Genomic DNA, 255,252 nt, shown 5'->3' on the forward strand with positions numbered 1-255,252 from the left:
TGGATTTCGGAGGCAAGGGCAGCCCAGGCAGAGGGAAGGCCTGTGACAGGCATGCGGCTAGCAAGTTCACGGAATAGACAAGAGACCAGTCTTTCCCTCCTTCTCTCTCTGTCACAGACACACACTTGCACACATACACAGTCCGGAGGCCCCCTTTCTCTTCTCTCCTTTTTCTTTCTCTATAGCACTTACGCATTTTCCGCAGTGACCAACCCATCCCAGTTCACCCTGGACTTGCACTGAAAGTTCTGTGTCTTGAGAAACATCTTGTCATCCACCAAAGTGTCCCAAGTGTCTCTATCAGTTCCTGGCACATAGCAGGTACTCAACAGATATTTGATGGAAGAAGGAACGAATAGCCGAGAGGGAGAGTAACAGGAGTGAAGTCAGAATGGTGACAAGAGCTGGATCATGTAGAACCTTGTTGCCATTGAAAAGACTGGCTTTGGGTGGAAGAAGGATCACTCTGGAGCTGAGAATAAACTGGAGAGGGATGAGGGCAGAAGGAAGGAAAGCAGTTAGAAGGCCATTGAAATAACCCAAGAAGTGACAAGTGACATTGCTGCCTCAGGCCAGGATGCAGCAATGGAGGGGAGAAGTGGTCACCCATTTTGAAGGTGAGGAGATCTGGTAAGAGAGGAGCTCAGAAAGGTTTTCTGAAAGATGGAGCCAGGATTCAATGCAGGGAGTCGGAGGGCAGCGCCAGCGCAGGTGCTTAAGCCCAGCAGTGTGCTGAGGGATAAAGGCGCTGGGGTGCACCCAGGAAGCCGTGTAGCTTAAACTGAAGCTGAGTGCTGTTCTCTGGCAGTTCTGGCCACTGTGACTGACAGGGAGCTCTGTTGAATTAGGAGGCACCCTTCAGAGAGCATCCCTTGCTGACGTGCACCTCTTGGAGAACAGAATCTGGATGGATTCACTCCCCATGGCGTCCCTCCTGCTCCAGCAGTCCCCTTTGCCTGACAGTCACTTCCTAAGAATGCTAGGAAGTGCAAGCCACCATGATGATGGTGGGGCCCTTGCCAAGTCATTTAGGGGATGCTCCATCAAATAAGCCCAATTCTATACCCCTTAGAACCAGCACAGAAGGAAAAAAATTACATTTCCTATGGGGAATAAATGTCAAAAAATATCTAAGACAATTCTGGCGGAAAAAAATAGTGGGGAGCAGGTGAGGAGGCAATCTTGCCTCACCAGATTTTTTAAAACATAAAGCCACTGTAATAAAACATACTAGAAATTCACAAATAGGAAACCCAAGATGTTATAAAGGTGGTATTACAAGTCAGTGGGGAAAAGATGGTTTACTGAAATAAAGATTGCCAGAACAACAAGTGCCTCCCTGTCAAACAGGAGGGAAAGGTAGATCCCTCCTCTGACCTACATGAGAATTTACATTCTCCGTGAGAATTAAATATTTAAAGATAAAAATATATAACAATGACTATTTTGAAAAAATTTATGAAAATATTTGTAGGCCTTTGGTATTTGTGGCAGTGGTGTGTGTGTTTGGGGGGATTTCTTAAGCAAGACAGGACACTCAAAAAAAAAAAAAACAAAAGGAAATGAAGAAACATTTGACTATGAAAATATTTAAAATATGACAAAAAAGACAATAAGCAAAGTCAACAAGCAAAGAATAGCCAAAAAATCTTTGAAGCACAAACGTCAGACATAAGATTCCTATATATACTACTACAATAACTCCCCTAAATTGATAAGGACAAATAGTCCAATTGAAAAATAGTCAAAGGATAAAAATAGCCATTTTATAAAAGGGGAAATCCTGACACTCATAGACACATGAAAAGGAGCTCAACTTTACTTATCAGGGAAATGCCAATTAAAGGAACAATGAGCTACATGTTACACCCAGTCCTAGTTGGGGGGTGAGGGGACGGAAAGCAGGAGGTTCCATAAATTGTTCACAACAATGGGCACTACAACTATTTGGAAATTAATCTGGCAAGCTCTGTTAAAATTAAAAATACATGTATCTTTCTGCTCACCAATTCCAGTTCTGGAAATGTATGCTATAGAATTAAAAGTAAAATAATTCACTATGTTTTAAAAATCAGATATCATGTTTGGGTTTGAGAATAAAATTTGTATAAAATATAGATCAAAATGCAAAGTATATTGTTCAGCACTGGAAATACAGTTTTCATGACTGGATATTCAGAATTCTTGGATTTTTTTACTTAAAATTAACTGGCTTCTTGGGGCTGGCCCCGTGGCCGAGTACTTAAGTTCGCGCACTCTGCTGCAGGCGGCCCAGTGTTTCGTTGGTTCGAATCCTGGGCGCGGACATGGCACTGCTCATCAAACCACGCTGAGGCAGCGTCCCACATGCCACAACTAGAAGGACCCACAATGAAGAATATACAACTATGTACTGGGGGGCTTTGGGGAGAAAAAGGAAAAAATAAAATCTTTAAAAAAAAAATTAACTGGCTTCTTATCTATAATGTTCACTCTTTTATTTATAAATGATAAGAGGATAAGATTTTCAGACTGGTATTTGCAAGCACTTCTCTGCAAATAATACATTCCCAGTATAGGTAGTCTTTAGTTCCAACAAACGTAAAGCCAAATTGGATGAAATTATAATTTGTTAGTGCCGTCAAGCAGCTTCTGACTCCTAGTGACCCTGTGGACAGCAGAGTGGAACCTTGCCAGGTCTTTTTGCGCCATCCTCTCACCTTCGGGTGCTGTATCAGATAATGCTCCTCTGCTATTCATAGACTTTTCAAGGCCAATTTTTTTGGCAGTGGGTGGCCAGGTCCTTCTTCCTAGTCTGTCTTAGTCTGGAAGCTCCACTGAAACCTGTCCATCACCGGTGACCCTGCTAGTATTTGAAATACCAATGGCCTAGCTTTCAGCATGACAGCAACATGGAGCCACCACATATGACAACTGACAGACGGTTGGCATGGTTCCCTGACTGGAAACAAACCCCAGACTGCAGCCGTGAGAGCCCCGAATCCTAACCACTAGACCACCAGGGCTGGCTAAAATTATAATATCGGATATAATTTTCTCTTGTTTGTTTTTAATTACTTGAGGACTCTTGATATACCTATGAATGTGGATCATATACCTGCAACTCTGGTCTCTGGGAAAGCTCATCTTGAGGCTTGAAAATGCTGAAAAATTATAATTTTTTGGCTCCCACTTTGTTGCATTTCAACATCAGCATTCTCTTTGCCTTCTCATTTTGTCTATTAGTCATTAGGGTATTCATTGAATAATGTACAATTATGAAGAAATAGTTCAAAACTTCCCGGTGATCATCATCCTTCTGGGGACCAATGTTCAGCTGAGTGAATGCCAGCTGAATGCCTGACTCTGAACATGCTCGTCTGACCGTCACAACCCATGACACGCATGCAGAGCTCTCAAAGCTATTTCAAAGGAGCGAGAAGAGAAGGTACATCACCCTTTACTCTGAGATACCAAAACAAAAATGCTGAGAGCGTCCCCCTTGTAGAAGGAGAGGCAATGGCCCTTGCTTTATATCTGGGGATTTTATAAGGGTTTGAGGTGGGAAGAGAAAGATTACTTCTATTTCTTCCATAGACTTCTCACTCTGAGTTGTTGTTTCTGCTGAATTATTTGAATTTGTAGATCATCCAACACATACTGTTCATTTCTCATATCATGTTAGCCCATCCCCATCCTTTACTTTCTCAGACGACACTGGTATTAGGTTTTGCTGTGACGGGAAATCCAAAATAGCAGTTCATTTCCCTCCTAAGTAAATTAAGTCAGGGGTAAACAGTGGATGGTAAACAGGGGTACAGTAGCCTATGATTATCAGGGACCCAAATTCCTTCTACCTTGTTATTCCACCATCCTCAGCAAGTTATATTCACTTCATGCTCCATAATGGCTGTTCTAGCTCCAGCCGTTGCCTCTTCCTCGCTTTATTCAAGCCAGCAGAATGAGGAAAGGGGCAAACAACTGTACACGCCTTCCCAGAAGGACACTTTTGGACATTGTGAATACTCCAGTTCTACTTACTTCCCATTACTAGAACTTAGTGACAGGATCACACCTAGCTACAAGCAAGACTTGAAAGTTCAGTCTTTCTTTCTGAGCAGCAAGAAATTGGAGGAGGGTTATTACCACGTGAAAAGGGGAAAGAGATTTGGGTGAACAACTAGAATACTCTGCTACCACTGTAAACTGATCGTAAGTGCTGGTGGGCTATCAACGTTTCAGAGTGCTCCTAAGAAAAGGAGCCTGAAAAAGGCCGCATGCCCAGCTAAAAGGAGGCTTCTTTTAAGGAAGAAGGGGAGAGCAGACATTGGGAGAGACCTGGCAGCTTCCGACATCACCATGAACACTAAGTTGTGTCTATCAGACTTCTCCTAAAGAGTCAGGGCGCAGCGAGTGTTGACATGCAACAGAAAGAGACGTTCATTGTAGAGCCCGTTCTTAAACATCTGTGACCACCCACCTCCTGGGCCTTGGTCACAGGACAGCTTCACCTCAGCCTGAATTCTGCAGCCATCACCTCTTCTAGCTTCTCTGACCTTTTCTCTCAAGTCCTCAGAACCTCCAATTCCTGGAAGCTACACTGTTCTGCATGAGGAGTCCTCTCTCCTTTAGATATGGAAAGTGAGGTCCCAAGGCAAGGTCTGGAATTTTGTTTTCCTTAACAAAACCAGTTTCTCCTCAGGAAGATTTTTCGTGCCAACATGTCCATCCCACTTAACTTGTTTGCTAAATAAATGAATGGTCCAAATTTTTCTTTACACAGTTCCTGGATGAATTGGAAAGATAAATTCTGGGGGCTATAATTCCTATACCAGCAACGTAAGATATACTTGCCAAATAGTCACTGATTCAATCAATTGTGCCAGCCATCATGGGAGGGAGGGGCTCAGTATACAAAGGTGAGCACAATAAAAATAATCTTTGTTCTCGTGGATCTTACCATCTAGTAGTATGCAGCACCATCCAGATTTAGTGAAGAGAGAATGGATGGACCCCAAAAGACCTGTCACCAATACATTTCCTAGACATATAGCAAGAATGTTGGGCTACACCCAAGAACAGGAAAAGAACTCCACGCTGAATATTTAGGTAAGCTCAGGCTTCCCAGGGTTTTGTCATTCATGATGCATGTGGACTAGAAGAGAGACTGAAAGAAGGAATAACAACAACCATGATAAACGCTGTAATCGTCTGGGAAATATGTCCGGTTCTCCACGGCACTTGGTAGGATAGCACTCCTCTGTCTCTTGCAGTTAGGTGTGGTCACGCGACTTCGTGGCCAATTAAACGTGAGCAGAAGTCATTTGCCACTTCTGGCTGGGAGTTTCAGTCAGTGCTCAGGGAAGCCAACCTCTCCTTCTCCCTGCCTTGGCAACTGGCAGCACATCAGCTGGTGGCTGCTTTGTCAGCCTGGCTTCTGGACTAAAGACGTCAAGCAGCCGACTCCTCAGCCAATCCGTGATGGACAGATAGTGCAAAGGAAAAATAAACCTCAGTGTTTCTTAAGCCACTGAGATTTGGGGGTTGTTTATGACTACCGTGTAACCAGCCCCTCCTCACTGATGCAATAGCTAAACTGTCTATGGCTCTCAGTATGAGCGGCGTGTTAGGTCTTCCACAAAAGTCAACTCATCTCATTCTCATATCAAGCAGATACTGTTATTATCCCCATAATTTTCCCAGATGAGACAATTTAGAGATAGAGTGGCTGAATAGTTAAGTGTCAATATTCAGACCTAGGGATTCCAAGTCTGCTTTCACGCCCTCCTCACCCAAACCACAGTTTTTTTCCTGAATTAATAAATGATAACTCAACTAATATGGAGCCTACTAAGTGCCAGGCCCTCTGCCTCAGGCCCCGGGAATATAAGTGTGAACAAGACAGACGATAACTTATTTCCTAGTGGAGGAGCATGAAAAGACCCAAGTAAACAAATAACAATTTCAGTTCATTTGAAAGAACATAAAACACAGGGATGCGATAGAGTGAGAGGAGTGACACCATGTGAGAGGAAACTGTGAAGGCCTCTGAGAAGGTGGTTTTTGAGTTGAAACGAGAAAGATGAGAGACGTCCCAGGCAGAGGGAACACGTGCAACGGTCTTCTGACAGGAGACGCCAGGAGCATCAGCGGCACAGAGGGAGCCAGTGCGGCAGAGAGCGCAGGAGTGCGGAGGAGCAGGTAAGACAGGCAGTGTAGGGCTGCAGGGTCCTGCAAGGACTCTTCAGCTGAGCTGGGGAGTGACTCGATCTCATTTGCTTTGTGGAAGGAGCACTCTGGATGCTGCAGAATGGATGAGTGACACAAACGAGTGGAAACAGGGAGGTGAGACAGGAGGCTACTAAAGCAGCCTACAGCCATCTACAGAGAAGGACCAGGTCTTCTCCCACCCCTATCGCTTTGAACCTGCACGCGTCTGCTGCATGTGGCTAGAACGCAGCCGGAGCCGCAAGCGACCATCCCCTGAGTTTGACTACTCCCCACCCGGGACTCCGCTACCCTATTCTTCGAATCGGGCCGCTGGGATGCCCTGTCCAAGTGCTATGAATGTTTCTAAACGCTCCTCTCTCTTTCCGTACCCATCCCCGCCCTCGGGAACCGACGTGGGGGACCGACCCCTGTCCCCACCAAGCTTGTCTAGCCCTCGTCTAGGCAAAAGACGCTGGTGGTTCAGACCAGCTTGGCCCTGGAAGCCGGGGCTGTTCTGTGCCTGGCACTGTGCTCTATCCTGGCGCGTCAACCACGAACAAAACAGCCAGGACACGTGTCCCGGTGGGACTTACAGCCTAGAGGCGGTGGCACACACTTATTTGCAAGTCTAACGAAATGTGAAGGATGAGAGGGCTGCAAATCATCAGGAATGACTTTGACCCCACCCTTCGCGATCCTTCAGGGCAACATTTGCATTTGGTTAAATGCAACCTTTGCAAATGTTGGTCGGTCGGGAGAGCGCAGAAGGGCAGCGCCCAGCCCTCTCTAGCGCTGCGAGTGCAGCCGCCGCCGCCGCTCCTGCTCCTGCGGTATAAGAGAAATGAAAGCAAAGCAGCACATCGCGATTCTCGCAGGAGCGGGGTCGGCGGGAGGGCGGGCCGTGGGCCGGGGCGCCCAGGCTGCAGCAGGGACGGCCAGGTTGGCGCGGGACGGCCCCGCTGCGCTCCCTCCCGCCGGCACGCCGGGTAGAGCTCTACACGCGGGGAGCCGGGAGAGCCGGCCGCGCAGCGACGCCACAGGCCGCCGGTGGTACTGCAGCGCGCTGCGTCCCCGGGCGGGGCCGGGACCCGCGTCCAGGCGGCCTCCCCTGGCTCTACCGGCCGCGCATGCCCAGTGCGCTGATCGCGGCTCCCAGCCGGCCGCGCCGCGCCGCGCCGTCCCGCAGCTCCCGGCGGCCGAGTAGGGCGTGCGCAGCCTGGAATGCCGGGCAAGGAGGCAGCGGCGCCGGGAGGCACGGGGCTGCTGGGACCCGAGCCTAGCCTCAGGCGCGCTCCTCCCTTCCACAACCTCCAGAAAAGATTGCCCCAGTTACTCCCTTTTAACAGTTGAGAAAAGCTTTCAGAGACTAGCAGTAACTTGCCCAAGGTCACACAGCTGGAAGAGACGAGTAATGGGATCAAAATTCGACTCTACAGCCTCGGCTCCCCGCCCCCCAGGACTGGGAGGAGACCTGAATTTGAGTATTAGGGCTGTCATATATAACCTAGGGGACCCTGGGCAAAGAGCCCTTTATCCCTCTTTCACAGGTGAGCAAACTAAGGCTCAAAGAAGTTACTAGAAATTTTTGAAATGTTTTAAACAACAAAAAAAGCCATTTCCTTGGGTCTCTTCATGCACAATCTTTAAGTGCCTGAGATTTACATGTCTTTGCGCCCCGACCCCCACCCCAGCTGCCCTAGTGGTCAAGATTCCAGTCTCTCTGCAGTGGCCAGGCTCTGTCAGGTCACGGAACCACACCTCCCATCTGTCGGTTGTCCTACTGTGGCGGCTGCATATTGCTGTGATGCTGAAAGCTATGCCACCGGGATTTCAAATATCAGCAGGGTTCCCCACAGTGGACAGGTTTCAGCTGAGCTTCCAGAGTAAGACAGACTAGCAAGAAGGACCTGGCCACCCACTTCCAGAAAAATTGGCCACGAAAACCCTATGAACAGCAGCAGAGCATCATCTGCTCCAGCGTGGGAAGGTGAGAGGATGGCATGAAAATACTGGGCAGGGCTGGCTCTGCTGTACTCAGGGTTGCTAGGAGTCCCCCCCGCGCCCCACCCCCCAACCTCGAAGGTCCTGACCTGGCTGTTAAAGACCTGGCTGGCTCATCTTCAAAGTCCCCTTCACTGAGCTTTTCAGATCATCTTTTCTCTTGCTTTGCACTCCCTTCCACACCACACAACCCAGTCTTATTTTCTCCCTGGTCTCCAGAAAACCCGAATATTAATTCTGTATTCCTTTAATTGTTTGAGGTCTACAAACCCCAACTAAATGAATGCTCCCTGAGAGCAGAGCCTTATCTGGTTCCTCACTCTATCCTCAGAACCCAGCCTGTGCCCGCACTAAATAGGCACTTAATAAATGTTTGTTGAGTGAACAAGTGATTGAATGAAAGTCAGCTCCAGCCCTTACTTAGACTCAATGACCAGTTTTGTTCACATGTCTTCCCTCCTCTCTATGTTAGGCAGCCATATCTAGGAGCTTGTATTAGTCTCTTAGGGCTGTTGTAACAAGCAAATTTATTGTCTCACAGTTCTGGAGGCTAGACGTCTGAAATGAAGGTGTCAGCAGGGCCGTGCTCCTCGGAAACCTATGGGGGAGGATTCGTTCTTGCTTTTTCCAGCTTCTGATGGCCCCAGGTGTTTGCTCATCCCGTGGCTGGTGGCAGCCTAACTCCAGTCTTGCCCTTTGTCTTCACGTGGCCCTTTTCTCCCTGTGTCTCTGTCTTCACACGGCATTCTCCTCTCCGAATCTCTTCTGCTCTTCTTTTAAGGACACCGATCAGACTGGACTAGGGCCCCCAATGACCTCATCTTAACTACATCTGCAAAGACCCTATTTTAAAATAAGGTCTCATTCGCAGGTGTGAATTCGCATTCACATTCACTGGGGATCAGGGCTTTAACATACCTTTGAGGGGATAGAATTCAACCTATAACAGAGGTGATCCACGGAACAGAAACAAGTTTTAGGCAACCTAGGCTGGAGATGGGGCAGGACACGTGAAGGCAGCTGTAAGTGCAGGAGACGCACACTGGCTGCTCATCCAGAAACGTTTCAGGGTGAGCTCTCCCGGCACCAAAAGGCTTGTAGGGGACAACACTTCAACTTTAAGAGTTTCTACAGCAGTCGTTTCTATCCCCACTTGGCCTTTTTCCAGGCTGTAAACACCCCATTTCCAGGCCCTCCGAGAAGCACCTTATCTCACTGCATTTGGGCTCCTGAGAAGTATAAAACTTCAGGGGCTATTGTGAGCCTTGCCCTGCTTTCCCTTGTTTGACATCTGGCTTGTGAGGTAGGTCCTATTATTCACGGAATTTTACGTGAGAAACTAAGCTTCAGACAGGCTAGGGAGCAAGCTCGCAGCTTCTTCATTCCAGATGCGAGATTTATAACCAGCTCCAACTCTAGAGACATTTCCAGGAAACCCAGAGGTACAGTTTCATCAGCTCTATATGACTCAAGAGGGCAGAACTGTGATGCATGAGTGGAAGTTACAAGGAGAGACAACAATTTGGGCTAAATTTCAGGGAAAACAATCTCTAATACTTAGACTTCTGATTCTCCAATACTTAGAATTAATGTTCTTTTCTGACTCGGCTCCTTTTGCCACTAGAGGTTTGCAGGCAGTGGCCGGTCTAGATTCTCCATGCCCTTCGCAAGCTCACTCTACTCTTAAGGGGGACTTTGAACTCTCTGCTCTATTCTCATTTGAACTCTTCACACGCAAATGTGTTTTTCTGAGAAGAGGGGCACTAACTTCTCTGAGCCTGGGAGATGGAAGACCAGGAGGCTCCCTTATCAGCAAGGAGGTGGAGTATGGCAGCACACAGCAGGGGGAAGAACCCGCTGATGGTGGCGCATCTCTGGGTTAGCATTCTCTCTGCCCAGCTCTTGCTGTTCAGCGGTGGAGATTTCTGCCCCGCTGCTGGTCCTGTGGCTGACACTGTCTTCCCGAACGCCACTTCTCCGTGTTGAAGAATTGCACCAGCCCTGCATTTCCCCCCTGCATCTGGCCAATATCCATGCACCGTGACCTCTGGCCTCCAACAGGAAGGTGTTGGAAACCAGCCTTATTCCTTCCGGAGCTTTGAAATAAACTTTCGGCTGTTATTCCTGGAGCAACTGCGCTTCCCGGGGACGCTCCACCCTGCCACGATCTGCCCGAACTAGGGAGCAATTTTATTTTGTAGGGAGCAGCGACTGAGTCACCGATTATGCCGGCTCTAGCAGTCCGCTGCCCTTCTTTCCTCAGTCTATTCTAGATACATCTTCTTTCTGGAAGGTCAGAAGTGCGCATGTGGGTGGGGGGGTGGCGAGAGGTTCCCAGAAAGTGCCATTGGAGTCCAAGCAGCAGGAAAAAACGCTGGCAATTACACGAGCTCACATCGTCTCCAGACTCTCCCACAGTCATCGTCTCGTTCGACCCTCACAACCACCTAAGTGACGGATGAGTTTCTGGGCTTCAGGTCTCATCTTCCCCACCTTTAGGAATGAAAGCACTGAGACTCAGAGAGGTCAGGGGACTTCCTCGCCCAAGGTCCCGTCGCTAGCATGGACAGGCGTGAGGAGAGGCGGGACCAGAACCCGGGACTTCAAGGCCATCTCTCATGCACTGCAGCTCTCAAAAGAGGAAGAATTTGGAGGCTGCAGCCCTGAGCTCTTTTTCTCGGGCCTTCACGCACTCACCCGCTACTGCAACGTCAAGCTCCACGAGGGCAGAGGGCAAATGCGCCCTCCGCTCGGCCCGGGCAGGGCACCTAGCGGGCGCCCCCGAACGCTCCGCTGGGCCGGCCCTGGAAGCCGACTGGGCTCTCCTGGCGCAGGGAGGCGCCCGGGGCTGGCGGGCAGCGAGGCTGAGCGCGGAGGTCGGGCGCCGCGGACGGGAACCGGCACCGCGGCGCGGCGGGGGAGGGCGCTGCCTTAGGGACCCGGGCGCCGGCCGCGCTCCAGCCGCGTCGCCCTGCGCAGGCGCGGCGCCGGCTCCGCCCCCGAGTAGGGACCTACCGCGGGCGCGGCGGCGGCGGCGGCCTGCGGCGGGCGGTGCGGCGCCGCTTCCCGGGACGGGACCGCCGGGCCGGTGAGTGGCTGAGCAGGAGGGCGCGGGGCAGGCGGGGCCGGGCGCGGGGTGCCGCGCCGGGCGGGCGGGTCGGGTGTACGGCCCGCGGCCCCGCGTGCCCGAGCCGCCGGCCGGCGTCGTGGCGAGCAGGCCCCGGGCGAGCCGGCCGCGGACTGGGCGCGGGAGAGGGGTGACGGGCGGGGGGGTGGGGGGGCCTGCGGGGCGGGGGCGGCGGGCCGCGGGGCGGGGGAGCCCAGACCCCGGGGGCGGCGGGGTAGGTCCGGGCGCCCGCCAGCCCGCCTTTGTGCCGCCGCGACCCCGCAGCCTCGCCCCGAACGCGCCGGCGGGACCCTCGGCGGGGCCTCGGGGCTGCGGAGCCGCCGGCCCGGCCTCCTCTGCCCGCCCCCGGCGTTTTAAATGATGCATCTCCTGGGAGGATTTCTACCGGTCGGCTCCGAGCAGGAAGTGTCGTCAGGAGGCCATTTTTAAAGCCTCCTGCGGGCCTCGGAGGTAAGCGTTGACGTGGTCTGATTGTCAGTAGTTAGAAGAAACCCCCGCGGTCCCTCGAGGGGCCAGGACGCCATCCCATTGTGCCCGCGTCTTCCCTTCCCAGCACCCACGCTGTTAGATGTGGACTCGCCTCGGATGATGTGTACCATCGGTGTGAGTGTGCCAACAATAAACTTGAAAACCAGACTGGCATTGTCTTTCCTTGGGGGTTTGGGAGCGTGTGTCCAGCGATGGGCTTGTCCGTCGAGGACCTGTGCATCTTTTCCTGGGGAGGGGAGATGTTGAAGGTTTGCCTTGTTCCAAATGCTGATGTCACTTTTTGTGGGACTTCCCTATCTCAGCCTGCCCTTTTATCTTGTCGCCTTGGGGTTGTTGGGCAGTTTAAGGCTTGGGAAACAACGCAGGTTGCAAAAGAATGACTATTTCTTAACCAGAAAGGGAAAGCTGAAGGAGAGAATGAAAGAAAACATTTAAGTCCCTCTGTGTACGTTGGGTATTTAATGTATCCCATTAAGATACCCCTGACTTTAAAAACTGGGGTAATGAACAATTTATCAACCTAACATTAAAGAATAAAAAGTAAAATACTGAGCACTTGTCCTTCTTAAAAATAAAAATCTACACAGCTGAACTGTAATGTTGTGTTAGAACCCTTAAACATTATCCTATAAATTTAGAACTGAAGTCACCAAGAGTAAGACAAACCGCTGTCTCCAGGAGCTTGCAGTACTTTCCCATAGAAGAGCAGAGAGAGAAAAAAGGAATGTATCTCTTTATCTCTGTCTGAGTCTTGTATGCAAAGTTCAACCCAGCCTGTGATGTGTGTACACAAATGGTTGTTTAGAAACCAATGTCATATAGTCTTTGAGTAGAATGTTTCTGCTTTTAAAATTGTACGTCAATGTTATCTTAACCTACAATGCATTTTTTAGAGTTTTTTTTATCTTGGATCCAATATATTCTTGAGAAATAACACTTGTATGTATCCAGTTTTGTCATGCTGATAACATTCATTCCAAGTGCATTTTGAAAACAGACAAAGGAGGACGTTATTTATATTGGGCCTCCTTCCTGATGTATTATACCAAACTAATGTAGATTTTTAAATATGCAATGGCAATTTTTGAAAAACTGCATCTCTCATACTCTATTTGCTTTTTACGTAAGGGGATCTGGGCCAGTTTTTGTGCAAGAGGAAGAACAAAGAACATTTTTATTATTGTCGCCATGAAGGCTGGCATTTCTTTCATTCATTGACTCATTCATTCAACTAATATGTATTGAGTGCCTTCTGTGGCCAAGCCCTCTGCTGTTGACTGTGATAAACAAGGTCCTCACCACTGAGATTTTCCCAGTCTTGATTGTTCTCCAGCTGCCTTGCACAGACTGCATTTTCTTTGTTCACGTATGCAAACTCAGCCAACTGCCATTTCCAAGATCCATCCTTGGAGTGAAAGTGTCTGGAGACCATTTACTCCAGACATTCTCATCATGGGGTGGGGGGTGAGGAGGCGTCAGAATCACCTGGGAAGGATTTTAAACCACGTGCCTGAACCCACCCCAGGAAAAGGGCAGTCTGAGTCATTAGGTCACCTGAGTCCTGGGAAACCTTTTTTTCCTTTTTAAGCTCCCTATGTGCTTTTGCCACACTCTCCTGCTTGAGAAGCACTTTTGGGGCTTATTCCTCTTATTTTCTAGAAGAAAAGGGCCTGGAGAAACCAAGGAGGGTTACACAGGCCCAGGACTTAAACCCAAGTCTGGCTTCTGTTGCAGGGCGCTGTGTGTGGTGCCTTGCCGCCTCCCCAGGTTCTGATTGTAGAAGCCTACACCAGGGCCTGATGTTGAGACCGGATGGGACTTGGGGCCTGAGAAGAGAAGGCCTGGAAGAGAAGGAAGAGCCCATGGGACTTGCCATGTTTTTGACTCCCATCTGCAGCTCGACAGCTCCAGACAGGAAGTAAGAACAGTGCCCAAGTGGCAGCAGATGCTGACTGTGACTTCAGTTCACAGCCTCACACAGTGGGCTGGCAAAAAACAGAATTTAGATGAGACACCAGCTGACCAGCCCTGTGACCTTGGAAAAGCCACATAACTTCTCCAGATTTGTTATCTTACCAGAAGCAGATAATGAAGATGTCCTTTGAGGAGTCTCGAGGTAATGTATGAATCCGCTTCTGCAGGCCCCCCTTCCACCTGACTTGGGCCACAGTGCTCCAGAATTGAGCTAGCTCACTGGCTAGCCACCAAGAATGTCCTGAGCAGACATTTACTGCCTTGCTGAAACCACCCATTTACTTCTCTGCATCTCCTATTCCCCTCCTTAAAGACGGCAGCCCACAGCAGGTGTGGGGTAAAACAGCCCTGGCTCTGCTCCTCGTTCTCACACCGCGCCGGGCCAGGCACTTGTCCAGGAACGTTAAGTTTCCCAGAATCTGCGAAGTTACACACTTTACACTGACACAGAGAGCATCAGTGATGATATTTCCAAGGTCAAATGGCTAAGCAAAGGCAGGACTCAGAGTCCCCTTGCCTAATCACCCCATTACAGTTCAAGGCAGTGGCCTTGCCCCACCTCCCGGCACCCGAGAGTGAGTTAGGTATTTTAAAGGATTGCACAAGAATGTTGGTACTGTTCTTGAGTTTCTGCACGCTGTGCACCTGTAACGTCAGGTGGTACTCAACATTGGCTGCGTGTTAGAATCACCTAGGACGCTTTCAAAACTCCTGACTCTCCCTCTCTCTCCCTCTCCCTCCCTCTCCCTCTCCCTCCCTCCCTCCCTCCCTCCCCCCTCTCTCTCTCTCTCTCTCTCACTCACACACACACACACACACACACACACTCGGGGCCCAGACATCATTACTTCTAAAGCTGCCCAGGTAATTTTGCTGTGCAGTAGGGTGACCAACCATCCCAGGAACCTTTTTAAAAAATAAGTTAAAAGTCCTGGGCATATGACAAATTGATCACCCTAATGCAGGCAAAGTTAAGAATCACCAGTTTAGTGGGACATAATTTCTTCTGTGTTTGATTATACTTTCTATTAAACTCAATCTATTTCTTCTACAAAATGTTAGTTTTTCTTTAATGCAAAAAAAGGGAAATACCAAAATTTATGTGTCCTTCATTTGTATCACCTTTAAAGACCTGAAGTCACTCGCTGTGCTTAATAACAGAATTTTGTAATACTGCTTGTAATACTACCTACTTTTTACCTTGTATGTTTTTTAACACTAACAAGAGCATATTTGCCAATTAACATTTTTTTCCCCATATGCAGAACTATAAGTTTTAGACTTGAAGAACTCTAGCACTGGTCATAGTCTTTTCTCTTGAAAGGTTTTCTCTCAAGCTGTTAAAAAACATCCTGTATAAGAACTTCCTTGTTTTCTGCCGTAGTCTCAATTGACGTGCTCAACAGCCTCAAGTATCCCAAAATAACTCCTTTGCAGCCAGGGGGTGAGGAAGAACAGCCTTGCCTCCAGCCCTGGAACTTGTGCTGCCTTGGACCTTTATCTCATCCGGCTCTTTGTTAAGCTAAGAGTTTCTGCTTCTCTGGAGATTACGGGACTCTTCCACATATGAAAGAGTCTTACAAAAATACTTCGACTCATTTCTTGACGAAACATGTACTGTTTGCCAAGCACAAGGTCACTGCTATCTGCATATACCTTTTCCTCACATCAGCCATGTAAATTAGGCATTATTCTCATTTTACAAATGAGAAAACTCAGGCTCAGAGAGGTGAACAAGTCCAGAATCACACAGCTATTAAGTCAAAACCCTGGGTTTTGAACCTTGTTCACGATGTCCCAAAGTCATTGCTCTTTTGACTCTGTTACACTTTTCACCTGGAAAGCAGAGGAATCAGAACAGGGCTCTCTTGTCCAGCCTTCTTGCCCCATCTTGTGCCCCACGTGATCCACTCGGACACAGAAGGAAATGTAGGACCCCAGAGGTCGGACATCTTTCAACAACATGTGGAAGTATTTTTTTTTGTCATTAAGATGGCCATCAGTTTGCAATTTGGTCCTTTCTAAGTGCAAAGTAGTTTGGCAAAAAGAAAATAATACTTAATTGATGTTTTTCCTTGTTTAGATCTATTTACCATTCAGTTCAATTCTGATTCTTTGTAATAAATGGTCTGAAAAAGTTCTTGCCAAGTGAGGCAACAGTTTCTTGCTAAATACCATCCTGCTGGGGAAATATTAGCAGTTTACGTACCTAATGTTGGACTTTTTTTCTGATCAGGTATTACGTGTTTACATGCTGCTAGGCACTTTGGGGTAGAATGTTTTAAAATTTGGGTTACTGGTAAACATTTGTTAGACTAGCCTTTGCCAGGGCTAAATAGACAAAAAGAACAGAGACAGTTTTTGAGTGCCTGTGCCACCGGGCAAACTGCTCTGTGTACATTTTCTAGGTTGCTTCTCCTGATTACCCTCTAAGTTTGATGATATTAAAGCCTGATTCCTCTCCTGTCAGTGAATAGAGAGAAATCACTTGCCTAAGGACCCAGGAAATAAGGGACAGAATGGGAGTTTGGACTGCACACCTTCCAGCTCCATTCCCATTGCTCTTCATGGCTACAGCAGCTCCAGCCCTGTTCTTGCAGTGGATGTGGTAGAAGCCACAATGAAAGGGCTTCTGGAAAGAGCTTCCTAAATGTGCTTCTCTGTCCAACAAGGATGCAGTCAGTCAGCTAACACTGACTGAGTTTGGGGGCCTCTCTCCTGAGCAGGACAGCGTGTGATCCATGCAGCAGGCATGTGATGAGTTAGCCAGCCGCTTTTCTTAGTTTTCACACTCAGGTCTGGCCTGGAAACACCTTCATCTGCTACCTGCTACAGGGATATTTCACAGTTGAGCTGGGCTTGCAGAAGAAAAGGTAGTTCAGGAACCAGCCTGTACATAAACCTAAGGTGTACGAGGACTCTTGTAGATGAAGCATCTTTTCCATGGTGATTATAAGCACCTGTCCGCCACTTGGCCAGTTAGTCTAAGTGGATGGTTTTGCCCCAGAGGTAAATTATCTTTTAGGCTGTACAACCAAGCAAGTATAACTAAAATTTTAACAATGAGATTCAGTGTGTATTCTGGGAGCAATTGCCAGGCAGCTAAGAAAGCTTCGTTTTAGCCTCTTTGACTATTTATGTGATTGGCATCATTTCTTCTGTTTTCTTCTTTAAAAAATGGAAAATATTTTAACGCCTTGATGTGTGAATAACTTATCTAAGCACTTCTAGTCACATTTTCACATTTAATCCTCATGACTACCCTGTGTGGTAGGTACTATTACTGTCTCTATTTTACAGTTGAAGGATGGGACAGTTGCCCCAGGTCACATACCTGGAAAGTGACAGGACTGGGAATTAAAACCTGTAATCTGATTCCAGAACCTATAGTTTTAAACACTATTTTACCACTGATTTCTTTTCTAATTCTGTTGAACATTTGACATTTCCAGTATTTGGAAGTCAAATGCTTCCTCTTTATAAGGACTTAGGCAATCCTTCATGGTTTTTCTAGCCCTCAATGTCACTGAACTGGTTTTTAACAAACTCAGTATTTTTTCCCCTATTTCTCCATAATAAATCTTTAAGAAACTAGGGCAGGTAAGCTCAAAGACAAAAGAAAAGCTGCCAGCAGCAAATGCTGTGCTTCCCCAGGGAAAGGTGTGACAGCCAGGGGAGCACATTTGAACATACTGTGCCGCTTCTCTTCCGCATATCGGCCGTCGTCTTTGGCTGCTGCTATAGGTGATTCTGCATTAGGAAGCTCACTATATGCTGTTGAAAAGCAGGCAACTTAATATTAAATGGCCATCTTATTTATTGTATGAAAAGTTAATAATACTAAATATTTTCTGTGTTTTTGAGAACGCTCCTAAGTCATCTAAAACTGTGTTTCTAGTCCTAGGAGGTTGAATGCAGAGGTTTTGTAACAGGTCTTGCGAGTGTGGAAGGCAGGTGAACACCGACGCCAATGTTAGTGACTCACTGAGTGCCTCTCAGCGTCAGGCACACGCACAGCCCTCATCTTCAGTGTTTTTATATAATCGTTGGTCATCAGTCCACTGGGGAGTAATTTGCCGAGAGGGCCCAGCTTCTTCGGTGGTTGTACCTGAATGTGAGCCAGATAGAGGAAGGCACATAGAAGGAACAGGGGCTCAGGAGCCTGTTGCTCAGGTGTGCCTCCTGCGGCCTCAGGCGTTGTCCCCCTGTGAATACCAGTGTCATGTTACTGTGTCCATTTATCTCTTTTTTGGGGTGTTACATCTGAAATCTTTTCCCCCAGCACTAGCCACACAAGTTGCAGAGGCCAAAGAGAACTTTGCTTGTTTTAAAGAAGCCTGACATCTTTTCACCTGGACTGAGGGAAGTGCCAATGTAAAAACATTTCATTATTTTGAGGAGGGTTTAGAAGCCAAGATCCTTTCCAACAGGCAGCGTAATTCAGTCATGGCCTAGATGTCTTGCCCCCCCGTTAAATTGTATTTTCTAATCACAGGCTCACGCTTTATACTGGCAGTTGCTCCTCTGGATTCTTAATTCAGATAACTGCTGGGATGGTTCTGAGGAGCACCTCCCGGAGGCCCCTGCGTTCCTCAGGCCCTGTGGCTGGCTTGGTTAATTCTTTAGGGACTTTCCTCCATCAGCATACTCTCCACTTCTTGCTAGTGTACATGATCTTATTGTCCAGTCTCTTAGATTTCAAGTCTTTAGTTTTAGGAGAAATGACACCACCAAGTTTTAAAAGGACTTAGAGAGAAAATGGCAAAACTGCCTCCTGTGATCTTTTGAAGAATCCTGGAGGCTGGGAAAGGTGCCTGAAAACTGAAAATGCACAAATGGAGTCCTGGTTTGGTTGATTCTTCAAATAGAGAACTCTTGTCACATGATTCATTTGAGAATTTCTTAGGATTAATGTGTAAGGTCTTATGTTGAAAGAGTTGGTAAGCAAGTTGTGCCAGGCAAGTAAGTTACTTTCTTCTTTTCTTTCCTCTCCTCTCTTTCTGTCTTCTTTCTTTCTCTCTTTCTTTCTCCCTCTCTACCTCCCTCCCTTCCTTCCTTCCCTTTCTTTTCTTTTTTTTTTCTTTTTTTCCCCTCCTCTTTTTCTTCTTCTCCCCTGCCCCTTTCTCTCCCTCTAACTAGTAGGATTATGAGGTTGTTAGATGAGACCAGAGATGTATAGATTGACTAGTTTAGAAATCTTTTGAATAGAATGAGAACTAAGAACTAGATGAGAGAAGAGGTTTGCAGATGAATGACTGCTGTATCAAGAGAAGTTGTTTGTAGCTCCAGAGTCAGGATATAAGAAAGAAAATTACGAGGAGGCTAGTTTCAGTTGCTTGTAAGGGTAAATTCTTGACAGTGAGGACTATGTGAAAATAAAATGAGCTGCCTAGAGAGAGAGGCAATGTTCTGTTTATGGCATTATTACAGCACCAATTGCATGATCAACTGGTGAAGATGTTTTAAAGGATGTAAATGTTGCTGGAAGTTTCAGCCAAGGATTTCTCATACTGGCTTTTCATCAGAATTACATGGAGTGCCTTTACAAACTGCAAATGTCTCTTTCCCGTCCCTCTTCCCACCGAGATCTGGCTTCACTCGCTTTGGGATGAAACCCCGGAATGTCTGTGTTAGCTGTAATTCTGATGCTTCTCTGGATTTGGGAACCACTGGACCAGATCCCTTTGCAGCCCCTTCTCAGCCTCTGCGTTCTTTGGGCCAGTGGTTTGCTTGGGTTCCGGTTGCAGCCACTGCTTCCTCTCTCTTAACGGGATGAGAATGTTGATGAGAGTAGCATTCTTAGGTGATAAAAAGTCTGATTTCAGGGATCGGCACTGTCAGACTGGGCCTAGAAATCATCTAGATGAGCAAGCAGACGCAAACGGCTGGCTTGCTTGAGGCCATTTGATTAGTAGCAGAAGTTCTGAGTGTCACTTCTGTCTCCCTTCACTGAAGCCAGTTTACGAGTCTGGAAAATAAAGTGTGCATCAACTTCTACTGGCGACTCCTCTGAAAGTCCTACCTGTTGTACATACCAGGAGTGCAGTGGAAAATACAAGTCCTTGTCTTTGCCCTTGCCTGTTTGCCAGTACGAGGCATTCACATGTCCTCTCCTATTTGCAGTTTCCTTGCAGAGGTACGTCTTTGAGCATTGAGGGCATAGCGCCTTGCAACTCCCCAGGCCTTTGCCAGCTTGATGTCTAAGTGTCACATATATGCTTAAGGTAGGGCAAGTCTGATTGAGTCTCTTGCTGCCGCCAGGGCTTGATCGCATGCTGGGAACTGCTTTTGGAAGGAAGCAGCAAAATAGGGAAAGACAACACTGCAAAAGAAAATAAAGCTGGGTATCAAATATGGTATGTTCTTACGGTGCTTTCCGAAAATGCTTTTAACGGACGGGTTTTATGCTAGATCTGAATATGCAGTAATTGTTTCTCCCGACCCTGCAGAGACCTTCTGCTCCCCCAGATCAGCCTTTCAGACTGACTTTGCGCGGCTCCTGGCCTGTTGCAGTGTGCAGGAGGCAGCTGCGGATTCTCCTCACTGCTGCCCACCGTTGGGCACACACTTGCCCCGTGCGCCTGTGTGCCTCTTGACACTTAGAGAAGCACTTGAAAACTTCAAAAGTGTTCTCTTATGCTCCTTAATGTTTCAGCCACGGTCGTCGCACTGTGGGAGAGGTTGGAGAAGTGTCCTTGATTCTGACTGCCAGATGGAAAAATGGCGGCTCAAAAGGGTTAAGTGGTTTTTTAAGGTCATAAAAGAAAGGCTTTTAGCAGATCCCAAACTAGAATCATTTTTGTTTGGCCTCTAGTTCTGTGTATTCTGAAAAAAGAACATGATTTAAAGATAATTATCGATTTTTGTATAAAAATTAGTCACTGTGTTTATTCGTATCGTGGTATTGCTCTGGAAAACATTTGCACCTCTGCTGCCACCATCTCGCTGGGTCTCCTGCCGCCATCACTTCACCCTCACAGGCGCCCGTCCTCGCAGCAGCTGGAGGCTGGTGTTGCTGCGAGCCTCTTGCTGTTCCTCTTGTGCTCAGGCCAGCTTCCCACAGACTTCGCCCTCTCCCTGGTCAAGCACCCTCTCCCAGAAGCCTCAGTGCCTGTTCCCTGGCTGCGCCAGGGCTCTGCTCAAATGTCAGCTGATGGGGAGGCCTTTCTTGACGATCCACACCTCCGTGCCCCGACCTTCCAACCTCATCACAGATATACACCCTAGTGCCCCTCTTTATACCCCATGAGGGGGTAGAGCAAACCAGAGACTGATTTGCTTCTGGTCCCTGCCCTGCAGGACTTAGACCAGTGCCGGCACATGGTAGATGCTTAATAAGATGTTGAAGGAGTAAGGATTTGTCTGCCTAGTGTCGTCAGTAAATTATTGGCTGCTTACCACTTGTGAAAGCAGGTGGAGCTTTTGCGGTGAGTTCGATCCAGGCAGATAATCAGCTGCAATGTAGAAGCATTGGACACCTGAGCCGAAGCCCTGGCTCCACCACTTGATAACTTGCATTTAGAAGCGGATAGCAACCTCCTCTACACGGCTTTAGAGAGGTCAATGTGAAGTTATACCTGGGAAACTGCTAGGATGCTCCCAGCGACATTTGAAAATAACTTTTCACTGACGGACAGCTGCTCTGAATGACTGCCGTGATCTCCTCGCTCCTGGTAGACCTGTGTTTATGTTTGATCCAAAGCAATGAGTTTCAGGAGACTGAGTCTGAAGATTAGGCTTGTTATTTCCCAGCTCTTTTGTTATGTATTACTATCAAGTTGTGTCTAAGATAAGTCGAGATTTAGCATAAAATTCCCAAGGTCATTGAAATGTAGAGTACGTTTGGAGACAGCTTAGCTAAACCTTAAGTTCACCTATTAATCATGCTCTGTGATTTCTTTTTTCCCCTTTAGTGTTGCCTGGAATATCAGAGAATTGGAAACAACTATATTTTGGGATTATGTACCTACTCTGGTGGCATATAAGAAAAGATAATTAAGTCTGCTCCCAGGAAGTAGCTGCTTCTCTCCTAATCACAAAGTATATTGAAGGATGCCTCCTAAGGATCTTATCATGTGAAATCTTTCTGCATTTCAATGGACTCTTCTTAGAAATGCAAATAAAGAAGATGAAGGATATTGGACAGCAATTATATACTCCACAAGTGAATGATGGACCTAATTCCTTGACCATGTCACCCAAACAGCCTAATGCTAACAGAGCAACTCGACCAGATAGACAGGAAGCTCAGACTCTTTTGTATCAAGGCTCAGAGGCAGAGGCTGCCATGATGACCATTGCTACATGTGTAAAATGCAAAAGTGTTCACAAAATCCCTCTTCAGGATTTGAAAAAGGGTACTGGGCAAAGCCAGAAGGAAGACAGATACGTTTGCTTCAAATGCAACCTGGGCGTGGCTCCTCCCCAATTTCATTTTGTGAACAGTAATCCCAGTGCTGCCCATGTAGGAAATAAAACTGAAACCATCGCCAGTTCCGTCAGTAACAAATTTAAGGTAAGGAACTTTAAGCCAGGCAAATACTATTGTGATAAATGTCGATTTTCCACCAAGGACCCTCTGCAGTACAAAAAGCACACGCTTCAACATGAGGAGATTAAGTTCATCTGTTCTCACTGCAGCTACATTTCCTACACAAAAGGAGAGTTTCAGAGGCACTTGGTGAAACATACAGGCATATTCCCCTATCAGTGTGAGTACTGTGACTACGGTGCTATTAGAAATGATTATATTGTCAAACACAGGAAGAGAGTACACGAGAGGGCTGGCGGAAAACGGCCGCCCAGAACTGTGGCCAAGCTGGAGCCCAAGAGAATCAGCACATCCAAACAAAACCCAGAGCTCGGAAAAGCTTCCCACCCAAGGACTACCTTCCAAAATAAGTTGTCAGATCAACTCTCAAGGTTCTCCCTCCACGCAAACAGAGACAAAATGCACAACATCATGTTGTTACCTGAATCAAGGGAATACCAAAAAGATGTGGTGTGTGTTCCAAATAAAGCGCCCCTGTCGGAGCCAAACGAAGTCAGTCTGTTTGAGAACAGGAGTGTGGAGGTGGAAGTGTTGTCCCCCTCGCAGGAGCCCGTACAGCCGGGAATGCCACTGACAGTTGTGGCCCCAGCGGAGCTTGTCGTCCCTGCAAACTGTTTAGCCCAGCTGATAGATGTGAAAGTTGTCAATGGAACACAGCAGCTCGTCCTGAAGCTCTTTCCTCTGGAAGAAAATAATTGCCTTGAACCTGGTGGGCCCGATGGAGGGAACTCTGAGCATATGACTAAAAAGGGTCCAAATGAACGGGAGAAAATGGTTTCTGTGGAACAAACAAAGTCACTAATGATTGAGGGGAGCGTCGGAAAACTTGCAGGTAATCTTCAATCATCGGCTCAGAAGCAACTTAAAAATGTGAAATGGGTAAGCTCTTATGACTTCTTCATGTCAAATTCTGGTGTGCACAACTATGGAGAGTCCCTTCTCAGCTCTAAGACTGTGGAGAATTTGCAGAAAAAAAGTAACATGTATCCACATAGAACTCCGCTTCCTTCTCTTGCCTTAAAAGGTCATTCTCCATCATCTGTAGCAAAAAACAGTGTTTTATGTGGTCTTGGAACTGCACCAAACCCGTTTCCATACAAAGCTGCAGTTTCTTTTACCGAAGATGGAAGAAATGTGCACAGTGACTCACAGCATCTATTTCCTCCTGCTGCATCGCCTGCAGCCATTTCTTTCTCTGGAGAAAAGAATTTATTGCCCATGAGTCAAACTGACTTGGAATCTAGAAGCGAGATCAGTATTCCTGTAAAAATGGTTCCATCTAATAGGAGGTTGAAAGACAGCCAGACAGAGGAACAGAAGGCAGTTTCAAACATAGGCCAGCTGTCCTCTCCACGTAAAAGTGAGTATTTACACATAAACATAACAGGAGAAGACAGAACCAGGTCTCAACAGCCTGGGGATAAACCTTTGGAACTAAAGAATTCTGAAAGGACTAATGACTCTTTTGAAGGCCCAATCATCTCTTCAGTATTTTCTTTGAGCTCTGGATCTGAAAATGTCCCTGAGGGCGTTAAGTGGAATAGTTCAACATCCAAAATAAAGTCAATTGAACTCTTGCGCAGAAAGATAGCTCAGTTAATTGAATCCTGTGGCAAGCCTTCATCTTTGGCTGCAAATAGTATGCATCGTCGTTCTGCAGGGCAGACATCAAAGGTAACTTCGAAAGCTAACCCTGAAGATATTCAAAACATTAATGTGTCATTTAGTGGCACTGACTATTCCACAGACACTCTCCAAAAACCTCAGAATGACTGTGGCCTTAATGGACAACTTGCTCATCAGCAAATATATCCACAGTTTGTAGAAGGCAGCAATGGGGAAACTGAAAGCAGAGTAGCCAGGAAGGCTCACGTTGCTACTCCAGTCCTGATCCCCAAAGGGGCTGTCTTGAGGGTTCTTAATTCCTCAGAGGATGCCCACATCATCGAGGCTACCTGTGAAGCACCTGTCAGCATCCCCTGCAGTAAGACACAGTTAACAAAACCTCTTCCGTTCTGCCCAGTGAAACAGACACACTCAGACTTAAAGCCTTTGACAAGTGAAAGTGGGCCAATTGACATGTCCCAAAATCTTGACACATCTGTTCGGCCTAAACCAAGAAAAGAGAGTGCTACTTGCAGCACCACCCCTAGAAAACTCGGACCCCTGCACAGACCACCAGGAAGCAGTGAATTGAGCAAGCACGGGAAACTGCTTTCCAGAAGTCTTCCTATAAGTAAAAATAAAACCAAACAAGTAAACTCATCCAAGAAGAGAAGCAAAATTCAGGCTGATCCCAGCCGCTGTCTCAAGGATCCTTCCATTTTTCAGGTGGCAAGACAACTTCGACTGATAGCAGCCAAACCAGACCAGTTGATTAAATGCCCCCGGCGGAACCAGCCTGTCATTGTGTTAAACCACCCTGACGTTGACTCGCCGGAAGTGACCAATGTGATGAAGGTAATAAACAAGTACAAAGGCAACGTCCTCAAAGTTGTCTTGTCTGAGAGGACTAGGTGTCAGTTAGGCATCAGACGGCATCATGTTCGGCTGACCTACCAGAACGCGGAGGAAGCCAGTCAAATAAAAAGGCAAATGATGTTGAAAATGAAACTTAAAAAAGTTCATAGAAACAACTACCAGGTGGTGGATTCGTTGCCTGACGACTCGGCACAGTGTATATTTAAGTGCTGGTTCTGCGGACGGCTGTATGAAGACCAGGAAGAGTGGATGAGCCACGGCCAGCGGCATTTGATAGAAGCCACTAGAGACTGGGATGTTCTTTCCTCCAAGGGCAAATAAGTTAAAAATTGGTCTTCGAAGCAAATTGTTTTTCTTACTTTTAGTTAATTCTGGTTTGGATTTTTTTTTTTCCTCCCTGACTTAATAGGAGAAACACAGGTTGTAGGAATAGGAGGATCGCTAATTCCTCAGACCCCTTGAAGGAATGTTGAGAGCCAGGAGTCTTGACCTGAGAGACATGACTGGACTTGGAAGGTCTTCGAAGCTCCTGACATAGTGCGCACAAATTGATGTACATGCATTTTCCTGGAGGGAAGAAGTGAAACTTTCAACAGATTTCTAGTAGGATCTGAGACTTTTCTTCGTTTAGCACCCTTTTTGTGAGTAGATACAAGTCTTTTCTGTTCCATGCAGAGGGCCAAGTTTAGAGAGTTTGACACATGCTCTTCATATAGGAAAATACTACTGAAGGAGTGAACCCATGTCTTGGTGTGCACATCCACTTTTTTTGTTTGTTTTGCATTAACATGTCTCCTGAATATTTGGTACCTAATGGAAATTATATTTTCTACCTTAATAGTTAACTTAAATTTGGGGATAGAGAAGTGGCCATTCTCTTGGATCCCTCGCCCACTCTGAGACTCGCACGCGTCGTCTAGAGCACAGAGAGTTGTGCGTTGGTCGGCCGTCATAGAGAATGATTCCAAGGCTTTGCCTGAACGCACTGCTTCAGGTACAGCAGGTGTTAAGGGAAGAAAGAAAACATTTTCGAGCTTTTGCTTTCTTTTTAAACATCTTGATTTATGACAACTGGGGAGGGAATGTGCCTTTTTGCAAAAAAGAGGCGGTCACAGAGGCAAAATAGATAAAATTGAGTCTCCTGTTTGCCCTTAGCACCCTCGCAAATATGAAGTAAGTAACCAGTTTCCAGTGTGAACAAACAGGCTTCTCACAACAGACAGAAACCTTAGGAAGGCAGTTCAAGGGGAGACTGCGAAGGAAGTGGGGCATCGGCGCGCCAGCCGTCCTCACTGGGAGCCGCCCTCGCCCCTCTGGGCCCGGACGCTGCTCCCAGGCCTGCCGAGCAGGCCCTCCTGCTCCGTGCCCTGCCTCTGCTCCCGCCCTTTCCCTTTGTGCCCTTGAGGCCCCTTAGGTGTTCCCTCATGAAAATACTAAAACCAGAGACAGAATCAACAAAGCGGGGACATCCTCCATCTCTGTTTAGGGTACAGGAACCCTGTCCCTGGGCTTCCTTGACGGTAGCCCTCTGCCCCTAAGTCCTCGGCCCGCCGAGCTCCCCGGTTGCCCGCCTTCCCTAGGCTGCCCCTCGGGGGATGCTCCCGCTCCCCTGCGCCAGCGGCCGTCGGGGCTGCTGCTGCTCCGCGGCGCCTTCGGGCGCGGGAGGGCGAGCGGTCCCCGCGCCGGGCGCTGGGGGAGAGGCCCGGCCTCGGCTCCCGCGCAGCCCGGCGCCCCGCCTGCAGGCCGCGATGGCGCAGCCACGGGCGCCCGGCTTCCTCTCTGGAAGGCTGCGCCTCCCTTGGGGAGGTGATTAGTGCGCGAAGGAAGCTGGCGGCTGTCACGCTGGAAACAGACGGCAGCGCGATTTCTATTGTGTAGGGGAGTCCGTTGGAGACTTCCTGATTTTCTTGCCCACCGTGGCAAAGTCTTAGGTTATCCTCTGATAGGTGGGATCCTAATTCTTCTTCGTAGTTGGTTCTCATTACAGATAATCAACATTTGTTATGTGTAATTCCATACATGATCGTTAAGTTGATTAATTGGTTAATTTTTATTGAAATTTAAAACTTGGATTTTTTTATGTGTATATTTGTGTATGTACACATAAATATTTTTTACCATATGAAAACTGCAGTAGTCAATTTTCTGATTTCCTATTTTATAACGAAATTACGTGGGCTGGAAAAATATAAAACTTTTTATATTCTAGAAAGAAATTATTTTGAAAGTACATTTTTATAATGGTCTGGTCTCATTTTTAGCAAATGAAAGCACAGTAAGTGATGGGTCTCATTTATATGAACAAATGGAGTAGAAACCCTGTGGATCGTTTCATTACATGTTCAGTCCCAGTGCGTTTCTGGTTGGTGCTTTTGGGAAATGGACCTTGGGTACCACTTCACTACGTAAAGGAGAGCCTTCTCAAGTTGTATCCCTGTGTAGATTTTACCCCTCCAGCATGAAGGAAGGCTCCTAAGATGTTGAGAAGAGGAGAAGAAAAGGCTGTGATTTTTATTTTTTTCTCCTCCTATACCTCACTGCTTAGTAGCTTCTTTCCTGAAAGGGTAGACCATGACCTTTCAGGGAAGATGACCACGAATCAGGCCAGAGTGTTAAGTGTCAACGTGAAATATTTACACTTTGCAGCCTCAACTATTTTTCAAGTATTACCTAAAACTCAGCTTGTGTACTTGGATGGAGCTAAATTTTGTGAGTAGAAAATGTAGCTCAGCTTTTGGAGATTTTCAGAACTACAGTACTTTTTAAGGAATTAAGAGGGCTCCTGAAAGTTGTAAAAAAATGAAAAAGCAAAAAGTGACTGTCTCCCCTATATAAAGGACTTTGAAAATGGCCTGTTAACATGTAGATGAATGTCGTAAAGTGAGCATGTCATTTCTAACAAGACTGGAGAAGGTAGGGCAGAGCCGTGTTGAGTATTGGTGAACTCCTTACTTTGTGAAGGACCTCTACTCACAAGAATTTACTAATAGGACTTCTAAAATCATTTTAAACTTATTCTTTAAAGTAGATTTTCTTTCGGAGATCAGAAATGAGATGATCTTGATATGACAGAGTGAAAATTTTTTTTAAATCACTCAAAGTATACTCTACTCTAATAGATTATATTTTACTCAAATTTTTATCCCCAGCCCCAAACCTTTTGTGAGCCCCTGTAATGGGCCAAGTGCTGTTTGTTGAAGTAAGCTGAACACAGTGTTAACCCTCACAGGCTCCCTCCATCTTGCTTTAGGACGTACCTTGTAAGCCATCCCAGACAAGGAAGACGTGATGCTGCTCGGCCTTTGGAAGAACTTTTGAATCTGTAAATCAGTATGAGCAGAAAACAAAACATTGCGTAACGTGTTTTAAGCATTATTCTAAGTCCTGCGTTAACAGTTTGTGAGTCTGCTGCTCTGGTTTTGAAACACGTTTGTACATAGATATAGAAGTTGGCGTACATTTTGTTAAATAAAGCAACTGTAAAATGTTCTCTGCCCTTTGATTTCAAATGTTAAGCAAGGCGGCTGTGTATTACCCAGCCTATCTTGCGTAATGCGTTTCTGAGCCACATGAAGGCTTCCTTCTGCACAACACGGGGGCTTTGAATTCCACAGTGTGTGCGGAGTCAGGTGCACTGCTGGTCAAGCACGCGCACCCTGAAACGAGGCCAAGTTACCTTGTTTTGCTTTGGCGTCAATTCACAGGAGGTGCTAGTCTGGGCATCAGTGGCAGTTCACACCATGGTCAGTGGCCTCATCAGAGTATGTATGTGGGCACTCAACCTGCCACCCGTGCCTGGCCTCTCCTCCAGGAGAGGGGCTTGGGGGAAGACCCCACACAATTGTTGAGCCTCCACATGAGTGTAGTTGCACTGTCGATGTCCTCTGGGCAAATATAATAGATCCTTTGCATCTGATTCCACGCATATTCGAGAGGAAGTACGAGGGTATTTGAAGAGGGGGCTTAATTCCCTCATCTCATTCCCAGTGTCCAAGGAGTCAAAAAGGGAAAAGAATTGGGCTTGAGACGAATATTGGCAGACCCTGAGAAAAACAAAGAATGGGATATGAATTGCTTAAATTCAGCAATTTGGCTGATCATTATCTGAGTTGGAATGAGTCATTATCCTCTAATCCTATAGGTCGAGTCTAACACATTGTCACCTTTGGTTATTTCGTGGAAGCCTGAAGGGGGGTTTGTCTGAGGCAGAGACTGCCAGGGGGGCTTCAGAGAGGGGACTTGGGCAGAAACTGACTTCAAGGCCATTAAGTTAGGAAGTGGCCATCACTAATCCACATTTAGTAAGAAAACTGAAGCTCAGAAAGATGCGTGACACCTCGTTCGCCAGGTCCACATGAAGACGAGGGGAGTAATGTGTCGGACAGTGTTTTGGCCAGAAGCACCGCCCTCTGCCCTCGTGTCTGTAAAGCTCTTTGCTTTGCAGTATGGGAGCCTTCTCCTGCCACAGGTTACACGCAGCATGAACTGCCTCCTTGAGGTCGCAGCGCATATCAGACGTGTCACTTGAGATGAGGTATCCCGCTGGGGAGTTTGGACTTAGTCTAGAGCAGTCCTGTTCAATAGAGAGTCTGAACCATGGAAGTAAGCGTAACTTCCTAATAGCCACATTTAAAAGAGTCGAAGGAGCAGGTGAAACTAAATATGTTTTATTTGACCCAACTCATCTAAAATATTTAACATTTTCAATCAAATTAAAATTTGAGGTTTTGTGTATATAAACACACACGTACGTATATACTTGTTTAAAAATAAAGTCTTCAGAAATCTGATATATATTTTAAAGTTACAGCGTGTTTCAATTTGGATGCTAAATTTTCAGTTATAGTGAGATGCCATCCTGCCAAAACACCTAAGTTGTGTTTAACGGGGAGATTTTACACTGCTTCGGTTTTTTAATTTAAATAAAATTAAAAATTTGGTTCTCCAGTCACCATAGCCACATTTCAAGTACCCATTACTCATATGTGCCTGGTGTTTACCGTATTGAACAGCAGAGGGCAAGGGAAAAATATCATATTGTGAATAACAGCTGACTTGTCTCAGCAACTTGATGGGAAGAACCGGATTTTATTTGTCTCCGTGTCTCTAAGCTGGGCTAGGTGAGGTCTCACTAACTCACATTAGGGAACGCCAATTCTGTGCCAGATTCTGCATCAGTGCCCAGCAGTTCTGTTCCCAGGTCTATACCTTAGAGAAATTGCTGCACATGTGGCTTTTTTAGGTTATTTATCTTTCATTTTGCAACCCTAGTTGGTCAACCAAATGTTTATTTCTCCTTCACACTTCCTGTCCGCAGTCTGTCAGGGACCTAGTCTGATGGAGGGACCCATCTTGTAGCTGCACCATCGGAACCCCTTGGGCTTCTCCATCACTGGGACAGGAACAGAGGCAGAGGAGAGGAGCTTGCACAGGTGGCAAATAACACACAGCACTGCCACTCACCAACCATTGTCCAGAGCTGGTCACGCAACCTCCCAGAGGGGCTCTGTAGCCCCACTGTGTGCGGAAGGAAAGAAAGCCTGTTGACCACTAATGATGTCTAAACACACTGGATCGCAGGGTGAGCGCCCGAGGGCTACAAATGGCCATCGCCAAGGAAAGCAACTTGCCAATCTGATGGTTGTGACATGGTAACAGTCTGCTGAGAGTTGGTGAAGATAGGGAGAAACAGGAAGTGCAACATACCATTTGGCCATACCTGGACTTGAAGCAAAGTATTGCATTCGTTTGCATTCCCTGATTCCTGGTGAGTCAGTGGACTTCTGCAAGTGTGTGTTGGACATTTTAATTTTCTGTGTATGGCCTGCTGGTACTCTGTCCATTTTACTATAGAAATATTTATTTTAAACTTTCTAAAGAAAATATAAACACTTACTTAAATATCCATAAAGAAAAAAATTTCTTTTAGGTTTGGTGCTTCCTGTGCTTTATTGTAGAAGTCTTTCCCTACCTTGAGATCAAAAAGATAGTCTTTTCTATTAAATTTAATATTAAAAATAAACTTCCATACAACAGTGAACAGCGTAATAAAATACAAGCTGTCTGTTCAAAAGGATCTGGGTCCAAACTTTTTTTTAATGAAAAATCAGATTCATATGCTCACAAAAGTTCGGTTTGAGGTGAATTACTCAGTTGTGCTAACACTCATTACTGGGGGGTCCATGCTTTTCTCCCTGTGTGTAACACGACCTCCGTGGATCCAGCCTCCATGTTTATATGGATCTTGGCTGGGTCTCTGGGTGCTGCATTTCACTGTTTATTGTGATTCTGCTTCAGAATTCCTTCTAACAGGACAGTTGACCATTGAGAGAGGCATATATACAAAGTGGGGAGACTTTCCCTAGCAGATATTATAAAACTGTAGTAACGGTCTTGGCTATTCTTGGCTCTTAGCTCTTCCACATGCATTTTACAATCAGCTTGTCAACCCCTGCTGAGAGTTTGATTGGAAGAGCATTGAACTTATAGATGCATTTGAATAAAACTGGCATCAATGGGGACACATTATTACCTTTTAGTCTGGTAATTGGTTTGAAAATGTAATAGAAATAAAGTTGTGCTGGACCAGTAATGTTTTATTATTCATTCCTTTTATTTTGGGGAAACAATCTCATTCATGGTAACAATAAAAATAATAGGTTGCATAATCAATTAAAACCAGGAAGAAGGAAGAAAGAGAATTTTAGGTCATATCACTTGCAAATAAGACAGTTCACCAAAATTGCCAGTACACATTCAATATTTCATCTTATTTTATTTTATCTATTTTTATTCAAGTAACATTAGATTATAACATTATGTAACTTTCAGATGTACAGCGTAATATATTTCGAATTCTGTGTAGATTACATCATGTTCACCACCCAAAGACTGATTACAATCCATCACCACACACGTGAGCCTAATCACCCCTTTTGCCCTCCCCCCTCCCCCCTTCTCCTCTGGTAACCACCAATCCAATCTCTGTTGCTATGTGTTTGTTTGTCATGTTTTTATCCTCTACTTTTGAGTGAGATCATATGGTATTTGACTTTCTCCTTCTGACTTATTTCACTCAGCATGATACCCTCAAAGTCCACACATGTTGTCACAAATGGCCAGATTTCATCATTTCTCATGGTTGAGTAGGATTCCATTGTGTATATATACCACATCTTCTTATCCATTCGTCCTTTGATGGGCACCTAGCTTGCTTCCACGTCTTGGCTATTGTGAATAATGCTGCAATGAACATAGGGGTGCATGTATCTTTATGCATTTGTGTTTTCAAGTTCTTTGGATAAATACCCAGCAGTAGAATAGCTGGATCATATGTAGGTCTATTCTTAATTTTCTGAGGAAACTCCAAACTGCTTTCCATAGTGGCTGCACCAGTTTGCACTCCCACCAGCAGTGTATGAGGGTTCCCTTCTCTCCACACCCTCTCCAACACTTGTTGTTTCCTGTCTTGTTAATTATAGCCATTCTGACTGGAGTGAGGTGATATCTCATTGTAGTTTTGATTTGCATTTCCCTGATAGTTAGTGATCTTAAACATCTTTTCACATGCCTGTTGGCCATCTGTATATCTTCTTTGGAGAAATCTCTGTTCAGCTCTTTTGCCCATTTTTTAATTGGGTTGTTGGTTTTTTTGTTGTTGAGACGTATGAATTGTTTGTATATTTTGGATATTAACTGCTTACCTGATGTATGGTTTGCAAATATGTTCTCCCAACTGTTAGGTTGTCTTTTCGTCTTGTTGATGGTTTCATTTGCTGTGCAGAAGATTTTTAGTTTGATGTAGTCCCATTTGTTTATTTTTTCTTTTGTTTCCCTTTCCTGGTCAGACATCATGTTGAAAATATGCTGCTGAGACCCATGTCAAACAGCGTATGCCTATATTTTCTTCTAGAAGTTTCATGGTTTCAGGTCTTACATTCAAGTCTTTAATCCATTCTGAGTTGATTTTTGTGCATGGTGTAAGATAATGGTCTACTTTCATTCTTTTGTAATGTGGCTGTCCAGTTTTCCCAACACCATTTATTGAAGAGACTCTCCTTTCTCCATCGTATGCTCTTGGCTCCCTTGTTGAATATTAGTTGTCTATATATGTGTGGGTTTATTTCTGGGCTCTCAATTCTGTTCCATTGATCTGTGTGTCTGTTTTTGTGCCAGTTCCATGCTGTTTTGGTTACTATGGCTTTGTAGTATAATTTGAAATCGGGGAGTGTGATGCCTCCAGCTTTGTTCTTTTTCCTCAGGATTCCTTTGGCTATTTGGGGTCTTATGTTGTTCCACATAAATTTTAGGATTCTTTGTTCTATTTCTGTGAAAAATGTTGATGGAGCTTTGATAGGGATTGCGTTGAATCTGTAGATTGCTTTGGGACGTATGGACATTTTAACGATGTTAATTCTTCCAATCCAAGAGCATGGAATATCTTTCCATTTCTTTGTGTCTTCTTCAATTTCTTTCACCAATGTTTTATAGTTTTTGTGTACAGATCTTTCACCTGTTTGGTTAAGTTTATTCCTAGGTATTTTATTCTTATTGTTGCAATTGTAAACGGGATTGTATTCTTAATTTCTCTTTCTGCTACTTCATTGTTAGTGTATAGAAACACAACTGATTTTTGTATGTTGATTTTGTATTCTGCAGCTTGATTGTATTCATTTATTGTTTCTAAAAGTTTTTTAGTGGATTTTTTAGGGTTTTCTATATATAAAATCGTGTCATCTGCAAGTAGTGACAGTTTCGCTTCCTTTTCCACAAATTCAATATTTTAAAAAGCAATTGAATTCCTATACATCAACAATGGAAATAATAGCTCTACTAAGAATGCTCCTATCATCTCTTCTATTTAGCAGTTTAAGAAAAGTCCCAACCAATGTAATATTAAAAACAAAAATGGTGGGGCTGGCCCAGTGGTGCAGCAGTTAAGTTTGCATGTTCCACTTCAGCGGCCCAAGGTTCTCTGGTTCAGATCCTGGGTGAGGACCTATGCACTGCTTATCAAGCCATGCTGTGGCAGGCATCCCACATATAACGTAGAGGAAGATGGGCACAGTTGTTAGCTCAGGGTCAGTCTTCCTCAGCAAAAAGAGGAGGATTGGCAGCAGATGTTAGCTCAGGGCTAATCTTCCTCAAAAAAAAAAAAAGAAAGGAAGACAAACAAAAAAATGGGCATCCTTGTATTTTCTATGTAAGCAAAAGATTAGAGCTGGAAAGAAATTAATATTGGAAAAAACAAAATGTTCCTTAGTGTTTCACCATTTCATTTAAGCATAATTTTTTGCCATAGGTTTTTGGAAGATTCATTTTATCAGCTTAAGGCAATTCCCTAATATCCATAGTTGCTTAGAGTTTTTCATAACTACATTTATTAAATTTATAACATATTTGAGTTATTTTTTCTTTTAAAGTCTTAATGTAGTGTATTACTTGAATAAATTTTTCTCATATTAAATCTTCCTTACATTCCTAGGATAAACCTTACTTTGTCATGACCTGGTTATATGTATATGCTGCTGAGGTTACAGATCTAATATTAGAATCTTTATGTGAGTGATATTGGTCCGTAATTGCCTCTTTCAGTACCGTCCTTATACCTTTTTATTACAAGATATACTACTCTCATAGAATGGTTTGCACCACTTCCCTTATTTCTCCATTTGATGCAAATTGTTTCAGAGAGTAGACATCAGCTGGTCCTTCAAGTTAAGCCACCTCACCAGTTGAAACATCTTGGATGGGCATCTTTAGCAGAGGAAGAGAAGCATGGATGGTGGGAGTGGGAGGCTGGAACGTCTCAAATACTGATTTGATTTCCATAATCATATTTTTCCAGGTTTTCTATTTCTTATTAAGTCAATTGTGCTACTCTATTCTGTTCAATTCCATGTCCCTACAAACATAAACAATAGTCATGTCCTTTTGATGTTTACATGCAAGTAGGATGTTGCATCTTATATTATTTTGTGGGACACACAGTCCACATGCCATTGTGTGCAAAAACAACATCCCCAGCCATTGACTGAGTGGACAGAGGACATAGAGGCAATCAACCGCACACGTGTGCGTTCATAATGTCCTAAACATCAGATTTCACTCAGTTCATGAGCGCAGCCCATAAAACCTCTAAAAGCGTGGCGTTCCTCCTCCCCGCCATGCTTGAAGACAGGCCTAGGTATGGAGAAAGGACAGACCTAGAAAGCGAATGGTGCTTGTCAGAGAATGAACCTTGGCCGAGTAGCAGAGGACGGTCACTGAGTCGCCATTGTTAAGCTTCCATGTCTTTAGGTATTTCTCAGGGCCCCAGGCATTCATTTTCCATAGCCCTGGTGCCTACCTTATCTGGGTTCAACCCATTGGCCGTGCTGTGGCATGCCTAGTCTAGGATATGCTCACTTTTAGGGCGCCCAGGCTCCCAGAAAAGCCCAGTATACACAGAGTTGTCTGATTGCAACACCGAGTCCATGCTAGTAATAATGATCTGATCACAAAACTCAAGTCGTAGTGGTTTGAATTCAGCAATGACTTATGTATCCTTGTGTGAAGGACACTGCAGGTTGGGCAGCATTCCCGTTACCCTTACCTTGGGGGCCATCTGTTTCAAATGCAAGAGTACAAAACAGAGAAGAGAGGGATGGAGGGGAAGAGAGGGCTGGCTCTTAATCGGCTCAGCTAGGAGGTGACATATGCCACGTCCCCAGCGGTCCATTGGCTGGAATTAGTTCAACAGCTTCAACTAACTGCAAAAAAGATTAGGAAATGTGGGGGAGCACATGGAATATTTGGTAAGCAGCAACTCGCCACAAAACTGTGTGACTTTGAGCGAGTAACTCACCCTCTCTGTGCCTCAATGCATATAGCATTCGCTCTGGTTTTGCAGCCAAAACTAACATATTTTATATCTTGCAGGATTATTATGAGAATTCAAGCACCCGGCGTGGTGTCTCAGATACTAAGTGTTTAATTCAATAGGTATTTATTTACTAATCTATTAAACATCTTTTCTGGGGCAGACATACTCGATCTTGATATAGCAGTGAATGTAATAGCAAGATCCTTGCCCTCACATTGCCTGGAACTTTCTACTCAAGTGTAGTCCTTGTATCAGCAGCATTGATATCACCTGATGTCTTGTAAGAACTGTAGCATCTCTGGTCCCACCTCTGGTCTCCTGAATCAGAATCTGCAAGTCGCTGAGTGACGTGCATACATATGACAGTTTGAGAAGCAATGGCCTAAACACTGCTCCTTCGTTTCTCCCTTCATCTGGCTAATTCTTTGTTTTCTTTCTCAAGAACACCTGCTCTGGTTTGCCATCGACCCCACCCCCATTCGAGGTTAGGGATCAGATGTTGCCATGGCATTGCCATTGCTCTTAGAAAATGAAGGGGAAAAAAGTGCTCATGGGCCGGTGGGGGGAGGGCAGACTTTCTGTTATCAGAGAAAGCAGCGTGTGCAGAGCCATAGGCCACAATTAATGGTAATATGAACCCGGGTGCAAGGTAGGGAGGGGCAGGCGGAAAGGAAGACAATGAGGAATCGAGAAGAGTGTCCTCAGGCTGGACAAGAGGGGCCTGAGTCACAGAAAGAAATCCAGGCTTGAAAAGAAGTGAGCCAAGATGCTGTGTGGTCCAATCGCTTAAGAGCTTGCTCAGGACTCGCCTCCTGAAAGCTGAACGCCTGCTTGTGGTGGCTGTCATTTCATGGTCAGTTTACAAGATAAACTGCCCTGGGCCTGAGGGCGGGACTCCTCAGGGCCTCGTGGGTAGTCAGCTTGTGATTTAAACTCTAAAGTTTGAGAAACACTGGTTTGCTGTGCATCCAAATCACAAAGGAGCTCATGGAAATACAGATTCCGATTCCGTAGGTCTGATGATGCCGATGCTGCCGTTCCAGGGACCACGCTTTGAAATCTTCAAGTTCTCTTTTATGAAAACAGAGCTAGGAACAGTTGTCGGATAAAGCCCTTTAGAGCCTTGCGATTGAAACATTCCTACTTATTTCCATGAACTGACTCAAAAAGCAATTGTATGCTTCACTTTTCAGTTGACCCTTTTGTGCACAATACATCCAACCATGAATTCCTTGATCTTGTCTCGAAGACTAAAGGACAAATAGTGCGTCAGATTGTGGAGTAGCCGGCTCTCTGGCATGTCAGCCACTCAGACAAGGCTGATCCTGAGATACGTGACCTCACTCCTCCAAATCCTCCCCTCCCAGGTCATCCCTGAGGGTTTGGGTCCTGGACGCTCCTAATAGGGTATTTTGAACCAAGGACGCGCATCACCTAGGGGTTTTGAATAGCAATTTATAATGAGCTCCTAGAACCAGATGTTGTGTGGTGGGCCTCTGGAGATCCCTAAGCTGGTCTCATGGTTTTAAAAATCACTAGGGATTCCGGGCAGGTGCTTCAGGACCAAGCAGGTGGCACTCGAGTCCTTACCCCACTTCCCACACTCTAGCCAGAGCCCGTCCTCCTTGTTGTCATTGTTGCTGTTCTTAATTCATCTCCACACTTTCTCCAGAAACAGAAGCAATCTGACCCTTTGGAAAGCTAATTGAATCTTTCCCCTTTGTTTAGACATCATAAACCTGGCAAGTCTCTTCATTTCTTCTAGCCTGAATGTTAGACAAATCTCTGTCTTTTAAAAGGGTTGTATATCGTATGTAGAGGGAAAAGAGAGTTCTTCTTTCCAGGCTTTATTCATTTTGGTAGAAATTTCACTAAGAAATCCATAAAAGGAAATTGTGATTTAGAGCTCAGAGGTTTCGCAAATAAAATGAAAGATCATTGTTGGCAGTTATATTTGCCAGTAATTCACACAAGCGTTCTCTAACCCTGGAAGTTCTCTGTGTGTTCAAATATAGTTAGAACTGAGATTGGAAGGAAAGCTAAAAATAATAAAAAGCTTAGCCATAATAAATATTTTAATAGAACATTTATTTTAAGAGCAAAGTACATTTTTAACCTGTAGAATGTGGGGGTTGAGGGGCCAGCCTGCGGCATAGTGGTGGGCTTCCCACTCTGCTTGGTGGCCTGGGGTTTGCCGGTTCGGGTCCTGGGCGTTGACCTGCACGCCACTCCTCAGGCCATGCTGTGGCAGCATCCCACAGAGCAGAACTAGAAGGACTTACAACCAGGATATATAAGTACGTAATGGGGCTTTGGGGAGAAAAATAAAGTGTGTGGTTGGACTAGATCATAATAACAGTGCTATTTCTTATTATTACCATCATCAGGTAGAGCTAGAAGGGACCTTCTTTCAGCACATCTCAACCACATTCTCAGAGGAGCTTCCCTCTGTGTCACCCAGATTAGGCAGACACGCTCCGGTTCGTTTTCACTGCACAGCTGGACAGCTGCTGGCTTCACAGCCAGGAGCGCACAGGACACACCCCTCTGCAGGGAGGCAGGTACCAATGACAGAGAACTCCAGAGGTGCTGACCCCTCTCCCAGGTGCTTTATTCCTTCTCCCAAACTCACTAATTGCACAAGTCATTCCTTTCCCGGGGGCAGGAGGGCATGGGGTGGGCACAGGGAAGAGCATGCCCCAGCGCTGTTCTAGTGGGAGACACTCCACGGCAATGTGAGGGTCCCACTGTGCTGGACATGTTTCGTTTGCCCCTTCCCCACCCCGCTTTGTGCCCAGAGAGGCAGAACTCTATGGCCTGAAGTAACTGGGCTCCCTTCCCCTCTGGCTTCCTTGGGGTTGCAGGACGAGGGGGTTGGGGCATATATTCCTGCTGCTCGCCATTGCCAAGGCCCCTTTAGAAATGCCTGTTTCTCCACCGGAGGCCACAGCCAGGGCAGAACTAGTTGTGTGGGGTAGAAGTTTATACAGAGTTTGGACTCTCCTTAAGAAATACAAAATTAGGTATAAAATGAATCTCTGTTTAGAATGAAAAGAGAAATCACAACTTTCAAAATTAAAAATATCTTACAAATCACACAAATTTCACAAAATCAATACACACCTAAATAAAACCTTTTCTGTATATTTTATCTACCTTCTCTTTATTATCATGAAAAGTTTCATCAACTTTGCAATATTTTCAATAGAGAAAACAGAAGAATAATTCAGCTTTTTTTTAGCTGCTTGAACACTGTCATCACTGCTTTATTAACATGCCAAACTTTTTTTTATGGGAATATAGCAAAATAGAATTTTTTTCTGATCAGAGAATATTTCTGTTTTGACCAGGGGGTCAATGCTAACTAAACTCTCTGCTTACGATTTTACACATCTGTTGGCTGGAAGAATTTTGCCCAGACTAGCTTCTGGCTTTGTACATTTCAAATTCCTTCGTTCTCCTTCACTACCCACATACTTCTGGTGGCTGGGTCACACGACACATTTGTATGGCAATATGGTCATCTTGCGACTTCGTGTCACAATATTTGGGCGAGTCGTCACAGATGGTGCCCGGACTTCTCCTGGAGGCCATTCCCACATGGCAATGCTGACAGTAACTGTCCATGGAAGTGACTGGGTTTGGGGAGATACACTTATGCAATTCACAAATGAAACATATCCCCAACGCAACAGCTCCTTAGCTGCATTCAAAATACTCCAAAACCACCCAACAGGAGGGAAACGGGGTGAAGGCAAAGTCCGAGGAGGAAGAGACAGATCTTATCCAATTGTGGGTCAAAAATCTCACTTTTTGAGAAGTTTACAAAAACATGCGACCACGTGAACACATTGCTAGATACACTCTCAAGGGCCTCGGAAGGGCCTCAGGGAAGTGAGTGCTCCTAACGCGTCCGTTGGTTAGAGGCCCTCCTACGGCTGCAGCTCTCTGAGCTCTGGGGTCACCTCCTGCGCTTTGTCCTCTAGTCAAGTCTCCTTGCGCGCACTTAAACATGCCATCCACTTCCCGCCAGGATCCACTCTGAGGCACACCCCAGACCCGCCCAACAATGATAGTGACAGAGGAACATGGATCAGGTCTCTAATGTTCCAGTCACTGCCCTGAGAACTTGACCAGTGTTGACTCATTGATCCTCATACCAACCCAAGAAAGTACTGCAAATCCTGTCACGACTTGAGCCTCGCCAGCCACTTAGTAGTTTTGTGACTTTGAGGCATAGGCTGTTCAGACATGACTGGCTCCCTTGCAGGTAAAATCAGGATGACTCTTATCTAACTGCGAGTGTGGAGAGCACGATTAACTCGGGTGAGTGTGCAAAGCACGGATCATAGTGACTCAAGGTAGGTAAGGAAATAGACCCAGAAAGGAACTGAGGAACAGCGACCAAAGTATGGGAAGGAAACCAGGAGAGAGATGATGTCATGGACAAAGGGAGAAGAATGAGTGTGGGCACTGTGAGAAATAGCTCCAAGGCAGCAAGTGTCTCTAAATCCAATGAACAGATTTCAATATTCACTCACTCGCTAATCAGTTCAAGCCTACTTATTCAGTGCCTGCAGTGTCCCAAGGTCCCAAGCGTTGCTGAACACCGTGAAGGAGAGAGGAAAAGTCCATGCCCTCAGGGAGCTTGCATCCTGCTGGTGGAGATAGGCAATAAATGCTTTTATTAGCTTATTAATTTGTCTTTCTCATAGCAGATCTCCACCTGAAGTTAGAACAAGCAACGTTTGCAGAGTGACCAGGGAGGAGACGGGGAATGATTTTAAGTATGTTGTTCAGGGAGGGCCTCTTGGAAGAGGTGACATTTAAGCAGAGATCTGTAGAAAAAAGCAAGTGAATGAGGTACACAAATACCCAGAGGGATGCCATTCCCAATATGGGGAGCAGAAAGGACGGGACTCTGAGGCTGGTTCTCCCCACGATGAACAAATTTCCCGGGCACGTGGCAAAACTCTAGAAGCCGCTGTTTCACTAGCTATAAAAGGGGGATAGTAGATGTATCACAAAGATTAATGGCTTGTGAACTGAGTGACCTGAGCAAGTGGCTCAGCTGGGCTGTGAAGGATGACCCCTTGTCTCCTTTCTGGTACACCAGCCCCTCTCCCCAAGAGTCCCGGGTCTTCGTCCTCCCCCACCTCCTCTGGTTCCAGGAAGGATCCAGAAACGTGCCTTCTGGGGTTTCCTTTTTGACTAAAAGAAAAATTTCACCACGAGGACAAACCCTGCTGCGGACACTAGTGCTGTAACGCCGTACTCCGTGGAGTTCTCTTTAATTAACGTGGTTCAGGGGAGCTAACGACAGATCCAGGGTCCTGCAGCTAAGCATTCCCCTTACACAGCTTCATCTGCAACCTCTGTGCTGCGTTAATTGGGTGAGTCACTATCATTACATGGGTTGTTAGTGAGGCTGCTTTTGTGCCCACAGGGAACCAAGTTGGAGGCAATTATGTTCTCCTTTTAGTTTACCCATCGCTATGGGTTTCCTCCCCCTTCTCACATCAGTTATGTGACTTTCACAAGTCCTTCCTCACGCTCCCTCTCCAGTATCCCATCTGTAGTAGGGAGGGGCTGGATCAATTGGTCTCCAAGATCCTTGATACAGTTTAATTTCTCTTTTACTTGATGTTTACACTTCATAATTTCATTAGCTTTTATTTTCCAAATGTGCTTCCATTATGTGATTTGGGGTCCACTTCTCAATTCTCTTGGTATCATGTTTTTGTTCATGTTTAAATTTACAGTGAAAAGGGAATTTGGAAGCACCCAAGTCGTTTGTAATTATTATTCTCAAAGCATTAAGGGCGGTGGTAAATAAAACCACTCTGCATTTATCCTTCTCACAGCTCATTAGGCATTTCCAACTCATTAAATTAAAATGTGTTGCTACTCTTTCCCTTTTCCTCATTATCCAGGCCTACACCTATCCTGTGAATCTACGGCCACACAAGGACTGATACTGAGCCCTGGTCTGGTCCCGTAGCACCTGGTCCAGGCACACTGGTGAGTGGCAGAGGCTCTGCAAAAGGGACAGTGACAGCTGCAAATCTGTGACAGAAGGGAGTTGGTGATTCACTTATTCTTTCAACAGACAGTATTTATCCATTCTTTCCCCAAAGGGGACTCCTTTGCCTTCGTTTATTTTTTATGGATGGTTAGAGTCCTTAGGAGCAGACACTGATGTGCACACCTGTGCAAGGTCCAGAGAAAGCCATCTGAGAGAGGATCGCCCACGTGTAGGTCAGATACTGGAGAGGGGTCCCCCACAGGGCGCCGAGAGAGAGACCCACGCTCTCCTCCCCTCCGGCTGAGTGGAGGGATGCAGAAACAGTTTTCACCAGGAATGAGAAGGAAGTTCTGAGAGGATGTGAGGACTGAAATGAATTCTAACAAAGGGCAGAATTTGGGGAGAATATTCTAGATAGAAGGAACAGTATGAAAAATGCCCAGTGGTAGAAAAGTGATTAAATGTTTGGAAAACAGACAGTATTCTACTTGGCTGTTATGGGGTGGGTTTATTCTTTCAGCAAAGATTCCCTGTGGATCAACATTATTTTAAAGTGTATGCATTTATTTCCAGATCTTAATGTCAGATCATTTGAGACAAGAATCCCTGATGCAATGAGGACGTTGATAGTCAAGTATATTTCAAACTAACTGCTTTCTCAACTGCCAGGAAGGAATTAAAACCATCCCTAGGGGCAGCCAGCTCTCTACGTAGCTTTCATTACAACGTGGTTGGAGATACACTAACATTAGATATATCAGCCTCCTTCCTTCATCTCTAGCCCGCAAAATACTTTTCCTCACTCGTTCTTCTCCATGAATACAGGACCCGTGGATTAAGGGAGAATTAGCTCAAAAACAAAACCAAATAGTTAAGCTCTTGGAGAAAGTTGTTCAGTCGTGGGATTCAGTTAGGGTGGTCCAAGCATCACTCCTCGGGTGCCCCTATGAGCCGCGAACTCCAGAACACACATGAGCATGAGGAGAAAGAGTTCCAGGAAGTGGGCTGGGTACACGAATGCCGTTCGTTTAACTTCTTTCTCCTCTGGGTAAGAGCTCACAAGCCAACCTGGGAACTGGGTTTCCGGCGTCTCCTGTGCTGGCTTCGTTCTTCACAGTTTGCCTTCAGCAAACGATGGAGGGATCAAGAATCCTCCTCCACAAGAATCCGAATATCCTGTGAGTCTCTCTGAAAGCCGTCTTTGCATTTACCCCAGTCCCTTTCTTCTCATGAATCTCAGGGAAGTCCCTCTGTATGCTGGACAGGGGGATGACTGGGGATACAGATGGCTCCACATAAAAAGGGCTACGGCGAGACCAGGGGGCTTGAATTGCTGTGTGTGGAGAGTGGAAGAGAGGAGGGCTTGAGGAGAAGACGGCTGACATTGAGAGAGAATTTGAGAGGAAAGCATAGAAAGACTTAAAGGGAGTCTGTGTGAAGTTTGCCACGTCACTTAGGTTGTAAACCTCTTCCCTCCTAACCACAAACATGTCCAGCAAATTATCAGTTCCTATGCATGCAGTCTGGAGTTGAGGCAGCCCCTGTGAGGCGCTGAAGTACTGAGTCTTGCTTTAAAGAAATAGTAGGGCCCCAAGAGACTGCTCATAAGGACAAAGAATTATTTTTTAGTCTCTCAGCATGGACTAAATTACTAGCTGCTCTCGGTTGGGGTAAAGCGTCATCCTGGATCCCGAACCAAAGAGGGCTCAAACCCAGGTACAAGAAGCGTTGGTTAGGTTGCTTGTGGTTCTGGAAAGGCATGAATTCAGATCAAACGACCTTATTCACGACTGGCGCCTGGAGTGAACAACACCGAAGACTTCTGTCTCCATCCTCTTCCTCACTCTCCCAGGTCAGGACCTTGGGTCTCTCATCTGGGCGACCGCAAGCAGCAACCACCCACCTGGTTCCTCTCCTGCAGGCCTGTATATTCTCCCAAACCCACCAGTACTACCTTCAGAACGCAACAAGAGCGCCCCTTCCCTCAGTCCTGCCCCTTGAGAGCCTCAAATATCATAAACACACAATTCATTTAAATGAATTTCTCTCAAGAACACCTGGGAACCTCAGCTGGGATCAGAGCTGGCAGAGCGCAGCCCGTAACTAAACATCCATCCTCACGACCAACACCAGCCAGGCCCAGGGAAGCACTTCTCGTCTCCTGCTTGGTGTTCTAAGAACAAAACATGACTGTGGGCTGTCTGCTTCAGAGGCACCTTAAGAGGGTGTGGACAATTTGAGCTGTGGACGTGCTTAGATACGAGAAAATACCTTGTCAAATCCTTCTGCTCAGAAAGCACGGATGCAATAAATTCTCTCATGACAAACAACCAGTTCCTAGTATTGTAGAACATCCATTTTATTGCTTTTCATTATGCTTGTGGTCCCAGAGGTAGTCACAAATTACCGTGGTATTTTTAGTTACACATGGTGTCTGAGAAACGCTTCTCAACATGATACAATTCATTTTGCTCCTATATTTTTGTATATGTGGGTCTAGATGTAATGTGTGTGAAGCATGGTACCAATTCTGTGCTTTGGAGACTGAATGGATGTTGGCTGTTAGATTTTCAGTTAGTTTTAGTTTTTATACAAAAAGTTAATGTCATTCAATTATATTTTTAAATTAAATATATATCTGCATTTAAATAACTTAGTTAAAATTTTATATTCATATTTTTATTTGCCATTTAATTTTTATATAAAATATTAATATTTTTTAACTTTATTTGAAAAATGTGTGAAAAATTATTTTTTAGGTTTTTAAAAATATGTTTAGGTCATTTCTGTCAATAGAATACAAACTATGTAAAAGCCATAATTATAAAAATGTAACTAGTGATTTAGCTGCGTTGAAGGCAAAATAGATAGTATGGCATGTTACTTAATCATTTATAAGTCATGTATATGTTTATTTTATTACACATCTGAACATTGCCAGCCCGTCAGCAGACAAAGAGACATGCATAATTAAATGTGGTTATCTTTGATATTTTGCTGGCATTCAGTCATATAAAGTGATAACTTTTCACATGTTTTTTATTCTCTTGTCATGAGAATCTACTTGTCAAAGTTCAGGGGTAGAACACATGACTCAAGCTAGCAAATTATTAAGTAAAAGATTTTTTATATTCTTGCACACATTTATCTGAGCCTCCAATTAGCTTTTTTTTTGCTCAGGACGACTGGCCCTGAGCTAACATCCGTGCCCATCTTCCTCTATTTTTTAATATGTGGGATGCCTGCCACAGCATGGCTTGATAAGCAGTCTGTATGTCCACGTCCAGGGTCCAGACCAGCAAACCCCAGGCTGCCACAGCAGAGCACACGAACTTAATTGCTACGTTACGGGTCCGGCCCCTCCAGTTGGCTTCTGTACAGGGACTTGAAAGAAGCTGGGGCAGGTCTGTTACCCTCCATGTGACCTGGAGCCTCCTTGGCCTGCGGTGGACACGTAACCTACATCTCGTTCACTCAGTGGTCAAGTTCTTCGCCTAAAGATAAGTTTGCTTGAACCGTAATCCCCTTTGAGTGCTTTTGCTTCTATTTGACTTACTGCTCTTTCATAGTTGGCAGCACAAAATGAAAATAATCAGGCATTTAAAAAATTAAACGTAAATGCATTTCAGATATTTCATACGACGATTACGTGTGTGGTGTGTTTGTGCATGTGTCAGTTTCTTAGGGCTGCTGTAACAAAGTACTGCAAACTGAGCATCCTAGAACAGCAGAAATACATTCTCTCACAGTGCTGGGAACTAACAATCCCAAATCAGGAAGTTGGCAGGGCCCCACTCTGCAAAGGCCCTAGGGAAGAATCCCACCTGCCTTTCTACTTCTCGTGGTTGCCAGCAATCTTCAGTGTCGCCTGGCTTGTAGCTTCACGACTTCCATCTCTGTCTCAGTCTTCACATGGCCTTCTGCCCTGTGTCTTTGTGTCCAAATTTCCCTCTTCTCTTAGGGACACCAGTGATACCGGATTTAGGGCCCACCCTAATCCAGCATGGCCTCGTCTTAACTTAATTATATCTGCAGAGACCCTATTCATGATAAAGTCTGGTTCATAGGTTCCCGAGCTTAGGACTTGAACAAAGCTTTTGGGGGACAAAATTCAACCCGCAACACACATGTTGCGCACAGTGTGTAGTTTCTCTGGTATCTATTTTTGAAACTTTTAGTTATAATCTGGCCTTTAAAACAAACAGTTTTCGATGAGCTGAGAAAAATGAAAGGTAAATCATTGGAGGTCATTTATCCTTCGATAGGAAGTCTCAGTATTATTAAGGTTTCTTCATATAGGTCCTGTACATTTCTTAGGCTTATTCCTATATGTTTAATGTTTTATCCTGGTACTCGAAATGTGATCTTTTCTTCCACTATATTTTAACTATTTCTTATTTGCATATCTTTTTTTTTGAACTCTACTAATTTCTGTAAAGTCGCAACTAGTCACATTTCTAAGGTCAGTATTGGTAGATGACATGGCTGATCCCAAGAAAATCCATGGACAATTAGTATAAAGATTTAGAAATAATTATGGCAAATAATTTTACCAAGTTCTTTCTTGTTTGTATTCTTATTTTCTTCTCCCTGTTTAATCCTTTTCCTGGTACATTCAGAACAATATTAAACAGTACTAGCGACAGTATCAGTTTACTTTCAATGTTTCACTCTCAACCAGGCTGGTGGCTTTGGCCTGAGAAATACCCTGAATAGGAACAAAATGATGGTTACTGTATGCTGTAATCTACTATACTTCCTTATGACTATGGGTCTACAGGTGAGTATACTGTGCTATACCATTGATACGGGTTTTTCCTCCTGTATTGCACTCTCAATTATTGAACCTTTATAACGAACTTTAATCTACTAGCTAATAATTACTTTCCAGGAATGGTTGCTGAATAATTTTCAAATGGCTTTTCCACATTAGGAGGATCAGATGCTTTTTTTGCCTTGGGACTATTAACGAAGTGAATCATTGAATCTTGCATCCCGTTTAATCGATCCATTATGGATCCCACTATTACACCTAACAAAATACAGTCTATACGTGTGGTCACAGGGGGCCTTCTAATATTTCACATTGTTTTAAAGACCTGCCACCCAAAGCATTTTTCCTTAAAATTAATAGCAAACATGTCATTTCATCCCTACAGAGTTCAGTAGGCATCTCTTTAAAAACTGGACATTTTCTTACATAAATAAGAATATTATTATTACCTAACAAAATTATAAATAACTCCTTGGTATTTATATAAATAACTAGTCTACATTCAAATATCCTCAAATAGTCTCAAAACATATTGTTCAAATTAAGATCTAAACAAAGTCCTTACATGACATTTAGTTGTTATTTCCTTGGCTACCTGACTGGTCCCCACCTTTGGCTCTGAATACGATTCTGAACAGCATGAGCAGGAACGAACTCGGGGCAGCTGGTCCAGGGCTAACTTCACATGACTTACACGGAGCCTGCAGGAATGCTGTCGGCCCCACATGAATTATAGTTGTCTTTTCAGATTAAAGAAAAGGCCTGCAGATTTGGCTAAGAAACAGTAAAACAGGGAAATCCATCAATGTCTAGTTGGCCACATGGGAAAGATTTGCCGATTTGGAAGGGAGCCTTAACCAGAGCTCCCCTCCTCTCCCATAATCTGCCTCCGCCGCACTTTGCCAAGGCAATGGCTGCACGTGCCTGGGACACGTTAACGTCAGCCATAGAGCATCACAGAGTTCCTGCTTACTAAGTCCTAATCAAATAAAAACAGCTGTTCGCTTGGGAGCACTAGAGAAATAAACTCTCCGTCCTACCAACTGCTATTGTAGTAAAACTCTGAGTTCTCACGCCCTAGCTAAACCAAAGCCTTGACCTTGCTCCTTATTAACTTTATTCCCAGCCACCAGAATTTGCATCTCAAAGTCCCTGGCCATTGGATCAAGATATTAGTATTAATTGGCCTTTCTAAAACCCTTTTATCCACTCCAAAATTTGGAGTCAACCGAGAGACAACACATAAATCAGACAGCATTAAATATGTCAACTTCATTGCTGACACAACTAGAATGGAGAATGTAGTTCATGTGTGTGGTCATGATGGGCCTCCTGATGTTTAACACTGGTATAGAGACCTGATGCCCAGTCACTGACCCTATTGGATGAAGACAGTCTTCTCTTGCAGGACCAGTCTGCCCCTGTAAGTGCCCCACAAGAGGAAGCAGGAGAGAGCTGCATCCTGTGGGCAAGGTGAATCCAGACGAGAATGAGCATCAGGGTGGTCAGCCAAGCCTAAACACGACAGGACTGCCTCTCTCCCTCCTCTAGGCAAGAGTGAAGGTCGTGGGAAGAGAGCTGGAGGTGTTGCTCCTCTGCTTCTTGGGGTAGAGCGGAAAGTCCCTTCCACATGAGAAAATGTGAGGAATGGAAGTAAGGATGACCGGACATCCTTTGCAGGGGAAACACTTAAAATCCGAAAGGGGAACTATCAGGAACATTGTAGGATCAGTCCTTCCAGTTACTAGGTGTGCAAAAAGCATGAGGTGCTCCTGGGTGCCAGCGCTCTGCTAGGCGTTATGTATACTGTCTATAACTTTCTCCGCCCTGCAGCCCTTATGGGAAATAGATACTAACACTGACTAGCTGGGTGACCCTGGGAAGGTTATTTAACCTGCCTGAGTCCTGGTTTCTTCATCTATAAAAGAGATAGACAGACATTCAAACTGATTTCCAAACCCACTGCTTTTGTCATTACAAAACCAAGCTCCTTTCAGAACTCCAATTCATGAAAGAAACTACACTCACAAGCCTCTTTCCCTGGGCATTCTAGTGCCAGCTCAGTAACTCCTAGACGTTGTAGTAATTACCATCCATTACACTGTGTGGACCATCCATTCATGGAGGGTTGGGGGGTGGGGGGCAGAGAGGTTGGCAGGAACCAGTCGTTAACATTCCCCTAGACTTGCTTTTCTGCAGAAAGCTTTAGAATTTTTGGCTGGGCCTGGTAAACGTGCTGTAATAAAAGGAGATGTTGATTCAATTTTCACAATCCATCATTCCAAGGCCATTGAACAACAAGAAAAAAGCTGCTTTTGTTGGAAGGAAAAGAGAATGTCAAGTTATTTCTATTCATTCGTATTCACAAGCCCTGTCTCTCCCAATATGTCACCCGTCGAGCCTAACAGGATAGAAGCAGACAAGCATAATAGCTCTAAATTATGTGTATTGGGAAAACAAACGGAAAAAGCAAGCGAAAGGATCCAAGGAAATTAATACGGTTGTTGCTCAGTTTTCATGCTGTCTGTCAGAGGCTGAGCTGGAAGATAACTAACATTTCTATTCAACTCAGTCCAAAAATTGTTAGGAACTGGAGAGGCCAAGATGAAGACACCATGTCAGGCCTCAAGGAGCTCAGATGAGAAGGTGAGTCTGATGATATAGCACAGTAAGAGCAACGATAGACATGGTCCCAGGTAACTCAGAAGCAGCCTTGCCCGGACCCCCCAGCCCAGGGGTCTTGGAGAGCCTTCTGAAAGAGATGTTATCGGAGCTGAACCAAAGATTGAGCAGGAGTGAGCCAAGCAAAGGGAGTAATGGGACAAACTCAGCACTGAGAAAATTCTAGACAGAGGAAATAATGTCTAACACCTGCCAAGTCTTATTGCCTTCCAGTGCCATCTACCTGCTTTTCACAAAATCTCTTTGAACTCTGTGATCTTGTGATTTATAATAAATATGTATTTGGTCTTCATCCTGTCTCCCGCACAGAGCTCCTAAAATACTTGGAATGTCCTAAGGGATGAGAGCAATCAAGGTTTTTGTTGTTTTGTTATGTTCTTAAGGTGACTTTGGACCTCACCTAAAGATGAGGGCTAGTTGCCAGTGGAATTAATCATGTGATTAGATGGTTAGAACTTTCAGTCCCACCCTTGACCTCTGGGGAAGGAAGAGCGGTTGGAGATTGAGTTCAACTGCCAATCAATCATGCCTAGGTAATGAAATCTCCATAAAAACCCAAAAGGATGGGGTTCAGAAAGCTTCCGAGTTGGTGAACACACGGAGATTTGGGGAGAGTGGTTCACCTGGAGAAAGCATGGAAGCTCCACGTCCTTTCCTCAAGTCTTGCCCTAAACATCTCCTCCATCTGCCTATTCCTGAGTTATACCTTTTTATAATAAACCAATAGTCTAGTAAGTAAAATGTTTCTCTGAGTTCTGTGAGCCACTCTAGCAAATTAATTGAACCCGAGGAAGGAGTCATTGGAACCTCAAATCTATAGCTGGTCAGTCAGAAGCGTGATTGACAACCTGGGCTTGCAACTGGTATCTGAGGTGGGACTTGTCTTGTAGGACTGAGCCCGTAACCTGTGGAATCTGATGCTTTCTCCAGGTAGATCGTGTCAGAATCGAGACACCCAGCTGGAGTCCGGAGACATTGTTGGTGTGGAAACAACCCCCCTCCCACCACACACACATGTTGGAATTGGGTCCAGAACCTTTAAATTCTTATGGCAACGTGCTCATGAAACAGCTAATATTAGCATCCTTATTTTTCAAGTGAGACAACTGAGGTTAGAGAATATAAGTATCTTGCCCAAGTAGTAGTCAATACACACCATACAAGGATTCAAACTCAGGTCAGTATCATTCCAGAGCCTAATTTTTAATGGAGACAAACTATACTGCCTTTGCAACGTGATGAGCAAAGGCAAAGAGGTGGGTTACAGCATACTGTCCACGGGTAACTACAAAGAGTACTGTTTCTGGATGGTAACATGGGAAACAGAGAACAGTTAAACATTACATGGACAATTTTATGTACCATGAGAAGTGGATGTTATCCTGGGGTAAATGATCTCAAAGGGTTTTAAGCAGAGAAATGCCGTAGTAAGATGTGATTTATATAAATACATTCTATTTGGTCCCACCACAGTAATGTGAAAAAAACAGAGAAAAAGACTAGTTAGGAAACTCTAATGGTAATCCAGAGAGAACGTGGTGGGTCTCTAAAGTAGGTGGTGGAGTGGAGATGGAGAAAAGTGGGATGATTGGAGAAATAGTGGAGAGGTAAGTACAACAGGACTGGTTGATCTAATGGCCATAATGATGATGAAGCAGGAGTAGTCAAGATGACTCCAGGTCTCGGGTTGGAATGACTGGGTGGATGTTGGTGTCTCCAACTGAAACAAGAACACAGGGAGAAGAACTGTTTGGGAGGAGGAGCCAACATGTTGGGTCTCTATGGCTTGAGACTATGAGTCTAGTCTAATGCAATGGAATCCTAATTACATAAGCTATTTCCCATTTTTACGGAAGCTAGTTTGAATTGGTTTTGAAATGCCTCAGGGTTATACCTGCTACAGCTGGATTCAGGGATTCAACCAAAGTTACAAGTAATCTTTCTTTTGGTCTCTCAGATCAAATTTCCTCTGTCAGCTCACTCTTGGGCTCATTCTTTATGGTGGTGATAATGTTGACAACTCCAGGCTGTAATGTCCACTTATCATCATAGCTGAAGGTGCCCCTTGTTTTTTAACAACCATGTCAGCTCCTGGAAAGGAACTCTAAACAGCTCTCACTGGGGTCACATGTCTGCTCCTGGAAAATCACTGAGTGGAGGGGAGGAGAAACTTTGAACAGTGATTGGTGGATTACATGTCCTTTCCTCTGGTGGGAGGAAGTAGGGTCAGGGAAATCTCTCAAAGGAAAAGGAGTCCCATTACCAAAAGAGGAGCTTTGTCTCATGGACAGGCCGAAGCAACAGAAATCCATGCCATGGGAAAATATCCATGCCGGGGTTGGTTATGTGACTGTGGAATACAGAGGGAGAGGTCAAGGTTGGGGTAGACGTGGAGGTCATCAGCAACACGTAGTTAAAACCCAAGGAAAGCATAGATATTAAGACAACTATTAGGTAAAGGATGAAAGAAGTCAGGGCACATCACCCCTTAGGATAGGAAAGGGAGGAGGAACGCAAACTAGAGATAACACAGAGGAGGGGGATTACGTGCTGAGGAATGGATGAGCATCGTCTCACTGAGTTTAATTCTCACTACAATGCTAAGAGGAAGGTAGAAGGATTTTTTCCACTTTAGGAGAGGAAGAATTTAAATCTTATCTATTTGTCTTGCCCATGGCCCAACACAAGCCTGACAAGTTGTGGAGCTGGAACTGGAAGCTTCAGTTGTGAGGCTCCAAACTCTGTTCTACTAGAAGTCGTCCTGAGAGTCCCCACTGAGGGCCAGGCATGTACACTGTTCCAGATGTTTTCTCCTCCCATCCGGGAGGATTAAACTTTTAAACACATGCTTTCTTCTTGGCGGTAAATAATGCCTTTGCTCCACAAACAAAAAAACAAATTAAAAACAGTTTTGACCACTCTTGCTTCAGAAGTCATACTTACGCAAACATTCACAATCTGTCCTTGATTAAGTGGGTCTGTTACAGACTCCAGGAAACCTAGAAATGTAGAATATGTGAGCTAAGAAGATCATTAGAGGGGCTCGCCCCGTGGCCATGTGGTTAAGTCGGCGTCTCCACTTTAGTGGCCCAGGGTGTCGCCGGTTCAGATCTTGGGCGTGGACACGGCACCGCTCATCAAGCCAAGTGAGGCGGCATCCCACACAGCACAACCAGAGGCACTCACAACTAGAATATACAGCTATGTACTGGGGGGCTTTGGGGAGAAGACGAAGAAGAAAAAAAAGAAAAGATTGGCAACAGATGTTAGCTCAGGTGCCAATCTGGAAAAAAAATTTTTTTAAAAAAAGATCATTAGAAATTACCCTACAAGGGAACCAGTGATGGATTCCAGTGGGATCTAGAAACACTTGGAATTGAATATAGAATTATGTTTGTACATAATGGGCTTCTCTTCTGGGAAGAGGATCGCTAAGTTCCTTTGGATTTTCAAATAAGTATAAGAACCCAAATATCCTAAATTTGCAGACGTGGAAATTGGTCAAGACCCCATGGGTCTCAATGTCACACCATGAGGCTTCAGTAGAATCAGGCCTCTTGATTTCCAAAGCATGACACCTTCATGAAACCTCTGCCTGTAAGAATACTGTCAGTGTCTGAAAGAAAGGCCCTGGCCCTGACATAGATTTTGTGGCCATCCAGGGTTTCTCTTGCAAAGTCATTCCTTGAAAAAAGAAATTTTTACTAAACTGTCATGTATAAGCACAGGGAGAGTTAGGTGTGGGCTTGACTATTTCAAGGCTGGGGACTGCACAGAAAGGCCGGCACTGTTGCCTTTCCAGCTCCTACCCCTTGAGCATGAAGAGGAGGGGGTGGGGGAGGCCTTCACATGGGAAGCCATGTCAGCTGAGGCACGAAGAGGAGAATGAGAGCAGGAAGAGCCTTGGTTCATGCTATGGTCTGAATATCTGTGTCCCCTCTGAATTCCTATGTTGAAATTCTAATCCCCAAGGTGACGGTATTAAGAGGTGGGGCCTTTGGAAGGTGCTTAGGTCATGAGGGGGGAGCCCCATGATGGGATCAGTGCCCTGAGTGAAGGACCCCACAGAGCTACCTCACCTCTTCCACTACATGAGGACACAGCAAGAAGTCTGCTCCCCAGAAGAGAGCCCTCACCCGACCATGCTGCCATCCAGACCTCAGACTTCCTGCCTCCAGGGCTCTGAGACATTTATGCTGTACCAGGTACCTTTGTTTTCTTTTCCTCTTTTTCCCCCATTTAGAAATGGCCCCTGAATACAGAGTTCAGAAGGAAGATTATTTTGTATTTCTCTCAGTTAACGTTTGATCCAGGACAGAAATAATTCACTGTGGCAGCACGGATATTTGGGGACTCCATTTTGACATTTATGTAGTTAAACTTGAGCTTCTGTGCTATAGTTGAGAAGCTGAGCAATAATCATTACTTTCACAGAATGAAACCAATACCCAGTGTCATGAAATATATTACTAATAGTTCTGCTAATTTAACAGCAAATGTTTATCATGCACTTACCACGTTCCAGGAACAGATCTAAGGCAGATGTACTCACTGGCTCTTGCTATCGAACCTCTAAAGTAGGGACCAATAACACACCCACTGCACAGGTGAGGACACCGAAGCAGAGAGCAGATGAATATCTTGTACGAGAGCACATAAATAGTAAGAGATGGTGCCGGTCCTCCAATCTAGCCAGCCTGTCTCTGGAGCCTGTGCACGCTCTTAACTTCTGCACTGTATGCTTAAGTATTACAGACTGGGAGTTAGAGACCGTGACACGTGCTCCAAGACCAGCTGTGCGTTTACTGTATGACTTTGAGTAGGCAAGTCTTGAGCAAATTGAAAATGTAAGTTTTCATCATTCTCTTTTGAGGATGAGAACGTTCTAGTATCTGGGCACAGACCTGTCTTTCCTGTATGAAGATGAGGCTACTGGAACACCATCGCAACAAGCCTGAATTGTTTTTTCTGTCACGTTCACTAAACCTTCCTGAAAAAGCACTCATAATGCATTCAAATCACCTCTTATATGTTTTCAGGACAATGACATCCAAACCACTTTATGTACGTCTCTTGGGGAAAATGGTCTCCTTTTTCATGTTTGACATCATTTGTTGCTTCAGATTCTTCTGATGGCAAGGGAAGGCACCTTTGGAAGTGGAATGCTTGTGACTTTCAGCCAAATTTACTAGGTTGTAAAACATATCTTGACTAGTCTAGTGAAGTTGATGCAGTTTCCGTATAGACCTAGGTCAAGTTCAATCGAGCTTAGGTTTGGGAAAGCTCTGGATAAGCATTTAACAGTTTCTGGAATAACAGCGTTAAGGGGTCCTTACGCATTCATCTGACTTGTATTCCCTTAAAGTCACTACCATAAACCTTTTACCTTAGAAGTTTGCTTACCACCCAGCACTGAATAAGCCACCTCTTTACTCTCTTGACGTTGGCAAATAGACGAGTATGGATTAGTCAAGGAGCACTGGGTGTGCTTTTCCTCACTTCAGCCTTTCAGGAATAGGACGACACTAGTAGGAGTCATGTTGAGAAGTGCTGACGCTTGCTCAGGTTAGGGTCTATCTCTTGGTCCCTGGGCTGTCTCAGAAGCCTGCTGTTGATGCCGTTATTGTTTCAAACTGTTCCTGCCTCCAGTCTTCCTCCTCCTTCTCTGTACTGTGGTCAAAATCATCTCTCTAAAGTGCCCCTCCCACAGTCCACTGCTGGGTCCCACTGGGTCAAGTCCTGGCTCCTGAGTGTGACCCACCAGATCCTTGTGTCATGGCCTTGTATCCTCACAAAATCTCACCTTTTAGCAATTTTTTAGAGCTCTTTATTTTGATATAACTTCAAAATTGCAGAAACATTGCAGTAGTATAAAGGATTCCATATAGCTTTTACCCAGATTTACAAATTGTTTACATTTTTACTGTTTTCTCTGTAAGTGTATATATTTATGTACACACATACATATATAAACACATGTGGGTACACACACATTTTTCCTAAACTATTGGAGAATAAGTTGGAGACATCAAAGTCCTTTAGCCCTAAGCATGCCCATATGTATTTCCCAAGAACAGCAACATTCTCTTACATAACAGTACAGTGATCAAATTCAGAAAATTTAATACTGACATTATCTAATTCATAGCCCACACTCAAAGTTCCATCAATTTTCTTAATATCTATTATAGCTCCACCCCCCATCCCAGCACAGGATCCAATACAGGATCACATGTTGCATGTTGTCATATCTTTAATCTGGAATAGTTCCTCATCCTTCCTTTGATATTTTTGAAGAATAACAGTCTCTTTTTCTTGGTAGAATATCTGTCAAAGTAAAAAAAAAAAAGTTAAGTCTGTCTGAGGTTTTTTCATGGTTCAGGTTATGCACAGCAGGAATGCCACAAAAGTGTTGTCATGTCCTCCTCAGTGCCTCTCACCAGAACCACGTGATACTGGGAATGTTAACTCTGAGCAATTGGTTAGAAGGGGCCTGTCAGATTTTAAAGTTACTATTTTTCCTTTTGGAAGCAATAGGCAATTTGTGGGGAGGCACTTTGAGACTCTGTAAATGTCTCATCAGACTTCCATCCACTCGTGCTAGTAGCCATTGCTGGTTTAATGCCATTGTGTCTTCTATATTACTTGTTATTCTATCATAAACAAGAGCTTTCCCTATTTATATATTTACTCAATATTTGTATATGTATAGATTCATGGAATCCTTTTTTAATGTTTATAATTCATTCCTGTTATCATTTATCTTGCCATTCACATTTTCCCAGAGTTGGCTAGACAGAACTTCTTTAAGCTGGCCTATGTATACTTTTGATATGTCCCTATCATTCTTTGAGCACTTTGTTACTTTCTGGCACAAGATGTTCCAGGTTCATCATGTACTTTCCTTGTCCTGATCCTTAAATCAGCCTTTTCTCCAAGACAACTTTTAGTTGAGAATGATATATATAGGCACTAGGTGTACTCAGTGATACCCGCGGGTCATTAATTGTAGGCCCTCGGAGCAGATAGAGCAAATACACACACACACATATAGATACATACACAAAGAGAACCATTGTCCTAGAACAGAGGGAGCAAACTTCTTCTTAAAGGGCCAGCTTGGTGGCCATAAGTTCTCCGCCAATGTGGCACAAAGCAACGATGGACAATACATAAACAATCATAACTATGTTCAGACAAAACTTTAGAAAAACAGGCCACAGGCCATAATTTGCTGACCCTTGCTCTAGAACCATAATATATCCCAGGCATGTGGCCTGCGTGGCCACTGTGGCAGCAGCTTAATCTGCTGCAGATTGCTTTCTTATTCTTGGCCCCACTCAAAACTGGCACCCTTGAGTCAACCCAGTAGTGGGTTGGAGCAATATTCCCAAGCATAGTGTATGGTCTTTTCAAATCCAGAAGACGTACCTAGTACTGGCCCTTTTGATTCATGGAAGAAAGTGTGTACAAGATGCAATAACCACTATGACTCTAAAAATTTCACCAATATAGTGGGGATTTCTCCCACTCACTGGTGCAAATATGCCTTAGCAGGGTTTCCACAGCGCTGACCGTTTTCTCCTTTCCAGGTCAGATTATCACAATGTCATCAATATAGTGGATTGGCATGCTTTATTATTCCCTTCCTTCTGCTAACGTTGGGCTTAGTTTGTTCTTTTTCAGTTCCCTGAGGCGTAAACTGGTTTGAGATCTTTCACTTTCCTTAATGTAGACATTTATCATGTAAATTTCCCTCTTAGAACTGCTTTTGCTGCATCCCATAAGTTTTGGTATGTTGTTTCTATTTTCACTTGTCACTAGATACTTTTTAAAAATTTGGCTCATTGGTTATTCAGGAGTGTGTTGTTTAATTTCCACATGTTTGTGAATTTTCCAATTTTCCTTCTGTTATTGATTTCTAGTTTCATACCATGTGGTTAGAAAAGATACTTGGTATAGTTCAATTTTCTTAAATTTGATAAGACTTGTTTCATAGCCCAACATATGATTTATCCTGGGGAATGTTCCATGTGTGCATAAGTATATCTATTCCGCTGTTGGATGGAATACTCTGTATATGTCTGTTATGTGGATTTGATCTAGAGTGTTATTTAAGTCTGCTGTTTCCTTATTGATTTTTTGTCTGGATGACCTATCCATTGTTGAAAGTGGGCTATTGAAATCCCCTGGTATTGTATTTTATTGTCTATTTCTCCTTCAGTTCTGTTAATATTGGCTTAATATATTTAGGTACTCCACTATGGGGTGCATACATATTCACAATTATTAAATCCTCTTGAATTGACCCCTTTACCTTTATATAATGACCTTCTTTATCTCTTGTCTAAGTACAGGCATCCCTGCTCTCTTTTGGTTACCATTTGCATGGAAAATCTTTTTCTATCCCCTCACTTTCAGCTTGTATGTGTCCTTAAGGTGACTCTTTTATAGACAGCATATTGTTGGATCCTGTTTAATCCGTTTTTTAAGCCACTCATTGTGTTGGAGAATTTAATCCATTTACATTGATAGTAATTATTGATAGGTAAGGACTTACTATTGCCATTTTGTTGTTTTCTTACTGTTCTGTAATTCCTTTCTTCCTCTGTGATTTCTTGAATTTTTTGCCATGATGTGCTTTGACCCCTTTTTCTTAATCTTTTGTATATTTATTAGATGTTTCCATTTAATCTTTATATCAACTCCATAAGGTGGGAACTATTAGTATTCCCATGTTATATATGAGGAAATAGGCATAGAAGCTAAGTATGTTCAAGTTTACAAGGCTAACGAATGACAGAACTAGAATATAAATCCATGGGATCTTGCCCCAGGTTTTAAGTACTACATGAACTACTGGAAACTAAACCTACCTGGTGGGGAGAGGTAGCTATTACTATAATTACTGAGTCCTCTCCATGTTAAATTCTATGCAAATGTGGAGGAATCTAGCAACACAGTCGCTTGTCATCTTTGGCTTCTTTGCCTCAAAACTGTGTGTTCATGGAATGTGCACCTTAGGATTCTTAGATTTAGCAAATAAAAATTAAAATGCCCAGTTAAACTTGAATTTCAGGTAAACAATGACTACGTTTTTGGTATAAATATATCCCATACCCTGTTTCGAACATATGCTACAAAAAAGTAGTTGTTCATCTGATATTCAAATTTAACCAGACATCCTGTATTTTATCTGGCAACTCTGCCTTAGCTCTACCCAGTAGGTATACCACAAAAGGTTACTTGATGGTTTTCCTACTGAACATAACCATATATCTGATAAGCAGTGAATACTCAAAATATATAAGGAACTCATACAATTCAACATCAAAAAAAAAACACCCAAACAATCTAATTAAAAATGGACAGAGAAACTAAATAGAAATTTTTCCAAGGAAGACATACAAATGGCCAACAGGTATGTGAAAAGGTGCTCTACATCACTAGTCATCAGGGAAACGCAAATCAAAGCCACAATGAGTTATCACTCATACCTGTTGGAATGGCTATCATCAAAAAGACAAGAAATGTCGGCAAGGATGTGGAGAAAAGGAAACTCCTGTGCACTGTCGGGGGGAATGTAAATTGGTACAGCCACTATGGAAAACAGTATGGAGGTTCCTCAAAAAATTAAAAGTAGAACTATCATGTCATCCAGAAATCCCACATTTGGGAATAAATACAAGGGAAATAAAATCAGTAACTTGAAGAGATATCTGCATCCCCATGTTCATCGCAGCGCCATTTACAATAGTCAAGATAAGGAAACAACCTAAGTATATATCGAGATGAATGGATAAATAAAATGTAGTGTATATATGTACATTTGAATATTATTTAGCCATAAAAAGGAAATCCTGCCGTTTGCAACAACATGGATGAACCTGGAGAACATTATGTTAAGTGAAATAAGGCTGAGTAGCATACACCATATAATACTATATTCTTGAAACTTGCTAAGAAAGTATATCTTAAGAGTTCTCATCACAAACAGAAAAGGCAACTATGTGAGGTAATGTGTTAATTCACTTGATCACAGTAATCATTTCACAATATATAGGTCTATTACATCATGTCATTTACCTTAAAAAACCCATTACATTGTACAACGTAAATATATAGAATTTTTATTTGTCAATCATACCTCAATAAAGCCGGGGAATTTTTTAAATATGGAATGAGTTAATACATGTGACACATGTAGATCGATGCCTGGTGCATAGTAAAGTCTCAAAAAATGGTAGCTATTACTATTATTACTGTGGTTCTCACTGTGTTTACACTCTTTCACTTGACTTATTTCACTTCCTTGCCTCAAGTCTCTCTGGGAGAATGGGACTAATGTGGAGTTCATTCTAAAGGTGCTGGTGAGTTTTTAATTAACTTCTTTTATTTCTCCCCAGTCTGAACTGTAAAAGTACAACAGCTAATATTTGCTAAATGCTTACTGTGACAGGTGCTGTGCTAAAAACAGTCCATGAGTTGTTGGATTAGTGAAATAACCTAAAAGGTTAGTACCTTTATTATCCCAACCTTATACATGAGGGACCCCAGACTCAGGACACGGCTGGGGAGTGGCCAAGCTCAGGAGCAACCCCAGCCCAGTCTTTCCCCCAAGGTTGAGCCGCTAACTACTGTCCTGCCTTCCCAGGGCTCCTCATTGCTTCTCCTCGCGTCATCCCTCCCTTTCCCCTTAAGGTCTATTCAAATCCTACCTGCCCTCTACCGTTTACTTCTACCCTTTCAAATAAGTCTTAGCGGCCTATGCAAGGCTATTTTGACCTCTTCTTTGATATCCTGAGAAATGAGGTTAGAGAGACAAGAAATGAAGAAAACTGTTTTGTTATTTTAAAGGACTTTCCTTCCTGGAATTCAATCCCTGCTATTTCCTGCACTTACACACCAGATGGCAGTGTTCAATTAGTAAAAGAAAAATCCTTGGCTACAGACCTGTCCGTAAGGGATAAAGGCATTAAACTAATTCTCAGTTGCTCTTGGAGCCCTTAGAGCTTGCTGGAGGGACTTTGTAAACTATCAACATTTGTAAGTCGTGCTGCTGCTATATGGTGATAGTAATTCTGAGAGCTAGTGCAAATGTGGACCAATGCTCCATTAGTGACAAGGAAACACATCCAGAGCAAGTACAGATGGAAAGTCATGGAGTCTACAAGTGGCTGGCCCAGGTCTTCTGCCTCACTCTGCACTGTTCATAGCATTGTATTTTTGTGAACTGAAAGAATATTAAAGAATTTTTTCTTTCCAATCTTCCTCTCAGACAGGAAAGCTTTCTTGCCCGTTGACCCACATTCCTGGCTCAGCCTCCCCTACTCCCACTATCCGTTGTGTTGTTACAGTGTCTCAAAATAACTGTTCTGAAGGCTGTCTGATGACCATAGGTAGACTCAAGGAGAAGGGACAACCAAGCAAAACTAGACAGAAGGCAAGTCCTATGATACTAGTTTTTTTCAAGAGTTATTTTTGAGAGTCTGATGGCTTCCTTTATGCAATGGATTCTATTTTATCTATTAGCCTGTTAGCTATTTTTTGCAATTTTAAATTGTTGCTCCAGGAGTTACAATATTCACCCTTGATTTTTCACACTCTACTTAGATTTGATATTGTGCCACTTCACAAAATGTGTAAAAGTCTTGTAAACATGTATGTCCGTTTATCCAGCATCATCCTTTTTGCTACATTTATATGTACTACCATCAACATATATCTAAGACGAAGGTGTAATTTTTGCCTTAAACAGTCCTACGTAATTTAAGGCAATTAAGAAGAAAAATAGTCTTGAATGTTTACCCAAGTATTTACCATTTCCGGTGATACTCATCATTCCTTCCTGAAGATTCCAGTTTTCCTCTGGCTTTATTTGTCTTCAACTTGAAGAATTTACTTCAGCATTCTTGTACTGTGTGAATACTGACAAATTCTCTTAATTTTGTTTTACCCAACAATGTCTTTATTTCATTTTCATCCTTGAAGGACAATTTTGCTTGATATGGCATTTTAGGGGGATAGTTGTTTCTTTCAAGTATCTAACAAGTCGGTTGATAGCTAGACTTTTAGAGAGCAGTGAAAGCTTTCTCTTGTCTCTTGGTCTCTATAGTTTCTGATGAGAAGTTGGTGATAATTTGAATCATTGTTCCTATATGTATTGAACATTTTTCTCTGTATGCTTGTAAAGTTCTTTTTATCTTTGGGGTTCAGTAGTCTGAGAAGTGCATCATTGTTTTCATGTGTTTATCCTACTGAGGGCTTGCTGATCTTCTTAGAGCTGTACTTTTATGTCTTTCCTCAAATTTGAAGATTTTTTTAAAGATTGGCAGCTGAGCTAACAACTGTTACCAATATTGGGGTTTTTTTCTGCTTTTTCTCCCCAAATCCCCCCAGTACATAGTTGTATATTTTAGTTGTGGGTCTTTCTAGTTGTGGCATGCGGGATGCTGCCTCAGAATGGCCTGACGAGCAGTGCCATGTCCACGGCCAGGATCCAAACCAGCAAAACCCTGGGCCACCGAAGCAGAGTGCGCAAACTTAACCACTCAGCCATGGGGCCGGCCCCTAAATTTGAAGAGTTTTTGACCATTATTGCTTCAAATATTTTTCTGCCCAATTCTCTCTCTTCTTTGCTTCTAGGATTACAATTACCTGTATGTTGTCTCTTTTGAAATAAGGCTGAGTAGCATACACCATATAATACTATATTCTTGAAACTTGCTAACAAAGTATATCTTAAGAGTTCTCATCACAAACAGAAAAGGTAACTGTGAGGTAATGTGTCTCTTTTGATATTGTCCCACAAGTTCCTAAGGCTCTTCATTTTCTCCAATATTTTTTTCCCTGTTTTTCAAACTGCGTAACTTCTATTGCTCTTTCTTAGAACCTAAGTTATCAACTCTTGTTGTTTATACTGAGTTGTCTTTTCTCTGGAAGCTTTACAATGGATTTGGTCCAAAGTTAAAAACCGTGACCCCCTGACCCTAGGCCATTATTCCTCTGACGATAGCCGTTTCCACAGACCTCAGTGACTAATCTCAGAAGAAAACTGAAACAAACAAAAAAAACCCAAACAAAATCAATACATGCCAGCAGCTATTCACAAACTTACAGATGCATCCTCAAGGATACCACAATCTACAGCAGATTCCAAATTACTGATTCTCTCAAGTGTTCCCTTCTCCACTGAGCAGTGAAGGGGGAAATTTGGATTCAATAAAATCTAGTATAGTAACCCTCAATTTCAATTGTCTCTTTCCCTAACTCACTTTCTGCTTTCATAACGCAGGTGAAAACTCTCTCTTTTAAAGTGTGTCCTCTTCCTGCAACTCTACAAAAGAGAATTAGAAGTATAGACTAAGTTCCATGAAGACCCGGTGATGGAGGTGAGAGAGACAAGATCTTTGTACTCCACAGTATCTTTGGCTTCTCTGTTAACATCAGAGTGGTGGGTCTGGACTGCTCCCTGGACTGATGACCTCAGAGGAGCGACTGGTTGTATTAGTCAGGGTTCTCCAGAGAAACAGAACCAATAGGATATATGTAGATACATATGAGAGGAGACTTTTATTATAGGAATTGGCTCACATGGTTATAGAGGCCAAGAGGTGCCACTATCTGCCATCTGTATGCTGGAGAATCAGGAAAGCGGGTGGAGTAATTCAGCCCGAGTCTGAAAGCCTGAGAACTAGGAGAGCTGAGAGTGTAAGTCCCAGGCTGAGTCAAAAGGCCCCCAAACCAAGGGTGCTGGTGTCCAAGGACAGGAGAAGATGGATGTCCCAGCTCACGCAAAAAGCAAATTAGCCCTTCCTCCACCTTTTTGTTCTATTCAGGCCTTCCATGGATTGGGTGACGCCCACCCATGTTAGCGAGGGTGCTCTTCTTTACTCAGTCTGCTAATTCAACTGCGAATCTCTTTCAGAGACACCTTCACAGACAAACCCAGGAATAAAGTTTGACTAGCCTCAGCCCGGTCAAGATGACACATAAAATTAACCATCACATTGGTCCTTTCTGGATTTTTGGAAGATTTGTTTCTAGAATGTATGGTTCCAGAAATCTTCCTTTTGTTTGAAAGCCCCTCTTACTAGGGATGCTCTACTTCTTATCAAGCCTCAATCAGTCTGCTTTCCCTTCCAGAATGTCTGTGCCCCATCATAGCAGCTCACAGTCATGGAAAGACAGCATTTTCTAAGGTCATCAATTTGCTGCCTCTATCTAGCCATCATTCAAAATTATATTCGAATTGGCTGCATGAGGTGTTTCTTCCAGGGTTTATAGCCTTTTCTAGATCTCTCATGAAAGTGAGTCACTTCCAATAATGCTACTTCTACGTACCTGATCAACCCAGATCAGTGACCCTCCCCTGCCTGTGAGTCCACGCATAGCTTTACTTCAGGCCACTTCTCTCTTTCAAGTCATTGACCAGGTGCACAACCTAAATCTCTGCCCATTGTCCTGCAGGGGCCACCTCTGAGTGAGGCTGCAGTGCAGCAACGGTCCATTTTCCATTTGTACCCACATACCATACCAACCTTTCTAAACCTGAACTTTTCTTCCTCCATTAGCTAGTCATAGGGAACTCCCCTAAATCAGGCAATAGGTCTAAACTGAGGGAGCTTACTTGTACCCTCTGGACCTGTTTGAGACCAATTCCATGTGTGTCACTTTATTTGCTGTTGGATAGGCCTGCCCAACCTTTTGACTTAGTGAGTCTGATGGTGCCCATTATGGTCAATTTGGACCATGTGGTTGGGACTAACAAGACTCTTGCCCTTTCTGCATGAGAATTTGGTTAAATCTCTAGCTTGATAAGGTTAATACTCTGATAAAGTGATATATCAATGATGTTACTAGGCAACATTGCTTATGGTAAAAATGACCCCTGATTGGTAAATCAAATCTGGACTTTGAGATACGATAAATTCCTGATGGAGACACCATATTTTGGGTTTCCCTGCCTACAGGGGCTCTTGTAACTGCATGTCCTTTGTGGGAACTCTGGAAACTCTACCAGTGGTGTTATTACAAAAGATCTGGGCTCCTGTGTAGAATAAGGCTTTTAAGCCAAAGTAGTTCCCATGCTTATTCAATCTGGATCCGGCTCCTTGAACCTGATTTGTTCCGGGAGGCTACACGGGCGGCTCTGCGGACTATTAGAAGGAATTATACTGGAAATGGAATTCCTGATGCTGCTGCTGATGATTCCTACTGGCAAGCTGTGATTTCTGTCCCATAGCCTTATGAGTCAATGCGAGTCTTATGAGTCTGAACATTTGGTCAAATCAGACCCCCTGGTGGATGCGGCAGGTTATATGGTCACTTCACCCTCTGATCTATATAATTGGAAGAATAACACTGTCTTACCAAGATGATCCTAAAAAGATGGAAAATCTTTTCACCTCTGTTTTTGCTCCTCATCATCCTAACTGGGCTGACATACAGGCCCTTATGAATACCTTCCTCACTGTGGAGGAACATAGGCTGGTATTAGAGAAGGCCCACCAAGAAGCCAAAAGTCTCCATGAATTATAACCAAACAATCCAATCGGGACCCTAGCAGCACAGGCCATCCTTGGAACAGAACCAGGAGGGGTTCCCAATGACCCAAGAGACCTGCAAAGTTAAACCATTACAAAGAATGTTTAATAATGGGACTTCACAAAGGGTTCCCAAAGCTGAAAAGTTTAAATAAGATCCAGAGAGTATAGCAAGGACCAAAAGAAATCCATGTACTTTCCCTGAAAGGATTTTTGAGGCCTTCAGACAATATCCTGATATTGATCTGGAACACCCAGATAACACAAGATTGGTCAATATGACCTTTATTACTCAGAGTGCCCCAGATATAAGAAAAAAAAGCTACAAAGATTGGAAGGGGGACTGGGGATTCCAATGTCTCACTTGGTCAGGATTGCCTTTAAAGTGTTCAACAGCCCAGATCAAATTCAGGAAAAGCAGAAGCAACAGGTCATGAGATAATAAGCTTCTCTGCTCACCACAGGCTCAGCTATGACCAGTCAAGACCCAACAAGATGTCTGCAGGAAAAAACAAACGACCGTGGGTAAGACCCCCAGGATGCCCACAACCCAGCCGAAAAGGCCATCCATCTGTTGGGCCACAACAATGTGCCTTTTATAGACGGGAAGGACACTAGAAATGGGAGTGCCCTAACCTTCCTCAGCAAGAAAGAAAAGGGACTTACCTCAAAGCCTCCGCTAGATGCCGCAACTCACTGCTAGCGACCATTAGCTCCATTGACATTTCCCGCAAGGAACCCTGGGTAATAGTAACGCTGGGGAAAAATGTAGACTTCCTAATTAACACTGGAGATACTTACTCTGTACACCAGGCAGGATCCCCTCTCCCCAAGACCACATTCATTACTGGCGTATCTGGGGAAGGCTCTCATAAACATTTTCTACACCCGCTTGAATGTCACAGAAGAAAAACAAGTTTAAAGCACCACTTTCTGTATATGGCTAAGGGCCCTATTCCCTTGTTGGGGTGAGATCTACTAACAAAGTTAAATGCCTGAGAGACTTTCTCAGCAGAAAAAGGAGACATTGAAGTCCTCCCAGATCAAACCTGCACCCTCCAAGCTGTGCTATTACAACTGGGAGACAAACCTCAACCAGAAGTCCCTAAAGAAGTTCTACGAAAGGTAAGAGCAGATCTTGGGGCTGACCAGAGGCCAGGAAGAGCCAAGGCGGCTGACCAGTAACAGCAAAACTTCGTCCAGATGCCAAACTCCCAATTTAAGGCAATATCCTTTAAAGAGACGTATAAAGGTAGGAATAAAGCCTCTGATAACCACTTTTCTTAAACACGAATTAATCCGACCTTGTCAATCTCCACATAACACTCCCATCCTGCAGGTACAAAAACCCAGGACTGGAGAGTATCATTTTGTACAAGACTGGAGAGTCATCGACCAAATTGTAGAGGATATACATTCGGTGGTGCCAAATCCTTATACTTTGCTTACAACTCTATCTGGAGACTTCTGCTGGTTTACAGTTCTGGGCTTAAAAGATGACTTTTACTACATACTCCTAAGTCCAGAGTCTCGAAACTGTTTGCCTTCGAATGGCACAGTCCAGAGACTAACATAAGACAACAATATTGCTGAATGATACTTCCACGAGGATTGAAGAATGCCGCCACCTTCAGGGAAGCCTTAGCCAAGGACTTAAGGGACCTCCAATTAAATAAGGGAGTTTCCCTCCAACATGTGGATGGCATACTAATTACTAATAAAAGTAAGGAACCTTCAGACCAAAATACCAGCCTCACTTTAAACTTTCTGGCAGACCGGGAATATAAAGTCTCCAAGAAAAAGGCACAAATTTCCCACCCAACCGCAAAATATCTAGAATTTGAGTTATCAAAAGGACAAGGAAACTTATTGCCGGATGGAAGGAAAACATTAGCTAGGGTGGCTGTACCCATTCACCTGAAGACAATCGCCAAAATATATCACAAAACCAACTTAACTTGGGATAAGGTCTTGCCAGCTGCCCTGCTTAGGGTGAGAGTAGCCCCTAGAAGCAGGCTCCAATTGAGCCCTTATGAATCATTACACGGGAGACCCTTCCTTAAGACTAAGTATTATTACAGTCTTAATAATGATCATGTTGTAAAAAGAAATTTGACACTATAAAACGTGCGCAGTCTCTAGGTGTTACTCTGTCTACTGTACATAAATACGCTCTAGTCAGTTAATGTTTCCCACAGATGTTCCCCTCACTGCATAAGCCCAGGAGGCTGGGTCCTCCCCAAAACTAAGAAAAATCAGCACCTGAGGATCGACTGCACCTAAGAGGAATAGACGCTCTCAAGTCCTTCTGGTTACTCATTCTTCAGTTCAGCTAAGGGAGGTAAACCTTGGAGACACCACTCACGAGTAAAGATAGTACCCATTTCTAGCCAGGACTCCCCTTGTCCTCTTTATAATCCCCAAACAGCTCACGCCCTTCATAGACAAGAAACAGAGGGATCAAATTGTCCAAACTCTAGGTGGCTATGGAGGACCATGGCTGACTTCTCCACCCAAACATATTCTTGTGAACCTCTGATTGATCTTAAGTTACTTTTCAGAAAAAGCAACAAAACTGAAAAGGCTCCGGGTTCTCCAGATGAATGAAAAACTGTTTCTGTCTCTAAGAGCAGCCTCTGCTGATCAGACTGGGAGGCCAGAAGCAGAGGACAACCAAAGGAGACAGCTTATCCGAGATAGCAGACCAGGCCTGTATGGACGCCACCTAATCTTTGCCTTGTTCCCAGACACGCTATTCTGCATTACTTAATTAACCATGCCTGCCTCCTTGATTCAATCCCAGAAGAGATTATTCAGGAACTTTGGCTCCTTTCTTGGGTATACTTCCTTAATGACTCGTTCCCTCCCTGGGGGAACCCCTCACACTGACACGTCGATGCCTGACGCCTTTTGGGACATCGTCTCCCATCTTCTCCTCACTGCAATTGCTCTCACTTCTTATTCCTACAGGTCAGTTGCCTCCTCCCAAAAGGACAGAGCCTGTTAGTCTGAGTCCAGACTACAAGATGTTCCCTGTTTTTCTTTGCTGTGTTCTTTTGTTCGCCCTCTGTTCTCAGGCTTGAAGAGATCATTCCTTAATAAGAATTTCAAAGGATCTTTCAAAACAAGGAAACCTAACTGACCATTGGATTTGCCACCCAATGCCCTACTAGGCACATCGTCTAGTGACCCGTTAGCACATCCAGTGACAATTTTCTCAGACGTTCCTTTCTGCTCGTATAATAAAACCAAAAAACAAGAAATAGGATACTGGGTCCAGCTAACACACACTGATGCTAAAGTTCCTTGTTTTAACTTAACCTATAAGGTCAAGTTTAACAGGAGTATATCAGAAGTACTTCATAAGGTCACAGAGGAAAGGACATTCTAGCTTCCTTCAGAAGCTCAAAGGAGAAAAAAGGACCCCACTTGGACTTAAGTGATGACGGTTTATCTGATCCCTGGCTAAATGACACCAGACAACTAATTGTCAGCAATACTTATAACAACACATGTGCCTGTGCTGGCTTTGGTTTGCTTGTGCAGGTGTGGAGGAGATCCATGGGCATATGGTTGTTCACACAGATGGCTTATGGATAGACAATGTTTGCTAGCTTACCTAGTCACCCCTTTCTCGATCCAAAAGTCCACTGACACTCAACACTGGACTAGTTTCTCAAAGCTGTTCTCCAGGACTACAAGGTCCATATTAGATAGCGATTCAATCTGGAAAGTTCTAGACAAGTATTTGCCCAGCAGACTACCAGACTCCACCAGGTATTTCTGTGGATGAAACTTTATACCTTGGTGTGGAGTTGTTGCCCGTGAACGCACGATTAGAAGTCTCTTACCTTAAGAATGAGAGTGAGGCAGGTCAAGCCGTAGCTGCCCATCAGATAGCACTAGATTCTTTAGCCAAAGTAAGTAGTGTTAGACAACAGAATTGCTCTAGACTACATTCTAGCTGAAGAAAGAGGTGTTTGTAGCTAACATATCATGTGGTGTCTACATTAACACTTCCTTGGAAGTAGAGACTCATTTAGATAGAATTAGACAACAGGCAACTTGGCTTTAACAAGTGTCACCACAAGAACTTGGGTTCAATCTCTTAATATTTTCTCATGGATCCCATTGGGAATAAGGTTCATATCTGAGGGACTAGTTAAACTAGGTATCATTTTGTGCTTGTTAGGATTTACGTTCGTTTTTGTCAAACTCTGTTTTTGCTGTATGTCTCGTATCCTTAAACCCACACCCCCAACGCATATGATGACCATTCAACATAAAGGCCCAGACCCCAGGACCCTGAATATTTGCAATTAAATGCAGAACAATTTCATTCCCCAAACCCAGATCTGCACCCCTAAGCAGCAGGAAGCAGTTAGAGCAGTTGTCACCATATTCCCCTCAAGACTGAGGGATATACGACACAAATGGGGGGATTTGTAACTGCAGGAGGCCAGTTTAACCCGGCCCTACTTGGGCATAACAGGATGTCAAGCTGTTTTGCGGATACAGCAGAACCACAGTTACAGGTCATGTCACCTGGGCCTGCATAGAGAAAGAAAACCTTAACTTAACCTCAAGTAGTCAGGACCAACGTTCCCTCCCCATGGAACCAGGAAGACTGGAACGTGACCAGAACCTGAACGGCAGAGGCTTTTCAGAAGTGAGGGGTCCATCGTCCAGGAAGATCCAGTGCCGAACTCTACCTTTCCACATCTTACCGTAAATGGCCAAGTTTAAAGCCCTCCAATCAAAATCTGCTCTACCAGCATTTCTACCCCCTGACCCCGGAAATTTCATGTCGAATCTTGGATCAGGGAGACAGATTTGAGCCTTGCTGCCTGTCTCCCTGCAGGTTGACCTCACAATAGCGCTTTTTCTTTTCTCAAAAGCCGGTACCATAGTATTGGCTTCTATGCACCAGGGCCATATTTGCAATTCTGTTCTGTTATTTTAAAAAAGAGAGGGAGGCATGGTTTGGGAAACAGAGGTGCTATAGTACCTGAGGGGCTGTTAACCATTTCCTTTTCCAGCGATGAAGAGAGACTTCCAGAGGCTTAGGGGTCCGTTCACCTGTGGGAAAAGCACAGTGCTTAGACATGAATGGAAATTCTCATTAAAATTTTTTGACTATTTCAAAATACAGAAATATAGAGGAAGTTAATATAACAGACTACCATGCACTCATCACTCATTTAATAATTGGATATTTTGCTATCTTTAAATTTTTGTAAGATATATTTGTAAGGTATTCCCTTCCCTCATCTGTGTGCCCCACCCCAGTCAGGGTTAAAGACTATTGTGAAGTTATGTTAAGAATAAAATTTACACGATCCCTGTTCCATTTCATAATACTATTTTAAATTTCAAGCTTCTCAGATCCCTTTTTGCCCTCTTGGTGCGAGTTAATGGAATTATTTTGAAATTCCCTAAACCCCTTCTCTTTCTGAAGTTTCTGTGTGAGAAAAAGGCTTACCCTCCTTAGCTTCCCTGCTGAGCTACCAAATAAAGAACAAAGATATGCAAACGGTCATTAGACCCAGTGTTAGTGATCCTGAAAGACTTGTAAGGAACTCTTCTACTCATGATTTAGAGACTTTTAAGATTTAGAGGCAAAAGGAATCAAAATAACTACATTTTAATTCAAGTTCACATAACATAGAACCCATTAAAACCATTTGATCATTGAAATTGTTCTGCAAATTTGGGGTTTGACAGCTTTCTCCTGATTCTATCACAGTGTGAAATGGAAAACATTGTGTTTGAATTTCAATTTTATTTCACGTAAAACAGTTTTTTTAAACAAAAGACTACTACACTAAGTGGAATGCTTGTAAATCTTAATACTTGCTTCATAAGTCAGGTAATTATTACTTCTATTAACATTTTAAATTATAGAGATGTTCAATTTAGTGTAATTAATAAAACTAGTATGTTTATAAAACGGAAAATTCATACTATATTGCAAACTGATGCGGGCTCGGTGAGCCGAGGAGTTACTCAAAGTCTGGCAGTCGCGCTCCTTTATTCAGAGAATAGCATACAGTAGCATGGTGACAGGACCCCTGGGCAGTGAAGAGCTGCAAACATGGGTTGAGGCTAGGGCTAAATTTAAGGTATAGGTATGAGTTCTCTCTTTACATGACAAAGGAAAGATTTTGTAAAAAAGTCGTTAAAATGGTATCAGTGCACGTGGGGTCTGGTTATTGGGTGGTCCTATAACTTTGGATAGGAATCAGATCGAATCAGGTCAGGAAGTCCTGTGCTTCCTGGAGGATATCAGTATGTAGGGCAGGACACCTTGGGCTTCTCTCCCTGGGGCAGCCTTGATCCGCATAACAAACTATATTCCATGTATCTCAAAACTTTGATAGGATAGTGTTATACTTCCCTGACAAATTCTTGACATGAACGGAGATATTAACATTTACTAAAATGCCTAATTGACTTTGGTAATGCAGACTACTACAATACTCGAGTTATTAAATTTGCTTTCTGGAGTTTTCTAAAGACATAATTCAGAGAAAGAGGAAATAATGTTCATAGCCACTATACTATTTTCATGTGTTTTTGCATATCTTATCCACATATCTGTTCATGACACAAGATGATTAAAATCAGTGTATTATAAACACTGACTTACGACTACATGCACGCATGTGTGTGTGTTCACATTACATCAAGTTACATTAAAGTTAACCGTTAAGGAAAATGATCCTCTCCAATGGAGAGCACAGGGCTGGTAAATCAGAGAAGAGCAATTAGGCTTGCTAAATATCCTCCCCTGGAACAGTGGAGGCTTTGGCATTGTCTCTCTCACACATACCAATTTTTTCTTTTGGAGGCTAAATCAAGAACTAAGAAAACAACGGGGTACCAAGAGGAAAGGCAGCACTCAGATTCAGCAAGCAGTGCCTGATTTACCTGCATCGGAGAAGGAAAGGAATTCAGTTGAGCTGGTAGCAAACCCATCCCTGAGAGGAGCGGAGGGGTGGGAGTGAGCCTTCAGCCACATGTACCACCACTATAGGGAAGATGTGGTGGAAACAGATGCTGCCCAAAGCCTGGAACCGTCAGAGGCAGAATTAACACACACGACTGTGTGACAAAAATATCGAAGGATCTGGTAGAACTCCGGGGAGGGAGACTTATGGGCCATAGAAGCCAGAGAAAATGGGGGGGGTAGGATCCTGCTTGCCCGATCTACTCCTGTTAAAGGAGCATGTAGCAAACACCCAAAGTATAAGAACCCAAGCAAAACCTACTCTAGGATAATGTGGAAGAAAGCTTTAAAAAATTTTATCCCAACGGGGCCTGGGATGGAAGCAGCGTCACGGCAGAGCTGGCTGTGGCTGCTCGTGATCTGGGTGTGTACATCTCTTTGTACTCAGCATTCAGCGATATCACGTGGGTAGCTTTAAATCAGCCAGAAGGGGAGAACTCACACTATGGAAACTGGCAAATGCTACAAATCAGAACTTTTCTTCCCTGGACAACTGCATTTATCAGCACACCAGTGGGTGAAAAGTCTTGGGATTTTTATAAATTTCTGATATAAGCCAGAATTTTTCTTAGGAAGCAAAGTGCTCTATCAATTTGATAACTTGACAATTTAAAAAAAAGAATATTTTCATGAAAGTAGGATTACATAAATTATTTAATTTTGGGGGGGCGGGTGGGTTCCAAAACCTGGGAATAAATGATTTTTAAAGAGATCCAATAAAAGAGAATCAGATAATACAGATATTTGGCAGTGTAACATCATGAATATTGAGTACAGGATTATGACTTTCTATGGGCCCAATGTTGGGACTGGAATCTCTTAATTAGCATCTTTAAGTCAATGACACTAAGATGACTTCTGTCAAAGACCCATTTACTAGAATGCTGTCACTGTGTTCTAACAAATTGCCCCTAGCCATGACCCACTGAAGCGGACTTTTCATGAACAATTGTTTAAACCTGCACATCTGCTGTCTACGGCAACCTATAGGATTGTATATATGCAAGAGCCAAGCCTCTCCATTTCCTTCTGCTTTAGATGACCCAGTGCAGAGTGACTGACAGCATCTTGGAAAAGACGTGTCTTCCTTAGTGGTCAGTGTTGAGAAGGCAATGCCCCTGGACTTGTTTGCCTTGCTGTTTTCTCACTAATTGTCATGCATCACTTAACAGGGCTACATTCTGATCAGGTGCTTTTGTCATTGTGCAAACATCGTAAAAAGTGTACCTTCACAAACCTAGATGGTATAGCCTACTACACACCCATACCATCTCGTATAGCCTATTGCCGCCAGCCTACAAACCTGTACAGCATACTGTACTGAATACTGCAGGCAACTGTGACAATGCTATTTGCATGTCTAAGCATATCTAAACACAGAAAAGCTACAGTAGAAACATGGGCTATGTCGACAAAAATAATCCATATCCAATCTATAAATGAAAATTTGGGTGAGTTTATTCTGAGCTTAAATCTGAGGATTATAACCCGGGAGAGTCTTTCCACAAAGGAACAGAGCACTCCAAAGAGGTGGGGGGGTGGGGTATACAGGTTCGTTATATACCCTCAAAGAGGATGTTTCACATATGATTGGAATGTCCCTTTTACAATAGTCGCGAGACTACTCTGTCGGCACAGTGATTGATGGAAATAGCAGGTAGGTCTTCTGTCTCGGTGAACACAGCAGGGTGGCAGTCTGTTGTCTCCAGCTGAGTGGTCACAGGTGAGCTGGGAGGTGAGTGCAGCAATCAGTTCCTAGCCTAAGGAAAAATGCTAATGTCGGGGGGAAGTTGCATCTTTATCTCAAGGGCCTTTGTTCTGGCCATAGGAAATGTCTAAGCAGATATACAATGCGTGCTCAATAGCCAGTCAGGCCCTTTTGGAGGAAAAAAAAGAAGTCAGGCCGAATTAGGTTTATACCAAATGGCTTCCTCATATACTCCAATATATCCTATTGCTTGCCATTTTTATTTGTCAGGCTAAGAGGTAAAAAGTGGAACACCTGTATAGGGCACCTACCCTGAATGGAGCTCGCAGAACTGGAAGTTGCCCTGGGTAGGGAGTGAGTGAGTGGTGACTGAAGGCCTGGGACATTATTGTACAATACTGTGGGCTTTATAGTACCTTAGGCTTTAGAACACTGGACAATTAGGCTACACTAAATTGATCAAAAATATTTAATAAATCAACAGCTTACCATAACTTTATAAATTTAACTTTTGGACTCTTGTAATAACACAGCTTAAAACACAGACACGTTGTACAGTTGTACAAATACACTTTATATCCTTATTTCATAAGCTTTCTGGTTTTAAGATTCTTCTTACTTTTTAAACTTTTTTTGTTAAAAACTAAGACACGAACATACACATTAGCCTACACATGGCCAGGATCATCAGTATCACTGTCTTCTACCTCCATATTTGTCCCACTGGAAGGTCTTCAGGGGCAATCACATGCATGGAGCTGTCACATCCTGTGGCAACGCCTTCTTCTAGAATACCTCCTGAGGGACTTCCCCGAGGCTCTTCTTGAGGAGGTGTCACTCTTTTCAGAAATATGTCCGTGGTGGTTTTCTTGGTTTCTTTTTTTCACCATAGATTTGCTTATCAGCAGATAAAGGAGATTTTAAAGTCTACAAAAGCTACTGCTAGACCCTTCACTGTGAATTTTCTTGGGCCTTCTTTTTCCTTTTCCTGCAGCTTCCTTCTCTCTTGCCTCTTCAGCTGTGCGTTCTTGTTCCAGTTCCAATAACTCCTCATTAGTCAGATCCTCAGGAACCACCTGGAGGGGCTCCTCAGCGTTTTCCTCATCCACACCCGGGTTAAAGCTGTTTGCCATCTCAACCACAGCCTTTTTTGCACCCTCCTCATCCTTGGCAAATCCTTTGAGAATCTCTTGAGTGTCTTATTCCAGATGCATTCAGGCACTCCTTGGTGACATCACCTCAAGCCCAAGCAAGGTTCTTGATGCAGTCATAGCTGTGGTAATCCTTCCAGAACTGCATCAGTGTCTTCTCAGTTTCAGCAATAGACTGGGCAAAGGTCCTCCTGAGGTCGTAGGCCTTAAAAGCCACTATAACTCCTTGATCCAGGAGCTGGGTCAAAAGGTGGTATTTGGAGGGAGAAACATCACTTTGATATTGGGATGAAGATCACCAATAAAAGGAGGATGTCTTGGAGCTTTATCAACAATAAGGAAAATCTTGAAACGTATGTTATTCTCCAAACAGTACTTTTCCATTCCCCTGGCATAGCAATTCAGAAGGTCATCTTGTAAGAAGAGCTGAGTCACCCATGACTTCTTAACTGCTCCTATAGTCCACTGGCAGTGTATGCTTGCTGATATGCTTGAAGGCCTTGGGGTTCTCACTGTGCCAAATTACAAAGGGTTCCAAATTGTAGCCTGCAACATTGCCCTCAAGCAAAACCATTATCCTGTCCTTAAAAGCCTTGAAACATGGCGTTGACTTGGCCTCCTTATGGATGAAAGTCCTTTGAGTCATCTGTTTCCAGAACAGGGAGGTTTTATTCATACTGAATATTTGCTCTGGCAAGTAATTTTCCTCCACAATCAGCTTTTGTAGAGTTTCCAAAAATTCTTCAGCTGCCTTCACATCAGCACTCACAGACTCACCACTCACTTTCACATTAGATAATGAATAACGATTTTTGAATTATTTAAATGACGATAGCCAGCAGTAAATTCAACATCACAGTTGGGTCCAGCCTTTTCTTTCAACAGCACAAACTTTGTGCTTTGGCCATGACTGTCATGGTGCTGAGGGACATTTTTCTGTGTCTGGCCTTCAATCCAGATCATTAGAATTTTCTCCATGTCTGATATAGGCCCTTCTTGAATTTATTAGTCTCGTTGCCTTCAATGAAGCAGATCCCTTGACAGCTTCTGTCACTTTGTTCCTGTTCTTCAAGATTGTAGCTATGGTGGAATGGGACATGCCTGACAGGCAAACAACAACCATCACTGATTTTCCACCTTCATAGTCCTTAATCACTTTTAATTTCATTTCCTGGTCAGTCACTGGATGTGGCCTCTTACTTGCAATGTTGGCAGTGAATTTTGTATGCTTAGGGGCTATGAAGAACTAAACAAGATTAACTCAAGCACAGGAGAAAATGATACCAGTAAGAGATGCAGTAAACATGAGCTGTATGAGGCTGCTGCCGGCGTTAACACAGCATATTGTTTAAAACACTCTAAAACAATCATGAATACTATAGTACATCAAACACATAAGTCAGTAACAGTCCTTTATTATCAAGTGTTATGTACTCTACATAATTGTATGTGATGTACTTTAATACAACTGGAAGTGCAGTAGGCTTGTTCACACCAGCAGCACCAGAAACATGTGAGTAATGCATTGTGCTACGACGTTACTATGGCTATGATGTCATTAATAGAAATTGTTCAGATCCATAATAATCTGATGGGACCACCACCATATATGTGGTTTGTTGTTGACCAAAGCATTGTTACGTGGCACAGGATTGTACCTAAGTCAGGCCAAACTAGGATAATCTCCCTATTGGTTTAAACTCACCTGATATGGGAACTTAAATACATTTGAAAAATCCATCACCTTTGCTAAACAAGGTAATCTAATTATGATCATGACATCAGGGAGCAGAGATCCTGGGGCCGTCTTAGAATTTTGCATACAACACCAACTGTTCCCTGATAATATCATCTTTACTTAGCCATGACAGTGGTGAATACCACACCTCGTGCTATCTAGGGGAAAAAGAACTGGGGCAATATATGGGGTATAAGAAGATGGTAAATAAGAAGGCCACCTGAGACAGTACATTGACACAGACAGAGACTTGGAAATGACCCGACTGATTGAACCACCACACTCCCAAAGAAATCCTGTCAGCAGAGCCAAAGTGTGCCATCTGCACTGCACATCTTTAGGTCCTGGAATTTTTGATGCTTATGACCCCAATATGCCCAAGTCTTCTGGTATCTGGAGGGGCTGATGCCTCTATTTGGAATTCATCAGGGGATTCTCCACCTCAGGATGGCCAGCAGACTGGGGATCTCTGGACCTTGCTGGGTTCTCCATTTTCTGAGACATAGATAAGTTCGTGCAACCCTACCCCTTGCCCAGGAAAGATGATCCCAGCATCCCAGGGAGGATCTCTTCTCCAGTGCACACCTGAGAGGAACAAGCACTAATCTTCACTATGGCTTCTGATCCAGCTCTGCAAATCCCGACAATGTCTGTGGTTAACAGAATGACATACCCAAACAACTTTAATGGGTAGATTTTAATGTAAACAGACGAGAGCCTGGGGATTTATCTTTTCTTATTAGAAAAAAGTTTTCCCTTCTTTATTCAATGCCCACATTTTGCCTTCTCTTAGAATGCCTCTACACCCTAGTTTCTCCATCAGACAACCATCAGGTGATTTGGGATCAACTGCAGAAACCAGACATTTTTCCCTGGCTCCCACCTTGCCTCAGGTTGAGCTTAGGTCAATAAAAGCACCAGAACCAAAGTCAATACAACTTAAGATTTCCTGTTTCCCATGTTTCTCTTTCAATACTCATGCAGATTATCTACTGTGACATTTCTGTGGGTTCCCAGCCTCTAGATGGCCCTAAGTATCACGAGAACGTCATCAAGCAGAGAATTTTCCTGCTTCACACTCCCTCATTTCTCCTTTACCCACTTACCTGAACAAGCAGAATCAGGGCTGGTTCCATTGAAGGGGACACACCTGTATCAATATCTCGAGATAATCATATTAGTAGCTTAACATGAGGCCCTCAGGGCAGGGGGAAGAATGCGTTCTTTGTCAAAGGTAGGATCTACCAGTGGGTCAGTCCATACCACATGGACATCCTGGGTCCTGAATCTTAGCTCTTTACCATCCCAAAGAGATCCCATGGCAGAGAAGGCTTAACACCTGTGATCCAGTAGCCATGGGTGTGCATGTCTTGGGAAGAAGATCTATTTGACCCAGACCCACAAAAATACTGCCCACGTAATCAACATTCACTGAGAATTCTCTACGTTGGAGCATGCGTCTCTTCCAGGGTAGCTGTGTAAGTAAGACAACTCTCCTGGACCATCCCAAACATGCAGAGAAGGATGGACTCCACTTTTGAAAGGTATGAACAAGAATATTAGGTAGACAAAAGATCAAAATTTTATCCAACAAGTGCTCAGGTGGTGAGCATCTATCCCTACTTCCCAGCCCCCACCACCACCCACACACACACACAGACCTGTGGACAGAAGTCAAAGCTTTAGAAGGACACCTCTTTGAACATCAGCGCAGGGTTAGTCAGGCCATGCCCCTAGGTCAGGCTCTGCCAAGATTTGCAAATAAGTAGTGGAAAAACATCTCAGTCTCCCTTCTGAGGCAAACATGGGACTTTCAAAAGGGAAAACAAGATGATGTCATTTCATATAATGGGAGCTGAAGGCGAAGGTGGAATGTCAGAGAACAGATTATGATATTTTGAAAAGATTGTAAATTGTTCAAAGACAATGTTTTCCAGCAAGCAAATAGGCAATGCAACCTCCATTCCCTGTATGGGCAAGACAAAAGTCTCTCCCAGATACAGCTGTTTATTTCCTAACCCTGAGCTGCCTTCAATTCCAGCTTACAACTGGTGTCTGAAAGCCACACAATTGGAATACGTGATCACGAGTAGGTGTTTTGGAAGGACCAACATGGACATAATACAGTACATGTTTTTCCACTCTGTAGGTTACAAACACCCTACTCCACACCTCCAGGACCATTTTCTCCCATCAAATGTAGCTCAGGGCTGTGAATAGGAAGCACCTCTTTGCTACGATGGCCCAGCCCAGTGGACACCTCTTAGAAGATGCACCAGCAAGAACCCTCAAGGACAATCTTCCTCTTTTGCTCTGCCCATTCCTACAGGGGTTGAGTCTCATCTTCAGTGAGTAATAAGGATAATGGGGCAGGATGGGAGGCCACTTCCTTTAAAAGGGCATGATCCCAGTTGACTCATGAAGAACTCAGGTGCTCCAGTAAGATAAGTTACAGGAATACAAGCTCCTCTGTGGCCCCTCCATCAGAGCAGCTATGATACTTCCATGAAAGTAAGTTGGTGGGAGGGGAGGTGTCAAAAATCTATAGACAAGGGAGAACTCTAGGGACAAACAACTTTCAGCAAGCAAGGACAATCTAAAGTCTTAGAATTCCCCAGGTCCTATTCAGTGGAAATTCCTAACCAGAGAGGAGAAACATTGCAAAGGACTTTGCATAACAAAGAACAGGAAGGATGCAAAAATAAAGAGCAGGAGAGGTGAGGAAGGGCAGCTACATCAAAACAACAAGGATAAATTCGGGGAGCGCTAGCGCCAACTGCTCCTTGTATGAGCAGTTCAGGGTGAGATGGGTCTTCCTGCAACTGTCCAATGAGGGAAAGAGGAAACTCTCACTGCCTGAAAGATGGTGCTTTGAATTGTTGGTAAGTAGAAAACACAAGGACATCCTATGTCACACTCCACACAAGAAGAAAACCTCTATCTGATGGCACATCCCACGTAGTCTAAGGGGATAAAATCCTGAGGGCCAACGGATGGGCCCAGGGGTTTCTCCAGCACAAGTGATATCATCTCACTGCTCCAACAGACACACTCCCCCTGGGCACATGGTCCCCAGATGCTCAGTTCTGGAGAAACAGTCAACACCAGCCCTGTCTTCTCAATAGCTAACAGGAAGGGGCTCCCCAACACTGAACTTCCCCCCGAATCGTGATGATCAGGACTGTGTGCTGTGCAGAGATGACTCAAAACTGCTCTTATCTATGTAAAGTTTTATCATCTTTAAATGATGCAGCCATTTCTTCTATTTCTTCTGCGTGGTTCCCATGGTCATTCACAGACTTCTTTGTGTCAGGTCATAGAGCCTCAGTTGCCCAGCAGAAGCATTTCAGGAGACCATCCCTAGGGATGTGGCTTCATGATGACTCGAGGGTCTGGAAGTGAGCCCCTGCTCTTACCTTCCTGCTGTCACCTGCAGCCTCCATGCCAGCTTTGCACAGAGGAGTAGGACTCCTGTCTTCCACTGCCAGAGATTTCAGAGACACAAAGGTGATTATGCATTGTATTAATTTTGACTCTACCACCTCCTTCAGCCTATGCAAAGGAAGAATCAACTTCCGTTCTGACAGTGCACTGGTCTAAACATCACAGTGACCAGTCACCAGCAATAGAATCCAGGAACTAGGGATTAGTCATGAGGAAGATGAACTAGCCTGAGTAAACCTAGACTTGACAAGCATCCATCCTTGGACATTGAAGTTTGAGATGCAAGGAAAGGTCAGCAAATAAATGACAAAAACATCACCTGGAACCGGTTGATGGCAATGATAGGAGCATACCCAGATGAGACATTATCATAAAAGCCCCTAAGAAAAAAGACAATCTCTTTATTAAATTCTATACTCTCAGGAAGGAAGAGAAATTCAGAACAGATATGAGGAGCCAATTTTAAATCCAGATATTTTCATGGTGCAAATCAAATACCCCCAGAGGAGCCCTGTCCAGGACAAAAAAAAAAAAACCCCTCTTCAGGTGTGGTCTGGACACAGAGTTCCCCAGGCTCACATAAGTCTCATCCCTGAGGACCAAGTGGACTTTTAAATACACTGGGGGCTCCTCAAACTTTACTGCCAGAGATGTGATGGGAGTGATTCTGCTCAGAGACAGCCAGTGAAAGCGTGCTTCACACTAGCTTGTGGGTCAGCAGAGCGGCCCAGAGAAATGGAACCCTTGTCACCATGCACCATCAAAGCAAGTCTGCCTGACAGTCTGAAAATTATCTATTTCCTCCCATGGCACCCATCCTCCAGGAACTCAGAAGCATATCACCAAGCACAACCAGACGGGAAGGCACAAGCATAGCACAAATGCCAACCCTATGCAAAGGAAGAATCAATTTCCATTCTGACAGTGCACTGGTATAATATGACACTCACTTTTACTTCACAGAGGGTGGCACCATGGTGACTGGAACAGTTATAGAACTCTGCTCCGTGTTTCCAGACTGAGCCCTGGCTGCCTAGAGCAGAAAGTGCTGCTGCTGACCAAGATCAGCACTGCCTTCACAATGCCTGAGTCAATCACGTTGCTGATGGTGCCAAAGGCATCAAGAAAAACTTAGGGGTGTCTGGCTGCAGCCTTCCTGCATTCGACCTGCGCTTCCTGTGTGTACTGTCCAGCAGGCACACACGACACATTGCAGACAGCATTCCGTCCACTTAGCATATTGATTTACATTCTATTAATAGATTAATTAAAGGAACAATTAATAGAATAGATCTCCATTCTATGGGTGGACCACACTTCAACAGGGTGGACATCTGATACATGTTTGGGGATAATCTTGTCCCCCCAAAATATATTTTTGGATAGAATAACCAAAACCAATGGAAACAAGCCCACAGATGAGAGAAGGCTGTCACCCTGAAGGTACCACCACATTAAGATACTGAAACCATGGCCCACGAAGGCATTGGGGGATGATCTCCTGGGCAGTGTGAAGGGCCAGAGATCTGAGAGTTCAAGGTGTGCAAACCTTGGGGGAAGACCTGAGTGACCCAAGCTGCAGTAAGGAAAATCTGGCATATGAGGTACATCTAATTTATGTCCTGAAATGATCCATTCTCATCTGGGTTTTTTTGGCATAAAATAGCGATTTTCAGAGAGGCAATCATCCTTTAAATACAATGAAGTTAATGATTGTTATCTTTGCCACCCAAAACGTATACAGGCAGGCTTTGCAGAAGGCAGAGGTAGGGATAAGTCTGGATGGGATCTAGGGGCTGCGTAAAGACACGCTTCCCAGGAGAGGGAAAAAGTCTCCATCACAGGAAGATGCATGCGGCTGCACTACTTCAGCAGGAAGTGAACCTGTCCCTCTTCTGCTAAAAGGGGAATCCAGGAGGTTCACCTTCCTTCTGGAAAGACAGGCTGCTTTACGCCACACCCTCACCTTCCTGGCCCCCTTGTTCCACAGGGGTTCCTTTGAGGACAGAGGTAACTATAAACAATGTGGCAGACAGTGGATAAATGACCAGACTCTTGTCACTCAGCAGAGTGAATTCTGAGATACATTCCACATGGATCCTCAGATGGTCCCCAGGGGGACTGAGCCCCATCACCTCTATAGGTGACCAGCTCAACAATACCCAATTCAGTGGGGCTGTTCCCAACACCTCATCTCTGGTTCACCACTCCCTTCCCTGAGCTCCCTGGGATCACTGCCAAATCAAGTACCAAAAAAATAGACAGTTAAAGGGACCACGGAAGAAGTTCATGTCCAAATCCTCAGACTCTTGAACATGTCTTGTTAAATGGCAAGAGGGAATTAAGGTGGATGGAATTAAGGTTGCTAATCAGCTGACCTTAAATTAAGGAGATTATCTACGTAGGCACCATGTAGTAACAAGGGTGATTAAAGTGACAAAGTAGAAGAGGGATTCAGAAGTGGAGGTGAGAGTCAAAGAGATTTCAGGATGCAAGGTCACCGTTGAAAGGATAAAGAATTGCTGACTCTGAAGACCAAGAAAAAGCCCAAGACAGGGAATGCAGGAGGCCTCCAGAAGGTGGATAGGGCAGGAAAGCTGTCTTCTAGAAAACCAGAAGGAACAACTCTGTAAACACCTGATTTTATCCAAGTGACACCCATTTCAAACTCTGCCCCCCAAAACTGAAAGCTAAAATAAATTCTGATTTAAGCAGAAACTTGGTGGTCATCTGCTACAGCAGCAGTAAGAAATGCATACAGTATTCAAGGGCATCCATACCAACTCACTGAGGTTTTATATTTCAAAACATAAGATTCATAAGTATTCTTTCCCTGGCAGCAATGATCAAGAACATAGTGACAAAAAGAATATGTCTTCTTAGTATCTCAACCTGTCATATTGAAAGAATATTATAACCAGTGTTCATTTAATTTAAACTTCAAAGGTAGAGCCGTAAATGACTCCGAACACTTATATTACTAAAACTACCCCAGAAACAATAGAAGTTATCTAGATTTCCTATGAAAGGAACTAAATATGTATTTGTAATCTTCCCACAAAGTATTCTCTGGGCTCAAGACTTCCTTCCTGGATTCTACCATGGGTTCAGAGAAATGTACTAACCATACACAAATTATTCCCTTGAAATGAAAATGCCTGAAAATTTTCCAAAAGGGTGCTCTCCCTCGATGACCAAGGGGAGTGACTAAGATGCTGGTCACGTTCTCAACTTCTCCAGCAAGTCTTCTGAGAACCAGCTCTGCACCTTGTCTATCATCCCCCAGGACAGCCATTCTAAAAGCTCCCTGGATCACTGCCCCCAAAACATCAGCAAATACAAACCCGAAAGGACTAAGCCCAGGAAAGCAAGACCAGCAGTTGTTTGCACATCGCAGAAGGTAGCGCTGCCTCACACTTTGTCCCATAAGCCTGGCAGGCCCAGGATTTCGACACCCAGGTGATGAGATTGACTTAGAATCCCACTCCTTGGGTGGAGGAAACTGAGCCCTTCCTGCCCAGAGGAGAAGTGGTGGTGTTGATCACGGTCAGCACTGGTGTTGATATAATTGACACTGATGACACATCAGCTCCCAGGCACCAGAGAGGATGACTTCTCCTCTCTGGAGTCTACAAGGAAGAAAGAGAAAACATTTCTTAGGCTCTCAAACTTGGATCCTGCTTAGCGGTCACATAAGGGTGGGAGTCTCATACCAGCCCCTCTAAACCTGACAAGGCAGCTGTTCTCTAACCATAAGAGAAGGGTTTGGTTTTAGGTCTCTCTACATATAGGTTCCCCAGTCCTGAGGGAGGTGAATGTCAGAGGCAGGTTGGGGAACAGCATCACAGTCCCTGTCAGGAGTGGCCTTCAGTTCACCATGGACTCACGTCTGCCACTGGGCTGCTGAGAAGTTTGTGGCTCCAGGCTGTGGAATTCTCCCGCATGCTGGGGCAACTAGAATGAATGATAATGTTAATGTGAAACTTGAAGCGCCTCTCAGGACAGAGCTGCTCTGTGGAAGCTGAGCGGTGACCAGCTCAAGATCCCACAGGATGCTCCATCAGCCACGTGGCTGCAAGGAGTCACCTGGCTTTTATGAGAGTCAACCTGTGTTACCAGTTACAAAAGAAACAGGGTATTTTGGTCCATATTACTGAAGTATCTTTTATATCTACAATGATGTATCTGATTCTGTTGGGAATTCCTCAATATATCGGATCATATTTACTGGCCTGTTTTCAGGACCTGGACAATAGGCCCTCAGCCCAACTGGACAGTCACAAACCAAAGACATCACACAGTGGGCTACTGTCCAGGCAGACTCACTGCTTATGCAGATGTACAGCCACAGCAACCAGAATCACAGCTGAAAGTGCCCATCTCTCTGGGGACATAACTTTATGCCCCGAATGCAGTACATATGGGAGAAACTCGGATCTGGCTACATATATCCTCTGGAGTGAGGGAGACCCCAGTGGGCTTGGCTCCATGACAGTCTTGACTGAGCCAATCTAGGAGGAACCCTGAGTCTGAAATGAGGCCCCCAGCCCTTGAACATCAGAGGAAAAGAATGCCTATATTCCGCGTTATTAAGAACACAGTTTTAATAATCTCTTATGTTTCCACTCTCTGTGTAATTACAGGGGAAAAAATAGAGGGTAGTAAGGAAAAGGAACAGAATATTTTCAATTCAGTCCCTCAGACACCCCTTTCTCAGTGTCCCCACCCCACCCCGCCAGAGTATAGAGGAAGAGATAGACTTTGAGGCTTTGGGGTTCACGTTTCCTCCATGGTTCTTGACTAGTGTTCAAACACCTATGGACCCACATTCTCAGAGTACCACCCCCAGTGGAAAAAGGATCCCACATGTCAAAGAGGCCATCACTTGAAGCTTCCACCCCTTTGAGATACTGAACTTAGAAGCATGAAAGTGAACACTGGAGGCGGGATTGCATGGCAGTGCAACGAAGCCCAGAGATCTGAGACCCCAGTGTGCCAGCCTTGGGGGCAAGCCCAGAGTGGCCCATCCCCCAGTACACACTGCCTACGTAATCAACACCCTGTGTCTGGGGATAATTGAGAGCTAAAATCTTGTTCACAGTGTACAGAAGTTGAGAAGCCTCACACGGATCATGTCAAATGACATGGAGGGAAGGACCCCAGTCCTGACACACAAGAAAAAAGTATCAGGCACACAATTAAAGGACATCTTAGGCTGTGACACAGGGGGATTGGCAGGAGAAGTTCACACAAAACCTTCGTAGACACCAGTGGGAAAGTCCAAGCCAAGTAAGCTTGGGAGGGTTTGACTTGGTCCATCAGCACAGCCTCAAAACCACTGTGACCAGGGGTTCGACATCGAAATGCTTGTCCTTCTGACTTCACTGCATATACACTTCACTCTTGCTTCTGATTCAGTCCTGGAGTTTCAGAGGAGAAGGCAGCATTTCCCAGGCCCTCAGGCCAGGCTTCATTAGAAATCATGGGACTAAATAAAGATAAATGGCAGAGGATGAAATTTAAATTCTTCCCTCCACAGAAAGAGCATAAATTGATCATATTCAAGAGAGAAGGAGATAGTCCTTAGAATCTTAAGAACTGAAAAGGATCACTTACCAAACTAAAAGGTAATAAGATAGTATTTGTCAGATCACGTTCTTCCCTAAATGACAGGAATATAATGAATCGTGTACCATTCAAATGCAGTAACTGACATTAAATTATTCATAAAGGAATGGAGATCTAAAGCCTCAGTGTCTGTTCCATTGCAACGTAGGAAAGGAACATTGCAGATTTCTCCCACAGAATCTTTCTTCAAAACTCATTACATTCATGTCAGATTGAATTTTAGATAACACAACACAGTGTTATATTCTTGATAGAAGAGAATTATATTTGGAAAGACAAAGTAAAACCACTCAGATTCCAAGGAAAGCAAATTCATCTCCAGTAATCAGAATTCTAAGGAATGATTCCGGCAGACATTACTGAGAGGCAGTGATGGGACAAGGCACTAAATGGGATTAGGGGCCTATAAATTTTTCTTGAGAGGAAAAAGACACCATCACAAGAAGATGAATGTCAGAGACACAAACTATGGAATAGTTACAACCCTGCTGCAGTGGGACTGGTCTGACCCTTTCCTGCTGAATGGTACCCAGGAAGTTTGGCATTTTTCTGGAATGAGTGGCAAGTGTGGTAGAGGCTGGCGTGCTCTATGACACATCCTCTGGACTCTTGTTTCAGCACAAAACAGCAGTGAGGGTATTTTAGTTGAAAGGAGACAGTAAAACTTAATCACAGGAAAGAAACAAGACAAATCTCTCTTGCCTTTCTTGGCAAGCGTGGAGTCCTCACTCCTGGATGTGAGGACCCTCAGGCAAACTCTGAGCCACTTCCCATTCCACCTGGGTGGGTAGTGTCTGAAGACCACACATTCTAGGTGATAGCAGAATGGGTGCTCTGTAGGGACAGACACATTCAATGATAAGTGCCCGAGCTGCGGGTTAAAGACAATCTTCTACCTCTGGGACCATCTGCTCCCTTCAAATGCAGCTCAGGGCCATGAATGGGAGAGCAGATGTTTGCTGGGATGTCTCAGTCAAGTGGACACCTCATAGAAATGCACCAGCAGGAGCACTCGGGACCCACTCCTCTGCGTTTGTGCTGCCATTCATAGAAGGAGTCACTGTCATCAGTAAGGAGGACACTGGAAGAGGGAGGAGAAACCACCTCTTTTTAAAGGGAACAGTCTTGAAGATCAGGTACCACTTTGCTCAGCTCCATGATCAGTCCTTATTTACCTGACCTCAGCTAACTGAGGACAGCAGGGACTTCATACACATTGTCTCGTGAGGAACCCACGTGACCCTGTAAGTTATAGGACTCATCGTCCTTACCATGTGGCTCTCCATAAGTCAGCTAGATGTACACTCATTCGCTCCATCAGGCAGCAGAGGGAAGCTTAGAAAAAGGAAGCTCAAGCAGAAATCCACTACACCCCTCTCATCCCTCCTTGCAGAGGTTTGTTGTTGTTGTTGTTTTTAAATAAAGATTTCCCTCTAAACCAGTCCGCTAGGACTTCAGGGTAAGGAATACATCCCTCGTGTCCAGTTTGGTAGGGATTGCTGGATACATATGTGAGAGGAAACAGGCCTCTTCACCAGTACTGTCTTCTGCAGAGATACAATTTACTCTGTCCTATCTACGTTTTTTTTTCATTCTGAGTGGGTGGTGATCATAACCTCTCTCTTATGAGGAAGAATTCTAGAAACAGCTCTTCATGGTCCACAACCTAGACACACAAAATTCTCCATATCCTACTTGAGGGAACCTCACAAGACAGCAGTAACAATGCCAAGGTGATATCAATAATAGAGAACAGCCACATCAAAATGGAAAGGAAAATAAATGTTTGTCATTAGTGCCAACCTCTTATCGTATGAGTCATTGAGGTCAGCGTGATGTACATCTTAAAGAGAAAAAAATACTCAAGACCAATTAGAGAGTAATGCTCTGAAAATGGTTGTAGCAGAAACTAACCCGTCATGAGTAATTTTTTAAACTATGAGGGTCACTTGTAATTGATGAAATGTAGCAGGAGATGGACAAGATTAAAATCCTGAGATCTCATATGTGGGCCCAGAGGATTATCCAGGACCAGGAGACGTCATCTTGCTTACCTAAGCCAAGGGAGGATTAGCTTTCCATCTTGTGTTTCAAAATATAAAGTTGCTCAAGTCTTCTGTCTCAACTGGTAGAGTCAAGGAGCAAGGTCATGAAGGTCCCATCACTTACCATTATGCCTCAGAACCCCAGAGTAGGAAGAATGTAGTTATGGACCTAGCTAAGGGGGAGAGCAGGGAAATCAACTTCATGCAGTTGACTCTGGGGACTCACAGGCCCGTGTCAGGGAAGTCATGGGCATACGGGCCCGTCTGCAGGGCCCTTCTCAAGTCAGCTACCCCACAGCCTTCTCCTGGACCAGGCAGCACAGGGCAGATAACTTAACTACAGGAGGCCAAAGCAGAAGTCCACAGGGAACAAAAGACCACGTACTTGTCAGATGCCGGGGCAAGGCATAGAACCTGAATTTGTTCACTGTGTGACATTATGCTTATGTAGAGCAGGAAATGGGCCTCCTCACAGACGTCTTTTTGAAGGGTCTTTTTTGACTTCTCATCTACCTTATATTCATCAGGGTGGGGGAAGTGGAGGCAGAATGGTCATCATATCCTCTTCTCTCCAACAAAGGAGAGATCCAAGAATTAATCACCAACCAGGAACTAAAAGCGTATATTTCTCCATTTCCTATTTTGAGGAGACAACAGTGATGTCGCCAAGGTACTTTCAAGAATGAAGAGCAGATAAATGGAAAGACGACAAGGAAGAGTAGGTCTTGACAAGGAAACTATGACAAGGAAACTTGACAAGGAAAAACTATGTAGCGGTTGAGGCCCAGTCAAGGGCACCCGGTGCAGTTCTGCTCAGACACGGGAGGGCAGCTCCACCCAGCTGACTCGGCACGGCGTCAACAGCTCGGGAAACCCTGGAGGAGGTGAGGCTGAGAAAGGCTTTAGCGAAGGTGTTTTGTCTGTAGCTGTATGACAGGATTGCCACCAATGTAGTGGCTAAAACCAATGCCCCTTTACTATACCAAAGTTTCTGTAGCTCAGATATCTGGGCACAGCTTAACCGGGATCTCCTCTGGGTCTCACAAGAGGCAAACGAAGGTGATACCTGAGCTACATTCCATCTAGAGGATGAACTAGCCAAGATGTCACTTCCAAGTTCGCTCAGTTGGCAGAACTCATTTCCTTGTGACAGTCACCTCAGTCTAAGCCAGAAAAGGAGAGCGAGTCTCAGTAGATATTGGAGTCTCTTCGGTCAGAAGGACCTAAAATCTCTTTAAAGGACTTCTAAATTAAACCAGGACCACCCAGGATAATCTCCCTTTTGAATACAAACTCACCTGATTTAGGATCTCAATTACATCTGGAAAACCCCTCACCCTTGCCATACAAGGTAATTTAATTGTGGTCCTAACAGCCCAGAATGGAAACCCTGGTGTCATCTTAGAATTCTGCATGCAATACCAAGATTGCCCTGTTAATATGAGGCAAGATGTGGGGTATAGAAAGGTGGTGACTTCAAAGGACATCTGACAAAGTAAATTGAGGCAGAAAAACTTAGAGGTGACCCAGGTGATTGAACTATTGCATTCTCAAAAAAAGTGTTTGTCAGCAGAGCCAAAGTGTGCCCATCTGGGCTGCACAGTCTTACAGCTGTAGAGCACTGAAAGATGTATTCAGCCAGCCCATAGACCCAGGTCGGGCTGCCTGGAGAAACTGGCATTAACTCTCAACCTTGACAGGCTGGTAATTCAAGCATTGCTGCATCAAATGGAGAAAGCAGTGGCAAAAAATTGAGCAACGGCCATCGTCAAAAGGACCAACCAGATCAATTCAGTGGTGGAGGAGGAAGTTCCCTTATATAGAACTGCTTCCAACATTCACCACTGAGTCCTGGAATTTCCAATGCCTATGATCCTGCTATGCCCACATCTTCTGGTATCTGCCCAGGCTGATGCCTCTAATTTGGAAATCATCATGGGATTCTCCACCTCAGGATGACCAGCAGATGTTTCTGGGGTGCTCTGGATCTTGTAGGGTCTTCATTTTCTGAGACAGATCACTTTGTGAAACCTTACTTTCCCCAGGGAAGATGGCCCAAGCATCCCAGGTAGGATCTCTTCCCCAGTATCCCACCTGATAGGAGCAGGCACCAATCTTCAGTATGTATTCTGATACAGCTCAGCAAATCTTGATGAAGCACTGTCATCAAAAGAATGACAATTCTGAACATCTTCAATGTGTACTTCTTAAGTCTAAACAGAACAGAGCTCAGGGAATTACGTTTTACTATAAGAAAAACTTTTCCCACCTCACCGCCTACTCCACACACAGACTTCTGGACAGAAGTCAAAACAATGCCATTTTGGAAAGACTCCCCTTAGAGCATCAGCGCAGGGGCCAGTCAGACCATACCACTAGGTTAGGCTCTGCCAAGATTCGTGTATAGAGAAAGTGTCAGTCTCTCCCCTGACTTGACCATGGAGTTTCAAATGAAAGAACAGGATGGCCTCATTAGAAACAATGGGAGCCGAAAAACAAGGTAGCATGTCAGAGGACAAACTACAACCTTTCCTTTCAAAATAACACAGATTATTCAAATACGAATTAGTTTCAGGAAGACAACAAGGCAATGCAACCTCCATTCCCTGTATGGGCAAGCTGAAACCCTCTCTCCCTGATCAGGCTGTCTTTCCTCCTAACACTAAGCTGCCTTCAATATCATCTTGTATGCTTTTCAGATACCAATTGCCATCTCAAGACACATGAAAATGAGTGTTTGGAGGGACCAAGATGGACAACTACTGTATGTTTCCCTGATCTGGAGGTTACAAGCACCCTTCTCCACCTCCAGGAACATCTCCCATCAAATGTAGCTGAGGGCCATGAATAGGAAGCCTCTTTGCTGGGGTGTCCTAGCCCAGTGGACGTCTTTTAGAAAATGCACCTGAAACAATGCTCAAGGAACATTTCTCTGTTTTTGCTCTGCCAGTCCTAGGGGGTTGGCGCTTAGCCTCAAAGACAGCTACAAGGATAATGGAAAGAAGAGAGGAAGCCACCTCTTTTAAAAGCTCATAATTACAAAGGTCAGATGTCATTTCTTCTCTCACCAAATGGTCAGTAGTATGTAGTTATGTGACAGGAGTTAATTGAAGTAAACCAGGTAAATCGTCTTACTCAAGTTGCCTCATGAGGGACTCAGGTGCTCCCATGAGACAAGTTACAGGAACACAAGCTCCTTCTCTGTGGACCCTCCTCAGGGCAGCTACCTGTAAGAACTTCTCCTGAATCAGGCAGCACACAGATTAGCAAAAAAGGCTTTCAAAGCAGAAATCAAAATGAGAAAAAGCCACATACCACCATCTCATCTTCCAGACATGCCTAACATTTGTCCTTTCAAAGACAGTCTCCTAAGATTTAGGAGAAGGGGTGTAAGGCCCAAGCCCCCATCAGTGGAGGAGAGTAGAGCTTGAGGGAAGGAGAAAGCAGGTCTCTCTACCAGCACTACCTCCCCAAAAGGCACTTTCCTCCTCCTAAACTATGACACTGCCATGAAAGTTAGTGGGTGTCAGGGGAGGTGTCAAAATATCCACAGACAAGGGAGAATTCTAGGAACAAACAACAACTTTCAGTAAACAAGGAATATCCAAAGGCTTAAAATTCCCCAGGTCCTATTCAGTGGAAGTTCCTAACCAGAGAGGAGAAAGATATGCTAAGGACCTTGCATAACAAAGAGCAGGAAGGATGCAAAAATAAAGAACAGGCGGAGGCGAGGAGGGGCAGCTCCATCAAAACAACAAGGATAAATACGGTGAGCACTAGTGCCAACTGCTCCTTGTATGAGCAGTTCAGGGTGAGATGGGTCTTCCTGCAACTGTCCAAGGAGGGAAAGAGGAAACTCTCACTGCCTGAAAGATGGTGCTTTGAATTGTTGATAGTGGAAAAACACAAGAACATCCTATGTCACACTCCACACAAGAAGAAAACCTCTATCTGATGGCACATCCCACGTAGTCTAAGGGGATAAAATCCCATGGGCCAATGGATGAGCCCAGGGGTTTCTGCAGCACAAGTGATATCATCTCACTGCTCCAACAGACTCACTCCTCCTGGGCATGTGGTCCCCAGATGCTCAGTTCTGGAGAAACAGTCAACACCAGCCCTGTCTTCTCAACAGCTAACAGGAAGGGGCTCCTCAACACTGAACTTCCCCCCAAATCGTGATGATCAGGACTGTGTGCTGTGCAGAGACGCCTCAGAACTGCTCTTATCTATTAAAGCTTTTTCATCTTTGAATGATGCAGCCATTTCTTCTATTTCTTCTGGGTGGTTCCCACGGTCATTCACAGACTTCTTTGTGTCAGGTCATAGAGCCTCAGTTGCCCAGCAGAAGCATTTCAGGAGACCATCCCTAGGGATGTGGCTTCATGATGACTCGAGGGTCTGGAAGTGAGCCCCTGCTCTTACCTTCCTGCTGTCACCTGCAGCCTCCATGCCAGCTTTGCACAGAGGAGTAGCACTCCTGTCTTCCACTGCCAGAGATTTCAGAGACACAAAGGTGATTATGCACTGCATTAATTTTGACTCTACCACTTCCTTCAGCCTATGCGAAGGAAGAATCAATTTCCGTTCTGACAGTGCACTGGTCTAAATATCATGGTGACCAGTCACCAGCAATAGAAATAAAAACAAGGGACCAATAATGATGAAGATGAAATAGCCTAAATAAGCCTAGGCTTCACAGCTTTCAAACTTGGACATTTGATTTTGAGATACAAGGACAGATCGCTAAATAAGTGACAAAAAAGTCACTTTGACCCAGCTAATGGCACTGATAAGAGCTACAACCAGATGAGACATTATCATAAAAGCCCCTGATGAAAACAACTGGAACCACCATTAAGTTCTACACTCAGGTAGGGTGACAAATTCAGAATAGACATGAGAGGCATCCAGGTCCCACCTTCTAGCATTTAGGTCTCTGCTTCCTCTGGGGAAAAATCGAAGGAACAGCAACTAAGACATCACATGTGAGGACATCCAGGTACTGTACACTTTGACATTCAATGCAGGTGGACATCACCTCAGACAACCAGAATATTTCTCAATCAAGCCTCTCCATCAATATATACTTTCAGGTAGGAGAGTCACCAACGAGAATTCACAGGACAAAGTCACCGAAAGGTACTGCCTTTAAGAAAACTAAACCTATACTCTATAAAGGGAATTACTAAACTGAGATCAATAAAATAATATAGGTATGGTTTATATCCTCAAAGACATAGGAGCTGATATTAGCCAAAGTGAGAATACAGTCATAAAACAAAAATATTCAGTATAAAACATAGTACAGTAAAAACATAGGATAAATAATGCAATCAATATGTCTGAAGCTCAAATGGAAGAACTCTTATAGAAGCTTCAGGAAATTACAAAGTCTAAATGGGGAGGATAAAGGGCCATAACTTATTCATTTCAGTCACCCAAACATCCCACACCTTAGGGGCCTCTCCCATTGAGCTATAGAGGGATGTACCAGATTCCAGGCACTTGGCTTCAGGGTCCCCTCCATGGCCCTAAACGTGTGGTTCAAATACCTATGGACTCTGCTGTGCTTGGATAGATTATCCCAATGACTGGGTTAATGAAAATGTTCTCAGGAATAGCAGTAGGTAACAGAACAATTTTTTTCTATATCATATATACAGAAAATATATTGAAGGAAATAGATTATCTGTATTAATTAGATGGCAGATTTTTATCCAGATTCAATTGAGAACTCAACATATCAAAATAATTGGCATTCAGGAGGACTGGAAAAAGAGACCTGGAATGTCCACTGTTGAATTCCTGATCCATTCATTCCTGAAGTATGCTGGATCACTCACAGGATCAGCAATCCCTAAAATCGAGCTTATTTTCTCTTCCTGGCAAAACTTTGATCCAGGACTGTGAGATTAAGACTTTCAGATGGGGCCATTTCAACATGGAACCCATCTACTTTTACAGGAGGCATCACAATGGAAAACTGTCCAGTCAGGAAAGATAATGACAAGGACTCCTGCCATAAGCACCTACCATGTAATTTGTCAGGAGGCCAGGAGACTAGAGACTCTGATAATGGTTCCCAGGAGAGGACCAAGCAATGAATTTTCCTAGTCAGACAAATCACTCAATCACCTTCAGCCAACTCATCCCAACAAGGATATTCAGGGCAGGTTCCATAAAGAAGGCACACCTATGTCAAGACCTCCAGCCTACCATATCTGAAGATCTTATGTTCTCAACATAAGACCAGGGAAGAGGGGAAAGTGCTCTACCAATGGCTCAGCCCTGCACATAGCAGACATCCTGGCCGTGAAATACAGCCTTCACCATCCCAAAGGGAGCTCAAGGCACTGAAGGTTGAACACATGTGTCTGAGAACTACAGACATAGAAGTATGGAGAAGACCAGAGTGACCCAGCCCACAATAAATATAACCAACATCCCGTGGAATTTCCATGGGGGTGTAATGTAATGAATCTCTCCAAGAGAAGCTAGGACCTCACCAGGACTATCCCGAATACGCTGGCTTGGGAAGGACCCCCATATGGATAAATAAGGAGAAAGAACAACAGCAGGGAAACAAGGGTCAGAGGATGACAAGGCTATATGGAACATGAGCTAGGATGATGGGGATCAACATCTGGCACAGATGTGGACAATGTCAAAGCCAAACACACCTGGCAGAAGATTCCATTAGAGGTCAGCACAGCATCTGCTCGATCCTGGGTTAGGCCTTCCAGCAATTGCAAGCAGAAAGGTTTCAGACACAAATCCCCTTTACTCTTCATTCTAGCAGTTTTAAATGGATGGACAGGTGAACTGGCTTGGCTTCCTAGAATTCGTGGAAGCTAAAGAAAGGGGAATATCAGAAGAGAGAATAAATTCTCCTTACCAAAACAAAACAAAACAAGACAAGTATCAATTGTTCAAATTCAAGTGACATGTAGGCAGTTCTAGGAGCTCAAAGAATGGAGAAAAAGATACAACAACTAAACGTTAAGATTTTAGACCATACTTGCCCCTAAGCTATATAGAGAGGTATGTAGTAATTAAATGCAAAAAGTGAAATATAACACAATATCCACGCAGTGTGGAAAACTAAACCCCTAACCTCCATTAGATTTTAATGAGGAATGAGAGCTATAGATTTCTTCTTAAATATTTATCTACAACTCATGAAAAGGGAGATCTGATATACGAGGTAGATCTAAATGTAGATCTTTGAATATCTCATTCTCATCTATTTTTTTGAAGTAGAAAGCATGAGATTTAAAAAACCAATCATCCTTTGAATATAGAGAGGTATTTATTCTCTAGTTTTTACATTTCGGGGATTTAGTTTAGGCAGGCATTGTGGGAGGTTGAGATGGCAACAAGGCTGCATGGGATCTAGGGGTATATAAAGAATCTCTTCTCAGGAGAGGGAAAAAGTTCTCATCCCAGGAAGACGGAATAGGGAGTGCCTTAGCTGCATTAGGCACTGAGCCCATTCCTCTTCTGCTGAAAAGGAAGCCCAGGAGGTTGGCATTTTCCTAGAATGATTGGGTAGCCATGTCACATCCTCACCCTCTTAGTTTACTTATTTCCATGCAGAGCCACATCTCAGCTACTCGGGGGAATTTATGACTCATAGGAGGTGTACGAACAGATAGAGTTGATGGACAAATGAGCAGACTCTTGACCCAATGGAATGATATCCTGCAATACAGTCTACCTATTCCTCAGAGGGTCCCAGTGGGACTAGCCACATACAGCCTAGAGGTGAACAGCTCAATGCTGTGCCTGTCACTGGAAATTCATCCTGTCCTGTCTCATATGCACCATTCTCTCCTCTGTTCCAAATACAGTCGAGGCCCTAAGTCCAAGTCTCAGATTCTGGTTTCAGGGATTCATAGTAGGGTCCTCAGGTTTCACTTCCATTTTGGCATTGGCAAGACTGAGCAAAAAATTAAAAATGCAAAATTAGTTATGTCAGGATATAAAACTGGGATCTATCTTTTTAAGGTCTGTATGTTAGGAAGATAAGGGAATATTAAGGAGCTTTGTTAAGTTTAAATTTCAAAGTTATTTTCATAAATGCCTGAGAGACACAACTTCCAAATCTTACACAAGTTGGTATAGGATATACAACTTGTCTATGAAAAAAAAATCCATAATTTCAAATCTCCCACCAAAACCCCTCTAGGTTCAATGTCTCCTCACTACCTTCTTTATACTGAAGAACTTCAACCCAGGAACACATACTAATTCTATACAAATTCTTCTGGACAATAAAAAAGATAGAATCATTGAGTGATGTCAGCATCATGGTGGAGCGAGCTCTCCTGGTAATCTTTCTGTGCCATAATACAATGAAAAAGACATTCGTACTCCAACAGAGGACACCCACACAACACAAAAGACATCTGAGAGACCCATTCAGTCATACGTTGGAGGGTGGAGAGGCTGGAGCCCCTGTCAGAGGTGGTGGAACAGGGTAAGAGAAAACTTCTCTCGCACCCCAAAAGACTGATCTGGGGACTGCACGTGGCCCCCAAGAGGAAAGGGAAGGGGGAAGTGGTGCCCCTTCACGGGAAGGTCAAAGATCCCTGAGGTCCCTCTCAGCCTAGGGGAAAGCCCCCTACTGAGGTGAAAGCTAGCGTGAGGGTAACTTCATCAAGCCAACACCCTAGGGGAGCAGGTAGCAAGAGCAGATCAAGTAAGGCCATGAGAGCACAGAAATGAAAGCACTCCTCCCCCCAACTGCCCAGTGCCTGGGATCCCAGTGGAATGCAGAGGGCTCAGAATATGCAGCTCTTGACCTCTACCCAGTGGCAATAGGTAGTAATGGTGATCAATAATACCAGGATGTGGAAGAATAGAGCAATACCCTCTAGTGGTATCAAAAATTATATTAAATCTCCAGACCACAGAGAAAATGACAAGTACTCAGAAGTCAGTCCTGAAGACACAGAAATATGTAATCTAAATGATAGAAAATTCAAAATACCTATCAAAAAACTCAACGAGTTAAAAGAGAAGGTAGAGAAACAATTCAACAAGTTCAGGAGCTACTTCACAAAAAAGATTGAAACTATAAAGAACCACCAATCAAAATACTGGAGATGAAAGACACAGCGGATGAGATAAAACAAAATATGGATGCCCTGAATGCTCGAGCAGACATCACAGAGGAGCGTATCAGCATAATCAAGGAGAGACATATTGAAATGCTCCAGATAGAGGAGAGAGAACTAAGACTTAAAAGAAATGAAGAAAGTCTCTGAGAAATATCTGACTGAATTAGGAAATGCAACATAAGAATTATAGGTATTAAAGAGGTAGAAGAAAAGGAGAATGGATCAGAAAGCTTGTTCAAAGAAATAATAGTAGAGAACTTCCCAAACCTACGGAAGAAGATGGAAATCCATGTGAAAGAGGCTACCAGATCTCCTAAATATATCAGTGTAAAAAGACCTACTGCAAAGTATATAGTAGTGAAACTGGCAAAAGTAAGTGACAAAGAAAAAATACTAAAGGCAGCAAGGCAGACGAAAACAACCTACAAAGGATCCCCTATCAGCCTTTCAGCAGATTTCTCAGCAGAAATCTTACAGGCTAGGAGAGAATGGAATGATATCAAATCTTTGAGGGGCAAAAACTTTCAGCCAAGAATACTCTATCCAGTGAAAACATCCTTCAGATATGATGGAGAAATAAAAACTTTCCCAAATAAACAAAAGCTAAGGGAGTTCATAGCCACAAGACCCCCCCCCCCATAAAAAATCCTCAAGAAGGCCCTCATACCTGGAAAAAAAAAAAAAAAAAACAGGGAAAAAGGGGTTACAAAGTCTGGAGTAAGGAGGTAGGTAGACAACATCAGAAAATTGTAGCTATACATCAGAACAGGTTAGCAAATACTCAAGTATAACATTAAAGATAAAGAGAAGGAAAAGACCAAAACCAAAGATAATCTTGTCATTTTAACCTCAAATTCACAAGATGGAATAAGAGGTGACAAAAACAACATAGGAAGGGAAGAGGAACATGACTGAATCACTTCAGTCTAAGGAAATAAGAGGCCATTAGAAAATGGACTGTCTTATTATGAAATTTTGCATACAAACCTCATGGTAACCACTAAACAAAAAAGAACAGAGAGACAAATATTAAATAAGGAGAAAACTAAGAAATCCAACATAAAAAACTACATAACTCAATTGGTAGACCGAAATACATGGAACAAGAAACAAAGGAAATGCAGGAGAACCAGAAAACGATAAAATGGCAGCATTAAACCCTCATGTTGGTAATCATCCTAAATGTAAATGGATTGAATTCTCCAATAAAAAGACACAGAGTGCCAAGATGGATTAAAGAACAAGACCCAACAATATGCTGTCCCCAGGAAACACATCTCAGCTCTAACAAGAACCACAGGCTCAGAATGAAGGGATGGAAGATAATCCTCCAAGCTAACGGCAAGCAAAAGAAAGCAGGTGTCACAATACTTATATCAGACAAAGTAGACTTCAAGGTAAGACAGGTAAAGGAGAGACAAAGAGGGGCAGTATATATTAACCAAAGGGACACTCCACCAAGAAGACATAACTCTTATAAATATCTATGCACCCAACACAGGAGCAAAGTATGCAAAGCAACTATTAACAAACCTAAAAGGAGATATTAACAACACAATAATAGTAGGGGACTGCAACACTCCACTCACATCAATGGACAGATTATCCAGACAGAAAATCAAGGAAACAGTGGAATTAAATGAAAAGCTAGACGAGTTGGATTTAATAGACATATATAGAACACTCTATCCAAAAACAGCAGAACACACATTCTTCTCAAGTGTACATGGAACAGACCATATGTTGGGAAATGAGGCAAGCCTCAATAAATTTAAGATTAAATAATAAGCATCTTTTCTGATCACAATGCTATGAAGCTATAAATTAAAGAAAAAAGCTGAAAAAAGGACAAATATGTGGAGACTAAACAACATGCTATTGAACAACTGATGGATCATTGAAGAAATTACAGGAGAAATCAAAAAATAACTGGAGACGAGGGGGCCGGCCCGGTGGCGCAGCGGTTAAGTTCACTCGTTCCACTTCTCGGCGGCCCGGGGTTCGCTGGTTCGGATCCTGGGTGCAGACATGGCACTGCTTGGCAGCCATGCTGTGGTAGGCGTCCCACATATAAACTAGAGGAAGATGGGCACGGATGTTAGCTCAGAGCCAGGCTTCCTCAGCAAAAAGAGGAGGACTGGCAGTAGTTAGCTGAGGGCTAATCTTCCTAAAAAATAAATAAATAAATAAATAACTGGAGAGGAATGAAAATGAAAACATACCATACCAACTCATATGGGATACAGCAACAGTGGTACTAAGAGGGAAAATTCATCACAATACAAGCTCACCTTAACAAACAAGAAAAATCCCAAATAAGCAATCTCAAACTACACCTAACTGAATTAGAAAAAGAAAAACAAAGCCCAAAGTCAGCAGAAGGAGAGGAATAATAAAAGAGCAGAAATAAATGCAATTGAAACAAAAAAGGCAGTAGAAAGGATCAATGAAGCAAAGACCTGGTTCTTTAAGATAAACAAAATTGACAAATAGAAAAAGAGAAAGCTCAGATAAACAAAATTAGAAATGAAAGAGGAGAAATAACAGATACCACAGAAATACAAAGGACTATAATACTAAAAAAAAAAAAAAGCTATATACTAGCAAAATGAACAATCTAGAAGAAATGGATAAATTCTTAGACTCTTACCAACTTCCCAAAACTAAATCAAGAAGAAACAGTCTGAATATACCAATCATAAATAAAGAGATTGAAACAGTAATCAAAAGCATCCCAAAGAATAAAAGCCCAGGACCAGACGGCTTCCCAGGAGAATTCTACTAAACTTTCAGAGAGGATTTAATACCTATCCTTTTCAAGCTACTCCAAAAACTTAGAGAAGATGGAACACTTCCTAACACATTCTATGAGGCCAACATCACTGATAGCCTGACAAGGATAACACAAAACAGGAAAACTACAGGCCAATATCACTAATGAACACAGATGACAAAATTCTCAACAAAATATCAGCAACCGAAATATAAATACAGCAACACACAAAAAAGATCATACACCACGATCAAGTGAGGTTTATACCAGGGACACAGGGATGGTTCAAAATCCACAAAATCAATCAACGTGATACACCACATTAACAAAATGAGGAATAAAAACCACATGGTTATCTCAATAGATGCAGAGAAAACATTTGACAAGATCCAACAGCCATATATGATAAAAACTCTTAACAAAATGGGGATAGAAGGAAATTACCTCAACATAATAAAGGCCATATATGACAAACCTACAGCCAACATGATCCTCAATGGGGAAAACTGAACACCATCCCTCTGCGAACAGGAATAAGACAAGGATGCCCACTATCACCACTCTTGTTCAAGATTGTACTGGAGATTTTGGCCAGAGCAACTAGGCAAGAGAAAAGAATAAAAGGAATCCAAATAGGGAGTGAAGAAGTGAAACTCTTGCTGTTTGCAGATGACGTGATCTTATATGTAGAAAAACCTAAAGAATCCATCAGAAAACTATTAGAACTAATTAACAACTACAGTAAAGTTGTAGGGTACAAAAATCAACTTACAAATAACTGTTGCATTTCTATACTCTAATAATGAACTTACAGAAAGAGAACTCAAGAACACAATTTCATTTACAATAACAATAAAAAGAATAAAATATCTAGGAATAAATTTAACCAAGGAGGAGGAGGACTTACACAATGAAAACTATAGGACATTATTGAAAGAAATAGATGATGACACAAAAAAAAAAAATGGAAAGAGATTCCATGCACATAGATCAGAAGAATATACATAGTTAAAATGTCCATACTACCCAAAGCAATCTACAGATTCAGGGCAATCCCAATAAGAATCCCAATGATATTCTTCACAGAAATAGAACAAAGAATCCTAAAATTCATATGGGGCAACCAAAGACCCCAAATTGCTAAGCAATCCTAAGAAAAAAGAACAAAGCTGGAGGCAAAATCCCTGACTTCAAAATGTACAAAGCCATAGTAATCAAAACAGCATGGTACTGGTACAAAATCAGGCACACAGATCAATGGAACAGAACTGAAAGTCCAGAAATAAAACCACACATCTACGGACAACTAATCTTTGACAAAGGTGCCAAGAACATACAATGGAGAAAAGGTAGTCTCTTCAATCAATGGTGCTGGGAAGTGTGGACAACCACTTACACAAGAATGAAAGTAGACCATTATCTCACACCATACACAAAAATAAACTTGAAATGGATCAAAGACTTGAACATAGGTCCTGAAACCATAATACTCCTGAAAGATAATACAGGTAGTAGACTCTTTGACACTGAAAGTAAAAGGATGTTTTTGAATACCATGTCTTCTCAGAAAAGGGAAACAAAAGGGAAAAATAAACAAGTGGGACTTCAGACTAAAGAGCTTCTGCAAGGCAAAAGAAACTAGGATCAAAACAAAGACAACCCACCAATTGGGAGGAAATATTTGCACATCATATATCCAACAAGAGATTAATCCCCATAATGTATAAGGAACTCACACAACTGAACAAAAAAACAGCCCGATCAAAAAATGGGAAGAGGATATGAACATTTTCCCAAAGAAGATATACAGATGGCCAATAAACACATGAAAAGATGTTCAACATCACTAATCATCAGGGAAACGCAAATCGAAACTACACTAAGATATCAACTTACACCTGTTAAAATGGCTATAATAGCTAAGAGTAAAAATAACAAACATTGTAGAGGGTGTGGAGAAAAGGGAATCCTCATACACTGCTGGTAGGAAAGCAAACTAGTGCAGCCACTATGGAAAACAGTACTGAGATTCCTCAAAAAACCCAAAATAGAAATACCATATGACCCAGCTATCCCACCACTGGGTATCTACCAAAACAATTTGAAATCAACAATCCAAAGCGACACATGTACCCCTATGTTCATTGCAGCACTATTCACAATAACCAAGACATGGAAGCGATCCAAGTGCCCACTGACTGATGAGTGGATAAAGAAGATGTGATACACACACACACACACACAGAGACACACACACAGACACACTGGAATACTACTCAGCCAGAAAAAAAGACAAAATCATCCCATTTGCAACATGGATGGACCTGGAGGATATTATGTTAAGGAAATAAGCCAGACTGAGAAAGACAAACACCAGATGATTTCCCTTATATGTGGAATATAAACAAACACATGGACAAGGAAAATAGTTCAGTGATTACCAGGGGAAGGGGGCTGGGGGATGGGCACGGGGGTAAAAGGGAGCATTTGTGGTGACAGGCAAGACATAATGTACAACTGAAATTTCATGATGAAGTAAACTATTATGAACTCAACAAAAAATAATTTTTAAAAAAATGGAGCCTTGTCCATTGGAACATTCTCAGGTTTGAAGCATAGCTCAGGACAATATTCAAAAGCAGCTTCACCCTCAGGCCCTTTTGAAGTTCCCACTTACCCCAACTTGAAGCTCAGCACATTAAAGAACAGCGAGATGACATACCTAATCTACATTGGCCATGCCCACCATCCACACTCTACCTCTCTAGAGGAGGCAACTCTTACACATGTGCTCATGCTTTCAAAGAGATGAAAGTTTTCTTGGCCAAGTTATTCCAGGTCTCACACCTGGGCAGTGAAGAACATACATATAACAAAACCTAGATCTTCCCACTCATCCCATCCTTTCCTAGATAAATGTGGTGATTGTGATCTCAGTAGATCTCTAGACATGGTGTGTGGGGGTTGTCATACAGGTAAAACCACCTCAGAGAGAAGACACAAACCTGAAACAGACTCTGCAGGTAAAAGCAAGACTTCCACTGAAGGCCAGAGGCCTCCAAGGCAATGCCCAGGTAACAGTCCTCAGTCACTGTCCCTTACCAGAGGTTGAAATTGTGAACATCAATCAAGAATTGCTCTTTCCTTGGAGACAACTTGCCCTGCTTTCTAGAGATTATGTTCAAGGTCAAGAGCCTCATGATCTTGGAGTACATCATATATTCAGACTTGGAAAATGTTGAAGATAATTTTTTAATAATCAATGCTCACTCTCAGAATACAAGGAACAATGACACCAATAATGACAAACATAATAGCAGAGGTGACTCTAAATAGAATATGCCTCCACCTTTTAATATTAGATTTTGAGGTCCAGTAAGGTCATAAAACAGAAAAAATCACATTTACCCAGCTGATTGCACTGACAGGAGCTATAATCACCTGGAATACTGTCATTACAGTCCACATGGAGGACTCAGTCTTACACCTCTGATCTCTGAGGGAGAGAGACATGGAAGAGAAACAAGGAGACATTCCTATTCAGAAATCGACTCCCATGCATCTAGTAACAATTCAAATTTTCCCAAAGGAAAAATTCCAGGATGAAAGGATAGCACACCTTCTCCAGGCATCGTCTGGACAAAAAGTGCCCTGGGCTCAACCTTGAGGGCAAAGCAGACTCATACCACCAGGCATCCATACTGGTTTTACCACAATTAGGCAAAGAGAAAAAGCAGACTTGATGGGAATGCTTCTGCTCAAAGCTGGCCAGTGAGGTCACTGCTTCACGCCCGTGTGATGGTCAGCAGAGCTGTCTGGAGAGCTGGAACCCCTTGTCACTGCGGACCAGAAACATCAGGTTCTGTCTGAAGCAGAGACTGTGTATTATCTTTTTTCATCTTCTGACATTGATCCTCCAAGACCCCTGAAACATGCTTTTCAGAAAACTATCATAAAATATGACCCAGAAAGGAGTTAAAGCTTGGAAAACATGACCAACAGTAGCCTCCTCCACACAGAATCCCCTGGCTCATGCTCATTGTATCGAGTCAGTTAAGCCCAGCAGGGTGACACCGTGGTGACTGGAACGGATTCAGAATTCCATTCCATGGCTACAAGTAGAGTTGCACCTGCCCAGAGCAGAAAGTGCTGCTGGTGACCACGATGAGCACTGTCCTCAGCCTGTCTGAGACAATCATGCTGCTGGTGGTGCCAAAAGCATCATGAAGTTACTTGGTATCTGGCTGGAACCTTCCTACATTCAACCTGCACTTTCTATGTGCACTTTACAGCAGGCATATCTGACACAGTGTAAGAGGATCAATCAACTTAGCAAATAGATTTACATCCAACCCAGGAGGATCATCCTTCAACAGGACAGAGATCTGATCTATTTTCTAGGTTGATCACTTCCCCAAAAATACATTTTCAGAGAAACCAAAACAAATGGAATCCACAGATCAAAGACGACTAACACCTGAAGGTACCACCACATTAAGATACTGACCCCAATAACCATGGAGACAATGGAAGATGATCCCTTGATGGTACGTTCAAGATCCAGAGATCTGAGAGCCCAGATGTACAATCCTTGGAGAGAAGACCCGAGTGGTCCCACCTTACAGTAAACACTGTCCGTATAATCAACATCTCATGGACACTTCCCAGGATAAATTTGAGCTAAAATCTCTTCCAAGCTATCAGAAAAGTGACAAACCTCACTGGACCACCTGAAATCCTCTTCAAGAATGGCCCACAACGTCATTTGACACATAAGCAACAAGAGAATCACTCAGATGAGGTAAATAAAGTCTTGGACTGTGGCCATCAGGGGCTGGCAGGATGAGGATCATACATCCCACAGACTCCTGTGGGAAAAGTCAAAGCAAAATAGCCTGGAAGTCTTTCCCTTGGTCAGTCAGTGCAGTGTCTAGTCCAAACCTGTACTTCAGGTTAGACTTCACAGGGCATGGAGCTAGCTTCCCTCCGATTCACTCCTGGGAAGTTCTAACAGGAAGGCAGCCTCCCCAGGACAGATTTTACCAGAATTTATGCAGCTGAAGGAGGTGATGGAATGTCTGAGAACAGACTTAAACATTTTCTTCCACAAAAAGAACTTAAATTGCAAACACTCAAGTGAGAATTCAACAGATCTAAAGCTCAAAAAACAAAAGTATAGCTTACAAAAACCAAGTAAGATAATGTAAAGTTATCTCTCTCTAAATATAGTGAAATGTGCATTATTTAAAATATCCACAGGAATGGAAACCTAATAACTCAACATTCATTCCACTCTAATGTACAAAAGATATCATGAATTTATTCTGATATTTTTCTGGAGGTGACATCAGCATCATGGCAAGTGAGTTGTCTCAGTCTCCCCTCAAAATTACAACTAAATGGACATTCATTAACCAATAGAGGATTCCCCACAAAGCACATTTGGATGTGAGATCCACGCAGCCATATCTGAAGGTGGGGGTACTAGATCCCCAGGAAGCATTGGAAGGAGGTGAGCTGATCCCTCCTCCTCCCCAGAAGCAGTGATTTCAGTCGCAAGTCCTCACAAAGAAGCCAGCATCCAACTGTAAGAGGAACCAGGCGGGTAGGGAGGCCTATGCCTGAATACTTCCAAGTTGCAGCCTGGCTCGTAGGAGTGCCCACCACGTGGCAGCAGCCCTGCCCATGGTAACACACCACACCAAGTGGTGAGGCTCAGGCCTCATGAAGGAGCCCCTCACCAAGCACAGCAGCTCAGGCAAACTGCCTGTGAAGACAGAGCATGCCACATGCATGGAAAAAAGCAGTGGAAAGTGCCATTCCCCACCCCAACCCCCAGTGCACCAGTTTGGCCAGTCCCCTGCCAAGGCAGCAGTCCCACACCAAAGCATCTGCATGTGTGACCCACCAAGCAGCTGTGGCCAGCGGGCAAATGCAGCTGAGCCCTGCTGGCACAGCTTCCACAGATGCAGCAGGTTCAGAAAAGACCTCCTGCTTCCCCGCAGAGGGGGCAGGTGGAATCTGTGACCTGATACTACTATACAAAACCCTTGGCAAAGGATCAGTTCATCGAACACCATGAAAAATTATGGTAACACTTCAGAGGAGAAGGGAAACAACAAGTCTCCAGAAACCAATCCTGAATCACAGAAATTTACAATCTAAATGGCAGAATTCAAAATAGTTGTCATAAACTCAAGGAGTTACAAGAAAACTCAGCAAGACAGTTCAATGAGCTCAGGAATAAAATTAATGAGCAGAAAGAATACTCCAAAGAGACTGAAACTATATTCTGATATTTCCTATCATTTTCATGCAAACTTAAATATAGAAATTTAGGCATCCTTCATTTTATTGCACTTCACTTTATTGTGCTTTGCAGACATTGCATGTACAAACTGAAGGTTTGTGGCAACCCTGCATTGAGTGAGTGCATAGGCACCATTTTTCCAATAGCATTTGCTCACTTCATGTCTCTCACATTTTGGTAATTCTCACAATATTTCAAGCCTCATTATTATATTTATTACGGTGATCTGTGATCAGTGATCTTTGATGTTACTATTATAATTGTTTTGGGGCACAACAAACTACACCCATAAGATGGCAAACTTAATCTAAAAATGTTGTCTGTGTTCTGATGGCTATAACAACTGGCTGTTCCCCCTAACCCCTCCTGGGCCTCCCTATTCCCTGAGGCACAATATTGAAATTAAGCCAACTAATAACACTACAATGGCCTCTAAGTATTCAATTGAAAGGAAGAGTTGCATGTCTCCTGCTTTAAATCAAAAGCTAGAAATGATTAAGCTTTGTAAGGAAGACATGTCAAAAGCCAAGATTGGCACAAGAGGCCTAGCTCTCAGCCTAACAATTAGCCAAGTAGTGAATGCAAAAGGAAAAGTTTCTGAAGGAAATTAAAAGTGCTACCCCAGTGAACACGTGAATGATAAGGAAGTAAAACTGCCTTATTACAGATATGGAGAAAGTTTTAGTGGTCTGGATAGAAGATCAAGCCAGCCACGACATTCCCTTAAGCCAAAGCTTAATCAACAGCAAGGCCCTAACTCTCTTCGTTTCTATGAAAGCTGAGGTGAGGAAGGTACAGAAGAAAAGCTTGAAGCCAGCAGAGTTTGGTTCATGAGTTTGAAGGAAAGAAGCCATCTCCATAACATAAAACTGTAAGGTGAAGCAGCAAGTGCTGATGTAGAAGCTGCAGCAAGTTATCCAGATCTAGCTAAGATAATTAATGGAAGTGGCTAAACTGAGCAGATTTTCAATGTAGACAAAACAGTCTTATATTGGAAGAAGATGTCACCTAGAATTTTCATAGCTAGAGAGAAGTCAATCCCTGGCTTCAAAGCTTCAAAGCTTGTTAGGGGCTAACACAGCTGGTGACTAAGTTAAAGCCAATGCTCATTTACCAATCTGAAAATCTCAGGGCCCTGAAGAATGATGCTAAATCTACTCTGCATGTGCTCTATAAATGGAACAACAAAGCCTGGATGACAGCACATATATTTAAAGCATGGTTTACTGAATATTTTTGGCCCACTGGTGAGACCTACTGCTCAGGAAAAAAGATTCCTTTCAAAATCTGACTGCTTGTTGACAATGCTCTTTGTCACCCAAGAGCTCTAATGGAGACATATAATTAGATTAAGGTTTCCATGCCTGCTAACACAACATTCATTCTGCAGCCCACGGATCAAGGAGTAATTTCTGCTTTCAAGTCTTATTTAAGAAATACATTTCAGAGCGAGGGGTCAAGATGGTGGCATAGGTGGACGCTGAACTCACCTCCTCCCACAGACACAACCAAGTTACAACTACTCTGGTAAGGATTACCCCTGAAAGAGAACTGAAAACTGGATAAAAATAACCCCCACAATAAGGGACAGTCCTAACTGAGGTGGAAGAGGCAGAAACCCCTTTCTGGAGAGAAAAAAAAAAAATCCACCTACACAAGCCGTGATGCTTTGTGGCTGGCTGGGAGCAATCCTAAAGTACGCAGCATTCACTGGAGGAGTAGGGGACCTGAGTGGGGGATAATTACCACTATGAGCATCCTCTGGACTCAGCACAACTGAGACAAGTCTCATAATATCTGGCTTAGCTGGCTACTAACAATAGGGAATAGCCCCAGGAAAGCTATCAGACATAAGGGGGAAATAAGCCAGCTCTTAAAGGGCCCACACACAAATTCATCCATTTCAGAAAGCAACCTAAAATCACCAGAAAGAAAGGTGCAGAGTCCTTTGGCGAAAAGAGGCTCACCTGATGTGCTCTGGGTGCATGTCTGTGAGAGGTGAGACTTTCCCAGGGACTGAGACATTGGCAGCAACCATTATTGTGACCTAGTACAGGTGTGCTGACATAGATTCTGGCAGAAGCCATTGGAGTTCTTCCCCTGGCCTGTTAGCCTAGGGCCTGCCCCACCCACTAGAGCATCAATTTAATCCAGTTCAGCCAGGGCAGACAGGCTGCCCTAGGGACTGGCCCCACCCAACAGTAAGGCCTTGGGTAACTTGTGTGCCTGCATAGGCTGGGTTCCTGGATCCTCTGCTGCTGGGCAAGTGAGTCTGCCTCTGTGGGGTAGGGTGTGTGCAAGGAGTGGGTGGAGTGTGTGGGGTCTCTGAAGTGGGGCAACTGGGTCTGCTTCAGGGGATCTGGACACATGCACAGAGCAGGACTATGTTGACAGTGTGTGTGGCCCTGTGGGTGGTAGGACTTGTCAACTGCAGAAGACTTGTGCTTCTCAAACAGCCACATAGGGGATTGCCCCCACCTTCCAAGGCCTGAAACAATTGGCTGCTTCCATGCGTGGGACCAGCCCCACACAGTAGCCGTCCTGAGAGAGCTGACTACAACCTTGCAGGCTGGAGGCCTACAGCAATTGTAAGCCCCTCAGCCTAGCAACAAGCCATGCTGGGGGCCTACTCACTTAACAGAAAAACTGCAACAGGAATGTGCTATTAGACCTTGCAGCCAACTGTGCCCAATAAAGTGACCAAAGGGTCCATAGCAGCCACATGCAGCTGAGAATTACAAGTAGCCTGCCAGGGGGACAGCATAGCCTTCCTTGGCACTTGCAGCAAGAGCAACCCTGCCACAACAGAAGGACACACAAAGCCCACACAGGGGTCACTCTTGGAACATTCGGAACTGGTGATGAGAAAGCAGCACACTGCTGGGCTTCATAAGGCATCTCTTACATAAGGCCACCTCTCCAAGATCAGAAGATGTAGCACCACCACCTAATACATAGATACAAGTACAGAGAAAGAAGCAAAGTGAGGAGGCAAAGGAATACTTTCCAAGTAAGGGAACAGGACAGAACCACAGAAAAAGAACTAAATGAAACAAATAATCTACCTGACAAAGAGTTCAAACAAAGTCATAAGGATGCTCACTGATCTTGGGAGAAGAATGGATGAACTCAGTGAGAATGTCAACAAAGAATTGGAAAATATAAAAAAGAACAAATCAGAACTGAAGAATATTGGAACTGAAAAATTCACTAGAGGGACTCAATAGCAAAGTAGAAGATACAAAGAACAGATCATAGAGCTGGATGAAAGACTAGAGGAAATCATTCAAGCTGAACAGATAAAAAACAACTAAAAAAAATGAGAACAGTCTAAGGGACCTCTGGGACAACATCAAGTACACTAACACTTATTATAAGTGTTCCAGAAGGAAAAGAGAGAGACAAAGAGGCAGAGAACCTACCTGAAGAAATAATAGCTGAAAACTTTCCTAACCTAAAGAAGGAAAAAGTCACCCAGGTACAGGAAGCACAGGGAGCACCAAACAAGGTAAGCCCAAAGGGCCCCACACCAAGACACATTATAATTAAAATGTCAAAAATTAAAGATAAAGAGAGAACCCTAAAAGCTGCAAGAGAAAGGCAACAAGTTACACATAAAGGAAACCCCATAAGGCTATCAGCTGACTCTTCAGCAGAAATCTTACAGGCTAGAAGGAAGCAAGATGATACATTCAAAGTGCTAAAAGGAAAAAACCTACAGCCAAGAATACTCTATATGGCAAGGTTATCATTCAGAATGGAAAGAGTGAGAAAGAGTTTCCCAGACAAGCAAAAATTAAAGGAGTTTATCATCAAGAAACCGGTTTTACAAGAAATGTTAAAAAGACTTATTTAAGTAGGAAAAAGATGACCACAAATAGGAATAAGAAAATTATCAAAAAGAAAAAAGGCAATGAAATCACTGGTAAAGGCAAAAATACACTAAATGTAGCAGATCAACCACCTATGAAAATAACATGAAGGTCAAAAGACAAAAGTGCTAAAATTACCTATTTCAATGATAAGAGGGTAACAGATACACACAAAAAGGTTAGATAGGATATCAAAAACATAAAACATGGGAGGAGAGTAGTAAAAGAGTAGAGCTTTTAGAAAGAGGTCAAAGTAAAGAGACCACCAACTTAACATAGATTGCTATATACATAGGTTGTTATATAAGAACCTCATGGTAATCACAAACCAGAAACCTATAATAAATACACCAAATATTAAGAGAAAGGAACCAAAACATAATATCAAAACCATCAAACCACAAGGGAAGAGATTTATGGGATACAGGAAAAGCAGTTCTAAGAGGGAAGTTTATAGCAATACAGGCCTACCTCAGCAAACCAGAAAAATCTCAAATGAACAACTTAACGGTCTACCTTAAGGAACTAGAAAAATAACCAACAAAGCCCCAAATCAGTAGAAGGAAGGGAATAATAAAAACCAGAACAGAAAGATGAAATAGAGACTAAGAAAAACAAATGAAAAAAATGACTATAAAAAAAAAAATCAATGAAACCAAGACTGGTTCTTTGAAAAGATAAACAAAATTGATTAATGTTGAGTTACACTCACCAAGAAAAAAAGAGAGAAGGTTCAAATAAAATGAAAGAGGGGAAATTACAACAGAGACCTCAGAAATACAAAAGATTACAAGAGAATACTATAAAAAGCTATACACCAACTAATTGAATAATCTAGAAGAAATGGATAAATTCTTACACTCATAAAACCTTCCAAAACTGGATCAAGAAGAAACGGAATTTAAGTAGACCAATCACCCGTAAGAAGATTGAAACAGTAATCAAAAACCTCCCACAAAATAGAAGTCCGGGAACAGACAGCTCCTCTGGGGAATTCTTCCAAACATTCAAAGATGACTTAATACGCATCCTTCTCAAACACTTCCAAAAAAATTGAAGAGGAGGGGAAGCTTCCTAACTCATTCTATGAAGCCAACATCATCCTGATACCAAAAGCAGGCAAGGACAACACAAAAAAAAAGAATTACAAGCCAATACCACTGATGAACATTGATGCAAAAATCCTCAACAAAATACTAGCAAATCGAATACAATGATACATTCAAAAGATCATACACCCATGATCAAGAGGGATTTACTCCAGGGATGCAGAGATGGTTCAACATCTGCAAATCAAAGTGATGCACCACATAAACAAAATGAATAAAAAAATTCACATGATCATCTCAATACATGCAGAGAAAACATTTGAGAAGATACAGCATCCATTTATGATAAAAACTCTGAATAAAATGAGTATAGAAGAAAAGTACCTCAACATAATAAAGGCCATATACGACAAACCCACACTTAATATCATTCTCAATGGAGAAAAACTGAAAGCTGTCCCTCCAAGAACAGGAACCAGACAAAGATGCCCACTGTCACCACTCTTATTTAACATAATATTAGAGGTCCCAGCTTAAGCAATCCGGGAAGAAAAAGAAAAGGGATCCAAATTGGAAAGGAAGAAGTGAAATTGTCACTATTTGCAGATGCCATGATTTTATATATAGAAAACCCTAGAGAATCCACCAAAATCTTTTAGAAATAAATTAAGACAGTAAAGTGGCAGATACAAAATCAACATACAAAAATCAGTTGTGTTTCTATAGACTAACAACAAAGTATCAGAAAGAGAAATTAAGACTACAATCCAATTTACAATTGCAACAAAAAGAATAAAATACATACGAAGAAATTTAACCAAAGAGGTGAAATATCTTTACACCGAAAACTATGAAACATTGTTGAAAGAAATTGAAGAAGACACAAAGAAATGGAAGGATATTCTGTGCTCTTTGATTGGAAGAATTAACATAGTTAAAATGTTGATACTTCCTAAAGCAATCTACCAATTCAATGCAATTTCTATCAAAGTTCCAACAACACTTCACAGAAATAGAACAAAGAATCCTAAAATTTATAGGGAACAACAAAAGACCCCAAATAGCTAAAGGAACCCTGAGAAAAAAGAACAAAGCTGGAGGTATCACACTTCCTGATTTCAAAATATACTACAAAGCTATAGTAACCAAAACAGCACAGTACTGGCACAAAAACAGATGCACAGATCAATGGAACAGAATCAAGAGCCCAGAAGTAAGCCCACACATATATGGGCAGCTAATTTTTGACAAGGGAGCCAAGAACATACAATGGAGAAAGGAAAGCGTCTTCAATAAATGGTGTTATGGAAACCTGGACAGCCACATGCAAAAGAATGAAAGTAAACCATTTTCTTACACCACACACGAAAATTAAAATGGATTAAAGATTTGAATCTAAGACCTGAAACCATGAAACTTCTACAAGAAAACAAAGGCTGTACACTCTTCAACATCGGTCTTAGCAGCATATTTTCAAGTACCATGTCTGACTGGGCAAGGGAAACTAGAAAAAGTAAACAAACAGGACTACCTCAAACTAGGAAGCTTCTGCACAGCAAAGGACATCATCAACAAAACTAAAAGACAACCTACAATTGGGAGAAGATATTTGCAAACCATATATCTGATAAGGGGTTAATATCCAAAATATACAAAGATCTCACACATCAAGAAAAAAACTAACAACCCAATTAAAAACTGGGCAAAAGATCTGAACAGACATTTCTCCAAAGACGACATACATATGGGCAACAAGCATGTGAAAAGATGTTCAACACCACTAACTATCAGGGAAATACAAATCAAAATCATGAGATATTACCTCACTCCTGTCAGAATGGCCATAATTAACAAGACAGGAAGTAAGTGCTGGAGAGGATGCGGAGAGAAGGCAACTCTCATACACTGCTGGTGGGAGTGCAAACTGTGGAAAACATTATGGAGATTCCTCAAAAAATTAATAATACCACTGTATGATCCAGCTATTCCACTGCTGGGTATTTATCCAAAGAACATGAAAACATGAATGTGTAAAGATACATGCAGCTCTATGTTCATCACAGCATTACTGACAATAGCCAGAACTTGGGAGCAACCTAGGTGCCAATCAAGGGATGAATGGATAAAAATGATGTGGTATATATACACAGTGGAGTACTACTCAGCCATAAGAAATGACGACATCCGGCCATTTGTGACAACATGGATGGAACTTGAGGGTATTATTCTAAGCCAAATAAGTCAGAGGGAGAAAGTCAAATACCATACGATCTCACTCATACATAGAAGATAAAAACAACATCAATCAATCACAGAGACAGAGATTGGATTAGTGGTTACCAGAGGGAAAGGGGAGTGAGATGAGGGAGAAATGGGTGATTAGGCACATGTGTATGGTAATGGATTGGAATTAGTTTTTGGGTGGTGAACATGGTGTAATCTACACAGGAATAGAAATATAATGATGTGCACCTGAAATTTATGTTATAAACCAATGTTACTTCAATAAAAAAAATAATCATCTGCAAAAAGAAAAAAAGTAATATATTTCACAACTATTCTGTTATCATTCTGATGGATCTGGGCAAAGTAATTTGAAAACCTTCTGGAAAGGATTCATCATTCTAGATGCCATTAAGAACATCTGTGATTCATGGGAAGAGGTCAAAGTATCAACATTAACAAGAGTTTGGAAAAAGTTGACTCCAACCCTCATGGATGACTTTGAGGAATTCAATACTTCAGTGGAGGAATTAACTGCAGATGTGGTAGAAATCGCAAGAGAACTAGAATTAGATGTGGAGACTCAAGATGTAATTGAATTACTGTAATCTCATGTTAAAACTTTAACAGATGTGGAGTTGCTTCTTATGGATGAGCAAAGAAAGTGGTTTCTTGAGATGGAACCTACTCCTGGTGAAGATTGTTGAAATGACAACACGGGATTTAGAATATTACATCAACTTAGTCGATAAAGCAGTGGCAGGGTTTGAGAGGATTGATTCCAATTTTGAAAGAAATTCTACTGTGGGTAAAACACTATCAAAGAGCATCGCATGACAGAGAAATCATTTGTGAAAGGAAAAGTCAATCAATGCAGCAAACTTCCTTGTTGTTTTATATTAAGAAAGTTGGGTGCCACAGTCACCCAAACCTTCAGCAACCACTACCCTGATCAGTCAGCAGTCATCAATGTTGAGGCAAGACCCTCCACCAGCAAAAAGATTACAACTCCCTGAAGGCTCAGATGGTTTAGCAATAAAGTATTTCTTAATTAAGGTATGTACATTTTAGACATATGTTATTGTACACTTAGACTACAGTATAATGCAAACATAACTTTTATATTCACTGGGAAACCAAAAAATTCATGTAACTCATTTTATTACGATATTCACTTTATTGCTGTGGTCTGGAACCAAACCCACAATATCTCTGAGGTATGCCTGTAAATGTTCCTGAAAGTATTATCTTAGGTGAAAGGACCTTGTTCTCTTGTTTTCTTTCCTGTGATTCTCAAGTTTTAGTCACAAACATCCCCTGTGTAGGCAAGCCACGAGCCCTCTCTCCAGGATGGGGCTATTCTCAGGCAACCTCTGAGACACCTGCCATTCTACGTTTGGCTGATATCTGAAGACCATACAACCGGGGTGCATGAAAACGGGTGCTCTGGAGGGACCAAAATGGACATACCCACTGACTAGTCCCTGATCTAGGGGTTATAGAGACCCTTTCCACTTTCAGGTCAATCTTCTTTCCTCAATTGTGGGTCACGGTCATGAATGGGGTAACTACTCTTTGCTGGAAGGTCCTAGATCACTGATCACCTCTTAGAAGATGTACTAGCTAGGAAGCTCAAGAAACACCCCTCTCCTTTGACCTGCCATTCCTAGAGGGTGTCATTCTTGGCCTCAGTCAATGAGGACAATGGAAGAGGGAGGGGAGCCCACCTCCTTTTAAAGAGCATGATCCTGAAAGTTCAGACACCATTTCTGCTTCTACTCTATTGCTCAGAATGAACTGACATGACCAAAGCTAAGTGAGATAGAGCAGACAAACATCTTGATTCAAGTTGACCGATGAGAAACTAAGGAGAACATGTTAAGTAGATGAATACCATCTCTTTATCTGCAGCTCCCCGCCCCTCCACCCCTTAAATCCAGCTACATGTATAGTGATGTTCTGGATCATGCAGCACAGGGCAGATTAGCAAAGAGGCAGACCAAGCAAAAACCCACTGGAGAACAAGACACCACACCCCCTTCACCCTTTCTTGCAGACTTCCCAATATTTGGATGCCTTATTCAAAGCTAGTCTGCAACAGTTTGGGGATAAGGAATGTAGTGCTCATTTCTGCTTCAGTAGGGGATTGATGTGCTTATGTAAAAGACTGTTCTCTTCACAAAACCTCCTTCTTCAAAAAGACAATTACTTTATCCTAATCCACTTTAAAACTATTTAAGTTAGAGAAGGGGCATCATCAGAAGCCATCTCTAACCAAGAATTCTGGAAACATAGAGTTCCTATGGCCACCAACCTAGATCTAAACACAAAATTCTCCCCCGTCTATCTAGTGGAGGTTCCTCATGAGACAGAGGTAAAGATGCCAACATCCCTTCAAAATTGAAGAGAAGGTCAAGTGCGATCTTGGGTGGGAGAAGGCGGATACAAGAAAATGACAAGGGAAAAACATGGTTATCACAAATTCAAATTTGTCATCACGTGAGTGATAGAGATAGGGATGGGGCTCTCCTTGAACAATAGAAGATGATAGAAATTCCTAATCCTGTGAGAAAAAATGCTGTGAAAACTGTTGTAGTGGAAATTTACCACATCATGTATAATTCCCAAACTTGAGGATGACCTCCACCTGATAACACATTCCATGAAATGTACAAGGTTTACATTCTGAGATGCCACATGTGGGTCCACAGGATTAACCAGCCCCAGTTGATATCTTACTGTTCCACATAGAACCAAGTCTCCTGGGCACCTGTGTCTGAGGTGCTCAGTGACCGGAAAAAGTCAAGTCTAGTCCTGTTCTCTCAGCAGTTGACAGGGGAAGCTCCCACATTCAAGACTTCTCTGATGATGGCTATGTGTGTTGGGGATTATTACTCAGACAGGGTCCCGTCTGTCACTTACACGCAGAAAATGTGAGACATACAGCCTTTGAGTGTCTTCTAAACCTGGATTTTCCCCACAATAACTAATAAACCTCCATATGGTCAGGTACTGAACATCAGCTGTGATAGCAGAAGCATTTCAGGGATCCTCCCAGGGATGTGGGTTAGTGATGACCCATAGGGACTGGGAATGAGCTTCCTGCTCCATCCTCTTCCTTCTGAAGGACCCACAGCCTTTTACAGCCATCTCAGCCTTGGGCAGACACACAGGAGCTCTTATCTTCCACTGACACAGAAATTTCAGACAGCAAGTATGGGTGGTTACAGCCTTCCAGTTAATTTTAACTCGAAGGCTTTCTTCACCTTAAACAGGGAGGACTAACTTTCCATCCTGAATGTGACACATTAAGGACAACAGTCACCAGCAGTAGGATCAAGGAATGAGACAAGTGATGACAAAGATGAACAGTTGGAGTGGAAGAAGTCTGAACAGGCTCCATTCTTGGATGAATAATGTTTAGCTGCCAGCAAAGATCAGTACACAAAAGAAAACTGAAGCACCTTCCTAGAACCAAGGTGGAGTCCATTGAATGGAGCTATAGCATGCCAAGACTTCATCACAACAGCCCACCACTGAAGACGACAAACAGATTTATAGCTCTGCTAAGCTGTGAGGAAGAATTCCAAATATACACCAGGAGGCAATTACAAGCTCAGAAATCTGTTCCTAAGGGATTGATAAGCAACTTGAACTTCCCTTTGGCAAAACTGTCGAGACTGAATTGATCTGGCCCCTTCTGTAGGGGGAGTCAATGCATAGGGCCCTCCAGACCTAGTTGTCTCATCCTTGAGGGCCAAGTAAACTATCTCAGTCTGCTGGCTGAATTCTTACCAGCTTTACTGCCAAAGGAACTAAAATGCATGAGTGCTCAGACTCACAGGTTTCTGGTGAGGTCCCTGCTTCACACATGCTTGTTTGGTCAGCAGGGCTGCCAAAAGAAACAAAAAAGTTCCTTAGGGAAAATGGCCCTTTATCAAATACAGCCCTAGTATTATTTATTTTCATCTCACTACATCATCCCCCAGGACCTCAGCCATTCTCCATAGGAAAGCGTCACCAAGAATAAACTAGAAATGAGGTAGTGTCCAGAAGGCATGACCAACAGCTGCCTCTCCCACCCAGAAAGTGTCTCTGGCTCAGTGTGACACTTTGGGACTGTAATGGTCCCAGAGTTCTCATCCAATGTCTCCCACTCGGGCCCCATCCTCCAACAGAGCAGAGATAATGATGCCACGATGAGCCCTGCCCCACTCCTGTCAGTACATTCATTTTACTATTGGTGCCAAAGGTATTCAGAGAATAACAGAGGGTATCCAGCCCCAACCTTATAGCATTTAGTTCTTTGCTTCCTCTAGAAAAATTCAATGCACAAAACCTGAGACATCACATTTTCAGAGGACATCCAGGTATCACATTCAACACCCAGGTACAACATTCTTCACATTCAACCCAGAGGGACATCACTTTAGTCAGATACCAGACGAAGTAGTTCCTAATAGATCCTCTCTGCTGAGATGTATGCTCAAGCAGAGGAGTCAGGATAAGTGCTCACAGGACAAAGTAGCAGTCACCTAAAGGGCACCGATCGATCTAAGCAAGCTGAACCTATACTCTTCCATGAAGAAATTAAGATCAAGAAATTGAGATAGAGTCATCATCCTCAAAGATAAATCAGCAGATATTAGCTAAAGAATATGAAGTCATAAAACAGATGGAAATATTCAGCACCAAATAAAGTACTCTGTAAAAATATATAGGGTCAATGATAGAATGAATGTGGCTGCAGATCAGTTGAAGGAACTCTCCCAGAGGCATCAGGAAAAGGAAAGGCTGGAGTGTGGAAGGCAGACAGAATGTTTTCATTTCAATCACTCAAACACCTCCTCTCACAGCAGGTCCCAGAGTGCAAGGGAGAGGAGGGACATTCAGGCATTTGGGTTCAAAGTCGCAACCATGGTAGACAACAGGTTAATTCACCCCTGCTCTCAGACAACTCATCTAAGTTATAGAAAACATTAGGAGTAAGAGAACATAGTGGACAGTTTTTCTCTATATCATATGTTTAGAAAGTCATCTGTTTCCAGCAGTATAAAATATCATTCTTATTAATGGGAATGCAGATTTTGATCTTGATTCCATTTAGAAGTCAGGACTGAGTCTAGGACTATAGCACATTCAAAATAGTTAGCTTTTGTGGGAACTAAAAAAGTAACCTGGAATATCCACGTTGAATTCCTGATCTAGTCAATCCTGATTCATGCCGGCCCACTCAAAATCAGGAAAACATGAAAACTAGATTTTCTCTTCTGAAACACACCAATAATCTAGAAGGACCACAGGACTGGGCTTACAGATGGAACAATTTCTGATGGAAACCACCCACACTTAGAGAAGGCAGTACAAAGGAAAACTGCCCAATCACAAGAAATGAGCGGTGTTCTGCAGGCCCTGCAGTAGGCAGGCACCTGCACATGACTTGTCTGGAGGCCACGAGGCTATAGACTTTGTTCCTGCATCACAGCAAAGCATCAGACAAGGAGTTTTCCTAATTGGACAGATCCTTCAATTCATCTTCAACCAACTCACCTCACAGAAAGCCAGGATTGGTTCCATTAAGAGGACACATCTCTGTCAAGACCTCCAGGAAACCCTGTTGGGAACTCAACCTAAGGTCATCAGGGCAGAGGGAGAGACGCTGTCTCGTCAGAGATAAGATCCGCCAGCGACTCAGCCCTGCACACAGCATGGACACCACCAGGCCCTAAACCTCAGTCCTTTACCACCCCAAAGGGAGCCCAAGGCACAGGCGATTCAAAACTGAGATTTGGATCCATAGGTGTGGTAGATGGGGAGAGATCACCTGAATGACCCAGGCCCAGAAAAAAATCCTGCCCATGTCGTCAACATCCGTAGGGGTAAAATGAAATGACTCTCCCTCCCCAAGAGCGGATAAGGTAGTAAGAAACCCCACCTGGCCCATCCCAAATATGCTGGCTTGGAAATGACTCCTGTATGGGCACTAAAGAACAGGCGCTTCAGGCAGACACAAGTCAGAGGAGGACCTAGGCTTTGTCCCGCAGGGGCTGAGATGATGGGCATCAAACACCACACACAGCAGTCAGCAAAGCCAGAGCCAAATACTCTTGGCAGCAGCTTCCCCTAGAAGCCAGCACAGAGTCTGGTGAATCCAGGCACACAGCCTGGGCCTGCCAGGGACTGCAAGCAGGAAAAGGGGTCCAACACATCTTTTCCTTCTCAATCTTAGGAGTTGTATCTGGGGGCTGGGAGGCAGCATTACCAGAGTAGGTTCACTAGAAATAATGGGAGCTGAGGAAGGTAGAATGTCAGAGAATTCTCACTAAAAAACAGTATCAACTATTCAAATTCAGATGAGATGTAGACATTTCTTAGAAACGCAAAGAATGGAGAAAAGGATACCTTAAGAAAAGTAAAAGTTAATGAAGCGAAGATTTAGATTTTAGATATTTTTCCCTAAATAATATACATAACAATGAAATGCAGTAGTTGAAGTCTATTACAGTATTTACAGGATTCACATGAGTGGAAATCTAAACGTGCTGATCTCCATTATACGCCAATGAAGAAGTCAGAGCTGTAGAATTCTTTTGCAATATTTATCTTAGAATAACTCATGACTTGTAAGGGAGATCTGAGATGAGGTCGATTTAGTTTTACGTCCTTAAGCAGTACATTCTCATCTATGTTTTGTGTTAGAGAGTAAGTCACAAAAAGACAAATCACCCTTTGAATACAATGAAAGTTAATTTTGATAATTTTGGGCATCCTAAGATATTTAATACAGGCAGGAATTGCAGGAGGCCACCATGCGGACAAGGCTGAATGGGATCTAGGGGTGTGTAAAGAATCTCTTCCTAGAAGAGGAGGAGCATCTCCATCACAGGAAGATACAATAGGGCCCACTTTGCTGCGGTAGTCACTAAACCTGTCTTTCTGCTAAAAGGGAAATCCAGGAGGTTGGCATTCTCCTGGAAGGATTAGGTTACCCCGTGCCACACCCTCACCCTCTTGGTCTGCTTGTTTCCTTGCAGAGCCACATCTCAGCAGTGCAGGAGAACTGATGGCTCGGGGGAGGGGGTAACTGCAAAGAACATAGCAGAGAGCTGACAGATGACCAGACTCTTGACTCCAGGAGGGACAATTATGAGATGCATTCTACACAGCACCTTGTGGGGTCCAAAGTGGGATTGAGCTCCAGTCACCTGTATAGGTGACCAGCTTATTACCACCCACTTCAGTGGCTACTCCCTTCAACTCGTCTCAGGTTCATTACTCCTCCTGTAGGCTTCCTGGGATCACTTCCAAAGAAACAACCATAAAGATGACAGATAACCACACTCCTCGAAGGTATTGACATCCTAATCTTTGGAACCTGTAAATGTGTGATGTTACATGACAAGCAGGAAGACAGAAGAGGAAATTAAGCTTGCTAATCAGCTGACCTTAACAATCAAGGAAATTATCCTGGATCAGGCACATGGGCCCAATGCATCACAAGAGTAAACTGGTGAGGTGAAAGTCAGAGACATATTGAGATGCACTGCCAACTTTGAAGCTGAAACATCCTGAAGATGAAAGAGGCGGCCACAAACCAAAGACTTCTGAGGGCTTCTAGAAGGTGGATGCAGCAAGGAAAAGAATTGCCCTCTAGCACCACCAAAAACAATGCAACTCTGCCAACACCTTGATTTTATGCAAGAGAGACCCACTTCAAACTTCTAATCCCCAAAACTCTAAAAATAAATTTGTCTTCACTTAAGCCCCTAACTTGGTAGCCATTTGTTACACCAGCAATAGGAAGTTAATATAGTACCTGTCCAAAATTCTTATCTCAAGTTCTACATCCAAGGGAATCTATACTAACTCACTGAAGTTTATATTTCAAATAGACCTCATAACTATTCTTTCCCTGACAGCACCTATCACGAAAATAATGGCAAGAAAAATAGCAACATATTCTCCCAGCATCCCAACGTAGAGATGATGATGAAGACAGTGTTTATTTAAATTTAGTCTTCAAATGTATAGATATAAATGCCTTGAAAGATTCTATTAAGACTTATACACAGTAAATATCAAACATCCAGGATTTCTGTGAAAGGAACTAAATATATAAATCAAAAACCTTTCCCAAAAGAATTCTCTGGGCTCAGATAAGTTCCTTATAGGATTCTACCACCAGTTCAGCTAGAAATGCACCAATCTTGTGCAAATTATTGCAAAGAACAGAAGACGACCAATTTCTCTGAAGGGTGCTCTATCCCTGGTGACCAAGCAGATTGTCTAAGACCACTGGTCCCATTCTCAGCTTCTCTACCCCAGAAATGCTAAGACACTATAAGACGCCTCACATCTCATAGCAAACTACGAGGTCCCTGCTTCACAAGAGCTGTGGATCAGAACAGTTTCCAGAAGAGGCAGCACATTTCTCACTATGCTTCTGACACACAGCTCTGAGCCTTCTCTACCCTCTCCTGTGGCAGCCATCGAAAAGGCCCTCTGAACCACCTCCCCAAAGAAACCTTGTCAAGCACAAACCTGAAGGGGCTAAGATCTGGAAAGCAAGACCAGCAGCTGTTTGCACAGAAGGCAGCTCTGGCTCACACTTTGCCCCATAGGCCTGACAGGCCCAGGATTCCAATATCAAGGTGATGGGAATGAGTCCAGAATTGTGCTCCTTGGATGGAGGACACTGAGCCCTTCCTGCCAAAGGGGTAATGTTCACCAAAATCAGCAATCTCTTTAGACTTTCTAGGACATGTTTCAGTTGGTACCAAAGGCATTGAAAAAGGAAAGCACAAGCTGCCACTCGGCACCCCTGCGCTCAGGCCATCGCCCCGTCTGGTTCAATTTCTAGACGCAGCACCTGCCAGTCACCTGAGAAACTGCCAGCAGAGATTTAAATCTGTCACCTGGAGGAATGACCTGCTCTTCACCAGGTGAGCTGGGAGTCAGGGGGAAGGAGCCAGTTTGAGAGACGGATCCCCAGGCAAGGTTGTATAATTGACACGGAGACACATCAGCTCCCAGGCACCAGGGAGAATGCCCCCTCATCTCTGGGGTCTACAAAGTAGAAAAGAAAACATTTCTTAGTGTTCCCTTAGACTTGGACGGCCCAGGTAAGCAGGGTCACATAAGGATTGGGGTCATGTACCAGCTCCACTAAAACTGACCAGGCAGCTGTTCCTTGCATAACCATAAGGAGTTTGGTTTCAGGTTTCTCCATGTACAGCCACTTCCAACTCCTGATTTAAGGGAGAGTCAGAGGGTGAGTTAGGGGACAGGGTGACAATGCAGGCATCCTGCAAGGATTAGACTTCAGTCGCTGGAACTGGGCTGAGTAATTTGCCAGGTCCAGGCTAAGGAATTATCCTGCAAATGCACAGCAACTTGAACAAAAATATTAAAGTGACACTTGAGGAAGTGCTTCTCAGGACAGACCTGCTCTTTGGAAGCTGGGCAGTGACTATGTCAGGATCCCATAGGATGCTCCATCAGTCATGTGGCTCCAAGGAGTTACCTGGTCCTTATGAGATCCCAGCATGTGTTGCCACAAGTTAGTGAATGAGGGCATATTTAAGATCCACATGGTTGGCATGACTTTTACATGTAGCACAGTGTTGGAGTCATATCTCAACTCTGCTGAAGGGAACAATACTTGCTCATTTTAAGAGAATAGTGACCATTGGAACCTCCATAGAACAGTCTAGAAATGATTCACGTCATAACTAGGAAAAGTCTTAGAGAAGAACATTCTCAGATAATGGGGCTGATTTAAGCCTCTCACCTTGAGTTGCTGCCTGCTGCTTTATGAGGTGAACCAAGACTCAGGAACCTTCTTTGACAGCATCTGGTCATCATGCAATTCTTCCCTGGGTGGTAGCTCATGCTCTGGAGTTGGATTCTCTCAGAGCTATTCTTGAGGGATCTGAGGTGCTCTCAGTGGCACTGACCACCCGGCTGCTTACTTATCAGTTCCCCGCATAGACTCCACACTGCAGAACCTTCTGCAGGTAGTACCTTGAATACACAACTCAGCATCCTCCTGGCAAGCCCCGTGGAAACCCAAAATATTTCTCTACTCATTGTACTCAGGAGGATGTCATTGATCAGACTTAAGGTAAAATGCACAGTGAAAGATGCTCAAGGCCCCGTAACTTGGCAAAGCCCAGTTCTGTATTAATTCCTTATACATTGGATGAGATTGGCAATTCTTATGGTCATGAAAGAAGCCTGAACCCACCAAGGGAGATACCAACACTGGACATAGAGCCAGGAATATCATCAGGTCAGACTCAGTGCTCAGCCTAGGAATCAGAGTCCCATTTGCCACACCCCTGAGAATATCATCCCCAATGCACCGAGGTGTGTGATTCTCCAGGAGCCACACATAGGGGTTGCACTCACACTTTGGGATGGGAGAGTCCAGTGGACCGAGCTCAATGAACTCACATTACAGTGTATAGACAAGGGCTGGGAGGCAATCATCCTAGAGGACCCCTAAAGTCAGACCTGAAAGTCCCAAACATTTCTGAGCATCAAGAGAGGGAAGACTTGAGTCTGGACCTTTGGGGAGCACCACTTTAATCCTTTGGGTTGTCACTGCCCTGAATGATAAGAAAAGCAGAGACAAGTTAGTGTGACAGTTTTCATTTTTAACCCTCAACTCCCCCTCCTCAGAGACCCCCACAGTTAAGATAAAAGGTGGCTCAGGACCTTCTAGCATTTGGGTTATAGGGTCCCCTCCAAGGCATTGAGCAGGTGGTAAACTACTATAGGCCCTGCTGTGCATGGGCAGCTCACCTGACTCTGCATGATAGAGAACTTCGTGAGACAGTAGCAAGAGGTAACTGAACATTTCCTGTTTTATATATTCAGAAAATTATACCCGTATCACCATAAAACATCATCCTTATTAATCGGTTTACAGATTTTGATCCAAATTCCATTGTAAGTCAGGACTGATTTATCCTCAGTCTTGATTAGGAGTACACTTCAGGATCATTGGCTTTTGTGAGCACAAAAAAGGGAAAGAACTAGAATATCTAATGTTGAGCTTATGATCTAGTCATTCTTGAGCATCCCTGAGATCACAAAACTCTAAAAGAAAATCTCTTTTCTGAAATAATGCAAGCCATTACTTCTCAAGAAAGGCATGGTTGAGACTTTCAGATGGAGCAGCTTCAAGAAGGAGCCTGTCTACTCATCCAGAAAGAAGCATGAGGGGAAACTGCCTACTCACTAAGAGGTTGCCTCTAGCACCACCACATGGCACAGTACTCTTCTGGTGGCCAGTAGGCTATAAAACTTGTTTCTGCACAAGATGATGAAAATCAAGCAAAGAGGTTTCCTAGCTTGACATTCATTCAGTATTCCCTCAACCCACTCACCACATCATGTAATGTCAGAGCCATGGTTCCCAAAGAAGGACACACCTGTGTCAAGTCCTCCAGGGAACCTTGGTTATAAGCTCCACCTAAGATCAGCAGAGAGGGAAAAGATTTTCCTGAGTCTGGATGCCAGCCCGACTCATTGGTCAACACCAACTCAGACTCAAATCACTGAGTTCTTGACTTTAGGTCTTCACCATACCAAAGGGGAGAAAACTAAACACCTAAGTCAGAGCCACAGGTGTAGGAGTTGACCCTGATGACCAAAGCCCACAAGAAGTATTGTCCATGTAATCAACATTCACTGGGTCTTGCCTGGGGTGAGTTGATGCAAAACACTCTTCCCAGGCAGAAGGGGATCATCCAGGTGAGGTTTGTCAGAAGTATTCTGGGATGAAAAGGAACTTTGAGACAAAAGGAACAAGATTATCATGAAGATAAGGATGAAAGGAAGACCTAGGCTTGTCCAGCGGGGGCTTGAATGATGGGAGTCGCAACTTCCCCTCCTCCCTCACCCACATATACACACCGCTGTGAGGAAATCCAAGCAAAATGGCTTCAGAAGCATTAGCCTTCAAGTGTCAGGACAACATCTAATCCAACCATACACCCAGGTTAGGCTCTGCCAAGGACTGCAAGCAAGAGAAGACATTTAAGAACATGTCACTCTCCCCTCTCTATTCAACCATGGAGGTTTCAATGGGAAGGGAGCATGCCCCACGCCAGGTCTCACTACAAGGTGTGGGAGCCTAAGGAGGTGAAATGTCAATAGAAAGAATTCAACTCTTCCCACCACAAAGAGCATAAAATGCTGAAATATGAAAAATAGCCCATTCTAGACACTTAAAGAACAAAGGATGGTGTTCAAATACTAAATGGAAACAAAATAAGACTTCGATTGTATTTCTCCCTAAGTACTAAGAAAGCAAGGTGTGTATCATCAGAAATGCAGTAACTGACACATTAGTCATGGAGATGTAGAAACCTAAAACTTGAGCAGCCATTTCATCCCAATGGAAAAATGGGTTGTAGATTTCTTACATGACTTGAGAAATCTCATATCTAAGATAGATCTAGTTATAGATCCTTAATGCACAATCATCTTATAGCAGATTTTAAAAACATAACTCAAGTAAAAGAATCAGTAGACTCCAATGAAAGTAAAATATTCTCTCATCAGAGTTCAGAGAAATTTGCTTCTGGCAAACATTACTGGGAAACAGAAAGACAGGCTGAACAGGACATTTAGTCCAAAGAACCTCTTTCAGGAGACAGGAAAAGCCACTATCACAAGAGGATGGACGTTTGGCATTCAGCTATGGAATCACGATAGCCTTGCTCCAGTAGGTATTGAGCCCATCCCTCTTCTAAAACTGGGACTCAAGAGATTTGGCAATGTTCTGGAATGATTGGGAAAGTGTGGCAGAGGCTAGGCATGTTTCACACCACATTCTCTGTGCCCACTTGTTTCTGGCACAGCTGTGAAGGACAGCAACATGCCTGTTGCCTACATCCCACCGCAAGCTCCTTCTTCAAACTGTTTTTCAGTCCTTGGGTTTCTACCAAAATCTCAGGTTGCTCAGCCTTAGGCACAAAGCACATCCCTTTGAACCAGCCTTGGTTGGAGCTCCATTAATAGGAGCTGCAAACAAGTCATCATTGAGCCAGCTCACTATTGAGTAAGACTGAGTTGGTAATTCTGGTGTCCGAGGAAGAAAAATTCACAATCAACATGAAGAGCCAATTTAAACCTCAGAAATCTCATCCCATGGTACTAAATAGTAACCTCAAACTCCTTGAGATGACAACTGTCCAGGCTGAATTGATCTGACCCCTTCGGTAGGGGTAGTGAGGACACAGAGCATCCCAGTCATGCTATGACTTTATCCCTGAGGACCAAAAGGATTACCACATGTCCACTGGTTGCCTTCTCAATGAATACATCTCTGGCTCATAATTTTGCCTCACTAAAGTTAACTAAGCCCAGCAGTGTGACACCATGTTGACAGGAATGGTTTCAGAACTTTGTCTACCTCATGTCTCTTGGATTGGGACCCTGCCTTCCCAGAGAAGGTGCTGAGGCACTGCCCCTAACCTGTCTGGGACAACCCTATTTCTATCAAAAGCATCCATTAAAAATTGCAAGGGACACCTAGTTCCAAACTTTCTGCATTCAGTCCTTTGCTTCCTCTGTGTGAATTTAAGATGCTGCCCTTGGGACATCACAGCCTCCACATATCTGAGAGCCAAATGTCTGGGAACCCTGGGGAGAAGACCTGAGTATCCCAGGGCAACAGGAATTACTCCCCATGTAACCAATATCCAGTGACATTTGGCCTGGGGGTAAATTGGAGTGCTAATGTTCCAGGGAAGCAGTATGATGAGCAACATCACCTTGACCTTTCCAAGCATTCTGGGATGGAAAAGAACCCCTTATTGAGACAAAGGAATAGGTAGACAAGGGTAACATGGCAACCTAAACTGTACCCAGCAGGGTCTCGCAATGTGCGTCACACACACCCTATATACACAGACTTGTGATCAGAAGTCAAAGCAAATAGCTTTGGAAGAATTTCCCCCTGTGATGTGAGTACAGCGGAAGAAGCACTTCCAGAATGGCAAGGTAAGGACCTCCAAAAGTCTGTTCCTACGTAAAAGCAGTGAGTACAATGACAAAATTGTCAAAGTTAACTTTTCCAGATGCTTGCAACAATCCAAAGAGTGTTTATTCAAGAAAAATATGGCTAATACTTAGTAAGAACATTGAGTTTTGTGGCACTTTAACTTGACTTATTCCAATCTTTTTCTCTCCAGCTCTGCAGTAGACTTGAAAAACCAACAGCCTCACAACCATGGTAGCTATGAAAAACAGCAGCCTATCAGCCACTGTAGGGGGCAAATTCATTTTGGACCTTCATAAAAATCCTTGGCCCCAGAAACTAGTAACTATTTGACCTATCTGGCACTTCCTGGTAAAATGCCTATTCTTGGAGATTGTCTTCAGTTGACCTTACTTAGAGCTGCCTTATTGGGAACAGCCCTATCCCCTCTGTGCTTATCAAAAAGAAAAGTCAATAGCAATTGTTTAACATAGATGTCTGAGGCAGCATTACTATATGAGGCAAACAAGAGGTTTATTACAAACTTGAAAGACTGAAATGAAATGCTCACAGGGGACTCTGAAGAGCTCCAACATGCTTCTAGGAGTTTTGAAGGCCATGCCTATGTGCATGGCTGTGCACACCCCCAGGAAAGACCTGAGAAAGTCTCACTATCTTACTTCTTACTGATTTTGAGTCTCTTACATTAGAAAGTAAAGGCTAAGGTGGAGTTATAACTGCCAGATAATTAAAGGTGTGACCCAACACACACAAAGCTCTGCATCCACAACTGGAAGACCTAATGGTCCAAAGCATTTAATGAAATATCTTAGTCATCATCTAAAGATTAGACAGCTAACTGAGCTGAGTTTAGTGGCTGAACATGACAAAGAATAAAAATTTTGCAGGATCAGTTAGAAAAGTCACTAAAACAGTCAGCAACAACAAACCCTGGGGGGTAGCAGGATCTAATCCCCAGGGCTGCCAATCATTTCAAATATCCAGTTTAACAAAAAATTGAAGAATACCAAGAAACAGGCCCACATATAGGGAAAAATGTCAGTAGACACTGTCCTTAAGCAAGCCCAGATGTGTACTTACTTTACAAAAAACTCAAATCACCTATTTTAAATATCAAAGAACTAAAAGAAATCAGATGTAAAGAACTAAAGAAAAGTATGAGAACAATGTCTCATCAAGTAGAAAATATCAATAAATAGAAATAACTTTTTTTAAAGAACCACATGGAAATTCTGGAGTTGAAAAGTACAATAGCAAATTCACTTGAGGGGTTCAGTAACACACATGAGCTGGTGGAAGAATGAATCAGCAAAGAGGGGTTGATTGAGATTATAGTCTGAGGAATGGAAAGAAAAAGAAATGAATAGAGTCTCAGACACTTGTGAGACAGCATCAAGTACACCAGCATGTACATAATGGTAGTCTAAGGAAGAGGATAGAAAGGAACAGAAAGAATATTTGAAGAAACTGTAAACTTCCCAAATTTAAGTGTAAGTATTTATCGGCACATCCAAGAAGCTTAATGAACTTTAAGTAGGATAAACTCAAAGAGATCCACAGCTAGACACACCATAGTCTAGCTGTTTAAAGACAGAGAATCTTGAAAGCAACAAGAGAAAAGCAACTTATCACATACAAGGGAGCCTCAAAATTAACAGCTGATTTCTCATCAGAAACTATGGAAACCAGAGGGTGGTAAAACCATATATTCAAAAGTATTGAAATAAAAAACTTTCAAGCAAGAATTCTTTATCCAATGAAACTCTCCTTCAAAAATGGAAAAATTAAGACACTTCTAGATAAACAAAAACTGAAATAACTGAGGTGACAATCCCCTCTCTTGTCCCACTTCCCCATTCTTGACTAGACCAGTTGTGGTACAAAACAGGACAGAATTCAAGAGCCCACATCTTACCTATAACGTCTTCTTGGTCAGATACAGAGCATGGGATAACTTGGCTCTTGAATTGATGGTCCCCCTCAATCAATGTCTAATTTATTCCTTCACAGAAAGAAATGCCAGAGAGAGTGGGAAGAATGAACATGAACTTAATCAAACTAGACCTGCTTTGCTGACCACTCCTGCAGGAAAGGAGGCATAGTTATTCTCCTTTCAGGGAACAAGCAAGTTGTGGTAGATGGAGTAGTGTGAAAAAAGTGTTTCCTTTGAACATCCCTTATGATCCCTCCAGTTAGAGGGAGCCACTTAATTTACACACTTACATTAGTAGCACTTGCTTTAAGTAGTCAGGCATCTATTCCTGGGTTAATATACAAGGAAACTGAATTTCAGTTCACTCCCAATAGAGTACCTGCAACTGATTATGATGTAATTGAAGTGAAAAGAGGATTTTTCCCAGCCAGGAAAATTGCAAAAACAGCACTGCAGGGAGAAGGAGTAAGGGTCATTTCTAGAAAAGATTCATAACTACAACATTCTTTTGGATGTACTTCCTCTCTCATGATATAGGCCCATCAAATTCTTCCTTGCTCAAAGTCTGTCTGTTTCATGTAATTGGATTGTTCACTCTCACAGAACAACCTGAAGAAATAACATAGCAAACCCAACAACACACTTCCCTGTTTGGAAATCCTCAGTGGAAGTTGGCCATATACGTATTTGGATCTCAGAGGAGCACACATCAACAGAGCTGCCCCCAAACAACTCACAGGCCCCCAAGGATGAGAATGAACAGTTCTTGCTGTAGACCACTGAGGCATTTTTGCTAACTGACTCAGAAGCTGTCTATGAGAGCATTTCATCACTTGGTACTGCTGCATTGAGTTGTGGTTCAAGCGCTGGTTTCTCCCAGGCAGGACAGACTGGTTTAAAGGAAGCTGGGTGGGCACCCAATACAAACCTGCCCCTGGACAACATAGCCGGGCACACAAGCCCTCTGGACTCTACTGCCAAACACCACATACTCCTTGGAAACCATGTGGGAGTCCACAGCATTCTTTCACCCATGCACCAAGGATGAAGTTGGCAGCTAAACAGACAAGTTTTATACAGAAATAGATTCTTCTGATAAACATGGCCATTTCAGCTTCTCGTTTTGTATGTCATCTTAAAGCGTTGACTCTGGGACTAAACACAAGAGTTATTTACCGCATGATATTGAGTATGAAGTTTTGCTTTTCATGTAAATATGTTCTTTGTTGTTTTTAGTTACCTATAGTAATAGAGGATTGGTGGATTTCCCAAGATGATGTCTAGGCTGGTAAGGTTTCTCTCTGTAAAACAGGAGCCCTGAACTTGAAAATGCTGCTCTGAAGTTCTACTATTGGATAAGCGACAGGTTCCATCAGGCATCTTAGCTGGTTTTCTTCCCATGAAAGAAAAGAATTAAGAGACCTGCTGATAAATGCATCACTTTGGAAAAAGAAAAGATTATACATGAATACAAATGAACAACGTAACTTGCCCCTCCTCAGGGCCTCTACAGCTAGGGTCAAGGTCATCAGTGTACCGTAGTCCTGGAATACAAAGGCAGATGAGACAACCACCTCTCCCCCCTCACATGAACTGGAGCAGTGGTAGGCTGAAAAGTGCCTAAAAATATACCCTCAAATTTTGACATTCAACCAAAGGATTATCACCAGCCAGAAGGAGAATAGCAAAACTCCCAGCATAAGGTAATAAAAGTTCTACAGTAAACAATGCAGTACAGCCTATTTTGTGTTATCAACACCATACAACTTAACATTTGGTTGTGAACTTAATTTTTACCCATGGGCAAGACAAATGCAAGACTTTCTGGAGTAGAACAAAGGCAACCCTGGGATGCAGTAACCCTTCAACTGTCAGCCAAGATTTAGAAAGAGTTGACCTTATTGACTTCAAGAGAAAATTCTCCTTCTGGTAATTGTGTTTCCCTACTGTCCTAGGGGATTCCTACACCCTATCATGGTTCACCCCTGGCCTTGAAGTGCCCCACCCTGGGATCAAGGTTCTCTTAGCGTATGGCTGACAAGATCCATGGTCATCTGTATCCTGCAACTCAAGGCAAATGTTAGGCTACTAGCAGGGGAATTTCATGAGAAACTCCCTTCTTGACATCATCTATCAGTTAGTACCTTCCATCTACTGTCTAATTCTGATTATTGAGGAAGAATTTTACCCAACCTGCATTATTTGGCCAGTGGGAAGTGTTTGGGCCAAAGAAATCCAAGCATCATTTTCCCATGCAGAATTCTGAGAACACATCACATTGCATCAGCCCTAACTACTAGACTGTATTTTAACAAGGTAATGTTCTGGCTGAGGCACATGGCAACCAAGATTATGACCCAATTCTGATCTTGTGTACTGGTAAATCAAAAGTAACTCCTAAAATGACTGCTCTTGAGGGTAAAACTGGAAATTTCATCCAAGGAAAATTGGTCTCCCTCTGAATTTTCCTGATCGTTTACTTTAAAATACATTTCTAGACAAGAACTTAGTCCTTAGGTAGGTTTGTTATTATTTAATAATATAGTCAGCTTAGGGGAGGAGGTTCTCCAAGCAGATCATGTGACACACTAAGAAGCGTACCTCCTCAAGTGGCCCCTGGGTCACTTACTCTGTACCCAGGTAAATATTGGTTTGATTTTGTTCATTCTTGCATGACCAACTCATCCTCAAGTACAAAGAAATTATCCAGATTAAAAAGACATAGAATATTCTCTCTGGGCAGAGATTGGGTCCAGCACTCTGAGCACAGAGGGACCTAGGGTCCAAGCAGTACCATCTAGCTGGGCTGTAAAGTAGTCAAGGAGACTTTTAATGAAACTTTGTTGACTCAGCCAGACCAAGTGATAAGAATGAGATTACCCATTCTGACCACTCCTCTCGCATAGGGGCCAGCAGTAACAGCAGTAGCCATTCTCCAGCGTCCAGGATCTAAAAGCACCCAAATTCCTCTTGGTACCAAGCACACACCCCTGTAAGCCCATCTGCCAGGAGGCCTGTGAGACACAGACTATCACAGGCTCCCAAGCTGGAGCAGAGCACTCACTCCAGGCAAGCTGAGATGCTAAGGAGTCCAAGTCTCTGCTAGGGCTCCCAGCTAAGGAGGAAAAAGTCAGTGACTCATGGGCTCGCTGCCCATTTTTCTCATGTCAACACTGGGTTAAGGGGATGTTTCATGCCCAGTCCACAGCTTTCACCCTTTTGGGCTCAGCTCTGAGCCATTGTCTGCTTGCTTTGTTTCAGTGCTGACAGCTTCTCTCAAGTCTATGCTGGGCAGATTCTTTCTGCCCAAGGCCTCCTAGACATTGCAATGTAGGATGCTGACAGAAGCCTGCTTTTCAGGCAGACATGCATAGCCTACAAGTGTCCAGGGAATGTTAACATTCCTTTTCAGCCAATGAAGAAAAGGAGGCCATGGATATACGCTTCTCCCTGTTGATCTTCAGATGGAAAACAATCATTCTACGTGCTTCTGGAATGTTCCAAGAAATAAAGTCCCACTCCTTTATCAACCACCTTAGTATACACCCTTGTATTGGCTTCTCTCTTCCCCTGTTTTACTTTCTCCACAATCTCCACTCACCAGGAACCACCTACAAGTTCCTTGGGGGTCAAGGCTCAGCTTTTAGGGAGGGATCAGGCTATGACTGTTATAGCAAAGTTTATAACCTTCATCTTTTAAAAGTCACTCTAGGGACCGGCCCGGTGTCATAGTGGTTAAGTTCACGTGCTCTGCTTCAGTGGCCCAGGGTTCGCAGGTTTGGATCCTGGGCATGGAAATACACACTGCTATCAAGCCATGCTGAGGTAGCATGCCATATACAAAATAGAGGAAGATTGGCACAGATGTTAGCTCGATCTTCCTCAGCACAAATAAAAAGTCACTCTAGTATGAGAATGTGCAAAACCTCAGGAGGCCCCACTTTGTAAAGAGTTCTGCTTCATAACCCAGGTAGGTGGATGAATATGGTCTATTTGAAAGGCAGAAGACCTACAAGGAGCTAAGGAGTCATCTCTGCTCCCCATCATCCTTGCTGCTAGGAGTCCCCCCCAAGACCATGAAATCTCATGCCTAGGTTGGTGGTTAAGCAACAGTCATGAATACTTTCACATCGACCTTTCCCCTCTAGCCAGGGTCATGGTCTAGAATTCGAGTTCTCCCAACACGTACTGAGTTTTCCACATAACGTCCTTTCCACATAGTCTGTCAATGGCTCGTGCTATTGAGATCTGCCCTGACTTAGAGATGAACTGAGGCTGAAGATCCAGGTGGCCAGTGTTTAAGGGGATTGCAGCACTAGGTAGCTTTTCTGGTTCAAAGGGAAACAGTTCCAAAGTGGACTTTGAACTCTGGGATCATCTTGAATATCAAGACCGTAACTACATTCATGAACTTCTGTGTGGTTAATTTAGAGCTCAAGGGAGACCAGTTGGCACTTGGAAGACAGCACAGGCAATGTCACACCATGACCTATGGAAGCAGCAATTTCCATAGGACCTACATACTCCCAGGGGGCTATTTTGACAGATGGAGCAGCCTCCAGGTCCCAGAGTAAAAGCACTGACCAGGCAGAGGAAGAAGAGTCAGAGGACAAGGAGTCATTCATTTTTCTGGGACCTCAGAAGATAGGCTGACACACATGGAAGCAACCTTTCTCCCATATAAAATTTAAAGTTGATTCAAGGAGAAAAATTTAATGACATACTCTCATGAGAGTTGCCTCATTTTTCTTTGCTTCCTAACTTGAAGCCTGTGCCCCCAAGCTCTGCAAGCTCTTCCATATCCTCTTCACTGAAAGCATCACCAGCGTATTAAGGATAGAAGGCTCTAGTAAAAAAGCTCTGTCCCATCGACATCATCATTTACTGAATCTCTTAATGTCTGAGATCTCCACTGAGAGCTTCAAGTCCCTCTGACTCAGATCTAGAGGCTGGACTATCTGAGTTAACTCATTGTGGCAAAACCGAGGGATTTACCTGCAGGAATGCACCATTAGAGTTCCAGGACAGGATGCTGACAAGCTGCGGCCCCATGACATCTGGCAGCTGCTGATGTGATAAAGAAAACCTCAGATTTGGACTAGGACAGTATTTCAGAATGTGTAGATAGAATAAATCTTAATGGAGGGTCATTTCCAGAGCAGCTGAAGTTTTCATTGTAAAAATTGACATAATACCCAGACCCATTCAAATTATCTGCATATGTCAAATAAATACCGTAAACATTTTAAAAGTTTGCAGAGATGCCTCCACTGCCATCAAATCATTTTGATGCTAAAGCACATACAAAAAAGGACCAGGAAGCACAGACCTTACTTCTCTACTGGCTTCTAGGAAAAGACATTCTACCATTTTGAGCTGCAGAAAAATCGTTTCTTGGAGATTCTGTAGTGTGTGTCAAGAACCTCTGGAAGTCAGCAATTTGAGATCAGCATTCTGATTCTCAGTGGGACACCATTCAGATGCTTACACACATGTACAACTTCACTGCAGAAAGTCTCTGAGTCCCAGGTAGCTATTATGTCCTCAAAAGCAGGGGTGACAGGAGCCCCCACTCCAAAGATGGCTGCTCCTTCTCCTGAGATAACAAGGGAATTTGGCAGTGAACTTGGTGGTTTGCAGCAGACAACGGAGGTGCTCCTCCCAGATCCCCTCATCCCATTTTACCATGCGGTGCCAGGAAACCACTGGAGAAGTCAGGTGTGAAGTTTGTCACACAGGGTGAGTAAGCTCTGGAGATCTGCTGTCACGTTATGCCTGTGGTTAACACTGTGCTGTACACTTAAGTTTGTTAAGGCAGAGCTCATGTTAAGTTTTCTTACCATAATAAAAAAAAAAAGTCAGCAGAGGAAACCTACAGATGTTAGCCTAAGACTGGTTAGAACTTCATACAATTGGCCCAATACTTTTATAGTAAAACGTTATACTTGTCCTTGCTAACCTAGGAGATAACCCTTGTTAAGGAAACATTCATATGGCCATACTTTAGGAAACAGAGTGGGCAAGAAATGTCAGGGAGGAACAGCAAGAAGTTACTCTTGATTCTTTGAGCAACAAAATGCAGCAAAGCCTTAACCTCATTCACCCTGGAATGTAATCCAGATGTAAGAAATAAGACAAAAGTCAGTGGACTAGCAAAAGCTAGTTTCAGTAACATGCACTCCAGTTGCAATTTGCCTTCACTTGGCATGGACAACAGCACACCCTCACTGTAAGGTCATGGTTATGCCAACTGTCCTGCTCCATTGCAATGGAGCCCTCTAGGATCTTGTTTGTCTTGATACCCCACAGGCCACCACACTGCTCCATAAGATTGACGTCATTATTTGCTTAGACCTGATAAACAGCACGAAGCAAGCACCCTAGATGACTTAGCAACACATATAAGTACCAGAGGTTGGAGACAACCACGTCCTGAAAGTTTCTGCCCGCCACGTCAGTGGCCTGGGCACACCAGAGCACTCACTTCAAAGTGAGGGACAAGTTGCTATAACTTGCACTTGCCCACTGAAGCAGGTGGCCCAATTCTTGTGCACCCTTTTAGATTTTGGAGGCAATACGGACCATATATAGGTACTGCCTAGACTCATTTACCAGGTAATCCATAAGCTGCCAAGTTGAAGTGGAACCCAGAGCAAGAGTGGTCTCTGTAGCAGGTACAAGCTGCCCCGCCACCTAGGCTTATGACACGGCTGACTCAAAGACATGGGAATTGCCTATGGTCAACAGATGCTATATGGAGCCTCATTTGGTCCCAGTAAGAAAGTCACAATGCAGACACCTAGGGTGCTGAAGCAAGGCCATGCCCTCATCTCCTGAGTAACTGCTTTTGGATTGTTGCTGGGCTCCAAGAAACCTGACCATAGGACACCACGTGACCATAAGATTTGACGGATCAGATAAACCCAGTTCATGACGGACATCTCAAATCAAGACTAGGCAAGCACCACAATGTTGCATTATAAAACAGAAATGACAATAAAGACCAACTCCAAATAACTCCAGAAGGCACAAATGTATTGCATGAACAGGTGGTTCAGAACCCTATGGTATCCTCTATTGATTCGTCAGCTCCCTCTCAACCCACCTAAAGCCGCTTGAGGAATTTACAATTAATTGAAGAGGAAACATGCAAACGTTTGTTACAGATGAGTCTGCAGAGTATGCCGGCAACCCTGCAAAGTAGACAGTCACGGAATTGCAGCCCCATTCAATGGAGGGTCTGAAAGGGAGTGGGAGTGGGAAGTCCTCCCAGTGGGCAGACTTTCAGGCAGTTTTGCCCACTTTGCGTGAAAGGAGAAGCAGGTTGACATATCCATCTATACATCTTCATGGGCAGTAACCAACAAGTTGGCTGGTGGGCAGAGACAAGATTGAGGACATCAGCCAGTCACTCTCTCAAGCCACCCCAAGCTTGCTCACCAGGGGAACACGGAGACAGGAATGAAGGCTGTCACAGGGTGGGTTCCCTAGGAAGCAGGCAGGCTTACTCCTGAAAGAAGCTTATTAGGAAGTGCTCTTTGGATCGCCACCTGTGGAAGGGAAGCAAGCAGGATAGAGCAGAGGGAGAAATCGAGCTGCAGTGCAGTCTCATGAAGGCTCAGCCAATCCCACAGGCCACGCTAAAGCTATAGGAGAGCCTTCAGGGCTGTCCCAAGTTAGGATGAGAGGGCTGGGCTGTCGTACTTCCATACTGATTGGGGACTGCATGTAAGTTGGGCACAGTGCCGAGAGGAGAGGATGGCACTCAAGGTAAGCATACTGGAAGGTTAATATCTGATGCTTATGTGCCAAAAGACTTTCTAAAAGTGGAGGGAGAGGTCCTCCATTGTTGAGGTGAGATCTGGGCAGTGCATCATGGTGCCTACCACAAAGGCTATGCATGGGCCGCAGCAGCGTGAGTTCCTTCTCTGTGCTCAAATCTAAGGACTAAATGGTTTTATGATGTTGTCTGGGGTCCAGAGTAGCCTCGGTGAGAAGGCAAAATGGTCTTCTGGCTCTGTTACCCTCACCTTGTCCCTGAAGTGTGGCAAATGCCATGGCAGAGAGTTCAGAGCTGCTTATGTAGGCACCCAGGGCTTCATGTTATTTACAAAGGAAGGACAAACACAGAAGCTTTGTGTTCTACTCAGGTCTCCACCCAAAGTCTAGTAACTGCAGGTCTCCCACAGGAAATGTTCCTGAGCCTGCAGCATGTGGCCCTACTATGCAACTTGATCAAAAAAGGAAGGTTCTTCAAATAAGAATATTACTAGAATAAAGAGTCACACTAATATCTGTGTGGCCTTTGCATGCTTTCTAAAGCATATGCTTAAACATCTGAGAGAAATTGAGTTTATCCATGCAGATCACTCCTCTCACTGCTCACCTGTGTGAGCAAGTTGATGGGGTAGGACCCCAGGGGCTCGTGTCACAACTGTACTCCCACTAAGTGAACGACTTGACAGAGAGCCTGTAGCACTGCCCAGATAAGTATAGGGGTAGCCTTCCCACTTCCAGGGAGGAAGGCTCTGGAACATTGAGATGACTTCCCATGTTACTCTAGGAGAGCAGCATTCTCAGGCAGGGTCACCGGCTGACCCCCAGCAGGACTGGTGACCAGCACAGTATTGTGGCCCCACCTTTGGAAGTCCAAGGCTTTCCAAGAAGCCATAGCAGCTGCCACCTGAACTTGACAGTTCCAATTACCGAAGTCTGGGTGCTGTAGTCATAATTCAAAGGTTTGCCAAGGTCATAGTACCCACTTGTCTCTTCCCTTCACACAAAGAGGACCCAATCTCACACCCAAAGACCTAGATTTGGGGTATGCATCAACTATCCCCCCCAAATCTGAAAGGATCCCAGGGTCTCCTCCATACTTATGTGCCACAGATCCAAGACCTTGAAGCTTACACACCACATAGGTCTATTCTAACATCTAGTCTGTGTTAACATAGAAGATAGGCCTGTCTGGGAAATGAATTTCCAGGTCTGTTGTCTCATAGTATCGTTTTCTTGGGAACTATGGACTTAGCATTCCATATCTTAAGTCTGTTTAGTATGAAAAGCCTGCTCTGTGGACCAGGTCTGTACTGAGAGAACAATGAGTCAGCATGCAAGCTTTGGGTAGGTGATTAGAATTATATAAATGATTAGTGAGAATGGAGGCCTTGTTCAAGGTGGGTCACACATATCTTTGCTCTTAACCAAAGAAGCCGTATATACCCCACGTGGATGAAGAAGCAAAATAAGTGCCCCGGGGTAGCTTCTAGCCTCCCCAATGAAGTTAAAATAGTATGTATGCTTTATTTCTTCCATTACGTCCTTCTAAAATGCTTAGTAAACGTTAGATTAAACCCATTATATCTCATGAGTTTGTCAATTCAAACCTACGTTCACAGTTGGTGGCAGTATAGGGGAAAGAAGCATGTACCAATTGGCCCAGAAGATGCAAATGCTAAGATGCATTAGTTGTTTCTCTCTCCGTCAGAGCCTAAATAACACGTGGAGCCAATGACTCCAAGGAAGGGCTCATAATGATGCCATCCTTGATCCCAACCTGTGCTGTCGTTCGTCCGTTCCTCCTTAAACATCCCTTCTCAACCCTACATCCTCCTCTAGCTGTGCCTGTCTCTGCTCCCCTTTACAACACTCCACAAAAGCCATCTAGTTCACCGTGCCTAGTTTTCGTTCCATGTTCTCTGAAACCTATTACATCTCTTTCCTCTCAAACTCCACAAATCAAGTGTTTCTTCCTATAACCCTAAACTGTGCAGTGCTGATAAAACCAACCATTTCTATTCCTTCTTATTTCACCTATCAGCAACACTACATGGTTGGCCATTTCTTCCTCCAGGAACCACTTTCTGGAGTTGAATCCTAGAACACCTCCTTGGTTTTCCTCCTGTCGCACTGACCACTGCTTCTCAGTACCATTTGGTGTTTCCTCCTCTTATCCCAGAGATCTTGAAGGCCATAAGCAAAATTCACAGTGTCTCACTGACTAAACAGCAAAGAAGTTCACATATGACTTGAGTCCCAGATGAATGGGGAGACGACCCCCATCAGCGGGGATATTTGGATCTGATATTGGAGAGACTCAGGCTTACAGAGTTTCACATTAGTAATCATGAGTGAACAAAATCTGATAAAGTTATGGCTTCTGTCTACTGCATCTTTACCACTGAGATGTCCCATTACACTGGTGCTTATTACATCTAAAAATCCCCACCAACTACAGACCCTTTGAACTGCTCTACATACTTAAGTGGCCCGGCAGATGAGAGCACAGTCTATAGTATACATAAGTTGAAAGGTCATTCTTTAAAAGGCTAGCTTCTAGAGAAGATGGCAAAAAGGAGAGAGGGGGTGGCAACTGAGTGATAGGGAGAAAAAAGTCAAAAACATGCAGTGAAGAAAGGAGCCTCTGAATCTCCTGTAGTCAGGGGGTATCCTCTGGCAGCTACAGAGTTTTGTTTTCTCAGCTATTTGTTGCCTCCTGCTCTGCTGAGGATAGACTAAACCCTATTGTTTTTGGAGATACTGTCCCAGGGTGCATGGACTCCATCCTTCATTAATAGGTTTCCTGTGATCCAACAATTCATCACATTCTGACACCACAATGCATATTCCTTTGTATAGAACATCAAGAAAAATACAACAGATTTAGAAATGGTGGACTGTTCAGCCCAAAGGAAAAGTCTCTAGAAAGCAATCCTTACCCTAATGCTCCAGAAAACTCCTCAAATTAGATGTCTTCCCTCCAGAACATTTTGGCCAGGAGAGAGTTGGTGAACATTCACAGCCAAGCACCTGTCCCTGGCTTCATCACTGCTGGCATGAGTTGTGTTGGTAGATTTGGTTACAAAAGCCAGTTGTAGGAAGAGAAATAGGACTTGTATGAGATCAGTAGGAGAGGTGTTCCCACAAAGGATATAGGGTGCAGAGTCTAGGACTATAGCAAATCCTGATGGATGGTAGCACTCAGAGGCATCCTCCTTTCAAGGAAGGACGTGAGACCCCGAGATGCTGGGAGTGCTAGCTGCAGACAGCTGTCAGCTCTCTCAGGTATTATCCTTGCTGCAGAGAACCATCTTGCCCATGATCACTCCCTCAGGAGATGTCCCACATCCAGTGACCTATAAACGGGTATATAAAAGCCAGGATATTTCTACCCAACATGGAACATTTACTCAGGCAATTTCAGCTCCAGAGCTCTTACAGGATCATCTGAAGCTTGGGCCACACAACCCAGCAATCTCTATGGTACTTGGGTTATAATAAGCGGTGGAGAAAAAATGATGCCACGTAGACGCTGTGAAGTGCTCCAATGTGAAAAGAACACAGGTTCCTGGGATTCTGGAACATGGCTAGGCCACCTGCAGCAGAGAATTTTCCTTTTTAAAAGAACTCCTAGCATACGACTGGGCCCAGGTAAAGAGGGAATGCCTCACCACGGAGTATCATGTGCCATGCAGCCATAACTGCCCATCATTAGCTGGGTTCTGTCAGACTCACAAAGGCATAAGGTTTGACAGGCTCAATGACAATCTGTCATGCTTTGGAAGTAGCGCATATGGGACTGGGCATGAGAGGACCAGAGGACACAAGTAATCTTATACCTGCTTACATCTGAGGTTTGGCAGACCCCCACGGACCTACTGCTGTACCAGCACCCCTCCCTTACTTCACTCCTGTGCCCAGATGTGGGATTCATTACAAATAGATGGAGGATGAGAGAGAAGTTGGATTTATAATTGGGTCATCTCAGTATGTGGGTACAAGCTGAAGAGGGGGCCTGCTATTCCAGAGCCTCACTCAAGGGTGGCCTTGAAGGACAATGACAAGGAAAATCATCCCAGTAGACAGCACTTCCAGCAATGTACTTGGTCATCTACTTTGTGTGGGAAGAGGTGTGGCCCAAGGTTAGAAGATATATGACTTACAGGCAGTGGCAAATGGCATGGCCAGCTGAACAAGGACTTGAAGAGATAAAGATTGCAAGACGGAGGGCAAGGAGGTCTGGGGTAGAGGGTAGGTAGATGGACATGTGGGAGTGGGCACAAAGTGGGAAGATCTTTACATCACAAGATAAGGCCTTCCAGAGAACATCAACCACAGAAAAGACACTAAACCACCAAGTAGACAAACTAATTTTGCCAGCTGATGTCATACAGCCCTTGTTCATGTGTCTATCATGCAAACAGCACTGGAGTGGCCAAGGGAACAATGGCCATGGCTGCAGAGATAGTTGCTGTTCATGAGCACAACAGCAAGGGACTCTACTCGGAGAGGTTGATCTAGCTACTACTGCCTCTGAATATCTAACTTGCCAGCAACAGTGATCAGTGCTGAGCCCTCAATATAGCACTATCCCTCATGATGGCAAGTCAACTGGCCACTTGGTAGCAGCTGACCGCAGAGGGCTTCTGTTATCTTGTACATGCCAGTGTTTGGTTCTAACAGGAAAAATAGACATATTCCTGGTGTGAGTTTCTTGCCCACAAGTGCTTAGTGAGCCCCACTATCAGAGAGCTTAGAGCATTCAATCCACCAATATGGGATTCCACATAACATCACGTTAGACTAAGGAATCCACTTCACAGTGAAGAAAGTGCAGGCATGAGCATGACCATGGAATCCACTGACGGCATCTCTATGCTATACCTATCAGCTGCTGTCTCAGAATTTCAATGATGCTTCAACTGTGCTTTCAGAAGGCCACCTCAGAGGCGACGCTCTAAGGATGAAATGCCATTTTCCAGGATGCAGCATACACTTTTGGTTCAAGTGCTTTTATATGGCACTGCATCATTAATCAGAAGAATATCTGGAACCAGGGGGCAAAAGCAGGATGAGCCCCACTCACCTTTACTTCCAATGACCCAGGTGAAGGATGTGTGCTTTTCATCTCTGCAACTTTGGGGACCAAGAGCTCTAGCCCTGCAGAGCCCAAGAGGAGACTACTTCTTCCAGGAGACATTTTGGGCTCCTTGTGTCCTGAGATGAGCAGGCAAGAAAGAGAGTCACCATCTTGTCATAGGTATTTGATAGCAAGAGAATGTAGGGCTACTAAGCCACAAAAGTGGGTGTAGGAGGAAAATGTCTGGAGCACAGGTTATCCACTTGAGCACTTCTTGGTACTTCTCAATTGTGATGATAAATGGACATGCGCAGCAAGCAACCTCAGCCTGGGAAGGACAGGGTAACCACCAGGGGCTCAGACCTTTCAGGGATGAGAGTCTAAATTACGCCACCAGATAAGACAATCAGGCCAACAGAAGTGCTAGCTGAGGAGAATGGGAATCAAGATAGGATGGTGGAGGGAGGTAAAGGATGAAGGAGTTACCATTACGAGACAGTGAATATTGATGACAACCCTGAGACCAGCTTCAGCAACAGACTCTAGTTTACCCCACTAACCCTGCTCCTCCTAAGTTTCTTCTCAGGAAGACAGGCCATATAAACCTTGGAGAAACTGTTTCTTAAACGTACCTAAAGAGATCTGATTTGGCACAAAGAAGAGATTGCGTTAGACAAAGATGCACCACCAGATCCCCTTTCAAAGAACAACCTGTCCTGGCTTCTGAGTGTGCTGTCAGCCAACAGGGACAGTCTCAGCTGCAGAGAGCCATCTCACCAGCCTAGGTCATGCCCTTCTAGGAACAGCCAATACCCAAAGACTAATCGATGTGGGAGTATAAGGGCCTGGTTTGGGCCCAACACATGAAAAGTCTGACGGGCCATATCAACTCCAGAGCTCCCTTATAGGATCAGCCAAGGCTGTCAGACCAACTTAAACTTGAAGCTCAAGTTCTTCCTCTACTACCCAGTCCCGCCTCTACCCTGTCCCTTATGCTGGTGTGGATCTCAAGGACACTCCCTAATAAACACCCTGCATTGTTTCTCAGAGAACCTCAACAACAAGGAGCTGAGAACCATCTCGCATCCTTTGAAGATCTGGTAAACAAGCAGCTCCAGACAACATGCCCACTGCACAGAATGATGCTCCTAGAGAACTTTACCCTTTGCCAACTGATTGAAACTCTTTCCCTACTTTGTAAGGACAACCCAGGAGATACTTAATATGACACGAGGGTACATCAATCTAACTAGAACAATGATGATACTTGGATAAACCCAAAACTATCCCAGAAATACACCTGTTTGCCTCAATTTACACGTACTTGATGCCTCATTGTGTTTTGAAGTCATTCTGGTAGACCATAGTTGAGAATGTATCTAGAATATCCATGCAGAGGGGAATACAGGACATCCCTCACTGACCACAAAATTTGCATAGATATTCCATGTTTAGTTTAATAATCGTGATCCCCATATCCCTTAAAAACTTACCTAGGGGGTTAGAAAAGGGAGTGTCACCTGATTTTTTCTTTGAGAAAGAACCATGCTACTCAGCACCATCTCCCCTAAACCACAGAAACACAGTCTTCCTTAAGCAGTGAAAATCTGTTCATCATCCATCTCCATTGAGTCCATCTTGGCCAGATCCATCCCCACAGTAGAAGGCACATTTCTGGTGCCAGGCATGACCTGCCCAGCCCACTGGAGTAATCTCTCATTGGCCCAGTTGCACTGAGTCTCTGCCAGTTGTACCTAGAACTCCTCTTGATCATCTCAACACCAGGTGTTAGAGTCGCCCTGGGCTTTATCTGACCAGAACTGGAGCTAGAGCACTGCCCAGCCTTCTGGAGCTCCCTGGATCAGGCACCAGCATTGGCCCTGAATGGAACAGAAAGACTCAGCTGTTCCCAGCTGAACACGATTCAAACCTGTTCCAAGTGCTGGAGAAGGCATTCACAAGGTAGCACATCCTGGTGGTGAGAAAGTCTCCCTGATGGAGGACTTGACATCCTGGGGAAGATTATGTGAGATCTTGCCAGCTATGACCCTACACAGGCCCCATGCTCCATTTTGGGGTGTCCCCCGTGGGACACAGGAATAAACTTCCTCATTCTTATTCCTGCTGTGTCACCAGCATATCAGTGGCCCCCAATTTTGTTGACTTAAAAAGGGAAGTTGGGAGTTACACAGGGATATGGTTAACTTGCAGCTAGTCTGCGAGAGTTTTTTTAAGGCGTATCTGGAACCATGACACTGGCCTTGGCCAAGATCAGGATGCAGCTAGTGGATGTGAGGGCAATCTGGCTGTGACATCTGTCACCCGTTTGATTGCCAGGGTTGAGTCGGCTGATCTGGCTGGCTAGGCAGGTGTCATCTTCCCTCCCCTCTGCTCCGTGTGCACCCCTCCCTCATTTTTCATGCTCCGTGAAGACGACAACTTTCCCTGATAGCAGAGGACGGTTCTTCAGTTAAAGGTAGACGAGTATCTGTGCTTCCCACTAAGATCTCCAGACAAGCTCTCAAGGATGCAGCTAGTGATTTATAGTATTTAAATTCTGAACCCTGCCCCCCCGACCCCAGAGACACTGTATACCAGTTTGTCTACACTTTTTGCAGAGAACTCATAGATCAATGGTCTGCACCTGTTTTACCTGTTATGGCCACATAACTAGTAGGGTATAAAAGACTCCTCAGTAAGCTTGTGCCTCAGCTTCCCTCAGACCAAGATCTCTCACGTAGATTCTAGAGGTTTGTTATCTAGAAACAAAGTACATCCTATGCAGAGAGGACCTAGGAGGCTACACCTGGATGTCACTTTTTTATCCCTAAAGTTAGTATTCATGAAGTCACTGGAGCCTCTCCCATATGACACAGGACAAGAGGTCCTGCTCATACGTAAAAGCTCAGTCATTCCTTCCATCTAGGATCTAGATTTCAGCAGGGGCCAGAGAGATGAGTTGAGAGGAGAATGAACCAAGCCCTTTCTACGCTGATCTTTTCACACGTTACATTTCCTCACCGGGCCTCCAGCATCTTGGAGGGACTGAAAGTTCTTCTGGACATAAACCTGGTGGGGTACTGTGGATACAGGTGGTAGACAGTCTGGGGTACTCATGTAGATGTCCACGGTAAGGACATCTTCTCTGATGAGCCAAGTGAAATCAAGCTGCTGGAGACCAGCTGTTTGTACTGCTAAAGTGATAATCACACAAAAACAAATGATTCCTGCCAAAGCTGTGAGGTGGAGGCGCCCATCACAGGGAGTACTGAGGGTCCCCGGACCCATTCCTGGCTGATTCATCACTTGGGACTTTTAAAGCCCTGTTGGGGCTGTCTGCGGTACTTCACGGTTGTTGACTTTTTCAGCTTACCCATCAGCTGGCTCTAGCCAGGCCCACATGGCCCAAGAAACTGCCCAGTGTCATGCATTTGGCTTTCCAGACAATTTGCAGTCTGACAACAAGGTGCCCTCATGGCAGAAGCTACTCCACAATGAGCTGACAGGGTAAGTCCGCTTCCCTCACCTCTTCCTGGGCCACACAGCACAGTAAGGCAGTTAGATCATTAGATGCAGTTGCCCCCAAAGGGGTTACCTCTTCTTGGCAGCTTACTGGGCAACAATCAGGAGGGAAGAAGTGGGGTATTATATGGACCTATGGGGCTACATGAGCCTGCTTTGAGAACATAGGTTTCTGCCCAGACCACCATAGGAATGACGTATGCTCTTTCACCTGCTTGGCACACCCTCCAGCTGGCAGCTCAGCCAAAAGCAGCGCTAGGGGATTCAGACTTAATACTGGTTCAGTTTTATGAAAATGCTTTTGCTCTTCTTGCACCTGGCCCTCTGGACAAAAGGTGTGGGTAGAGTGGAAGGACGACTGGGAAAGAATGGAGTTGTGGCTGCTGGAACAGGATCCACAGATTCTGTGACAGTGGAAGGAGAGCAGAAACGCAGGCACACCTTGGAAGGAATCACCTCAGACGCTGGGAGGTGCAGGATAGGGGTAGCCATGATATTCATCTTTCAGGACAGCTTCTAGAAACTTCCTTCATCAGGAATACACCCAGTGCGGCTCTGCCAAACTGCTGTGAGCATTATGAATTTAACTGATCACTGAGTCTGCCATCCACCACCAGAAAGTTCTGTCCACAAGGCAGCAGGGGATGGTCCCAGCTACCAAAACTTCCACGAAAGAGACACCTCCAGATGCCACCCCTACCTCGTCAGTTATTTGTCGAGTAGATGAAAACAAGGACTGGAGTCAATTGCCCAGACTAGAACCCTGGAGCTGACCAGCTGGTGGGAGGCCTGGTGGGGGACCACATGGGGGCATGATCTCATATTGTGCTTTTGGACTAATGTATTTCCCATTTGGGGTAGGGAGTACACAACCGCCAGCAATGATTGTTTCCAGGGGCACTAAGCACGTGCTCATGATTCTATTTCTTGTGTCAAAGGCAGGCATTATCTTGCCTCCCTCATGAAAACACTGATTTACCCAAAAGAAAAAGACACAGGCCCTTTCCAGAGTCCCATGTCTCAATATTCTGAGGAAGAAAAAGTATAGGGCTGTGTTCCAACAGTCACCTGTTCTTAGCTTCCTGTGCAACAGCCAACTCTGAAGCTGCACATTCTGTGTTCTTCCTCAGTCAGCACCTGCTGAGTTTCACCTAAGAGCACAGGAACGGGAATTCCTGAGGAAGATCAGGACTGGTGGTTAGAAGCAACTGACTAGAGAAAATGTAGTGTTTGGGGGGACATTTCAAAAAAGATGTTCAGCCAACGGGACCATCCCTGGGAATGATGCGTGTTCTTTCACCTGGTATAAGTGGTACGTCTATAAAGTGGGGAGAGTATGCGCTTTATTCCTTTTTCCTTTTTGGCTGGATCCTCTGCAGTCATCTTGGATTATGAAGCGATGTTGGGAATAGGATCCACCCACAATGAAACAACACAGAGGAAGTTGAGGTTTCCTTTGCTGTAGAATGCTGTACCAGCCTTAGATCCAGATTTCTTGAATATGAAAAAATAAATTCTATCTTGCTTAAAAAGTTTCTCAATTCTAATGGAGATTTGTACAGTGAAAGGCTTTCCCATCCACCTTGAAGATAGTAAAAACTGGGGAAGATTTCTAGCAATCAGTGGGATGAGGAGGGTTTCATACCTCTCAAGGCAGAACAGACCACCACTTGGATGCATACAACCTGATGCATGGGTATGGGTAGGAGATATGCCTTTTGCCTCTGCAAATATGACCCCTCTAGAGTCCTGACTGGGGATACAGTCTTCAGGGAAATCTCATTTGTGGCCTAATACTAGAAATAGCCAATCTCGAAGTCACCAAAATTTAGGGATTGGTGCCTTGAGCCATAGTGCATGCTACAAAGTGCCAACTCTGAGATCCATGCCAACATGGGTACAGAACTTAACATCTGCCATCTTCCCCACATCCTCCAGGATACATGTCAATGTTTACAAGAAAGACAGGTTTTGATTTATAAAGAGAAAGCTTATTTCAAGGACATATGTAAGTTTAGCTGACAGTGAGATGTGTCTTTGGCTATAAAATAGTCCCAACTCTAAGTCAAACACCTGGCAGAAGAGTTCTTCCTGGACTTCCAGCATAGACATGGGACCTCATGTTGGCTACACATTCTGAAGGGTGTGTTTAGTAACCACTTGTTCTTCAGGAAGCTGCTGAAACATGCTTTTAGCCTTGAAGTATCATGGCCTACAAATGTCTGCTCATCTGTAGAGGCAGTTCAGTCCCTGGAAATTTCTTAGAGCCCATGGTCCGTACGGGGATCGGCAGAGACAAGGACACACAGGCTTTAAGGTTCATTCATCATCCTCTGGGGTCCAGGTTCAGTTTGACCATGATGAGAGACAATCCCAGAGTCCCCTGCCTGGCACCATGGACTTCAGTCCATATGCCCCGTAAAAACCAAATGGAAATACAACAGCTTCCCTCTAAAACCTATAGCTCAACTACGCAGATTCTCCTGAGAACTTGGCCACACGCCAGCAGCTGATGATCCAGAATTCCATCCTGGGGGGAAGAGAAGGAGCAAAGGAAGTCATTGTGCACTAAGCACTCATTTTGCTTACTCCTTAGAAAGGCTTTGGACTGATAGCTACCTACTCTGTTGATGCTAGTCGTAAATAGAGTGCTTAGAAATCTATCAAATGGAGTTTCTCACACAAGTGGTTCCTGCCAGGGCCCCTTGTAGGGGAGAATTGGCAGTGCAGAGCAGGAGGAGCCACAGGCTGGAGCCATGCACTGCCCCTCCAGAGCCTCCAGGGAGAACTCCGATTCTTCCCTTGGGTATTTTCACCTCCTCAGAGGAAGGCATCAAATCAGCCTCGAGTTGGCCAGATATGTGTCACGTTTGGGACAAAAAAAAAAATACTGCTTCAGAGAGAAACAAGGGATCTGATCATGGAAGGGAGATCTTCTCACCCTCCCCAAACACAAGTCAGTGACCAGGACTCAGCTTCCTCTGGTTACTAGAGCTTGGAAACTGGAGAGAACTTAGTCTTCTAAGAAGGATAGTGATAAGTCTTTTGACCCTTGTTCCTCCTCAATTCTCTCCAACAGATAGAAAATCTCCAAAGAGGCAGATTTAAAGAGTCATAATTGAAAGTAACAATTACTAACTATTTGGGAAAACTAGCTCATGCTTGTGTTACAGCCTGGCTAACACTTGAGTGTATGATGTATGAACAAATAAAAGGCACCTGGAGAAGTTGAACTATTTAAGAAAAAGTCTTCCAGAAATCTTAAATAGTCAAAGGTTAGATTTTTAAGATGCAAGATGTAAAATTATCCTTTTAAGATACCAAAATAAAAAGCCAGCTGGATACTATAGTTTCCTATCTGGCCAATACTTGTTCGTACTTAAGACTCAAGCTGTACTGCTCCCCGCAAAATGCTCTTGTGCCCTCGTGCATACTATTTGCACACCTGCCTTGTGACCTGTGTTACCTTCCTAACATCCTGGAAGGGCTGTGTCACATGGACAGCTTGGCCGTGGGCATTCCTTGGAGTAGAGGAGCTAACATCTCCCTCCCACAGGCTCAGCCTTTAGCAAAGGCAGCCAGACCCTAAGGGTTCAGTTCACAAAACTCCTAGTCCTCAAAGAATTAGCAGGCATGTGTGAAATTAAAGGATCAAAAGGTGGGGGGCCAAGATTGCCTCAGGAAAACTTGGGAGGGACACCAGAGAAACACACAGACTATTTAAAGGTGCTGGGGGAAGCAATGACTGAGTTTGAAGCTTAATGACAGATCCTCCTAAAGAAGGCAAAGCCATCCTTCTCTTCCTCCCTTTTTGTATAGAACTTGGAGATCTGGATGTGGCTTAAAAAGACCTGAGACACACCTGGCCAAGTGTGACCCTTTCTGATCTCCCACGTCTCTCAACTCTACGTTTCCCAAATCAGAGAGCAAAGGAAGAATGTCCAGGTTGGAGGAAAGGGGTTCTCTTCTGGCCCCAGGTTCTTTGGGGAAGAAGGAAATGGATTGTCAGGTTCACTTTCTAGGTATCTCCATCAATGAATCTTTTGGGAAAAGGTCCTATCAAGTCTCTGGTGCCTAGAATTACCAAGAGACAACCTGGACCTGGTATCAGCCAGGGCTGGACATTTCACACCATTAAATCCCGTGGTGACCGAGGGTATATGATCACAGCTGAGAGGAAAATATCTAAGATACACAATGAAGACTGGTGATGCAGGAGAACCCAAAAATGCAGGCTCCAATTCGGAGTCCACTAGGGTATAAGTGCACAATTTTCCACAGTGTCCACATAGTCCAGGCAACAGCAACAATGCCAGTCTTGTAAACATCAGAATTTCAGTGTGGTAACAAAAGTATAGTTATTATAGGACGTATCTACCCTCATGATATGGCAATCTGACTCAAGCACCAAAGAAGTGACCCACAGGAAGCCAGACATAAGTTTTCAGACTTGTGACATTAAAGCGACAGATGCACCCACAGGAGACAGTGCAGTGCAGCCAGTATGGTGGCATGACAACAATGTGATGACCACAGCTTAAGCTACTCCAATAAAGCCCATGTCATCAGAAAGCCATAGTGGTTATCTGACAAGATAAGGCCATAAGACAGAGATATAATGAATGTGAACAAAGGCTGTACAACATTACATTAGTAAGACCACCCCACTCACTAATGACCCTGGGTGTGTATTTAGTCCTCAGTCTTCTGCCTGCTTCTCTGGAACATTGATTACCATTCTCGGGTCTCACTTGTCCTCCAATTAGTGGTCACATTCTTCCTCTAGCCTCAGTTGTGGCCTCACTCACTGCCTGCCTTCAAAACAGTGTCCTTCCTCAGGCCTGTGGTCTCCTGCAAATTCTCAGATGTTCTTGAGCTACAAGTCTGTAGCGGGTAATTCACCTACAGTTGTCCTTGAGGTTTGGGCAACTCTGTCTCCCACAAGTCTGGCCTTGGAGTTTAACATATGAATCCTGGAAGAGAACCCTATCCAGAGAGTGACTAGCAGTCAGCCAATAGCACTGGCCTGGACAGTGAACAGGACCTGATGTAGAAAGTGGCCGGGAGAAACTAGGCATTTATCAAAATGAAGCACAGCAAGGACTAGCATTTTGGGCTAATTCAACCTGGAGTGTCCTCAGACTTCTAGATGGGGCAAACAAAATCAACGAAAGGCCAATGAGAGCAAGATGACCCAGTCCAACTGCAGATTCAATCCAGGAGATTTAGAAAAAGGAAGTGTTACTCCCTGATGCTTTCAGACTAACATCATGAGATCATTTCGGCACAAGTGCAGAAATCTTGGACAAGAAAAAAAAAAGTCACTAGGGTTTAGAACTCATCATTTAGTGATGATTAGTGACTAAGTTCACAGGCTGTCCTCAATAACTCTTGCCCTATCCTCTCCCTTGATTTAGGAGGCTGTCCACGTAAGATGCATAAAAGATTGAGAAATTCCTTGACAACCCAATTATTTAACTTCTGGCTTTTTGGAACTGAGATTGATTTGCTAGAGAAAAGCTGAAAAACATTTATCCTTCACTCTTGGTTGTGCACACCACCTGCGTTACTACAAGGATTTGTCAGTATAGCAAGTATGCCAAGGGAATTTGCACCAATTTCCAATCCTATAAAGATGGACTAAAGCTTTGGAGAAATTCATATATGACCAGAAATTAAATATTGCAAAAAGAGGGTAACAGTAACTCAGCCCGAAGTCGAGAGAAGCAGGCTTTGAAAAATTCGTGTTAAAGACCACACCCATCACAATGGAGCTTCCCCGAACGTTGTTATTTATAGGTTTCTATGTGAAGCCCTGTCAACGGCTTCGTTCTGCAGCCATCTCCAACTTGGAAGCTATGTTTGGAAAGATCCTAAGGGCCCTTCTCACCTGTCAGACACCACTGGCAAAGCCTCTTCAGAGAGGGAGACCCCCTGTAGGCCTAGCAGCCCTAGTTCTCGTTCAGAATCTATTTTGAAACCCTTGCAAGGTAGCATTTATTTTTCGCCTTTGAAGCAATACTTTTCTTCTTCTCCCCAAAGCCCCCCAGTACGTAGTTGTATATTCCAGCTGTGGGTGCCTCTGGTTGTGCTCTATGGGACATTGCCTCAGCATGTCTTGATGAGCGGTGCCATGTCCATGGCCAGGATCCGAACCGTGGCCATAACCACTCGGCCACGGGGTCAGCCCCAAAGCAACATTTCTTGAATCACCTGAAGTGACTTGAGATCTTTCTCTTGTACCAAGGACCAGTAAAAGAAAAAAATCAAAAGGATGTTAATTTGCTGCCAGTGCTACACATGCGGGGAAGATCCCACACGCTTGGTATGGCTCTGATCTGTTACAAAATAATCACAAGAGAACAGGCTTCATTCTCCATCATCTCTCACAGGTGTATCAACTAAATATTTCCCAAATTACCTGCAAAGAGCAGGAATACAGCTAGGGGAGGCATACAAAACAAAACCAAAACACCAGAAAGCGTGAGAACATAGGTGCCTTGTTCAGGGAGGGGAACTAACATATTAGGTATTCCTTAGGTTTAAAGCCAAAATACTTAAGAGGCAACAATCTCAGAGAATTGAAGCTTGAAGACACTTAGAGAAATGAGAATAAATTGTGCCAATTTCTTTGGAAACCTTCTGAACTCCTCCCGTCCCGCCTCACCCCACAAAAGTCTCACTGGGCTTTGCTTAATGCCAAAAGAGAACTTCACTGGAACACTTATGAAGTTGCCAACATTCATTTTGGTCATGGACATCAATCCAACAATTCACCTGTTACTCACAGCCTGGTCCAGCACATCAAACAAGAGAATGGGCCAAGGGCTGTGCTCTCTCCCCTCGCTGCTTCTGCAAAAAGCCAGTGAAGCTCCAACTCTGCCCAGTTCCCATCACCCAAGATTTGCCAGCACCCCTTACCCAGCCACGCCTACCTCACACCAGCCCCCATGCTTGGTGTGGGGTCCCTGCAGGACACTCGATCAGCCCACACCTAACAGCATGTCCTTGAGGTCTCCCATAGCCAGCTATCCAACATGCTAAATTCTCTTTCCCTATCCAGTCCTTCTACCACGGGCAAGGATTTCAGGGATGGACAGGAATCAGGCATTATGGATTTCTAATTATGCCATAAGAAAACATCTCTTGGAGGTTTAAGGAGAATGGCTACAGAAACACCGGTCAGTGTTGGAAATCAGAAAAGTATTTTTGTACAACTAACTTTACTTTTCTAAGACACCAACCAGGGATTGAGAATTTAAGTCTCCAGAGATTTCCTGAAGGTGGTCAGAAATCATCCAAGGGTGATTATCAGCAACAAGGTGGTTACGGTCAGGGGCAGTCACTCATGCCACCTCCAGGTATACACATCACAGTGGCTCAGGACAGACTTGTTTCTTTCAGCCTCAGTCCAGACAAGCTAAATGTAACTGAACGGCATCCCACACAAGGACACAAATGTCAGATTCAGAATCTTAAGTAGCGAGAAGCCCATACTGGCATATACAACATGAGGACATGACTTTGAGCTTCAATTTGCAGGACAACTCAAGAGGCAAAAAGGGATTTCCCAAAGAGAGAGGGGATAGAGTAAGACAATTATCAGAAGCCTTAAGAGCTAAGTTTAGAGCAATTCCCAAGGAGGTAGAGGGCCTGTTGGGAACTCCCCCAGCTTCTGACCAAGGCCATCCAAACTCCCCCCACTTTCTGGAATCAATGGAAACTTCAAATCAGCAGCATCCAATACTCCACCCACTGTCTGATTAGTGGAAGAGGTCTTGCAGGATACCCTCTAGTGTTCCCAGGAAAGATTGAGCTTAGCGATATTGCCCCCAACTACGCTATTTTTTTTTTCCAATTACACCACTTTCATGCAATGATACCAAAGACATAAAAGACATTCAAATTCTCTGTACAATACATCCATTTACAGAATAGGCCAGTACTGTGTACAACATATATATGATAAGACATTAGAGGTATGTAGAGCATATTTACAGAAGCCGAGAAGTTCACTTTATACATCCAAGGATAAACAGTCAAACAGTGTAAAAATAAACACTGCTTTGAAATGTAAAATTACTTTCATATACACAGGTGCATGGAGATGACCACTCCCAGAGTCCAAAGTGATAGGGAGGGTGTCAAAGAGGAATTCACCTGCCCAACATCTGGACATCTGACTTACGAGATGGCATTTTAAGAGGAAAGACAATCCCATGTCCAACCCCATTTTCAAGCCAGTCTCTTCAAGGTTCCAAAAACTCCAGTGGGCCAGTGAATTGTACCGAGACAGGTAAGTTCCAAATTTGCTTCAGCAACAGAAACAAAGGTCAAACTGGCTCCATCAACCGGCAAATGACTGAACTGCAACCCTGAGGTCAGCAAGTGCTTGAGCCCCGTGGTGGGCACTGCTGGGAGTTGTTTTAACCCTGTTCAGGCTTCTTCCCATCAACTACCCAGACAGTAGCAGAAAGAAAGATGGCAGGGAGGAGCCAGCAAAAGACTGATATTTCTACTCAGTTCCAGTAGGTTAGTTCCCTTCGTAGAGAACACAAGCTTTTCCCTTCAGTTTCAGGTCCCCTTGAGTGTCAGGCAGGCTCCCCACACCACAGTAGGCTCTGACCGTGTGAGAGCTTTGGCTGGCCCTTTGGGCTTGGGCAGCCCAGCAAGTTGCCCTGCAGGAAACCCCTTCAGCAAGACCAGAAGGGTCCGTGAGTGACCGAGGGGCTGTAGTGCTATAAACTTTCGTGAGACGCAAGAGCACTCTTGCCTAGAGAGACAGTCTATTATATTCATGATTCTGCAACATAGGGAGATGTTTTTTAGTCCTCATAACTTGTGGAAGGGTGCTACTAGCTTCAAGAAGAGGCCAAGGGTGCTAAAAATGCTACCATGCACAGCAAGCCCCCAACAAAGAATCAACCATCCAGCCTAAAATGTCAACAGTACTGAGGTTGAAAAACACAGAATAAGCTTGTAAAAGAAAATCTGAGCAATTTGCAGCCTTTGGTATCTGGTTCAGGAGCACAGGTAAAACCTTTAGGATTTTGAAATATTCATGACCCGAAGAAGCACAAAGATGAACAAGCCCAATCCAAATTGTTGGTGCTCATTGCCCAGAGCAAAGAGATAAGACGTCTTCCAACTATCTCTTAGAAGACCTCCCCAAAGACCCTTCTCTGCCATGCACTGCTGCCTTCAAAAGTGTGCACAGACAGTGAACGTAAGTTGACTTTTCCCCATTTCTTTCTGGGGACATTGTCAATACAGGGGCCATTTGGTGACATAGAAAGCTGTGACTGGGAAACCAACCTGCCCACTCTTTCCACTGGAGACCAAGTCTGATGTACAGGACTCAGACCCCAAGACAGCAAGCTCTGTGGTCCTGCCCAGGTTCCTTTTCCGTGCTAAGCTTTGTGTTCACTCTCTGCATTCCTTCCACAAAGCAGCAGCAGACCAGCATGGACAAGGACCTCACAAGTGTAAATTCAGACTCTAAAGCTTCAGGAGACCAGATTACCCATGAAATTAATGTCTTAGTCTCAATGGCTACTGGCAAACTAATTATTTTCCTTCATGCAGGGTAACTTCAAGAAGAGTACGAGGTCCTGACACTTTGGCAGTGGGAGACACCTCTGCAGCCTCCACATTGCTGTTGCCCTGAAAATTCTGTCATTTGTCTGTAATGGAGCCTCACTAGTCAATGCGGATCAAGATTACAAGACCGTTGTTTGAATCAAATGAACGCAACCTCAGCTTACAGAGTTCCTCCTGTACCTGATAAGGTTCAAAGATACTTTAGACCCCAATGAGCTAACTGGGCCAACTCCAGGAGCTGTATTTGTCTTATTCCTGCCCATCCAGCTGATCGTACGCCTGTTCATCTGCTGACTGCCACTGATGGAAGCCACGAAGCTATGTTGCAACAGATACTAGAAACCACCCCCTGTACACCTACCAGGAGATGTCTTCAGTAGCAACCTCAAGTTTTGTCAAGTCTTTGACCTTCTTGATGGAGAACCTCAGGGCCCTGGAGCACCTAGAATTAAAGGTAAGCCTGTTCATAGTGTCTAACATCTCTGATGCCCTCCATCCATCAGTTGCTGCCCACTCCCACCACCATTTTCTCAGCCATCCTTTCAATCCCATTGTAGTGTCAGTTCTTACAAGCTCCTGCTGCCCTTTGTAGCAACACTGATGGAGCTGAAGCGGTGGGAGTACCCAGCCTACTAAGAGGAGCTTGTCATGTTGGCGAGATGCAGCCAAGGTGACAACAACCAGACACAAGTACACTAGATCTGGTGGCACAGAGCAGGTGGCCTGATACTGCATACAACCACGAAAATATTCCGTGTTCCAAATGAGGTCCAGAGAGCTGGAGTGAGAAAGACAGAGCCTGTCACCGTCCCTGTGTCCTCCTCAACAGCTGCATCCTAAGAGGAAAATTAGGACACTAACTGAAGTGTCTTGGTCTGCTATTACCCACCTCAGGACCAGACTAGGCACGCTGCCTGGTATTAGGGGGCTCCTGAAAAAGCTTACTCATGGACATGCAAGAAACAGACCTGCAGGAGAGTTAGATTATGCGCAGCTCGGGGCCAGTGGAAAGCAGGAGACTGCATTCACAAAGCAACACAATCTAATGGGGAAGAAGAGAGTTCAACCAACGCAGGGGGGCCTCAGAACACAGCATAAGACCACATTGATAGCAAACCTGAATAGACTACCTGGTCTTCCTCCAGGATCCCCCTCACGGGACAAGAAACTTTCATTCTTCTCCCTGTGCTCTACAACCACCTAGAAAGGGGCTAGCACATGAAGATGCTCAAATACTTGACTAGGATTAGGGAAGACAATGGAAGGTGAACCACAGCCTTATCAAAAGAAAGCCTCACTCCTCCTGAACAGGTCCCTCTTACATATACAGGACATCTCCAGGCATCACCATGGAGAAGATGCACCCTGATCAAATAGGTCAGGTTTCAGCAGATCCATGACCAACCCTCCAAGCTGGCATCTACACAAGCAGCTCATTCAACTTGTCTAGTTCTCCCATCAACTGCAGCCGCCCACGCCTTCTGGCCAGAGCACAGGATGGATGTATACATCCTGCAAGCAAGCTCAAGGAGGATTGAGGGCAACATTCCTTGTCACCAAATACAGAAAGACCAGAAAGCACGGAAAACAAGGATTAATCCTCTGAGGTCGTCCATCCAGAAGATGGACTGCTTGATTAGACATGAGCCTGTGTGGTTCATTCTGATAACTTGAGGCCCAAGTGAAGGCCACAGCACATGCCCTAGGATAATGCAGGTTGCTTTCTCTATCCAGATAGCACTACATATTGAGGGCAAGAATCACCAGTGACCAGCTGTCCCAATATCACCAACCCTTCACCAGCAAGTTGAGGTTGCCCAGGGCCAATATTTCAAGGCCAAATATGAGGCAAGCCCTAAATGTATAGGTATTCCCTACATAAATAGAAACATCCTTTCCATGGGAAACATCTTCTCTTCCCTCACTTACTCTGAATTACCCATGGCTGTGACCTAGACCCCACACCAAGAGTTGGACTTTGTTATCAGGTGATAATAAAGACATCCAGTAAGATATAATTTGAGACCAAATGTCTCCTCCTTAAACTTCATTGTACCATCCACATTTCCAGATCCACGGAAGCCTATAGAACTGACAAGACTACAGCAGCACATGAAATAATCCAGAGAAGAATTCATGAATCCATGCAGACCTGAAGCCTGTCCCTGTACCTTGTATTGGCATATGCTATACGAGTAGCCATCCTGGGTTCTGCTACATGAGGTCAGACTGGATACCTGTGGGAATTTCTGCTTTGGGAAAAAAACATCTTGGTGATGAAACTACCTGGTGATTTCAAAGAACTAGTATAGAAAAAAGTCAGATTGCACAACAGGATTTTTTATTTCCAGCATTGGACTCAGTTTCCCCAGAAGTAAGGTATTTAGACCTTGTGATGGTCAGTTTGTCAACTTATCTAGGCTACAGTTCCCAGTTATTCCACCAAACACTAAGCTAGGTGTTTCAGTGAGGGCATTTTGTAGAGGTGATACAGCTTTAGTAAAGCACCCTTACTCTGGCCAAGCCCTCCTGTCAATCCCAGGATACTTCCAAGCTTTATCCCAGAGACGATGCATCCTGGTCAAATAGCCTGAATATCAGCAGTTCCATAACCTACTTTTCCAAGTAACATCTACCAATGGGCACCACATCTACCTCTTGCACCAGCCACACTGTACATCCTGTACTCTTTCTAGCCAGAGTACGAGGTGGATGAAACACTCCAGGGTCACAAGCGCAGAAAGCCCTGCATTCGGCAAGGACAATGAAAACCAATTTATGGTCATCTATCTATACAGAGACTGCTTGATTAGAGATGGGTCATTCTGATATCCTGATTCACAAGCAAAGGCCACTGAGCTCTGCTCAGGGCATAGATAGATTTTCAGCGTTGATGATTTCTGGGTGAGGGCTTGCTCTGACTTTCCAGTTATGTTAGCAGTCTCCCAAATTAACCAGACTTTCCTGACACTAAGTAAAGATAGGCAGGTATTCAAGAAACTATGCTTCAAGATATTTATGGAAGACCCAGGACTTCTGGGTAATTTTTCTTCCAGAAGAGGTGAGGTAGGCAGAGTAAACCTTTCAAAGATTGACCACTAGCTCATATGAGATAGTCCCCAGGGAGGAAGCGACGTTCATGGTGAGCAGTGAGGCATTCCTGAGACATGATTAACCCACTCAGTTCATTTGATGTCATCACTTAGTGTGTGGCAACAGGTGAGGAGCCTCACATAGCTACAGCGACTCCCCAAATGAAAAACAAGACCCTAGCAAAAAAAGATTGGGATGTCCCACTAGAAATGGTACAGAGGGCTCCCAAACCACTCCAAGGCCCTTGACATCACCTTTTCAGTACAACCACCTCCATTGCCTCTGGCTGCTTCCTGTGTCAATATCCAAAGCATGAACCAAACTAGGGCTTCATCCAGGAGCTTTGCTTCCAACTCTACAGCACATCACCTGAGCTTTTCTTGAGGTGTCAGCAGCTCTGGAATTGAGGAACTCACAGTCCTGCAGAGATGTAAAGGAAAGCTCACCAGATGAGGATAACAACGGAAGCCCAGGACAAAAAGAACTCTGCCAAGATCTGCTTGTTCCCAGATGGACACATAATACACATCTTTCCTGAGGTGTGCGCTGTCTATGTCACCGATAACCCCTGGACTGGAAGCGCCAAAGATATTCATCTCTCTCTAGGAATGGCCCTGGCCCCAGTGGAAGCTGCCTAACCCAAGGTTATGCCCCTTCCCTAGGGGAAACCATATTCAGCAGCTAGTCTGAGGTATCCAGGGGCCCAGCCACATAGCTCAATTCAGGGTGGCTCTGGAGGGCCAGCCCAGCTCCAGAGCTCCTCGTGGGGTTAGCTGAAGCTGCTGTTACAGAAACATAATTCAGCTTCTCCCTCTGCCCTATCTTGCTTTCTTCACTTCCTTTCTGGTGTTGTCCCAAGTGCACTCCTTGTAAACCTAACGCATCTAAGTTTCCATCTCCAAGCCTGCTTCTAGAGAACCCAAACTCAGACACTTGGCTTTTCACATACCCTGTATCATCCTCAAATTTCAGGTGACATAGAAAATGAAACTTTTGTTCCTTGAGTCAAACTATCATCAGCTCCCTGGGTTTACTATTGCACAGTAATGGTAGTTAATTGCAACTAAAGACTCTGCTCACCTCGTACTACAAAAACGAAATTGAGAAAGTTCTGAGGGCCACCCACAGCCTGCCCTAGCAGACACCCAATCTCACGTGTGCCTTTCTTTTCATATTACAGATTGGTGTTCTTTAACCTGTCTGGCAAGTCTAAAGCACGTTACAAAACTTGACAGTTCTTTGATCTTTATTGTCAACCTAAGTTGATAAATACTTTTCCTTAAGGACAGAGCAAAGTTTGCTGTGGACATGGCATCCTTTTTCTCCAACCCTGGCAGATGGAAAAGAAATAAAGGAGAGTGGGAAGAACAGCCATCACTCAACTCACTGGATAATACTGGTGATTGGAAAGAACAGTCCCGAACTTTCTTTGATCATTTGAGGAAGGCAGTAAGGTAGGTTGCATTGTTTCAACTGCCACTAAGCCTACAGGATGAGTTACTCATCTCCTGTTCTTTGGGAAGATTATAATGACAAAAGCCTCACCTTCATCCCAGATCATGTTCATCATCCAACTGCGAATGGATCTCAAGATCCTTTAAGTCATAGACTTGGTGTGGTCCTTCACCAAGTTACTTCCTAGAGAGCTTAAAGGAGAGAGGACCAAGGAGTCATGAAGCACCTCTTAGCTCAGAAACTCCCAGGGGGAAGTTCAACATCCTGTGACCCAAGATCTCATGGGTATCTCCTCACACCAATCCCACAAGGCATTACAGCATGGGCTATTTCATTCTATTTTGTCTATGGAAGGGAACTCGGGTCTGTATGCAGAGGAATGAACTGCTGTTTAAGCCATGGACCTTAAGGAAAATGCCAATATTCGTTGGAAGTCTACTAAATGCACTAGGAATTTCTTGTTCTAGTTTCTACAGATGACTAATCTGGATAAAGTATAAATATTCTGAGTAACTGTAGTCAAACTGCAGCTGTCAGGGTATTTTATACCTGAGTAGAAGCCAAAATAGATCTTAATAGCTATAGATCCCACGTTCTCTCTCATGTTAACAGAAAGCAAACCCATTCGGTTTGAAAAAAAAAATTTGTTTTTCACATGCCTCAAGTCAGTATCTGTGGGAAGCATCCATGGTTCCCACAAGATCATATTCCCAAGAATTACTGGACAATGGTAAAACGATAAATAAAACAAGGGACTGAAGGAAATAGGGAACATCCACCATGATAATTTCATTGGTATCTCCCACTGATCCATATCTTCAACATGCCTGAAAAGATTGGAATGGGATATGCTTTAAAGGGGCTAAACTTACTGAACATCTGCTCTGACCTGAATTTGACATGGATGTACTGCAAACCCAGCTGCATTTTTTCTTCCATCATACAAAGCCCTTCGGGCAACGCCCACTCTGCTCTGGTCTAACACGGGAGTAGCAATTCCTGGTAAGATGGTTGGGTGCTTTAGAGCTTATTAGATAGAGAAAATATACTTAGTGATCAATAGAAAAACCATTTCTGCATAAACAGGCATCCTTCCCATAACCCAGAGGGGTCCTCTCAGGTTCTTTAAACATGGGCAGGACACAGGAGGGTTTTTGGAAATATGACTGAAGTGAGGAACATTTCACTTTCAAAGGTCAGTCCAGATACTTGCTGAGGAGAAATTTCTCTCTCAGTCATGAATAGGGGAGGATGCCTTCCTCCACTCGCCTGCCCTGCATACAAGCCAATTATGAACTACATAACATCTGAATAAGGACCCAGAACTCCTCCGGCAGTATGAGTCCACCCAAAAGGAAAGAAATGGTCATCTCTGAGTTATACATTCCATAAAACAAAGGGTTAACCATCAAAGCTCTCTCGATGTGGGTGCAGAGACTGGGGCCAGCCATCTCCCTCACGTTCACCAGGACACGTGTCAGCTTTCACAATGCAGATCTCATCGCGATCTCACGTGACTCAACTGCTGTGCTTTATGTAAAAGATGTATAGGAGATGTACCTCTGGCTCCAAAATGGTCCCAGGTCTCCAAGTTCCAAGCATTCAGACATAAGGGCTCCATCCTGCGATATTTACACTTATGCATGTCATTATCCCCTAAACACATGTTGGTGGCCTCATACTAAAGATTGTCTTTAAGCCTCCTGATAGCTAGGAGCCCCGTGAATTATGATTTTAAAAGCTTCTTGAAGCAAAGAGAGAAGGAGTAGAATTTAGTTGACAGATAACAGACTGGACTATTCAAGGTCATGGTGGTCCAGGAAGAAGTTGTGAAAGACATTAATGTAGAATGAAGTCATCTTTAGGCCTCATAGGAACAAAGGAAGACGTAAAGGGCAGCTCAAGTATTTGTCCTAGTTGTTCCAACGCTTGCCCCAGCAAGAAAACTCTGGAAGTCCAGAGGCTCCATTCGGAGACACTTCTGCCGTCAGATTTTCATACCCAGCCACCTGGTGATGAGGTGTCATCTCCAGGTGCACTGCTACCATCAATTGCTCTGCAGCTCAGAGGGGCTGGATTCTAGATGCAGCTCAGTCACTGAGCAGAAATCAAATATGAGAATCTTAGTCTCTGAAGGACCTCAAATGTGATGAGATGTTATGGCACCAATTCTTTATTTTTATGGAGGAATTTGTGTAACATCTTCCTGTATCAAAGGACAGGTCACGAAGAAATAAGGAAAACCAAAGAAGCCTGAAGTGTACTAATTCTCTGCAAGTACCACACAGACTCAGAAGTATCCCCTGGTCCTCAGAAACACAGTACCTGGCTGTAGCAATGACAGGCCTCATGCTTCATTAGCACAAGCAAGGTTTACAGAGCCATGTAGTTCCCAATCTAGACACTTAATAGACTCTCATTCCTCGGGGTAAGTAGTTACCTGGATGCCACCCAATCAACAGGTGGCCTAGGCCACCTCTCTGAAAAAAAGGCACCAAACACAAGGATTCTCTAAGGTTTAAGCCATAGCCAGAGACACTCGAGGTGACAATGTCTCAGCTTTAATTCTCTACAAATAAAAGGATTTAGAGAACAGAAAATGGTTGTGACGCCTTTTAAACCATTCTATGACCCAAAAAATCCTCTCACTCGGACGTGCTTAATTTTCAAGCTTCATTGAAGCAATTTTGTCCTGAAGTTGCCAACATTCATTTGTCATGGGACCTTTATCCAATGATACATCTGTTTACTCATAGCCTGGCCCATGGCCTACAAACGAGAGGCCAGCCAAGGTGCCTCCTCTCTCCGGTTCTGCAAAGAGCCTGTGAAGCTTCAACTGCCATGAATGGACTTTTCAGCCCAGTTCTGCCAGCACTCAGAATTTCAACTCCTTACTCAGCCACACCATCTCACAGTGACCCCTGGGTCTGGTCTAGGAAATTCTAGGACATTTGATCAACTCACAAGTAACAGCATGTCTCGAAGTACGGGAATCTCCGATGACCAGCTGTCCCAAACACCACAAGCCTCTTTCACCATCTAGGACCAATACTCCATGGTTAAATACAAAACAGGCAGAAAAGTTCTATATCTTTCCCTAAGTAGAGAACAGACTTTCCATTAAAAAAAAAATCTTGCTTTCCTCCTTTTCTCTAAGTCTTTCAACTAGCATCATAGTTCCCTTCCTCCAAATATCAGGGAACAATAAAGCTCAAGTAAACTGAAAAGACCATTCAGTAGCCTCTGAAGACAGCATTACCACATCTGACTCATGAACCACACAGACACCAGCCACATTTTCATGTTTTCACATAGATGGGAGAAACAGTCATAAAGCATTGCAACACAAGAACCTAACCAGAAGGAAGTTCAGAAAAGCATTCCATAGCCTGGAGCCACTCATGCCATCCAGGGATCAACTCTGAGCACCTCCTTGTGGCAAGCTGCTCATCACTCTTCAAATAACCTCATTAGCATGTCATGTCTCTGTAAAAAGTGAAGGCTGGTGTCTTCGTCAAAAGAACAAGCTTCCTGCATCACGAACCTCCCAAGCACAGGTTTTTCCTCTAGGTAGATCTTTGTGAACCTCATCCCTGTTCTATCTGCTGCTGACAGTCCAAGGGATAAATGTGTGAATAGAGCCATAGACAATGGTTTCATTGCAAGCACTTCATTTATGGTCAACAAGAAAAATTCAAGCAAGCAGTAAAGACATGGAGTCAGGAACAAGCTTCTTGGCTTGGAAAGCTGGTAATTATACCTTGATACACACACAGTAAGAGACTTATTGAACCTAGGCCCTAGGACCTTTTTCTATTCTCCCCCGCCCCACTGCCTTGACAGTTCGTAAGTCACTCTAGGTGCAAAAATGTGCAGACTGGCAGAAGAATCCACTTCAGTGAAGGTAATTTTTTCTTATGACTTGAGAATCTGGGTGGATATTGCGTCTTTAGAAGGAAGCCAACCCCACAGGAGTTGAGCAGCCATTGCTGACCCTCCTTGTGGTTGCTGCCTGAACATCCCCCTTTTCTATCATCTCCGTGTCTTGGGCTGGAACCCCAGTTCTCCTAAGGAAACCTGGATTTCTAGATAAAGAATGTGTCTGTAACAATAAAAATGTCCTGCCTCAAAAAGAGAATTGGAACTGATGCTTCAAGGGCTCACGTTTTGAAGAAAATTGGAATGGTTCTAGAATGTCCCCCAAAGCGCAATTCTGTTCCGCTTTAGCAAATGGACCAGGAAGTCTTCTCAGCACAGAAAAACTCACCTTGACCACTGGCTCAAGTTGACTAACCAATATCAGAGGCCTTCTTTTATGTGTTTGTTCTTTACTTGGCCATTAAGTATGGAATGGAAGTGACTCTGCATTTGATCAGAGATCTTTGTATTTCTTTGTTTCAGTTAAACGTTCGGAGTCCCATGACAGATGACAACGAACTACAATATATTTAACCTATCATAGGTGTCATGCAGGATACGGAATCTTTACCAATAAGACCACCACTTCTGGCATTTAGCATGCAGCTGCCAATCTAGAGAATACCTTCTTCAATCCCCAGTGAGAAAGAATACTAGTTTGTTTTTTCACGGAAAGGTCAGCAGTATGCATTCAGAGCCTTGTTTTAGGGTTAACTTTCCTAATCTCTGCCATAATATAATCTGCAGGAACCTTGATTATACTGACATTCCACAGAAGATCTTGCTGGTTCACTTTATTATTGGCACTATACCGTTAGACTTGGAAATCAGGAAGTAGCAAGTACTCTAGAAAGCACCCACATGCCAGAGTGTGGGAGGTAAACCTCCCAGATTCGGGAGCCTCCCACATCAGTGATGCTTTTAAGAGTCTAGGGCATGCAGGGACATCACTTCTAACTTACAAATTCAAGGACAATTTGTTGCATCTTTTATTTCCTACCATGAAGAAAGTAACTTCAAAATTGGCAGGTCTCTTTGGATTGTAGACACAGCATTCATCACACTCGGGAATACTACTCCACCTTTTTTTAGTGGGCTCCAAAGGCTGCCAAGTTTTGAGTAGGGCTTGGAGCAAAATAGGACTCTCCAACTGGCCTAGGTTGTAGTACCTGTGGCCTTGCCACTGAAAATGTAATCCTGGTAGGTCTCAGTTTGAGACATACCCATGGTAGGAATGGTTGTGAGGTCTCTGCAGGCCTCAACAGGAAAGCTGCACAGCAGACCCTTAAGATTTCAAAGTAAGTCCAAGAAGTTGCAGTAGAAAGCAACTTAGTCCTTGGAAATCAGCTCCAAGCATGTTAGTAGAGACTGAGCTCCTGGCCATGAAACATCAAGTAACTATGTGTTTAGAATTTCCCATTATGAGTTGGATGCTGTAAGATTCAAAGGCATAAGGTCAAGTGGGTACAATATAAATTTTATACAGGAAATAGTATATTTTTGGCAAGTCCAAGCAAATCTAAGGTCACACTTAAGAATGAGTGGCCCAAACCTCCCCCTCCATCGCCCACCTCTGTTGCACCTACACTTCTCAGCTCACGCCTGTGGCCATGTGGGGAGATCCCCGATGAGAAAGGGGAAAATTTAAAGCTCTGGTTCATATATGGATTGGTTTGAAATATAACAAATTGTAAACGGACTGCTGCAATACTAGGACTCCTTAGAGGGTACCCTAAATCACTGTTTTCATGGAAAATCCTCCCAATGGGCAGAAGTTCAGTTGGCACACTTAGTCATCTCTTTTATATGAAAGGAGAAGGGGTCCAAGATGCATACTCAGAATCACATGCATTAACAAATGGTTGGCTGGCTTGTCAGGGTCCTGGAAGAAGCAAAATTAGAAGATTAGAGACAAGGAGTTGCGGGGAAGAGGCATGTAGAAGGACATACCGGAATAGGCACAAAGCCTAAGGATTCTTATATCACCAGACAGTGCCTACCAGAGTATTCATCGCAGATGATATACTCAATCAAGTGGACAGGATGACTTGCCCAGAAGACAGCCTTCAGTGCACAGCCACCCAAGTGCTTATAAAAAGGGCCTGCCCACTCCATGGGTCCAACACTGTGGGCTCCCCCTCATAAGACTGATCTTGCCATTGCCACTCTTTAAGGATGACCTGTCAGCAGCAGAAACAGACGTTAAGCCCTCCACATGGCACCTCCAGCCTCTTGTTAGCAAGGTGATTACATCAGACCTCATTGCCTTGGAAAAGGAAGGAAGCATCCATCCTGTGATTGGTAACGATTCTAGACATGGATTTACCTTCCATGCCCAGGCACAGTGCCTGTGCTAGCACCATTATGGGCTTTCAGAATACCTAATCACCTGACACAAGTGACCCATTTTACAGTGAAAGAGGGTAAACAATGGGCACATGATCACAGGAAACATTAACTTTACCATACATTATCTAAAAGCTGTCAGCCTGACTTGATATTAGAATGACTTCAAATGCTCAGTGAAAGCACCAGGCTGAGGGTAAACTACAGGCATGGGGTGTTCTGATAGGCACATAAACACGCCATCTAGATCCCCCTTCAAGGAAGGATATGCTGCTTGGTAGGGTGCAGTTGGCAAAAAGCCTCTGGCTAGCTGTCAGTCACTCCAGGGACAGCCCACATCCAGGGACTGAATGAGGTAGGAGTAGGAATCCCAGCCATATCAGTCTGTTGTGAGAAGACTCTAATGGCAGATATCTGCTTTGGAGTGCCCCACCTGGTTAAAGCAAAGCTTGGCCAATCTTCCATCCCAGTCTAACTTATCCCCTCTGACAAACATTTTATGCTCCAAACTTTCTTTTGCATTCCTAGTCACCTTAGACCATGAATCCCAGTGAACTCAACCGTACAACCACTATGAAGTGTCAGTAGCAGTAGACTCAACGTGGTCCAAGGAGTGGAAGGAATCATTTGATGCCCTCTTTCATAGTCCACTTAAGTTCACCAGCAGTTTCAGGACAGTTCAAAACAGGAACTGCAATTTGAATGTGCTTGTCACAGGTTAGGGTTCTTTGCTAGCAAACTAATGGCCATTATATGTGATGCTGTGTTCCCAGTAGCTATAATAGAGGTCTAGGAACCAAGGTGTGGAATTAAGCTTCTCCCTTATAACTCCCAGTGACCCAACTGGGAAAATGTGGGGTTCAAAAGCACAAATTAAGTTCAGCAAATCTACAAGTCCCAGATCTACATGCTTCCACCAGGGGACTCAAACGGTGCTGCCAGGTCATTTTGGGCTCCTTTTGCCAGTAGACCAGCAAGATTTTTCTGCTACATGAAAGAGGAAAGGGAAGAATATGGGACGCAGGTGATTCACTGGGGACACTTCTTGGTGCTTCCATGCTCAGTGTTAAAAGTAAGCAAGTACAGCAAACATGGCCTGTTAAGAAGGACACCAGTGGTTCAGACTTCCTAGGAATGAAGGTCTTGGTCACCAACCAAAACAACTTAAACCAATGGAAGTGCTGACCAAGGGAGGACGACTCTAGGACTGAGAGTAGGAGATAGAGAATATTATATCTTATGATTATGTTGCTTACGGACCAGCTGCAGCAGCAGTTGAAGAATTGGAGGATCGTAGCTGCACATTACTGGTAGACAGAGACGTGCCACACAGCTCCCCCCCTTCACAAAAGAACTTGCTGTCCAGCTGTGAGGAGCGTGGTTACCCAACAGCCTCTAGCTGTTAGCTCAAGCTCTTCTTGGAGTGGCTCCAAGCCGAAGACTGAGCAAGCTTAGCCATTTCCATCCAATGTGAGACTCCTCCAACTGGTTTGTGCCCCAGAACTCCCTGTTGGGCTGCAGAAAGTCTGACAGCTCCCTCTGCATAATGCTGCCTCTTCCCTTTTCTGTTCAGACATTACTCCCCAGTAAATATTTTGCTCTTCTTCAGCTTTACTCTGATGCTTGTGGTCAGTACCACAATCAGCTTCTTGTCTTGTTTTGGCAGAGAGAATACAGCTTCTCCATCTCCTGCTTCCAATTACACTATTTGCTTTCTATCTTGGCCATCTGGTGATGTCCGTGTATACAGGCTGTTCAGTTGCTTGAAGCATGTGTTCGCGATGGACAGACTATTGGCTTTACAGAAATCCACAAGCCAGTCTCCTGCCCCTAGTCCAAATTTTCTGATGACATTTTATTCTGCTCTATTACCTACCTTTGTAGGTCTAGTCACCTACAGTTGTCTTGTTTTGGTGTATGATCGATTTCTTCTTTAAGACTTGTGTAAAAACTCAATTTTGTCTTGTTCAGCATCTGTAGGTGGAGCATAGATTTGGATGAAGGTCATTTTAATAGGTTTACCCAGAAGTCTGATTGATATTGTTGGGTCAGACTTCACATTATAGCCCCTAACTGCCTGTGCTACTACACCCTGCCTCAGGATTAGAGCCTCTACATTTCTTCTGAGTTTGTCATTTGCGAGGTAGAGTACTCTGCAGTCATCTGACTCAAAGTGTCCCATTCCAGTCCACTTTAGTTTGCTACTGCCAAGCATTGTGACATTTAAACGTTCCATTCCTTGCTTTACAGTTCTGTTTACCTTGGCTCATGCTTCTCACATTCCATGTTCCAGCTGTGTGTGTGGTACAGCATCAGACTTCCCTTTCCCCTCTGTGCACTTCAGCCACTAGACATCCTTCTGGCTTTGGTTGTGTCATTAGCAACAGCATTACTCATACTTCTTTGCTTTACCCCTGTAACTCAGTGCCTTCCGATCTGGGGGGAGGGGGTCTCTTCTTCCAGCACTCTCATTTCATTTTGGACCATCTCATCACAGGGCTTTCTAGGCAAAGTTAAAAAAAAAAACGAACAGCAGTGGTTTACCATTGCATTCTGCTGTAGTGTGTGGGTCCAAACCAACGTGCTCAGGTCCATGGTGTTGCCAAACGCCTATGGTGCCCATGAACTGTTAACAGCAAATATCAGAGTAAAGCTGAAGGGCACTAAGAAATTGTAGTGCCAAAATATAATGTAGACATTCCTGACAAATTTGAAGTCCACATAAAGAGATTTGCATTGCTAAACTTTATTGACCAAGAACCAGAACTGTGGACTGAAACCAGAAACATTAAGAATGTGAAAAGACGCCTACAGAAAAAAAATCAAGACCGATGACAGGACAGGCAAGAAGCAAAAGTAAAAGGTGACAAAAGCAGGGTTAGAATCCTACATGCTTTTCAGTGACTGTCACAGAGAGAGAGAGAGAACTACTCTAACGGCCAATGCAGAGAGATAGGAGAAAACAAAAGAGGAGGAACAAAAGGTCTCCTCCAGAAGATTGAAGAAGTCAAAGGGAAATTCAAACTAAGAACTCTGAATGACCAGCAGGGAAGCACACTGTCTGATCAGAAGATAAAGAGAAGGTGGAAACAGTACACTGAAGATCTATACAGAAGAGACAAAAGGAGGACAGATGCCTTTGAGAAAGTGTCCTAAGAACCTGTAATTCTAGAAAGTGAAGTCAAAGTGCCCCAAAAGTACTGGGAAGAAATAAGTCACCAGGGGTAGATGGGCTATCAATAGAATTATTTTAAGCCACAGAGACTGAATCTGTCGAAATCCTAAGAATACGATAACAAATATTAAAAAAACCCAATAGCCTACAGACTGGAAACACTTAATATACATCCCAATCCCCAAGAAGGGAGGTGCCAAGGAGCGCAGTAACTACAGGATCATTGCTCTCATTTCCCATGCTAGTAAAGTGATGCTCAAGGTGCTGCCACAAAGGCTTTTGCCTTAGATGGAGCAAGAAATGCCTGCTGTCCAAGGTAGATCGCAAAAAAGGAGAGGCACAGGACATCTAGTTGCGATTATTCATTGGCTACCTGGAGTGCTCCAAAGAATTTTAGAAGAAAATCTAGTCTATATTTTATAGACTACAGTAAGCCTTTGACTGCATGGATCATGACAAGCTGTGGGCTGCCCCGAAAGAAAGAGGCATGTCTCAGCACTTGACTGTCTTGATGAGGGCATAACCTGCATTGTGGACAAGCCGCCACCGTGAGGACAGAATACGGCGAGACAATGGTTTCCTATAGGCAAATGTGTCAGACGGGTGCACTTTATCTCCCTGTTTAACCTGTACACAGAACATGTATGAAAAACTGGGCTAGACTCAAAAGCGGAGTGAAAATTGGAGATCAATAGTCTAAGATGTGCAGATGACAGTCCCTTACTGGCAAGAAAGCAGCAATGACTTAAGACTTCTGACAAAAATGAAAGTACCACCAAAAGAGGACCACATTATCAAGATGACAAAAGTCATAACAGACAATGAAGACTTTGAAAGTTAAAGATTTCGTTTACCTTGTTTCAGTCAATTAAAATGGAAACTGCAGTCAAGAAAAGACAAACCCAGAAGGGCAGCAATAAAAGAATTAGGAGGGATTATCAAGCGTAAGGAAGTGTCATTAGAGACCAAGGCCAAGACTGTCCACATCTTCGTCTTCCCAATTACTACATACAAGTGCAAAAGCTGGGCAATGAAGAAGGCTGACAGGAAAAGAATTGATTCATTTTAAATAGGGTGTTAGAGGAGAGCTCTACACGTACCTGGACGTCCAGGAAGACTAACAAGTGGGTCCTAGAGCAAATTAAGCCTGAACTATCACTGGGGGCAAAAATGATAAAATTGAGGCTTTGAGCACATCATAAGGAGGCAGGATTCTTTGGAAAAGACAGTGCTGGGAAAAGTAGAGGCAGCAGGAAAAGAGGAAGACCAAATATGACATGGGTTGACTCCATAAAGGAGGCCATAGGCAAGAGTCTACAGGAGCCACGAAGGCTGTTAAGGACAGGATTTTGTAGACAGTACTCATTCATAGGGTTGCCAGGAGTCAACCAACCTGATGGCACATAGGAATGCAAGAGATCTGTATGTGTGTTAATTCTCTCAGCACAAACTTCCCAGAAAACTCAATGGCACAACCCATATGAAGCATCAGTGGCAGTAGACTTAACATAGCCCAAGGGGTAGAAGGACTCAGATTTGTGGCAACGCCCTCTTTACTCACCCACCTGAGTTCACCAGCAGTTTCAGGAGACATCTCCAGCACACCTACGGCTTCCCCACCTCATGTACCCACGTCTCTCCTGTTTGCCTGAATGCTTTCTTTGGTACCATGGGAGTTTGCTCAAACAATTGCAAACTACAAACTGCAAGGGAGTTAACGCCCCTGGAGGTACTTGCACCCTAACCAATGAGGGAGGGATCGTCACGGAATGACTGCCTCAGCCACCGCATGGAGTGGGAGGGTCTCAGGTGTGCTCTACACAGTACATACATCAGAGGTTCCCAGCACAATCAACTGCAGCTGCCCATGGTGGTAAACCCACTTAACACAACCTTTGACCTTCTTTCCAGGCCTGCTTTCCTCACATTTCACTCATGCTTCCCGAGATCGCCTACCAAATGAACTACCTGCACCCATATCCTTGTCTCAGGGTCTGCTCTCTGGGAAAGCCAAACTAAGAAGGCTCAAGGAAGTTTGAGAGATCACAGTGGGTAGATCGAGTCCCAAATCCAGTGACACTTTGTTAGGGACTGAATATGTGTGTCCCCACAAGGTTATGTTTTAAACCTTAATAGCCAATGATGTTATTTGGAAGTGGAGCCTTGGGAGGTAATTAGGTTTAGATGAGGCCATGGGTGAGGCCCCCATGATGGGATTAGCATCCAAAGAGGAAGGGAGACCAGCTTGCTTGTTCTCCACCATGAGGATACAGCAAGATGATTGCCATCTGCAAGCCAAGAAGAGAGCTCTCACTGGGAACCAGATCTGCTGGCACCTTGATCTTGGACTTCCCAGCCTTTTCATTCCTTTGGACCCAGCAGGTCTCTAGATGTTCAGGCTTTCCTTCCCTCTGCCCATTCCAAAAGGCTGCAGTGCCTCAGCTTCACTCTTCCCTGTGGAGCCTCCAGATTCACATCCTCGCGGGAAGAAGGTTGGATCTCCCAGGGAGAAGCTTCCTGGTACTGAGCACAGGTATGTGTGTGCCTGTCCCCAAGGCCCTTCCTGTTCCCTCTCCAAGTTTGAGTAGGTAGGCTCCCCTCTCAAAGTTTGAATCTCAGACCGTGTCAGAGGTCTCCCTAGGAGTACACGAAAGAACAAGAGAAAACGCTTGAGAAAAAACTGTCTCCAGAGATCAGAGAAGCAGCTAAGTAGTTTGAAAAGGCAAGAAAGTTATTCTTAGAGCTACATAGGATGACGTTAACCACACAGGAACAGTTTGACATTCTGTAACGACACTGTGATTCCTTTTTCTGCTTGTTCTCGTGTCCTTTGAGTCGGTCAAGAACACTTATTCCGTCCTTACATCTGACAGATTTAGGGTGCCCTCCAGCTGTTCATGAAACAGACATCAGCTTACAGTTGTTCGCTAAATTCTTAACGCTCTATGCCCCTCATATTTCTAGTGAGGCCTGGCCTACGGGGTCTTAACCTGGATTTCTGATGCTAGGCTCTTGCTCTCAGTTCTCGTGTCGACAGAAATCCTCTTCCAAGCAAAAGCAGTTGACTGTAAGTTGGACCATATGATGCTTAAGAAATTAGCTCATCAACAGTAGAGAAACTCTGGAGAGAAAGACAAAGATCCTCCTGTGAACCTAGCAATTGAAATGCAGTTCTGGGCCATTGGGCACGTTACCAATGTTTTAGGTAAAATACATTTTAATAAAAGCTTCATACTGTTAGGATCACTATAGGTAATTGCTTGTTAATATCAGTCAAAGTCAGAATTTTATAATTCACTCCTACGCCTTGAATACTCAAAAAATCAAAGATTTAGAGGCAAATTAAAATATCACTGCAACCTCATGGATTACTGTAATTTGTCATGTTAGGCTTTTTGAATTTATAAAGATGACTAATTGCATGGCATCAGATCCTTTATCATATAACAATTTTACTTTGGCCTTTGCAGAGGTAGATTTTAAAATTGTGGTCCCTAAGTGTGTTTTTATGTTAATAGTTTACCCTGAGGCCACATGAGTCACATCACAAAACGTTCACAATCAACAGGATTGTGTGAAGAAATGAATTTATCCAAAGTGCATGACCCCTGGCTTGGGAGGCCTCTGAGGGAGGCGCCCAACCCATTCCAGCGGATCCGGGCTCTCCCGCTCATCATGAGGTACACCCAGGTATGGAGTTACCTACATCTAAAGAGGCAGGCGAGCTTGGTATGGGGGGGATGGGGCGAGATGGTTCACACAGGATCAAGATTCCTCTGAAGGGAAACAGGGCAAGAGCAAAGACGTCAGGTAGAGGGAAGATTCCCCACTGAGAGTCTCCAGAAAGCCAAGGACTTGTTTCCATCCTGGCAGCTGGCTGAGGGGAGTCCTTTAGCACCACCTGGTGGCCTTGGCATGTCACAACAGCAGATGCGGAGTTCAGAAGCCTGTGGATGCTCAACAGTCTGGACTCAACCCCACCCTGGGAGATCCCACACCCCCTATGGCCATGAGACCTTAATCTTTACAAGTAAACCGATCTTCTAAGAGAGAGAGACACAGACATCACCCCATTAGAGGGAAAAAAATGTAGCTGAACTTGAGTTGAGAGAACAAGACAACGTGGTCACATAGAAGTGGTATGAGGAGGCAGGCTCTGGCCTGTGGCTTCTCATGATGTAAGCAGGGACAGCAGCCAGCCCCCCGGGTTCCAGGCAGACAGAAGCCGAGCCTCCAAGAGACAGGGACTCCTCAGTCTAGGGTCATTGTCAAAGGGTCAGCTGGAGAAAGGCAGCATATGGCCTCCCCAAATGGCTCTGGGTTCACTGTGTAGACGTCTACTTTCCTATGACTGAGAAAAATTGTTATATTTGTGTTGGGGAAGGAATACGGATGAAGGAGAAAAGGGGTTAGTTGACAGGACAGGCATTAGAGGATACATCGAAGGATTTCTACCAAAAATCGTTTCGTAGGATGGCTCCCCTCGCCCCATCCAAGGTAACACGTTCCCATCGTGTCCCTTATCCTTCTATTACCTATCCCAGAGCCCACATCCAGGCACCAGGAAGCCACACTAGCTCATCCTCCACCCCCCGAGAAGACAATATTGAGAGAAATCCGCTGATGTCTACCATTTTCTTGAGTAATCACCTCTGCATAAGCTAGACTTTTGTTCTCTTCAGGCCTCATTGAAGAATTCACCTATTTGAACCAGACTTCTATATAACTGCTTCACAGAGCAAACAGCCTCTGGACTCGACTCATTCAGGTCAATGACCACAGCATGCTGGGGGCCTCCTGGGCTTCATGGTAGAAGTCAGGGCAATCGCCGATTTTGAACAAGAGGATGCAAAGTTGAATGTGGAATTTTCACCTGAAATGGTATATTCCTGCTGCGAAGGCAATCTGTCCTACTGTTCCCCAGATCACTCCTTGAGCCCTGGATCCTGCAACTATAGTATTCCAGTTGGTTGCCCTAGTCCCATTTGGGTTGATTTGTGCATCTCCCTTCCTATGATCTGACGACCACTCTGAAAACTGAACCCCCCTAGAACCTTCCCTCCACATCAGACACTCCATGAAGTCAGGCTGGGCCTGGACTAGCAACCATTTCCTCCCCAAGCCCGGTATTGGAACACCCTTACATCCACTCAGCATCTCAGGGGTATGCCTGGGCATGTCTTTCCTCCAGCTGCGTCCTCTCTGCTGGCCCTGCATCAGCCTCAGGGCTAGGCTGGCCTTGGTTAGCTGGCACAGGCCAAGAGCCTGCTTACCACATGATCTTCTAGCCAGAGAGCACCAGAACAGAGACCCCCAAGGAGCTCCCAACCACATCCATCTCAGAACAGCTGGACGAGCTGGAGATGCTATTCACAGGCAGCAAGACACACCGAGATGAGACACTCCCCAGGAGATGTTCCCGTCTCTGGACGTTAGCATGGCTCTGTCTGGGGAGGTGGGGGATGCATTCTCCTTAACGTGTAAGTACCCAGTCATCAAGCTAAGCAGTACTCGGAAGAAGTCATCTCCTAGATCCAACATTTAGGTGGAGTGGCGCTGTTGACCCCGGCCTGACAGACGTCCCTGCTTAGATGATTTTATGCTCACTGGTTGCTAGACTGATAAGTGACATAGGCCATTATCTGCTTAGCACAGGCAGCATCCCATGATCACCTTCAGGTGGGACTTTGGAAGGCACTTGATGAAGAATAGTTTGCAGAGTCCAGAAGATCATGCTGCGTACATAGTATAACCACGGACCCCCTCTTAGAGTAATTAATAGTGGCTTTTCAGGAACTGAGACCCCTTGTCCAGTTCAGGCCAATTGAGACCACCAACCCAACAACTAAGCCTGTACAAATGCCCGATAAGTAACCTTTTTGATGTCAAAGGGCTGACAACTCTACCCTCAGATTTTGTGAACATGTGTCCCATGAAGAGGCATGAAGCTTGACTATACTTGCACAGATCATCGATTACCCCACTTCTCTTTACCTCCAATCATCTACCTCCACATTTCAAGACCACCCTACCCTTCATTCTCATAAATTTTGCCCCAAGCTATGGACTGGGGAGACAGATTTAAGAGCTGATGCCTCTGTCTCCTTGCAGATCAGTCTCACAATAAAGCTGATTTCTTTTCCCAAAAGCTGATGCCATAATAATCAGCTTTTTCTATGCACATCAGGTGGAACCTCATTTTTGTGTGGTGACATTACACTATGCTCGCTACATATGTTCCTAATGAGATCTTAAAACTCACTGTCGTGCAACAGCAGGATAAAGTAGTTTCTACAGTTCATTCCCTTCCTTAGCAGTAGGAGACTGAGATTAAGGGGTCAGAAGTGTGGGGAGATGAGCAGCATTTATACTATTCCATTCCAGGTCATAGACAAAGGACAGGCTAGTTTGAAAGCCCATAACCCCGCCAAAGTTGACAGTTAACAGATGTTTTCCAAGAATTGCTTCAGTGTTTGTATCTTCACACTATAAAATATATCCACAATAACATGAACAAAACTGAATAGGCTAACAAGTCAGTTAAGGTGGCGATTGTTAAATCCACTGCCACTTGGCGTAAGTGATAAATTTCAAAGTCTATGATGAGACAAAAGCCATGAAGCTTAATATAAAGTCCTTGTTATACACTTAAGTCAGGATTTCATGTAAATTTTTACTCTTCAGTTATCAAAGAGTAAGATTCACACTATTGGAAGTTCAGAAAAGCAGGCCAGACTTACCACCGATGACCCTGATGGAAAACCTGGTTGACCTGCAGGTTGCTCTTACAGCGCCCTACCCGCCACCCACCTAGCCCCTAGCCCCCACTCCACAAACAGAATCACAGCCCAGCCTCCAGCAGCGCCAGCACTTGACTGCAGAATGGAGACCAGCAGGGGGCGCTCAAGACAAGTGCCTGTCCTGCAGTCCTGACAGCCTCCTTCCCCCTAGAAGCACAAGAGGCTCAACTCTCTCTTCGGTCTCAGCCAACAACTACATCTTTCCAGAGCACCTACCTCAACGCAAAGACTGGATCCTCTTCTCTGCGGTCCCAAAGACCACTCTTTATAGGCAGGAATTGTTCTAGAAGAGTGAACTCAGATCCAAAGGGATGGTAACTCCTTGGAGATTCTCCGGGCTCTGTGAGGGGCACATGCCCCGGGGTGATAAGAATGCGCCGTATTTAGTCCTATGAGACAGGGGCAAGGCATCAGGCAGCACAAACCTTCCCTATTCTGTGTGGCCAATCCGCTTAGGCACACTATGCCTTCAGATGAGTGTATCCACATGGCTTACATTTGAGGGTAACCTTCAAAGGAAGGGCGAGCTATGAGAAGCATCTCATGGGCGTTGATGTCTTGGGACATCCCACCTCTTTACTGGTAGGCGCTCAAGATTGTTGTACCAAATTATCTTGATCAAAGATGCCTCAGGGGCTCATGTAGCCCTTTCTGGGTACATTTCTCACCAGGGACAAAGGGGTCCAGATATTCAAAGAATTCATATTTGATCTGGGAAGAGAGGACCAATTAAGCTTTCAGTTGTGTGTTGACTTGACAGCCACTGATCTCAAAATGTCCTGGAGGTAAGAAAGGATCTGGACCATCCAAGTGGGAGGTTGGGCTTCCTGATCTAGGCCTTTATGAAGCAGATATGACCTACCTGGGTGTTCAGTTTCAAGCATGAAATTACAAGCAGTTGGTTTTGTCATCTAACAGGGGTTTTATTCCAAAAGGGCCTCAGGAAGAAGCCTTCCCCATAGAACCACCTCCACAGAAGTAGTTTATGCTTTAGATCCAAATGCTAAACATAATTACCATCTGACCCAGTAATTCCTCTGTTAGGTATATATCTGAAAGAATTGAAGACAGACTCAAGCAGATACCTGTACACTGAGGTTCAATGCAGCATTATTCACAAGAGCCAAGACGTGGAAACAATCCCAGTATCCAACAGATGAGTAGATAAAACTTGATATGCAAACATTATTCAGCTAGAAAAATGAATGGAGGCGTTAACATATTGTTACAACATAAACCTTGAGAAAGTTATTCCAAGTGAAATAAGCCGGCCACAAAAGGACAAATGCTATGATAAAATTTTATGAAATATTGAGAATAGGCAAGTTAATAGACACAAAGTAGATTACAGGTTGCCATGAGCTGGGAATAGGAGTTATTGCTTAATGGTTGCCGAGTTCCTTTGCAGAGTGATGAACAAGTTTTTAAATTAGATAGTGATGACAGTTGTACAACATTGCAAGTGTGATTAATACCACTGACAGTATACTTAAAGATGGTTCAAATAGCAAATTTTGTGTTATATGTGTTTTACCACAAAAAATTGGGGGGGAGGCGGGAAGAGCAGATCTATTTGGTGATGTGAGAGCTAAAGAGAAAGTCCACTTGTTATAATCTGAAGGATTCTATCCTCCCAAAGTTTATACTGAAGTCCTAACCCCCAACGATGGCATTCGGAGGTGAGGCCTTCGGGAGGTAATTAGGTTTAGATGAGGTCATGAACGTGGAGCCCCCATGATGGGATTACGGAGACCAGAGCGCTCTCTCCATCACATGAGGGCACAGGAAAAGGGCCCTCACCAAACGCTGAATCTGCCAGCACCTTGATTTTGGACTTCCCAGCCACCAGGACTGTGAGAAATGTGTTGTTTAACTCACGCAGTCTACGGTATTTTGTTACAGAAGCCAGTAGGAAACAAGAAAAAACACTGAAATGGGAAAAACTCCTTGATCCAAAGATGAGGTCACAGACTAAACTGTTGCCCTGACAAACTGAGAACCAGACAAGAGGATCCAGTCTCAGAATACAGGGAACAGAAGCCCAGGAGAAGCCTGAGCTGAGCTAGTACCTGTAAGAACATTTTAAACTAACTGACAAGTTCAGCTTGGCTCAGTGTGGGCTAGTTGAGTTAGAACTCCCACGGGACGACCAGTCTTGGGGCGGGGGGCAACAATTTTATTGTCTTACACCTCTAGGAGCCCCACCAGGTCTCACTCAGGATCAGAGAAATATCTTTGTGCTTCCAGCAGGGAGAGGGCAGAATAGCCATTTTGAAATATGCTCAGAGCTCTGTTCTCAATAAGGCCTGCAAACTATTTTACCAAAGCCTAAGGGACCTGAGAGATGAGCAATATGCAACTTCAGCCCCTTTAACATTCCTGTCTCATGTATAGAGAGAAAATACTTGAATAGTTTCCAAAGTTAATGACACACACCAAGCCAAAGATCCAGGAAGCTCAGAGAAATCCAAGCAGGATAGATACCAAGAAATCTACACTGGCTATATCATATTCGAGACTCAGAAAGCCAAGACAAAGCAAATCTTGACATTTCCATGGCAAGAGACAGCCTAGACAGAAGAGCAGAGGGGCCATGAGCCTAGCCTGCTCTCCCCCAGGAGCCCAGCAAGGCAATTCTCCAGCTGTGCAGCTCGTATGCCCTGAAGCTGCACATCCCACCATGGGGACAGAGCCAAGAGTCCATGCAGAGGAGCAAGGGCCCAGACACCCAGCTGGTGACAGCTCGAGATAATTACAAAAGGCGTCTCCCCATGCATTAAGGCCTGAATACACTTCGGAAAACACTTCCCATTATTCTCAGTGACTCGGACATCATTCTTCCTTCTACCTCAATTTAATAAGGTGGTAACATTGCCCACAAAATTATCCAAACATGTGAGCACTGAGGGAACAGGATCCTTGAGGAGAAACACGTCCCTTGCAGACAAGAGGTAGGCATATCTGGCACAGAGGGTTGCAAGACAACCCGAGAGGATCCAGCCAGGGCTCAAAAACAAGACAGCATCCTCCCCAACCTCATTATGCAGTTAGTGCAGGCTCAGTCTCACCTGAACACCTCAGATTAGGCTCCACCAGTGTTTGGCAGAAAAAAGTTTGAAGAAAACTTTACTTTTTTCCCCTGAGTCAACCATGGTGAGCTCACAAGTGAGACTGCAACAAAAAAAAAAAGAAAAAAGAAAAGGTTCTCTTACCATCAGGATTAGCCTATCGAACAACTGAACCTATAATAATCTCATTGACACAAAAATCCCCCTCTGGCAAGTGCATCTCCCTCCACTCTTCCGGGATACCACTCAGTATAGGAGTGTCCCATCCCATAGCTCAGGAACATCTTGTGGGCCATGACTCAAGGCCACCAATGGCCTGAGGTCTGGCATGTATATGAGGAAACGACTTCAGAGATATCACTGCTTTCCCCTATACTGATTAAGTCTGTAGTCAGAACTAGACAAGGGTTAGCTATCATTTCCATGGATGAGGGTTATCTGTCACATCCAATTTAAAATGAGTACAGGTCAGAGGAAAGCAAACATGGAATTAAAACAAAGCCTCAAAGACTAGTCGTTGGAGCTGACGGAAGTAAGAGTGTCCTCAAAAATCTACATAGGAAGAGTCAGTGAAAGCCACTCAAGCAATAAAGCTATTTAATAAAATTCACATGCCACAGAGGATTCTAAATCTAAGATGATTCAACAAAGGGCAGAGATACTTGGCGAGTCCAAAACAGCCTGTGGATCAAGGTCATTAAATACTCAACTATCAGAATTCAGAAGTTGGGCCATTTGTCCCCCTTCTGAGGACAAGATCTATGACCCCTTTCTCCCTCACCCTCATCCCCCTTTCCTGGCATCTCCATGAAGGAAGACAAGGTATATAGCAAGGAGAACAGGAGAAGCAGGGGTCAGCGAGGGTCAAGAGTCCAGCAATTTCCAAGCCTGACACCAGTCAGTCATCCAGGAACTAGCAGCCTCATCCCATTCATAGGGGATCAAACTCAATTATCAAGTGTCCTTAAGCTGAGCATGCTCTGTCCACCCTAAAGGGTGAAATCTCAATTTGATCAGAGGAACATAGCTCCCCCTTCAAAACGGCCTTGATCGTTTACCTTAATACCTTAGTGTAGAGAAACCAGAGATCCAACACGTGATTTGGCTGTTCTGTGTAGGAAACATCCACACACGCAACACCTCTGGGAATTGAACGTTCCTCTTACAACCTAAGCTCTAAGATGGAAACAAGTTTGTCTTCATTCCTAAGCGCCAGTAACAAAGCTATCATCAATACACTTTCCCTGCCCTCGCTGAGCTTCCAGTCTGGCAGAGACTACAGTGGAGAAGGTGTGACTTTGACGTCAATCAGGTGAGAAGAGAACTGGCAGGTCCTGCAAGTTCACCGACATGACATAGGCATTGTGGGGAGAATTCCATGTCCACCAGGGTGAACACCAAGCCAAGCATGCTGCCCCTAAAAGCACCTGCCATAACCCACCCCAGCACCCCCACACCCCCATAAGAAGCTGTAATATCCGTCATGGACTCTGACACTCCAAGACATCTGGCACTACCGAAAAAAAAACCCATGAACTTCTTATTCCCAATATCCCTTTTCTAGGCAGTCTTGGAAACCACTCGGACTGCAGCCATCCTGAGGCCCAGGTCAGAGCCCCCAGCACTTTGCAGGAAGCAAGTGAGGACTCCCTGCTTGGCACATTAGGAGGCTCTGACCTGTGTGTCATTGGAGGCACTGAGTGCCCAGCAGAGGACACCGCTTGTTGTCTTGCCAGGGGTCTTGGACTTTGGGGACCTTATTCCAAGACAGGATGTCCAAACATATGTAAACAAAAGGAAGGAAGGACTGAAGAGGCCATTCCTAAGTCTTCTCCCACACTTTCAACCAATTACCATGAGATCTACAGGGTTCTAGAATATCAGCACTGACACCATCCCATTCACTCAGTAAGAGAAACATGGCAATCTCCATTACAGCCAGAACTGAGCAAACTTGGTACCAGTTTACTAAACATCCAACTACACACACGTCCCACACCCCATCATGGGCTCACAACTCCAGCTTCTTGCCTTTTCCCTGTGGATGCTGCCCCAAGGGCCCCTGTGCCCACCTGCCTCATCAGGACATTATCTCCTCAACCATGTCAGACATGCAGGTTTTGAAGACCAGATTGTTTCTCGGCAGTTCCAGGACATGTTTGCTGTGTGGGATATGAAGACACAGCTTGGTGTTAGTTCAGACTTGTAGAACTGCGATTCTGGCAAGTAGGACTTGATTCCAAAGTGACTGACTGGGAGAAGCTGCTGGTGCCCTTCTGCCCATCTTGCCCAGCTCTCCCAGGATGGGATCCCTGGTCCCTTCCCATCCCACCACTGCCCAGATTCCAGCGCCCCCTAGTGGCAGGTGTTGGCGAGCCCACTCCAGCTGTGCTCCTGTGCAGAGCTGGCCACTTCCCAGCCTGCCCTTCTGCCTGTGTCTCCTTTCAGCCACCCGACCACATCTGGGGCTCCTCTTTCACGGACTAGGCCTCTGGCCAGTGAAGATACAGATTTCAAGGAGCAGCTGTGTCGAACTAGAAGCCCTACATAAAGGAATGTTATTTGGGGAAAAGTTAGGCAAGGAAAGTGCCATGACGTTGGGCCAAAGAGGTAAAGCTGACCTTCTCTGCAGCCCTCACAATGGAGGGGTTTTGTTTTTAAAGGGAGGCATTTGGTCTTGTTATAGCTTTTTTGAATTTAATTTGACTTTCTCCTACATTTCATTTAGTTCTGTTGAGTACTTCACTAGAGCCCATTAAAACCTAGTAGGATCCAGATTCCCATAGCCAGTCTATTCACATTGTTTATAGCTGTTTCTCTCCCCCCCACCACCTTTATTTATTGCACCTGCAATAAATAGGCTACAACATCAAGTCATATTTGGAAGGTGAACATCAATAGACAAGAAAACAAAACATCTCATGAGTAAAAAGTTGGAACAGCGTCTGCCCCCTTCCAGGCCAACCTTGCATCTGTCTCCATAGCTCTCCCAAGATATCTCCATCCAGGAAGGGTTTTTAATCAGACACTAGAGCATTACCATGACAGATGCCTACAGAGAACTGGCCAAGGCTGCAGAGCTAGAACTTCAGAGGAAAGACCAGGGCAAGGTAGCCCCATCTAGATGCCACTAACATAACAGTGTTGTCCCCACAGAAGTCAGAGACATGACCACCAAGTCCTCAAACTGATGCACACAGGTCTCATCTTTGTTTTCCATCTTAAACTCAATGTCTTTTGTATACTCTGCCGAGGAGCGGATGCTGTGACCTAAATACTGGGATTCACAGCCCATCTAAAGGTGCCGTGCCCAGAGCTGTGGAGGACAGATGACTGCTCTCCTATGAGGCACACTTTCAGACAATCTAACAGGATCTTCATCGACGTCTTACAAAAAACACATCAACATGGAATCTGAAGAACTTGTTTACAGCAAACGAGAGAAATATGTTAAATCCCAGAAAGATTTACTCAACAAAATCCAGACTAACTGAAATGCTGAGGGCATCCCCACCCTGCTTGTGTTGCCTTCCAGTGAAGGAAAGGAGGAGGTTTGCTCACATGTTTACCACATCTAATTCAGGGATAGGGTTTCTCTCTAGTGTGGGGTGATTTTTCCCAAAGAGGCTGACACAGAAGGATTCTTCTCCATGGAGGATAACGGATAAGGACTGTTCAAGGTGCTCCCAGTTACATTTGGAGTTTCTCCCCATGGGAGCCCTCCCACATCTCCTACATTCCTGGTGTTTCTCTCCAGTATGAGGGCTCTGGGGAGCATCATGGTGGAGTGAGCTTTCCCAATAATCTCTCCCCCTCCACCATACAACAAGGACATTCATACTCCAACAGAGACATCCAAACAACACAAAAGACATTTAAGAGACTCACACAGCCATACAACAGAGGGCAGAGAGGCTAGAGACCCCTCGGAGGAGGTGGAACAGGGTAAGAGAAAACTTCACTCCCTCCCCACAAGACTGGGATCTGGGACCACAGGAGGCCTCCGAGAGGGAAGGGACAGGGGAGGGGACACATTTGTTCACGGGAACATCAAAGCTAACATGGGGGTGACCTCCCCAAGTCTACACCCCAGGAGAGCAGATAGGGAGGGAAGAGCAAGAAAATCCAAGAGCACACAGAAGAAAGCGCCCCTCCCCTCACCTGCCCAGCACTCCGGCAGAAGGCTCAGAATATGTGGCTCTTGACCTCCACCCAGGGGTGATAGGCAGTAACTGCAACCAAATATCATGATGTGCAAAAACAGAGCCACGCCCTCTAGCAGTATGAAAAATATTAAATCTCCAGACCAGAGAGAAAATGACAAGTACCCAGAAATCAGTCCTGAAGACACAAATATGTAATCTAAGTGGCAGAATTCAAAATAGCTATCAAATAAACTATAAAGAAGAATCAATCAGAAATACTGGAGATGAAAGACAATGGAAGAGAGAAAATACAGATTCCCTGAACACTCAAGTAGACATCACAGAGGGGTGAATCCACATAATCAAGGATAGACATGTTGAAACACTCCAGATAGGAGAGAGAACTAACACTAAAAAGAGTCCCTGAGAAATATCTTAGGAAAGGCAACCTAAGAATTATAGGAATTCAAGAGGGAGAAGGGAAGGAGAATGGAGCAGGAAGTTTGTTCAAAGAAATAGAGAGCTTCCCAAACCTAGGGAAGGAGATGGAAATCCATGTGGAAGGGGCTATCAGATCTCCTAAATGTGTCAATGTAAAAAGACCTCCTGCAAGGCATATAGTAGTGAAACTGGCAAAAATAAATGACAATGAAAAAATACTAAAAGCAGCAAGGCAGAAGAAAATAATCTACAAAGGAACCCCTATCAGGCTTTCAGCAGATTTGTCTGCAGAAACCTTATAGGCTAGGTGAGACTGGAATGACACATTCAAATCTTTGGACAAAAACTTTCAGCCAAGAATATTCTATCCAGCAAAAATATCCTTCATATGATGGAGAAATAAACTTTCCCAGATAAACAAAAGCTAAGGGAGTTCGGAGCCACAAGATGTGCACCGCCGACCGCCGCCCCCCCCCCCCCGAAATCCTCAAGGCGGCCCTCACACCTGAAAAAGAGGGGGTGAGCAAGAGGTTACAAAGCATGAAGTAAGGAGATAAACAGGTAGATAAAGCCAGTATGAGGGCTCTAGGGTATCTTGTGGGATGAGTACTCACTGAAAGCTATTCACACTGACATTCAGGGAACTTCTCCCAGCGACAGTTACTCCATCTCCTAGAGGATTAGGAGTCACCGAAGTCTCTCATAGTTGCTGCATTCATAGAGTCATCTTGGTGCAAATAGGATAAAAATTGGCCTGCCTCGTTGATTTCTCAAAGACCCCATTCCCTGCAGCTCAAGCATCATTTATGTAGGGTGAGAAAATCCCAGCAAAGCCCTATTTTAGCACAGCCCTACTTTCTTTGGTGAATTCCACAGCCACACCCCCATAGCCTATTGATTCTTATCAGCTCAGCAGCCTGTGCATGACAGGCAGGGTCTAGAGAAGCCTTGCACACATGGGGGACAGACAACTGCAACTTGGACTGATACTAAGTTTGCTTGAATAACAGTGTCCTGGGGCAACCCCAAGTCAGCTCCCCATCCACTCAGGACAGGGGCAGCACACTCAGCAAGCCTATCTGAGGCAGGCCAAGACTCGAGGGTAGAGCCTCCATGCTCCTGATCTGCTCACCTGCTCTGGTTCACAAAGTAGGCTCCAAAAGTTAGCCAGCATTATATTGCTGAGTAGGTTTCTCTGGATACATTCCACACTCAGAGGTCACTAAGTCTATTTCACTAGGGTCAACCTCTACAAGGGCTCTATAGATAACACCATGCAGCCAAACAGCACTCCTGGCTCCCATCCCATGCCTTCTATCTTAAGAAGTCTGACTTTTCTCACTGAGCATGGCCCCAATGAAAGTGGACTATCAGAAGGCATCACTGAGACTTAGATGAGTAGGCAATAGCCAGTATGGCTCCTCTCAGGGCCACATGCTCTGGTGCTGAGTCCTGGTTTCCCTGCCTGCTCTCCTCAAGGCTCTTCATACCCCAGCAAAGAAACTGCTCAAATCCTGAGGTCTATTCAGACTGAGCGTGCAGAGGAGTCCAGCTAAAACCATGTTTGATGCTCCAGCTGTTACAAGAACCCATACGGCTGTGCAGCTTAAAGCCAGTTATAGCTGTAATAGAGTAACTTCAGCCAACACAGGTTTAGAGCCCAGCTTCCTGCTTATGCAGCCCACGCCTGCCAAGAACAAGCAGAGAACACCACCAGTTCTTTGTAGCCACACAAGCAAGTTCTCTCTTCCAACACATTGGTCTCCGGCTTCAACTAGACTATTAAAACAATGCACTTAGTGAGAGGTTAGAAGTTCCATATCAGATTGGAACCTGAGCCAACTTATCTTTGCTGAGCTTTACCAATACAAAAATGGATTCACCCATCTCCATTTGTTTTGAGTTCCTTGAGTACACTGCCCTCTAGAGATTGCAAGGGAACGAAGCTTGGATTTGGACACCAACACAAGCATGAGAAGCTCCTGTTAAGTGAGCTTACATGAGGAGGAAACTTACTGCAGGACACTAAGGGCAGCCATATAGACCCAAAACTAAGAAAGCTAGAGCCAGAAGCCAGGGCTTGGGAAGACTGTGATTTTACTGCCCAGAGGAACCTGTTTCCTTGTGGCAAGAACAATGGAGATTAGGATGGAGAAAGTCAAAAGGACAACTCAGTCCTCTCCAGTAGGGTCAGGGATGGGGGCGGTGTTCCCCTTCCCCTCCCCCATGGAGAGGAGAGGTGGGCAGTTCTTGTCCCTTCACCCCCATCACCTCTGAATGGAGCCCCCCATTATAGAAACCGAGAAACCTTCTAGAGCTTAATACCCACCACCCACAACCCTAGCACCAAATTTCCAGAGACACCTCAAGAAACAGCTCATCCTAATGGTCAACTAGAATCAGCAATTAGAACTCAACCAATTCTCAAAGCTAGCAACGTCATGCTGTCACAACCAGCATTTAGAACAATGCCAGAAACAGCTGGGCTTTCTAGAAATGGACAGTGATTTCCAAAACTGGCAAAACATTGATCTCCTGGTCTTGAACTGCACAAAGCAAAAAACAATCCTTGGTTCTATAGAAGAACTGAGAAATCGAGCAGCAAAATTTCCTGAGAATGAGGGTTCAAGTTCAGAATTTTGAACAACCTTGATTTGTATTTCTAAAAGTAATCGTCTTTCCATGTATGATCAGAAATTATAGAAGCAAAGTACTTAGTGACAGAATCAAGTCTTGTATCCAGACTGGTCTAAGTCTGCCTAGTTCCCTCACTCTGAAACTGAGCACCACGGTGGATGAGGGGATCAGATGCAAATTACGCAGCACAGGCACGACATAATCTAAGTACTTACATTAAGGTGACCAGCCTGAAAATGTTACTGTAATTTCAACTTTCAAGTCTTAAATTCATTTCATAAAGCTATAGCTGCCATAGATAGTGATTCCCCTGATGGATCTGGGCAAAGTAGTTTGAAAACCTTCTGAAAAGGCTTCAACCATTCTAGAAGCCACTAAGAACATTCATGATTCACGGGAAGTGGTCAAAATTATCAACACTAACAGCAGTTCGGAAGATGACTAAGGGATTCAAGACTTCAGTGGAGGAAGTAAGAGTAGATGTGGTGGAAATAGCGAGAACTAGAATTAGAAGGGGAGCCTGAAGACGTGACTGAATTGCTGCAATCTCATGATAAAACAGAGATAAGGAGTTGCTTCTCAGATGAGCAAAGAAAGTGGTATCTTGAGATGGAATCTACTCCTGGTGAAGATGCTATGAAGACTGTTGAAATGACACAGGATTTAGAATCTGACAAACTTGGTTGATAAAGCAGTGGCAGGGTTTGAGAGGGTTGATTCCAATTTTCAAAGAAGTTCTACTGTGGGTAAAATGCTGTCAAACAGCATCACATGCTACAGACACATTGTGAGAGGAAGAGTCAACTCGATGTGGCAAACTTCACTGTTGTCTTTCAAGAATGTTGGGGCCGGCCCCGTGGCCGAGTGGTTAAGTTCGTGCTCCGCTTCAGCGGCCCAGGGTTTCGCCAGTTCGGATCCTGAGTGGGGACATGGCACTGCTCATTAGGACGTGCTGAGGTGGTGCCCCACATGCCACAACTAGAAGGACCCACAACTAAAATATACAGCTACGTACCGGGAGGATTTGGGGAGAAAAAGCAGAAAAGATTGGCACCTGATCTAACAACTGATGCTAATCTAAAAAAAAGTTGGGTGCCATAGTCACCCAAACCTTCAGCAACCACCAACCTGGTCATCACCCACCAACATGGAGGCAAGTCCCTCCACCAGCAAAGATATAGCTTGCTGAAGGTTCAGATGATGGTTAGTATTTGAGCAATAAAGTACATATATTGTTTTAGACATATGCTATTCTACACTTAATAGGCTACAATATAGTATAAACGTAACTTTTAGATGCACTTGGAAGCCAAAAAATTCATGTCACTCACTCTATTGCAATATTCACTCTATTACAGTGGTCTTGAACAGACCGAACCCACAATATTTCCGAGGTATGTCTGTAAGTGTTCCTCGAAGTATTATCTTAGGTGAAAGGGAGTTTTGTCTTGTTCTCTTTCCTGTGATTCTCAAGTTTTAGTCACAAACATTCCCTGTGTGGACAAGCCATGAGCCGTTTCTCTCGGATGGAGCTTTTCTGAGGCACCTCTGTGTGTGGCTGATGTCTGAAGACCATACAAGTTGGGGTACGTGAAAATGGGTGCTCTGGAGGGACCAGAATGGACATATCCACTGATTGGTCCCTAATCTAGGGGTTATAGAGACCATTCCCACCCTCAGGACAATCATCTTTCCTCGATTATAGGTCAGGGCCAAGAATGTGGGAACAGCTCTTTGCTGGAAGGTCCTAGACCACTGAAAATCTCTAAGATGCACAAGCCAGGAAGCTCAATAAACACCTCTCTTCCTTTCGACCCTTTGATAAAGTTATTTAAGGTATGTACATCATTTTAGAAATGCTATTGCATTTGATCAACTACAGTATAAGCATAACTTTTATAATGCACTAGGAAGCCAAAAAGTTTACGTGACTCGTTTTATTGCAGTGGTCTGGAACTGAACCCACCAAGTCTCCAAGGTATGCCTGTATTAAAGGACTGGCGCCTACTCCGAGAAGGCCCTGACCCATCTGCTTGAGCTTGGCTGTCACCACAGCAGAACCAGACAGTCCCATATCTCAGAGAACAGACTGCAAAGGGTGTTCCTGAAGATGCCTTTGCTAACAGCCATCCCTGTTCCTGCTCTCTTCCTCATCTGCACAGTCCACCCAGCACAGCTGTCAGGAGTGTCCCTAGATCAGGGACTCACTGGGCTCTCTGCCAGTCCCTGAGGATGTGGGGACAACAGACACAAGCCAGGCCCTCAAGTAGTAGTCTGGAGAGCTTTCCCTGCCAAGAAGCCTCCAAAGGCTTGCCCACCCTCCTCCTCAGGAAAACTCACCCAGGCCAGCCCCATCCCCAGCCCTCCCTCTGAATAATACCCTATGATAACCCTTGGCTCTATAACTCACCAGCCTCACAACACACCCTACCACTTGCCACCAGACTTTGTTCTGATTGCCTTTTATAGACTCCTCCCCTGGCTGGGAGGCTCTCCTTACTTTGGCACACCCTCACTCCTAGTGAGATGGATCCCCAAGGCCATGTCCATCAAAAAGTCTTTCCAGATCACAAGAGGTAGGGAGCACCCCTCCTCCATCTGAACTCACCCAGACTCCTCCTGGGTAGACGCTATCATCCTTTCACCTCCCCCATGAGTAATCCAAGCTCCTTTGCTTGATAAATGCCTTGCCAGTGCAGTCTCCAAAACAAGGCCCTAGCAGTCCTTACGTACCCTAACATAAGAGTTATGAGCAAGGACTTGGGCATGGGACAGCCCTGGGCCGTAGTCCCTCAGTCTTTTAGCCGAGATGTCTTGGGCACTCAGCAGCTGTCTGGAACATAATATGCCTCTTAAGTTTTAACTATGTTGATTTCTCACATACTCGGAGAGCAATGACAGTTTACAAAGTACCTTTACCATCCTCTCTAAGCCCCAAAAAACTATTCCACCACTTATAAATTAGGTATTCACCACTGTCAAGCAGATTGAGAAGCTAGAAATAGCCTGTGCCACATCGCGTCCATGAGGCCAACGCTCATTTGTATGTTCTATCCAATGTCAGATGCAACTTGAACAGTCAAGATTCCCGTCTGCAGGGCCTAACTTAAGCTGGGAGACATCGCTCACTTTCAGATTAGCCAAGAAGCATTCAAACAACACAGATAACCAGTGACAAGACCAAGTCTATCTAGACTTCATAAGTTATGTGTGCACAAATGACAAGGTAGCAACTAATTACTATTTAAGTGTCTAGCTTGCTATCATGTAATTTGCCATGTTAGTGATTGTAATTTGCCACAGGAATGAGAATGTCTTTTTACAGCCAAGATATGCCCTTACATATGAAGCTACTTTATCGACACTAAAGTTTCTTATGCACTATTAGCTCAGCCAATTCCCTTCACCCTAAGCAGAACTTAACTTATCATCATTAATGAGTCAGCCAGAGGAAACTAGTTGATTTGCTAACTAATCAGATGAGGCTTTATAGGAAGTAACTTTGGGATTCTAAATCCTCTTCAACTATATTTGCACACAAATTCTGTCCAGATTGAGATGGTTAGCAAGTCAGCTGTGTATTCTAAATCCAAATGTTTGTATCAAGCAGAGACAATGCAAGACAGTAGGTACTTAACATTTACTCTCAGAATCGTGTCCAAGGGCTCACCTTAGGTTCTTCTAGCTGCCTGGACTCATGCCGATAGTGGTCGTGACACCCCCAAAGAACAGACTGCAGCCGAGCGTAGCGCACCCAACAATACTATTACCTCGAAAAGTAATAAGCTATTAGTTACGACCGTGGATCTACACACCCCTGATAGACACCACTCCTCTGTAGACATGAACTTAAAATGAAGCCTATTTGTTACAGAGTGTCATAGATTTGGCTGCATGACGCTCTACTCCCTGAAAGTCACGGTCTAACTGCAATTCTTTAAGTGAAGGGTATCACTACATGTTTAACATGTCAAGTGTTTTTTTAGGAAAAAGACCGCTAGTTATAATTTTAAGCCCAACCGAAACACACCAGGCTACCCTCAGCCATTTCCCTTCTCTACAATATGATAGGGCTACCAGGAGCCTAAGTTTGTAAATGCTGAGTCAGGAAAATGACTAGCACTTACTAGTGGGTCGAAAGCAGTACTCAGATCCCTTGACGTTTGTGGCTTACCTTTAAGATCACCCACCACCCAGATGTCCAAAGCCAGAAGTCTGACATCCCCGGGCTCCTTTCCTTACCCTCAGCCCCAACACTAAGTACAGTTCTGTACACTCCACTGCCCCCACACCCCCTTTTCCCTCCTCCCCATTCCCCACTGCCACTATTCTTGTTTAGGTCACCACCATTGTCTCACCCTGAGCACTCCAGTGGGCCCCAGCTGGTCCTCCTGCCTCCATCCAATCCACTCTCCACAAGGCCAGAAGAGTGGCTCCAACAATCTGGAACTAAGTCCCGAAACACTTCCTCAGTGCCACTGAGTCTGAACTTGAGAAATTTCAAGAGGACGGTATGAGACAACGTCTCAGCATTCTCTCACCCTCCTCTGCCAGCTCCCACTCCACAGAATGTTACTTTGAGCACATTCAGGTTTACTGCTGGATACATTGTACGCAGTCTCCCTCCACCATCACACCTCCCCACTCTTTTACTCATCCTTCAGGTTTCAACTCTGGAGTCACTTCTCCTGCAAGATGTTCCCTGACCTTCTTAGAAAAGTGAGGGACAACATGCCCCAGTTTCCATAGCTCCTCCAGCTCCCTGGCACATACATGATGCTCAGGTTCTTCCAATACAACCTGTCTCAGCAAGATTATGCTTCTTTCCTGTGATACAATTTCACGAAGAGGGATAGAAAAGCTAACACGCACCAACCTCCAGAACGTTTTCCATTTGCTTCTAAACTTTGTGTCCGCATTAGCGCAATGAGTATGTACATGATTTTTCGTGTAATATACAAGCATGATTCCACAAATAGTCACATTTTGGGATATTTCAAGGTTATGTTGGCTTAACATTTTCTCCACAGTCAAGGGTAATACTCAAGTGTTTTGGTACTAGACGGGGGTGTGGTTTGGGGGGACACCCAAGAGATGGTTCAAATAAGATCTTTTGTGAACCAATACTGACGTATTGTATATACACAAAAGACAGACGTCCACCAGAACCGCTGACGCAACATCTGCTCTGCCCAGGACTAAGCACTTACAGTTCCCAAGTTTTAGATGTTACAAGAAACACCGCTATGAACATTTCTCACTTCCAACAGTCTTGGAATTTGAAAACTACTTCCCGTTGATTTCTAGTGGTGCAGGGATTGAGGATCATTTATTCAACATCCACAACATACCAGGCAGACACCAGGTGCCTGGCTGATGTGGAAACGTCACACTGCCTGGCTTTCGTCATCTTTAACTTGCAGAGCCGAGCCTCTTGAGGACCCATGCTCACTCTCTCCCACGAGTCTGTAGGTCTCCACTCTGGCCAACACTGCAGCTTTCCCCACTTTTTGGGATCAATAGGACAAATGTACCAACTTCCCGAGAACTATTAGCCCCAAGTAGACGCAGGGTTTCAATGGGACAGACATGCCTGGATAAGACTGAGCCTTGTTTAAAATCAAAACCAGATGCCAAATGTCCCCAAAGTGTACAGAGTGGTGCTACTCGATCCATCGACTTTGACATCAGTCTGAGCTCATTCATCTACAGCCTCACGTCTGGAATCTCCCTTTGGATCTATTGACTTAAACATAACACACAACTGAAGTTGTCTGTGTACAGAGGCCCTTACTATCCGGTCCCAATATTGCCATCAGTAGGGTTTGGACCCCACCCAGAGGGGGACAACGGTCCTGGAACCTTAAGCTCAGACTCAAGCTGGAGGCATCCAGGCAAAGCAGCATTTTCTGGGTGTCTGAGGCCACCACTATCCTCCAGCTGCACTTGGACACGGTACCTCACAGCCATATCAGCCAGGCTGAGGAACTGGGCCCACAGCCCCATGGGTACCACCAGGTGCCAGACACAACAAAAGTGTTCTGGTGGCTGTTTTAAAGGCTGCTATTTATTTTAAGCTGCTGCATTTGAGCATGTTAGAATGGAAGCCAGATCTGGGGGAGGGATGGGGAGTAGCTGTTTCATAGTCACTTCTTTGGGGACTCTTTGGCAGGACACTGGCCCATTGATCTCAGTTTGTACCCTGGTTGGGGGTTTTCCCCAAGGGTAAACACCCCAGAATGGATGGCAAAACTATGGTGGTAAATGCCACTGTCACTGACAAAGCGGGTATCTGCAAATCAACTGACTTGTATCCTTTCCCTCCAGGGGGACTGAGGCCAGAGTTAGGGTATTGAGGGGAGTATAAGAGGGGGTAAGACAGGTAAGCCCCATCTTTCCTATTATGGGTTGGATTGTGTCCCTCCCCCCAATCATACGGTCAAGTCTGAATCCCTAATACCTCAGAATGGGACCTTATTTGGAAGCAGACCTATTGCAGATGTAACCAGTTAAGATGACGTCATCATGGAGCAGGGTGGGCCCTAAATCTAATTGTTGTCCCTATAAAAATGGGGGAAACCGGGACACACTCAGGGAGAACACTACGTGAACATGAAAGGCAGAGATTGGGGTGATGCTTCCACAAGCCAAAGACTGCAAGCAAGCCTGTAGAAGCTGGAAGACTCTTCCTCACATCCTTCAGAAGGCACTGCCACTGTCTTGATCTCAAACTTCCAGCCTCCAGACCGAGACAACGTGTTTTAAGCCACTCAGCTTATGGTACTTAGCTGCAGGAGCCCAAGTAAACCAATACACCTTTCTAGCCACATGCAGACCTGGACAAGGTCGGCCCCGCTTTGGGGTGGGGATGTCTGTATGGAAACATGTGACCAGTTCAAGGAAGCAGAGCACACCTGTCCTCAGCATGCAGGCAGAACCCAAAGGGCTCAGGATGCCTGTCCTGTTCCTAGGCTGACCTACCAGTCAGATCACTCCTCCCCAAGCTGAAAGGGTGGAGAAAATGAGCATGTCTAGCCAGTCAGCGCTACTCTCTGTGGAAGCAGAAGGGCAGGATAGCCCTCTCAGCCAAAAAAAAAAAAAAAAAAAAGTGGACTAGAGAGAACACCAATAGTGTGAAGGTTTACAAGTGGCCAGCAGTGACCTCCAAGGAGTTGGGGTAGTGGTCTGGTGTGGGAAGTGTGGGCAGAAGCCAGGATGAGTTTCTGGAATGCTTTGGCACTCTCCAAGATCCTCAGAGCAACTCAGATCTAGTTCTGCAGGATTGGGGCACCCCACAGCACTGCAGAACGCCAAGCAATCATGTAGCCACGCCCTTGCTTCATGCAACCAGGACAGACGCCACCGCCTAGAGCCAAGCAGATCATGACTGACCACACAGCCAGAGGGCCTGACCATTTTCGGCATAAGTCAGGAGAAGGAAAAGGCAAAAGCATTGTAATTGCGGATATTCATCTGATAAGAACAAAGCTTTTCAACTGGAGAGTGTGACTGACCATCTTTGAACTTGCCTGAAGAGACACTGGATTCTACCATTTACTGGAACAAGACAGCATAGCCTGTTGAAGATGACAACTGGGATCTGCAGATCTTGGTCTGTCCAATTCAGCCCTTCCTCAGGTGTTAAGGACAACAGCTTGGGCTCTGGAGGCAGATTCAACCTTGAATCCTGGTTGCACTCCTTGCTTTGGAAGTTGGGTAACTCATACCCTCTGATCCAAGGGAGAGCATGCTAGACCATGCTTGGCTCACAGAAAGCGCTCAGAAGTGCAACGGCAGAAAAGTCTGATGTTCTAGGAAGGGTCCTTCAGGGAAGCAGAGGTGAGGACGGACTCTGTCACCAGCCCTCAGGACACGACTTCACCCACCGTGCTGAGTCTCAGACAGCAGGGAGAGGCAAGAGGAGAAGTGGCTGTGGTCATACTACAACTCACGGGAGTTCTTTGTGCAAAAAGAAAGAATGGCAGAGGAGTGGAGTGACTGGCCCAGAGCCCCTGCAGGGAGGTGTGAAGGAGTGCAGACCACAGGTTTAGGTCCAAGCCTCCCAAATGAGGTTTGTTGGCTCCAGTTAGCTCTCACCGGGACCCTAGAAGGATCAGATAATGGAGATAACGGAGGTGTAGTTGCCTATGAAGCGACAGTTTAAACAAGGATAGGTCAGTAACTTGATACAAGGGATATATTCCCTGAACTGCTACGTTAAAACCAGCGTAAAGCTATGCAGTGACATTGAATTCTTAGGGGTACATCTAAGAATATATAATACAGCTAACTTCAAATGAGAAAGTGGCTTATGCACAAGGTTCCATACACTGCAGCGACGTGAGCACTCTTGCAGCACTGGGTACACGTGTTAGGCATTCAACTGTTTGCAAAGCACAACTCTCCGTTGCAGCCCATCCATCAAATACCATTTGTTTTCAATGGAGCAGCCCAAGGAGGGACCCAGTAATAAGCTTGTACTCAGGGTTGGGGTAAGAATTCACTCCTTGCTCTTGCCTTGAAAGAGTTTACACACTAAAGGTTAACACTATTTTACAGGTTTATGTGGGCAGGTCGGTTTGTGTCATTCCTTTTTGACGAAGGCATAGACGACAGACGCAGTAGAGAGCTTTTATGGGGGATGGCCCAGCCCTCAATAGATCTCCCTCTAGGAGGACAGCCCAAGGCCTCGCCCCCAGATTTCCTGGATCACGAGGTAGGTACCTTGCAGCTAATTTTGCTCTGAGACTTTACCACCAGCCAGCCCTATCACAGCTATTTGGACTACCAACGGATCCTTGATCCAACCTGAGCTACATTTTGAGAATTTGGAATGAGGGGCTGCTACTCATGGTGCAGATTGGAGATGATGGCAGTAAGGCTGGCTTAAGGTAGATAGAGGTTATCTATTCCAGGGACACTTTAGAGATGGTCCTTGAGTGTGGCTTACCTGAGCTTGTTTAGCAAGCTATAGGGAAGGACCCAGGAAAGAGTCCCAAAAGGGGCAGGGCCAGTGACGGGAGGTTTCCCCTAGGCACACATCCTTTCTAGGAGCCAGACTAGTTCAACCGTGAGTTCCTGGAGAGAGGAGCTCCCTGTGGCTCATTCCAGCACCTGGCACAGAGCCCTCTGCAGGGACCCAATACACTTGGACAGAAAGAAGATACCTTTCCTCTGAGGCCAGACATGAGGGTTGAAAGTGAGCAAGCAGGTTTTCAGGCCTTGGAGAGACGTTCAGAATTCCTGTCCAATTGCTCTTTTCTGTTCCTCCCCAGAGCAGGAGCCTCACACACATCTCCTGCATATGCCCAGTTTATGGAAAAGGAAACAAGGGCTCGGAGGCTAGTCATGCTCAGGACGAGTTGGATTCTCACAGAGCCAAGTATCCCAAACCCTTTCACTGTGGCAAAGCTTTTGGCAGAACTGACTTGAAATCCATTTCCGTCCTGCAAGGGGAAGCGGTAGGGCCACGTTCACACGCCTAAAGCCACTCTAAGGGTTTCATCCCAGTTACCCAAGTAACTAACCAGTTTACCCAAAGCCAGCCTAGGAGTTTTCCTCAAAGATTCACTTAAGGGGTTGCCCCAAGTAGCATGTTTCCAAGAGACACTGATTCACGCTTTGGAATTCAATGCAAGTTCAGGTGAGGCTTTTGGTGCTCATTCCCTCTAGGATGCAGATCAGCTTCACTCTTGCCTGCTGGGCCCTATGCTAAGCGTTGGAAAAACACGTGGTCTCTGTTCTCATGTTTACAGCAGGGGCAGAAGGCAATTCGCTTAATCCAGCAGGTGTAAGAATGAATGTAACAAATACTGCCTAAGTATCATTTGAGAATTCACAGTTGAACAGACTGGCCTTGAACTGGGGTGTCAGGGAAGGCCAAGAGCAGGTGCAGAGTGGCAGAACTGAAAGGTCCCGGTGGCCTGAACAGAAAGATAAGGGAAGGCACTACTTGAGCCAGGAAGGGTCTGGTGTCCCAGGGGCCTTGTAGGCCTAGGGAGGTTGTTGGTCTCTCTCGAGATAGAGGCAAAGAGTTGGGGAAGCCAGCAAGGTTTTGAAGTTACTCTGGCTGCAATGAGAGGCTCTAGCGGACACAGGGAAACCGGTTAGGAGGTGATTAAAGCAGCCCAGGCGAGGAGATGAACCTTGGAGCAAGGCAGTGTTTACGAGGGAATGATCAATTCTAGCGACGCAGGCAAACCGACTGCACTTGGCGAAGGACTGACTGTGGGGGTGAGGACGGGTGGGTGAGGTTCCTGGCCAGTGCTGCTGGAGACAGGGTCACTGCTCCACTGAAGCTGTGGTCTGTATGTTAAAGATTCTTGTAAGTCTCTCTACCTGGTAGGTTGTGCAGTCATCTTAGAGGAGCAGTCTTTGTACAGGGGAGGGGAGGGGAAGATGAGCTGTTTGGTCTCATTTGGGCTTTGGTTCGGTCCAAGTAGGTGCCTTTAGGACGTTCCCACTGAGATGCCAAGGAGGCAGCTTGGTTACAGGTGAGGTAGTCAGAGAAGTGGCTGGGCTGACAGAGAAGCGAGTTGCTGGGGTACAGACATTTCAGGGTTCCCACTGGAGACCAAGGGTATACTATTAGAGGGTGTGTTAAAGGTATGGGTGGGAAGTGGGAGAGCCCAGGGTAAAGAAACAGTTAGCCCCAGGTGACACCACTTAGGTGTTACTGAGCTGAGACACAAGCAAGCCAAGGTCACCCAAGGGAATAACGCCCCGGGGTCCCTCCTCTCCTTCCTTTCAATCCCTGCAACTGTCTGCCAACTCACGTCGTCTTTAGACATACCTGTGCTTTTTATGGCAAACAACATCCCCACTCCCATGCAAACTTCCTTCTCAAACCCCTAGACCTACACATAACTTTCTCTTATGCTAAAAATAAGCCACGGAGCCTAGCATCCTTCCAGGGGTTTGGGAATGTTCTATCCAAGTTTGCTTTATAGTCTCATTTTCAACAGCAGGAAGTCCAGCGAGGCTTTACGTGCCCACATAAAGGTCACCAGCCTGCAAGAGCTTGAGGTTGGCGCCTCACCTCTACTTCCACATAACAGCCCTTCCATTACATAAGTGCCCTAGGGTGAACTTGTCACACCTGCTCTTCACCAGCCTCATTAATCCGATAATTAAATCCTGGGTTCTCAGCAGATAGTCATAGCCCCTACTTGTAAGGCCACTTGTGTTTTGTTCCTGTTTTAGGAATCTCACCACTTTGTATGAAGACTTAACATTTCTAGAGCCCTTCAGTTCACAAGACCACCTTTGCTTCCATCGTTTCCTGATAGAGGATTACATGGGGGGTGAGGGTCATCTATGCTAGCATATGCCATGTACAAGCGATATCCTCAAAAAAAAAAAAAAAAAGCCATAGGGGAGGGGCTATCAGAAATGTGTTTGCAAGGGCTGGAAAGTTGCAATTTAAAATAAGGTGGTCAGGGTAGTTGACATTCAGTTAAAGTGACAAAAAGCAATGAAGAACTTTTTCAGGAGATAAGAATTCCAGGTAGCGAACAGATGTCATAGAGACCCTGGGGACAGATAGAGACCCTGGGGACAGAAGCACACCTGGAGCATCAAGGAGGCCAGCGTGGAGAAAGCAAGCGAGAGAGTACAGCTGAGAGCAATGGGTAGTAGGATGGGGTCTCAAGTAACTCCGAGACCTATCACCTAGAGCCCCGGCAGCCATTTTCAGGACTTTAGCTTTTGAGACTCAGCTCCTATAGGTTTTAAACTGAGGAACAGCTAGACCTGATTTACAGCTTGAAAAGAACACTCTGGCTGCAATCTCGAGAACAGACTGACGTGAAGGTGGGGCAGGGTAAGAACAGAAACCTAGAGGCCAGATAAGAAACACCTGCAATAACCCAGGTGAGCCTTCAGGGCTCGGCTCTGCAGGAGTAATACCAAAGAGAAATGATTAACCTGGATACGTTTTGAAAATAGAGCTAATAGGATTTCCCAAAAGACTAGAAAGGAAAATAAAGTCAAGGATCACTGCAAGGATTCTCCAGCTTGGGTTTCAGAACGTTTCAGTACCCACAGATGCTTTACACAGCGTTCTTCTTAACCGCCCGGCCCCTAACTCCGAGGGAAGAATAGCACCTCCCCTACGGAACGATGGGGCTCACAGTCACACCCCCCAGAGCCCTTGCTTTTCCGCTTTCAGTGAGCCGCTGCCCGGATCTTACAAGTGGAAGTTCCCCTTTTTCTCTTGCTTTAATTAGGAAGTAAACCTTGGGTTTTCTTAGAACCTAGATCCCCCTTCGCTTTTCTTGGCTTCTTAGCTTTCTAAAAGGAAGTTTTGAGCGAGAGCTCGGGCCCAGCAAACACATCCCTGAAGTTCCCGCTGCCAGCAGCTATTTTCGAGGAAGAGCAACTCCCATTTAGTCATGCTTCAAAAAAAAAAGAAGAAAAAGCACTCCTCTGTTTGCAAAACCCCAGTGGGCGCCTCACAGCTTCTGCGAACAGCGGGCACCGACTCGGCCGGAAGGCTGGCGGCTCGGGAACGCCCGCTACACAAACACAGGCACTGAAAGGGCCCCCCGGTCCCCCACCCAAGCTCCTCTGACCCCTCTGCACCTCGAGGGCAAGCAAGCCCTAGCACCCGACTCTTCCTTCCCCCAGGAAACGTGCAGCGACCCTCACACACCCACCCCCAAGACTATTCCGATTGCGAGCGCGGCCCGAGCCGCCTTTTCACTGGGCCGCGTGCTGACGTCACTTCCGGGGCGGGGCCCGCGCTGGGGGAAGGGACGGCCGGGTCCGCGCAGGCTCGCCGGGGCTGCAGCCGCCGAGCTGAGCGCTTGACTATATATGGTCAAAGCTGGGGGCGAGCCGCGCGCGGGGCCGCGCTTCCGGGTTCGGCGCGTCCGCAGCCGCCGCGCGCAGGGCAGGGCGCGAGCCGGCCTCGGAGCCGCGGCCTCGCACCGCCCCCTCCGCGCCCGGCACGCCCGGCGCCGCCTTTCGGCCCCTCTCCCCCGCTCGGCCCCGGCCAGGTCTGATTCGCGGCGCGCGCGGCCCCGGAGGCTCTCGGCGAGCGCGGCGCGGTAACAAGTGGGCAAGGATGCCGTACGAGATCAGTAAGTGCCGCGCCCCGGAGCCCCCGGGGTGGGCGCCCGCGCTGCCGGGCTCCTTCGGCCATCGGCGGGGCGCGGGGCGCGGGCGGCCCGGCGGGATCCCCGGACCCGGGGGAGGGGTGCGGGCGCAGGCCGGCGAGCGCCCCGCCGCCCTGGAGGCGCCCGGCGACGATCCCGCCCGGGGGACCCCCCGAAGTTGGCGGTGCGGGTCGTACCCGGTGGTGCCTCCGCGTCCCCGAAGGGCCCGGCTGGTAGCGCAGACCAGGAAGTTGCGCCGTCCCCTGCGCTCCTTCTAAGTGGCGGCCACCCCTCCCGGTGGAGGCAACAGGTGACCGGCTGAGACCGGTCCAGGGCCCCTCTCCCACCCGCCGCTTCCCTCCCCTCTGTCCTCAGCTCGCCGGGGGCCGGGCGAGGGCTGCCCCTAATGTGCCCTGCGGCGTTTGTGTCTCCGCAGAGAAGGTGTTCGCCAGCCTCCCCCAGGTGGAGAGAGGCGTCTCCAAAATCATCGGCGGCGACCCCAAGGGCAACAATTTTCTTTACACCAATGGAAAGTGCGTCATCTTAAGGAACATCGACGTGAGTACCCCCTTCCCCCCACCAGGCGCGGGTTCCGCCAGGCGTGCAGCCCTTAGGTTTACTCTCCTTCCCCTTTCTCCCCCTCATCTCCCGCCCAGTGGCCTGGGGAGGGTGAGGACGCCACGCCCCCTCAGCCTGGGGACCACACCTGGCAAGCCCTGGAAGAAGGTTTGGAGTTCATCCAGGTCCAATTCTCTTTCTTGATGGGGAAACTGAGGCTCACGTTAGTTCAGTCCATAAGAATAAGGGCACTGGATTTGAGGAATCAGACAGACCCCGGTCAGCTGCTGCTTGACCTTGGGGTGGTTGATGACGGGCCTCTCTGAGCCCCAGTTTCCTTGTCTGTAAAATGGAGATGGTGAGATGAGGCTCCCCCCACTTCCCCTGGCTGCCTGAGCTCACTGAAGGAGATGATGCGTCCTTCCAGCCCAGCATGCCTGGCACACGCCCAGCGCTTGGTAAATGGCACTTACGTTTAATCGTTATTAACGCCCAGGGTCTCCCAGTGTGACAGAGCCTGGACTCACACCCAAGCCTCAGCACTCCAGCCTGATATCCTCCCTAAACATCTGAGCCCCAGTGCAAAAATTAGTTTATTCCCATGAGTCATTCGCATAAGCATCCTGTACCGAGGCTGAGAATGCTTCTAGAGCCAGTTCCTTGGGAAATCCTCTCAAATTTCTAGTACTCCTCTGTAATTATTGAAATGACCCAGTCTTTTACTTGTCAGTCTCCCCACTGCCGGGCTTGCACACTGAAATCTTTCTTCTCCCTTCTTCAGCCTGAGTGATGGAATGGGGGGTGGGATGGAGATACAGCACAGCCTTTGGAGGGGGGCGCTCCTGAGCTGTGCTTGGGGTGGACCTTGCTGACCGTATGTAGGTGGGTGATTTTGATCAGTGATGCTCTCGGGGGGCATCAACTTGCATTCACGTCTGTTGTGAGTGGTTACACTGGGTGGGTTAGGATTACCACTGATCGGACACACTTCCCCTCAGGAACCTTGCAGCTGGCTGAGGGAATGAAAGGGCTCTGTCGCCCTCTGTTTCCCCGTGTGTAAAAGGATAGGCCTCTGCGTGGTCTGAGGTGCTGCGGGCTCTGCCCCCATCTCTGCTTAAGCCAGCCAGTTGCTCTTGTTCCTCTGCTGGAAGACGGAGCTTCCTTTGGCAGTTTCTGCTCTGCCCAGGATTGCTGGGCGCCTCGAATGAGGGGACGGGTGGGTGTGAATGTGCTTTGAAGGTGCTAACAGCTACTCTGCTAGTCACACGGATTCCTAGAAAGCGGATCTGGCCTCGCTCAGAACTGGGGGAAGCATCGCCAAGGACTTAGGTTATAGTGATTCGAGGTCTCCTGTGTGAGGTCCTGAGATTTTGAGAAACTAAGAGTTGAGATGGCCTTGAGTAGAGACTCACTTGGTAGTTTGGCAAATAAAATGCACTAAGGCATTCTCAGGGCTGCCAGGGCAGTGGGATACGTGGGTTTGACCTTAACAAGGCTTGCATGTCACGGCAGTGTACATTCACTCCAGATGGGAGACCTCACGTGAAGTACCTGCCCTGTGGCTGGGACCATGAAATGTTCTTACACCACAGCAACTCCTTCAGCCCCCACAGTGGGCCCATTGCTCTGCAGAGTCGCAGGCTCAGCGAGGTGCAGGAGCCAGTAACTGGAGCTGCTTCCAATGGAAAAGCTGTTTGCAGCCACAGACAAGCTTTGCCTTTGCAGGAAGCATTCCCTGACTTTGAAACCCATTCTGCTCGTTCCTTCTAAGGTCTTTATTTTTACCAGTACCCCAGAGTTTTCCATTCTTTTTTGAGGGTGCATCTGTTTTCCCTTCCCGTCTATTTTTAAGTTTGTGCGGGGCCAGGACAGCATTGGGTGCTGCTAATGTATCCTTCCTGTTAGTTTGATTGGTGGACACTTGAGACTCAAGTAAAGGTGGGTGCCATCCTCATTAGGGCAGAATACTGGAAAAGTGAGACATGCATCCTCACGAACATTCAGGGTTTAGAAGGAAGACGATCTGGTTAGGATGCAGGCTTGGAGAGTAGAGAAGAGGCAGGAAAGGGAGGCTGGGATCATATGGTGGAATGTCCAGCAGATGTCTGATTGGCATCCCATACTTCACATGCCCAGACCAAATTTGGGATCCCCCTCTGTCTTTCCCCTGTTCCACCATTCCTCCAGCTGTTCAAACCCCAAACCTTGGACTTCTGCTTAACTCTCCCCTTCCGTGCTGTATTTCATTCTTCAGCAAATCCTGTTGATACTACATTTAAAGTATCTTCAGAATCAGACAGATTTTCACCATTTCCTCTGTTTCTGTCCTCATCCAAGTCACCATCCTCTCCCTCTTGGATTGCAAGAAAACCTTGAACTGGTCTCTCTGCTTCCCCCCTGGCTCTCTTCCAGGCTGCTCTCAACACTGCGGCTGGACTGGTTATGTTAAAATCTGAGATCGCGTTACTCCTTTGCTCGCTCCCCCTCACCGTGGCTGATGGGGCCTCGCCGACTGGCTAGCCTTGCACTTTGGCTCTGGCCTCGCAGCCCCCTTCCCTCACTCAGCTCCGGGCACACTTCCTCCAGTGCTTTCTCTGCAACATGCCGCATATCTGTCTCAGGATGTGGGAGTTGCAGTGGCCTTTGCCTGAATTTTCTTCCCTCAGATAGTTGCACAGCTTGCTCCCCACCTTCCTTGGTGTTTTTGTTTAGGTGTCACCATATCAGAAGGGCGTCCGGTAAACCGCACTCGCATCCTGGCCTTTACCCCTCAGTGCTAACAATACGGAGCGAGCCAGCGGGCCACTGCAGCCTGCGAGTGCATGTGCGCCTCTGCCTGTCCTCCTGAATGAGACTAACTCTGTGACAGCAGGGCTTTGTTCTCCCAGTTCATGTCCTCGTCTAGAGGGGGTGCCCTGTAACAGGTGCTCGGTGAGTTATTTGTTGATCAGAAGGTCTTGAGGGCCTAGCTGTGTCATGGAGATCGTAGGCAGCCACTGAAGGTTTTACTGCATGGAAGTAGGAAAGGCTCGGCCTGCTTCAGGTTGCTGGACCTGTATCGTGTGGCGTTCACCTTTCGGACCAAGTGGGTCTCAGTCCCTCTGCTGACCTTCCACTTGGAGCCACAGCTGTCATTCATTTTGTTGGCTTACAGGTTGTTTTGTGAACCCAGCATGCTGGCGCTTCTTAAGCTTATAGAAAAGAGAATTTCTGATCTATTTTCTTTCAACACTTGTGAATGCCACACCTTGAGAGGAAATGCTCCTCTGCAGAGTGAAAAGCATGTGGTGATGTGGCCATCCAGAAACAAGTATTCCAGAAGGAGAGAACCTGATATACTATTACCTGATATGCTCTTACCTGGAGGCCCGCATCACCCCTGCCCACCACGTAACCACTGGGAAGGGTTACTCCCTGTGGCTGTGAAGGAGCCTCTTTGTGATTCTAAACTGCCCAGGATGACTTCCCTGGAAAACAGCTTTGGCAGCGAGCTTCCCAGCAGAGGCCCCTTACAAGCTGCCAGCAGCAGCCAGCAGCTTTGCTACAAGGGCAGGTTTGGGGCTGGCTTTGTAAACTATCCAATCCCTAGATTCCAGAACTAACATATATATATTTGAAAAAATTATGTATGTAAAATTAAATTCCATGCAGGGAGATGTTCGTAGCAGTTTGACGTTGCTGTGCTTCCATGCGCAGTACCGGTGGCCTCATCTCCTTGAGCAGGGTATAGGCCCAGTTGGAGGATGTTGAACTTGAGTGCTGAATTTCACGTGGAGTGATCTGCCAGTCATTTGCAGAAGGACCACCTGTGTCTCCCCTCCGGGTGGGGGGAGGGTGCATATGCGAAGGGACAGATGGCCTGAGAAGGACGGACTTCGTCCCTTCTGTCCAATTGCACATGCCTACAATTCCCTGCTGTGTGTCCAGGATAGCCACCGGCCCTGTAGGGAACACAGATACAGAGGCCCTGCCTGCACGGAGCTCGCTGTCTTGGTGGGAGTGAAACGAGCTGCAGGCGACAGAAGGCAGTGGCGTGTTTGATTACCACCTGGGCAGAAAAGGAGCAGGCAGGCAGGCAGCACGCATGGGGGCCAGAGCGGGGCGAGAATCTGGGGTCCTCTCTGACCTTTAAGAAGTGAGGAGACTGGGGCTCAGCAAAGGTCACAGCTGCGTGGTACCCAAGTCAGTGGTCTGTGGGGGTACTTCCTTGGCTCTCAGGCCAGCAATCCTCGGGTGCTTTGGCTGTGACATCTTGGTGTCCCACCCATTGCCAGTCACAGCAGGGGCTCCCTGAGTGTTAGCTGGCCCAGGGTAGGCATTTCCATTTCTCTCCCCACTGCTCTTTTTCCCCTCCACCTCCTGTACTTTAAGCTCCAGTCCATCCTGTTACAAATACTTATCAAGCCCCTGCTTTGTGAGGAAGCCCATGCCAGGCCCTGGAGACACCCAGCCAAGGGCCTGTCCTGGCGCTCCCAGTCCAGCGGGGCAGTCTGACATTGGGGGACGGAACTGACCTGAGGAAGAGGAGGTCCCGTGGGGCACTCACCACAGGAGGGTCTGAGCAGCTGCGGCCTGAGGAAGGGCCCTGCAGGATCATTGGTGCCAGTCAGGTGGAGCGGGGCGGCAAGAAGGTCCTGCAGAGGTGGTGAGTTTCGGGGTGATGGTCATGGCTAGAGCACTGGGCTTGAGGGGAAGGGATGGAACAGGCAGGAGAGGAGTGTGGGGCTCGGGGTGGGTGGTCAGGCAGCCCTGTGACAGAGCTGGTCCTGTTCCGGTGGCCATCAGAACCTTTGCAGGGTTAGGCAGCTGAGTAAAATGAGCAACTCTGCAGTCGAGAGATTGTTCTGTGTCTGGGATGGGAGGCAGGGACACCAATTAGGGAGCTGCTCCAAGATGAATGCATCGCTCAGCAAGTGCTAATCAGCTGGGACAACCCATCCTTGGTTCTTGATGTTTCCCACACACATTCACTAAGCCCCCGTCCTGCTGAGCCTTGCCCATGGCTGCTGTGCCCAAGATTTAAGTCAGTGGTTCTCAGCAACAGGCAGTTTTGCTCCCATCCTACCCCACTGTGGGATATTTGGCAATGTCTGAAGGCATTTTTTGTGCTCCTGGTATCTAGTGGGTAGAGGGCAGGGATGTTGCCAAACTTCCCACAATGCACAGGACTGTCCTACAACAAAGAATTATCTGGCCCAAAATGTCAGTAGCACCAGAGAACCCTGGAAGATAATGTTGTAACACACCAGGTTAAGAGGAGAATGTCATGAGTGATTTTGGAACAAGAGGGAAGAACCGTCTGTACCACAGAGCAGCAGGGAAGGCTTTTGGAGGAGGGGCACATTTGTGTTGGGTTTTGGAAGATGAGTAAGAGTTCTTCACAAAGAGGATTAAGACAGCAACGTAGCAGAGATGTGGAGAATCTAGACAGGGAAGCAGATGTGCGCAGAGGTTGGAAGAAGTTTGACTTGTGTCCTTTGAGCGCCGTTGTGGACTCTGCGGGTGGTTTTGGTACATTTCGTAGCCTGTTGATGGAGGTGTGGAGAGGGATGTCAAAGGCTTTTTTTAGGTAAAAGAAACGGTTACAGTGTCGTGCTGAGGCCAGCGGAGAGGTGGCCCTGTTTGTGGTTGGCTTATAGAAGTTGACCCTGCTTCGGAATGGTCGGAGATGCTCACCCAGATCCTGCCCAGTCCCAGCCCTTGTAACATGGTCCCCCGCACCCTGCAGGCCCTTATTACAGATGGTGTGGAGACCCTGGAGTGGACAGGGCCCTTTTTACTTCTCTTCCAAAGTCTCAGTGGTGGAGTCTCCCAGCTTTGGTGGTGACACACCCTTTAGAAAGACCTGGATCCTAAGCTTTGGTCGGCTTGCTTATAGTTTCTACCCACAGGACTTACCTCTGCTCTCCAGGGTCTCACTCAGAAAAGGGCCATTCGTCTACCATAGACTCTATTTGAACATCGCAACATAGGCACTCCAGTCCTGCCCCACAGGCCCGCCCCTGATCTCCGGGAGTGCTGGCTTACTCCAGTCCAGCACATATCCCTGAGCGCCACCCCTGCCATCGGAGCTCGTCTTTGTTGAGCACATTTTGTGCCAGGCACTGCCCAGGCACTTGGTGTACTTGCCTCCTTCGGCTCAGTTCCCACGTCTGTAAGAATGGGGAGAACGATGTTACGGTGTCAGTGTAACTGACTCAGTGTAACTGAGTTAATTCCCAAGCATGCCTAGAGGGTTGCCTGGGCCGTGACGGTGCACGTTCTGCCGCCTTCTTCACAACTCCCTGCTGGGTGGATGCAGTCTCTCTTTTTAGAGATGAGAATACCGAAGTGGTGCTAGGATTTGAACCCAGGCAGCCACCCTCAAAGTCTCCCCTTGTGACTTCTCAGAAGGCCGGAGGCAGGCAGAGGGAAAGGGGAAGACGGGAATGGAAGTGGCAAGTCCTGTGTCCAGTGGGGCATGGCTTGCCCAGGGTCACGTGGGGAGTCCTCACGGGCCCTGGTTCTAAGGTTGGTTTGCTTCATGGGAAAGGGCTGAGCTGGGAGGCAGGAAGGATAGTCATTCTGGGCATGGCGGGTCCCTCCCTGACTGCTCCAGCCCTGCGGCTCAGTGACCTGGCTCCACGTGGTGCTGAAACGTGTGACTGGCGGCCAGTGCCGACTTCTCTTCCCTGAGTTAAAGAACCGGGCTACCGGTGGTACCAACCGTAAGTGAGTGAATAAAACTGAGGCAGAAAGGCTCTTATCTGAGTTCAGGTCCAGCCCCACCACTTACCAGTGGTGCCATTGGGCACGTTGCTCCATGTCTCTGTGCCCAGATTTCTTCGGCTGTAAAAGTTGACCTTCCTTTAGTGAGGTTTCAAAGAGAATCAACTGGAAGGTCCACCTGGAGGCTGTCTGAGAGTGAATCATCAGGCTCCGATGATTGTTTGCTCTTCATCAGCTCCCAGGTTCCGGCACGCCCTGGTCTTTGGGGTATTTGGAGGCTGCTGTGGTGAATCAAACACGGACCCTGCCCTCTGTGGGATCCACTTAGTGAGAAGCCAAGTGGGTATAAGAAAGGCATGTAGTACAAGGTAGAAACTGATAAGGGTGGTGGTTTGGGGGGATAGGGATGTGGTGTGGGCCTTCAGGGCTGGGAGAGCTTATTTCCAGCTTGGAGCATCAGGGAAGGCTTCTTGAAGGAGGTGGCCTTTACCTGAGTGTTAGAAGATAATTAGGAGACTTCCTTGGGATCGGGAAGGAGGGAAGGCATTCCAGGCTGAGGCAGGTAAGGGGAAGAATGTCACCATAGTGATTTGATGAAGGAGGGAGGAGGGCGTAATGGGGAGTGGACTTTGGATCGCAGCTCAGAGCTAAGTGGGTGAGAGGGAGCCTTGACAGTTGAGCAGGCGGTGCTCACGGCTCCTGCTTCGTGCCTGGTCGCCCTCTGTGTGAAGCATCCGCTCACTGCCGGATCCCCAGGGCCAGCTCAGGGTGGATGGGGAACTCTCAGAAGGCACGAAGGGACCACACCTTGTGTATCCTTGCTGCCCGTGAGGCAGTTTGGAGGGGCCGAGCCTCGGGTGCAGACCTGCTGGGCTGGGGGCACAGAGGGTTGTGGAGCTGGCCTGCTCTGCAGTGATTTGAGTGTGGCCTCAGCCGCCAGTGAACAGAGGGCCCTGCAGGTCGTGGGGACCGCGCAGGTCCGTTCCAGTGGCTGCTTTCAGGAACGAGGAGCGTTTAGAAAGCCAGTGCTCTGAAACGTGGTCCTCGAAGGTCCCTCTCACTCTGCCTGGCTGGAGTTTGGAGGATGCCCAGGGTTGTCTGAGGCTCCAGGGGACCGTGCGCAGCCGCAGCAGAGTGCTGTGCCACACAGCTCCAGGGAGGCCCTCCCCGCCGCCTCCCGACATGTCCCTCGGGTCCACCGTGGGCCAGGTGCTGAGGTAAGAGCTGCCACGCCCTGCCGCCTGGGCCATCCCTCAACCTGACCTGTAAATGGGTGGTGACCTCTGACCCCTGCCTCAGCCGCTGGGCCCAGAGGACAGAAGGAACGTGAAAGAGCTTTGGGGAGCACAGGGTGGCTCAGTCGGACACTGCCCGGGACATGTTGGAGTGTGTCTGAGTGGCTCTTCCTGCTGTGTCGGGGCGAATCCCACAGGGTCAGCGCCCCGGGTTGGGAGGAAGGGGGTCAGAGGCCCTTTGGTGTACTGGGCCTGGGGTGGGGCCTGAGCCCTGGCCTGCCTGCGACTTGTCGAGCACCCCACTTTACGTGCCTTCTGTGAGGCTCCCTGATGCCCCAGGTGTGGGGAGCATTCGGGCTTGTCCCGGGGCTCCTGGCCCTGCGCTCTGCCCTTCCCTCCCTGTCACCTGTCACAGTCAGGCCCTGTGCAGGGTGCTGACTCAGCAGGGACCCGGGGGCAGGGGCCTCCTGTTCCAGCCTCGTGGGCCTGGGGAGGGAAGGGGCCCTGGGGGGTCTGGGAAGAGCGGAGGCTGCAGGTCAGGCCCTGTAGCTCCTGAGGGAAGGATTTCAAGCAGGGGTGTGAGGGGATCAGTGTTGGGGCCTCAAGACTGGCAGATTGATAGAAGGTAGAGAGCACTTAAAAAGGTGTCACCATGATCCCAGGAAGGACTGGGTGGATCTGTGGCCCTGGGGGGAAAGAGGAGGTGAGTTTGGGAGCTCTTGAAGACTGGGCAGGCCTGGGACGGGCATGAGGGCGAGATGACAGGAGGTTTTAGCGGGCTCTGCCCACGTCCGCTAGGCACCTGTGAGGCCTCCAGTGTCAGCGCTTCCTCCTGGCTCCTGCCTGAAGTCTCCTGTCCTTGGGGGGAGAGCTGATGGGGCCTGCGGCAGTGCAGGAAGGAAGGCCCGGAGGAGGGGCGCCCCCCACTTCCACACTCAGTTCTGAATGGTCGCCCGAGGCCCTCCAAGAGTGATGCTCCTTGGTGCTCCCGGAGCTGGCTTTCTTCCCTTCTGTGTCTCATTTTCCCCCTCCCCGAGCCCTTCCCCAGATAAACTACTCACCTCAAATCCTGTTCTCCTTCCCCAAGACAGGAAGAGAAAGGGGAAAAGCCGGGGGGACGTCGGGTCCAAGTCCTGGTGCCGTCTGGACCCAGCTGATGTTGAATGAGCCTGACCTACAGTGGGACACGTTGGGGACAGGGGAGGTGTCATTTCCAGCTCTGGCAGCTGGCCTTCCTGTGTGCGGAGCAGTGTGGCCCAGGTGTAGTCATTGTGTCCACCCCGGAGAATCTCATCTGCTCGCTGGCCCCGTTGTGTACTGTATTTAGAATATGGACGAGAGTGACGTCTCATCCAGCCCAGGATTCTGGTGCTGAGCCTGCTGGGGATGACCCTGGGGGTTTCACACACCCTGACCATTTAGGGGAAGGATGTTTTGGGAGCAGAACTTCCTCCCAGGCTGCTGCCTACTCATCTTCCGTCCCTTCCCCAGGGCCCCTTGGAGCCCACCCTTTTAAAGGTAGTGCCAGGCTGTGTGTGCCAGTGTGGGTGGTTCATTGCCTGTGGGATGGCTTTCTCATCTGTAACATGGCCTCATAGTGTCCACTGTATAGGGTGTAAGACCCCCTCAGTCGGCCTTGAAACAGACACAGTGGCAGCCTGTCCACAGACAGCTTTTGCTGGCTGCTTTGTGCGGGAACTGTCCGTGTAGCATGTGGAAGGCTAGTGTGGGCAGGGACGGGTTGCATTAGGCCAGCATTTGACAGATCCCAGGCATTGTGCTTGTATTGAGGCGCAATTTAGATACAATCAAAGTTGTCTGTTTTAAGTGTACAATTTTAGTTTTGACAGATGGATGCAGTCCCATTCCACCACTACAGTCGTGATGTAGAACCTTCTAGTCCTTCCAGAATGTCCTTCAGTCAGTTGGCTCCCTCGACCCACCCCCCCCCCACACCCCCCGCCCGCCCCAGTTGCTCTGCTTTGTCACTTTCTTGCCTTTTCTAGAATTTCATAAAAAGGAATCATGCGGTCCAGTGTTGTCTTTTGTGTCTGGCTTTTCCAAGTAGCGTAATGCTTCTGAGGTTCAGCGTGTCGTTGAGCGTGGTGTGGTTTGTTCCTCTTTCTTGCTGACTCGTATTCCACTGGACGAATACAGCACAGCTTGTTTCTCCAGGCACCGGTTGGCAGACATTGCATGGTTCCATTTTGGGCTGTTATGAATAAAGGCATCTCTGAACCTTTGCGCTGTGTCTTTGTGGACAGGTGGGTTTAGTGTGGTGACTATGTTTAACTTTATAAATAACCAGCCAGACTGTTTTCTGGCTGTATCATTTTGCGTTCCCACCAGCAATATGTGAACATTCCAGTGCCCCCTCCATCCTTGCCAACATTTGGTGACATCAGTCTTTTATTCTAATATAGAATTAGGTAGTTTAGCGATATCTCATTGTAGTTCTGATTTGTATTTCCCAAAAGGCTATGATATTGAGCACCTTCTCATGTGCTCATTTGCTGTTCGTAGTATCTTCCTCGGATACCTATATCTTTCTAATTTCATTAGCAAATGTTTACTCCAAGGTGGGCTAATTTATGAACCACATATCTTAAGTGCCTGCTACATTCACATAATGCTAAATGTTAAGTCCTAGAGGTGAAAGAGAAAGACTATGTAAACTTGGGTTTTTTCCCCCTAAAAACATTTATCGAGTACCTGTTATTTGCTAACTGCTGTGCTGGCAAAAGCGATGAAGGCGCATGAAACAAGTCAGAGAAGAGCTGGAAGAGAGGGCAAGAGGCAAGGGACTGTGTGTCCTAACTGCACAGGAGAGAGAACTGACCACTGCAGGAGGCTCGCGCAGACGGCTCCCTTGGGCCTGCTGCAGAAGTAGGCATTAGCAGGCAGGGAGAGGTGTTGCTGGCCGAGGGAACAGCGTTTACAGAGACATGGGGCTGACAAGAAGGGCAGAAGGGTAGTTGAGGGGGCTAGGATTTAAGGTGTACTTCTCCCGTCTCAGTCTGCTGGAGGAGGGGGGTATCCTGTGGCTGGAAGGCAGAGAAGAGAACAGGCCTCTGATCCTGTTGGGGGGGGTGTGAGGAGATGAGGGAGCAGAGAGCACCGGGCGGCAGAACAGGTGGGGGCGCAGTTAGAGGTCAGGTTAAGTGGGCCTCCGGCAGCTGCTCCTGGAAAGCTGCATGGCCTCCTTGGGACCTGACGTGTCCTCAGTCCCGCATGTGGGAAGCTGCCTCTTTTCAGAGAGCACTTGGGTCACGGGAAGCTGACAGTGGGTATTGGGATTGGACGGCTGAGTCTTCATTCCCTCCTGAAAGCAAGCTTGGCTGTGGGGACAAACGGAGCATCCCAGGGTGTGTCTCAGTTTTGCTGAGGCCCATTGGTCGCGTGTGTTTGGGGAGGGACGGGGTGCTGTGATATACTTTCAGTAAATTGTGTGTTAAAACCTTATTGGAGTAGTGAAGATGCTTCTGGCCCCAAGTGCTGGCCCCTTACTTGCCACAGTGTCCAGCCAGCCTTTGATCTGTGCTACGAAAGGTGTGGGGAATCCACGTCTCCTGAAGGAAGTCTGCTGACGAGAGGCTCGCAGCCACTCTGTTCTTGTGCCTCAGAGACGAAGGCCCTGTTTTGGGTTGTACACTGCTTGGCAACCTGGGGTAGGCTTGGTTCGGCAGGGAGGCAGCTCTGAGAGTCAGGAACTGTGACTTGAAGAAGTGGCAGCTTCCCACAAAGAGGAGAAAGCGTCATAGGTTTTTTTTTTTTAATGAAAACTTTTATTTCATGTATATATTTCACAAATACATATTCGTACTACGGCAAATACAGAAAAGCAGACTGAAGAAAATCGCCTCAAATTCTGTAATTGTAGACTAGAGAGAAAGGGTTACCGTTACCTGGAGTTCTGGAATTCTGTCACCCAGAGATAGGAAGGTGGGCAGTGGTGTGTAGGCAGGTAGCATACTTCCGGGTTTTCTTTATGAAGCTTTTAATGTAAGTTTGTGTGTGTGTGTGTCATCCCCCTCCCCCGAAACCCCCAAACGCATTATTTGGGAGAGCGGAAAGCAGTTTGGCTGCTCCTACGTTCCTTGTGCTCACTTGGGGTCTCCCGCCCACAGAACCCAGCCATTGCTGACATCTACACGGAGCATGCCCATCAAGTGGTGGTGGCCAAGTACGCGCCCAGCGGATTCTACATCGCCTCCGGAGGTACGTGTACCAGTGCATGGCTCCTGGACGCAGGTGGTGTGGCCGAGGTGCTGCTGTCCCACCCCCTACCCAGTCCTGGGGCTAAGCTGGCCTCCTGGCTTGGGAGGAGGAGGGAAGAGGGTAAAGCGGGGTGGAGGGGACCAGGGGGCGGGTGGAAGCAGTGTAATGAGTTTCAGCTGGAGCTGACAGGGAAGGTATAAGCCCCTGAAAAGCCCCATTCCAGAACTTGGTAGTTTGCAGTGTTCCAGCTGGTTCCAACTCAGAGGTCAGCAGAAATGCTCTTGTGAGGTTGGCCAGAGGCCTTTGCAGGTGCTGTATCGTGGTATATTGGAGCTCAGTGTGTGTGTGTGTGCGCGTGCGCGTTTCTGAATCGTAGCTTTGTCTCGTGTCACCTTTATTCGCTGCTCCTTTCCCGCTGCCCCGCACAATGCCAGCCTCGAGGCAAGCGCTCCATTTGCTCCATTTCATTTGTGGTCAGGCCTTTGCTCTCTCCAGCCGGGCTTTTGTATGGCTCCGTGGGAGGCTGGGTGAGAGGAGGGGCGCAGAGAGCTTTAGGGTATGGGATGCTTTATTCACTTAACCCTGGAGGTAGACCTTTTACACACATTTACAGGCAAGAAAGGCACACAAGTTAAGAGTGGCTTACCTTGTGTCTCCCATTCATTCGTTCATTCATTCATTCATATGTTCAACAAATATTTCTTGTGCCGAGACTGGTCCAGGCTCCAGGGAGAGCCAGGTGAATGGGCCTCCTCAGCCTCCCCTGAGAGTGACAGGAATGAACAAATTGCTGAAAGAATAAGCAGCCAATAGGGGAGGCCAGGATTGGTGCACACCGGTGAGCGTGCTGTCCACACTCCTTGCTCTCTGTGTGGCAGGCCATGCAGGGCCCTGTCCTTGAAGGATTCACCCCTTCCCAGCTGCACCACCTTCCTTAAATAACTCACCTTCCTGGGCTTTCAGTTGCTCTTTAAGGGGCGGATCCAGTGTGGCAGTTCTTGTAAAATGCCTGCGATGGCTCTTGCACTAGGGGCACCTGGCAGCGGGTGACCATAGGGTCTGTCACCAAAACCAGGACATGCCAGGGCAACAGGCGACAGCTCATGCCGGCCGGCCGGGGTTGTGTGTGCAGGGCTTGGCCAGGAGTCTGGCACGTAATAGGCACTTAATGATTTTTGTGTTTGGATCTACTCTGACTCCATCTGTAAAACTTGCTCTAATATAACCCTTGATTTATTTTAGCCCTCTGAATTTTTTTTTCCAGTCCTGCTTGCCAGCAAAATGCCTCTTCATTTAAAGCCCCAAGATTTGGCCCTGGTGCCTTTTAAAATCGTGTCTTGTCAGGAGAGAAATGTGGTTGGCATGGGCCCCCGCTGCCTGCTTGGCACAGCGTCCCCCCCCCCCGGCACTTTGAGCCGAGGCCTGGCTGCCCTCTCCGGGTCCTCGGGTGGGCGTTCACCCCGACAGAAATCGATGCTCTTCAGACGCTAATGCAGAGTTGGTGAGGGATGCTGTCGCAGAGACCTGCAGAATTCAGTCCACACGAGTGAAGGGCACTTTTACATGCTCCTCTCGTAGAAGCGCCTGATTTGGCAGAGGAACGGAGGGAGCTTTGGGCTACACACAGGTCCAGGTATTCTTGGGCGAAGATCACATTTTACGTTTCCAGCACGCTGGGCCTTTGAATCCAGTGAAGACAATGAAACGTTTACTGCAGAGATTAGGGCCCTGGGCTAAAAATAGCGTGGGGTTTGGAGGGAGGAGGAGAGAGGCTGGGAAAGCGCCGTGCTCTCTGGCTGAACGAGTTACCTGGTACCTGGTGTGCCAGGGGACGGGGTCCCTGAGTTCCAGGTCCCCCGAGTTTAGAGGTCCCAGTACCTGGGGAAGCTCACTTCAGATGGGTTGCAGTCCGCTGCAGCAATCTTGAGATCCTTTAAGTCCGGCTGGTCTGTGTCCACACGGGGCAGGGGCTGGCTCTCAGTGCTGCCCTGTGCAGCCTCCTCCTCTGCCCTCCTCCTGCTCGGCCAGAACAGAGCCAAGGCTGTTTTCAGCAGAGCCGGCTGGAGAGTTTGTATTTAGCACTGAAGTGGGCCTGGGGGTCCTTCACGAGCTTGCCTGCTGGGAGGACACCCCCAGACCCACTCTGGGCTGAGGTTTTAAGACTGAAGAGTTAGGGAAAATGCTCCATTTTTCCTGCTATTTTGGGAATTGAGTGCTCACTTGGGAAGGGGTGTGTCAGGTTGGTGCTTGGATCCTGGTGACAGGATCGTGGCAGGGGAGGAGAGAAGCTGTCACTTTGTTACTAGCGTGCTGCAGATGCTGCCGGGAGAAGAGGCCTGCGTCACCTTCTGTCTGTAGTACGATTCCTTCCAACACCCACCACGTGTGTCTCACAAAAAGCTCTTACTCATGCCCCAACCGTACGAGCTGTGGATCAAGCCTCGCCGGCATGAGTGGGGCTGCTCGTTGCCTGAGGTGCGCGGGTGAGGAACTGGGGGGGCGGTCTACAGACCAAGGTGGGGGCTGCCACGCAAGTCACAGCGGGCACCAGGCTACACAGCCACATGCCTTGTTTCCATCAGTTACTGCAGCAACTGCACGGGAGCAGTGGGTGGCACTTTTACAAACGAAGTAAACTTTAGCTCCTGAGTGTTAAGGAATTTGCCCAAGGCCCATAAGCCTAGATCCCTCTAGAGAGATAGAAATACAAAATGAAACAGAACCGCTTCCCGATGCGGTGGGTTTGCCACCATGTGTCCCTGAGCTTTCTGATGCCTACTCACACCTTGTAATCCAGGTGACTACTGGTGAAAGGCAGAGAGCCAGTAGTGGTCCTCATGGAGACAGCAGGCTCTGACTGAGGAGTGGCTGGGTGTTATTTACCTAAAACACAGCCCTCCTCCCAGCTACAGCCTCGGCCAACTCCAGCAAGCCTGTGAACCCTGGGTGGTGCTGCGTGGGCATGCCTTGTGCCCACGTGGCCCTGGCCCAGTGGTCACCATGGCTCTCGCTGCCCCACTGTGTCTGCAGATGTATCTGGGAAGCTGCGGATCTGGGATACCACGCAGAGGGAGCACCTCTTGAAGTATGAGTACCAGCCTTTTGCAGGGAAGATCAAGGACATTGCTTGGACGGAAGACAGCAAGAGGATTGCTGTGGTCGGAGAAGGAAGGGAGAAGTGAGTCAGCCCCTCCTTGCTTGTGTCCCTTGCTTGGCTTCCTTTCCTGGGTGCCCCTGGTGGGAGGGCTACAGTGACATCAGTGCCAGCATGGACTAGTGTGTATTGAGACCCCATAGGTGCCAGAACTCTCCAGCCCCCTTCACAGGGGTGTGACTAGCCTGAGCCACTGGCTCTTTCAGGGTTGGCCTCAACGACATGTAACCATGGGTGAACCCCTCAGGGTTTGTCTCAGGGCCCAGGTACCTTCTCCATCTGTCTCTGACATCCTTGGCCTTTCACTTTCTAGAACTCCAGCCATCATCCCCACATTCCAGGCAGCAGTAAAGGGAGAAAGTGAAAGGGATACAGCTCGTAAGAGCATTATTGGGGTCCCTCCCAACAGCTTCCACATGGCCACACCTAGCTATAAGGGAGCCTGGCCATATTTTTTCCCCCTAGCTGGGCCCATCCCCTGAGGTCACCTTACTAAGAAAGAAGGGGCAGGTAGATAACTGGGTAGGCGGCCTGAGTGGCTGCTTGGGGTCTAGCAACCAGCAGGGTCAGGTTTTCTTACTCTGTTGCGGTCAGGGTTCCCTCCACAGCTGGCTGCAGGCACTTGAACTTCTCAGGCACACCTTTATTTCTCCTCCTCAGAGGTTCTTTTCAGTGCATGTTCTGGTAGGTATTAATTCTTACATAGTTTTTCAAGTCATTCCTGTTAGTCTTAACCGTTCCTTTTTCATTTGGTTACAAATAGTAACCAAAGCATTTTCATTGAATGCCAGCCAGCCTAGAGCAAGGCATCACCTTCTTTCTAGTAGGGGATGGTGACTGGTCTATTTCTTGGTTCCCCCCAAATAAAACTTATGAAACTGATGAAGCCATAAAGCTGTTCCCCTGGCAGGTGCTTTTAAAGCACCCTGAATGTGGAGGCTCGTGGGTGCTGGACCATACAGACAAAGACACCCGGTGCCTTCAGTGTCTGTTCTTGTCACAAGTGCGTGGGCTGGAGCTGTGCTCCCAGCACCCACTCCCCTCCTGAGCACCGGCAGCTCCGCTGCCCAGTTTCGTCGACCTTCCCCAGGATTGATTGGTTTGTTTTCCTGTGACTCCTCTCCTTGGACAAAGGTTTGGTGCCGTCTTCCTGTGGGACAGCGGCTCTTCCGTGGGCGAGATCACGGGACACAACAAAATCATCAACAGCGTGGACATCAAGCAAAGCAGGCCATACCGGCTGGCGACGGGCAGCGATGATAACTGCGCCGCCTTCTTTGAGGGGCCACCATTCAAGTTCAAGTTTACAATTGGCGTAAGTAGACTTCTCTCTGTAGAGTGATTTTAACGTTGTGGTTTGTCTGTGGAGCCAGCAGAGTCTAGACCTGTTAGATGCTGATGGCAGGAACGTTGCGGACATACACCATTAATATCGTGATGTGTAGCTGGAAAGTAGGGTTTACAGGGGCAACCTCACACCACACCAGTTCCCAGTCCTCCTAATCCTACATGTGGATGATTCCAGCAGGAAGGGGTCTGCAGAGGGGGAGCTTTGCCCTGGGGCGATATATATATTTCTGGGGTGGTGTAGGATGCATCTCTGATGCTGTGTGACCAGTCCTGGCCTAGAGGTACCTTGTTCGAAAGGGGAGTCCAGGCGTGGTGTCAGCCTGCTCTTTGGTTGTGCCAACTTGAGACGTGCTGAGTCACCAAAATGGCAGAGTTGGTGAGCTTCCAGGGACATCTGGATTTGTCTCCTCGGGAGAGATGGTAAGGGTGGGGACACACCTGTAAAGTGATAGGCAATGAGATGCTTTGTCTGTAGAAGATGCGTGTTCCACATGCCCTAGTGGAATGTCGTGGGTGTTGCGTATAAATGGCTTTGGGGTCTGAGTCCCAGCTCTTCAGATGCTCCCTGACTGGCACAGGGGCCTGAACTCCTAAGCCTCACCTTTCCCATCTGCAAGCTGAGTGTGGAGGGCACGAGCATCAGAGCATTTTAACCATGAATTTCAGCTGTGCACAACGGCCCAAAGATGCAGAGCGGTTCAGCATCCTGCCTCATAGGGATTATATGAGATAATGCCCTTCAAGTGGCTGGCTGTGGGCTCCTGTTAACTTTGATGACTGAACACAGTGAATCATAAACAGCAGGCAGGGCGTAGCCGTTAAGGGCAATGACGCTTCCTCAGCAAGTCCCCAGAGGGCAGGACTCACGCAGTGGGCAGAATTTCCAGACACAGATCTTGGCTCGGGTACAGAAGGGCTCTGCGCAGGTTCCCTGTTTGTAGTAAAGCGGGCTTCATTTCCTCCTGGGGCCGCTGAGCAGGGCCTGGCTGGCTGTGTGGGAAGCACAGCAAGGGGTTCTGTGCCCTGCGGGGTGTGCAGCTCCAAGGTCCCTTCCCGACACCCTGCAGTTCTCAGATGCTGTCTCCTGTGGCTGCTGCCTAATTGGAAGGTGGTGGGGGCTCTGTTGAAGGCTGTGGTTCATGGTCAGTGTTCACCGTGGAACACCAGGTGAAAATGCTGAGTCAGATAACTGAACATCCTGCTCTGCACCCAGAAGAGGAAGGAGGGAGATCAGAGGCTTCTGTGGTAACAGGAGGCCATCCTAGCTTGTCTCAGGGAAGCTGTGCTGCTCTCAGGCCCCCGACACGTTCTGTTTGGTTTCACTTGGCTCTGTTCTGGGCTTTGGGTGGGTGGGGTTCTTTTCCTGGCACAGAGAGGGATCGTTTCCTCTTTGCAGATGTAGATTAAACCCAGCAGGGAGCGGCCCAGTGGTGGGTGGTAGAGTCCACTGGAGCCTTTGCCCTCACCACCCTGCCAGCCTTCTCCGTGTGCTCACTCAGGGAGTTGGCTGGAATATTCTTTCTCTTTCCATTTTCCTTCTAACCTGAGAGCAGAACCCTTACCCCGAGGCCCAGGCCCAGTAATGTCAGGTGGAAATGTTTGCCCAGCTGGCACCTGTCTCTGGGGTGAGCACACAACTTTCCCTCAAGTCTTGGTGCAGCCCGTTGCCGGTGGGTCCTGTGTAAGGATCTAGGAGAGATCAGAAGGGGCTGTGGACCAGGAATGGGGGGACATTGGGTGGCAGCCCAGCGCTGCAGCTGGCTGGCTTTGCGATTCCTGGGCTGGTCGGGCCTCTGGTCCCCCGGGAAATAGGATGATGATGACCGTCCTCCGCTGGCCCTACAGAGCTATAGAAAGGACGTGAGAAATGCTGTGAAAGTCTGAGTTTCCATGAGGAGTTCTTGGGCTTCTGTTGGAAAGGACTCTAACAGGCTCCGTTGGCCTGGCGTGGGAAGGACAGGAGGGCACTCAGGTCCCCCCACACCCGCCCAGAATGCCTTATAAGGTCTTGATGACTTTTAGGATCAGTCTGCGGCTTTCTCATGTGTATCTGCCCTAGGCCTTCACAACCCCAGAATAAAGCTGTCGTGTGGAGGCTGCCTGTTCATCCAGGTTCCACTTCCTGCCACATTCCTCTTGACCGTGGTGAATGCCATGGGTTAGGGCTGGGCATATGAGAAGCACAGGGGTTGAGTTCAAGTAGCTGTCTTTAAAAGGAGTAAGTTGTGAACTTCAGTACCCGCCGAAACAAAACTGATGCTATTTGCACCTGAGTGGGAGTGAAAGCAGTATTTCCAAGACAAAGCAGTGACTGTACTTATCTCACATCAGGTCACGCCACCCGTCCATCCTGCTGGCCTGAGTGCAGGGGGTCATGTTGCTTTCCTTTTTGCTCGTGAGTTTGTTGGTTTAAACCGGCTTCTCATGTTGTGCAGAATGAGAGTGTTGACTCCTGGTTCCACCAGAGCCAAGTCACGGCTCAGCTTTAGCCAGACTGCCAGCTCCCACTCGGGCCAGCTTTAGTCCTCGTTTGCCTAAACCCGAAATGGGCTTAAGAGGCTGCAGGAGCTCAGGGTGGAGGAACCTTTCACCTGGAATAGGCTCGGGCACCAGCTTGCCCACAGCCCACTCACATTTCTGATGCAGTGGGTGGCCGAGGAGGTGACTTCCCAGGATCATAGGAGACCAGCTGTGGGACGGAGGCCCTGGGCAGCAGGGTCTCCACCTCCAGCTCTGGCATTCTGTGGACAAAGGTTTAGCTTCCCCTTTGAGGAGCGAAGGATGGCCTGAAAAGAAGGGCGCAGGTGGGACCTTGCCTCTGCCTGCCTCCGCCATAGGGATTTCTTCCCGCCGAGCACGTCCCTGTGATAGATGTGCCTCCATGTGTGATGACAGGCCCTAGTAAAGGTCTCTAGCTTGCCTGCCTTTTCTCTGCGCCTTGGGCAAGTTTCTACCTCTCTGGCCTCCTGCTTCCTCCGCTAGATGAGCAGGTCAGATGCCTGGATGACCACAGCCGCCCCTTCCGGAGCGGGTACCCCTGAGAGCTGTGTCCGCACCCCAGGTGCTGCAGTTGATGGGACACTGTGTCTAATGAAATTATTGCTTAGAGCAACGAGTGTCAGGGGCTCATTTGTCCAGGCTGTGGCTGTGGGACCTGGAACTGGAAACCTCTTGCCACATCTACCCGTCTCTGAGAGCGGGTGGAGCACAGCTGTGGTGGAGGGGATGCCTGGTCTCCCAGCCAAGGTGAGCTGCACGGCTGGCTGACTGCGCCAGGACAGGTGTGTGATCCACACGTCACAGCCGTCTCTAGACGGGGTGTCCCACTTCCTTCCAAACAGTTGGAGGCAAGTTGAGTTAGAAAACTCAGTCTTGGCTGTTAATAGAAGTGTTGCCTTCCTGGACAACTAGGGAAACTTCAAGCTCTATTATGCAAGATTTTCTGGTTGGTTTTTCCTGTTTCCTTACTCATGACAGGGCAGAAAGCAGCAGTTTTGGTTCAAGTGTGTATCGGGTGCCCACACTGTACGTGGCACTGGTCTGGGCATACAGAATGCCCCTGCCTCGTCCTTAGCCATCCCCCCTTGTGTCGGCTGGTCTTGCTTTCACAGAGCTGTGTGTGCATTAGTGATGCTCACAGAAGGAGCTCAGCAGGGCCTCCTCTTCCTCCCCCTCGTCTCCCTCCCGCTCCACTCCTGAGCAGACCACAGCTGACGGCGGGGTGAGTGACCTGGCCAAGCTCATGTGGGTGGTAAAGGGCCCAAGGAGGATTAGAATGAGCCTTTGTCCTGTTGTCTGGGTCTCTTTCTCCAGAGGAAGGAGGTAACTGGGCAGATCTGTGGGGGAGGCAGGTGGAGTGCGGGGTCTCCTTCCTGCTTCTCAACAAGCTGAGGCAGGCAGGGACATGCTGCTGCCATCAGGGTACTTTACAGTGAAGACTCCACAGAGGGTTTGGGAGGGGGCGGTGGGCTGAAGAAGGGCGAGGCAGCTTTTCAGGTCAGGGTGGAAACCCGTTTCCGAGCGCCAACCCTGGAGGCACGTGCTACACCCAGGGAGGGAGGAGGTGTGGTGGGCACAGGCACCTGAGCTTGTTTCTCCCTCCACTGGCTCGTGACAAGGGAACAAGGCAGAGGGGCACAGGGCGTTGCAGTGTGAGGGTTAGTAGCCTGGGGCTACTACATCCGGGGGCAGCTGAGCCTGGAGGAGGCAGGGGGGGCTCCCAGAGGGGACACCTGAGCTGACCAGCTAGTCCACCTGTGCATGCTGGAGTCAGGCCATGGAGCCCAGTCCACTGTGTCTGTATCAGTGACGTGGAGTTGGGTGCATTACTTAATCATTACCTAATTGCTTCACACCTCAGTTTTCTTAGTGCTGAGGGAGGCAACACTGTGTAGGGGAGGTAATGACAGTGGGGGGGTTAATGACTAGGGATGAGTGGGGGTGCGGTAATGACAGTCAGGGGGTCCTTGGGAGGATCCACTGACACAGTCCCACCAGAGTCCAGTGAGTGCTGGCTGTGACTGAGGTGCAGGCAGGAGGGGCTCAGTACCAAGGCCCTTCCACACCAGAGGAGGCCCAGTGAGTGGGGCCTCGGCCCACAGGACGGTGCTGGGACCCCATGGCTGGGGAGGGGCAAGGGCCGGCAGCCCCAGCTCAGTAGGTGGCAGCCAGGAACCCCGCATGTTGTCTCCCCACACTGTTCCTACTTCGTACTCTGGCCTCACCTCCCTGTGGAAGGGGCTCTTTTTAGTCCTCTTTTTTTTGGTTAATGGGCTGTTCACTGCTCCCTCCCTTTAAATGGGCTATTTCAGGAGCAGACATCAGTCTCCTGCTCATTTGGACACTTGGCTAGAGTTGCAGGAAAAGCTGACAGGGAGGAGTTCCTAAAGCCACACAGCCCAGGCCTCGGGGGGCATCTGCTCCGTCTGGCCTTCACTAAACCCACGCCAGTCACGGTCCCCCAGGAGCCCGCATTGTTCCATGGCCTGGGGAAGGGGACGACAAACACGTCAGCACGTGCACAGTCCCCATGATGGTGGGGACTGCCGAGTGCTGTGACCGAGGAAACGGATCCAGGGAGAGGGGCCGGGCAGTCAGGGAAGGCCTTTCTGGGGGAGGCTCACTCCAGTCACTGTCTGGAGCTTGGCAGCCGCGGGCTTGGGTGTCTGTGCTGTCTTCCAGGAGGGCCTCCTGACCCTGTGAGCCGGGGTTTACAGGGGCTGTCCCTGTTCTCCTCGCAGGGGACCAGTGAGACTGGAGTTTGTTACGAGTTGGAATTGAACGGTGGCTGAATGTTCCTCTGATTCATAGCATATTCCTTATGCCCAGTAAAGAGAAGTCAGCGCCCCACTGTGGCACTCCCTTGAGCTGCGAGGTCTTTCGGCATCCCACTTCCTGGGGAGTCCTCCTTCACTGGGCCAGCCAAGGCTTGGTCGGTCACAGGGACCCAAGGGGGGAGCCAACCCAGCCCCTCCTCCACCTTGTGGAGGAAACCGGGAGCAGCGGGGATGGGTGAGCAAGTAGAGCTCACGGATGAGTGGACTGACGTTTGTTCAGATGTCTAGAACTTGAGCCGTGGTTTTGTCACTTAAGAGATTTTCCTTTAACCTCATCCAGAAGAAGGAGCTGTGCCTGCCTGCCCCATCCTCCCCACAAGGCGGTTCTGAGAGGAATGAGCAAGAAGTCTGGGCAGCTTTCTCTCAGAAACCTTCCTATGACTGGCTTTGAACCACTACTGGCCCTGCAGGCCCTGAGGGAGGGTAGCATGGGGCCCTGAGGGCTGACATTAACAGAGGGACATGGGCCTCCTGAGGGCCAACAGCAACAGAGGGACGTGGGCACCCCAAGGGCTGGCAGGGACAGAGGGACGTGGGCACCCCAAGGGCTGGCAGGGACAGAGGGACATGGGCCCCCTGAGGGTCAACAGAGACAGAGGGACGTGGGCCTCTGTGCAGCTGGTTCCCTTACAGCCTTGGGTGGGTGGCAGAATGGTGGCAGTCAGCCTGAGTTGTTAAGGATCTGACTCCAGGTGCCTCCCCGTCTTGTGCCAGGGGCACAGAGCTGGCATAGTTGAGTCGAGGCCTCTAGACAAGAAACTGGAGACCTGGGCTCTCCTGACCCAGCCTCTCTGGGCCTGGCTGTCTCCTGCACAGATGTGCCTGGAGGCTCTGCAAGGCCCCTCGTAGGGGGGAGTGGGGAGGGCGTGTGGCAGCCATGGAGGCAGAACAGTCAGGAGGGCCTGAGAGATCGCATTTGGGAAAGTTGATTGTTTCCACTTCCATTCAGTTTGGTGGGTTGCACCTACTAGGAAACCGTTGTCCTTCAGTTCCGCGTACCTAGGACCGCTGGACAACAGAACACAAGCCTTAGAGCCAGGATGAGCGGGCAGGAGAAGCTAAAGAACAGAACACACAGCTCAGCCTGAACACAGGAAACGGCGCTTCGGGCACTACACCCAGACGGTGCTATCCTTGCCTCCGGGCCTCTGGGTCGCCCTGACCTGCGGGGCACCAAGGCACCTTGCAGACCTCGCTGTCGGGCCTGGTTGAGCCTCAGCACTGGGAGGCACCTGCGCCCCGTCATGGGTGCTGGTGATGACCCCGTAGAGGACAAGCTCTTCAATCAGTCCCACGATGGTGCTGGCTGCAATGAGGCAAGACGAGATGGGGGCCTGTACAGGGTGGAAGCTGTGACTGTGTGATCAGCAGTCATCCCTCTGCGCTCCCTGTGGTCAGGGGCCTTGGCGTTCTCAAGTTTTCATCATCATCATCAGTGCGGTGGGAGGGTCTCTGCATCCCTGACTCACTGGTCTAGGACCAGCTCTTGGCCTGACACCCCACCTCCCCCACCCCGACCCCGAGCGGATATGACCCTTGAGAAGGGACCCCTGGAGCCAGATGCAATTTCGGCTAGCTCTGGCCTTGTCAGTTGAGGGTTTAATTGACAGTTGAATTGGTGAGTGGGAAGGGCAGGCTTGCTTTGCATCGGTGCTCTGGACTGGATTTTTTCTGGCCAGAGAGGTTTGTCTGATAGGGCTGAGGGCGAGCGCCTGGCCTGGAGGTCTCAGCAGGCGGGCGGCCTGGAGCCACAATCTCAGTCGTGTGGTTCCCAGGAGGAGAGCTGCCTACCCAGGGAAACCACTAGTCACGCACCCCCATTCCTCCTGCTGACCCTCCCCAGTGGACTTTGCAGGGCCATTGGTCCCTTTGATCCCTGGCCCTGGGGCTCCCCTGCAGGGGAACCGTGGCACCGATTTCTCCTTCCTGGCCTGGGTTTCTTCAGCACTGCAGTGAGCACAGTTTACTTGAAGGGTTATCACGTGAGCACCACAGACGTTTGTTACGTGTGTTAGTTTCCTGGGGCTGCCGTGCCAAAGTACTACGAACTGGGTGACTTAAATGACAGGAATTCATGCTGTCAGTTCTGGAGGCCGGAAGTCCGAGCTGAGGTGTCAGCGGCTGTGCGCCCTCTCATTCCTTCCTCGTCTCCTCCAGACTCTGGTAGCCCCAGGCATCCCTTGGCTGTGGGAGCACAGCCTCAGTCTCTGCCTCCATCTTCACATGGTCTTCCCTCTGTGTGCATGGTTGATGCTTAACGCGTGCTTGCAGGTGAGGTGCGAGAGGGGCAAGGCCTTGTGTTAAGGAGCTTAGTGTTTGCGGGGTTGAGAGGATCATTCCCTGGTGCAAACCCTTCTTGACTGAGCAAACAATGAGCTCATTTACCTTTCAAGGGAGGGAATCAGCCTGGAGGTCACCTCTCCTCACTTGCTGAGACTCTCATTCCGATGAAGGTCATAACCTCTTTAATTTCTTGAAAACCTCAGTTACTCGTCAGCAAGTACCCACTGAGCACCTGCTGTGTACTGGGCCTGGTCGGGCCCTGGAGACCCGGGGAAGAGGCCTTGTGATCCTGGCATCAGGAAGCTTAAGGGTTGGGGCTGTCCACGGAGGTCAGGGGACATGTCTCAGCGGAGGGAGGCCTAGCTGGAGCATGGCGTTCCCGCTGGGCTGAGTCAGACCTCCCAGCCAGTGAGCAGCTACTTCCGACTCATTCCCAAGTCTCCTGTGGCCTGGCAGTTCACGGTGGTCGCAGTAGCTGATGTTTGAAGCAGGCTGCGTATTTCACAGAGGGCTTTCCTGAACTTCCTGTTGTCAGATGTTAACTGTCCGCTTTCCCGCAGGACCACAGCCGCTTTGTCAATTGTGTGCGATTCTCTCCTGACGGGAACAGATTTGCGACGGCCAGTGCTGACGGCCAGGTAGGGGCTGGGGGCTGTGGGGTGGGACTTCATCTCATTGTCCTCTGCGACTGTTCAGAACAGACACACTTGTAAAGCCAGTCTTGATGTGTGGAACTCAGAAATCTCCCTTCTTCCCACTTCCCAGAACGTGGCTTGGTTAAGGGGCTGTGTCCTCAAAGCACAGCAGACACGTCTCCGTCTCTCTCCTTTTAAATGGAGCTCGAAACACAAGCTATTAGCACTTTTTTTAAACGAATTCTTTTTTTTAAGAGTCGCAGTCACAGACTCGCTTGATGATAAAGCAATGATAAATAAAGAAGAGCTCATTTGGGGTGCTAACTATTAAGTGCATTCACTCACACACACAGATGATCCACATATATTTTTATTTCTTGAAAGATATACATCTATGATGGGAAGACGGGAGAGAAAGTGTGTGCGCTGGGAGGAGGCAAGGCTCACGACGGAGGCATTTATGCTGTAAGTATGGGTTCACGCTTCAGGACTCTGTGGTTGTGGGTGGACTGTATTTGCGTTGCAGATAGAAGGTTAAAATGTGGGATTCAGAGTCAGGGAGGAGGTGTAGAGTTTCAGGGTCACAGAGCACAGGGTGATGTGGCCTAGGGAAGCAAGTGGCCAGAACAGAAGGCCCAGATACTCATCCCATCTTGCCCTGGTGTATCCCATCACCTCCCGGGCTTTCCTTCTCCCTGCTCAGAAATGAGGGCTGTGGACAGGTTGCTTTCTGGGGTCCCTTCCCTTTCTGGAATGCTCTGACATGTGACATGCCATTTTGTTTGAGTAGATTAGTTGGAGTCCTGATAGCACCCATTTGCTTTCTGCTTCTGGAGACAAAACTTCTAAAATTTGGGACGTCAATGTGAATTCTGTCGTCAACACGTTTACAATGGGCTCCAATGTTCTGGACCAGCAGCTGGGCTGCTTATGGCAGAAGGACCACCTCCTCAGCATCTCTCTGTCTGGGTACATCAATTACCTGGACAAGAACAACCCCAGCAAACCTCTGCGGGTCATCAAGGTAAGGCTGCGTTGGGCTCTGTCTGTAGGGGCTACAAGGAAGAGAGGTGTGCGCCCAGCTAGGAAAGGGCAGCAACAGGTGAGGGAGAGTTGGAGGCTCGCCCTTGGGGGCTTTGTTGGAATGGCAGGATGCTGGTTGCTTTTGAAATGTGAGTATAGCAGGGGTGGAAGGCCAGGCACTGAGTTCCCCTTGAGCTACTATAAGAGTTTAGGGCCTGGGGGCTCAGGCCAGGGGCCCTTACCCCTGCTGTCAGGAGTCATCGTTATGTCCTGAGGGGATCAGCCTCACTCAGGAGCTCACAGGCTGTGTCTTCACTTGTGAGGCAGGACCAGAAATGCGCTGAGCCCCAAGCCGGGGTAAGTGGAGCATCACCATGCTGGGAGGGGCAGCAGGCCGTGGAGCTGGACCTTGGCGATGTGGGATTTGAACACGGGAATGAGAGTGGGGAGACACTTGTTCTGTGTGGTTAGAGCAAAGAAGGCTTGAGGGAGTGGTGGGGAGTGGGAGAAGATGAAGTTGGAGGAGTGGGGGCCTTGAGGGGTAGGAGGACCCTGACCCGGTATCCATCCTCGGTACTTGGGAGGGCTTACTCAGGCACCTGATTCCAGCATCTGCCCTGGGTGCCCCATCCATCAGCCCTGGTGATTTTGACATCTCAGGAAACTTGCAGCCAGACTAGGACCAGGAGCTCCTGTGTCCTTGGGGCCCTGCTCTGGTGCTGCCCACTGCAAACCCTGCTTCTACAAGGGTGGGGGAATTGGTAGGGGCATTGTCAGAGGTGGGAGCTCCAGATCACCTGCTCTGGTGGCCCCGGGCGGGTGACCCCCTCTAAGGAGCCTGAGCCATGACTTCAAGGGAAGGGTCTCCACAGCTGGTCTGCATGCCACACCCCATCCTGGCAGCTGAGCCCCCGGGGCGTTTTAAGCCACTCCAGGTGGCAGACCCCAGTGCTTTCTCATGTACTGCTTACCTGGCTGCTTCACTGCTGTGGAGATAGGTGCCTGGACCCGGTAGGGCTGGTGTGGGCCAGGCTGGGACTATTCCCCTGGGGACCCCAGTCCGCACCTCCGCGGTCAGTGAGTGTCAGCCTCGTGCCCGGACCTGCAGTGCTTTATGCATCTCATAGTCTCTGTGAGGTGGCAGCTCTCGTTGACCCCACTTTACAGATGACCTCGCCTACAAGGAAGGGGCTGAGCCAGGCCATCTGCCTCCTTAACCCCGTGTGACTGGCTCCTGAGGCTCGGGTCAGCTACGTGCTCACTGCGTTCTGTTTGGTGGGGGCGTTGCTGGCAGGAAGGGCTGATGCAGAACAACAGCCGCATCGGGCCTCGCTAGCCACTCTGTGCCGTCTGCTCTCGAAGGTGTGCTTGACCCCTGAGGATAGGGGCACTGGGGCCTCCTCCTCGGTGGGCTCCCACTCAGGGTGATGAGTATAACATGAAGTTGTGTACGGCCTGGCACAGAGTCTGGGGGAGCTGGGAGGGGTCCCTGGAAACAGTCACTTTTCTGGGCTTGCACGTGAAATGGAGGGAAATTGCTCAAGAGATTCAGCCATTCCTGTCAGCCCACTTTCTCTGCCCAGGAGCAGCTTCCCGTGGGCTGCTCCAGCAGTGGGCCCAGGTGGCCATCCCAGGCATCACTCCGTGACTGTTGGTGCCCCAGGACCACCCTGGGAACAAGGGAAGCCTGGATGTGACTGCTCCTGCTGATGTCACTGCCACCGACAGCACAGGCACTGTGGGCCCGGCTCCAGTCTCATGGGCAGAAAAGAAACTCACCTCCCTGCTCTCCTGCCACACATTGCCTGACTCCCGAGCGGGGGTTGGTGCTGATCTCAGGCTGTGTGTGATCTCAGGAGAAGGCTGGAGTTAGAATCGCTGTTCTCAGCTGCAGCGCTCGTTCAAATCACCTGGGAGCTTCAGAAAAGGGCTCAGTGCTGGGCCGGCCCCAGAGGGAGTCAGTCAGAAGCTGAGGGGTGGCTCTTTGGTGCGGTACTTTGAAGACACATGCAGGTGCTTCTGCTTCTCAAGCTTGAAGGTGCCTCAGTCTCACCTGAGAGGGCCCCGATCAGAACACGCAGCCGGCTGCACCCCTGCTCACGGAGTGTGCACATGTGAGAGCAGGCTCGCATTTCTCACAGGCTCCCAGGCATGGCTGCTGCCCCGGGCAGTGGACATGCACCAGTCCCTGGGCGTCTCATTCAGTGCACATTCTGAGTCCCCGGGCAGTGGGTGTGCACCAGTACCTGGGCATCTCACTGAGCACAGGTTCTGAGTCCCCGGGTGGTGGACGTGCACCAGTCCCTGGGCGTCTCATTCAGTGCACATTCTGAGTCCCCGGGCAGTGGGTGTGCACCAGTCCCTGGGCGTCTCATTGAGCCTGTGTTCTGAGTCCCCAGGCTGCACGGGGGAGACTCCCAGCGAGGCGACAGTCTGAGGACTGTGCTTGAGGTAGCAGCGCTAGCAGGACGCTGTCCTGGAAGGAGATGTGGGTGGAAGTGACTCAGTGTGTCTGTTCACTGGTTCTCCCATCTCCTGAGAACTGTGTGTACCTTTCTCTGAAGATACATGCCACATCATGGCAACAAATAGACTGCTTGGGCAGTTCCTGGGAGAAAGGCCTAGGCAGGAATTGTGCGACCTGGCCATAGAGCGTTGCTGACAAAGAGCCAAGGGAGACTTGCCTGCCGCTGATGAGGGAAAGAGCTATGATTAGACCACACCTCAGCCGGTTATTTCCATCCCAAGGGCAGTTACGAGAGAGGCTAAGTGCCCCCTTGAAGCCGGTGTCTGGTTGTGGATGAGTGCTCTGTGCCCACCATGTCACCAGTCCAGGAGGTTGTAGGGGTCAGAGCCCTCCGGCAGCTTGGATGGGGAGGGGGAGTTGGCAGAGAAACCTCACAAGCCGGGGGCCGAAGCCAGAGTGGTGAGTTGTGCTTCTGGGTACGGAACACACTGTCCACAGCATCCGGGACTGTGTGGGTCCCGGGGGCCCGGAGGTCTCCCTGCCTGCTGGGTGAGGGTTGAGCCCTCCCATGACTGTTCCCGTTACTGTTGCTTCCCTTCTGTCGAGGCTCAACCTGGGTCAGGGCTCGTCCTCGTCCTGAGAGCAGCGTTTCGTCCCTTGGGGTGCTGCCGGGGTCAGTCTGCATGGACTTGGGTGCTGGGCTGCTGGGGATCTGATTAGACCCACATGCTCAGCCCTGGTCACAGCTAGGTGCCTCAGAGGGAGGGCCAGAACTACGAGGTTTGTCAGTCAGTCCACTGGGGAAGGCTGACCGTGGCTCATGGGAGGTGTTTCAGGCACACCGGGCTGCGGCACATGGAGGGCATTCTGCCTCTCACGCGGGGCTGTGGTCAGTAGAGAGCAGTCGCGAGTGAAAGAGGCAGGATGGCGTGTCCTCGGCTCACCCTGCCCCGTCTGTCTCCTCCACAGGGTCACAGCAAGTCAATCCAGTGTCTGACGGTGCATAAAAACGGCGGCAAGTCCTACATCTACTCTGGGAGCCACGATGGGCACATTAATATCCTTTGACTCAGAGCTGGCTCCGGGGACCCTGGCAGGAGAGATGGGAGTTTCCTGTTCCCACGGTACCAGTGCCAGAGGCGAGGCCAGCCAGGTGGCAGCAACAGGACTCCAAACCAGTCCTGGCCGCTGAGATATGCCAGTGTCCACATGGAGGGCCTCCAGCTTCAGGCCACAGCCTTGACCTGATGGGTGACTTCTTGCTGTGCAAACTTGAGTGGTTGCTGAACTTCTCTGAACTTAAGCTGCTTCTCCCCTGTATGACACTAGCACCAGCCTTTTCTCTCTCACAGGCAGTAGAATAGTGAGTGTTAGAATCTAAAAGGACTTGGAACATTTTAGTAGAGTTCCCCTGTTTTAAAAAAGGGAAAAGTGAAGCTGAGGTTGCTGAAGTGCTTCCCCAAAGTCGCACCCTTGTTGGCAGCGGAGCGAGGACTGAAACCGAGTCCCCCTCTCCTGGTGAGGTTCTTTGCTGTCCCTGGAGGCGTGGGTGGCAGCCTTTACAACCCCCCTTCTGGTGTTTGTGACCTGGGGCTAGTAACCCCCACCTCCCAGGGCTGTCCCATGTTGGAGCAGCTGTCTGTAGGGGTGGAGGGGGACCTGGCTCATAGCGGGCGTGTCATTGGGCTGATTTGTTGCCCCCGACCCCAGCAGTGGAGCCGTGTGCAAGGCCTGCCTCGTGTAGACTTTCCTAGTGTATGTGTTGCCACTCCCCCTGGGAGGGGCTCCCCAGGCACCCTGTGCCTCTCACGCCTTGTCCCTGCAGGGCTTCCCAGTTTTCACAAGCAAGATCCAGGGAGGTCTCCACACAGCCCCGAGGGAGGGAGGTAGATAAGTCACCCTCTGCCCCATTAAATGTGAGGAGGGGAGGGTATCTTGCCCTAACCTGTATCACATCGGGGCCAGGGGCCGGTGGGCAGAGAAGCTCCTAGCACAGCATGAAAATCTGTAGCTGTGCGTCCACAGCGGGCCCAGCATCACCCCCTTACTGGTGCCACCCTTCCTCTCCCTGCTCATCCCCGCATCAGTGCACCAGGACAGTAACCTCTAACCTCTGACACTTAACACATTTCCTTAGGGTCGATGGCTGGGGTCTGCGTCACGAGAACGTGTTGATGGAATACACGCGTGGCTCCCTAAAGGGAACAATGGTCTTTATGTAAAATGAGATTCTCTTTGTTGACCTGAAAGAAGAATTTCATAACTTAAAACACATGTCCCACCTGAGCCCCTCGAGCTTACAGTCCACACACCAGCCCCGCCAAGGTGGATCCGCCCCGGGCCGTCACCCGGCGGCACCTGGGTGGCCATCGGCTCAGCAGCGGGGCACAGCCAGCTTCCTATTAATGGTCAGAGGCTTGATCGCAGGCTACAGAAAGAGCAGGATGAAGCGTTGGCTCAGCTACAGTCACAGTGAAAAGCAGCTTCCTTCTGAAGCCTCTGCCCCAAGAGTGCTGTCCCTTTAATGCAGGAGCCACCACGACGGTTCTGATGCGTTCCCAGCACTAACTGCTATGGCAGCACGAGTCTGAGATCTGCCCTGGCAGCCTTGTGCGACACTGTCCTAGGAGGCTTAGACAGTCTGTCTCTAACTGGGCAAGTTGGGTTATAAATAGCCTGCTGGCCTGCACCCAGGCCGTCTTGCTGGTTTTCCAGAACGTCTGCTCTCTGAAATTCGAATTTGGACATGCGCCAGGAGTTCCCCTCAGGCGCAGCTCGCTCTCCTGCCCCCAACATGCTGCCCGGGATGAGGGATTGGCCACGGCCTCCCCAGAGGGCACGCACCACCTCCTGGAGTTAGGCTTTTCCTTAACCCCTGCCCCACATTACTGGGATTCGGAGACAGGGGAAAATGACTCCTTCGCTGGAAAGGGCCACACGAACCAGGTGTCCAGGATGACCGTGGACGAGTCTGGGCAGCTGGTGAGCTGCAGCATGGACGATACGGTGCGGTACACCAACCTCACTCTGAGGGACTACAGGTGAGAGCCGCCCGAGGACTGGGGTGCATCAGGGTCTGGGGGTCCAGAATGCACCACAGAGCCCCACAAAGGCCCTCTGCTTCTAGTGGTTAGTGCTCATGACACGTTTTCTCTGCTTGTCTCACTTCTTCCCTGAGCACTTACTCTCCTGATGCCCCGCCCTGTGCCAGGCGGCCTGCACAGACCAGACCAGGCACACTCTGCCTGGGAATCCAGGCAGAGCAGGTCTCGCCGAGCTCCCCCTTCGTCAGTAAAGGAGGGTAACCGGTGACCGCAGAGCCTGCCTCGGCCATTGGAAAGGTCCAGCGAGACTGTCAGAGGCACCTGGCACATGGCAGGTGCTCCACAAGGACAGACGGCACACAGGTGACCTGAGTAGAAGGAGCATTGGGTTTGGTTTGGCTCCGGTGCTCCTGGTCAGCAGTCGTTGGAGCTGGGATGGCATCTGTTAACAGATGAGCTGCTGTCTCAGTGCAGGGTGAGCAGGAAGGAGGGACGTGTTCTGACTCGTGGATGGTCAGACTCCATGCCTCCAGCACCCCACAAGTTTTGTGGGTCTCACTTGCCTGGCATCAAACTAGACATTGTGAGTGAGTCAAGCCTGGTGAAAAGTGTGGAAGCTGCCCCAGAACCCAGGTGTCTAGGGCCGGTCATCTCTTCATGCTGCCCTGCAGGGACCCCCGGCATTAGCACGCTGCTTGTGAATATCTTCCCATGGCGGGCAGAGGGCTGTGCTGCTGCCCTGAGCCTCAGCTGATGAGAGAGCCTCAGCTGATGAGAGAGCCCCAGCTGAGCCCCAGCTGGTCACCTTGCCACAGGTGCCCATCCAGTGAGCCTTGAGGACGCCACACTTGGCCCAGTTCCATGGAATTTTCCCCAGTTTACCGTTTTCAAGAAGTCTGTGTGTGCGTGCAAATTTTTCTAGGCTGTGTTTTCATAGCATTAGCTAAAAGTAGAGATAATGTGGTTTTCACCCATGAAAAGTAACAGATTACTTTTGAAAATTACCCTGTTGGGAAGACTGGTTATGACCTCAGGAGTCAGGGGAGCACAGCTCGGTTCTGTCTGTGCCTAGGGAACACAGGGCCTGTGGCCGACAGACGGGACGGAAGCCATGACTGGGCACAGTGATAGGGTGGCGGGTCCTGTCACAGATAAGCAGGAACAGAAATCACTCACTTTACTTCCTTTCACCACCACATTCCCCACGCCCCCAGCCCCCAGCGTGATTTCTAATCTCTTCCAGAATCTGAGTCATTTTTGACTCCCGTGTTTTAGCAAACTGCTCCTTCAGTATAGGTTGCTGTAGAATTCTTTTCTCTGAAACAGCCTGAGTTGCCGTGGGTTTGCAGGAAGTGTGTCTTTAATACCTACACTGAGCCCGTGGAGATGGAAATGACACATTTTCCCTTCTCTCTCTCAGCGGACAGGGAGTTGTGAAACTGGATGTTCAACCGAAGTGCGTCGCCGTCGGCCCTGGAGGATACGCCGTGGTCGTGTGCATTGGGCAGGTACAGTCCCGCCGCAGCCTTGGCTGGAAGAGAGTGGATGGCAGATCAGAGCTGGCAGCCGTGCAGTGTCTGTCTAAATCCTGCTCGTTTCCCGTTTGACAGTCGCTCTAACAGACGATTTTATTGAGTGCTGTTTGCACTCTGCTAGGGCTTCACATGCATTCTCTCCTTTAATCCTCAGCAGTCCCGTCAGTCAGGCACAGTGTGGTCCCCGTCGCACTGATGAGGAAACAGGCAGAGAGAGGGGGAGCTGCCCAAGGTCTGCGGCTGGCAGACGAGCAGAGCTGGGATTTGAACCCGGGCAGCCTGGTCAGAGCCTGCACTTGGGAGTTAGACCACCCTGCACGTCCATCTGCCCGTGAGGCCTACAAGGGTGGTTCTGTCTTCACTCGTGTTCAAACCCCAGCCCTGCAGCATCGGAGCTGTGTGACTTCAGGCATTTTCCTACCCTCGCTGAGCTTCAGTTTTCTCATCCCTGACAGCTCACAGGGAGGAATATGAGGACACCTATTGGTCTCCTTGTACCATCATAAATTCCTTTCGTGAACAAGGAGGCTGAGGGTTAGTGTGATCTGGTGACTTCCCCAAGGCCACATGATGGCAGGGGGCCTCCCAAGTCCGAATGGGTTTGGTGTTCCAACTCTACAGCCTGGGTTCTCGCTCAAGAAAGCGAGGTCACCTACATGCTACTCTTCTGCACTTTCTGGAATGAAGCACCCTTGACTGAGACCCAAGCCTAACCCACTTTGTGCAGGATTCTGCTCCGTGGACGTGGCATCCCAGCATGTGGCCTGGGGAAGGCAGGTGTGACCGAGCCCCGTTGGCACAAGTGACAAACCCTGCTAAAGAAAGCTGCTGTTCAGGATCCACCGCCCTCCTCGTTCTGTGAAGTTAATTGCTTCGGGGGAATGGATTTCTGTGTGTCCTAGATAACACAGACTTCCTGCCAAGCAATTATTGCAAACAGCCTGAGTGGCCAGTGGGGGCACAGAAGGAATAAATGGCTTGGAGCGCCTTGGCGGGGTGGGGGAGAGACTGAAAGGCACGTTCTAGAAGGGCTGCTTCTCTGTGGCGTGGGCTCTTCCAGCCTCGGTGTCTGCACACCTGGCCTTTGCAGGTGAGAGGGTGAGAGCCTGGGCTCTGCAGTAGGCCCGCCTTCTCACAGCCGCAGGGCCTCAGGCAGAGCTCTGCGTCTCCAGACCTCGGTTTCCTGTCTGTGGAGTGGCCGTCACGCCAGGCCCTCCTCTGGGGTGCACAGTGAGGGTGACATGAGCTCGTTCAGAGAGGGGCAGGCGAGAATGCCGGGACAGGCCCAAGCAGGGCTCCTACCCTGGGCCCACAGGTTCTGATGAGTCCCGGCCCCTTGGGATCGGGTGTGCACGATTGTTCTGTGATGTGCTGTTACTCACCCCGTTCTCGCGGGCATCTGTGGCCCCTGCTCTAGGGAGGAGGCTTCTGTGGAACGCCCCGTTGCAGATCACAGAGTCGGCAGGATGTGCTAGGAGGGGCTCTTGGTTTTCGGTCAGGAAACAGCCAGGTCCAGATCTTGCCTCTTAGGCAAATGCTTATGCCCCCGGTCCTTACCCATCAGATAGGTAAGCCCACTCCTGAGTCGGGCAGATGACAGAGGTGAATGTTTCTCTCGAGTGCATTTTCAGGAGTGGATTTTAGTGAGGCTGCTGCCTCCCATCCGCCCAGTACCTCCTCCGCCTCCCTCAGCCCACGATACACGTGGAAGCGGGAGGTTGGGGAGGGGGCCTGCCTGCCCTTAGTGGGACAGCTGGCAGGGGTACGACGAGATGAAGCCAGAGCTGTCACAGATCTCGGCCACACTGTCCAGGAACAGTCCAGTAAGTTAAAACTAGGAGGGATAGCAAGGAGCGAGTGGGAGCGGGAGGCAGTAGACGGCCCCCGATGTGGGGTAACCTCTGCTTGTTGCCAGAGGGTAGAAGCTACAGGGTGGTGGCCAGGGCAGGGATTCCAGGATCCTGCGGCCCAGGCATGAGTCCTGGCTCAGCTCTAACAGCTGTGAGGCCTTGGGCATGTGGTGGACTCTCTTTGCACCCCATTTTCTTCTCTATTCCATGGGAAGGAGATCTTGCCATCTCCTAGGGATGTAAGGCATGCAACACTCTTAGCAATGTGTGTGGACGTGAACTACTGTTTTTCTTTGCTTTTATTAGATATTTAGTGACCCTGAGCGCTGAATTTCCATCCTCCTGATGTCTGGGCATCGCTAGGTTCTTATCCCCCAGGAGGCTGAGGCTCAGGCGGGTCATGAGCTGTGCCCACAGGCAGTAGGATCAGGCCCTGGGCTGTCTGTCTCCAGAGCCCTTCCTTAGGGCCTGGGCACCTGGGCACTCACCCCCACCTAAGGACTCTGTCCTGTCCCTGTCAGAGTAGGAAGGCAGGTGCTGGTGGGGTGGAGCGCAGGAGAGGTGCGCTGGGGTGCCTCCAGACCACCTTACTGTGAGCCATCTGCCCTGTCCTTGTCCTTGCATTCAGGCTAGTTATGCTGGTGGAGAGCAGAGAGCCTCCATGGGCCTGGGGGGGGTCCCAGCTCTGTTGTCTGCCTGGGGACCCCCAGTTTTCTCCCTCTAAGAGGGGGCATCAGGCTGTGGGAGACTAACAAGCGGACGCACATTGGATGTTTCATACACTCTGGGTCAGTTTGAAGGGTGCTTCCTCGGACCTGGGAAGCCAGAACTGAGAATCCTCACATTTCATGTTCATTTCCAGTGTTGATTTAGAGCCTCGTCATTTCTAAATGCTTTTGTCCTCTTGCGCCTTCTGAGAACTCTGTTGAGCAAAGCTCGTTTATCGTGCTCATTGTGGGGCTGGAGGAACTAAAGTCCCCACGCCACGTGGCTTCCTGGGAGGTCGGTGCCAGTAGTGGTAGCAGTAACGTAGTGACGATGGTGGTGGTGACAGCCAATGTTTATTGCAGTCCTGTGACTAGGAACTGTTACTGTGCCCACTGACTGACAAGGAAGGAAGCACATCTCTGCACAGGCCTGAGCCAGTCAGTGTGGCTGGAGCCTGCCTGGCCCCGCACTGTCCTGCCCCCAGGAGGGTTGGGACGGACCATAGACTAGGACTGACCCGTCTGTCCCGGGCCTTTGCGGCTCTAACCGGCTGTCTGCATGCTTCCTAGATCGTCCTGCTGAAGGATCAGAAGAAGTGCTTCAGCATCGACAACCCCGGCTACGAGCCCGAAGTTGTGGCAGTACACCCCAGCGGTGACATGGTGGCTGTCGGGGGCGCGGTAAGGACCCCGTTGCCTTCGCCTTCTGGGTATCTGGGTGGTTTGGGGGCGACCTGAGCTGCGTGAGTGTGGTTCTGTCTCAGGGCACACGGGAGGGCAGTGGGACTGGGCCCCTGGGAACCAGCCTGGGGCATCTCCTGCTGCCTGAGTGAGAGCCCCCTTGGGCTGCCCAGCCCCCAGGACCCTCGTCCTGGCCTGTGCAGTGGTGTGGAGGAGACAGAGGGCCCCACGGTGAGGAGGGGCTGTGCTGAAGCACACGGCAGGGAGCCCAGAGGAGGGGACATTGTGGCCTCGGTGAGGGTCCCGTGAGTGGCTGAGGAGTGCGAGAGTGTGGCGTGTTGGGACAGGAGTGGTGCTGACAAGCTGGGCTTGGAGCTTGCGGGGAGGAGAGTGACAAGCAGATCATAACACCTGCGAAGTAAAGTACTAACCTGATGGTTTCACGGTTTTCCTGGAGTTCTGACTTCTGTCGTCCACACTGTAGTTCTCCGGCTCTCTAAGGAAGACTAGTGCTGCGTGGACTGCAGGGTTTGTCTGCCAGCCCAGGTCTGAGTGCGGGCCACACTGCCTCCGTCCTCACCTGGCCCTGCGAGGGCAGGGTCGCTGGTGAATGATTCTGCGGCTGGAACATCAGGCCTTTCGCTCTAGTTGGGGAAGCCAGTGCTTGGGCAGCGCCATCCCTGTGCCAGAGGCCGGGCAGGCATTTCATGCCGGGCCCCGTCTCATCTGGAGGTGCCGGATGTGGAACTGAGCCAGCTCGAGAGCCAGCCTCTCCTCACGGGCCAGGCCGCTCCCCACCCACCCTCAGGCGTGTCCTGAGAAACAGCCTTTGCCTTTTTAGGGAGGGGTTCCCAGCCGGGGTCCTGGGGCAGGAGGTTAAGGTCAGAAGTGGGATTTGAACCTGATGTTCCTCTGGCACAGCCACATCACCATGCCCTGCTTCTTAGGCCTTCCCTTTTATCTCCTGAAAAAGAGATTGCTGGGTAGTCCATTCTCTCAGCTAGGACCTCGAGGCGTCGGCAGTTTTCATCTTTCCAACTTGTCTCCAGTCCTAGGCCTGTGCATTTTTGTACATCCCACAGGTGCACATCTGCGTTTCTATGGAGTTACCCCATTGTCCCATACACACGAGTGTCATTTATTTTAATGATGTTATAACATTCCAGTGGGTGAGTGTCACTCACCCTGACGGTGGACATCGGCAGTGTGTGGTTCCCATGATCTCCATGTGCCATCTGTGAATGCAGCCTTTCCCTTCCTTCCAGTTTCCCTTGGGGGCAGGTTCCTCTTCACAAGACTACAGAGCCCAGACTCCTGCTGCGTGAGGCATGGAGTGGGCTGGTCAGTGGCCTCAAGGACTGCTGTGCTCAGAGAGCCACATGGGGCTGGACTTGGTGTTCCTCCCTCAACAGAGGCAAAGCAGGAGGGCGTCGTGGACATAGCAGACCTTGTGGTTGTCTGGAAGGCCGACAGCTCAGCTGCCCTGAGAGGACGAGCTGGTCCCTGATTGCCTTGCAGGGCAGCCTCGGGCATTCACAGGGTCCCCACCCACCCCAATACTTCCCTTTTCCTTCTCAGGCCCCCTTCTGCTCGCCTTGCCACCTTCACTGATTCATTCCAGCATGTGTTACGCTTCTCAGGGCCTGGCCCTGGACAGGGCTCTGGGAGCATAAAATTGAGGGGATCCCTGGCCTAGAGGGGAGGTGCCCAAAGTGCCTCCACCCTAGCTGAGCTCCCAAAGCACAGGTGGGACCGTCAGCACAGATGCCCAGGCAGCTCCTGGAGGCTGCAGCTGGGGAGCAGAGCGGAACTGGGCTGTTGAACATCCTGTGGGCATCTCTGGCTCGAGGACCCCTGGAGTTCAGGGACAGCCAGTGGCTGAGTGGCGCATGCCCTGTGGAAAAGCAGGTGTGCCTTCCCTGAGATGTGCCTGGACCGCGATGCCTAGGGAGTCTGTAGGAGATGGCGGGCTGGACAGAGGGAAGTTTCACCAGAGAGGGGAGCCTGGCGCCTGAAGGAATCGGCTGGGGGCTGGGAGCAGGCAGGGAGCACGAGGGGCCAGATGGTGTGGCTGGAGGGGACAAGGCCAGATGGTCGAGGGCCCTTGCTGGAGAGTTGACACGAGTACAGGCGTTTTCTCAGCCTGTGAATACCTGCATTGGAACTTTTTAAAGTATTCATGAAGAAAAGCAGATTCTTGAGCACCCAAATATGCAGAATCCGAATTGGGGGTGCCTAAGATTCTGCATTTTAACCATCTTCCGAGTAATTCTGCCGCTGTGCTGAGTAAGCCAGGAGAGCTCTGAGGGACTTGAGGAGGCATCCTCTGGTGCCCTGTGGAAGGAGCAGCTCACCTGGCTGCGGGGGCAGTACGTGGGCTGGTGGCTGAGTTGGGGCAGCAGATAGAGGGAAAAGCACTTCTTACTGATACCCCAGCCTCTCCCTCCAGAAAGAAGGGCATCGACAGTGTGTGTGTGACCCACTGCCCCTCTGTCCTGCAGGACGGGAATGTCCGCCTGTACTCCATCCTGGGCACCACGCTCAAGGATGAGGGCAAGCTCCTGGAGGCCAAGGGCCCTGTGACCGACGTGGCGTATTCCCACGATGGTGCCTTCCTCGCCGTGTGTGATGCCAGCAAAGTGGTCACAGTCTTCAGCGTTGCTGACGGCTACTCGGTAAGTGGGCGGACTGCCCTCTGTCCCCATGCTGGGCAGTGCAGATGGCGGGCGGGGGCCAAAGTTTCTCTCCTGTCGTCACCAACCAGGTGGATACAAATGAGACCACATGGCTTCATCACTCTCAGAGCATGAGTGACCTGGGACAGGGAGACTTTCCCTAGTGTCTGGGAGCTTGTGGCGGGCACCTGTGGTCTGTCTTGTAATTGAGATAGAGCACAGCTGCCAAAGTTAGGGATCTAGGTGCAGCGAGGCTTGCTGTGAAGACCAGATAATTGGTTCATCTGGCCGGCCTTGCTAATAACATTCTGGCCTCTGGGACCTTATTTTTCTGCTCTGTCAAAGGGCTTAGACCGGACTTTCAGTTTCATTAAAACCCTGTCAGATGTGAGCGTGGATCGTCCTGACACTGCTTGCTCTCGGGGAGCTGGGCAGTGGATTGGGAGGGGAGGGCCCAGTCGCAAAGGCACCTGGGAGCCCGTTCCCTCCGAGCAGAACAGGCGGGTCCTGCGTTGGGAGGACGGCTGAGGGAACTCCCCGTGAGGTGAGAGAGTGGTCCTCTTTCATCGCCAGTTGGGCTCTGCTCTGGGCAGGGGTGGTCCCGTTTCACACACGCTAGACTGCGGTGAGGAGAGGAGAGGTTCGGTCACTGGGTGTGGAAGAGCTGCTGCGACAGGACGGGTGGGACTCCCCGGTTCCCGGACTCTCCACCGCGACGGCCCACCCTGCCCCCACCGCAGTGTGACGGTTTTGAAATCTACAACGTTGAGAGAATTTACCACCTCGATTCTGCTGTTATTACTTTACCATGTTCCGTTGTCTATCCATCCAGTAATCTGCTTTGTGGTGCATTTAAAGTAAATCACAGGCCTCGGTACATTTCCCCATAAATACTCCAGCTCACATACTAGCTAGAGTTCAGCAGTGTCTTCGTTTTATCTTTTGCTGTAAAATTTACATATAGGGAAAGGCACAGGTGAGTGAAAGTATACACTGTGGTGAGCATGCACCCGTGACCTCAGGATGACACCCCTCCCCAGGGCCTCGCGCCACGTTTATTAGATTTTGCACTCATCACATTTTAAGCAATTTCATCTGCACATAACTTAAGTCCTGCTTAGGACATGCTGAGTAATTCACAAGAGCAGAATCAACAAAGGACAGAAGAGGCAAACTTGAAAGAGAGATGGTGGTGAAGTCGCCTGTTCCTGGGGATTAGGAACAAGGTGGGCGCTTTGAAGGAAAGGTGCCCCAACGTGTCAGGAAAGTGTTACTGGTCATCCACGTCCATCCCCGTGATGAGACAGGGCTTCAAGGCTGGGACACACTTCGGAAATGGTGGCACACAAAGCCTGTGGCTGAGGATGCACCTGGCTGCAGGCTCCACAAGGGGTGGGTCTCTGGGGAGAGGCAGGCCAGCCTCCAGGCACTGCCGTCTCTTCATCATTCGGCAGACATTTCTGTCCCCTACTAGCCTGAGAGCTCTGGAGGCGAGCAGGCACGTCCAGCACGGGTGTAGAGGCTGTGATTGAGGGTGGTCCTGGAGGACACCGTTCTGGGCCTTCGTTTCCCCTCTAAGAGTGGCAGTCACCTCAGGTTCTCACGAGGTGGTGGTGAGTTGGTAAGAGTTGCCTGTCACAGAGAATGCGCTTCGTAAATGCCAGCCCTCCTTATTGTCATGGTGAGGGTTAGAGGAGATGATGCTTGCTGACCCTGGCCTGAACTCTGACCCGCCTCCTCTGTTTTCACCCTCCATCTAGGAGAACAACCTTTTTTATGGTCACCATGCAAAGATCGTCTGCCTGGCCTGGTCACCAGACAACGAGCATTTTGCCTCTGGCGGCATGGACATGATGGTGTACGTCTGGACCCTCAGTGACCCCGAGACCAGGGTCAAGATCCAAGGTGACTCTCGCACCAATGTCGGCAGGGAATGCCCATGGGCCAGGGGTCCCCAGGCACTAGCCCTAGGGCTTACGTGTCTGTGCTGCTGAGGAGGAGACCCCATAGAGGCCTAGCTCTCATTCTCTTCAGCAAACCCTGGCCTCTGCCCACCCCTGCCAGACACCCAGCGCGCCTGAGGGCACTCGAATTCCCAGCGTGAGAGCAGGTGGCCTCCATGCGCGGGACAGGTGCCGAGGAAGCGAGTCACTCCTGACACTTTCTGTCGTAGTTCCATTTGGGCTGCTGTAACAAAACACACAGATTGGGTGGCTTGTAAACACAGAAATTTAGTGCTCACAGTTCTGAAGCCTAGAAGCCCGAGATCGGGGTGTCGCATGGTCGGGTGAGGGCCCTCTTCTGGGTCACAGACTTCTCCTTGTGTCCTCGTTTAGGAGAAGGGGAGAGGGAGTGCTGGGTGGCCTCTTTGTAAGGCACCCATCCTGTTCATGACCTGAGCTCCTCCCGAAGGCCCCCTCCCAGCACTGTCACACTGGGCGTTCAGTCTTCACTTTAAGAATTTTGGGGGGACACAGATGTTCACACCACAGCACCTTCCCTTCTCCCATTGCACCCCCTTAAATCTGAACTCCAGACCAGGTTCTTACTCTCTGCTATAGCAATGTCCAACAGAAGTATAATGTGAGCCACGTGTATCTAGCAGCCACATTTTAAAGAGAACAAGGTGGAATTATTAATAGTAAATTTTATCCCAACATGTTATTTCCACATGTGGCAAGTAGGTCACTTCAAGGGCTCTGTAGTCACGTGGCCCGTGGCCACACGTGGCGCTGTGCCCGTCTAGGGTAGATCTTAACTTCTGTCCTCAAGTCCCACCCCGCCGCCTCTCCCTCATGAACCGCTCCTCCCTAGCCATCACGTGCAGCCTGGGCCCCTCTCCTCCACGCTCTACACGGCAGGCAGCCTTCTGTGTAAAACGTAGATGGAATCCTTTCCTGTTTAAAGCTAGTTCAGAGTCCGCCCCCAGAGCTCTTTCCCCCGCTGCAGGTGGAGGGAGGGCACCAGCAGCCTGCAACCCAGGCGGGTGGGCCGTCCAGGATGGAGGCAGGCAGGAACAGATTCAGATGGGTCGGCCTGGTCTACAGGGAAAGCGAGTTATGTTGTAAGACTCCAGCAAGTTCATGATACAGCAAGAGCTAGCAGGGTAGAGGATGGGGTTTCTGGGTCCTGTGTATGGGGTGGCTTCCTAGATCCTGAGAGGTTAGGCCGAGGCGTGCACATGGACGAGTTTCCATGTGGACAGAATCGGTGGTGATGTAGGCAGAGCCCTGACACGGAACACAACTGGAACTGCCCAGCACAGCACCCATGGGGCTACAGGCCTAGAGACTGGGGGCGAAGGCCCATGGGGCTCCCTCTCCTGCACCTCAGAGTGGGGCAGGTGGCCAAGGAGACAGCCCCACATGGGCAGCTTCTTTCTGTCAGAAGGCGAGTGGTAGAGGCAAGGCTGATGGAATCTGCTTGCCCGTGGTGTGACTTACAGAGGGGCAAGTCACACGAGTCCTCAGCCCCACGTCTCAACCCTTGTTCGTCCTCACCCCCATTAAATGCAGCAGATGCCTGTGCAGCTGTGTGTGTGCCGTCTGTGGATTGTTGCTTTATAGCACAGAGAAATCGATTTTCTTCTGCCCTGGGGGGAGGGGACGTTTTGGTTGTCACAACCGTGCCTGGGTCTGGAAGGTACAGCCAGGGATGCTGCTGGCACCCTGCAGTGCCCAGCGTCAGCAGTGCCAGGTTACAATGCCCGCTCCCACCTGCCGTCACTCTAGACTCTCGTCCTGCTGAGGAGAGGGAGGGGTGCGACGAGCGACACCCTGTGTTCGGGTTCTCAGGGGCTGTGTCGATTTTAGCAGAGAATTTGGTTTTCCTTAAAATCGTGTCCTTTCCTCCCAGATGCACACCGCCTACACCACGTCAGCAGCCTGGCCTGGCTGGACGAGCACACGCTGGTCACGACCTCCCACGACGCCTCTGTCAAGGAGTGGACAATCGCCTACTGAGGCCCCGCCTGTGGACGGGCCGCATCAGGGACGAGATTCAGCTGCAGCAGAACGCGGCGTTTCTCTAAATCCTCTCTAGCGCGCCCTGCCCCCGCCCGCTCGGGAGGGAGGGGCCCTTAACCCGTGAATCCCCTCGTCTCTCTACAGGGTGTTCAGATCTGTACACGTCCTTCTGAAAGCTTTAGACAGTGACAGTTTGCACATGAAAAATAAAGCGAGCACTTAAACAATGTGTGGAGCGTAACTCAGACCCGCCACCTGCGCAGCCCAAGTGCAGAACATTCCAGAGGCACAGCCTCGAAAGCACACAGACCCCGCCGCCCGTGTGTCCCACTCCCCCGCCTGCGGAACGTGGCCGTCGTGGCGAGAAGAGGGGGCGTCAGCAGGCCGGCATCCTGCGGAGGGCGATGTCACGGGGTGCTGGGGTAGGCCGCACCGCCCTCCTGCCCCGGGACAGCTGCTCCAGAGCAGAGGGCGCGCGGGAGCCTTGTGTCTCTCTGTCGGTTTTTGTGCTTGATTTTAAGAATGGAACTGTGGGTTTTGGTTTTTTTCTTTGTATATCTTACCTGTTGCGTGTCGGTGTTCACAGCTAGTGTGTGGTGGGCGCCGTCTCTAGGTCTTCAGAGTCCTGCAGGCCGGGCTGAGGGTCTCGGTACCGGGTCTCTGTCGGGCTTGTATGTTTTCCTGTCTCTCTCTCCCCTTCTGCCCCCAAGAGCAAAGGTTAGTTTAAAGGCAAAGATGGAGTCGCTGTAACTCACCTGTCACCGTTTTCACCTTTTCGTTCTCAGTGCAGAAATTACAAGTAAGTATAAAGCACAGTGATTTGAATTTGTGCGTGTGTCGGAATCACTGGTAAATGTGGCTGACAGCACCCCTCCCCTTGCACTTGTGAAAACACTTTGAGCGCTTTATGAGCTAAGACCGCGAAATAATTAAATATCTTTTCTCTTCGTTGTGGATCGCTGACTTTGTGATGGGGCACGTGGTGGGGGGGTGTGGCGTGGCGAGCTGCGTGGGACCCTCGTGGCTTTGGGTATCCACCAGCTTGCAGCCTTGGTGACAGTTCAGGAGCAGAGTTAGATCCACTGTGTGGTAGGAGAGAAGCCCAGGGAAGGGGCCAGGATTCCTGAGTCCCGTTCCCATCCCGACTGCCAAGTTGCTGTGTGACCTGAGCCACCTTACCTCCCTTCTCTGGGCCCAAGTTTATTTCTAAACTGAAAACATTGGACCAAATGATGTCTAGCTCCCAGCTGATTCTCAACTTGTGTGGCAGTCTGTGACCTTTCTGATACTGCTTTCAAAAGTAAGGAATAATATGTCTTTAGATGTTGGGAAAAACTAAATTCCCAAGCATCCCAATTAATAGAGATTATCTTGTTCTTGGCTAGAAAGACATTGTAAAGATGTCTATAAATTTGCAGTCCCAATAAAAAAATGTTTTTCCCCTTCTGGTCTCATCATATTGCTTCTATAGTTCATGTATAAAAAGCTGAAAAAAGGAAAAGAGAAGTGTTAGTCTGTAACATCTAAAGCTGGGGCCACCAGAGAACACAAGGAGAGAAATGGGCTTTGTTCCTGTGTGTGCTCTGAATGGGGACAAGGTAGTTTTCACATCAATGGGGAAATGGTGAATTATTCAATAAACAGTCGAGGTAAAACTGGGTAACAATAAAAAAATAAATAGAATTGCTTACTTTGTCCTTCCACCAGACTAACAGTAGGTCAAAGTTTTGAATTTTAAACAATGGAGCTTAAATAAGAGTTCTAGAAGAAAACTTGGGGACCTTATGTAGTCACACAACAAGAGTGTTTCTAAGAATGACACACACTGTAAAGGATAAAAGATTGATACATTTGACTGTATATATTTGTTTAAATCTGCATTGAAGAGGAGAAAAAAAGCCCACCATAAAATAAAAAACACGGTAAACGGCACACTGAGCACGTGCCAGACCAAAGGTGTGTTAGTATGACACTTGGCAGAATTTTCCTTGAGCGCTCTGAAGTTTTTAAATGGGAATTGTGTCCACACATGAGAAAGTTTTCAAAATACATCATTAAAAACGGACAATGCATGCAGAGTGACCACATGAAAAAAGATTAAAACCCAGGCTTTCAGGTTTAGAGGGTCCCCAGGAAGGAGGGAGGTCGGAGGTGCTCTCCAGCCAGCCCTGGGGCACCTCCCACAGTCCCTTCACTCATCACCAGGCGGCTTAAAGCAGAACTTGAGTATACCCAAGATCCCCACTCATTTCAAGGAGCGAGACCTTTGTACTCACAAGTAAAATTTTTTTAAAAGAGTAAACTAAAAGTAAAAGCCACTTTATCTTTGGAGAGAGAAGAAGAATGTGGGTGGCCTTTGTGACCTAACGGTTTGCTGGTGATCTCTGGTCACAGCCTAAGCAGCAGGTCACATTCCTTCTGTTGGGAGGAGAAGCTACGTTTGCAGGAGTGACCCAGACCGGACCTACTCTCGGCTCCACTTGTGCCCAGGGCAGTACTTTGACGCACACCAACCTCCTTTCCTTCTGCAAACCAGCTCTGGTTATCTGGAACAGTTGTAAGGATTCCAGGACTTTGTTAGGCTCACTGGAACCCTGCCTTGATCTGAAATTCATCAGCAATGCCCGGCAAGGACCAGTACCTGGATGGGGGTAACATGTGCCTCCTATCCTGCTTATCCGCCAGCTCAAGGAGAGCACAGACCCGACCTAGAGAGGCAATGTGGTGGGAAGAAAGCTAGACTCAGTCAGGGATCTTGGGTTCTGTCCCAGGTCTGCCACTTTACAGTGTGACCTCAGAGCCAGTCACCCAGCCTCTCCAAGCTTTTCTCTTTTTTGGTAAGATGAAGTTCGACTAGAAGAATGTTAGCCCCTATGGACCTCTTTTGGAGTATAGAACAAAGTCTGTTTCCATCAGAGCACAGCCCTTTTTAAAAGATCATGTAGATGATATGCATTTGAACAGTTTGATCAATTTTTGCAAAACACGTCTGTGTGCATGCATGTGCTAAATACAAGGATGTGCTGGAACTGGATCTGACGTAGAAGAAAACTTTCATGTTTACTGCTGATCACTGCTAACAATTGTATTCATCACCAGACCAACCAACTGTTGGGCATAAAACTACTTCTCTAAGTGATTTGTGTATTGAAAAAAGGGTCTCTTGGGTCTAACCTTATGTGAATGTGCCCAGTGTGTGTGTGACCCTAAGCCTGTTAAAATTTCATGCCTCCCACCTGGACCTCCGAGCACCAGGGCCCCTTTCTGATATAAACCAGCACAACGACCTGTGGTGCTCTCGACACTTGAAAGTTATTGAAGATTCCGAAGAGCTTTTGATTCTGCGGATTATATCTATCAATATGACTGTACTAGAAACTGAAAACCAAGAAAAAATTTTAAAAGTTATTAATGTATTCAAAAGTAACAATTATAAACCCATTGCATGTTACACACCATTAAGAAAAATATTTTCCAAAACCGAAAAAAAAAGTGGCATTGTTTTATATTTTGGAAAATCTCTTTAATATCTGGCTTCTCCAATCTGTGAAATATGTCTTTTAGTTTAAGTATATGAAGGAAATCTGGCCTTGCACAGATACACGGTTGGAAAAGGTACAAGAATTTGAATAGTATTTTCACAGAATTGTGGGTATTCATCTTTCACACTATACCTAAACTCGACAAGCGGAAATTTCTTAAAGGTTAATTGCAATGTGGAATCTGAAACCATTACCAATGAACATTTTGTGCTCTGTTATATTAAAATCCATTTTGAATGCATCTTTGATCCATGCATAATTTTGTGACATTCTTTGACTATTTGAAAAATACTGGTTCATTGAGTTGTACAGATCTTTCAAATGCTAACACATTTCATACAGTATCCAAAAAATCACATTTGTTCAGATCACCACCAACCTCACCAGAGATGTCATTATCTAATAGGAAGCTATCAGGCTCACAGAACCTGGCAGTTCCAAATGGATATTCCAGGTCCTTGGGTGTGTCTGTTCCTCGGGGTCTTGTTGGCCAGGTTGAGGTTGAGTTGCTTCTGCATTTTGGTCTTACATTCCAGGAGGTGGAAGAAAGCATAGAGGAGGCACACACGTGGTCTTTAGGGCCCATCATTTCCACTCCTATTTTTGGGGAGCCTCTTAGTCATTTGACCACACCTAACCTGCTAAGGGCAGCGAGATGGCTGGAGTAAGGGGCTGGGAGATGCAGCCAGGGTTAGGTGCCCAATGCCCAGCAATGACTTGTTGCTCTGGAAGAGGAAGAGGAGGAGCCAGCCAGCCCCACCACACACCAAATTCGAACGCACCACCATGCATTCGCTTGCCTTGCTAAGCTTGATTTGATTTGGGGCAGATCTGGGAATATAATGTTTCCTGATATCTCAGTTAACAGTATCCTTGGATTAAAAGATGAATTTTAAAAATCTTTCATCAGTTGCAAGTATTCTTCTGCATGAACCAAATTTCCTCAATATTCTGCAACTAAAACAAAATGAAGAAATGTTTGATTACTGAGACTGACATGAAATTGTTGGGATGGATGTGAAACTGCAGCCCCCGGTGATGTAAACGTGGTATGTAAAAAAGTTCAACTGCGTGAGATAGAAACATGATACAAAGCTTCCATCTGAATCTGTAGTTTAAACTTTGGTTTTTTTAAATTGTGTCATTGTTTACATTGATGATACGTTGGAGTTAAGAGCACACTATTTTTAACTAAGAAATATCCTGCTTAACCCTTTTATAAATTGGGATTCTGCGTAAGTTTTATTTATAAAAATAGTTTTACTGAAAAAAGTTTGACAACCACTGGATTAGATACTCTTTAAAAAGAAATTATTTCTTATTTTATTATAGAATAAAAAACTTCAAATTTCCTGATGATTATTTAGGTCCAGACAGAAGGTTTCTAATGTCTAACTTTTAATGATTTATCTTTTGTTCAAGGGGAAAAAAGTCCCCAGCAAGCACAGCACTGCCTTTTCAGCTCTCACCCCGGCCCTAAGGAAGCAGTTCGGGAGGACGAATATAACTATTCCTTCATTTTAAAGTAAGGACATTATTATTGTACTCGGTATAAAAGAAATTTAAAAAATAAAAATAAAGGCTGTTTCCAGGGAATTTAGGAATCTACTCAGGGCCACCCTAGGATCACCTCCCTCTTCTGGCAATTTCCTCCTCTCTGTTCCTCAAAGTGATCTGGAGAAAGGGATGCTGGGCCAGAAGTCAGGACGCCCAGATTCCAGGCTCTTCTCTGCCACTTACCAGCGGGGCAAATTTGACCTCAGACAAATCACCTCCCTGGTTCTCAGTTTCTCCATTTTTTCATCCATTTCTTTATTCAAAGACAGTGGCTGTTGTTTTCTGTTTTTTGTTTTTAAGATTTTATTTTCCCTTTTTCTCCCCAAAGTCCCCCTGTACATAGTTGTGTATTTTCAGTTGTAGGTCCCTCTAATTGTGGCATGTGGGATGCCACCTCAGCATGGCCTGATGAGCAGTGCCATGTCCACACCCAGGATTCCAACCAGCGAAACCCTGGGCCGCCAAAGCGGAACATGTGAACTTAACCACTCAGCCACGGGGCTGGCCCCTAGTTGCTGTTTTTTTGAGCATTCTGCCGGGTACTCTGTTAGGGACTAGGGAAAAGAGAATTAAAAATAGTAATATTAGCTTCACTGGAGGTAAAGTGCAATCAATGTGCTGTGCACGTCACAGATATTTAGGTTCACCAGATAAAATACAGGAGACCCAGTTACATCTGGATCTCAGGGAAGCAATGAATAATTTTTTAATACAAGTATATCCCAAATATTGCACAGACAAAAAAAATCAGTTGATCTGAAATTCAAATCTAACTGGGCATCCTGTACTTCTTCTCTAAACCTGGCAACCCTACCATGTATCGTTATTTCATCTAATTCTCACAATAGTCCTATGCAGTGTGAGTGTTATCCCCAGGTCACAGCTGCTGAAACTGAGAATTATCAGGTGGGTAATTTTGGGCAAATGACTGAACTCCTGTAAAGAGTAGAATATAGCCCTGAAATTGGGTGTGGCTGACACTGCGTGTTCGCCGGAAGTTCTCTGTTAGGTCAGAGTGCACTCTCAAGACCTGTCAGGAGACAGGGAGGTGAGCTGCAGCTCTACAGTGGGGGCGGCTGCCTTTGAAGCAGTGAGCAGCACACCCCTGTTTATGTGCAGGAAACAGATGGCAGCGCAAAGGGTTAACTGAAGATATTTGAACGAAGGACTATTGGGAGGGGTGTGGGTGGGATTAAGGAAATCATGAAGGGGTGATGAAGCACCCAGGAGGCAGCTCAGCAGGATGCTGGACCTAAGGCACACAGGGAGGTGTTAGAACCAGTACCCAACAGGAGCAGTGGTCAGGAACAGGAGTTGAGTACTCTTGGTGCTTCTCATTGGCCAAACCCAACAGGAGCTGGAGGGCCTCGTTCCTCTCCTCCCCAGCTCTGTGACTCTCTCCCTTGGCAACTGCCTTCAGGTGCTCAGACAGGATAGAGCAACCCGTGACTAACTGACGGGGCAGTCCTGCAGACACTGCCATGAAACCATCATCATCCCAGCTCCCGTCCTTTGGCTCCACCATCTTTAAATTGTATCTTTCGTTCTCATGCTGTTGCCTTGTTATTCCATTTTGGCAGCTCTCCCTCCAATGTCATATCTGCCTGCTGGGAAGGAAGGTCGAGAAAGGCTGAGGGAAGAGGGAGAGGCGGTCCTTATATCAGGGAAGCGAAACTTTTCTTGGAATGACTGCAGACTTTCTATTGGGTCTCATTAACCAGAATTGGGCCACTGCTTGGTGCAAGGAACACTGGGGAATGTAGTGCTTAGCGGGACACACTGCCACCCCAAACAAAATTGGCTGAGCCAGTTTGTACTCCCCGAATATCGGATGGTCGTTATGTTTCCCATCCTCACCCTGTGACCACAAAGGCGAGTGTGGGGCACTTCCAGGCAGAGGCGGTTAAGGGCAGTGTGGATCCTCTGTCTGTCTGTTCCCCACTCCTGACCTTGGAGGCCACATGGTCCAGAAAGGCTACCCTGTGATGGGGGACGACCACCGGGCTCTCAGCAGACCATGGTATGAGCAGGAAACAAACCCTTTTTCCATCCATCCACTGAGAGCCCATCCTAGGCTGCCTTATACAGAAAGAAAAAAGAATGGGATGCATATTGGGGCCATGAGCAGTGTCTACCACAGTGCGCCTCAATTTCCACATCTGTAAAATGGGGATGATAATGGTACACATCTCTTAGGGTTGTGTAGGGATTATATGAGATACTCCAAGTAAAGCCCTAAGTCAGTGCTTGGCCAACAGAAAACACAATTAATATTCAACATTATTGTTGTTGTTGTTATAGATGTAAAAGGCAATTAGCAAACTATAAGTAATGTACAAATGATAGGTACCACTGTGAATACAGGACACAAAGTTAATACCCAACCAATGATAATATACAACAAATAGCGACCGTGCCCCAGAAGGAGCCCAGGGAGAATTCAGAGAAGGGAAATCAGGGCAGGCTTCCTGGAGCAGGTGCTCTCTCAGGCTGAGGAGGATGCTTTCAGGAAACCAGACAGGCCTCAGGATGTGCCATTCCTGCAGAATATCCACGGCCGGGTTTCATATCATCGAATATTCTTCTCACTTGGATTCATTAATTCGTTCCTTCTATGGAGATAATTCTAAACCTCTCATTCTTTAGCCAAAAATCTCTGTTTTTTCTATTCTTGTCTTAAGTCCTAGATTTCTGTGACTCTGCTCTTTTCTGACTAACCCCGGGCTGTCTTATCCCTGGCTATCAGAATCCTGTCTAAAATCCGGGACCATGGGCATCTAATTAGCAGCTAGCAGGAAGCAGAAACTGAGGGCAGATAAGGAGTGGTTTTCATAGGTTTATTGTAGGACAAGATTCTGAGACGTGCTGAGGCTTAGAAAATCTCCTTAGGCCGTGATGATACGTGAGAGCGTTGACAACAATATACGAGCTTTCACTTGTTGAGGTGGAAGTTTGGGCCACCCTGTTAGCACCTGCTCCTACCTGACAAGGTAGAGACCTTGTCACCACAGAAGTCTTCTTACTAGTTGACTTATAATTTATTATCAATTGATTAATTCTTAGTTTAGCATCATATTAATAATTAAAATAAAAGCTTTTGTTAATTATTAATAAATATTACTATTGTTACTATAATTAATTTTTAATTAATAATTAACCAATTAATTTTGAAAGGGAAAAAAGAACCTTGGGGGCAATTGGCTGAATAGGTCCCGAGACTTTAGAAACCCCACGACAAGAAGGGATCGACCTGGAAAAGTGTGTTCTTGGTGGATGAGCCAGACTAGCAGAAGTGACCCTGAACCGGGCCTTTTAGTTTGGATTCTCTTGCAGCATTTTGTGATTGTATAGTATGTGATCTGGTACAATGACCACTCCACAAAAGAGACAGGATAAAAAACCTCTTTGCCCACCGCACTAGTATCTTCCACGTAAATAGCCACCAGGGTTTGCGCAGCAGAGCTGTTCAGTGAGCTCCCCTTCCAAGGTTCCTGGTCCTCACCGGCCCCAGTGTGTGAGTCAGCATCATCTCTCCACTCTCAGGCATGGGGAGCAGCACTGGCGGCAGCTGGGTCTGGAGTGACTTACTGCACAGAGGGGTTGGGCAGCTGCGAGACAAGCCTCGGTTCCCAGCTGGGCGTCCCTCGGGCAAGTCTCATGACAGCTGTCACAGGACAGACAGACTTGAAGGGTCTTCAGTAAACAAAGGAAAGAGACCTCAGGACTTGTCCTGAGGGGTTGGGGGAGTAAAGGCAACCACCAATGGACAAATTAAGCTGGAAGCAAGTAGCTACAGGCTGAGTGGCCAGTATAAATATTACTGCATTTCCAGGTGCTGCCTTCAGCATCAGGTGCTGATCAGAAGAATGGCTTGTAGCCCTGGGTCTGCTTCTCACCTCCTGAATGGTGTTCGACAAGCTAACTCTGCCCACTGAGCCTCCGTGTATGAAGTGGGATAATCCCCTCCTATATGTTCCACAGGGGAGGTGAGATGCTGGGAAGCCAGAATGGGAGTGACTTTTATTTCGTAGAGTGATTGAGGAACAAAAGCAGGGAATGACTTATTAAGAACTTCATCCGGAGCTTGCATTCTTGTATAATCAATTAAATTTCAACTAGTATGATCTTCACAGGAAATCATGGTGTGTATCCCCCCTACCCCCTAAAAAATGATATTTTTTCAAGGATGTTGGCTGGAACCATCAATGTGGCTGCATGGAGAACAAGATAAGAGTTTACAGGTGAAGACAGACACTATCTCATCAGCAATTGAATTATCATCATCGGCTTGCTTTCTTCTCATCTAATCACGAATCAGTCTAAAGGCATTCCAAGGATAATGCTCTGAGACATGTTATTTTTAAGAGATTTGGGAGCGGGAAAGGTCACCTTCTGAGTGCTCTGGGGAGAAGCACACACAGTGCCTTTGTCTCCTGAATTCTTGCTTACCTCCATGTCGTTTGTGGTACACGAAGTCAGGTCAAGCAAGGTACCCCAAATAACTTGGGTTTTTGACAATCGTGCCTTGAATTCCTTCCTTCCTTCCTTCCCTCCTTCTTTCTTTTCCATCATAGCATCCAGTCCATTGGATTTAGAAACAAAGTTGATAATATTTGAAAGTTGCAATGTCCCGTTCATCACAATGAAGACAACACTCAGGCAGCAATCCACAGCCTTTGACCGGGGAGGAAAGCTGCCTCTCTCACTGGCTCAGCCACGAGAGGCAAACACGTTTCTGGGTTTCGTTGACATGTCCTATAGAGAAGCCACCCATTTCTTCGCTTTCTGACACACAGCTGGAGCATTTCTTTGGCTTTTGCTGGTATAACCTGAAAATCTCCTCCAAATGGTCCTTGTCTATTGCCGTTTTTCAATCTCGCTTTTAACTGGAGCAAATTTCTCAATAGCAGCTTTTGCTGCCACCGGTTTGTAGTGAGCCACGTCCACAGCAGCCCTCCAGCAGGGCGCTTCCTTCCCTCAGGCTCCCTCAACCTCAGGACTAGTAACAGCCTGGACGGGACAGTTCCTGTTGTGGGAGCTGTCTTGTACATGGCAGGAGGTGGGCAGGATCCCTGGTCTCTATCCGCTACATGCCAGCAGCATCTCCTGACGCAGTGGTGACAACCAAAAATACCTCCAGACGTTGCTAACTCAGACACGAAGCATTCCTTTTTATTTTGAAAGAGCTAGGATTTTTTTTTTGTTAGGTAGAAGGCGTTTACAACTCCATGATCCTAACTGCTTAACTTTCTTAAACAGAACGTGAATGAGCTATTTGGCTTCTTCCCTCTATTCATTCATTCGAAGTCTACTCAATCGTTAATTCACTGAGATATTCAGCTAAATATTCACTCATCATCTATTCTGTACCTCACAACACGTTCAGCTTTGGGAACACGCTCAGCTTTGTGAGAAGACAGACGCGGCTTGTCTTGTTTCACTGGGTTCACAGAGTGGTGGGGAGACGTTCAACAAGTGAATCCAGCATAGTGGGGTTGTGGTAGAGGGCATAGGGGGGCCGTGGGAGCCCGGAGGAGGGACGTGAGACCCAGCCTCGGGGGAGTGGGGCAGGTGCGGGTTATCAGCCCACCTTTCAGGCTTGGGGAGCTCCTGAAGGTACAGAGCCTGGCTGCTTTCACACCCACAGCCCTCGCCTCCTGCCTGCCTGCCTGTGGAAGCACTTCTTCCACGTCTGGAGACCTGCGCTTCCTCTGGTTTCTGAGGCCCCGGTTGTAGTGCTCAGCTAAAAACAGCAGAGAGCAGCTTGGGATCACGGCTGGGCGAGGCTGAACTGACCTGCGGGAGGCACTGGAGCCGGGACGGATAACTGGCTCCTGGCAGAGGGCCCAAGGACGCAGAGCCTGGCCAACACGCCAGGTGGCCCTCCTTCCCAGCCTCAGCCAGCAGGAAACCTGTTTCCTGGACTTCTGACCTCAGAGAAGCTGCTGAGCCAGCGCTGAAATGGCCAGAGTTCGCTGAAAAGGAAACCTGGAAAGATTTCCCATAACTGGCATTTGTTGGGCCCAGGAGGAGGAATGTCATCTTTTTTGTCTCCTGCAAGCCACTCCCTTGTTAAGAGCGTGGGCTGGCTGCTGTCAGAATGAAGGAAACCAATTGCAAGTACCTTATTTAAAAATACACAGAAGATACAGTCACTCCACACAGGGATAACCTAAAGTCCCAAACAGACACCCTCCCCCCCCGCCTTTTTTTTGGTGAGGAAGATTGGCCCTGCACAAACATCTGTGGTCAATCTTCCTCTGTCACTGAGCTACATCTGTGCCCATCTTCCTCCACTTTATGTGGGATACCGGCACAGTGTGGCTTGACGAGCAGTGCGAGGTCCACAACCCGGACCAAACCTCTGAACCCTGGGCCACCAAAGTGGAGCACATGAACCCAGCCACTACGCCACCAGGCTGTCCCCCAAAACAGACCCCTTTTTATGAGCAAATAAATGGGCTTTATTCTCACTGGCAAAGGGGAGTGGCCAGTGAGCTGTCTTACCTTCCTGGTCCTACCAAAGCTCCTGTTCTCAGCCTCTTTCTCCCAGGGGAAAGAGGTACACTGCAAAGATTTGTTCCTGAGAGGTGCTAACGGATGGTATGGATTTAAGTTCTCATTCTCTCCTCTTCCTCAAGTCCCCTAGCTGGTGTCTGACTCTTCCGGGCGGGGGAGTGTGAGGAAGCTCTTCCACACACGGACCCCAAGAAACAGCGCATCAAAGGGAAGATGTTTGCTTTTGCTCATATAATGGGGCTTTTGGCTACAGTGTTTCTCAAAGTGTGGCCCACGACCACTCGCATCAGAAACTCCTTACAAAAATATGGATTTCCACTGTGTGGCAGTGTCTAGCAGAATTAAAGATACATGTACCTGTCCTGCAGCCCATCAACCCCACTCCTAAGGACACACAGGAGAACAGGGTGTGCATGTCCAGCTAAAGCCTGGATAGAAGCGTTGAGCAGCGCTGTTCCAAAAAAGCCCCAAACTGGGGTCAACCCAGATGCCCTTCAACAGGAGAACGGAGGAGCGAATTGTGGTTTATCCACATTCAGCAATAAAAGTGAACAAACCACTGATACAGACCACAGTGTGGGATTCATCTCACAAACGGGATGCTGCGCAGGAGACCTACACACAAGACAGGGAAGCTGTGTGGTTTCCTTTATACGAAGTTCAAGAGCAGACTGATCTGTGTTGACGGAAGTTAGAATAACGGTTCCCCGGAGTGGGTGCAGGGGTTATTGATTGGGAACGGGCATTCAGGCTGTTGGAACTTTCTATGTCTTTATCTAAATGGTGGTTATACAGGTTTATATGTATGTGAAAAAATATGTATATATAGGTATATACATAGATATGTATATAGATCTATCCCTATACATAGTATACCATATGGTACACTGTGGTACGTGAACATACCAGATATGCATAGGTGTTTATCTATGCATTGGGCTCTATGCTTAAGATTTATAAACTTGACTTTTTGTTATACACACGCACATGTATTTCCAAGCCTCCTTCCAGACCTACCACATCAGACTCTCTCAGTATCATGCATGGGAAGCTGCAGTCTGTATCCCTGCTGGTGTTGGTGCACATTGAAGTTTAACAACCAATGTTGTGGGCTGTGTGGATTGTGAAAGAGATGCTTTTCTTGTCCCCCAACTCACACCAGACCCCATTTCCCATCTGGGTTGGAACATTACAAGATTTCCACTGTCTCTAGAGAAGAAGATTGGCATGAGATTTCTCACCTGTTAGGATTGGGCACCAGGACGCTGTGAATAAGATTGTCACAGCCTCTACCTGAGACAGAAGCCACACTCTCAGGGAAACACAGATG

General features: G+C 46.5%; 2 protein-coding genes and 1 long non-coding RNA gene across 8 annotated transcripts; 2 read left to right on the forward strand and 1 right to left on the reverse strand.

The window, feature by feature from the left end:
• The first annotated feature begins 11,140 nt into the window (after positions 1–11,140).
• On the forward strand, positions 11,141–28,301 carry ZNF518B (zinc finger protein 518B). 2 transcript variants are annotated; one of them, XM_070613234.1, is made up of 2 exons: positions 11,141–11,278; positions 21,694–28,301. In XM_070613234.1, the coding sequence occupies exon 2, from the start codon at positions 21,894–21,896 to the stop codon at positions 25,131–25,133; it is 3,240 nt and encodes a 1,079-aa protein (XP_070469335.1). In that variant the 5' UTR covers positions 11,141–11,278; positions 21,694–21,893; the 3' UTR covers positions 25,134–28,301. The 2 variants fall into 2 exon arrangements, with proteins under 2 accessions (XP_070469335.1, XP_070469336.1); XM_070613235.1 differs by lacking the exon at positions 11,141–11,278 and adding an exon at positions 11,505–11,767.
• A 26,660-nt stretch (positions 28,302–54,961) lies between these two features.
• LOC139082383 (uncharacterized) lies at positions 54,962–190,290 on the reverse strand. Of its 4 annotated transcripts, none has more exons than XR_011538315.1 (4): positions 190,142–190,290; positions 155,067–155,147; positions 69,711–69,781; positions 54,962–55,484 (listed from the first exon to the last, which is right to left on the reverse strand). It is a non-coding gene; the product is annotated as an uncharacterized lncRNA (long non-coding RNA). The 4 variants fall into 4 exon arrangements; XR_011538314.1 differs by lacking the exon at positions 190,142–190,290 and adding an exon at positions 166,778–167,687; XR_011538313.1 differs by lacking the exons at positions 155,067–155,147; positions 190,142–190,290 and adding exons at positions 76,835–76,958; positions 77,415–81,455.
• Positions 190,291–198,502: 8,212 nt separating this feature from the next.
• On the forward strand, positions 198,503–242,528 carry WDR1 (WD repeat domain 1). 2 transcript variants are annotated; one of them, XM_070613239.1, is made up of 15 exons: positions 198,503–198,865; positions 199,317–199,438; positions 211,509–211,599; positions 214,630–214,777; positions 215,888–216,068; positions 224,283–224,360; positions 224,742–224,822; positions 225,148–225,381; positions 228,817–228,904; positions 230,732–230,888; positions 232,312–232,399; positions 235,554–235,664; positions 238,166–238,339; positions 240,100–240,244; positions 242,195–242,528. In XM_070613239.1, exons 1-15 carry the CDS (start codon positions 198,850–198,852, stop codon positions 242,299–242,301), a joined length of 1,821 nt encoding a protein of 606 aa, XP_070469340.1. In that variant the 5' UTR covers positions 198,503–198,849; the 3' UTR covers positions 242,302–242,528. The 2 variants fall into 2 exon arrangements, with proteins under 2 accessions (XP_070469340.1, XP_070469341.1); XM_070613240.1 differs by having other exon boundaries at positions 198,506–198,865; positions 228,817–228,909; positions 230,737–230,888.
• Positions 242,529–255,252: the final 12,724 nt, after the last annotated feature.

The sequence above is a fragment of the Equus przewalskii genome, chromosome 3 (genome assembly GCF_037783145.1).
Source record: "Equus przewalskii isolate Varuska chromosome 3, EquPr2, whole genome shotgun sequence".
NCBI classification, from domain to species: domain Eukaryota; kingdom Metazoa; phylum Chordata; class Mammalia; order Perissodactyla; family Equidae; genus Equus; species Equus przewalskii.

Coding starts and splice junctions, on each gene's coding strand:
- ZNF518B (XM_070613234.1), top strand. CDS start 21,894: ATGCAAATAAAGAAGATGAAGGATATTGGACAGCAATTATATACTCCA.
- WDR1 (XM_070613239.1), top strand. Junction 232,400..235,553: donor TGGTCGTGTGCATTGGGCAG/GTACAGTCCCGC, acceptor CATGCTTCCTAG/ATCGTCCTGCTGAAGGATCA. Junction 240,245..242,194: donor GACCAGGGTCAAGATCCAAG/GTGACTCTCGCA, acceptor CTTTCCTCCCAG/ATGCACACCGCCTACACCAC.